General features: G+C 42.8%; 2 protein-coding genes across 15 annotated transcripts; one reads left to right on the forward strand and one right to left on the reverse strand.

Annotated features, from left to right (window-relative positions):
* The first annotated feature begins 249 nt into the window (after positions 1-249).
* FAM13C (family with sequence similarity 13 member C) lies at positions 250-147,840 on the forward strand. Of its 10 annotated transcripts, none has more exons than XM_026122435.2 (26): positions 253-1,016; positions 2,450-2,605; positions 3,885-4,696; positions 8,731-8,854; positions 9,244-9,402; positions 11,838-11,898; positions 16,004-16,175; positions 16,313-16,522; positions 18,296-18,479; positions 24,447-24,582; positions 49,528-49,574; positions 92,734-92,772; positions 99,339-99,537; positions 108,266-108,387; positions 116,893-116,956; positions 123,968-124,118; positions 124,495-124,560; positions 129,009-129,219; positions 130,213-130,351; positions 132,003-132,084; positions 134,077-134,288; positions 140,516-140,599; positions 143,137-143,232; positions 144,510-144,709; positions 146,192-146,293; positions 147,110-147,840. In XM_026122435.2, the coding sequence occupies exons 7-26, from the start codon at positions 16,151-16,153 to the stop codon at positions 147,231-147,233; spliced, it is 2,493 nt and encodes an 830-aa protein (XP_025978220.2). In that variant the 5' UTR covers positions 253-1,016; positions 2,450-2,605; positions 3,885-4,696; positions 8,731-8,854; positions 9,244-9,402; positions 11,838-11,898; positions 16,004-16,150; the 3' UTR covers positions 147,234-147,840. The 10 variants fall into 10 exon arrangements, with proteins under 10 accessions (XP_064369790.1, XP_025978237.2, XP_064369787.1 ...); XM_064513714.1 differs by having other exon boundaries at positions 2,461-2,605; XM_026122428.2 differs by having other exon boundaries at positions 252-2,605; positions 144,513-144,709.
* Positions 147,841-148,746: 906 nt separating this feature from the next.
* PHYHIPL (phytanoyl-CoA 2-hydroxylase interacting protein like) lies at positions 148,747-215,698 on the reverse strand. Of its 5 annotated transcripts, none has more exons than XM_026122488.2 (5): positions 215,627-215,698; positions 164,782-164,978; positions 160,449-160,623; positions 159,361-159,478; positions 148,747-150,097 (listed from the first exon to the last, which is right to left on the reverse strand). In XM_026122488.2, exons 2-5 carry the CDS (start codon positions 164,944-164,946, stop codon positions 149,563-149,565), a joined length of 993 nt encoding a protein of 330 aa, XP_025978273.1. In that variant the 5' UTR covers positions 164,947-164,978; positions 215,627-215,698; the 3' UTR covers positions 148,747-149,562. The 5 variants fall into 5 exon arrangements, with proteins under 5 accessions (XP_025978273.1, XP_025978265.1, XP_025978250.1 ...); XM_026122480.2 differs by lacking the exon at positions 215,627-215,698 and adding an exon at positions 213,785-213,802; XM_026122465.2 differs by lacking the exon at positions 215,627-215,698 and adding an exon at positions 193,009-193,237.
* Between the last annotated feature and the right edge of the window lie 69,696 nt (positions 215,699-285,394).

Genomic DNA, 285,394 nt, shown 5'->3' on the forward strand with positions numbered 1-285,394 from the left:
TGAATATGTCAGACTGAGTATGATAGCGGTCAGATTAAAAATGCCAAAGGATAAATGATACCAATATTGTATAGGTATGCAAAAGGAAATGGCAAAAACTTTTTTCTAGTATGAAGTAAATTCCTCAGAATCAAAAGACTTTCAGTAATATTTTGCTCTAGACTCAAATAATTATGTCAAAGAGCCAAATTGAAGACTTCTTGTTCCTCTTTCCAGAAGGAGTCTTTAGAGACATGTCATTATGTTCTCTACTTACCAAATTCTGTATTGCTTTTTATGTTTTTTTTTGAAGAAAGACACATCTACTTTTAAACAATGGTGCTTCTAAACAGTTGAAACAGTTCTCAGAAGCAGATACTCAGAAGCTCATTTTATACTGTGCTATATCATGCAAGTCTTTTGGTGCGTGAATTAAATGAGCTGGAGATGTAAAGTTTCTATAAATAGCTGTCTATTTCTGGCTTGTTGTCACTGTCATAACTCTACTGAGAAGGCTTGACTTATTTCTTTTATGCCCTCATTGTACGGCCTAACATTTTGTGCAATAGCCTCTTGTGTTATTTTTATCTTTTGTTTCCATATTTTGTTGGAACAAAACTATTGGGTCAGCTTTAGCTACCTTTTTTTTGTTTGTGGGGTATTTGCTTGCTTGTTTCTTTCTTGTTGGTACTAAATAATCACATCTATCCAAATTCATTTTACTAGCCTTGAAATTTCATGCTGCCAGAACCTAAAGGCCAAGTTATCCAAAATGAGGAACATTTTGAAAATCTTGGCCAGACCTATAGAACTAAAATCAAATATGACTGGTATGAATGCAGATCTCTCAACTTTTCTGCCTGCAGACGCTCAGAACTTTGTTTAATGAGGAACAGGAGTCTTGTGCACGTGTGATAAGGAAGAGTGAAGATAGGACAAATCTTTTGGCTCCGAGGTGTCATCGCTGTGCTTTTCCCTCTCTGGATTGCCTGTGTAAGGTGCAGCTTTTGTGCTGCAGTTTTATGAGCTAGCATAAGGTGAGAGTTAGGAAACTTGCATGCCTCAAACATGAGATTTAACACACTTGTCCATCCAGTCTCCTCACTCAGAGTGCAACCAGGAGTAACATGCAATGTTCATTCGTGGAACATGTACCTCAGGAGTCTTCAAGGGAGCATCCGTCTGCCTGTTGCTTGCTGAGCCCCTGTGCCAGTACAGAGGGATAAAGTACAGTGAGTTACTCAGACCATAGTTCTAGTTAGGCTTTCTGCAGTGGAAGTGCCTGTTCAAGGCATCCAAACAGTGCATCACTGTTTGTGGGCACCATATTGTAAACCCACTCAGGGAACCCCTGGAAATGCTTCTTTTTAGTAACCCAGATCAGCTTGTTTTTACAGTGTGGGCTCACATGTAACTGCTGGCACAGCAGCCGGTGGCGCGCTGCAGCGCAAGGGTGGGAACGAGCATTGGAGCAATTCCTTTGTAAGCTGCCCTTGTGGTCATAGCCCCTGTGTAGTGAGGCTGCAGCCTACAGTGTTCACAGCTGCCTTTGGCTCTACATTTATTCTTACCAGGTCATAGTTAAACTTACAAAAATATTTTCTTTTAGTTCAAATTAGTAGGTATTTTTTTTCCCTGTTTCTCTCATGGCAAGCTGAAAATCATCCAACTCAACTCTCCTACCTCCTTTCCTGGAGCCACAGCTCATGTTGAAATGTAAACACTTTTTCTGTCATTAACAGCAATGACTAGGAGATAGTACTGAGCAACAAGATGAATACCTACCCACCAGTTTTGTAAATGGCCAATACTCTGACCAACTCTGTGTTTACAGATATCTACATTATGTGCTTTTTTGTGGTTATAACTTTAAAATCTGATGCATGACATGTATATGAAGTTGCAATAGGTCACAATGGATTCTGTTGGAATCAAATTACTTTGCCGTTTAATTAAAATATTCCTGGGTCAGAGTGGCTGTCATCCTGCTTTGCATTAATAAGGGGCCATCCTCGCAAACCAGGATAACTGAAATCTGCTGGCATGTCTTGAATTACAATAAATATCATGAGGGCAAGTGTACATAAAATGCTTCAATTAATATTTTCTTCAAATAAAACAAGGTTATGTGGAGATGATCTCAGGGAATAAGGGACAAAAAAATACGTTTATGAGACTGGGCTTGACAATCTGATATTTCCCCAGGCACTGGGGAATCAATCTCAACTGTAGGAAAGAGAATTAAATAGTCACTGTGGGGTGTGTGGATGACCATTCATTTCAGCTGCTGAAAAGCTTCCTGGGAGAGAGAGATGGGGAAAAGGGAATTCCTGCTGAGCACACCACCTACCTTGTTTCTTCAGAAATCTGAGACTTGAAGTTGCATATGACAGGATGAATTAATGAAAATGGGGTTTTATCAACTTACTCAGAATTAGAATGCCTAATGAAACTGCTGATACCATCTCAGTTCCTCTGCAGGAAAGATGTCACTTTGGAGGGTCTTCCTTCTTGAATTTTCTCCGATTTGGTTCAAGAACAATATCACAGGACTGTGGAAGACAGATTTATTGAAGTTGATAAGAGCAACTAATTTGAAACAATGTTGAATCAGTAACAACTAAAGGTATTGAAATGCCAGGTCATTTGAGAAATAGAGATAAAAACTCCCCTCTGCCTGACTTTTACATGGGCTGGGGGGATATCCATGGCACAAGAGGATGCCAGAGTTTCTGCTTGTATTCCTCCTTTTTTTTTTTTTTTTAATCATGCTCCCTCTTCCCACAATGATGCTACACAAGCTAGGGGCAAATAGCAGGCAAGGATGAACAGTATGTTGTTTCTTTACAGCTTTTCAAAGATTTTTTCAAAGAGGTAATATTGTATATTGTACAGAGGAACTGTATTACTTATGCAAAATGGCAGCGTATGGTGCCAGAGATAGATGCTCCAGGTAGAGATTTTGTAACCCATGAACAGTCTAGAGCTGAAGTTGGAAGCTGAGTTTCTCATCAGACCTGGGAAGCTGTCACAAACCAGGGACCAGCTTGTGGATGGAGCCTCAGTGGTGCACTGAGACAAGAACCCTGTGGATTGGTTTGTGTAGGTCTGTCTTCCTGTGAGGATAATGGGGGCTGCAGAAACTGAAGTGGAAACTGTAGTTTCTGCTAAAACTAGCCCACCAATTCAAATTCCCAATGAAAATGAACAGACAGAGAACAACACATGATTATGAAAATTGTGTTTTGCTTTGGTTTTTGTTTTTCAGCTTTGTGTTCCTTGAAAAAATAAACCCAGGATCAGCCAAACTGAAGGCAAATTATATTTAGTTTATTATTATCTGATTACAGTTAAGTGTGTGTTCAGTAACTGGCAGTCAATCATTTCAGTCATTTTTGTTAACTACTGTATCACCTTAACAGTTCCATCTGATAATAGATAATCCAGGTGCCCTTAACCATATAAGACAATATCTGCAGCAAAGGCCGAATGTTTTTGGAGTCACTTTCTGTATTCCAGTGCAATTGCAATGTATATAAATATTAACTTCTAGCCCGTTGTCAACAGACAACAGTTGTTTTTCATTATTGGGTGCTAAACTTCTCTACCACAGCTGCCAAAAAGAAAGCAAAATCAATGTTCCAAGGTTTTTTCAGATGACGCTCTCTAGAGTGTCTTGTTCAGTAGGTAATCCTCATAGTTCATGCTTCAAATGTGTTACAGGCCTCTGGAAGTCTGCGTGCCCAGAATATAGACTATGTGATTCTGTCTCATTTTATAGTCAGAGTCAAGAATTTCCCAAGAAAATTTGAGCTTTCCTAAGCACTGTAACCTAGCACCCACTTTGAACTGGAAGAGACATTGCTTAAGAGAAGCAAATGGAGGATTTTTGTGATCTCTTTCAGAATGAAGAAAGAGAGATGATGCAACCACCGCCAAATGGCAAGGAAATTTTACATGGAAAGAAGGATAAATTCTCTTCTGTCACAAATACAGCTTCTCAGCCCAAACCTGTGGTCCAGTCGCTTCCTTTTTTTCTGTGTGAACTGCACAAAGAAGCAGACTGAGTATTTGTCTTTCTGGCAGGGATAAGACTCTGGGAAGGGTGGATGATTTTTCTTCCCATGGTGTATTTCTCTCTGGTTCTTTGCCAGTAAAAAATACTGTATACACTCAAAGACAAGCTAAAATAAGGTCAGACTCTAAATGCAGAATAGACCTTGCCTCTGTGCTCAGTTTTGCCATATAGCTCCTTTAATGGGTGCAATTACAGCTCCAATGATTTGGATGTATTATTGCTCTCACATTTATCATCTTTGTCAAACTCTGGGATTCACCTTCACCCTACTGATGCCCTGAATAGAGAGTTCAGTTATCAGTCTCATTCATCTGCATTTTGAACCTCATAGTATAGATTGAAATGGCTTTTGAATAACTTGTAAGGCCTGGAAAAGGGCTTTACTTGCTGCATTACAACAGTTTTCAGCTCACAGCTATTTTTGCTGATGTTCCTGTTCTTTGAGCAGCAACAGCAAGGTAGTGGCTTTAGCTAATGAAGTAATACTGAATTTTGAATGCTGACTTTGTTTTTCTTGGAATAGCATGAAGAAAATTCAGAGGTTCGGGTGTCAGGTGGAGATTAGAGGAAGAAAATGAAATTCAAAACAGGAAGCAGAGACAGGCTCCAACTTACCTTCATGACATCTCCGTCTAAGTGGTAAAGAGTATTTACAGTTACTGACTTCTCACTTGCCAGTTAATTGTAGTTCTGCAAAATCACCAAGGAAGTATGCATTTAAAGATTACATTTTGTGACTTTTCTAAAGCCTTTAAAAGAAAATAGATGCTGGAGGAAAAAAAAGCAAGCAAGTCCTCTTCAGATACTCCACTGTTTTGTTGGACAGTTCTTCTCATGCCTGTAATGCAGTTGCCTGGAAATAGGCAGTGTCTGCTCAGGAGCCACATAGGACACCAGCACATCCGCTGCCAGAGATGGATGCAGATACAGGCAAGCAACTCGAAGCTTGCCAGGTGGGTTAATGTAGTGTGGTAACAAATAGCCTTGCTGTGACTCAGGATGTGCTTGCTCAGGCACAGCACTGAATTAATGTACCTGGGCCTTTGCTGGCTCGTGCCTGGCTGACGGAGAAGGGAGGCAGAGTTCACTTGTGCTTGCCCAGTCCTGGCCATGGAGACGTACCCATCTTTGTCCCCAGGCAGTCGCATACTGAGGAGCCTGTCTGATCAGCAGCGGTCAGAAATAAAACAGTGAGGAGGGGACATTGTTGGCAGCTGACAAGAGCTTGCTTGGGAGGAAGGATTGTGGCCTGTGTACTCTCCATAAGCACGTAGGAGCAAGGGAGAACTGCTTTCCTGACAGGGCAGTGACTCTTACTTTCTGATAATCTAGTTTGGTGAGTAGGTGTGCTTGGTAGTCAGGATATTGTGATGGAGATATGTGGCAACCAACCTTTAAGGCTGTACTATGCCTTTTAATGGCAAAGATGTGGGAAAATGTATTATATACTGATACGGTAGAGATTAAAATAGAAATACATTTTTTTTTCACACTTCATTTCTTGCCAATGATTACCTAATGCCAGATGCAATTTTTCCCCATCTGTATTTCTGACTTGGTTGTTGTTCGTGTTTCCAGTTTTTCCTTTTGTTTGAAAGACTCACTATAGTTTCTCCACCAGCTCCAAATGCTTACCTTTAAAAGGTGTGATTGTTCAGAATTTACTCAGGTTTCAGTTTAAAGTGGTTCATGATGGACTGGAATAAAATATAAAAGTGGTAGGTGTCCAGGGTCACAAGGAAAACCTGCTTTGAAAGCCAGTAAGACAGATTTGTCTGATGGAAACTCATCTGTGTGAATCCGGCCCTGAATGTTTTTCATGATACTTCAGGGATGCTTTTATTGAGAGAAGGTACACAGAAGTTTTGAAGTATGAGATGATGCAACTATTGCATCATAATGCATTTAGCAAATGATTGCGCTATTCCCAAAAGATCACAGAGAGAAAGGAAAAAATACATTCCTGAACTGGACAGTTTTGAGCATTTAGAGCCAAGGGGTAGACATATTTTTTCTCTCTTTTCCCTCTGTTCAAACAAATCACTAGGGCCTTTCAGTGTTTCCACTCTTACTTTTTGAAGCTGTCAGCTCTGAAGTATAAGAGGTCAGCACACACTCACTTAGCATGGGTTTCACATGCTTGTCATGGCGTTTTATGCTTTTTTTTTTTTTTTAAGCCATATGAAGTGCTTCCTTTAATTGCAAAGTCAGAGCAAGAGTGTTCATTCTTATGCCAGTGACTTTTCTCTGAGCTCCCCACCCAAAATGAGCTGTGCTTTTCGAAATGGCTCCGGGTACAGCAGAACACTGTGTTCAGTTCCTATATCCCTGACTGCAACTTCAGCTTCTTCAGCTCTCTTGTCTCACAGTGCCCTCTCTACCTCCCTCAGCTCCCATACGATGTGTCCAGCACTTCCTGCCCTGTGCTATCTCCTTGGCTCTGGCCAAGAGAGACCATGCGCCCTGGGTCTTGGAGCAGAGGGCAGGCTCATCTGCCTGTGCTAATCGGCCTCATGGCAGGCTATGAGTTCCTGTGGGGTGCTGCCTTGTGGTCTGCTCCACCAATCTGGCATTTGTTTTCAAATATGGAAAGAAAAGATTTTTAAAGCAGCTGAAATGGCCTAAGGGTTGAATATGTGAACTTGTCACATCCAGTGTTTTGGGTACAACACAGTCAGTTCATAATCTTCACATATCAACAGCATAATTTAGCATCTCCTGCAGAGCAATCACAGAGGGTCTGGAGTGTTTATTATAGATGGGATAGATTTTGTGATGTTCTCAAAAGCTGATTAATTTGTGTTTATGGAATTCTCTGACCTGACACATTGAAAGGATTTTTCTTCTCTGCTGTTATACACTTAAAAAAAAAAAGGAGAAGAAAAAAAAAGACCCAATGCTAAATATATCAAGGCATCAAAAAATAAATTCAGGGCATCACAGATTATGTATAAAGATAATTTTAGATACCAAAGAACAAGCAGTGTGGCTGAAACACAACATTTATAGGTGGAAAATGCTTGAAATGAGAAAACAGGTAGTATTGATTTTTAATAGGCATTATATGCCTACATATCCATGAAAAGTTGATATTGAAGTTGTCACTAGGTAATAAGGATTATGTCTTGGAAGGGCTGGCTTGCAGTTACAGCTGGATGGAATTTCTTTGCTTCAGGGCAAGCTTTATGTTTTTGTTTTTGAACCCCGTGCTTCTACTCTGATCCTGAGCTTCCAATGCTCAAAGCCTGCAGTTTGCAAGCTGCTCTTCATCTGCGATCAGCGGTGCCCTGCAGAGGCCCGCTGTTTTCCCCAGTGCTTACTTCTAATCCAGAGCTATGACAGTCTCTCCAGCTGGATCTGGGCCATGGCAGGGGAAGTGGCACTGCAGGACTGCCGTGCTGCATCCTCGCCGCGGCCTCCCTGCGGGGCACGCGCTCTGGCTGCTGCTGCTCTCGCCCCTAGGAAGGGCTTTCTTTCCTATCTGGCTGGATGCTTTGAGACTCTCGAAGCTGAGACACAGATTGCTAGATTAGCAGAACAAACTGCTTGCAGTTTTGAAGGAAAACTCTAAAATAAACTGCAAAGCCTGGGCTAATTATTTTTCTTCCTACCATGGCTGATTTGCCATAGCTACCTGTGCGCTTCCCCCCAGTGATCTTGGCATTTCTAATGTTTCTGTAAAAATACTTGTTTTCTAAGGAAGACGACTAAACTATTCTCTTTTCATGTTTATTCTCCCTCTGTCTTCCTTTTCAAGGCAGCAAGCCTCAAAAGCAGCCACCCCACTGAAAAGAGTTACAAAAGCAACCCTAATAATCCCGCAGTCTCCTCAAACCATCCAGGACAGGGCACTGTCTTTTCTCACAAGCTTATCTCCAGGTGGCAGAGTATTAGGAGCTGAAAAATTCTGTTTTTAATTTAGACATGCTCCTTGAAGTCAGGGTGGCTGCCCAGAGTACCACACATCATATTCATATAGCCGAATTCCTGCTGACATTGCCTTTGGTCCAGTGGTTGTGAAGACTGAGCAGCATTTGAGCAGTTTACTTGGTTAGTTGGTATATGCAGTTATATGCTTAAAGAGTGCTGCCTGTGGGCTTCTGCCCTTTGTGCAACAGCAATGCAAAGAAAAATCACCCCTCTAAAATGTGTTATTTTGTGCAAAAGGAAATTCCGTCAAGGGCTTAGGTCTCCTTGTTCCCTCTGAGGTGCAGTTTGCAGTATTACGTCTCCGGCAAGCCTCGTGTGCCCTCTAGCTGTTGCAGGCTTTTGGGGGAATGGAAATGTCTTTTCATTTTAAATTGGCCTCTTTGAATTTTGTTTTTGCAGAAAACAGGTAGGTCTTGAAAATGAATTCTCAGTAATTGCAATTAGAGGAGCAGTAGAGACTGAGCAGCTAATGAACAATGACACTTTGTAGTTACTGTCATCTTTGCACTGTCACTGCTGTGATGATCTAATAGAAGAAAATTGTACTTGCTGTTCAGACAGGGTATTTATTGCTTTAAAAGGTATTTGCTTACAGTTAGCATGTTTAGCTGAAGCAGGAGAGAGTGATATGTCAGAAAAGGACGATTCCTATGAAATCGCCTAAGATGGGGCGTGGAACATTCTGTGGGCTGGAGGGGTGGGGAGTGAAGAGTTTGAGACAGCTTTTTTTTTTTTTTGCACAGGCCTTTTGTGAGATGTTTACCTCTGCAGAGCATGAAGTATCGCCAGCCCACTGACACAGTCAGCAGGACACTGGTGGCTCTGAATGCACTGTACTTTTGTCTGTCCCAAAGGGACCCAGCAAAGGTGGGAAAGCTGCTCCTGCTCAGAGCTGCCTTGAAAATGTAACAATAAAGTGCCTGAGGACATGGAGCATAGGAAAGCACTGTGTCTTGTTGCTGGAGAGCAGTGGTGGGGCAGAGGATTTGAATGCAGCAGAGATAGGGTGTTGCATACCAAAATGCCACATGTATCTTCTCAGATATGAGAACTGGACAACCATAGTGCTGTGACAGAGAAGTGCACTCAAGTCATGGGGTATGGGAGGACCAATACATTTTGTTGGTTTTTTTAGCTTTCACTGCATATTTACATAGTTTGTCCTCTTGAGGGTGAACATCTGTGTCCTGAATTTATTCAGCCTGCTCTTTCCTGCTACAGTGTTAAACCTAATTATGTTGTGTTCACTGCTACAGAGCAGCTCTCCTCGCACCTGGGTCGTTTGCAGCCCTCAAGACCAAAATGAGCCTGGCATTACGTACTGTGGGTCCAGAAACTCTTCGTTCTCAGAACCAGTCAGTTCTTGCATCCAACAGAGGACACATCTCATCTTGATTGATCCAGTCTGCATGTGGGTAAGTGAAAACTCTCACTATAATTGCTGGTTGCAAATTTACAGTTTCTCCAGTCTTACTTACCATTTTATGATCACTGGCACTGTCCTGCTTAAGGACTGGAAGTACAATCCTAGCAGCACACAATATCTCCTTTGGCTGACAGCCACAGGACAAACACCATGTACTGTGGAGGGGGGAGGGAAGGAGGATCTAGGACTCCTTCAAAGGCAGGAGAAAACTGCCCGTGCATTGGCAGTTGACTGCATGTACAGCTTGATTTCAGGGTGACTTGACGTCGGCTTCAGCAGAGCCTGCCAGCCTATATCCCCTCATAGCTGAGGACTTGGTGACCCAGCAGGAACCCTTGCTGCCCTGCTGCCAGGCATGCATGAGAGCCAGAGCACTGTCACCCTGCTTGAGAGGCAAACAACATACCCAAGATCCCCAGCAGAGGAGGGTGGAGATGTCTCCAGCCGAACAGTAAACTCCTCCATGCGTGCAAATCAGATACTCATTTGCCAGCTGACAAGTGTGTGAGGAAGTGGCAGAGCTGCTGTGTAACAGGAACAGCTCTGGGTCTGCATGAGAAGCACCATGAGCAGCCCTGAGAGTCTCTTGTACTGAAAATGCATAAACATAGCTTTGAACCGGCTAGCTGTGAATTTGCACAGCCGGCTGTGTGTTTACAGGGTGCAAGTTAGCCAGCAGTCCTGGCTCTTTACCAGCAACATTGGTTGCTTCTGTCCCCATGTCCAGGCCACACAGTGCAGACGGAGAGCACTGAGGTCAGCTGCTGCTATTCCAGAGGCACTTTTGGGTTCAGCGCAACCCTGGGATTAGTAGTCTGAGGTATTTGGACCACGCTTCTGTGCTAGCAAGAATGCAAAGTTACGACAACCCCTTGCATGTAGGAGCTAGAAGGAGAACAGCGTGCCCCAAGGCACACATGTATGCCTGGTAATCAGGGGTTAGTTCAGGAGCGTGGCAGCCCTTGTGGGGGTAGGGCTGTGGCCCCTCAACTAGCCACAGCTGAGGTGCCTGGGCCCAGGTGAAGCTCGTCTGCAGTGACGAGGCTGGGGCTGCTTCTGGCCGGAGGAAGGGCTGCTGTGGGAAAGGGTCGCTGCAGGGAAGTTAGCAGGTAGCCATGCAGCTTCTTGTCTCTGTCTTGGGGGGAGGCTGGGCGGCTGGAGAAGGGGGTCTGTGCCCCCAGCTCAGCCTGGGGGTCTGAGCGTGTGGTGGGGAGAGCAGGTTGTGTGGCTGCAGGCTGGCTGGGGTGGGAGGCTGAGGGCAGTGTTGCTGGGGGAGCAGCCCAGGGTGGGGTGTGAGGGGCAGGAGGGAGCTGGGTGAGGGCTGTGTGGTATTGCAGGGCCCTCTGTGTGGTGGTGGTAAGGCCGGGCTGGGAAAAGCCAGCCTGGTGCCAGGCCTTCCCTCCACCTGGTAATATGCAGCCTGGTGGGCCTGTTAGTCTGCATGTGGCTCTTGCTCCAGCACTGCTTTGTCCTGTGGCTATTTTCTGAGCTGTTTCCTTACCAAATTGCTAGAAAAAGAGCCCATGTTCTTCTTGGCCATGTGGGCACATTAAAGGCTGCGGCCGCCTGCTTTTTTGGCACTGGAGGAAAGCTCTGATGCTAAAGTCTGTTAATTCCAGTGTTTAATTCAGCCTGGCTGGAGAGCGCTTTGTGCGAGCCTGGTCCTCACGAGTGGGAGGGAGGAATGGTGATGGCAAGCACTGTGCTGGATGGGCCTCTCCCCCCTGCCCTGGCTGTGTAGGCCGGGAAGCTACTTGCCTCTGGCTCTTATCTCTGGACCGCAGTACCCAGCCCTAATGCATCTGCTCCCCAGAGCAGCTGTTTACTTGTCCCTGCTGCTGCTGGCTGTTAAAATTGCAGTCATACTGGGGTAAAACATTTTTCTGTCCTTAATGTCCTCATAGAAAATACCAAGATGCTTTGAATAGTAGGAAATATGGCAAACCTTGGTTGGTATAAGCAACTCAGCTTGCTGGCACTGGGTGTGAGGCTCTAATTTTGGCTGTCTCCTGGCTTGTCCTTGTGTTGCACTGTGGTGCCTCCCCGTCTCTTCTGCGCTGGTGCCAGAAGTCACTGCCTAAATCCAGGATAATGTCGCCGGCCAAAATGGACATGGGGAGTGCCAGCCATCCTGCGGGAATGGTGTGTGCCCCATGGAAAAGGGATTAAATGCCTGTCAGACCTGCTTAATCAGCAACCCTCTTCTGCTGCACGGTGGAGTAAAGAGATGTTCTCAGAGGGCTGGAAATCCCAGATTTAGAGCACTGGGAGATGGCAGTGAGGAATTTTTCTCCAAACCTGAACTCTACTCTCTAGGGATTTAACCATGTCCTTCCTGCAGATGAGGGTAGAGGTAAGGGGATGTTGGAGTGCCTTAATGTGGAAGAAAGGCCCTTATCTGTGTATACTCTCTTCTCACTGCAGGTAGGCAAGAAAACCTGAAATAATAGCATTTCCAAACCTCATCACAGCATCTTGCGGAGAGGTAAGTGGGCTAAAAATCACCAAGATTTTTCAAATAGCATTCGTACTGAGGAAGATGGAATCATCTCTGAGTGTTGTAAAAAAACAGTCCAGTGTGTTGACAGAGTAACTCCTATCTTTCTGGTACCCCACCAATGGGGTCTTACTTGGCTCCTGTATTTTTTGTCTTCTGCATTTTGTTATTTTTGCTTGGTATATATCATGTTAGAAAAATCTATTATATTTGTGTTAAGAATCTCCTCCAATTACATTTAACTACAACGTTGCCTGTTTTGTTGTGGCTTACTTCAGAGGAGATGGTTTATTTTTATGAGGATTATAACACAAGATGCTAGGCTGAACAGCATCTACCGCCCCATATTTCAAAGGCTTCATGGATCTTTGCTCATACGTCTATCAACATGATTGTGCAGGTGTTATATAAATGTGTATCTATAATATGCATACACTGTGGACCACCTCAAAATATTTAGTTATTGCTGTAAGCAGACAGAATGAACAGCAGGTAAACTGATTATTTGCTAACCTGCATTAAAAGAAAAGCACTCAAAATTAAATATCAAACACGGTCTGTGAACTTACAGGAAGCTGTGCCATTGTGTGTGTTAGGTACCATGGAAACATCTCTTGATGGTAACTGGTCTTTGAGCTTTTGCAGTATGACTCAGTAGGCAAGTATTTGCTACAAGGAATCCACTTCTACTAGCAGTTAATTTCTACCTTCCACAGAATCTGGAGTGAAACTACTGATTAAGAGGTTACTTAGCAATTATACTATGATAAGTTAATTACAGAGTAACAGCCCACATGGCTGCAGTTAACTTTGACTGGACTGCATGGAGCTGTAATGAGAAGAAAGATGACTGTATCTTCTGGGCAGCACAACTGAAATACTGACATTCTCCTGCAGTCTAATATGGGAGCAAGTGCCTCCCTTTCAATTTGTGTAAGTGGACTTAAATCTGGTTTATTGAGTCTCTCCTATGTCCTTTCTTCTTTCTGAAAAAGATTTACTTCTTCCCCCAACCAAAGTCTTACATTTGAAGAAGGAAAGGGAAGGTGTTTAGAGTAAGATATCATAGGTATTTTAAACTAGAGACTATTTCAACACTTCACAGCTTTTATAGCATGAATAATCTAAAATAATTTTTTCCATATTGATATTGGTTTCTTTCAAGTAATTATTAATGCTTTAGTATTAGCATTGTGTTCTAAGCTTGCATATATACCGAAAGAGCAAAATAAGGTTTAGGGTTTTTCTCTCTGTGTGTCTGTGTGTGTTCACCATGGTTACAAAACTGAACACAGCAAAGTCAAGTTATGGCTTGTGACATTACTGAAGGTATGTGCTTTATAAGCTGAAAAAAAGCTTTTTCTGTAGTGCTTCAGCTACAAATCTGTAGGAAAATCTTTCCTTTTTCCTTCTGAAAACATAGCAGTAAAAATATTTGAGAAAAGGCTAATTTTAGAATGTCTTGGGATGATAATATAAAAACTTAAAATCCCTCTTTAAAATGAAATGCAGATACTGTTTAAATATTTTCCTCATGTAGAACTGATATCAGCCTGTAAATCTGAATAATTCAGTTTTTGACTTCTACTTTCATTGTTCGGTGTAAAACATGACTTCGTATAAATGTGTGTTCTCTCTAGCATAGTCTGACTCGTAGCAAAACTAGGACAAAATCTAGCATAGTGGATAATTTCTCCCCTTTCTAGGCAAAGCATGGTTAGATGGAAGAGGAGGGGGAAGGAGGGTAGGGGAACTGAAGGCATTCTCCCCCCTTAGGTAGGGGTGACACTGACTGATTCATATATTTGTTTTTTCTGAGAAATTCAGAGGTCAGTCAGTGGGCAGGAAAGTATACTAATGACAGATGCTCACAGCAAACTTGTTTTTTAATTTTTTGGTTTCTTTGGCTACTATCACCAACATACTGTGCTTTCTCTTCACATATTTGACTGTGGCTGACAACTTCCTTGCTGTTCAGTTAGCAAGTATTTAGGGATGATGCGATTGCTTATATGGCAGTCGGCAGATATCAGTGGGAGAGAGATGTTTCAAGCTATGATGCAGGGTTGCGTTGAGAAGGTATCAGTTTATGTGCTGGAAATGCAGCTTTTTGCCAGCTGAGATTTCCACAAAGTTGCAGTTTTGGATTTTATATCCCAGAAGCAAGGCTTAAATTTGCATTGCTTAGAAACAGTGAATGGGAAGGAAAGGGATAGCTTGTGTTTGAATGTCCTCACTTGGCAGATTTTGGAGGCTGAGTTAATGCTCGTTCTCTGTTTTGTGTTAATCTAGTTTCCAAGCAGAAGGTTAGATTACCAGGGAGGCTGGTGTGATGGTGGCAATGTTCAGGAGTGTTCTCATAAAATAGCTGCAGGGCTTAGGCTGAAGTAACACTTGCCTTTCTGGGCTTTAGATTAAACCTGTCTCTCATGGTCACATGGACTGAAGTATAGAAATTGTAGGCTTATGGAGCTCAGGATGGCTGCTGCAGTGATATGCCACTCTTCTCATCAGCCGGCTTTGGCAAAGGGCCTGTTTAGGGCCCCATGGGATGTCAAAATCTACCACTGCTGTTCTTGTTTCTGGCCTTTTATGTTCCTCTCCACTGTGTTTTAAACTTTGGATCTCTTGTAAAGCTGTATTATTAGGTCATTCTCTGTATGCAAATTACTTGCCAAAGTTATGCCCAACTTAGTGTGCAAATGACAGTGAGCAGTTTAGTTCAGCGTCCGACTTCATCGTCATTAAGAATGAGCTGTATACTCCTGTGTCAGCCTGCAGCAATGCTGGATGAATGCTGTATGGTTTTGGATTTTTAGGGTTCAAGCATTTAGAGCAAACTATAGCAGACTTCAGATGATTCAGTTATGGAAATTGTATTCTAGACTTCTGATTGGCATTTGAGAACATTAAAGCTAATAAAAAACTTCAAATTAAGCAAAAAAGGCTTAAACCGCTAGCTGTTCTGGCAGCAGTATTCTTTGAGGATTTTTGTATTATTAATAGGCCTTTCAGTAGATAAAACTGTTTACAAATGCCACAATAACAGAATGGATATATTTGACAGTGATAAAATGCCCATAGTCTATTTTACCCTTTTTCTTTGTTTTGCTCAAGCATGGCACAGAAGAGAGGCCTAGTACTTAGCTGGTAAACACTGAGCTGTATATCCTACACAATTTCAGTCCTGGGCAGCTTCTCCATCCTAGTGAGATGATAAAACAGCTCCTGAGGGCAGCTTGTTCATGTTTTCACGTCAGTTATTGGGGTAAGAACATCAAAAAATAACATGGAGAATAAAGATTAGAATCTAAGAGGCTTTTTTACTAGGCAAGTCCATGGTTGTTTCTTAAATTCTTGTTCTGGCTCCATGAATCTTGTATTTCTTTTGTCATAGATTGGATAGCTGAAGTTAGAAAGTTATGCACTAGCATTAGGTCCGCCTTCGCCTGACATGTTAGGGCTCTGTCCAGAGAGAGGGGTTCGGCAACACATCCCTCCCTATTCCAAACAGGGCATTTACTCTGACTTGGACACCCCATTCCTCTGAGTGGTTTAGCCCCGTGATGTTCACCTGTTGTAAATAGGAATTCTGTAGCTGCATTTTTAGAAAATGATGTGGTTGCTGTTTCATTTCGGGAGTAGTTCAGACCCATGAGTGCATACATATGTAAATAAAATGTTTCGTAATTCAAGGGTCTTGTAGTTTTAATAAAGCAGTACATTTTCCCTGGAGCACAAGTAGGAGTGGAGAGTCTTGCTGCTTCGAAGGTCTGTGAGAGTGTAGAAGCAAAATACCAGTCTCCTAGGTCACATGATAGTAAGCTCTTGTTCTTTGGCAATGGACAGGGGAAGACTTTTAGCATCTGAATTTTGGACTTCAGCAGACTTAGGCACCTATGGGTCTCATTTGGATCTATCCAGTTGCAGGTCTTGTCTCAGCTCTATTAGAAGAAGTGTGATATCAGTATTTTAGGAATGTGTAGTGGAGGTAAAAGCTATACTAAGATATTTACATGAAGACAAAATAGTACCTAAGTTGTAATGATAAAATCCAATTTCTGTGTATCACTTACCTGTTTTCATTCCCCAGAAATCATTATCTTCTATTCAAGTTAAGCAAACAACAAATAAAGTCGCAGCAGATCTCCAGTTCAAAAAAGAAAGTGCATTTGGTGTTCCTCTAGAAACTCTCATACAGGATGCGCCGCAATGTGGAGTTCCCTTTCTTGTGACACAGATGGTGGAATACCTAGAAGTATTTGGTAAGTTCATGTTTTCTCTGTTTTTATAGTTGTTATGCTTTCTTAGATGAGCTCTTGTTTTTTGCTTTTTGAGGTACAGTACTTATTGCCCAGGTAATGCAACCATTGCTTACTGTTTTATGTTTCTTGCCAAACAGGTCTGGAGCGTGTAGGTATATTTCGAATCAATGGCTCAGTGAATAAAATCAAGGAATTGAAACAGAAATACAATCAAGGAGAAAAAGTAGACCTTATTAATGATGGAGATGTTGATTCTGTTGCTAGTCTGCTGAAACTCTTTCTGAAGGAACTCCCAGTGGCTGTTTTTCCAGACCACTTATGTGCTGTCTTTCTAAAAACTTTTCAAGGTATGGAACAGGCACCTGCCAAGGTACTGTCCTTTCTCTGACACTGATAGATAAATGTTCTTTGCATCTTCCTAGTAAGCAAGAACTTAAGAGTTTCCTTACCCTGATACTGATGTTTAATTGCTCTCGATGGACCTATCTTCCATTAACTCTGCCTAATCCTTTTTGAATTCATCAGCGCTTTCAGACTTCACAACATCCGGTGGCAAGGCATTCTGCAATCCAGTCCTGTATTCTTTGAGGATGTGCCTCCTCTGCATGTTCTCTTTTTAAACTTGATGCCTTACTACATCTTGGAATACCATTTTTATTTTTAATCTAATTTCAATCTCTTTTAAAATTTAATCTAATCATCATTTGAAGGCTGTTCATGCTTTTGTGTATCCACTGCCTCACTTCTCTCTCTTCCAACCTGAACCCTTCTTATCAATTTAACCTTCCCTTGTACAGACCCCCTTCTGTACATCTCTGTTCCTACTTTTTACTAGTTTTCTTATGTCTTTGGGCAGCAGTGAGTGGAATGGCATGAAACATTCAAAATGCAATGCCAGAATTGGGTGCCTGCAGCAATATACTGTCTAGTTCCCTATTCGTATCTATAATTCTTAATTGCATAAAAGCAAATAAAACATGCTTTCATGCTAATGCTTTCAGACAATTGTGCCCAGTGATTTCGAGTGATAACTAGTTCAGGTGTTCCCATACAAATAAGAGGAGTTTGTGGGTTTGACTGTGGTTTGCTTTTGTTCAAACTTCATCTACTAAGTGCCAGGTTATGTGCCCTCTCCCCACCCTTTTTTTAAAATACCTGTCAACAGCTGAGAGAGACTTTTTTTTTTTTTTTTTTTTTTTGCAGTTACTTTGCTTTGACTACCCTGAACAGTCTTACTCAGTTACTGTTTTTTTTCTTGTTTTTTGTTTTATCTCTATTCTGTTTTCCAGATAGTCTATTAAAAGGTGGAACAGCATAGGTCTTGGCTTTTATGGAATGTATTTTTTAGTGATAGAATTGCCCTTTAGGGTATGATTTGCCATGTACAATGTCAAAGCCACCCAGATGTGTCCTGGAGATCTGTTTGAGCAGCTGATGCTGACAATACTGTCATCTCAGTTCTAATATCCAGGAGACTTTATCATATCAATTCTGAGCACTGGTGATCAAATAGTTATATGTGAATGCATTTTTTGGCTTGTAATTCTTCCTTGAAGAATGAGAAACAAGGAAATGCTAAGTATCCCCAATTTAGATTTTTAAGCATCTCTTGTGTAACCATAGTTGCATATTTATAGAGCAAAGATACTTTGAGACTAAGAGCTACCAATTAGTCAGGAAATGAAGACTGATGTGGAACTGAAAGGGTACAAACTGCTTATTCCTCTTAATGAGAATCATACAGCATGTACCAAATCTCTGGGAAGAGTCAAGGCTGACAAACTTGTAACATTTGTAAAATGGCTTTAAGGATTCAGGTACACAACTGTTGTCCGCAACTCCATTTAAAAAAGCACTGGATTCTGCTGTTGTAACAGGAAGAATAGCAGAAGCACGGTATATAAAGCCAAATATCTGGAAAATCCATGGCACTTAAATATTAATATGCAAAAATAATTGTCAAAACCAAGTGTAGAAATTCTTCATTTAGTACACATTCTTTACCTTGTTCTAGTATGCTTTAAAACCTTCCCTCTTTCCTAGATCTATAATCATGCCAGTCTATGATGTAATCGTGTTATTAGGAATGTCTGTGTATGTTAATAACTTACGTTTTACAGAGCATGAAATCAACACAACAGAATGCATAAAGAATCTGAGACAGTTACTCAGCAGCCTGCCCAAAGCCCATCACAGCCTTCTTCAGTTCCTGGCTGTTTTCCTGTTAAAGGTGTCCACATACAGTGCAGTGAATTTCATGACTCTGGAAAACCTAGCCATTGTGTTTGGGCCTGCTTTTTTTAAGTAAGTACTCTGCTTCCATTTAGCTATTTTTAATGGTGCTACTAGATCACACTTAAAAATAAGGCTTTCTGTCACAACTATTCATCTCATACTATAAGTACAGCATTTTGAAAGTTAAATGACTGCATGGTATATTATGGGCAGATGAGAACAGACTGAGCTGCCTGATCACCTTGGCTCTGTTAGGCCCTTGCTGTATAAGGACAACTTCAAGTATGAAGCCACTGAAGAGGTGTAGGGGATGGAGAGCTCTTTGGATGAGAAATACTTCTGTTTTCCTAGCAAACCATGTGCTAGCTGTGGAGGCTATGTAATAATTGCTTTGATTCTGAAAAATCAAGACTGACTCTGACCTTGTAATAGCATTTGATATGAGAGTGAAAACTCTTCTCTGAAGAAAGAGCAGTATTTCATTCTCTGCTTGTCAAGCAATGTTTGGATATGTCGGTGCCACTGGAATGCAAGTTGCTATCTGAGGAGAGCAGAGGCTGCCTGAGCTTGCAGGTAGTAAATGCTGGGCTGAAGCTGGGGAAGGTGAGTTAGGGATGATGGTGAACAGATGCCTAACTAGATGCTAAAAAAGGATGGCAGGGCATATGTCAGGCAAGTCAAGGCAGCGAGAAGAAACAGCCTAGAGTGGTTTCTGACAGGAGTGGATTTTCCAACGAAAACTGGAATGATTTAGTTCTCAATCCTATCCCTCATCTTAATACAAGAGGATGTTAAAATGTTCATACCTGTCTTAGAGTTTTGCAAACAACCTTTGTTTTAGTGACTCATAGCCTTTTCAGCTTAAGGTGAACTATAAGCCAATGCCACATTGCAGTATTTATATGTTAAGAGTTGATATTTTCTATGCAGTAATAAAAGCCTTGTTATTTTCCACTCTTTGTATGGCAAGGAAAGTAAGTTATTAAAAAGATATATTCAGCAAAATTAGTACCAAGTATAATGGAAATCAATGATAGATCTTGTTTTGTGAACCTCTTAAACTTTGCTGCTGTTTTCTGAGGCCTTCTGCATTTGCCTCTGCTTACCTGCTATATGGGCTTATTGCCAGATGTTGTACCAGATTATAATCTTTGCATGTAGTATGAATTCAAGAGCCTTACTTTAGCAAAACTACAGCTTAGGGAGGAAACTTTAACAGCATTTAGTGTGGTAGGAGTTATACCATTCACTCCTGTGAGAATAGGCTTTACAATGGAGGATATTCAGTGATGGAACAGGACAATTACAGAACTAAAACCTGAGTTCCTTAATATCTGGGTACTAAAATTAGAAAATCATTGTAGGTAGACATTGTAGGTAGATGAGGCTTACTTCCAGTACCTGGATTAGTTGGATGGTGATATTTTTTGATCATAATATATAGAGGGCTGATGCCACAAGGTCTTCTCCAAAAATCCGTGCTCTTGATCCCAGTGCTAGCTCAACAAGGGCAGCTCAACAAGGGCGCGCGCGCACACACACACACACACACACACACACACACACACACACACACACACACACACACACACACACACACACACACACAAAAAAAAAAGAATACTTAAATTTATTCCTTTATCTCTGTTACCAAGTTCCCTGAAACTATATCCACTGATTTCTGTATCTCCACAGAAGAAGAATCTAATAGGCTGATTGATGAGATGGTTCAGTTTCTAAGCCTCTGAGTCGGTTTTGGGAAATGATCCAGCTGCTTCTCAACATGCCCCTTTGTCTGGTTTTTAAAGTATACTTAGTGCTAAACCAAATGTTTGTGGCAGTGACCTGTCTGAGAAGTCTTGAAAACGGTCAGCATCAGACTTCCCTGGTTTCCTTGCCAGAGTGACTTGTCAAGACAATACAGCTACCATACCTAGAAGTATATCTGCCCTCTGAACATTATCTCCAGCTTTTTATAATCATTCTGATCTCAACAGCTCAGAGAGAAACTAGTAAATCTGCAGCTCATCTTTTTTTGAAGTGTATAACTAGTGTTGCACTTTGAGAGTTATCTCCTAAGATTATGAAGAATCACCTTTTTGGAGCTGGATGCAGGGGGAGAGCCCTGCAACTGTCATATTCTCTCAGTGAGATTGTTGTACTACTTCCTGCCAAGTGACCTAAGGCCTCTAATGATTCAAAGTGAACCATTTGTATCCTCCCGGGTAAGAGCAAACTATAAAGGTACTTTAATGTGGCAAGCCAAATCCACTGACATAGAGTATGAAGTCATACATTTCCTTTATGTCTTTCTGAGCAAGACTTAGTGTAATTAACCAGAACATTATTAAACATCTGGCACTCAAAGTGTCAATTCACTGAAAAGTGAGACAAGTCAGATAGTTCTTGCTGTATTTGTTAAGTCAGAGCATGAAAGTTGTGCAAAAACAACTGTGTCTAGTTTTCTACGATGTGTATGCCATGCAGTTGTTGGAAATAACTCTCTGGATGTAACGTTAACTTAAGACGCTTAAGGCACTCTAACTCCGCATAAGTGTTAAAACTGTTCTGTGTGTATTCTGGCAATTTGCATTGTCATGCAATTATTTTTCCCTGCCTTGACATTAAGCAAAGTAAAGTAGATTGTTTATAAACCTCTATTTTAAATTGTTAATCTATTTATATTCAAGTGTAAATTCTACCTATGATTATCCCCTGTCTCAATCTGTTGACACTTACATCTGTAGAGAACTGTCATGTCTATAGTTTCAGTGAAGTGACTGAGTTTGAATATTCAGTACTTGGAAGATGGAACATATATAGGCCTTGGGGACACAAAATTAGAATATAAAACTTGCTGCTGATTACACTTTACAAAATTAAGCTGCATATCCTTCACAATTAGTAGCTACAGTAATTGCAACACACAAAATATAAGCCTTAGTACAAGTATTAAATTGGAAGTCTCATTATGGAATCACAGAAAGCTCTTATTATTCTGAATTTTAAATGCTAGAAAACTAATATCATGGTTCATGTGGAAACAGAGTATTAAATAAACTCTTCTTTATTTTTAATCTATTGCAGCACCTCACTTTAATGCTGCTTATTTTGAATATTTGTTTGAAATCATCTTCATATCGGAGTTACTCTGTTACAATATTTCTAGCGTATATATGCCCTGTCCCTGTTCAGGGTGATGGGACTCAAAGTGGGAATAAGACAAGGTGGTAAATTTCAGAAAAAAACATAACTGAGTAAAATGTTATAATTTTATTTTAGTTATCTTGGAAAAACCACATCTTTCTGGTTTCTTCTGCTAGCCACCCTCCCTCATGCTATTTTTCTCCCCAAGATACTAAATAAAGCTATCATCATTGTTGTGTAGTTGCTCCTCCAGCACTTCCAAGATTGCTTTCCTTTTGGATTTTGACCCTGGCATCTGTTTCTTATCTTTTGAGGCTTCAGTCTTAACATCTGCATGATGCCACATTCCTGTTCTCACTCCCTTGTACGTAAGGGAACCAAAAAAGTAACTCATAGGTCAAGTGTCAGACTGGCTACTCCCTAGACTTTCTTTGCTAAGCTCTGCTCTTCTACTACCTTCCCCCATTGATATCTTTCTGCTTGTCCTCTGACATTTATTTCTATTGATGTTCACTCTTTTCTTGCGAGCTGTTTTGTGTTCCACTGGTCTCTCCTTGTGCTGGTATGTTTAAGGTCTGAGGAGAAAGCATGTTATCAGAGATTGGACTGATAATACTTGCATTTCTGTGAGTACTTTGTTATGCCTCATCTTGGTAAATAGATTTCTGCTAATAATGTCAGCAAGCAATCCTTGCATGAGTGCATAAGGATACTAGCCAACTATCCATTTGCTTCTACTCACTTCGACTCATTCTTTCTGTTAATTTACAGACTTGCTGGCCTGAAGTTCATACACGAGCCAGCAGGAACCTTAGCAGATCTCCTGAAAAAAGCCAAGGCATAAATTGTATGGATATTTTAGCTTGCACTTTGTGGCAAAGCAGTTTTTTTGAAGGGTCTCAATTCTCTCAAGGAAATCAGTAGTTGATTCCTGTTGATAAAGTTTTAATTGTTATCCCTTGTAGTGAGTGTGATTTGCACTACAAGTGATTATAGGGTTTTTTTGGTGAAATGCAAAATAGAATTAATAGCTGTGCTCTTCCTAGCAACATATTCCTGGGTTCAGCAGTGTGCGAGTACGGTTCCCCTACTGTCAGCCTGACAATATAGCTATGCTACCTATTAGCAGAAGTATCTGAATAGGCAGTAAGTGATTGTTTTACTAAATTAATTGGAAGTCATTATGGAATGTGGATGCATAGAAACGTATTTTCCGCAATTTGTATTACTGATGTGTTGTCAACCATGACTGTCTGAGGATGAGAAGACATTGATATTTGGAGCCAACTGGAGAGTCACACCCCAGAGTATGGCTTTGATTTGTTTTAAGCTGAATTGAGAACGTGACTTTTTTAATTTCCATTGTGATTGAGAACTGGGTGCCCAAGACATAGGCTGCTAGTAAAGGAAAGAGGCTCCCTGACAAGAAGGGAGCGAGCTGTTTATTCTCACAAACAGTTGTGGAGTGCTCCTGGCCAGTAAGGAGTTAACAGTAGGTAGAGGTGGATTAGGGAACCAATGTCTGAGTTAAAGAAGCTGAAAAAGAAGGCAGGGGACTAAAAAGATTGCTTGTATGGCTTGTAAGTTGAGGATGTTAGTATTCGGGTAAGCTATAAATAATCTTGTAGGAATGCTTTGTGCAGGAAAGGCTGTTGCACTGTAAACCAGGACTTAGTGCATGCAGGTTTGTGCTTTTTGGGGGGAGCTTGAGTCTGTCTCCCTCTGAGAAAGAGGGATCCAGGAAGGAGAAATGACACAGTAGTTTATCCTGTAAATCTTTTGAAGGCCATACCTGTTTATAAACCCTACTTAAACCAACTTCATTCAAAAGGAACCCAAACTCAAGTTCTTACAGAGACAACAGTAAGTTTACAAAGGAGCGCATGAATGAAAGTACTTGTACTGGACCCAGCATGTATGTTTGTACTTTGAAATCACAAATGAATAATAAATGTACTGCCTGATTTGACAAACAGAAGAATGGTGTGTGCATGTCTGCTTTAGTCTCTAGAGTTTATGAATTTCTTGTTTAAATATTAAAATTGTGTTGGGTGGAATTGAGTTGGTGCAGCATGGCTGAGGAAGCTGGATTAGTCAACAGCATTTATGTAAATGTCCTCCAAGCCTCCAAATAGTTCTTGAGGGGAATGTATAGTTCCTTCAGGAAATGAGATTACAATTCCATGTAATGAATACCCTGATTTTAATTAAATGATTCTGACTTGGACCACTTGCATGTGTAGGACAACTGCTACTTAAAAACATACACACATGCACGCGCGCACACATGAGTGCACGGACACGTGCACATGCAAAACGTTAATGTGAGCATCCGAAAGTTCCTGTGCATGTGACTGTAGTCTGTGAAATTATAAATAATTACAGTGAAGCGGATTCTTACCTAGTGTTTCTTCCACGCAATTTTGACAATAAGATATGATTCCAGTTGTTAAAGTTCACCCTCATAAGCTAAGCTGGAACAACACAACTCTCTTCCACCCCCAGAACAGTTTAAGCCGCTGAGTGGTGACAGGTTCCTGGGTTTCTTTCATCCTCTTCATCCTTGATTTTTATGAACTACATAGCTGAATTATTACTAGGTTCTAGCTATTTTGTTATGCTGCCTCAAAAGAGTCAGTGTAATGCAAACTACAGCATTGAACTGGCACTTCATCACTGTGAGGCTTCCAGCATTGTGATCCCACCAAATGAAGATGGTCCTTGCTGCAAGAGTCACTTGTTGGAAATGGTGCCAGTGCACCATTTTATCCGGTGTCCCAACTGGCTGCTTTGCTGAATTATCAAGGGTACTGAAGGGCTCCCTGGGTGACTAATTACTTGCCTGTGAGCTGAGAGCTGCTAAACTTAATCCACCTGCTCTTCCCTTAGGATCCCTGTGAGTCCTTTGGCTTGTGAAGAACAAAGGCTTTACAATGGCTTCCTGCTGTATTTGCTTCAACACTATGAGATGCTTTTTGTTGACTTGAACCCTTGTTTCTCACTGAGACAAGCAGATGACCCTAAGGTAAGAAAGTTACATTAGTTGATTCAGCAAGGACTTGAAAGTATTTCATTAGATCGTAACCTATAGATGGAAATATATTTGCGTATACATAGAGTAATTAATGACTATAGCTTGTTTGCCAGCAATGCAAGTATCAGTTGCATGCTAAAGCTAGAAGGGAAACATGAGTGTTTAAATTTCTGATTTGGTAACGAATGCAAGTGAAAACATGAAAGGTCAGGAATAAAATCCCAACTTTTTCCACTTGAAATCATCATCAATGCCACTGGATTTTTCTTCAAGAAAAATACTCTGTGTGTGAGTTTGTGTGTGTGTGTGTATGTTTGGCTATACACTGGTGAAGCAGGAAAGCAAAAGCAGAAGGGTGAAATCCCTCTCACCTTTTCAGAACTCAGTGAGTATGCTTCAACCTCTCCTTGGGCATGTTCTTTTCTAAAACAACATTAGTACTTTGATTCCTTGTTTGCTGTATTTGTCAAAAACCTTCTGGTGAAAGAAGGATGATAAACTAGTTAACAAGAAGTTTTTTATCGGAAAACAGCTTGAGGGAAATGTAGTAGGAAAACCTGCAGTCTAATACTGCACCATGAAGCTACCACACATCCTTGCAGTTCAGGACTATTTCAATAGAAGTGTGCCAGATCAGGTGAAGGGTTAGAGAGACTTGCACTGAATTTAACTCTAGGTCATGGTGCTTGTGTTTGTGACTCCTTACTTCCTCAGCTTCTCTCTCCAAATACCTCTGGTAAGGAAAACCAGTGGACTTTTAATACAAAGTGACATTCAGTATTTATAGCAAATCACATGACCCAAAACAGAGTATTGGGACTTTAATGACTTGTGTCTTGCTCCTCAGAACACCTCTTAAAATAATTCCTGTACAGCCTTAGGTGCAGCAGATAGTATATGCCAATACAAGGATGTTTCTGAAATATTCCTCCTGTGGTACAGGATATGGCCCTAATCTAAAACTAGGGTCATTTAATGGAATGAGAACCCACAGCTCTAGCTCCCCTCATACTTCTCGCCCTGAACGTAGCCAATGCCAATACTGTTGTTAAGAATTCTTGCAACCTGTACTCAAACAATCATCCAAGATCAAAATGTTAGCTATACCTTCATATCTGCCCCTGCATATAGAACTAGGTAGAATAAGAAGCATCAGCAGCTAAAGGAAATTGGAAGGAATTAGAGAAGCCAGGAGCCCCAGCTTTCTATTGCAACACCTTTGTTTTAGAAGCAACTTCACTCCCTGTAATTCTGCAAAATGTCACAGTCTGTCTGGGATGTGGGTGTTGTGGGAAGGAATTCTGCTGAAAAGATCCTTTCAAGTTCTTTAATAAAACCCCAGACAAGGCATAGCCATGAGGCACTCTCCTGCTCTGAGGTAAGCTTATGAAAGAAATCCCATCTGTGGGTGAGAAGGGAATTCAGTCTTCTACGGTTGATCTTGTTTTTGTAATTTCTGGCAAGGAACCCAGCACATTGGATAGGTATCCTTCATTTTTCATAATATAACAATTGCTCAAAGTCTGCTAAACTGGAAACATTAAAGTTAGGTTTACAAGCTAAACATTAAAAGTGTATGCAGTAGTTCCAGCAAAGCAAGCAAAAAGTGAAATGGCAAACCTGGCATACATCCCTTGTTGCTTCCTGGAAATGAAACTTGCTTTTATTGGCTGTTTCTCTTGAAATAACTTAAAGCAGTTACACTGATACTTGCATCCGGACTACTGCCTCATTACTGCCTTCTATGCTGCCCTAATTAGTAGAGCCTTAACAAATTAAAGCCATACTGATCTGGCAGGCATGCCATACAGCTAACGTGTACTTTGCCTTCAGTTCTGTGGTTTGTAGCCTGAGAAAGATAAGAGCCACTGTTCCTGAGCAGAGCTCATAGTATGTCTTGAAGTGCTGAGGGTGTATAACAGTAACAGTCCCTATCATCCCATCTGCTCTACCTCTGCAGGCTGAATCAGGATGACTATTTGGGGGGAAAAAATGCAAGTTTTTGAAAGCACCAATCCAGTACTTCAGAACCATTACTCTGGGTTGGATAGTAAACTATTTACACCCACCTCTTCCATCTAAAGATAGTGGTTTAAAAGATATATCCAAGCTACTGTCCTCTTTCCTGGTCACTGTATGTTGTACACTGTAATTTTTTTTCTTCTTAGTATATAGTTCGAATGCTGTAAAATTCTGACAAGCTTTTTCTAATGTCCGCTAGCATTTAAAATGGTTCTGTAATCTTCTGTCCTAGTTCACAAGCTGTTCTAATACTGAACTGATTTTCTCATTTGATTTAAATCATTCTTAAAAAAGAAGTTAGACAATTCAGTGTTTGTTTTGACCTGAGACCTCTCTAGATAGCTGTGTTGAACCTGAAGCATATCGCTAACTGTGTTGGAAGTGTAGAAGATTAGCTTAGCTTCTAGAATGTAATTAAATTATGAACCGACCTTGCTCATAGCAATCTGTCATGCTCTTTGCTCTCATAATTTCTGAATCTTGTGTTCCAGATAAAGTTGACTTGTGGAACCTTTTGCAACTAGGTGGACAGGTTTTTTTTTTTTTTTTTTTTTTTTTCATATCCCCTTTGTGTACTGAAATCATAAATACTTCCTGAATTACGCATGCTGCCTTTGTCCTGCTAACAAACAGAAGCATGACTTTGTGGGTGCGCACAAGCCACTGCATGCCTCTCCATCAAAGCATGGGATTAATTAGAAGGAAAGCCTACTCCTTGAGGAAAGTACAGTCATTTCTCGTTTCCTTTGTCCTTTATGCATGCTTCACTTTACATTAGCAAGGCTGCAGGCACTTCCTGTTGAGTGGATCCCATCTGGCTGGTCCCAGAAGTAGTGGGGCCATGTTACAAAGAGTGCAGAGACCCTGGGGGCTGGCGAAGGGAGGAGGCATCCTGTGCCAGGGAAGCTCTTCCCTAGACCTGCAGGATGGCCAGGGCCACCTCCGAGCTGGTTTCTGAAACTATGCAGTGCGGCTTTGAGTTGGTTGGAACACTGCAACTAAGTATTTTAAGGAGAGTTTATCTATTTGAAATATGGTTTGGTTGGGAAGGCTTTTGTGGTCTAGAGAGTTTTGACAATCTCAGGGTTTTAGTCTTTTTCAAAGAGGAAGTGGGTGTTTCAGCATTGACCCAATTTTGTGAAAACACGTGGTGCCTCACTTCTATCCGAAGTTGCCACAAAAAGAGAGTTGTGGTCTCCCAGATAGACTATCTGCAATATCTGCCTTTACTAATCCCGTGACAATGCTTGTGACATCAGTTGAAACCTTCCAAAAAAAACCCCAAAACAACACCAACAAGAAGACAACACGGGATCTCATTATCCTGTAAACTGAAATTTCCAGGTTAGAATAAAATGTCTTGTCAGAGTCATTTTTCTTGGTTAGGGGAACGTTGTTCCATTCCTATTTGTGGCTATTAGCGATATTTACTTAGTTTAAATTGGTACGGATCTTGACTATTTTTTCGTAGAAGTTCTTTGCTTAGCAAAGAGAAATTTTAGTTGGGTTTGCACATGAACATAGCAAATCCCATGTATCCCACATGAACTGCCAGGAGATTTGTCAATGCTTTGGAGGGACTGCTGTTATGTTATGGAAGGATTTCTTTATATTACTTTCCCTTCCACAAAAATGTGTTTTCCCTAACTTTTGTAAATTTAGCAAAAGCATGGACTCATTTAACATTAAGTTTTAATTTTGTGCTTGGGTAATACCCAAGCCAGAAGACTGGATAAAAAAATGTCCTATGTTTAGGATCAAAGCAGGACCTGGATCTCCACAAAAGTTATGGACAATAAATTGTAAGGATGTGATTTTTTTTTTTTCCTAGAAAAACAGTGCAGAGTATTTTATTGATTATAGCCATAAGGATTTGATAAAGTGCACTGTAGCCTGGGCAAGTGTGACATAAAGCAAATGAACAAAGTGAATGTGCCTGGAGCATTCGCTACTAGTTCTGGATCTTCAGTGCCAGAGCCTTTCCGCCTATTGGTGGGGGAATGGTGCAAGTGAGATGGTATTTCTGTGCCATGCCTGTGATCTGCAGCCGACCTTCCTTTGCGCTGGAGGCCTGTATCTCTGAAAGGAGGAGTGTGCCTGGTACCCACTTTTACCGAACAGCAGCACGTAGAGGGAATGCTGCTACCTTACTGTTTGCCCCAGCATTGCTGGGGGGTTCTCCAGACTTGCTGTACAACTGCTCTGGGAGACTGCTGTTGGATTTTAACCCCTTTCTATGCCTTAGTGGATTTTGCCACTGTCCCCTTTTCTATCTCTCCCCCTCTCACCCCCAATATCTAGTTTGGGGTTTCCCTGGCTGGCAAAGGCTGCTCTAGGAAAGGATATTGGCAGGAGGAGGTGTGCTGCGTGTGAGGTGCAGTGCTCCATCAGCTGTCCTTTACTGCCGCAGGTGAGCCCGGAAGGGGGTATTGGTCACACTGAAATCCTGTTGGTCAAATTCAGATCCTGTGGTTCTGTAAAGGATGTACAGGAATAGAGCTGCAGCGATCACCCCAGCTGATTACACTGATCGCTGTCCTCTGTCTGTCATTCAATAATGACAGACAGATATAAATGATATAAAGCATGTGAGTGGGGAAAGTCTTTCTAAAACTGGTCACCAGTGCATACCTTTCCTGACTTGGAAAAATGTTCATGCAGGCACCTGCTAAGGAGTAATGGAGAGCTGTCTGAGTTACTTTTCAGTCTGTGAATGCCTATTCTCAGTTTTGTTGTGAACAGAGCATCCGAAAAGCCCCTGCCATAGTCAGACTTGCAGAATTTATATTGATTACAGATTAAGGAGTATTACGTGCAATTGGTGAAGGAGAGTAATAGTTCGTATGTTTAGCGCAGCAGCTGGTTGCTTGTTTTGCTTACTATGGTGAGCTATGCTACCAGGAAGAGGATAATAATTAACCAGCTAGGGTACACATTGGGATGGCAAAAATTTCTGCTTTCAGAGGAGCTGTGTGGTCTTGCTCTAACGTGTTAAAAATTTACCACAACACCAAACCAAAGACTTGCGGCTCTCAGATTTTCGTGTCTTAAATCTGCAACAGAGACTGACGCTGGCAGAGTTTTCTTCCACTTGGTGTCAGCATTGTTCTCTGTCACTCCCAAGATGTATTTGCTTTGAACATAACTCTGAAATGTGTCTTAGTTCTGAGTACCTGCCTTGAAATCAGGTATTGCATTTCTATTTTTGTAACATAGCAGAACATCAGCCCGTTCCTTTCTCACATAATTACTGATATCAGGGAAGCATGAAGGAAGGGTATGAATTCACCTCCAAACCATTATGAAACGCAAGCGTTTTTTACTTTACGCTAGTGTCACCTTTCTTTCCTCAGCAAGATTATCAGTAACATCTCCTACCACTTTTGTATTCCTTTTCTTTGGTGTACATGAACAGCTTGATTTATTCCATCAGGGCTTTTTGCCAGAACAGCATCAGAGGAAATTCATCCCTTGGGAAATTAAAAGTATTTTTACAGAAGGACTTGTGATATGTAAGCATCAAAATATTTCGGGCTTTTACTTGTCATTGGCTGTAATAACAGGAGAGAGAAAAAAGTCATTCCTTTTAAAGCCTTAATAGTTTTTCAGTTCATGCAAGGATAAGGATGGGAATGGGAGAGGTTTACAGAAAAGCAGACAAGAAATGTAAAATAAAAATCAAACCTCAGAAAAATTCCATTGTCAGAAAAAAATAATTAAAAAAAAAAAAACCTTTATTTAACCGTAGTCTTCACAGAAACTCAGGGCATCTGCTAGGTGGAGCTATGCAGCAGTGATTTTAATAGGCATATGCTATTCTGAATGCACACCTTCCTCTCAAGACCCCTTCCCTTCCAATTCCTAGACTACTTCATTCCCCTTTAATGAGTTTACAACGCCTATCCTAGCAAAGATGCAAACATGCTGAAATGCTTACATAGGTTTTTTTCTGTAATTTAGTTGTTCATTTGCCCTATAAAACTAAAGGCTGCAGAACTTGCACAATATCAGCTGCCAGGAGAATATGGTGAGCATTTAAGTATAGCTGCATGAAGAAAGGCATGGCTGAATCTTGAAAGCATGCTACTGTGTTATAGCCTAATGCAGGTTCACTCTTTCCCAGCTTTTTGCGTTTTTTTCCTGTAGAGTCTGTTTTGTTTAATTTCTTTGCTTCATGTCAAAAAAGAAGTATGTGTTCATGAGTCAGCATTTCTGTTAAATAGTTTCCAGAGCTATCAAACTAAATACTGGCTACCTTTTCCTTTCGCTATGAAAAAGAAAAAGGATGAAATATTCCTCTAATAAAAATACAAATGCAGCAGAGCCAAAAACATGAGAAACAAGAGGAAATGGATGGCAAAGATCTGTGCTACTCCTGTTCACCAGGCTTCTTGGTTAGCCCAAATCGTCCTGATTCACTGATACATCTTTGTTTTCTTAAATGAAAAGATTTGTGGAAAAAATAGGAAGGATTAACCAGAAAAAAAGCCTGTAAAAGTATTGTGGAAAAATCAACGTGATGCTTCAGAAAGTTTTAGTAAAAACAAATAAACACAACACCTCTGTAGATGCTTCTTTCCAGATGCATTTCTCGTCAATTCAAAGGCCATTTTTAATTTAAACAAACATTACTGCAGTTCAGCTTTGCACACGCGGTTTGGCCTGTGTGGTTGATCACACGGGCTCTGGAAGCTAAGAGTCTGTCAACAGCCTTAATTCTGGTCTTTGAATCTTTGCTGACCATCCCCTTTAAGTACCTGCTGCTCTATTCCCTGAAGACTGCAGATGAGCATGCAATGATTCTGGCTAGTAGGGAAGTAAGAGCTTGGGCCCTGGGCTGTTCTGCCACATGACCAGTTAGTTGCCTGTGTCTGGAGATGATCTTATTAAAGGATACTAATCTGGGCTGAATTTTTCTGTAAGCTGTTAGGAGGAGAACGAGCAAGTCCAAAGGCTGCTGCCACGCGATCCAGCCTCCGTTTCAGTGTGCCGCTGTAAATACAAGCAGGAGCTGCTGCTGTCACCAGGCTTTGCATGAGAGTGGCTGTAGGAGCTCAGCTTTTGGCTCTTTCGGGAAACCCTTGTGCCACCACTTGTGTGCAGGGAGCGTGGCCTGCCCTGTGGAAAGGGGAGGGGGGGAGCAGCGATTGCCAAAGCCACAGTCAGAAGCCAGGAGTTAAACCCTCGCCCCTCCATCTATCCCTCCGGTTGGCACCTGACACTAGGGATTTGCCAAGCAAAGGGGTGCTGGGATCTCTGCCTAGTGCAGGCAGGAGAGGTGCCTCAGTGCCAGGTCAGGGAGCAGCTGATTGCCACACAAACCTTGCAGGCAGGCATGCTGGATAAATAGGTGGCTGTTAGTAGAAGACAGGAGATGACATCTGGTCCTAGTAGTTCTTTATACATCCCAAACTCTGTAGCTTTAGGATTTTTTTTTTTTTTTGTGCTTTATTTATATATATTTTGCCCCAACCAAAGCATTAAACTGAATGGGACTTAATTAGAAGGAAAAAAAATATTACTATATTAAAAAAAAAAACCTTTTTGATATACCAAAGTGTCTGCATGATGGTTTTGATATTTTCATAGAACTACAGTGGAGAACAAGTGAAGAAATTGTCATTGAGGACTCTTCCTCCCCTATTGTTTCAGTTTTTAACCTTCTAATTCTGTTTTAAAATTCACTGAGAGTTATGTGAATAGCTTTGAGTTTCATAATCTTTTTCACCAAACAATACAGGAGGACCATGTAGCAATAATAAACACTGAGCTGAACTTTATATACTGTACACTGTTACTCAAATCCACACAATACTTTTAAATATGCTTGTCTTTTGCCTATTTTCACTAGCAAAATATAGCAAGAAATCCACTGCTCAGTTGCAAGGAATGATGGATAAACAGAATATTATCTTCATTAAATATCTGATCTGCTGCTTTGCTTTTCTTCCAACTCTTGCTTTCATATCCTGAATGTTTAGCCTAAGCAGGTTTTTACCTATTTTGCTAACCATTTATATTCCATAATGCTTTCCATGGTTAACCAAAACGTCTTGGGCCTGGGGGAGGGACCAAGATAAATCTGTGTTCGAAATTAATATTAATAGGCTACAGAACAGTATAGAAGAGCTGCATCTATTTAGTTACCCTTTGTAACCAGTAAGCATGGTTCATGTTAGAAGCTTAAGCAACTTGCAAAAGTGCTGCTGACAAACCAACAGGCTGATGTGTTGTAGATAACAAGTGAGCTGAGCATGCTTTTCTTTTCACTTGCCCTTAGTAATTTGGATGTTACAAAGAAAATAGTCTTTTCTTCTTGCTAGATTTAGAATAAAGTTGCTTCTAGCAAATTTGTAATTGCAGGCACATGTGTAAGCTGAAAGAATATCCTTGATCTGCCTCAGGTGTGAGTTATTAGCAGCAGAAAATGGTGTTCATTTCTTTACCACCCTATCACCTGTATTCATATGATAACGAATGCGCTATGCTTTCTGACTAGGGAGAGCATAAACGGATGAAATCTAAATCCAGATCTATGTAACTGTCATTCTTTGTAAAGTACATTTGTTTGGAATGTCTACAGCAAAAAGGAGAGGAGGTGAAATGAGTTATGCTTAAAACTCTCAGATATGTTGTTTCTGACATGCTTGCTTAGAATTCTCCTAAGTAGTGATTAAAAAAAAAAAAAAAAATCCCCGGTTTGCAAGGCTTTGCTCTGATTTCTGTTTTTAAGCCCTTTGCTAAGACTTGAGATACATATTTCTAATTTTTGTTGTTGCATTTTCCTCCAGTTTAGGCTGCTTTATTGAAAGAAAGGAGAGGAGTTCATACTGAGCCAAATTCAAAGAAAAAAAAATCAAAACCTTTTATATGCAGAAAAAAGGGATAGCATTTTTAATATTAAGCTCTCTTGAGAAGCTTGGCACTGCTATGGCCACTCTGTGGAAGGAAAGGAAACTCTTCAAAGTAGGATATGGTAACTTCAACTAAAGGACAGATCAGCTCTTAAGAATACTGAGGGGAAGGGTAGATCTCTTCAGTGCAGTTTCTTCTCACTTAATAAATTCTACAATATGCAATATTCCCTTCTTTGGAATCTTTAAATAGCTTAGATTTCTTTTTTTAATCCTAGTTAACTTTAGAGTTGAAGGGCTACTGCTGCCCCTGCATGGTCTTCGACTGTGACCTTTTAGTTAGTTGAAAAGGAGGAAAAAATTACTAGTGGAAAATAGAAGAATAAAGTAATTCTGTGGTATCAACTGAAAAATCACTTCAATGAAGAAGTTGCAAATGGTGTCCTCAGCTGACCCTGTTGCAGCTCATTTACTCAGAGTAGAATATTCATTCTGGAAAGTGCTACAATCCCTTTAGGTATTCTGCCTCTCTGTCTCTCTCAAGTTTTTCCTCTTTTTAAAAAGTGACGATATATTCTAGCCTCCTTTGAAGCTCTTGATATTACAAAGTAGCACAAACACTTGGTTTTAGAGAGATCTTTTTGTTTGTTTCTTGTTCCTTATTAAAGCCAATGGGTCAGAGGAGTGAAAATTTCCTCCTACTTCACACCTGCTGAAATTCTGGTTCTTTGTCTAACATGGATTTAAAGCAAGGAGAAGTCACCTATCTATATATCAGGTATGGCACTGATAGAAGTGATGTAAATTGCTCCTCATAGAGAAGAAAGCAAGGTTTCTTCCATACCACCATGCATCTCAGCCTGGTTCTGCAGAGGCAGCTCTTGTAGACTTTATTTCCTAAGAAGGAAAATTCTGGGAAAATCCTGGAGAAATCATTGGAAAATTGTGGAAAATCAGTGGGTTAGTGCCTGGATATGCCAGTAAAATGGTTATTCCTGTATCACCTCTACTTTGATTTGTGTAGGTGATGTGGTGGACCTTCCTGGATAAAGCCACTTTGACTCTGGAATGATCTTGTGAAGAGAGTACTATTCCTGAACCAGAATGCTTTCAAGGCATTTTGCAAGACAAAATATTTTACTTATAGCAGAGAAGATACTATGCTTTTTACAGAAAATGCCAGCTTATTGTTTTCTTGTGCTCTGCACATACGATAGGCAACCTTCCACCCTAGTAGAGCATGTGCCATTGTGGATAGTGCTATGCCAGCCTCATTACTCCAGATGGTGCTTGGATATTATCATGGGAAGCTTGGAATATCTTAGAAAAAGTGGAGCATACATTTTGAATTACATAATAGTGATTTCTTGAATTTTTCACAGGGTATCTGCATTTTATACTCAGGCAACAAGACAGCAAATTCTAACCCAAAGAGCTCTATGAAACAAGTAAAACCAAATTAGTATATGGAGGCCTTTTCGCTGCATATTCAAGGAGGAAGTCTGTCTAGTAAAGCTGCTAGAACTGTAGATAGGAGCTGTTTATGGGGATTAAGCCTGTCAAATGAGGGTTTGGGGTTTTTTTGTTTTGTTTTCCTCTGTTTAACTAGTTGTAAGCACAAAGGGAAAGGAGGACCCTCATCATTTTGAAGGAATAGATACTGGGGATCCCAGTCAAAACCTAGGTCAGACAAGGGCTTTTAGGTTAATCTCCCAAATAATAGGAAAATTCTTGGTTTGACACAACTGTGAATTCCACTGGTTTGCTGGTTTGCCTTTTAATGAGTTGGTTTTGCTTTTAAAAACAAAAGGAATCTTTTTTGTTGGTGGTGTTTGTAAGCATCACCTTGTCCAGTATTTATATATTCATTTTTCATCTCTGGACTGTGTTCATGACTTTTTTTTATCTTCCTAAATGTGCTCTTCAGTCATGGTTCAAAAAGCAGCCCCTCTTTCAAGGCTTCCACCCACCTTTCCTTTGGCATCTGATATTACAAAGAAAAAAGCATGTACGTTTGAGAGCTTATTACTAGAAGGAAATTGGTTTTTGAAATACTAAGCAGGTACGGAAACAAAGCCCACCCAAACTTTTTGCATAAGTTTTAGGGGAAAAACAATGCAAAACCTAGTGTTACTGCTAGTATATATGTTCTCCCTTTTCAGATTCAGAGAAAGATTAAAAAAAAAAGCTTTTGTTTTGAAATTTTCCTGATACGTATTGAGAGTAAGCCCATCTCGGTCAGTGAAATTATGTTGATCTTGATAGGAAGCTGGACTCATGACCTGTGCACTAACAAGCTGACAGTCTCCAAGGCAGACAAAAATCCCACCCTGTGAATCTTTGTTTCGTAGTAGAGCTTGGAGTGAGAAAGCAAGAGGATCATTATCTAATGGTCCATGGTTGTGACTTTATTGACCTAATGGAGAACACAAACTTCCCAGGAAGGGTGTGACGAGGGCTGGAGAGATTATTAGCAAGTGCTATAGAAGAAAGAACTAGGGTGTGAGGAGGAAGCTAATGGGACACAAGATAAACTTTCCTGTAATGATTTTAACTGAGATGTAGTTAAGTAATGCAGATTCGTGAAAGGATAATATTTTTTCCCTTGTACATAGAGTGGAAAGGGTGAAGAAAGACTGGTGTGGCCTCATCTGAATTTGAATGTTGCTTCCTGATCTAGGTGGCTGCACTTGCTTTGTGCTCAGGCTAAGCTGGGTTGCCCCTGGGACTCTGCTTAAAAGCACAGGGGATAGGTCTGCACAACACCATCAGGTCTGGCATGGTGTGTTAGCTCAGGTTGAGAGTCCAGGAGCAGTCATGTATCTGGACTTCCCCATAATGTATCCTTCCCATTTCACCAGTGGATGGAAAGTTGACTATTAATTCTGGACAGAAAAAGACAGATATTTCAGTCCAATGAAAGACTATTGATGCTTTGGATGAGCCCAAGAGGTTTGCGTTAGGATTAGCTTGGAATATGTCTCTCATACTTTATTAATTCACTGATGGGGTGGTGCTATTTTTCTTGCGTTTTTCTGACGCAGATATTACGCAGGAAACCCAATGCTGTGCAAAGGTGCTAGAGCTAGCTCTACATTACTCAGCAGTCTGGATAGAGTAGATTAGTTTGGACTGAGTATTTTGCAAATGTAACTGCTTCCAGTACCTGAGGTAGTGTTGTCATACCCACAGTTCAACAAGGTATAGAAATTAGGGGAAGAATATGTTTTTTTCCTGGAAACATGTTCCTGAATGTCTTATGCATATATCGTTTGTTTGTAAATGATCAAATAAAACACCTTCAGAGCAACTGGCTGCAGCAGAGAAGTGTTCAAGGTATCTCTTGCACATACATATTTTTTGCATCTGTTAAGTGCACAGGAATTTAAAAGGGGGACTGCAGTCTCAGCTGAACCTTTGAATAAAAGCCCTTAAGTGGCAGGAACAATATTGGATGAAGTTTCTTCAGTATTGTCTTTCCTTACTGAAGATAAAGGATTAAAAAAAATGGACTGAGATGCTTGCAAAAATTCTTCTTTATCTTGCCCTCACCCTTCTCAAGACTTAAAACCTGATATGAAGCATAATCCAGAAAAATGCGTCAAGAGGATTTGTTCATAAGCGTACAGTGCATTGGCATCAGCAAACTCTTATTATGGCTGTCATGTTCTGTATCTTAGAGCCTCGCTCTAATCTTCCAGCAGCATTCAAGTTTTGTGTTTTCCATTTTTATTGAATTCATTAGAGAAGTTTGGATGATTCTGCTGATTGTGAAATTATCAGAATTTTTTAATAGAATGTTTGTAAAGATTATTTTTACCCTAATTAATAACAAATATAACATCTGACTGTGTTTCTATATTGTTTAAATGGAAAATATGTTGCCTGTTTGGAAGCAGAGAAAATGGTAAATGAGAGCTATATTTATGTACTTATCTTGCCTTTAAGTTAATCTCCCATTACTAGTCTTGAGCCTTTTAGGTTGCTATAGAAACTGCCACAGCCTCCAACTGTGCTTCCTCCAAGACTTAATTGCATTCTGAGTTTCATACACTCTCTATTAACTGCAGCCCTGGCAGACACAAGCACATTGCAGAATGAGTTGAATTAATGGTTCAATATGATGTATGTATTTTTTTTAATACTATGTTTCCATATCCCATTTCAAATTTTCCTTTACCGCCTGGTAAAGCTCTTCTCTAAAATGTAGTGATACCACAGGGAAGGATTCTCTCTGTTTGCTGCCACTGTATTTGATGCTTTGCAGCCTTCCATATCATCAGAGTAGCTGCAAGAGTTGTTAGACTTAAGGATTTGTTTTTTCCTTAAAGGGGTCAAATTATTCATGAAATATCATAGCTCCACTGAAGTCTTCCTGAGACTTCTCCTTCACCTCTACCATTTTGAGACAGCTGTGGAGGCGCTTCAGTAGCTCTGGTGAGCCTTTGCTGACTTTGGTACTCTTTACCACACAATTCTTGCTTGCTCAGTGTGGGTTAAAGATGGGCAGTTTTCAGCCAGGCCTGTTCTTCAGGTGGGAAATGCTAATTCATCAAAGTTTAAACTGATTATGGCTGTGTGCATCATTCAGTATGACTTTGGGAAGTATTTACTATGCCCGTGATGGAAAATCTCATCAAAGCCAGACTGAGATTGTCTCTCACTCAACTGGCACAACTAAATCTCAGAGAGTGGTTTTCCTACTCAGTTTTCAGCATGATGATGCTATCAGTGCAAATACACCGTTCTTATTGATGCTGTTCTACATTCAGTGGGGATGGACTAGATCTTAGCTGGTTAACACCACCTTCCATTGAATTCACTGGCTTTAAGATTAGAACTCTGTAATAACAAAAGCAATGCCAGTCCAGGACTATTCTTACACAAAAGGAGGGAAGAAAATGTATCGCAATAGGAGGAAGACAGAGTATATATTTCCATCTCCTGTGAAGTCCTCTATAGCATTGCTGCTTTGCTTGTGCTTAGCGGGGAAAAGGATGGATATTCTCTTTGCTCTGTTGCTCTTAGAGCTGGGATGTTTCCATACTTGGGTCAGTGCTGCCCCAAAGATCTATTTCTGTTCTTGTTAGCGGCAAACTGATGAAGTGACAAAGTCAGACTGATGCTGAGAGCAGGGCAAAGCACAAATTCCACCAACTTGTCACTTCAAAATGTTCAAGCCTATTAAGTCATGCTTTTAGGTACTGGATGTTTGTAGACAGCTTTAAAAGTCGCAATGGGTATATTTAACTTCTTAAATACACTTTAAAAATTGACTCTTTGTGCTAGCATTATTCATGTGTGTTTTTTTTTCTTTTTTCCTTTTTGCCTTTCTGAATATGTGCTGTGTTGCTTGAGTTATGTATCAATGGTCACTTATAAAAAATATCTTTGTAATTTAGTAATTTAGGCCTTTCTGGCCTCAGCCTTGCTGCAAATATTTTTCAGTGAATTTGTGTAGAAATTTTTGTTCTTTTTGAACTCCTTCAACAAAAAAGATCAGTTGAGAAAGGAAGAAGTTACGACAGTATTGTTGGAATTAATCTGAAAGGGTGTAGACAGTTTTGCAGCACTCATTCTCACTTTTTTTTCCTTGTATACTTTTTCATTAGCTGCCTGTTTTGCACCTCTTGCCATAAAGCAGTGAGCTTCCTGTCCAAGAAATTAAATTTCATCCACAACATCTCAGCTTTCCTTTTTAGCTGCTGTGTGAGCTTGCATGTTAGGCAGAGCTGGATTTCTCTACCAGTGCTGTGGCTCAAGTTTCAGTGTGTTACATTTCTTGGATCGCCCTGCAGAACATCATCATACATTCTGAAAATGTGTGTGATGGAGACCTTCCTCAGCCCTTCTAAAAAAACACCTAATTTGGGATGGGATTCATTTGGATTTCAGTGTAAAATAAGCACTGTTTGTTGGCTTCTGTCATTCTTGAAAAGCCACGTAGTTGCCATGTCTCCAAGTTGTCTGTCTGCATAAGCTATTTTCCAGGCAGTGACAACACTTCATTTACAAAAAGTGCTGCTTGTGATGTCTCCGTAGGCATTAAGAATAAAAACCTTGCCTATCATCTGGACAGCAGAATGTGTGAGCGTGTGGAGGGCTTGATAGTGGTTAAATACGGTTGCTGAGAATTTCAGTAAAGAGAAGAGACTTGTTACAAGTCTTAGATGTGCCAATAACAGGTTGTCCTACTGAACTGTAGAATGTATTGCAATAGTTTTTGTCACAAGTCATCACTTTTTATTATTTCTCCAGTTCATCATATTTTTAGGCTGTTCCTGTAGACAAATGGCACCTTTTGAGTATGGGTAGCTGGATGTTAAGGGCATCTCTGGGGCCACATGAACTCATGCAGTGGTGGTTAGGGAATGCAGCCCTTTGTCTCAGTGGGGGACTTACCGTTGTCCTTTGCATCTCCTGCCTTGCCAAAACCTGTGCTCAGGTACCTTCTGTTCATCCTTCTTTCCCTTCCCCATCCTGTTGGGGAAAAATGACTCACAGCCAGCTCTTGTACACTACCCAGAGGTGGGTGAAAAAGCAAAGATGTTTCTCATTTGCAGCCCTTGTACTAGTCCCTCTTGTTTGTCAGACCAGCTGTACTGCTACTTGGGAGATGTTTGTGTTGGAAGCCCTGCTGTTTCTGGGAGCAGGGAAGATAAACCATACAAGCTGCTGGCAGACATCAGGGAGAGGCATTTGAGCCAGATTGCTTAACGGACAGTGGAAAGATTAAACCTTGCAGTAGACTTTAAGCTTTGATTTCTCCTCCTTCCCTCCTTTCTCAGTATAATCAAAGAAAGGGTGGAGGGAAACTTGCCCATAAAGACGATTTTGGATAAGCAGGGGAACTTGTGAGATGGTTCATACAGATCTTAGAGAAATAACCTCACTGAAATAAGGAAGTGCACAAAGAGTGTGGTGGACAGGTAGGGATGGACCATTCAGCAGATCTGATCATGAATTCCATCTCGCTGTTTTGGTTGGTGCCTTGAATAGCCTCAGTGTCCTCCAGCACACACTGGACAAGTTGAAAGTGAACACTGCTAAAATGTAGGTGGAATGTAGGCACTACTAAGCCAAATTTTCAAAATTTGTGAAATGGAGACCTAGTAATTACTTTTAATGTGATTTCCATCTCTTTCTCCTCCTCCTTGTACCCCCCAAATCCATCCCCAGTGTAATTTCTACTTTCTGATCTTAACCCTGCTCACTGCAATTGCCACTTAGCAGAAGGGTTTCACCCATGTAGTAACTACATGGGTCAATTTGAATTTCCTTGCATGGGATGCAAGGGAAATGAGCATGGACTCTATTAATATCTGTTCTTACGTAAACAGAATCCATTTTCTTTAGTTCTTCAGCTAACAAAACACTGTGGGAACAAGACAGTCCAAAGCTTGGGAATTACTCTACAAGGAAGACTCTCAGTGTTTCTTGGCAAAAGCTCCTTTATGCACTAGGCTTACTTGTTAAGAGCCAACAGTAACAAGATTTTATTCTGGAGAGCAGTTCAAATAAATAGACACTGAATGTTTCTGCCTGTCTTTGAACTTTTCACACAGAAAGCCCAAAGATTATTTCAAAGAAGGCTTAATTTTTGTCTTATTAGAGCCAGATACTCAATTGTGAGGGGTGTAATGAAAGAAAAGAGGAGTTGGAGTCCCAGATGAACTTATGGAAAATTCTGCCATTTCTTTATTTACTTCCAAATATTCACAGAATGGAAATATATTTTCAATTCTGTGCTGTCAATTTGCTTAACTTAAAAAGGCAAAACCAAAAGGCAGAAGGTGACCGAGGTCACTTACTCAGCAATAATTGGATTTCTGGCATCTGTTGCTATTAAATTTTTATTAAAGTTACCATAGGAGCAGCTGAATTGTGTCATAAATGGTGCTACGAGTCAGACGTCATACGCACAATGTTTCTGGGGTTGTTGGAGAAGACTGCAATGGAGTCATTAAGTGGCATTAGATTTATAATGTCAGGACTTTTATGGTATCCTTTAAAATTTTTCTTGCATGCTTGCACTGAATAAGCATATTGAATGAGAACCTGGATATCTCCAGTATTGTATGATGTGCAGGTGAGGCCCCACCCTCGTACGTCCATCTATGCAGTACTTCAAGGCAAAGTAGAGGATAGTGAACTTGTCCATTACATTAAAAAGTATTTGTGTGATTTCCTGTTAGGGTAGCTACCTTAGAGTGTTTGTTGTCTGGCTTCAGTATGCAAGGTCTTGATTATTTTTTTCTTTTTCTTCAGTAATGTGTTTGTTTTCAGGTTTCATTGCCAGCATTTATAGAAGTGCGTGGCCGTCTTCTGTGCCCTGATGTGCATTGCTAAAGGAGAGTGGGAGCTCTCTTCCCTAATGGCTTCTTAGCTGGGCTGAACGCTGGTAGCTCTGTGAATGTGGAATTAGCAGCTTAGTTTCTGACTGTTAAAATAAAGCCAACACAGATGCCAGTTGGTGCTGTTTCTCTGACTCAGGACAGGCTACTTACAAAGGCCTCTGCAGATTCTTAAGAATGCCTCAGGCTAAATATTATTTCAGTATAAAGATAACATTGTTAGAGATAAATATAGGGAGAAGATGAATGATCCTGTTTATTCGTGGGTTGTTGTTGGGGGTTTTTCACTGGACAATAAGATCTGGTTAAGAATAAGTTCAGAATGCAATTTTACATACTAAACAGCTGCTGCAGATCCAACAGGAATTTATGTGAGAGAAGGTAGGACTCTTTGCTTTAAATCTTTCTCCTTTGTGTGTTATTCTTCTCCTCCCTTCACGAAATCCTATCTTCACCCTGCTCTGTTTTTGGATTTTAATAAAAAGCTGAACCGTGAGTTTCAAACTCAAGGGAAAAATGTGACCCGACGTATCTTTGCAGCCTGCATGAAGCAGGAGCCTGTTTCTCTTGGCTTGTGCTTTCTAATTGCTAGTTCACAATGTATTATTATGTTATCGGCAGAAATATTAATAGGAAACCAAGTAATCACTAGTTAATGCATTGACCTGCACAACTAGTCTTCAGATAAATCTGGATAGCTACTAGAGCTTTTATACTGAGTACACATTGCAACAACTGATGTGTAATAAGGTGATCTGTTAAGACCTATATACAAGTGCAACAATGAAAGAGATATCAATCTTCATAAATGCAGTGTAAAACTGAAGGAAATCTGTACCATATGTGCAGCATTAGTGACAAAAATGAGCCATTCCCAAGTCCAAAAATAAATCTAGAACTCTACGTATGAAAAAGTTTTCCTAGATCCAAACATAATGAAATACATACCATATTTTGTTAGCTGCTCAGAATTGCACCTGGCCACCTGAAAAACATTTCTATGGTCTTTGAGAAGACTATAGAATTCTGAAAAGAGCCAAAAAAAAGAACAAAGAAAGTATGAATAATAAAATGATTAAAAAGTAATAATCTTTAAAATAATGAAGAAAATAGTTCAATGAAGAAACAGTCTCGATTCTGTTTCTAAGGAATGTGTACTATGTAAGGAAATAGAAGGTAATTATTCTAAGAACACCTGTGGTAAAATCATTAATTATCATTCAGATAAAACTTGATTAAAAGCACATCTTTAATGTAGCAGTATGCTTTTCCCTGCATGCTACCATCTGGGACTGAGTGTCTTCTGCCCTCTCTGTTATTTAAATCAAATAGTAGCAAACAACTGAGAACGTCATTCATTTTCTCCTATCTGCCTCACAATCATATGAGTTCCAAGAGGCTGTTGTTCATAAGGGTGTAGTCTGCCCTTCTTACAGGAAAAGAATGAGTCTTATTCTTCAATGCTGTTGAAACAAGTTACAAAAGTAACTGAAAGATTTGAATTTTATGTGTCTATTGGAAACTTGAGTGTGGCCATGCTCCTTTTTTGCTCCTATTTTCCAGCACTAAGCAGCTCAAGGGTGCTGGGAAGTATCAGTATCCCCACTGATGGTTGGTCTGGTAAGACGACTTACTCTGTAAGAGCTCCTGGTCTAGCACTGCACTGAGAACAGCTTCCAGACTGCCCAAGCTCTGCAGGCTGTGATGTTTGACAGTGGGCATAATGCGAGGAAATAGGAGGTCAGGAGGGAAATGTAAATGCAACCTTGCAGCTGACATCTAGTGATGGAAGGTGGCATTCAAAATAGCCGGTGGGTTAAAACAGTTTTCTTTAAAGAAGTAACTTTTCTAGTGTTGCCTGCCTGGGAGGAGGGCACTGACAGGCTCCTATGCCTTTTTGGTAATTTAGTGTGGCATATGAAGGAGAGGAAGGAGGAATTTTCTTGGATTTTTTTTTCCAGAAGTAGCTTAAGAATTTCCCAAAGGCAGAAAAGTTGGTAGATGTTGCAAGCCACAGAGGGCCTCTCATAGATCTTGCAAAATTTACAGGGTTGGAGTGTGCTCCGATCCCAGACTGCTTCTCTGTATGTGACATCCACTTTCAAATAGTGCGTGATTTTTGGAGGCAATGACATTTGTTTCCAAAGCATTTCTGTCATTCCTAAACCAGAACACACTAGATTATTGCTAACAGACTCTAATAACAGACAAAATGTTTCATGTAGCTACAAGCTTCCCAAATCAAAGTTTGGGATATGCTGTTGAAAACAAACCAGCCCCCACACTACTACAGCTGCACGTATTTCTGGTACACAAAACCAAACTGACCGTGAAATGTGTCCTCTTTCTCCTCCTTGCCCCTAAAAAGTCAGTTACATTCTGCTACAAGTACAGTAAGACAAATCAATTCTGAAGTTTATAGGTGAGATATTATGAAGCACTTCTGAAAATAGACTAAAAGGGAAGTGTTTGAACTCCTGTGGCTTCGGAATATTTGTCTGGCTTGCTTGCAGTGTGCCAAAATAATTGTGCCCTGTGAGGAGATTGTCACTTGAAATTTGAGGTGGCTGGTAAGCTGACCTCTAGCTTGAACAGTAACTGAAGAGGACAAACCCTTCTTGGGCTGTGTGAAACTCATTTTTAAGCTATCGTGTAGCAGGCATTTGAAAGCTTCTCATTACCAGCCCGTGAAGAGCTGGAGGTGCTATGATTATACAACCTATGAATCCTCCTGGAGGAAAACAACTCCTCAAAAATGCTTTTTGAGCACTACAGTGAAATGGCGTTGCATTATATCATATTGCAGGTCTGAAAGTGGGGGGGGGAGGAAGCAGGGCAAAATAGGAATGTAACATATAACTAAACTGAGGTTTTAATATATATTGAACAGAACAAGAACAACTTAGAAACGTTACTACGTCCACATTTAACCTGACTAATTATAAAACCTGTTTAGGAGTCTAGTGTGTTTTCATTGTGTTCACACACAGCAGTGAAGAGGCATGCTGAATTCAGTTACATTAGTTTCAAGTTTTACTGGATAAAAAAGTGGGCAATGCCTGTTTTTTTTACCAGCTGAGTGGGGTTCTTAACGCTAAAAACAACTGTTTCTGATAAATGAATAAAGGTTTTAAAACTATGGGGTATGTTGGTTTTTTTCATAAGCCTTCCACCTAATTAAAAATAATATATCATTAAATTTTTATCAACTGAGTTAAGCTCAGGTAGTAGCAAATGACATTATATTATAATTCTAGAAAAACTTTCTGTTCTAACCTCAGAAAAAGAGAGAAAATATTGCAGAAAACTAAAATTTCTGCCACTACTGATTTCTAGTATTCAGCACATAATCTCAAAATTCATCAATGGATCTTAGATCTAGAGACTTAACCAGTTGTGGCAGTGAATGCTAAGCATCTTCCATTTCAAGAGATATTTGTGCTAATGTGTTTCAAGTTTTATTTTTGTAAAATTCTAATTTTTGAAGTTAAATTATATGTTTAAAGGTAAAATCATTGTCATGTCTGTTCAAAATCTCTTAGGTTCTGTTAAAAATGTGAAATCTCAGTAGCAAATAGGCATATAGCAAACAGCACTCTAATATTGCATCCTGATTAAAATGCAGGCAGAACACTGCAATTGAGTAAAGTACATAGGTTACGGCCCTAAGCTGTACCTCACTTTCTTTTATATGAAGATAATTTGATGCAAAAAAAACTTGGTGGTGAAGCGGGGATCATTACCACGGCTGATTTACTTAGGGCATTCTTGAGGCTATATGACCTCAGACTATTAAATGACTAATAAACATAATGAAATAGTTTTGAAAGAGAGTACTGAACACTACAACAATGTTACTAGGCATTACAGTGTAATTGCAGTAAAAGGAAAGGAACCTGAAGTTTATAGTGATTATTGAAAATTACATACTCAGAGAAGATGCATATAAAAATGTATATAAATGTATACATAGTTGAGGTTTGTTTTGATTTTGAACATAAATTGCAACTCTTTTTGCCTGGAGGTATCGAGGTAGCTGGAGAGTAGCTGAACCAAACAATGCCAGAGCTTACAGTACCTACAGGAAGTCCATTAGGTTTTTTCCTTGTAACAGGTCTTCTCTAAAAATGTATGTTTTAATAGATTATCACATGGGTTTGCTCATAGCAGCTTATTCCACTGTGAATTCTGAGACGCTGGATTAATCAGTGCATGCAACTCTTCCTTTAGTCTTTTAGAGTAGTATCTTCTCCTGCAGCAGTGCTCTTATGGTTGCTCCCTTTCAATAAGAAGGCAAAAAGTAGTGTTTTCATAGCAAAGTTTAACAGAACAAATCAAGGTGGTATGTCCAAAACACAGTGGGGAAGGTGATGGGTTATAAGCGTGTGCATCTTTGGAAAGTTCTGCCTTATCTTTAAATACTCCTTTCCCTGGAGTAGATGAGTTTGAGGCTACCCACTGGGCTTTTTGCATTTGTAAATTCTGAAGAAATAGGTCTTTAATGGCACCATTCAAAAGAGTAGTATATTCTGTGCTGGCTTTCTACAGCACCATCAGAAGAGAGAGAGATGGTTCTTGGGGAAAGGTGCCTACACGATGCAAGCTTTCACATGGGACCAGTGGTGGGAAATGTGGAGAACTGCAGAAGAGACAGCAGACTCCCCTCACCCCCTCCAAAAATAAAACTCTGACACCTTTTAATATTCTTTCTTGGTGATAGGACAGAAGCAGGTACAGTCACTAGTAAAAAAGCTTCAGGTCAAAATATTCCCATTAGAACTTAGTTTGTAACTGGCATTTTCAAGAGAGTTTGGAAATGTCATTTGTTTTTTAGAACTTGAGGTTATAGGAAGGGTGGAAGGTCTTATATGTACTACCTCAGTGTACCAATTGAAATTAACCTTTTGCATTGCAGTCTCTTATTTAAAAAAAACTAATGTATTGTTAAACAAATGGATTCTCTTGGGCTTATTTTACACTCAACTTAAATACCAACTTGATCAAATGCAATAGTTTTGTGAACCATCCCCCAGTGGTTTAGCTGTTAGTGGAAGAAGTTCAAAAATCCAAGACCAAAGTCTAATTTTGCAATGGGAATGAAAAAAAAAGTTCAGGGCGTTTGTGTGTCTTTGCAATGCAGAATATTATTTATTTTGCAGACCTGTTCTCCTTTTTTGTGGCTTCAGTCTCACATGGTTTCAAGTGATACATTTTAAAATTGTTGAAAGAATTGTTAATTAGCACAATTTCTTACGCTAATGGCAAAGATCCCTGGAGAAATCCTTGCTCTTATTCAGAAACCCATGTGCAATTAAGAAACAATTAAGTATGCTAAAGGTGTTGTGAGGTAAACAATGCAGTTGTGTGCCTACCCAACTTGTTTATATAGCTTGTTCCATTCCTGTAGAGAGTTTATTTTCTTTGCCAGTAGTGTCTAGTTCAGGCAGAAAACGCTTAGTGCCCCTTTGCTGAAAAGGGTCCAGTGAAGAACGTGGAATAATTAAAAGCTGCTTGTCCTAGAGAGAGTTTGAACGAGAATTATGCAGACTTTGACCTAGAGGAACTGTAGTCGCTGCAGAGGAAGGGGGAGGGCCTGGGTGCAGTCCCCAAACGATTGGCAAAATATTGGAGCAAGGTCAGAGTAAAATATGAGAGCTTCATTGGGGGGAATGAAAAGCACTACCCGCTGGAGTTTGAGCAAGTGGTTATGCTACACCCTTGGGTTGGTAGAGAGAAAAAAGGAATTGAACCCTTCTGAGCCAGCTGAGCGTTTCAGGGCCAGGGAATAGTTTAGGTTGGAAGGGTCCTCAGGAGGTCTCTAGTCCAGCCCCCTGCAGTTCCCCTCGCGGCCCCAGCGTGTCTGCAGTGTGCAGAAAGGTATATTGGTTGGTAAATCCAGCACACTGTGGTGCTGAAAAGTGAGAATTAGTACTTAAAAATTACAGCTCCTTATTTACAGCCAAGGGAATTTATAGTTAAACTGAAGACTAGATGCATATGTTAGAGGAGAAGAGCAAAGGCAGAAAGTGTGTGCCATGGTAGGCTTTCCTTTCAACCCAGAGCTAAGCCTGAGGTTCCCGATTGGCCTTCTCACACACTAAACCATTGATTCACGCTGTTAGGCTCCTCATCTTCCTTTTCACCTGAGCAATATTAGCATTAGTAATGTAAATGAATAGAAATTGTGTAGTTCAGTGCTATGTGTCAAATTTCTCTTGGCAGGCACTGCATGCTCCGGGGGGGGGTGGGGGGGGGGGTGTATGTGTATGTGCAAGACTTAGGTCTTGCTTTACTTAACAAGGCACTTCAGTGCTTGCCAACCTACTTAGCAAGCGTTTAGCATATTAAAGTTTTTAAAGTTAAGCGCATGCTTAAGTGTTTTACTGACTTGATGCCTAAATGAGAAGTTTTTCATTTTTATGATAATTAACATGAAGTTGCTTAAGGTTTGGGTTAATGAAAGGTTGCTTGATCCCTTTCTGTGCCTGACAAGTTCTTCCTGGGTAGCTCTGATTAGCTGTGTAGTGCCTGTTTCACTACTGTGAGATAACTACATGACAGATGTAATTACAGTAACACTTTTATGTCTGTACTGCAAAATGGTGAATGTTTGTGATGTCCTCATTTTCCAGATTAGGTTATGACACTCAAGCAGGAAAAATTACAAGGGATGAAAGGATAAAAGGGAAAAGGATTGCAAAGCTAGACAGTTTTTCTAGTTTCTAATTATACCTTTAACTGTCTGGGGTCTAGATAGCACAAGATCTGATCAAAACTGTATCTTCTCATAAATTAAAATAGTACAGCTGAAGTCTTTCAAAACTGAATCCTAGTTTTGTCTTAAATGGCAGAAGTGCCAGCTAGTTTGGGGAGAGTTCTTAAAATCCCTCCCACTTGGCTACACTGGTATTTCTTACAGATACTTCCCATATTCGACTAAGACCTCTTATTATTTTGAATTTGTATCTTCTGTTTGCCCAAGGATTACTAATTATCATAGCTTTAAATTGATAAAAATTCCAGGGAACTCTGAACAGCAGAGATTTAATGCATGTTGTAGATTGAGGTGAAAAGGTGCAGATCCAACCTTTCTCACCGAGTGGAGGTGACCGGACACAGGCTACAGCAGCGTCAGAAAGTTTGGGCTTGGGCAAAATATTCTTCTGTATCCAAGCTGAGGTCCCCCTATTGATTTGGATTTATTACCATTGTATAACACCAAAAAGTTAAAAACAAAAAAGCCCCAAAACCTTTTATGGCCCAATCAAGCAGGATTACTTTTTCTATTGTATTTTTCAATCGAGATGCTATATACAGATACTCTTTCTGCTTTTTTAGTATACTTTTCCTTTATTTCTGTTCCTACTGAGTTAATGTACTGCTTTCTCATATGTAGAAAGAGACCATTAATTTAGTAGTCATTAAAACATACCATTTTAATATTTTAAATGTGACAGCTTTTTCAGCTGTTTCTGTTAGAATTGTGTTAATGAATTTTCTGTTCCCTCAGATGGGCTGTGAGCTAAGCAAATGATAGGATGCAGTCTCAAGCATTACAAGAAAATTAGAAACACTTAAATGAACAAGTGTTTATGAAATAATTTATCCTCCTGAAAATAGACAAGAACAACATAACTGAACATTGGACCAAGCTGGTCTTGAATTGCAACACAGTCTTCTACATTTTCTTTCTTCTCTCTGCACAGAAAGATAACACAGAAGATGATGAAAGAAACAGACACATGTTATTAAGGTAGGATGAAAACACCTGCTATTTAAGTGTTGCTTGGAAACTTTAGTTATCCCATAGAAATATGTATGATGTATCTCTATAATGTAATGATTGTTGGTTTGTTGGGGGAATAACCTAAAAAGTGAAACATCTCAAAGTCTTACTGCTAATGTGTATCAGCTACAGAGAGATAGAGGCCCAACAGACCAATGTCACCCAAACAGTTATTTTATTCTTGATACTGTTTTTTTTTAATATATATATATTCCTCTAGCTGTTTATACGTACATGTATCATGGGTCACCTGTTGGTGTTTCGTAAGCTGCAAGGATGAACTGTCTAGTTTCAGGTAGTGTTTCTTGGGTTTGCACCAGTAAATTCTCAGTGCTGGCTGGCATTGCAGCATCACATCAACAGGCTGGGTTACAAGCAGAGTAAATATACTCTAAATAATTGTGTACGCTTACTCCAGGGAGAGCGAGGGAGGTAGCAGTGAAGTCAGTGCCTTGAAAGCTTCCTGTTGAAAAAGGGCCAGGGTGAGCAATGACTGTGCTTTATGCAGGTGGTTAAATTTGGTAAAGAGAGAAAAATTGAAATGTACACAAAACTGAAATCCTTTGCTGTGGTTCTGTCAGACAAGTTTGGCTGTTATGAGACTTGTGTTTATGTAAGCAACAAGCATTATGTTATGTCCCAAGATTAGATTTCCTTGCATCATTTGTCCAGCATTTGGCTTGGGGACTGTCTGACCACTGACCATAGCTTAGCCAAAAAAAATCTCTCAAGGGAATATTTTTGCCCCTAAGGCTTAAAAATATAGTAGTGCCTTCCCACCTCTATTTGCATTTTGGAGTAGAGATCCCTGGACTAACATAGTAGTCACTGGAAAATCATGGCACGTGTTTTGGTCTTTTAGTTTGGGGGGGGGGAGGGATAAGGAGGGGGCGGTTTTGAGATTCCACTGAAGCATCATAGTGGAGGCCACGTTTATTATGCTCTGCGGTGAAAAAGCAGAAGAAAAGATCTTATGGTTCAGAGGAACGTGAAGTATTTCCCAGATACTTTGGAATGCCATACACTGCTAAAGTATCCCACTTAATATTCTGCTTGCTCTGCCAGAAATGCAGCACATTAATAAACTGCATTAGTTAGGAAATAGCTTTCTGAGTGAAGCAGGAAAGATAATTGGAGATTTTGGGCAAAGCTATTGAAGCAGAGACAAGCTGGCATCTCCCAAAAGCTAATCAAATACTAGTAGAGCAATAAGAAAGTATAATATATATTTGGGAAACAAAATTCAAGGGAAAAGAGTTGAATGAAAAGATACTACCTCAATTTGCCTGAACAAAATACTTCCTGCTGGTGAGGCTTTATCTCCACAGAAATTACCAAGCACTGTGGAAATAATCATCTGTTTTGTGAAACAGTATCTTCCAGAGCCATACTGACTGTTCAGGCTTGGTGGAGGACTCGCATGTAGTCCTAACTCGTTTCTGGATATGAGATACAATACAGGGTTCAGCGAATAATAGGATTTCTGGGCATTTTTTCTCCATTTTTGATCCTAATGGAAGAACTAGGAATTGTTTTTGTTCTGATCACGTTGAATTTGAAACACGCCTATCTTACCAGTAATTGGTAAGTAATGGTTTGGGTGTTCATCCAGGTTATGGAACAGGCAGGTTTCAGTATCTGCAATGAACATTTTTATAAACAGTGGAACATATCAGCAAGGAGACAGGAAACGCTCAGCTTCAAACCTACTGGAATTAAGATATTCTTCTCAGAGATTTGAGTACAAATCCCTTCAAGCACAGGGGGGGAACTAAAGCCAAGTTTCCTATCTTGAGTTTGTGCCATAAATTTGGGGGTTAAAAAAATGTTCTCAATCCTCAAATATTTTTGTGAATCCCTCTTCCATGATTTTTTCTGTTGCTAACTGAAATTTGTGCAGCAAGTTCAAACCTAATTTATGTATGCTTGGGGAGAGCCAGATCCACATATCTTAGAGAATCTCGTGTTCCTCTGGCATTGTTTTACAACCAAGATCTGGTGAAGATCAGCAAAAGGCAATTTTTCAGAAAACGAACTTTGAATATGTCTGTCTTAGAAGCAGTGCTTTATTATTTGCTTAGTAAGTATCAGCAAGTGGCCCAGTTGCTGATATGAACTTCCTCAATTGTTTGTTTCCATTCAAACAAACTGAAGCAAATGCTATAGGTAAATGTTCACTTTGCAGGCTCTCACCCCAGCTGTTTGTTATTGCCACTCCATTGGATTGAAAATGCATAGTAATTTGCTTCTGGCAAAACAAGATGGACTAACCATAAGCGGTGGTTTGAGTTAGTGTGGCTGATTCTTGTCTAAGCAGAGTGTGGAGCACCCAGATGAAGTGACGTGACCTCTAGCAAGCAGGGGCACTACCTACACTGAACAGTATTGCTGGTGGTCTATCTAGCATTGCAAGATGGTCACATCTGAAGCCAGTGTCAGATGTGAAAATGTGACAGTCTGTCACCTAAAAGGTGTGTACTGCGCAAAGACAAATACTCATGAAATAAATATGTAGAAGAGGTAACTGTAGCATTAATCTGCTGTAGTGGGAATAGGTATTCTAATTATGAAACCAGCTGCGGGTACTGTGAAGCTTACTGAATCAGAGCTGAAGTGCTGGTATTTAGTTAGCATAAAATAATCTTTCTGTTAAGTCTAATTAAAGCACTCAAACATACAATGATCACACAATTAAGTGCTGCTAAAAAGTTGATTTAGTTCAATGTCCAATTTCTCAGTAAATACATCAGTAAAGAAGGACCTTATCCAAGGGTATGTTACTGTGAAAGGACAGTAAATCTATTTCAGCTTTTGTAAATTCATAGGTCGCTCTGAACTGAGAACAGGGTTAATTATCATGCACCTGCCTTCATGTCACTGACATTAGATATGGGATTTGTTGGTTAGTATGCCTATGTGCTATTGCTAGTTTCTTTTATAATCTAAACATTTTCAGATAAAACTGGGTGGTGTTTCCCTTTATTTGTGCTATACCATCTTGTTCTGTATTCTTATATCTGGAGCTTGATAATTTCACTTTTATCAAATTCCTTTTATCATGGAAAAACAAAGATGATTCATACATTTGATTAACAAGCTACTGACTTCTGTTACTCTAATTTTGTGTAACAGGAGTTGTCTTTCATTTAGGTGGTTTAATGTTGTGCCCTTTCAAAGTAAAGCAGTACGTTTCCACAAGATACCTACTAACTGATTTTCTGTTTTGTTCCAGAGTGGCTTAACATGATTGCATGTGCAAATCTGTCAGTTGGGGGATCTGATTTACAAAAGTGTGTTTGATAGATGTCTATCAGTATGCTTAGCCAGGCAGTATCAATCCCTTTAAATTAAGTTTGGTATTAAGAGCAAATGAAAGTGTCTTTCTTTGGGTCAGACTACTATCATATATGGGATTCTAGAAATGCTGCTTGGTATTTATCATTTAGGGATAATTAAGTATGGCAGATTCATCTTACTGGGCTTTGTCTGTTGCTACTTCTTTTCATGTAAGAGCTAGTTGTTAAATCTAATTAGATTTAACAGGTCTATTGCCTAAATATAAGGACAGCTACAGGAACACCTCGTGGCAGTGAGCACCACACAATAACCAGGGTAGTATCACTAGTCTGAATGTACATGATGCCAAATATAGCCAAACATAGTAGGCATAAATATTATAATGTCACAGTTATATTTATGGGAGACTGGTCTTTCGTCCTGCCTGACTCTGTTATACATTTCTAATGCCAGTATAACCCTCTAGTCATCTTTGACAAAGATGCAGAGAAAAGAGTGAAAGAGTTTAGTGTATGAAATACTAGCAATATGAAAGTGATATAAACAGAAATGCTCAACTATTGTTGTACAAGATTCCCTTGCCTTACCTATCAAGAAAGTTTCATCAGACGTTGCCTAGGCATTATCAAACTAGCAAGTCGATAACGAAAAGTTTGAAATCAATGAAATGTGTTTTGAAGGAAGGGAATCACAAGGCTGATGTTTCATTTCCCTCTGTCTCCATCCAAATGTGATCTTCATAAAATATGCAAATGAAATAGCAAAATTGATAGATAAAGGCAATTGTATAATAATACTTTCTAGAGTAATGTTTTTCTGATCTGATCTTAGGTTTTTTTTTCTGGTCATGGTTTATATTTTAAACTGTGATTTTTGTCTTTGAGTCAGAAAAGTTGATGAGGATTTGGAAATCTGTGGCTATGTGACAGGCCGTAGGTACCAATGCCTCTTGCAATACACTGCAGTGACTTTTGGGTGTTTTCCTCATGTACGAAATACAGGAAATGGAAAAGTTGGTATTGATTCTTTCTTGATAGCGAGGTAAATGAAAAAGAAGTTAATCGGCAAATGCTATTGACTTTGCTTTCTTCTCCCAAGTATCCTTTTTACATCTTCTAGATGAGTGTTTTGAAGGAATCCAGTTTTGTATGTCCATCCATGTGTATACACATCACACACATGCTTGCTTCAGTATTAGCTGAAGTAATGCAAAATTCTCCATGGTGCTTTTTTCCTTTTGTTTTGAGAGTAGCTCTAGTTTGTCTTTAGATTTTATTCTGCTTGATACAAATGAAACCAAAATAAACCTGGTTAAATTGAGATTCATCCACATAGCCTTTTGTGCTAGTAGGTAACTAAATCAACTTAAAATTACTCCCCTGTCCTGTGTATGTGCACACTTATTCCATATTACTGTGTAATGCAATCTGCTCCCACTGATTTCAGCTCCCTCACACCCATTTAGAACGACCTGTTTTAGTTGCTGATACGGTTACACACTGTATGTACCCCTTCCATTACAGTAGTCATGCTAATGCAGAGGAGGCAATTCTGGCCATTTTGGGCATTGTCTATAGGCACGCAGGGGCAGATCCAGACTGACTGGTTGCATGTGCATCTTCTCTGATAGCTGTGTGGAAGGCTCATCACGAATGATTCTAGCTTACATGATCCGCTTTCCAGAGCAGGCTGGCCAGAGTCAGCTGAGCTCTGTCCTACCCATCCATGTGCATATCCGCTTTTGAGTGCTATGTATTGATGTAGGGTATGCAGCAGTGAAGATTTCAAGTGGTTTTGATGAGGATACAGCCATAAATTATGTAACTGAAACTCTTCTTAAGTATTTGTGCCAAGTGTTAGGCGCTCCTTTTCAACTTTCACTGTTGGAAGAAAAAAAGGAAGGAATTTTCAAGTATTTTCCAAAGGGAAGTGAATAGTTTTCATCTAGTCTCTAGTAAAATTAAATTCAGTAACAACTGGCATATGTGCAAAATCTTTGGGAAGTTTTATTGGCAGTCATTATAAAATGCAGTTCAGTGGGTTCATTTTCAGCTTTGGGGTTTGACAGTAGAACTCTACAGAAGTTTCAGGTTACCACATTTTAATCTGCAAGTATAATTCTCCAAATTTCCCTCATTTCCCCTTAAGAGCAGTCATTAAAATTTGCTGACAGTTCACCCTTTCTTCAGAGAGCATGGCAGCCCAAGGAAATAGCAGTTTTCCAGAATTTATGTCAAAGCAAAGTTTTACTCTAATTGCTGTCAAGTAGCTTATTTTTCTCACAGCTGTAAAGCAGGTGTCTGTTTCTCAGTATAACTAGTGCTACAGTAAATTGAATGAGAGAGTACTAATATCCCTGAAAGCTGAAACAACTTTGAGGATCATGATTCATATCAGCTGTGTGGGTGGAGCTGAAGAAACAGGATCACGTAAACTATTTCCCTATTGATTTCTTATGAAAATACAGTTTATTTAAATTAAGAACTTTGGGTAGTGTGTGTAGAAAGAGAAATCAGTCCAATTTACACTAGAGACTGTACTGAGCTACCAGACTGGGATTCCCTCCCAAGTGTGAGGTTAGGCTTACTTTACTTCTAATTTGCACAGTCTGTCTCTCATCTCAAACAGCCACGTTTCAAAGCTGGCATACACAAGTACCTTTCTTTACTGCAGTGGAATAATAGGGCCACATTTCTGGATCCAGCTGGTGATGTATCTAGACTGGGAACTGAGTATGGTCACCTTGGGCAGTGGAGGCTTTAACAGTGCAAGCTGTGTAAAGCACCGCAGGGAACCAGTTTGTGATGCCGAAACACTAAAATAGTTTTTTTCCTAACTTGAGATCGTTAGTGACTGTCTCTCATTTGAGTCTGCTGTAACTTCTGATTGTATTTCTATTCAGAAAAGTTTTGTGATGGCATGTGACTTGCTAAGCCAAAGCTGCATTTGGTCTTTAGATGTTTGCTTTGCTGCACTTAAAAATTCTGCTTGTGGGTCTATCACAAAATAAAATTCTTTTCCGGACAAACTATAAGCTAGTTGTGGCAATGAGAGGAAAAATACTGAAGACCTGAGTCAAGAAGCATGTTCCCAGATCAGAGCCCTTGTTAAGGAGAGCGAATTTCAAACATATGCTAAATATACTTTAAATTACAGACTTAGATTCCTATGTCTGTAACTTCAAATACATTTAAGACTTTGTTTCTTCTAAGTTTTTCTCTCTTCTGTTATTGCTGCATCAAACAAAATCTGCCTGCGGTGTGAGAATTCTCAGCTAATTGGGCTTTCTAATTACTGTAAAATTTGTCAGTACTTTAAAGCATGTTGCTGTTGCATGCTGTAGCGATAGTGTAATTAAAGCATATGCAAAATATATAAATAGCCAACTCTTATTTGCATGTACTTTTAAGCGCATGCTATCTGTGGACCAGCTCTTGGCCTCAGCGATAGTGACGTTCTGGTGTCAGCGGGCAGTACGAAGGCACTGGGGAGATCCAGTGAGCCTCCTTCTCCAGGCACTGCTGCTGCTACGCAGCCGGGTACCGGGCTGTGCTTTTGGAGCAGTTCCTTAGCTTTAGAGGGAAATAATGAGTAAATCTTTCTTCACACAGGAAGGGTACGGAAGGAAGCATCTCAGAGCTGATTTTCTTTCCTGCTGGAACAAAGCTAAAGAGCCAAACTCTGCAACTAATTGAATTTATCCTTGCTTCCTATCCTAGTTTCAACATTTTTCACGACCCAGACTGCACTGGAAAGGTGTATGAAAAGATTTTTTTCATAAAATGAGCACTGTCAGTACAGAATATTTTAAGGTTTTTTTTATTTTTATGGTCCAACATTTTTATTTTTGTGGTCCAATGTATTTTGCACTCTGTGTGATCTGTTTATTTTGAGAAATAGTGAAGACCTATATTGCCCGTTGACTTCATTACTGTCCTGCAGGTATATTTTTAAGAAGAGCTGAGCCTGAAAAACAGCAGATTATGAATTTTATGAACTCCTTTCTCACAAATGGCACTTGAGAGCTGCAGTTTTCTTTTGGTGTGGCATTAATGCTGTTTGTGGCACAGCAGGACTGTCAAGACAATTTGAAAATAAGAGGATATGAATCATCATAAAAACAGTGCTAATGTTATTTTCCATGACTACTGGTCCATGGTGTAACTCTGGATCCAATTTTGCTTTATTATTGAGACCAGAAATTCAGGGGGTTGAGGAAGCTTTTTCCTGATATTCCTTGAAGCTTTCTTTGATACCACAAGTCATCCAGCTATTAAATTCTGTTTAATTATTTTGGAGTAGTTTAATAATTGAGAGTAGTGACACAAAAACTTGAAAACCCCTCTTAGCACAGGAGGGCAGGCATGTCATATAGTTGCTGCAACACACTGCAAAACATTTCCAGAGAGGATGGTTAGAAAAGACGTTCCTGTTCATTTCTCTGATTGCCAAAGAAGGAGGTCAGTAGGCCCACTAGTTAATAGACAAGTGTAAGTAATGAGATGGTCCGAACCTAGAGTTTGAAGGTGCTTGACTTTTAACAACATGCTGAGCCTCTGATTTTCCTTTGTTTCATAAAGAATTATTAATTTGCTCTAACATTTCAAATTCCCCTGTGTCCCCAGCATGTTGGGTTGAAATGCTGTCTGTTTTGTTTTAGATTTCCTGTGAGATGAAGATTCAATTACAGTTCACTTTAGTGAAGTAGCCAAATTAAGTTTTTTGCTCTTTATGAAGTAGTGAAATAACAGGGGTAGCTAACAAAAATTACTATTTAGTGTTGCTTTTCAGTACACAGTCGTGAGCATTCATGATGAAACATTTCTGGGGATAATTACAAGGATGAAGCCCATAATATATTGATATGACTGGTGGGGAACACTATGGAGATTCTTTCTAATTAACGGGGCATCCTTTTTGTTTTACCACCTGGATGACTTGAAGGCAATGTTTTTATTCTGCAAAGAAGGCTGAGAGAGCTTTTATTTCTAAGTAGATGTCCTGATACCCTCCTGTCACAGGCCACAGGCTTTTACCTGAAAAGAATAAGGAACGACATTGGTAAAAGTCCAGACTCCCAGTGTGAGGAAGAGAGACCTCTGTCAGTATGTGTTGTATGCAATGCATAGTCTGTCCTGCAAGTCTTCTGTACAGATAGTACAGGTGTGGGCAACAGAAAAGGGCTTGGGCTGTGATATGTGTTTAAATATTTTTTTGTTGTTGAGTAGAGGAGTAATCTGTTGGCATTACAGTTACAGATTGTCCCTGCCTTAATGCCCCGCCTTGCTGTGCATCACCATGCTGGGCCCGTGGGCCTCCTGGGCCCGCTTAGGTCCTTGAGCGTGGGTGGCTTCCAGCTTTGGTCTTCTCAGGGTCTCTGTCCTTCCTCTGGCATCCAGTACTCCTTCTTGGTACTCTGGGCTCTGCTTTGCTGCGTCCAGATCATCTGGACCTCTGAGTTACCTCCCATCCAAAGGTGTCCTAGGGACGCTGATATATAGGTCACTGCCCAGGGGTGTGTGATACCTAAAGGGAACAGCCGAAGTTTACAAAGCTCTCTTAAGAGATCAGTTTTTCTTTCAGGCAGCATTAGTAGTAATAAACTTCCTGTGTGTCCTGTCCCTGTTCTCTGATGTGCAAAGGAGTCTAAGATTATTCCTCTCATCCTTCTTCCCAAAGAAAAGGCTTCTTATCCAGACCAGAGACTCCTCTGTCTGACTCTTGCAGTCAGCTTCCTTCAGCACGACAAGCAGCTCTGGCAGTCAGCATTCCTCAGGGAATGGCCCTCCCTCCTTTCCTCCTTCCTCTTCCACCCTCTCTTCTTTGAGCTCAGCTTCTGCAATTTTGCTATAGATTTAAAAAATGTATCAGTCTATTTCTTCCTGATTGGGGTTCACCATTCCTTCTCAACACGGAAATTTAGTATCATCAGCTTGTAGTTGATTCTTAGTTCTCCAAGAGCTTGACTTATTCATGAAAGATTTGCTTTGTTCTCTCTGTTTCACAGCCAAATTTTTCATTTTTAAATTACTGGGTCATTCTCTTGCCATGTTTGACCGGAGTCCTTAATCCAAAAATGTTTCTTGATGAAAACTTTTTGAGACCCATATCTCTCTGTAAAGTGTTCCTTTTCTGATGATATGAAATGTTTTGATGACACTTCAATGAGTTTAAAATGAAGATGTTTCTAGCCAGCTCTTCACTAGAAGCGAAGTGTTTTGCAGATATTACAGCTGATAGGTAATGCTCAGCGTGGCTGTGAATCTTTTCTTATATATGACCAATGTCAGAAATTCATCGGTAATTGTACAGCTAAATGCCATCTGAGTCACCCCTGTGTTACTCTGTTAAAGCTAGTTATTATATAAAATTACACCAGCATAGACCTGCAGTGCTGGAGTAATAAATTAAGTCTTAGATGGCCTTTCCAGTATGAGGTTATTGGCAGAGGGAAAAAGGTTTGCTTTTGTTTTTGGAATGCAATTCTGTGCACTGCTTGGATCCCATCGTGAATGAAAGTGTTTGTACTGCGTAGTCATTTCTTAAACCACGCTTCTTTTGAGAAGAGGAAGTCTGACCCTGGCTTGTACCCTGTCTTTTAAGGGAAACTTCAACTGTTGGGGAAAGAAAGGAGAAGAAAACATATTTTCCCTACTTTTCTGGTGTAGTGCTTGTTGCTCCTGTTCGATAGAAGGAGTGGAAACTCCTGGGCATTTCTGTTGTTGACTTTCATTGACCAGTCCGCAGACCTCCAAAATGGCACACGTACTTCTCTTGCAAAGCAGAATCAGATAAATGTCATGCGATCTAGTTGTAATGAATGGTAATGGTAATGGCTGATGGTAACACTGGGTATCTGAATAGTTTCTGGGGTCCAAGGCCTCGTGGTCAGGGCAGCAGATGCTCCAGGCTCGTGGCAGCGGTCAGGCTCATGCTGAAGTCACCTCCACGGGGGGGGCACCGAAAGCTGGTGCTGCTCAGAGACACCTGCCAACTTGAGATTTGGAGTCAGATCAAAACTTTCCCCAAACGCCCGGGCATGACTGGAAGTCAAGTGTGGTTTAACCCCTAGGTGTGTTTTAGGGCCTATGACAGGTCTCCTCAGCTTCCTGCCAGTGTTTGCCCTGCATGCCCATGTGCCCATGGCAGTGATACTGCACAGACAGGGCAGCATGGAGACCCTGATTTTGTTTTTGAAGCCCTGGTTTGATTAATCCCCTTTACAAGCTGACGTGGCGTTTTGATTTTACTCCAATGTGTATGTTGGCCCTTTTCTTTGTATCCTTTTAAAGGTAACTGATGCATTTCTTTCTCAGACCATGTGTGACACTTCAGTATTGAATGCTGCTTTCATGCTTTATTCCAGGTGATATACTGACTCAGTAGAGGGTTGCTAACTTTGTTTTAGTGTTGCTTTCTGATGCAGCAGGCAGTATAACTGATCTACTTGTTACATCTGGCTCAGCCAAGTATGTGCTTGGATGTGCAGCTTATATACATCATATTCAGTCTGCAGTTTAACAGTTGAGGTTGTTATTTTTTCAGTGACTGTTTGTTATTTTCTCTGATATTGATGATTTTTTAATGAAATTCTGGCACTTCTTTACCACATAGTTTTCCAAAGTATTCTTTATTTTTAATTCAGGGCTTTTCAAAGCTTTGGCATTTTCAAGTCACATATGTTGCATATAAAATTTTTCAAAATAATGTGGGGATATAGTGAAATTACAGTATCTCTCAAGAACCATGACAAATTGTCTTCCATGTCCTATAGCTATGGCTTCAAGAAAAAACATTTTTTACAGTATTTTCCTACCACTTCAAACTATAAGCTTCATAAAAGCAGACTCTCTGAATCCCTGTTTTGGTTTCATTGTATGTTGAAATGGATATGTCAGCAGCAACATTTTTCTTCCTAGACTTGAAGTTACAGTAGTTTTCCATAAAAATAGCATATTCCAGAATTAATGGAAAATTCGTGCTGAGCTACTTCATATTAGTTAGCTTTGCATGTCACCTCCAATGTTTCTGTTGGCTGACAAAAATGGCTGGTATTTTCTATTTATCAGTTCTTTTGACTCTTTCTCTGCAAAGCCCTAAAGCTAATAGTCTGCAGGTGGAAGACTTCAAATATTAAATGGAAAAGATGACTGATTACATTTAAAACAGGCAAGCTTCCAACCACATTGCTGAAATGTTGTTTTTAAATCAATTATGATTTCTAATCTGTTTGACTTGTTTGATGATTTTGAGAAATATTTTTATAACTTAGGTGAGAAGGCGGATATCATTGGATCTTTTTATTCTTTTAATGCGAGCTCAAATGAATAAATATGCTATATATTTTAGATATCCTGACAGTTCTCGGAAGCAAGCAATTTACATGATGCAATCTTGTTCAGTTTTAGGTTCAGCATGAAAAAAACTAGCTGTCTTTCAGAGAAAGCTCTGCGAAATCTGTTGCTTACATTTCCAACTTGCTCGCTCTGCAGACTATACAAAACTGGTATCAGAAAAGACAATGTCCTGACTGAAATTCAGACTAGTTTGATTTCACTCTCTTATGAATATATATCCTTCCTTCACCAAAAAAAAAAAAAAACCCAAAAAAATTGTTGAGCTAAGCCCTTAAAATTGTCAGCTTACATCCTTTACCATTGAAGGTTAAAAATATAATGTACTGACACAGATGCAGATTCTCATTAAAACTGCACACTGCAGATGTTTTCTAATGGAAAAATGTCTTTCTAATAAAATCAGAATTCCTCGATGTCCCAAAACACTGTATTTTTTTTCCATGCTCCCCTTCAAAATATCAAATTAATATTTCCTTTACTGTCTGCATTTAAAAGAAGAAAATTGATGAAAAGCTTTCAGGAGAGTAGCCCAAGCCTTTCCTCCTCCCACCCCAATTCTATTTTGAATTCTCTATAATGTATTTCTCTTAATTCTGTGATGCAGAAAGTTTAATTGTTTTTTTTTCTGCAAACAATTTTTTTTGTATTTAAAAAGTACTTCCATGTCCTCATCTGTTCAAACAATTGCATTCCTGCATAGTCCATAGTTTCCTGCAGGAATGGTGTGTGTCATGGTTTTTGTTTTTCCTTTTTGTTTTATTTTAAGGATATTTGGTCAGAAGAGCAGGGTGTGCCCTGAAATATGGTAAGAGGGTTTTAAATAAGCTGTGTGCAATTAAATTGGTAAATTGGATGATTTTCTAGAATGCTGGCTTTTGAGAATGCTTGAAGCCCTCAGCCTGGTCCCAGCTGAGCTCCAAGAAAAAGCATAGAGGAGTCTGAAAGTTTATGAGACTTGTAAAAACGTAATATGGCTATGCTGGGAAAGCAGGTGGTGAAGCACAGCGTGGGTGGACTCCTGGATAATATCCATCCAAAGCGCGCAATCTCAGGTGTCGTGAAACTCTGGAGAGAAGAGCCTGGAGCGCTGCAGCTCTGCCGCGGCCCCGATCCCTGCCTCCGGGCTGCCGGGTCGCGGGTATCGCACCTGGCCCCTGCCGAGCTGCGGCGCAGGCAAGGTGGGGTGGCGGGAGCTGGCGGGGCAGCGCGCGTACAGGCTCTCCGAGCCTGTGAGCTCCGGGGTGGGAGGAGGCACGGTCTGTCCTGCAATTTAATATGCTACAGACAGCTTGGTCAGTCTCCCTTCTGGGGAACTGAAAGGCGTGAGGCAGGTGAATGAAAATATTATGAAGTGGGCACCAGGAAAATACCAGACTCTTACAAATGCTACATCAACATCCCACTTCATTCTTTGTCTCTGAAATAAACTTCCTCTGTCCGTTTCAGTCTTCTTTGAAAGTGTTTGCTCCGTTTGGTGCCAAAAAAAGCTTCATTTTTAAATATACTTTTAAAGCATCAGTGGCTTGATTTACACTGCGATTTCTGTTCTGCTGTTTTCAGAAGCCTAACTGCAGCAACAGTATGTCTCCTGGTCTGCTGCAGTGTGGTAGCTGAAACTGCTGCGTAAAGAAGGTGACAGAACGGTTCTAGACTGACTAACTCAGGTTAGCTAAACTAATAGCAGCTTAGCTGTAGAGCCTCGTGAGGCTATAAAATTCACATTAGGAGCTGAATAAATACTGAGAGTTAGCCCACACTGAGTGGGCTCAGTACGGCTAAGTAAGTAGTGCCGTAGTTGAGCTGACTCGTTTAAAATTAGCTTGGCTGTATCTACACTTTATACTACAGCTGCAGCACTGACCACAGCAGATGCAGTTGCATGTGCCTGGAAGGGTCTGCTTTTATCGAGCAGGAATCAAGTTATGCTGAAAAGACGTAGATCTAACCAAATTATGAAACTTTATATTTAGTTTTTGTATTTTGTTGTGTTAATTGACTTTTTATGTCAGACTACAAGTGTTTTCCTATCAATGGAATAAAAAGTTAAACATGTATCAGTAAACTAATTTACTGTGTTTCACAAAGCTGCTGTTAAATTTGAAAACAGCACTGTACCAACACTTGAGACGGATACAAAGTTTCTTTGGGGCAAAGTTAATTACTTTTAAATGGTTTATTTGATTAGTCAAAGCATACATCTGATTTGTTGACTGTCACCTTTGGCTCTTCTTACTCTCTGCTTCAAATAAGGGTGTATAGGTAAGCTTCAGTTTCTTCTGAGGAGATAGCTTTTTTGTTACTCAGTAATTAGATGATACAAAATTCAACTAAAGCTTTCTTTGCAAATACGGGAGAACTTTGGGTTTCATCTACATCTCCCTTTCTGATTGTGGCATAGAGCATAAGGATGCGTTTATCCATCTATATCTGTCTTGGGCTTCTTGTTTTGCTTGTTCTTTTGGTTGTTAGGTCTTGTGATTCAGGACAAAAGTTTTTTGGCAGAAAGGTTCTTTTGCATGTTGCTGCTGACAAGGAAGATGCTTTGGTTTCATGAAGGCTTGAGACGGTTCCAGTGTCTTTTCTGCGTAACTTGAGAGATGAGATTTCTGAGCATTGATATGTTCTGGCCTTTGTTATAACATCATTCCTTATGGCAACTTTCAGCACACAGGCATATACTTTGAGTGTATTTCCAGCTTTTTTTTCTGTATGTTAAGGTGGAAATAATATTTCTGTCAGGCCTTAAATACTTGTTTTAATCGCTCAAGCTATATTTTACTGTACCATCATCTGTAATAGTGTTAACATTTTTGTGGTTAGCTGAAGTTCAAATTCCATTAAGAATAACTGAAAGTTCATGCCTCAGGCACTTTTTTAAGCCCCTCAAGAGATCAGTGCATCAATTTACTCTGTAAGTGTGATCTTGACAGCCAAAAGGTCTGTAACCTCTTTTTTTCCTTTATCTTCAAAGAGCACAGAAAACAGTGCAGAAAGAGACCCTTGCGTAGGTGATTTTCCTGTTGAAACACATGTATAAGTGCCATTAATACTAACCGACCACATAAGTAGGTAATAAGGGGCAAACAGTGCATATATTTTATTAGCAAAATCGGTGTCTTATTCTGCTTGACCGTTGCCTATCAGGCAAGATCAAGGTAGTGGCAGGGGAGGAAGGGTGCATCACTTCTTCTACTGGTTATATTTTGAACTGTTTAGAAAATGCAAGAAACAGAAATTTTACGGCCAATGCTTTGAGGAGTTATGTTTCCTGGCTCCCTGTGGTTGTGATTAATTTTTATTTTGTGTATGTTTCTGCTAGGAGATGGTCACTGGTATGAGAAATGTAAAGGACAAAAGGAAAAAAAATGCTGAATGTGCCTATTTTTAGCAACTTCCTATCCAGACTGGCGCAATATTTTGTCTAGTTGTATCAAGAACTATAAGTGATCTCATCATGAGATGTTTCTTCCCCAGCAAGGAGACTTTCTTCCTAAAATGTTCCAAGCCCAAGGAGTTTATAGCCTCTGACATGCAGAAAGGTTCTAATGTGATATTTAAAAACCAAGGCAATAAAACAGGTACTTATTGCAAAAATAGACATACAATATCACAGTTGGGCAAGAATATCTGATATAGAAGTCCCCAGACATGGTGCTCTCAATTGTGGGCCATTAAATCACAGCTCGATACCAAAAGATGCCCTATATATCTCTCCAAAGTCACTAAATTAATGAGAATCATCTCAGCATCTGACCACACACTTGGAAAATAATTGCCTTTCACCAAGACAGGCTGATGAGTGGTGAAGGTTTACCCATGCATAGTCATCTTCGAATTTCTACTGATGCAATTTCAAGAAATTTTTAATATTTGCTATGAATTATCATAGTTCTGTCTTCCTTAGAAGGTAAATATAGGTACAATCTTAATTCTGCTTATGAATTTCCCAAGATAGGCAGTGAAAATGATAGCCAGTGCCAGTGAAGGGCAGCATTTTCAGACAAGCCTGCAAAAAACAACCTGTAAATCCACAGTTACCAGTTGCTTTTCAGAAGTGCCAAGGCATCACGGCTCGCCTGAGTGAGGGAGAGCTGCTGGTGCCCCGTCACTGCGAACGTGTGGCCAGCTGGGTGAAGCGTCTACCTCAGCCTGTCCCTCCCTGAGGCAGGACCTCTGGAACGGACTAATTTTGGCCCAGAAGTCTACCTGTCACTAAAAGCTAAATTCTCAGCATATTCAATGCAATGAGCATTTAGCATAATGAAAAGAGAGTTAGAGTGAGAACATTAAGGTAACTTTAAAAGAGCAGGCACCAAGAAAAAAAGGACAAAGTTAGGGAGTATGTTCCTTTAATGCACTTGTATTAAAATGCCAAATGCTTTAGTGACTTGTGAACTGTTGTTTGAGGGAGGATAACATAGGCTAACAAATGCAGTTCTCCAGTGGCAAGTAAGATGTGACAGAAGAGCTATACCCAATTTCCAAAAGTGTTATTTAAGACTTGGCAGAAACTTATCTGTTCAACTCAAAGCTCTTATGGTCCTAAGATTAATGAATTAAAACAGAGGAGAGAACTGTAAGAAATGTTTGCTGCCTCAGAAGTCTGATTTCAGGAAAAAATGAAATGGCACTCTGCACTGATTTTTTAATAACTTTTCTGATTTTTTTCTTGTTTTTGGTTCATTCTCAGTGTTCTTGCCATTTCACAGGCCAGCTGGATTTTGTTGGAGGTTATGCCCTTCTTTATGTGACATGTACAGTGTTCTTAACAGTTTGCTGCCCACAGCTCTTTTGAACAAACAGATAACAGACTATTAACAATGTTTTAGCTTTTCACAAAACAAAAATTGTGGTATGTTTGTCATCAGCAGTTCCACAAAAACAACAAGACAAATATGTGGAATTACTTTCTTTTAAAGACTAGTGGGTTAAACTTTACCACGTGAAGATATTTGTTACTTGTTTGTTTATTTTTTCTATAATATTGGATTTGGTAAAATTTGCACTCAAAAGATATAAGTTGACTGCATCATAATTAATGAGCTATGAAGAGTTGCTTCTTATAATTTTCATATTTGAGATGTAAGTAAAAAAACATTTATCTGAGGACTTCAAGGTATATAAGTAATAAATACAAAATAAGCAAACCCCTGTGTGTTTAGATATGTTGTCTTGACTTGTCCTTAGATAATATAGGAGTTCTAGTTTTTGTTTAACACTTAGTCCAAACTGACCTCAAGATGAGTGTGGATGACACTGAGAAATGCAAGTGCTGGAGCTGAACAGTCCATCATTTGCTCTGGGATGCAGTCTCCTTTGTCAATTTATGATCCTTTGCTACTGCTTTTTGAACATTTCATTGTCTCGTGAGGGACATTTGTCACATAATACAGCAGTCTATGCAGGGGACTAATGGAAAAATCAAAGGAGCGGTAGCAATGGGATGGGAGGCATCGGTCAGGGAGAGCCTTTTCCATGGAGACAGCAGGATCTAACTGCTGTAGAAAGTTACTGTATCTGTAGGTGGTACTTTTGCATAGAGAACACATGGAAAACAAACACTGTTTACCAAAAAATGCTTCTATAATTGGTTTAAACGTATTGCATATGTTCACCAACATGTCTGTGTTTACATAAAAATGAAATCGATTAAGACCCAGAACATGAAACGTAAAGGCCAAATTCAGAAAAGTCAGTTTCCAGAAGCTGCAGCAAAGAAGAAATTTCTCAAGCAGTTTAACCAGGTTAGGCCTACTTATTAAGGAAATTTGTTCTGAAGTGTGTTTAGTGCTTTGCATCTGAATAGCGTTTCAGCGAGTCTGTAACCATTCTGGCTTCCATTTAAAGAACGAAAAATTTGCTTTCTTCGAGATTATGGTGGTGGAGAATGACCTTATGCTTTTGAAATGTTTTCACATTTTAAATACAGTACTGAATTTTCTTCCCTAATAAAAGAAAATGGTGCTGTGGTTTTAGTATTACATTTCACGGTCTTTGGTACAAACATGACTATTAACAAGCTCTTGGATCAGGATATCATAGGAAGCTATCATCAGGTGTCATTGAAAAGTTAGTAGAGGTTGATTGTACTTGGGTCAGCCAGAGAGATTCATGACTCCAGGGCAGCTGCAAAGGTCTCAGAATGTCAATATTTATTCTTTTTACAAACAGTGAGAATAGAAGAAACAAGGAGAAAAACCAGACAAGGCACTACTGCTGCAGTTAAAAAGCTTTTGATTGTTTTGATTTGTGTGTGTAAGGAAAGAGATTGTGTTAATACTTGAGAATGTGGAAAGCAAAGACAGCCATCTGAGTAATTTTGAATGTAGGTGTAGATATTTGTGATACACTAGGAGCTCCAATATTAATTTTCTTTATTATTGAAACTGGCATAAACCTGAGCATCTGGGCTGTGTGGCAACAGGATGTACTGCATCACTCGGTGTGTCTCTATTGTTTAGAAAAATCTGGAATTTTTTTGCCGCTCATCATGAATGTTGATGTACCATAGAGATGACCCTGTTGTTCTCCCTTTATGGTTTATCTCTGCTCATCAGCAGCACAGTGTTTTCACAGATGTTATCGAATACAGTTAGATGCAAAAACGCTGCCTTGGGCCCGAAGGTCCTTTTTTATTGAGAACATGCTGGCCTGCCAGATGTTGTCAGTTGTGAGTTGTTTCTGTTGTGTTTTTACATCAGTGTTTCTGTTTGTGAGAGCTGATTAGTCCCAAATGCTGAAGGAAGAGGAGGAACAGAGTATGCTGCCGTAAGGACAGTTTTGTCGTGCTTCAGAGCAGGGAAATCTGGTGTCAGCGCCATTTCGTCTGCAAAATAGGGTTTTGGTGTAGGTGATGTGGGTGTTCATGGGCTCTCAAGATGAGTTACGACTCTGGTGTGCGTAGTGACAGATGCTCAGAGCTGATTCTAAGCAATGTGTTCCAAAGCACTACTGTAAGAAGTGATGTAGCTAATTAGGAGCCAAAATCTCAGTAATAGATTCAAACTCCCAGATCTTATAAGCTAGTAAAGTTTTTTACCAAGCTTATGTGATGCCCTTTGATCCTAAAAAGCACTCATCACTTGCATCGTTTCAGCTGCTAGTAGCATGCTGAATTCACTTGTATGTCCAGTGATGCAAATCTCAGTAAGAAATTTTATTCGAACTGAAATAATGTAGCAAAGGTCCTAGTGATGATTACGATAGTTTTTAATTAAAAAACAAGTTAGAGAATAACTAAGCAGAACAGAACTCTGCAGTTCCGCTTCGTCAGTGTAGTTAAAAACTAGTAGTAGTAAAAAACATCAAAAAGCAAAGTGAACATAAATATGTATGTATGTATGTATGTGCGTATGTATATATGTATTTTTTTAAGAATCCTTTTTCTTCATTCAATAGGATGCCAAAGAAGTTTCAGTGTAGTAAGTCATTTTGGTAGTTTTCCTTCAGATTCTTAGGAACTTACATTCCATTCTTCATTTATCATTCTGCTTTTAGCCATTTTATTTTGTTTTATTAGAAGACTTGCATTTGATTATTGTGCATTTGAATATCATTCCTTTCCAAAACTGCATATTTTACATTGTCTGTATTTCCTCAGATATGAGTTATCTTGATGTATTGCTGAAAACCAAGCTGTACCCTGTCAACAACAGAATATTTCTGGGAATTTTCCAGATTTTGGAACAATAAGAATGTTTGATTCATTTGTTCATAAATTATTCGCCACATAATCAAAGGTTTTAGTTTTTATTAGTGCCTTTTTAAACAAGTGGAGGGATTTAATCAGAGTACTTCTCAGTGTTGAAGTTTCTGCTGTAAAAGAAGGCCCCAAATCCCCAAATTCTGGTCCTTTATGAGATTTAACTGTGAAAATAGTGACTGTCCAGTTGTGATATTGATTACAGATCACAGGAAATTTTGATCTTGTAACCAAATTGCTGCCAAAAAGTTTTTTCTTTTCCCAAGAGCTTTTAGGAGGTTTTGAAATTCTTGGGAAACTCAAGTACGTCAGTCGAGCTGAATATTGGACATGTGTAAACTAATGAAACACTTTTAGTATACCTTTTAATGAAACAAATTTCACATTAGTTTTTGTGTCTGTTACTTTGACATAGCAGCTAATGCTTGGACAGCTAATGCTTGGCACTCCATTGCCTGCTCTGAAGCATGGCAAAACTGTCCTTAAGGCAGCATATTCTGTTCCTCCTCTTCCTTCAGCATTTGGGACTTACCAGCTCTCACAAACAGAAACACCGATGTAAAAACACAACAGAAACATATCTTACAACTGCCAGCATCTGGCAAGCCAGCATGTTAAATCACCATCTCAATAAAAAAGGACCTTTTTATGGATGTCATACACATTGAAGGAAAGGATATGTCAAGGGATCACCAAGGCCTTTCTGGTAGGTCAGAGCTTGGAAAGCTCTTCAGGCACAAGGCAATGCTTTTGGATCTAACTAATAAGTGAGTCTTTTCTATTGTTTATTACAGTATGTATTTGTCTAATGTTATAGATACTGATTTTGTAGTTATTTTGTCTTTTCTCAGCTAGACTTCCTAGTGAGTTTGAATTGTGCAGTATTCAGTAAAGAAATGTTTGTGTATAAAATTAGGTCTTGCCTTATTAGACATCCATGTTCTCTACAGTTCTGTTGAGATAGTTCATAAAGTTTTAGCCTGGTGCTCACTTTCAAATCAAAAGAATAAAATGCAAATTTAATCTTGTTCTCTCTAAATTGCTCCTTGTTTACTTATTTTCAATACATCAGGTTACTTTTCTGTTATCTCAGTTATGTTTTACCTTGAGGCTTGTTTTGAAAGGTGAAAAAAAAAGAACTCTGGAAATGCTTTCTGCTGTGGTTTGCCCATTGCATTTCAAGCCTTACTTTATGTATAATTGAAGGAATAGTGTCAGGTTAAGTTATGATTTAATTATATTAGCTAAAAAATTCCCCATTTTTTCCAAAATGCACACAGCATTACAGTATCAGTTACTGTGTGCCTGCTCCACAGAGAGAGTCCTTCTGTCTCTGGCTTTCTTGCTAACATAGGACTGTGTGTTTTTGAAACAGGTCTGCTGTGGATGCCAAAAAAAAAGAGATTGAAAATCTGTTTCTGACCTGTAGCTCTTGGGTAGTGGAGAGGCGACTGAAATGAATGCCTCACTCTCATGCTGTTATTACCATCTTTTAGGTCCTACTGAGGAACCTTTGAAATGGAAAGCATTATTTTAGCTTGTAGTAGCTGTTTTGAATGGTGGCAAGCATTTGAGAATGGAAGTGGACCAAAGCAGAATAGAACAGAAAAGGAAGTTTAATACTTTGAATGGGTAAATTTGTTTTCCCACAAGCCTTCTCACTGGATGGTCTTGGGGGAGCGTCAGGACCTACAAATGCACAAGGCCTTTCCCTAGTCCTCACACCTTTCAGGCAGCTCTCAGTTTCACAGCTCCTCAAATCTTAGAAGTGCATTGCTTTTTACTTTTCAACAGATGAAGTATAAAGATTTTGCCAGCCAGCTAGAACTCCTGTTGCTTGAAATCCTTTAAAACACTCTGTATTACCTGGTATGATATAGTCAGCTGAAGAAAGAGTTGTGCATGTTATAGGAAGTCTGAGAACTGTTACTGATTACTGTTGATTTGCCCTTTAGAAGGAGGTGAAGTAGCTCTGTGAGGTTGCTATAGTAGCTGCAGTTCTTCTTGAGCATCATCCTGAGAGTTACAATGGCCAGGAAGGCTGCTCCAAAGACAGACAGTGATTAATGGTATATTCATAGACACTCAGATCTGGAGGAAGCCTCAGGAGGTTGTCTGATCCATACTTGCCCAAAGGCAAGGTAAACTCCACTTAAAGCATTCCTCACAGACATTTGTCTAACCTGATCTTAGAAAACACCAGAGATGGAGATGGTCAGTATCCCTGGATGATATACTCCAGGACTTAACAAATTTGTCTCCCTCCTCTTTAATTTCAGCTGCACTGGGCTTTTCGTCATCTGTCACAGATCCTTAGCTTTTGTGATGTGTTTATTTGTGAGGCTTCAAATGATGATAAAATAGGGTGACTCAGACCTCCTAGATTAGCTTAAAATATATGAAATGGAAATCAAAAGAAAAGATAAATTTCTTTTGTTTAATGTTAACCAAATGATCTCTGCTTGATTGGGGAATGGGTTAAGTAGAATCACTTGGCTTCTAACTGCATTTTGCCTAAAGAAATATGAGCAAATTCTGCCTCTGAAGCACATCATGCTGAATAATTTAGTAACTCTGGGACTGTTTATTGTACATAAAGGTATCACGGGGGGAATATAGCATTAGTTTGCATAGAGGCTTTATGTAATTTCAAATATAATATATATTATAGCTAATGTATGCTTGATGAAAATAATCTGTTCAAGCATTAGCTGTTTTGTCAAAGTAACAGATGCAAAATCTAATGTGAAATTTGTGTTTCAATAAAATTAATGGAGCCTATCACTAGAACTTGCAAAGGTAGTTTATGGTGCTCTGGCAGTGTAGTGCCCATAAATTAGCTGGATCAATTTTGCAAAGAACACCTAGACAAGCAAAGCAAGTCTGCATTGCAGCTTCTGGTGGCTTCAGGTATGCAGGGCACGTTTGAGCCGAGGGACATGGTGGCAGATCTGCTCTTGTTATGTGGGTTGCAAATGTCTTATGCAAAGAGCTGTATAGTTTTGGGTAGGCGAATGCAGTGCCAGTCAGCCTGCAGGTGATCTGCAGGACTCAGCAACAGCTTATGTCAACCCACGTCTTGTCCCATCAAGGTGGTGTGTTGAGCACAGCTTGCTGGAAATCGTGAGCTGTAACATTATGTGGATTCAGAGCATGTTGCTTCTGGTTTTGCCTTTTTAAACAAATAATTCTGTTAAAAGAGTTTATATGTTGATAAGCGTATAATTATTTACATGTTTCTCTGTGCTTGTTGCTTATGTGAGTGTTATGCTAAGGTTTTTAATAGCAGCAGGGAAGATGAGTTGAGTTTTCCATGAAGGAAGATGAAGAGACACATGATTCATCTATCAGATGTGAAATATTAAGTCAAATGCTTACAGTACACCAGGCAAGAAGAATTTCTCCTCAATTTAATTCACTGAGAATAATTCATTAACCAACATTTCTGATCTGTGTCAGTCAAAACTAAATTTCTTCACTTTAGATTCTCACTTAATGTTCCTTTTATTTCATTTTTGAATGTATGCTGGATTTGACCTTAAAACAGCTTTATGCCTGCTGTAGTTCTTGATACAACTGAGTGTCTGCTGTATGATTTTAATATTCTAATGAATAACATTACTTATAAAATGATGTTAGTCCCAAAAGTTACTGCAAGTGGTAAGAATATTAAACTTTTATTAAATTCAAACTGAGAATATTATTCAGTGCCACTGAAGTACCTGAGTTCTGGTGCCAGTTTTAAATGTCTGATGCCTTTAATGGTAAATAATAGAAACTGTAACACTGGATGCATATATATACATGCTTTTTTTTGTAGCTGGCCTTTCTTTGTCTAGGCAATGAACTAACTGGGAGCAGTGTGTTACAATGTGCTTGTAAACTGGACTTATTACTTCTATCTCAGTGTCACACTAGTCTTAGTGAAAGGCTTTTGGTTAGCTCAGATGACAAAGTGATCTAGGACTTCTCTGCAAAACACTGGATAAATGTATGTTTAGTAGCCTGCTCACTGAGCCTGCTCAGTGCCCTGCCAAGAGGATGGGCTCCTTTGTAGTATCTCTGTTGAGTGGCATGGGGCTTTTCATTCTGTCTGACAAAGTAGCTGTGGAAAATGATTGGCACGTCTTTGCCTCATCCTCCAGAAGAGGATCAGCTTCTTTCACCAGCACAGTTGGGTTTGGACAGGAGCACAGGGTGTGAGATCCATTGCCTCAGGGGTTGGATGGATGTATTGAGCGTGGTTGTATGTGAGGCCACATTCAGAAAGCGTGAACAGCACCTGAGCTCCTGAGCTATGCTGGCACTTTGTCTTAAAAGCGACGTAACTAATGCTAGGATGTCTGAATAACTTCATGGCATCTCCAGCCAAAGGTAAACTTAGCAGTGTTTCTGTTTAGCAATGTGTATTTTAGTCAGAGCTTTACTGCGCCTTGAAATTGGGAAAATGTATTGACTAAAAAATGCTGTTTTATCGTAGCTGAATTCAGATAGAATTTGGTGAAGAGCTTAGCTCCTAACTTCCAACTTTATTTTTCTTCTCCAGTTTCATTGCAGCATTTCCATAATGTTTCAATTTGGGGAATGAGATTCGTGTGGGACCTTGGGTGTCACTAAATTAAAAAGATGCTCACAGAGTCCCAGTAGTCCCTTGGGTTGAATTATGGTACAGACTGGACCAGCTTAGCAGGAGGGGTCAGGAGAGACTCATTCTCTGTAGCCCTCAGGTTGGGACGTAGGGAAGAACAGCTCGAGTTCAGCTTCACGCTTGAACTGTGAGTCCTTGTTCCTGCTGTGGGGGCACTGATTACCGCAGCAGCAGGGAGGTGAGAGGCTGAGAAGGGAAGGGCAGGGAGTGTTAGCATGTCTGTTCTTATTTTCTTCTTTGCAAGTCACTGTATAAAACTACCTTTTCATGGGTTTTTTTGCCTTAAAAAAAATCTGCAAATGGAAATGTTTTATTTTGTATCAAAATAGGTACTGAGTAGGCACTTTTTGCTTTTTTCCTGTCACTGATGACTAATTGATGGATTTCTGAACAGGTGTGGTTTTTAGTTCCATAAAAAGATTGCTCTTGGACACAGTAACTTGGCTTGTTCTGATTTCATGCATTAGCATTTGACAAAAATCAAAGATTTTAAAGAAAAACTTCAATCTACTAAGAGATATTACTAGAATATTTGAATCTAGCTGGACAGAAGTAATCTAACTACAGGAAATGTTTTCTTTATGCTGCTCCATTGAAAACATACTACCTTTCAAACAAATTAGTACTCAGGCAACCTCAAATCCTATTTATTTCTATCCCCTAGTCTCATCTGCCCATCTGTCCTATCTGTTTAGCCCCTGTCATTGCAAGATATGAATGTCTTCCAAACATTAAACATGCCATAATTTCTGCTTCTGTTTTAGAGTGAAAGCCTGTGTGCGCAACATGTGCAAATTAGAGCTGGCAACAGGAGAGAGTGTATTAAAATGTGAATCTGGCTGTGGCTGATATAAATCTAAGTATAAATCTTTTACTAATCTCAGTTCATTATATGTGAGAAAAGCTTTTTTTATTTTGAAGTCAAATTAGCTTTTATCAAATCTTGAATGGAGAATGGGTACAAAAATTTTTTTGTATAATTTTATGGTAATTCTGATTTTAACCTAGCTTCTTATCAGTCAATCCTGTAGTAATTTCTAATTGTTCAAAACTCACAGAGGCTAAATTATAAATTATACTCTATTGAATATTCTAAAAAACAGATTATTAGTAAACTGCTTGAGCATGAAGATCAAAATAGGCACATATGAAAAAAATGCGTCTCCTGTGTAATTTTCATCAGTTTTATCATGATTTAATGCACACATACTCATGTAACTAACTGATCATTTGCACATGCTGAAATCCAGTTTAATGAATATATAAACAAATGAGAAATGCAGATTGTGTTCTCCTGTTTGCATATGTCACTGTCTGTGTATGTATTTTGTAAAGATTGAATCCTAACTATCTGGGGTGTTGGGCTTAAAGAGCAGTCATTGGGCTGGAGTTACCAGATGTTTTTTTCATGGTCATACGTATTTCCTAGCATAAGTTCAATGGAAAAAATAGCATGACATCTACAAAATTTTTTGAATGAAATGCAGAATTAATCAAGCATAGTTACCAACCCAAACCTCTGCCCTGGATTAATTAGATTTGCAAATTTTCAGAGATCTACAGCTTATTTTTGGATACAGCTGGAAAGCGTGTCAAACATGAGTTTCTTTACAATGAACAGTAAGACTAGGTCACTCACAAGACTGCTCACCTAAACAGTTTAGTTTGCAGGGTCTTTATTACAGTTTTTGCCAAAAAAGGGATTTGTGTGTCTCTATAAATGCAGCAAAGATAAATATGCTTGGCTCTTTTCAACCCCTTTTCTTCTAGCCTATTATTTATCTGTTATCATAATTAACTCTTCCTATGCTTATGTGAACCTTATCATCAGGATTCAGTCTCTTCAGTTCTCTGTCTTGTCTTTTCCTAGTTCAACATGAGACAAATTTCCCCCTGTTCATTTTTCAGTGCATCTTCCCACTCCACTTAAACAATTCAGGTCTTGTCAGTCTTCCTCGCCGCCATGCACTGAAATACTTCTGCCCTTTTCAGTCTTTTAACATGCTTTATTTCCCCCCACCCCTCAACAATTCATTCACCTTCAGTTTCTTCAGGTGTAAGAGCAGTGCCATTGCTACCTTTTGACTTTGTCCTGAGTCTGTTTTTGACCCTACAAGTCAAAAGATGTTTTTGCATGAATGATGAGTGGAACAAGAGGCTCTAAGAGGTTAAGATCTTAGCTCAGTAAACCAGAGAGCATCAGCATGTCCGTGCCAGGCACTGTCGTCTTTTTGTCCTGCTCGGTGATGTGAGGAAAGAGGACTTCTGGGGCATCAAAGCCTACGATAATCAAGAGTTAACTAAGAACAGCGAAGACAAAGCACTTTCAGAAAACCACTCTGTAGAAGGTTAGATATAGCCAAGGTCAGCACAGTTGTGCCCAGCTGGGCAGAGGAAGCTCCTATTTGTGCTTTGGCACTGAGATCAGGCGCACAGCAGACCCCGTGGGCAGGGGATGCTGCAGAAGGCAAACACACAGTGTCTGGACCAGGAAGGAGTGTGTGCATGGCAAAGGAGGGAAGTTACCACACGGACGATAGCAAGAAAGACAGAAGATTCAGCTGGAGATTTGGCTGGCATAGTGGGAGGGAGGAGCAGCTGAAGGGAACCAGGGAGAGGAGGGAAGAATGTGTGAAAATAGAATTCATGTTCTCTTAAAGTTTGTGATAGTCAACCCATAATCCATTAACTGTATTTGTATGTAAATCAAAAACAGGCGTAAAGACATGGTTCTTGTGACAGACAGGCATTCTATATGGTGAGTTGTGAATGAATCCTGAAAATAGGTTGCTAGAAAGGCTACGGACCATTGTTATGAAGCTTTACTGTACGTGTGCAAGTGTGGCAGACTTCAGCTGATCTTGTCAAATGCAAACCGACCTTTGCCTGAGAGGATATTGCAATCCTAAAGTAAAAAAGGAATTTTTTATTGTAGTGAGTTCCATTTTTTTTTTGTTCATATTCTTGCAAGTTATACCCATCTGTAAAATGCTTGCTTGACAATCAGAAACTTTGGATTTCTGTTAGACTGAATTTTAAGGAAGCAATAGTACTTTTTTTCATCTCTCTATTTATGGCTTCAGAACTTTTAAGTTTTGATCTTATGTTGAGTAGCAATTGGAAAGCAATATCCAAACGCATATTCAATGTCTAGGGATTTAGCTAAGTCATATTAAAACTATGTTTCAAAGGAAATGATATGAAACTCTGTTCTAATAGCGCCAATTATTTCTAATTTGTGTTTGTGTGGATGCTAATAGGATTCCACGTTAGATAGGTGTTGTCTATGTCTGCATCTGAAATAGATTTGCAGGAATGTCTTGTTAGAGTAATGATAGGCATTCAGATTCTTGAAACTGTGAGGTTGTTTTTAATCTCGCAACTGGGTGACTTCTTCCTGCTAAGAAATACATCCTGTTGACCTTGGCTATCGCAGCAATGATATTCTGAAAGCTGTACAGTGTGGAAGCATATATAGAAACACAGATGGCTGGATTATGATTTGAGTTACGGGAACCATGCGATTCTTAAGATTCTTAGGATGTTTCATAGCTTAGATAGCAGATCTGCACTTGGAAATAGATTGTGCTGTCTACATCAATGATACAATGATACTTTAAAATGATGGCAATAGTCCCAGTTGGGAGCAGGCTTGTTGCTTGCATCCTTATGGCTTACAGGAAGACCCAAGATGTCTGCTTATGTGCAAGAAGCTTTGAGGTTCTTTCCTTAAAATCTTTAATTGCGGAGCAGACACCGTAAGTAGCATCTTCGCAGATTCCTCCTCCTGGCAACCTGGGGAGGTTCATGGGCTTTGCAAGAGGAAGATGAAAAAAGCAAGTGGAGAGAATGCCATAAAAATTGTAAGAGATAGCAAAATAACTTTTGGGTGTGTGTATAGCAAAGCAGAACTTTCTGTTTTATGTGGCTAATTTAGCTGCCAATCTCCTAGGAGCTCCAGAATGAGAAATCTCCTCTCCAATGTGCAATTTTGCAGCTTTCTAGGAAATACAGGTATGAAGTTAGAGACTGGATGTGCTGCAAGCTCTAGCTGTTAGGTGTGTATCTCAGGCCTATGCTTCTGGAGCAGGGGAACCACACTCTGTTATTGATGAAGTCCCATGCAACCCAGACAGTGTATGAGAGAGAGACAAATAAACTCAAGGGTAACTGCCATGGATTTTTATTTGCAGGTTTTGCAGGCTGTTACAATACAGGCAGATAAAAAGCCTGTCCAAATAGTTGACTGAGATCTGCAAGAATTCCTGAAGATCTCTTGGAAACTGAGATCCTCAGCAATGCAGTCTTACTGATTCTTTGGTTTTGTGTGTAATTTCACTACCACAGGAGGGAATATGTCCCAATGTTATTCTGGTTGCGTCCTTTGTATTGTTCTGTGAGCAGACTGCGACTGATACTAATCAGTATTTCATTTTGTTCATTTTGGATTAAATAAAAAGAATATTAGTTGTGGATGGAGCTGGTTAGGTTACAATAGAGCTCTTCTGGCATTCAGTGTTATCTAGAGGTTGTATACTCACGTAAAGAACTGTTTATCTCCTTGATATAATGTTATAAATGCGCTTGCTGTCCGAAGTATTCAGGATATATGCTAAGCAGGTGAAACCCATTAGGACTGTGCTAAAAAGGGAGCTGTTTATGTTTGGAGATACTTTGCCTAAGCAAATTGAGAATCTGACGTTAAGAACAAGTTTTTAACTAGATTGTCTAATGGGTGTGAATTGTTGCATCATATACGAATATTCAAGAGGCCATTAGGTAACAAGTGGAACAACATTTAAGATATTTTAGCCTGATTTTATAGGACTGGATAGAGATAATGATGCAGCTTCATGTTGGCCTTTGAGGAATGCAGATGCTTACGTTTATGCATTTGCAACTGGTATAATCAGTTGTGAGATGTTGCATTTAGGCTGCAGCAGAAAGCAATTGTTAGCAAAGTTAAGACTACATTTAATCAATAGGGGAAAATGTCACTATTTTTCTAGACTAAATCTGATGCACATGCTTCTAGTTTTACTCTGTTTCACAGTTATCCTACTAAAAAGGAATTTATTTTTGCACAGCTCAGAGAACATGATGAAAAAAGTTGATTATTCATTTCAAGTGGCAGCAGTGTAGTGACTCACCCTTTTCATAGGCAGGCATCATTCCCTGCATTCATAATGGATTTTGAAAATTGGAGCAGGTTTCTGCTAACAAACAAAATATTAATGAAATGTAGGGTTGCATAATACAGTTTTTGCATAATGTAATTTTTCCCAGAAAATGAAATGACCACCTCCTAAAAATAACCTGGTGAAGTATTTGATACTCTTATTTTGCTCTGCACCAGAAAGTATCTAGGCGAGAGCTTAGATATATGTGAATTGGCATATATGTTCTTTACAGAACCTCTGCAGCTGTGAAGCATAAGATGAAACTCCTGAAGCCTTGTATGCATTATCACAATGACCGCTGCATTAACTGTAGTCAGTTTATCATACTTTTGAATATGAAACAGTTTGATATTTGTCGAAAGGTATGCAGTGCACAAGGAAAAGCAAGGGTGCTGAGGATAGGTAGGGTACTCAGGAGTTCATCAGCACACATAAGTAAACATTTTCTGACTAATTTAACTGCAACTTTTCTCCCAGAGATCAGAGTGAGATAATTGACTAGTCTACTGCGATTGTTAATCGATCAATCAAATGCTTCCTACGGTATGGATTAAATTTAGCAGGTCCGTGGTTACTGCCTGGTCTCCCAACTGACAACATAAACTTTTTGTTCCCCTTCTCGTGCTTCACCCAACTAAGGCTGTAAGTAACTGGCAGCAACTTGGGGAAAGGATCAGAATTTTCTACAGTGAAGAGGAGGGAAATGAATAATAATAAAGCCCAGTAATCGTCTTTTCCATTAGTGGTGATGCCAGATAAACCTACTTAGAGGTTCTCGGAAAAGGTTACAGTTAAGTGGATGATTATTGTGTTTGTAGTTTTAGAGGTAAGTGTAATTTTGAAACATAGCACCTTCAACAGATTCACCTAGTGATTGAGTGGTTTCACTTGGTTGGTTCACTTGGTTCACTTTTGTCCTGTCTGGTTGCTGTTTGATTTTGGCAAATGACTATTTGTAAAAATTAACTAGTAATAGACTCATTTGCCTACTGTATAGCACACGTGCAAGCAGTAGTTACAGTTTTATAATTTTTTAAAAACAGTGGGGATTCATTTTAATAGTGTATGAGAAGAAATGTTTACCCTGCATTGGAGTAGGGTAATAATGAATGAAATCTAAACTTTCCTCCCCTTTCTAGATTTAATATCCCTGTTGACATAAAAATACAAATTGCTTTTGTGCCAGAAGATGATTGTTCCTCAAGTTCTCCTTAAAAGCATAGCTGTTCCTGATCTTCGTTGCATTTGCTTCTGAGAGCAGATACAGCTACTTTTCTATTCTGCATGGACTTCCCTGCACAAAACTCTAATGCAGTTCAGCAGTGAGTTGTGGGGTACCACTGGGCAGGGGGCAGGCACCTGAGAGCAGGGTGACTCAAGCCTTCATCCCTGGAGTCTGGCGTTCAGTTGTATTTGCCTTGTTTGACTAAGAAATGATCTGCTAGATTCTGGACAAATACACTTTCCTAACACTGACTTACTGTATGTTTTATTTAAAACTTCAAGGTACATTTTTGTATAGTTATGATTTGCTTAGATTTATACCATGATTCTGCTTTGATAATCCTGTTAAAATTATGGTATTCAAGGCAATTGAGAAAGATCACACAGAAATGGTTTAAAAGCTGACTTTTAGAAGGGAGCTATTAAACAGGTTTGTCACAACCATGAGTCACTCGGATTGAGTCATGCTTACTTTCTGGTAGCTATAGATAATCCAGTTTTCCTGTTTCTCTATGCAGATATGACTAATGCTGTATTAAGAACTATTACTGCTTAGGAGGATGATTTTTTTTCCTGCTCTGTGTGATGCCTTATCTGAGAACATTTTCGCATGGGGCAGCATATGATGACATTATTTGGCCTGTCCTTTCAAAACACTCAGCGGTCGATGGCATGAAGCAAGCAATGAAATATGTGCCGAGTGTCGAGCAGAGGCAAGAGATGAGCAAGGAAGGGTTCTCACTTTCAGTCCATGGTGTGAACCACTTCTGGAGGGGCCAGTTGGAGATATTAACAGACACCGAGCCCCTTTAGCCACCCACAGCAGCGGAGACAGGAGCCTTGGGGTGGTTATACAGGATGGAGACAGTCTGTGGGGAACAGTCCGTAGACATGTGAGGGGGGACACAGGTATGTCCTGAGCTGAGAGCGGGCTCAGTGGTTTAGCAACTGTTGAAGCTGGGTTTGGCTTGGTTTTGTTTCTTCTATATTTGTAGTGAACGTGCATCAGCACAGCTGCCGTGTTAGGCACAATACCAGAGCCTTTACGACTATCGTTCTAGCAACAAATTATCATAAGTTATATTGGCCAAATGTTTTCAGCTTGGTGGCTACCTAAAATTAGTCTGAAAGTGTGTAGGTGCATAAATGTGGGTGTAGGAGCCTGGATTTAGGTTAGAAAATGTAGGCTGTAGTTCTTCAAGCATCAGAAAAAAGAGGGGAGTCACTCTAGCTCTGAATATGCCTACATTTAGACTGCAATATTCAATGCTATTTTTTTTAAGTAGTCAGCATTTTTTGCTAATATAAAGGCAAGACTTCCTTTCCATGTAATCTTTATAGAAAAAAAAATTATAGGCAAGGTTTCAAGGATAATTTATTATTTTTCACTGGCTCTGCTTTTGTGAATGTTTCTAAAGACTCTGGTTCTCTCCAAAATGAATAGCTCACCTGGGAATAAAGCTTTTTTCCGGGACTGGTATCTTGCTGATTGGTGCTGCATGATTGCTAGATGAAAATCATTATTAAAATTAGGATGAAAACATTTTTCTTATTTTTACTTCTCCACTGCATAGGAGAAAATCAGAAACAATTTTCCGTCATCAAAGAAGTCAGGAGACAAACAGTTTGAGTTAGAAAATGCAGTGATGGCACAAAGAATACGCAGTATTCTTTACAACAAAGAGTCCAATGCCTCAAAAGGGAAAAGTAATTTTCACTACCCTTTTGTAACAAAACTATTGCACTAGATTGTGAAGTGGTAAAGCTGCTTCCTGCACAAATGTCTTTCCCATATGCTTCTGTTTCATTTCGAGCAGATCTATACAGGAAATACTTGAGTCACAAATAGTTTTCATGAGAGACCGAATTTATGTGCGAAGGGGTCATTTGTCATCAGTTGTTGTGAAGCTACACAAGGTCATCCCAGAGAAAATTTTTGCTTTCAGAATCTTTTTGAGCCTTGGAATTATTGCTAACCTGGTATGAGAGCATATCAAAACAAATAATCAATTTAAAAAAGCACATCGGGAATGCCTTTTATAACCAAAGGACTGCCTGCTGTCTTCTGCATGTGTTACAGCAGCTTACTAGACTATTTCTAAGACCTGTGTGAGATATTTTAGGCCAGGATGAAAAGATGGCTCTTTTGCAAAATCTCACTAAGTGAGATTTATCTTGGTCCTGGGAAGCGGACCTGCCCCTAGCTGGTGGGAAGCAGCTGCCAGGTTGGTCCCGTGGGAATCCTGGACCACCATAGGGACCACTGAGCAGCATGGCCGGCGCACACGCGTGCCGTCGGCGGTCGGTCGCCTGGGGACTGGCTGCACCGGGATTCAGGTCTTGACCAGGGCACCGTTTGTGCAGGCTCTTCCCTTGCTGGTCTCTTCCATGCAGGGGAGCAGCAGTAGCTTCCTTGCATGTAAGGAGTCATCTAATTCAATATTTAAACATCAAACTAAAAAAGTCTCAAGATGTCAGAGCGTGCACTTGAGAAAGGATTAAGGTGTCTTTAGGTAAATACTCCAGTTTGAAAATGTTGTTAAACTAATACCAGTAGTTCTGTAAAACAGAGGCAGATTAAGTGATAAGAGCTATGGTGTGAAGTAACCCAGACCGAAGTTCAGAGGAGTGACTTCTCGAAACGGAATGGTTTTTGTAAGTGTCCTCTGGTAAAGATGAGTGCCTGCTCGGTAAGGTCGGACCTGGTTCTGGAGAAGCAGTGTGCACAGTTCCCTTGCACACCCTCCTAAGCAACATGCAGGGCGGCAGGAGACTGGAAAAAGCAGAGAGTACAGATGGCGCGTGGTTATGTGGATGTTTTCTCAGCTATGTAAAGAAATTAAGTCCTTGTGTTTCAGTGCCTGCCACTGGTTTATGTGTTCCCCGAACAACCATCTTACGAAAGAAAATGCTTTTAAGTAATGAGAAGGCAAATTTGAACACATCTGTATAAAAGATCTCTGTGCTATTTACTCACATTTTCTGTGGGGTTCTGGTTGTGTGGCACAACGCTGAATATTATGTAGCAGGATTGTATTACTCTGTATTTCTGTAGTGTGCTGCCTCTTGTCCTGGCTGTTTTGCTGTGTTGGAATAAATAATCTGCTGAGAAGGTACCTTTGGGTGAAATAGAATTTCCTCCCTTTCTCTCTACCTAAAAAAGAAGAAGAAAAATAATTTGCTCCCTGGGGGGAAGGGAAAAAAAGTGTTGAGAGTTAAACACTTTCTCAGACTTCTGAAGAACAAACTTTTATCTGTGCTGCGGAGCAATGCATCACGCAGCATCCTACTGGGAAGCTAAAATAGTAGGTGGTAGGATACCAGCACAGATCGTGAGCCTGGGTAGAAACAGAAGTCAGATAAAGGAGGACTACTTGCTGTAGGAAGAAACTAAAATAGCGAGGTAGAAGCTGAGCAACAGTTGACCACTGACTGTGGCTGCGAATGCTGAATGGCTTATTTATGACTTCTCAGGGAAATACAAATGCAAGGAAATATGTCATAACTGATGAGTCTTTTCTGATGTCAATGGATCATGATATTGGAAAAGTTAATGGTCTGAATCAGTGCTTCTCAAGTGCTTCTATACGTTACAGTGACTAGAAATTCAGTAAAAACAACTTGGAAAAAAAACAGTGGGACTCATCACCATGCATTTTTTCATAGTGGAAATGAGAATGAGCAACTGGAGCTTCATAAACTCACGCAAAAGTAGATAAGCTAATGCCCATAAGTAAAGAGACCTCCGCCAGCTGCCCATCACACCTGCACCTCCTGTTGCGAGGCTTTGTTCATGTTGCTTCTTCTATTTATTGTGGATTTCTTTCTTCCCTTCCCTTTATGTCCTCCAGTATCAATTCCTTTCTGTTTGATCACCAAATTCTTTTCTTTTCTGTCTTTTCTCCCTGTCCAAAATTTGTAACTGTGAGGACACCTTTTTCTGTCTGTGACTACGGCTGGGAGGTAAGATGGCTGGAAGAAACACTGTGCTGAATTGACAACCAGAAACAAGTCAGCAAAATGCAGTTCCTGGTGGGCTCTTACCATGGCTCAGCGGGGCTCCAGAGGGGCCTGAGAGAAGTTGGGTCTGTCTCCATTTTAGATCTATGTGACGCATGTAGCAAGTTTAGAAAAGGACATGTAAATAAACATGTTACATCAATTCTGGCTTAATGGCATCAACTCCTCTTTTGACCCTACTAGCCCCTGAAATTTATAAACACTCAGCAAAGGAGTAACAAGATTCGTATGTTTAAAGAAATGATACTGACTTCAGTCAATGGGATTAAAAAGCTCTCTGTGAGATCCTTTGGCTTGCACAGTTGTATCCTGTGGGCGCGAATGGAGATTCCTTGGTTTTCAGATGTACGAAGCAATGTTATCTTTAGTTTTTCAGAAGTTCCAAAGGCACAGAGTAATGCAATAGAAAGGTAAGATCCACACCTAAATATGCATCTGTTATTGCCAATATTTTCATTTGTTTCCAGTGGAGAGGAAGTTTTGGTTAATTGTTATCCTACAAGTGTCTTAACTGAAAGTTTATACATGTGTAACTGCATTTATTAGTATTGTTCTGAGTTTTAGTCATCATGCTTGGTTGTAATATCAACAGTAGTTGTTATTAAGAATATTCAGCATATGATCTAAATTCGTAAATACAAAGTAGCTTATATTACAAAATGAAGTGACTTAAAATGGTGTAGTTTTACATTTCAAGTCTCTGATTAGTTTATACATTAATACTTCATAATCTGTCTGCACCAGTCAGATTTTCCTGCAATGTAACAAAAGTAACTTGGGAGAATGTAAGAAACAAGCTAGTAATAAGAGATACTCAAGAATTTGAAGGATCTGTCTGGCTGTACACCCAAAAAATTTTCAGGTACATCAGGTCAAAGGGATCAGCCCTGCTGGGCTACAGATATTGTGGGCAGCATCGCCAGGTGGCATAAAGCAGCACAGCTTTGCGTGGGGCTTGAGAGCAGCCTCTTGGGGTTCCTGCTTGTAGCCAGAGCGGTGGAAAATACACACATCCCGGGGGGCTGTAAACTGGAAAGGGGCTTAGAGTGAACTTGGTGGGAGTCTGTTTTTAATCTTACCTGGACTCTCGCACAGATGTTGCTAGGACTAACCAAGGGGCATCCTGTGGTGCCCATGCTGGAGGAGAGGCTATGTGTCCTTTGAAAAGACATAATTGCTGATAAAGAAGCATTGGCACATCAAAGAGGTTTTGCTTATGTGTGAGTGAGAATATGCCCAGACACTGAGCAGCACTTGCTGTAAGTTGGTTTTACGCTGCTCTGGCTTTTGACAAGGTTTATCAAATTGTTTTCCCCAAATTTCATTTTGTATCATTCTGTCTTGTGTGCTCGTGGCACAGATAAAGCTGCAGGAGAAACAAGGTGGTATAGATTGCAGTGCTAATGAAATGTGGGACAGTGAGCAAGGTTTACCAGATACCTCATGTGTAGGTGGATTACTACAGATAGGTATGGAAAAAGACAAGTAATGAAGTCTTTCTGGTTTACGTTTCTGTGAATAGATGCTTGGAAGCATAACTGAAACATGTTTGTACACACATGCATACACGTGTGTGTGTGTATATATATACACACAGTTTATACATTTTTTGGGATTCCCAGGTGATGAGTCAAAGCTCTGCAAAGGGAAAAGCATCTGGTTTCACAACCGATTTCTTATTTATTTATTGCTTTCTGAAAAAAAGTAGATTTTCCAGCACAATGTGCTTTGTCTGAGATTGGAGCAATCATTCTCCCCCCCCCCCCCCCCCCCCCCCATTAAGCAAGGAATCATGAAGGCATCTTCAAGTGTATCTTGTGTGTGTCTTTGTCAGGTCTGGGCTTAACATCAGTCAAACTGGCTAGGTGGCTCCACAGATCTAGACATGCGGAGATCCAACTGAAAAAGGCATTAATATTTTTAAAATTAATTATAAATATGAACAGCAGTTTGTTTGCTTTATCCTTTTACTCTCCAATACTCAGTCATTTGAGAATATGGGTTGCTCTATTTGACCGTTACTTTTAATTTTGTGTTTGAAAATTCTGGGAAAGCTATATCTGCAAACTTTTATCTGGCATTCTTGCTCATAAATTTCATTATGGCCTCTACCAATATGGTCATATTCTAACAGTCAGCAAGGCCTGTACTGCTAGGAGGAAACGGGAGTTCTTGTATGTGCAAGAGTGGAATCCAGAAGAATGAGCTGCTTTTCCTGGCTGAGCTCTGTAGCTCTCTGTGGTGCTGTCTGAGGCTGTTACATATGAATGGGTGAAGTAACACCAAGTACGAAACATCCCCAGTCCTGGTATTCCTTAATATTTGTTTACAATATGCTAATGCCTCCTAAATAACTTTACTATATGTAATACTAATTAATAATGTTAATGTTTTTCTTTGTTTTTAGTAGGTCTCTAAAATAATCAGGGTGGGAGTGTAGAGAAGGAATGTGGCCTGCAGTGCTCTTGCACTTCAGGTAGCTGGGATAAAAAAGAGGGAATAGCGTTTAAAAAAACCATCATTGCCAAAACAAGACAAAAAACATTGCTACCAAAAGCTAGATACGCTCTCCACACATACTGTACACTAGGGAAGACGTATTATTTTTTACAGTGTTTTTGCCTTTATTTGCCTCTTTTCTCTTCTGCTATCACATGCAGAAGGAACACAATGAGCTGGCTGACACTTCAGGCAGAGAAACTTGTTCAAAGAGGTCATTCTTGCAACTCGGATGTTTTCTTAAATGAGCAGTGGTAAAGATCAAGGCGTCTTAAATAATGATGTTTATTTTCAGGTGTAATAATATATTGAAGCATTCTGGGCACCGCAGCAGAAGTAGGGGTGTGTGTATGTGTGTGTGTGTGTATATATATATGTATATATGTATGTGTATGTGCAGGTGCATGTGTATTTTTTTCTCCCAGCCTTGCAATAGTCAAAGGAAAAACTGGTCTTGAATTAGTGCTGTGTTGAATCTAGCCTAGCTGTGGTGTAACCCTGCTGGAAGTAGTTTTATCTGTGGCAGTGCTAAATCATCTGCTGTGGATGCCTGCGGTCAAGCAGATACAGTGTCTGTAAGGCTTAGTCACTAGCACCAGTTTGACTGACACAATTGGGTTTAACGGGAAGCCCAGTGCACACTGGATCATGATTCTTGGGCATCTTTACAGAGAATTTCAGCAGAGCCAGCTGGACTTCATAAAGCAGCTTGTCCTTTAATAACAAGAGTAGAGGCACAGTTCTGTATTTCTGATACAAAATACCTCAGCATGCTTTCTCAGATCTGCACGCCTACCTGAGGTAGGCTCGCACTAGCTAATCCGGGGCCCAGTGAAGGGTGTAGCCTTGTTGCAGGGACCCTGTGGCTTGGGCTCCCTGACCTGATCCTCAGCCACGTTGTCAGGAGGATCCCTGCCTGGCGGGTTAGCGCTTGCTCTGGTGTGTGTACGGGAGCTCCGTCATTGTAACCCAAGGGACAGGACTGCAGTCGTTCACAAATCAGAATTTCCAGTTCGTACAAAGTTGTGCATTTCCATGATATTTCTCCCTTTGAAAGAGCAGTGTGTGGCTGTGTGTTTTGGGCTACAGGGTAGGTGCATCTCCCCCAGCGCAAACCTGGGTGCCCTAAGGGAGAGCGTATGGGCTTTGTGGGCCCGCTGCTCAGAAGGCTTTAATGTAAGGAAGTGTATGCACAGTTTTGAATGCTCTCCAGAATATCTTCGGAAAATATAACCCTGAAGCTCTGTGCAGTTGTACAACACTTTATCCAATCCAACATATTTATGCCTTACAGAATTGCCCTGGATTGGATTATGACAAATGCATCTGCACCTACATTCAGCTCGAGTCTCTTACTGTGTGAGTGTCTCTGTGCATTTTAAGATGTACAGCAGGATCAGCTGAATGCTTTTTTCCCCCAGGTCCATTCATTCAGATGATGTGCTAATTAGGTCACTGAGAAAATCAAAGAAAGAGAAACTGGAGTCAGTGTTCGCAAACTGGCTCCTGCATGTAATTGCTGTATTTTAGTTTAATTTGTCTTAAGACGTGTCCTGATTTCTCTGAGAATGTTATCCGTGCAAAGGCAGGCTGCACGTCAAGAAAGCAAGTCAGTGAACACATGAATATTTTGAGCTGCTGAGCACAGCGTTCAGTATTTATCACTACAGCGAAGAGGCATGTGACTTCTCTCTCACATGGCAGTTCCTTGCTTTATGCCTTACTGATTGGAAAATAGCATAAAACATGCTGCAGGATCCCTTTTGAAGAAAGGGCAAGGCACTGGCATGACAGACCATCCACAGCACAAACATTTGGCTGCAGAAGGAGCCCTACTCTCATCCCGTTAGATACCCTGGTGTGCGGGAAGAAAAGGGGCTTGCTGAAGGCAGAGCTGAGTGACTGCAGAGAGCATCGGTTTGTTTTCTGCTTAAATAAAAATATTCTGTCATAACGGTGACCTCAGAAGTGGCAGCATGGCTTGGCAAACGAACATATTTCATCTGCTCTTTGGTGGGGTTGGCCGTCTTTTGTCCGTGAAAGCGTGCACTGTGTGTACCTACAGGTAGGCGTGGGTGCGTCTCCCCGTTTGTACAATGGGAGAGGGAGACGGCGGGCTGTCGGATGCAGCTGGAGCGCTGGGAGCTCAGGGTGTTGCTGTTTGGCAGGAGCACACGTACTCCAAGGCAGACAGATTTGCTCAATGTTTTATGAGTCTCTGAGCTCAGACAGCTCTGGCAGGAATGACTTGACTTAATGCGGAGAGGCGGCAGGGGGATCTCCTTCCAACTTTCCCTGTGTTTGGGCAGTGGAACATGAGTAGCGTCTTCCCGGCAGCCGGAGGGAGGTGCCTGGGGCTCCGCACGGCGCGGCGGGCCGCGGTGCTCCTCCTCGCTTCCCGCGCCGCTCCTCGAACCGCCTAGCCGCAGCGCAAAATGCAGCTGCCGCCGATGCAGCGGTGTCAGTACAAGCGCCTTGGACTCTGTGGAATAACCAATAATAATAAAGAAAACGGTCCTGCAATAAATGCTAATCACACCCTACAGGACTGCACTGGATTTGTCATTAGTAGATAGTAGATATTAAATGCAGAAATTCTAGCTTTCCCAATACCTTAGAGAATTTAGATTTCTTTGTAAATATGTAATTCTCCCTCTAAGTGAAAAGTTTATTTCCCAATGGAAATTCTTCATTATTCTGTAGTTAAGGTTGAAAGGCCTTATCATTTGCTTCAGCCAAAAATCCCCGTAAGAGAACGTAGTCATTTGCTCAGACTAGATGGGCAAAGTCTGGAAATCGAAGCTCAGGGTTCTACTTTGCAGATGAAACCGGCTGTTAAAAAGTTTGCAGGTGGATGGCCATTTAGACAGCTATAGCTTGACTAGCTTCCTCCTTCCCCCTGTTTTTCTGACCTTTCAATCTTGATGACTGTGCTCTCTTCTCATCTCCTGAAGCTAGACCTACTTCTGCCCACTTCTGCCACACAACCTCGCTGCTCTTTTGCAGTCCTCTGCAGCTGCACCTTACTCTCTGTGTACAGCATTCACTGGCGGATACATGTTTATAGTGCCAACTAATGCTGCTCTGAGCTTATGACTGTGTCGTTTATATTGTGCATGTGTCTTTAGTAGGTGCAAAACTGAGCTGGAGGCTAAGTGATTCCTGTCTCTATCTTCTTCCTAATCTAGCAGTGATTCTCTTGGTGATACAAACTAAAGACTGGAATTCCAATGCCAGTCTGTTTTACAGCCATAAAAAGGCAATATATATTAGTCAAATTTTCAGAAGTGAAAAGCGACATATTTGTGAATCCTGCTATCTTCAGAAAACGTGTAAGTATTTGCTTTGGAATTCTCCATCATTTTTATTGTCAGCTGAGACTTGGCATGTGATATTTATGTTGGCTTGGCCAACTTTTGGCAGAAGAGGATGAAAACAAAACTGGGTGCAAAATGGGAAGCTTTTTGAGAGAGAAAGTGTCTTTCCATAAGGAAGATTTTGCAAAAACGTAAAACACTCAAACCGTCCAGCATAACTAATAAAAAATTGACAAAAAGCTTTTGTTTTCAGAATAGAAAGATGTATTTTAATGACTTCAAAATATAAGGTCATTAAAAGTATACCTGCTTCTGATGCTGTTCCGTGGTGAAATCCAAAGCTTATGCACGCACAGGTGTAGTAGTATTTTCATCAGGACCTCAGCATAATGAGAGACCTGACGTATTATCTGAAAGAGGTGAAGAAGTATGTCTGGCACTGAGAATTGTAATATGTTGAAGAGAGATGTTTTATAGTGTATCAGGCCTAAGTGACTTTAACTACATCACTAAAAGTGAGGAGCTAACGGCAGTATTTCCCCGTGTACAGTTGTGCTGGGGTTTTGCGGGGGCGAGAGGCGCAGTGTCTAGCGTCTCCGGCTCTGCCCTGTATGGCGGGGGAAGGCCGGGGCGCTTCTGCCTGCAGCAGATGGGTGGGAGCCAGTGAAGAGAAGTGGGGCCAGCCGACAGAGCCAGGGCCACAGCAGTGCTGAAGTCAGCTTTTCCCCTTCCAGAGGGAAATCCGCTCCTCCTGGGAATAAAGGGAGACAAGGAAAGGTAACGTGAATCAGTAGTGGTTCCTTCATCAGGTGCCCCCAGGAGCAGCCCAGCTTCATCTTCCTCATTTGAACTTTAGCTGTGAAATACTAATTGATCCTTGTTTTATTTGGCCTTTACTTTTGTGCATTTATTAATACTATTCTGTTTTACATGAAATCTCTTTTTGTTGAAAAGTTTCACAACCTTAGCTCTTGTAAGAAGAGATTATCCAGTAACACTGGTAAAACATGATCATTCAAACAAATGGAAGTAAGTTTGTGAGTAAAATACTGAAATTCATACAAATAATGTAAAAGAGTTAGATGACATTTTTAATGGTTTCAGTCCGGAGCATCCCTGTTTTACAAACTGATCTTCAATCATATTCAGTTGCTAGTAATAACAGCACAGCATGACTATCAGCATGTTTGCACGTGGTATGAATTAGCAGAGAGTTGGACCTTCAATTTATGTGTAGAAAGGCAGAAATTCTGTTTACAAGCGCATTATGCGTTCATTCCCTTTTTGTGTATGCGCGTGCATTTACGTGTGTGTGTAGGGTAGCGGGGATGTATATGCAGGCTCTTTCTGAGCTCTGCTCCAAACAGGCTGTGGTGCTTACTGATGGGATTTTGTGATAAAAAGTTGGGATTCCTCCATTACACAATTGAAATACCCGCCGCACCTAGCCTGAGCATTAAAAATCAAGAGCCAGGCACTTAAGCATTATGACATTCATTTATTAAAGCTAATCTACGATTGTGTAATTGCCCTCTAGTTTTCTGAGCACATAAACTGAACTTTTGATTTCTACAAGAGCTAGAAGCATATCTTTTATTCACGTGCTCTCCTGCAAATAGAAGAAACAATAAAGATGTTTATGTTAGTGCAGCCAGACCGTAATAACTGGAAATGGAGGGAAAAAAATGTAAACATAGGTAAGATGTCTAAGGCAAGATTCAAATGCTAACCATCAAATTTAGCTTTTCTGTTCACCCTCCTCTCACAAAACCTCCTTCTCAGGAGGGTGGCGGTCACTATAGACTGGCCGTAGTATTCCATCCTCGGATAATTTCTGCCGTGATATAAATTGACGTTCATACAAAAAGGAGAAAGAAAAGAGCTGATCAGTGTGTGCGAGTCAGGTGGGAAGGCCGGGAGAGGCGGTCACAAGGTACAGCGTGCAGCCGCCTTGCCCCGACGCGGCTTCGGCTGCCGGTGTTGCGGGGCGCGTGGCACGGCGCGGGCTGCTGCGGGAGGGACGCTGCGCCTCCCCGCAGCCCCCAGCGCGCTGTCGCCTGCACCGCCTCTGCCACCTCCTCCGGCCCCGAGTACGTAGCAGTGAGGGTTTTTTTTTCCCCCTGCTGCTGTCAGGTTTTGGGATGATCCAACAGTGTATTTACAGGACGGAGCGGTGGTGTTGGAGGGGGAATTCCAGCGCGGCGCCGGAGCCGTTCGCTCTCTCCCCAGTTGACCCTCGCTGGGTGTATTACATCAGGTTTGAGGCATTTTGCTGCAGGAGGGCAGCAGCCGATTCCTTTCATAGGAATGGTTTCGTCTGCTGCTTGCTGTTTGCTTAATAACCTTTTGCTACTTGAACTGTCCTCCCTGCCAGATTGTTTTTCTCGCAGCTTCCCCTGGGGTTTGCACATGAGCTGAGGGTATAAGAGACCACTAAAGACGAGGGGAAAATGCCTCCTGAGATCGTAATAGAGCAGCCCTATTTTAAGTAATAAAAAAAAATGTGTTTGATGAGCCAATTACATAGAACAAATTTTTAAAGAACAGCATACCACATACTTGTTTATAAACCCAAGCCTTTTTTAGCAGCACTATTACAGTTATGAAAGAATATGAGCCCTTTCTGAGCCTTGCAGACTACCTGCCTCCCCGTAGTAATTCCAAGTGCTGCTGGATGGGCTTTGTGAGTGTTGTAGGGCTAATCCCTACGGTTCCTTGATTGCGAGCATGTGCAGAGCAGGCTGAGGTACGGTCGTGCATCGGAGCTGACACAGAGCCTTGCCTTGCAATGCCATGTTTGTGCATGCTCCGGCAGCTGAGCGGGAGCCAGGGAGCCTGCCTGCCTTGCTGACCTATCTGATGTTTTCTTGTTTCTGTTTCAGCATTCAGGATAATTCCTTCAGCACCACAGCTTTAGCAGAGTAAGTGAACACTTTAAAGATGTGCCTTATTCTTAAATACAAATGGTGAGTTTAGCTACTGTTGAGAATAATTGTAAGTACTATTATGTGAGAAGTCCCAAGTCTTCTGTCATATTTTTTGGTTTGCTTTTCTGTAATCTAAGTATATTGTTGAGGGTATGGGAAAGATTGCATAAAACAGCTGCCTTTACATGCTGTGTAACCATTTAGCAATGAAATACTTTCTGGGGGAATATGTTTTTCATGCACATCACACATGTTTAAATGCATGACTTTCAGTGTAGTGTAAATCTCATATGAAAATACTGCTTACTTGTGATCCTGATGATCTTGACAAACACGAGCGTGTCAGTTTTCTAAGAACACATGGTCTGTACTTCCTGCAAGCATTAGCAGAAAAAAAAATCCTGGCAAATATTTTGAACAAAATAATTGTACTTTATTTAGACAGATCAAGAACCAAATACATTGTATCTTTGCAATCAATTCAATAAACCCATTAAGAAGACTTTCTTACGTATCCTGACAGTAAGGATATATATGCTGATCTTTTTGTGTGTATGTCTTACAAAGAGACAACAGAACAAGCCAAGGGAGAACATTAGAAAGTTAGAAAGGCAAAGGCTTTAGTAACTATTACAGATAAAATGTTCTTTGTTTTATTTTAGTCTAAACTACTTCAGTTTTGGTGTTGAGTTCGCTACATTATTATTTTGCCTGCTTTTGATAGTTTCAAAAGCTTTTAGTGAAGACTGTTCAGCACTAATGTGCCAAGCGGTTTCTCAAGAAGGAAATGATTTATAGATTTGTTGTGTATTGGGTGAGTTTTACATTGCTAAAATGCTGTTTGCTTAAGTGTTGTGGGGAGATAATCTATTTTGAAAACAGGGCCAAGTTGTAATTCAGTCTGAGCTACTCCTAAGTGTTTTCAAAGTCACTAAAGCAAAAGCGATGTAACAATTTATAGAGATCCAAATGACTTTCAACCTCTTACATTCCTATCTTGCTTTATTTGATATTTTAATTTAGTCACTCCTTTTGTGTGATTGTGGTAAATACCAAAAGATTTAACAGAAGCTAATAAATCATTAATTTCTTTTTAATTATTTTCCTTTGTTCCCATTGGTTAAGTGATGAATTGTGATCTATAAAATTTTGGGATGCTCCCCCTTCATAGAAGAATAGCCAGATTACAGCAATTACATTTTCCATATTTTTCTCTGTCCCTTAAGTACTTTTATCATTTCATGTAGCGATTCCGCTGCAGAGGCCCCTACGCCTGCCTTACGCTTCGAGTTGTCCAGGACGTGAAGGTGATGGCCCTTCTCTGTGCTGCTTCACAGGACCATTCAGACAAGGGCCCCAAGGGCAGAAAAGCTGCCTGTGGTGTCCATGCTGCTCCCGGGCAAGGGCAGCGGGAGAGGGATGCGCTCAGTGCGGAGCTGGGGCTCGGCCAGGAACTGCCTGAGAGTTGAATCTCCCTCATATAAGCTGTGGTTGGTTTTGTTTTAGTGTCTTTAATTTTTAATTTTATCTTCACAAACATAGCAGTAGAAAAATGCTTTTAGAAAATCAAGAGAACAGCAGTATCAAAAAGCTTTGTCCAAATAGTCAAACCTGGTTTCCAGAGTTGAGATCCCTAAATCCTGTTTAGAGCTTTTTCACCAAAGCCTGTTTTTGAGAAGTGCTGAGAGTACGCAATTCTTACTGATTTCAGCACTAGCTGTTTGTGCTGGGCATATCTGAAAAGAGGTCAGTTTTATTTAGCAGAATAAAGAGAGAGCGTGCTGTTCAACCTTAGACAACCCCGTTCGACAATTTCTGTCTTCAGCGGTGGCAAAGGCAAAATCAGGACTTCATGAGTGATATAAAATCAGTGATACAGTATTTTCAGGAACACTTCTCCAGATAAGGCAAATGCCTAGGGCTGCTGCACTCCCAGCAAGCCATGCGTACAGCTTGATGGAGGAGAAATTGTTGGTGTGAGCATCTTAAAGGTCAAGTCTGCAAAAGGAGGCATTTCTAGCTGTACTGAAGTGGTTCCTATGGAAGGATGAGAAGGGTAAAAAGATTAAAAAGACAAACCAGAAATCTCTGGAAGAAATGCACACAGGCATTGCCCTACAGAACTGGAGTCAGCAGTCCATCTGGACTGGGATCCCATCCTTGACCTGACTCTGGGCAGTGCCCTAAGATCAGTAATGGATTTATTTACGTTTAAGAGTCATCTCCATCAATCTGTGGTTAGATTGGCCACTCAAGGAAAAGGATACACACCACTGGCTTTGTGAAAAGAGTTTCCTGCCCAATGAAGGTTCAACCCATATAGGTTTATGATTTGAAGCTGTTCTGGTGTGTGCACTGTTTTGGTAATGAGTGAGATACTGCTGCAATTTTTGGATTAGTGGGATCTGTCTTCGCTACCTGGCCACATGCTTTCACAACACTTATCCAGTTCTTGAATATCCCTCTATCTGTCAAATATAGCTGAAATTGGATAATGCGATTTACAAGTTACTGGTGGGAGGAGAGGAGTGTGTGCATGCATGTGTTCATATGTGCAAGCAAATGGCATGATCACATAAGCTGCATTTCTTAAAGAAACCATTTAAAATACTCTGTGCTTTAATGATGGATATTTTCTTTATATCATGAATTCATCTTTTTAAAGGTCCTGTTACAGTCTTAGCCTCAAGCACTGTCTTGTGTCAGTGAGTTGCCATGGTTAATATTTATTCTTACAGAGAGAAAAATTTCTATTAACAATTTAAGATTTGGTGCATCTGAATTTCCTCACAATCTTTTTTTATTATACGATGGACACTCTCTCTGTCTTCTCTGATTCATTATTTCTTATTCTTCCCTTCTACTGCTTTCCTATTATTTAAATACAGTACACTGAATCATGCTCACCGATGTCGTTTATAAGTTCTGTCCTGATTTATGACTTTCATCAGTTGCTGGGTGCTAGGTAAGGCTCTCTGCTTCTCAAGATCACCCTCATTACAGCCAACTTGATGAAAGCAACCCCCAAGGCATTTCCCCAAATTAAGGAGCATGCACACAGGTATGCATGCATAGCCTTAGCTGATCAACCTATGCTTAGTTGCCCATCGTCCCTCCAGAGACAATTCCCTATTGCCAAAATGGTGTTGCAGGACACTCAGCTGAGCAGAAGAGGGGGTGAGAGGAGCTGGAGCCTGAGCTGCTTCCTCCCACCTCCTCTGCTCGTGGCACACGAGGAGGGAGAGGGTCCCTTTCGGTGAGTCTTGGCTCCCATCACCTGCAGCACGGCACACGGCACGCCTGGTGGCATCTTACTCTGCTCTCGCATCTCAGCTCCCTCCCTGCCCTTATTGTTGCCTCCTCCCTGTGTATTTCCTTCCCATGTCTTCCTTCCTCTGCAATTTTCCATCGTGTTTTCCATCCAGGCTCCCGGTTCCTTTTATACCAGGCTTCCCTCTTCGCGCCCCGTTACGCTCCTATCTCCTACACTTGCTGGTGTCAGAAACCTGTAAGATAATTACTGGGCCAAAGGAGAAGGTGTGACTGACATCAGGAGTGAATTTATACATTTTATGTGTAAATCAACCCCTCTCTTGCATCTGTCACCCCCGTTTGCCTTGTGGGGAGAACTGCACCCATTGCAGGAATATCGTGTGATGAGGTGGGATCTGCCGCTGTGGGTATATGTTCAGGTCACGTTCAGCAAATGCTTTCGCCCAAATGCTGATACATACTGGAAGTGTGAACTTTAACAGTGTCCCTTTAAATTATTTCTGCAGCAGTCTGGCTTTTGCTAAAGATACTGGCAGAACAGTGAGAAAGAGGAATATGCAGAGCTATGAATTTATCACTTAATGTGCTCTGTCCTAGGCTGGGTAGCTCTTCTAAAAATTTAACAAATCAGCGGAAGTAGAGGCTGCTTCCCACGTAGAGCAGATTCCTCTGGCAGCAAACTTCAAGTGATCCAGGCCCGTGTAGTGTCTGTGCGCGTGAGTGCGAGCAAAGCATGACGAGGGGGCCCCAGCTTATGCCAAGAGCTAACACCCTGGAAGGGTATATACATACTTGTTAGAAGCATATGCATTTATTTGTTTATTTATTTATATACATATATGTGTATTTGAAGAAAAACTGCTTTTGGGCTTCACAGGTGTATCAGTCTGCAAAGATATATATATATATGTATATATACTGGTCAACACTGGGGCATTTAGCATATTTATCAGAAGTTCTCTTCTGGTTATGCAGCTGTATGGCTTAGGAACAGATTCTGTTGTTGAAATTTTTAACTAAATGAGATGGAATTGTTTGGTTTATTATGATTCTTTAGGCATTACAAATTTTCTGATGGTTCACTTCTTTAGACTAGTGAACACTTTATAATTTAACTTATTTAGGGATTCTTTTCCCTGCTGTTTGTACTACAGAGAATTACTGCTCCATTCTCATTAAGATTTCTGTGAGCCTAGAAGACAAACACCTTTAGCTAATTATTGTTTGTAATTCTTTTTTTTTTTTTTAAGTGCAGCATATTATAAGCAATTCAAACAGAATTTCCATTAATTTTTCAGTAATTTTTATGGTAGCAGCTGATTCTTTGTCATCTTATTTCCAGCTGGCAGAAAAAGATATACCAAATTATGTACTTAACTCTGTAAACCTTCTCTCTCCTCTGAGATTTAGAATATCATGGAGAAGCTATGCCATTAAATGACCCTGGCTAAGTTGTGAGAAGGAAAAACATTTTTATACTTTGAGCTGAGCTGTCATGTTATTAAAAGCTAAATTTCTGCAGCTGCCAGAAAGTCAGCAATTATTTTGTATCCATTTTCAATGTGTGATGGGGATTCAGACCCTGTGCATGAAGATCAAGCAGCCAGTTCCAGCCCCAGGTATTCTACCACAAATTTTGTCTGAAATCCATTGGCAACAAGTAAAGCTGTTACAGTGATTCCCTTAAACCATTAGAAAGGGAACCATTCTCAAGGGAATGCAGAATTTCTGCGGTATTACCTGTTAGGCTATTAGTATTTCTAGTAAATGCATATTTCCCTTTTGTACTTACATGTAAGTAATATTGGGATTAAGTATTGTTATTATATGAGTATATGTAATGGTCTACATTCTTAGCTTCACATCATACTACTTTTATTCAGATGCAGTTCTGATACTAATACATTGACTTTTACTGTACAGCAGTTGGTACAAAGTAGTTGTGAGTTTGTAATGGTGCAAGGTTATGCTTGTTGAAGAGTGTCTCTGTAAATAAGAATTCCTTCAAATTGTAATTTAACTGAAGTATTCTTGAGGCATAAGTCTCTCATGGCTATGCTAGTATATGTTAATTGGTAGAGGATGCAGCTTAACCATCCAGAAGGATTTTTTAATCAGACGATACTTTAAAATTAATTACACTGCAGCATATTGTTGAAATACCCACAGGATGTAAAGCAAGCTACCTTGTAACTGTAACCACTGCCTTGAAGCAAACTCACAGGAGAAGGGGTGGGGAGCCACGGTGTCTGACTCCAAAGGTGCCCTGCCAGCGTCCGGCTGTATGGGGATGGGCCACAGGTGGGAAGCAAGTTTGGTGGCTGAGAATCCTTGGGAGAAAATGTGGAATTAGCAAGTTATGCTTTCTGAAAAAAAATTCTCAGGAGGGTTTAATTCAACTCCCTGAGTTGTGGTAGCTTCACACCAGGAGAGAGGTCATCTCTCAGCTAGCCGTTAGGATTTTATTAGTTGAAACTGAGGTATGAAATTCTGTCTGAAACCTAGGTGCCATCCAAGGCAGATTTCGGAGAGGCAGCACAGTTTGCTCTTCGCAGTGCTAGGGAAGCGGGCAGCCCCGTGTCCTGCGTGGGAGGGCTTTCTTCACCGTGCCGGGGAGAGGCTAATGGGGCAAGGCGTTAGACCCATCCCACGTTGAGTCACTTGGGTGGGAATGAGCTCTCAAGGGCTTCCCAGGACAGGGCTTAGGTGGAGACTGAACTCATCTATCCCAGATTCAGCTGTTAGCCGAGCATCCAAGAGCAACACCGGGTCGTTTTAAACAAGCAGACATGCTGCTGGGAAGGTTGACTTTTCTCCAAACTTTAGGCTTGGCTTAGGTTTAGGCCTGGTTCGAGTTCAAGCCTGGTACTTATCCCTTCCACCCAAACACATCTCCAGCTATTCAAACCCTACTTCATACATATGTCTACCTGCCTTGCTCTGTCCAGAAGCCTTTAAAAGGATGGGAAAGTGTGGCCGTAGGGAGGAATTATTGTATGCGAGAATGCCTTTGTTCTCACAACTAGCCTTATTTTAATGGCTTCACAGATGAATATGTAATAATACTAACAGTAGTTTAGCTACTGTGGTTTGATCATAAATGGTATCCTCTGAGAGAGAACCATTTTATTAACTTATGCAGTTTCTGCTTGGTCGGTAGACAACTCAACCTGGTAAAGTTAAAATTCCATGAATAGCTAAGAAAACTTGTTGCTGTTCTTCCTTCATAATGGTTTGATATCTGTCTGAAGTCCTACCTGATACATTTCATTTTTGTTTTCTTACAGAGATGATGATAACAAAGAAAATTATCCAGACAGTGCTGCAGTTTTAGAAGAAATACAGCTGCCTTTGCAAGACATCCAGCAGCACAAGGAGCAGGCAGCAACTGACTGCACGCAAAAACCTGCAATGGGCAACTTAAAGCTAAGAAAGCCTAAGCCCATTGCAAAGCTAGAAAATGGAAAAAGCCATGAGGAAAGTCAGGTAAAAAACTAAACTTACCAAGGGAGAGGGGGGGCTTTTGGAAGGGTCTGAGCAAAGATACCTTTTGAAATGCAGAGTGGGGCTCACTGGCAGTCCATGGTCTGGCTGTGACCCTACAATAATCCACCCTAATTTCCAGGAACCTGCGGCCCTGGCACCAGCTGTGATGATGGACAGTACCTTTTGGCCAGGGAGTTGCACGGAGGGGTGTGTTGGGATGGCTGTCAGAAGGGAGTGCAAATGTGAAAGCAAATGTGCAAATTTCATTCTTTAGACTTCTTGTGTCTGTTTGCACCAAATATAAAATCTTAGGAACTGCAGAACTTGATTAGATTTTTTCTGCTTTTTTAAAAAATTTGACCAACCAAGGCTCTCTTGTGCTGGTATTTTGGCTGCCTGTGGACATGTTTCTCTTACTTTCTGTTTTTCTCATAAGCACATTTCAAAAGAATTTATTTTACTGATGTTTCCTAGCAAATTAAGCATTGCTAAAAACTCTACATTTTCAGCACTGAGAGCTCTCTTGCGGCCATTTTCATGGAAAGGTGATTACTGCAGCTTTTTGGTGTGTGAGAACAGGCTCTTAAGGGACAGGAACTTTTATATTCTCTTTCTATATGAAGATTGCCATGAAACTGATCCTTTAACACAGTATTTAAAAATGAGTGTTCCCTGAGCTGCCTTTGCAAGCTGTGCAGCCTTTTACTTGGTTTATCTGTGACACTGGGATTTCTCAAAGGGTTCAGAAAATAAGGTGACTTTTGCAGGCAATCTTTGCGTGTGTTTTCGCTTTTGGGCTGCTGGATGGCAGCTGAACTGACCTCATCTAAGAGTCAAAGATGCTCTTTCCATCATGCCACTGAGGAGGAGTATAATACCTCCTTTTTGTTTATTAATTTTACCTTTAGAAGGGTTTCCTGGCGTGCTAGGTGAGTGTTGGTCTGCTGGTGCAGTGACTGCAGATAATGCTGGATTCTTTGTTGCCCTTGCGGTAACAACTGTGAGGAATAAGTTGTAAATGCTGCCATTCGGCTTTGGCGGGATTTCACCTCTGCTTCTAGAGCAGAAATGGCTGACTGCAGGCAGTGCAAGGCAGTGGGGAGTGAGACCCTTCATCTTCACTTACAAGGCAAGCAGCAGCCGACCCCCAGGTCGTTAGTCTGTGGTGCTCGTTCAGGGCTGCCTCAGAAGGGTGTCGGAGGGAGGGATTGCTTCAGATTCAGTCGTCGCCCGATGCCCGCGAAGCCCAGCGACAAGCGCGCCGGGATACCAGCAGCATCCGCGCCCACAGGGCAGTCAGCAGCGTCGGGTGCCAGTGATCTGCCCATGGGCTTCGCTGCTGGCTTGAGCTGAGGGAAGCAGAGCTTCAGCTTCTCCAAAGGCTATAAAAAAAGCGTAGAAATGAACCAGCTTCTGCTGCTGACTCTGGAGGTGCAGCTCTCTGCAGGCTACAGAGTTACCAGCACCCAGCAGCTGCTGGAAGTGCCTCACTCCCCCCGTGCTCTGTTGCTTCCTAAATTATGTCTCATGTTCAGTGTAGGAGAGAGATTTGATCTAGGTTTAACTCCTCACCTGGACACATTCTGGTACCCAAGACAGCTGATGTTAACTTTGGTAGCTTGGCATGTTGTAGCAGAGACAAGGCTGGGGAGACCTCTGTAGTTACAGCTCTCGTTTATGCCTATGGTGGTTGGCTATTTATTTTCTGACACTCCTTACTCCTTGTTTGAGGACAGAAATTTGCAGAGCACTTTCTGAAGTGCTTTGAACCCTTCATAGATGAGGAGTGATTCTGGTCCATTCTTTCAAATTTTCTATAGGAGTAGATCATTCTGGATGGCACATCTCACCTTTCAAAGTGAGGAGTCTCCTTCTGTATTCTGGAAGAAAGCATAAAAGCAGATGACATCCTACTGGTGTTATCACAGTCTCTTTCAGAATGTCAACATCAGCTCTTGCCCTAATCTTCTTGTGCGTTTTTGCTGGAGTTTATCCCTGAGATGATGCAATAGATGCTGATTTTTTGTAATTATATTGCATTAGTAGGAAATACTGCATAGAATATGGAGAGGTGAGCTGTGCATGTTTATCTGCTGGTAGGAAAAATGATAGGGAACTGTGCACTATGAAGAGCAAGTGGAAGCACATCAGGAGAAGGAGTCATGAACGAGTTGTAAAGAGGAAGAGATCCATCTCACAGATCATCTGTTGTTTCTTCAGCTACTTTCTGTGTCACCTGTCTGCCTCCTCCTTCTGTATGTCATGTTGGTGTCTCTTACTGAACGGATGCTAACACAACATAGATTTGCTCTCTTGCCTGACATTTTATCGGCCTGAAGAAGTTAACTGAAAATGTTGATTTTCTTTCATGGGAAACTTTCTGAACATGTAATTAGACTGCCATAAAATGCCAGTGCAATTCAAACATGCAATCTGTGGAAGCAAAAAGAATAATGGGGGTCAGGCAGACAACTTTCATATGACTCCAGGGTTTGAATTAGGAAAGATAAAAGTGGTCTTGGGCCCCCATACTAGCCATTGCTCCCACCTCTGGATTACTGGAAGAGACAAGATGTGTAGGCACTATTTTATCCTACCTTTGATTTGATAGGAGTACTTGAGAGAGCTTTGAAAAGTACTATAAAAGACGAACACGAAGCAAAACATCACTTCATAACAGGAACTCCACTTACACTTAGAGGGAATTGTATCCTAGTACTGTGAAAGACTTTTCAAAGGATATCCTTTATCTACACTGAGTTCAGTGGTGCTTGCTATAGGAGACTATATAGGAGACTATAGAGCTTGCCTCTTGGAAGTCTGTAGAAGGAAGCCATCGTAGAGAAAACATATGCCCAGCCCCTCATTTTACATACCCTTCATTCACACGAGTAAGGATGTGCGTGCTCCTTGACCCTGAAGTCCTTGCTTTGCTGTATCTTCAGGAACCTCAAGGTTTTTTGTTCTTGAAGAAGTGGGCATCTGGCTCACAGGCTTTGTTTAATGCACCTATAACAAACAAGGCTCTGCTTGCAGAAGTGCTCTGCAGAGGGTTTGCTTCTGTGAGGGGCTCTCGTGGAGATCCTTGGCATGCTGTGGCCTTCAAACCCCGAGGCGGCTGTCTGCATTAGAGCCCTGGTGGTGAGCTGGTAGCTTCTGCTTCTCTCCATTTTGAAGCTGAAAGTGAAGTACTGCTGTGTTTCCAGTAGCTGTTGCTTATACATATGGCAGGTAGTTATTATCTGGAGTAGCCAGACTAATGCTTTGAAAGTCCATGCAATAGCGTGTGCCTTGCCTTTTGTGAAGGCTGTTGCCACCAAGCCACTCAGTGGGATAAATGGTGTGCTTAAAAGCAGCTAATGAGGCGCTGACAAACAGCAATGCCTGAGTAAAAGAAAAGTATGATGTGCTGCAAATGGTGATTAAACTGTTCATCCTCATTTCCCTGATTTTACTGATAGAGTGCTTTTTCAATAGTCTCCTCCCCAACCTGAGTTCGCTCTGGCATCAAAAAGAGACAATGACAATATTGTAGGGACAATATCTCTTTAAAGGTTTTGCTCTGATAAGCCAAGGAAATGCTCCCTGCTCACTCCTGTGCGTTGTAAGACCATGAGCTGCTCTTTTAGAAAACTGTCATTGTAAAATAAGAACAGGCTATTGGGAAATGAGTTACTTTGCTGCATGTGTAGGAAGGATCAAAGTGTGTTTGGATGGGAACCAATTTTATGTGCCTTTCTACTAGTGAAAATCCAGGGGACTTCCATAGCAGAGAGGTCACTGAGAGGGAGCAGATCTCAGTGCTCAAGTAGAGGAAATGCAGCCACTCTGGGGATCTTGACCGTCCCGAGGCTCTCAGTCTGCTGAAGTATGACTCCTGTGCCTCGGACGTTTTGGACACGAGTGTAATGTGGTCGTGTACCCTAGGTCTTGATCTAGCAAAGGCTATTGAGGTTACAGTGATGATTAACAGGACCAAGTCTAATAAGACTTAGTTCACTTAGCCACGTATCAGCTGATAAAATGTTACTAGAGTAAAGCTATTCCTTGGATATTGCATGCAGTTATTTCTTGCAGGACAGGAGCTCAGTACAGGGGCTGCCATGTCCCTTCCAAAGTGTGGGGATAGAGGCAGGCTGCTGGGATGTGATTATACCGCTGTACTCCAGCTCCTTGGGTTGATCTTTCCCATGATTTCATGAGCTTCTTTAGCAATTCTGCAATGGCAATCTATTCAAAATCAAATTAGCTAGGATTTATTGGCCTTCAAGAGGTGAGGAAGCATATGCTCAGAACATACTCCGGGGAGTCAGTGTGCGAACAGATGGTTTGGAGTGGAAAGTCTGCTTTCCTTGCCTAATCCCTTCTCGCACTCACCTTTGTTGCACAGTCATGAATTTAGATTATTAAATGTTTCATCCTCCAATTCCATATTGATACTGAGATATATTTATAAAATGAAACTAAACATGCCGGCTAATTGGTAGAGTAAGTGAAAGTTCAGTTTTAAAGTCTAATTACCAAGGTGAATGACTAAAATTGAATGGTAGTTTGACATAGATATCTAGAGATAGGAATGCTGAAAGCTACTGTGTGAAATTTGTTATTTTAAGTATAAACTAAGTAGGAAAATTGCATTAATTCAAAAGAACTTCCAGTAATTTGATGTTAAAATTGCAATTTTAAATATGCAGGAATCAGAAAATTAAGCCAATGTTAAGGCATTAGCTACATGAACGCACAAACATGTCAGGTAGCCTGCGAGTTCCACTTCAGTTTTTAGGCGTGCTCCATTTGTGTGTAAACCATACCTCTCGTTGTGGGTTAAATCTCTGCATTCAATCCCGTTCAGTGTACCTGTTTATTTTCTTGTGTGGACTGGCATTTTCAGAAGAGGTAGGAGACACTTCTGCTCAGGATTTCAAGTCCCAGCCATTTTCTATATTGTTATAGCACAGTGAGGAGTGCCAGGACTCTGGACCTAAACGCTGGTGCAGTATTCCCAGAGAGCAGGAGATCAATCTCAGAAACTCACATTGGAAGAGAGCTGGAAGTGGCTGTGTGTTGGATGAGGCACATTAAGGATGCAAGGCACTTTCTGTAGTTCAACAGCAGATTAAGCTGCTATGTAAACACAGCAAACTTTAGTACGTCTGTACTCTAATTCAAATGCTCTGACAGAGATGGGGTATGACATGCTGTGATTTTCTGGAGAAAAAGAGATATTAAAAAAAATTTTAGCTTGTGAAAGAGAAGCTGATTTATCATAACATATATATGCATGGTAGTATTTTCTAGCTGCTTCCAAACCCACATATTGTTTTGTGTACAAAGCACATAGCATGGTGGTGATTACACTCTTCTCAGCAAAGCCTGGAGATTTCCCTCTTCACAGGCCGCTTACCAGATGCAGCCTAGTTGTAGACATCTTAGCCTATAGTGAAGGCAAAACAAAAATATGACAGCAGGTAGCACTGTACTGTTGATTGCTTCTGACACATGAGGAATGGATTTCATTACTCTTAAGAAACATAGGTCCCATCAAGGGTGTTTCCTCAGGATTACTCTGTAACATCGTAATGACATAACTTACTAACACACACACCCCCCCCACGACCCCCCCCGACCACCACCACCAAATCCCTGAGTCCTCAAATGTCAAGCCTGCAAGTAAGCATTTATCACCTGCGTGCATTCCGGTCCTCAGCTTTACCTTTCATCAAAAATAAAGCATCTTGAATTGCTGTGTTCTTTCTGCTGGTATTGGAGAGGGATATTTGTTGGGGGGAAAAAAAAAAAAAAAAAAAAAAAAAAGGACAGGGAAGAAGAGGCTTCTACTGAAGCATGTTTACCACTTCAATGCAGTTTTTGGATTTCTACCTTATCTGGACTGACCTTCTTTGAGCAGTTAACTTAAATAGTGCAGCTCCTAGAGTGCCACAGCCATAAGAAAGGCTTGCTTAAGTCAAATGTCACTTGTTTCAGTCATTTACAAAGCACCCACAGTTTTCATTTTGTCTATTTTAACAGCAGTTGCAGTTAACAACCAAAAAAAGTATATATCTAAGCATGAATGTTGAGGCTATTGCAAGAACTCTAGACCAGGTCTTCAACTGATTTAAGTAAATAGGTATTGCCTCTTGTGATATTTTATTGTACCTTCAAACTCCATATTGTCATATGAGGGCATAAAAAGTAGGTAGGATTTGTGTCCTGAGTAGGAATCTCTCGTAATGAAGCTGTGTTCCTAGGAAGGTCAACTCCTATCAGAGTCACTCTGGTGCCGCGATCTCTTCCCTCTTTCCCCCCAGTCGGCTTTCCTCAGATTTACAAATAATGCAAACTCCCAGCTTCAGCTCCAAAAGTTTTCCAAAGATCATGGTCTTGCTGTGTGTGTGTCTATTATTTAATCTCTTCAAGACAGAGTATTTTCAGTATGTGAAATGGTAATCATAAGAATTCTTGTCTTGTGTCTTTTCTGGTGTCTATATAGATTTAGAGAATGTAGTGTTTTTCTTTCTTGTTTCTGTCATGTACAGGGCTTAGCAAAATGTGACCTAGCCCTCTTCTAAGAGATTCTAAGAGCTGTTGTCCTCACACAAATGCAGAAAATGCCTCTTCTACCCGCAGACCATCAGACCACTGAAGGTTTGTGGGTAAATAAAATAAGTTGAACCGGTTCAATCCGCTTCTGTCTCGAGATTTAATAAAAATTGTTGTGTTGACCCTTGTAGTTCCCAAGAGCATATGATCATTTTTATATAACCAGGGGGAAAAAATGTTAAGATAGTAATGAAAGAACTAAAAAAGCTTGAAAAAAGTGCCAGTCATTTGTAACCTGAATTGCGATTACCATATTTGGATAAAATGCCATTCATTCAGTGCTAAACTGTAGACATGGGGAGAGGGGAAGACTTCTATCCTAGAAAGCTGGGAAGGAGGCAAAAGGTAAGAAAAGCAAGAGTAGCTCTAGTCAATTCAGTGAACATCACCAGGGATTTGTAACGTTTTGTCTGAAAAGACGACAGCCTCCGTTTGGGAAATTTGCCCCCATGGGAAGCAGGTGTGGTTGGAAAGCTCGGCTGGGCTGTGGGGGTTGATGCCGAAGCGAGCTGCATCAGCTCAGTCGGCCTTACCCGGCAGAGGAGCTACTTCCAGCCCCAGGGCAGGTCCACGCACGTTCATGCAGTGCGGACGTACCCCGCGGCCGGACGTGTTTGTCAGGGTTAGCACGTGGCCGCTTTCTCTTCACTAAGAGCCTGACAGCGCGATGGTGACGGCTGCCTCTTTCTACGGAGAGTTTGAACACTTTTATTACGCTCATCTTATAGACTGAGTGGGAGGAAATAACTTCCCCTTATCCAAAGAATATCTTGGCACTTTAAAAGAAGACTGAGATTAAAATAAGATAGTAAGAGTATTGTTAAACTGTGAGGAAGTAAAATATCAATGTTCAGACTTTTTGTTTACTTTTACCAGGCTTTTTTACAAGATCTCTTAGTCTTAACATTCATTTTCTGAGGCAGCCACTGAATAGTTCTTCTGAGAGGAGACCATTTAGGCAACTTTCTTAAATCGTACAGCTTGTTATAATGTTTACAGTTTTATAAATTATAATTTAGTTTAAATATAGTCTATCTTTAAACAGGCTTCATTTATAATCTGTAAAGATAGAAGAGGCTCAGAAGGAAGTGACAAGCAGCCACTGTTTCTGTTAATGCTGAATGACCTCAGCCCTCTGAGTTCTTGTCCAAGCTTCAGATTTTTGGGACTAAGCTTTGAAATAGGATCAAAATCAAATACACTATTTTACCATCAAAAGTGAACACTACTACTTTGCAAAACACATCATATCTTAATTTTATAAGCTATTATGTTAAAATATTGGATAATAAAAGCTAATGAAGAAGAAGAAAAAGCTGCACTTTGATTATCACATTTTCAAAGAACTTTATTAACTTACCCCTTTGCAAGTGAAGGAAAATATTATAACCCATTTTATGGGGAAGGAAAATAAGATGTGCTGAATAACTTTTCACAGCCATACAACTGTTTTTTGAAAGCTTGGAGTAAAATGCATATCCAATTCCTAGTTCTGGCCTCAATTTGTTGGACTAAACTGGCTTTATCTTCAGTGTGGCAAGGTGGCTGGTATGACTTTTTTTTCCTCGCTGACCTTTACTCCTCTCACAGCAATACTCTATTCATAGAGGTATTCATAATCTGGGGAAGGGAAAAAGCAAAGGGCAAAAACAAACTGGTTAAACCTTACTAATCTTATTCAAGTGAACTGAATTTGCTTTTGTCAGCCAAATTTTTATTATGATGTCCAAGCTATAAAATCTTACTGACATAAGAATAAATAATTTTCCGTGAAATGTGATTGTATATATAAGCAAAAATATTAAACTCTGTGGGTAGCACTTTTTAGTTCAGATGCTGACTTCTGTTATGTAACTAATAAATAGAAAATGGGTTACAGTGGCTTCTTGTCTGCTTTGGTTTCAGAAGGTGTTTTACAAGGAAGATACCACTTCTTTTAGAACCTTTTCGAGTTAGTGCTTTCCAATTGCTTCCAGATTATTACCAAAAAATAGCTACAGAGCATTTGCAAACTCCCACAAATCAGCCTTCAGTTTCACAGAGCTCTGATTTCCTTAAAGCAAAGTGTTCAGCTTAGCCTGATCGTGACCAACGGGGCATTCAACGTTTCTGTTGCTTTCTGCAGGACCTGGAGAACGTATTGCCCGGCCTCTCTGCCTGGCAGGGGACGGCAGGAGCCTCCGCTGATGCCTGTGCCCAGAACATGCCTTTCAGATGCCAGGAAACAGTTGGGAGAGTTCCGCCAAGGTAAGCCGTGGGATAAGACAGTGCATTTCACTTCTCATTAACTGTAGGAAAAGCTAATTCATTTGCTGTCTTTTGTATAAAATATTCAGACCCTTGGCTCTCACTGGTAGTTACATTCTTTATTTATAGGCCTAGAACTGTTTGGAGAAAGCAAAAAGGATGATGATAGGAAGGCAAGTTTCATCCTTCTTTAACCTCCTTACATTTCAAGCAGGAGGAACATCCTCTGTTTAGAAATTTCACTTCCTCTGTGCCAAGTTTCAAAAATATCATGGCACTTTTTTTTCTTTTTCCCCCAGTGCTGACTTGCTTCACTCTTTCTCAGAGTATACTCCCACTGAGAAATGGGAATGGCAAGCTGCACACCTGATTTTAGCATCAGCATGCATTTCCGTATTACTTCCTGGATGCTGTGAAACTGGGCTCTTTCCAGTGCTGTGGAGGATACAGGAAGCTCAGGTCAGGCATCAGCCAAGTTTTGATTGCAGGTAACTGCAGATCATGAAGTAACTCATCTCTAATAACTACTGGGAGTCATGGTTTTCCTTCTGATCTTTCCTGGCTGTGCAACAGTCTAGAAATGGGGCTTTGACTCCCCCACAACCCTTCCCATGGCCCACCCTGCTTGCGAGGGCCTGTCCTAAGGATAAGATTTGGCTCTCACAGACAGGACTGGACTGCGTAAATATGATTATACTCTTCCGAGTCATCTCTTTTGGGGGCACTGCTTTACGTATTTCCCATGCTCAGGTATGGTTCAGCTCTGCTTTGCTGTGTGCAAAGTGTTTCAGGCAGGTGAGCCCAGGACTCTGATGTCTTTTCTTTATTCTGTGTCTGAAGGTGCATGACAGCTTTGGTGCTTGTAGTGCCTCCACTGCAATGTGGTAGAGGCTCTGGGCACTCTGGAGTGATAACTGGTGTCCTTCACACGTACAGTCAAGTTCCCAGCCCTGCGTTGTTCAGCCTCCCTCTGCACCTGTCTGTAGTAGAGCCTGATCGAAGGGCAATGCCTTGGGCTGCACGACATGCAGTGGCAAGGCAGACAGGAAAAAATAATGCTCTGCCTGGAGGGCCTGGACATCCTGGGGATGCTGGGCGGTCAGGGCACAGCTAATAGAAATACGGAGCTCTTTGCCTCTGTGTTTCCAGTCAGGACTAGGTTAGCAGTATGAGAAATGAACAGTTGCTGAGCCACAGGTTTTAGTAGGCAACACTGCAAACGATATTAATTCATGCTCTCAAAGGCAGATTTAGCAGAATGGCCAAGCATTTAATTAGCTTGCAAAAAGAACTACTTTCACCCTCCAACACTTGTATCTGCAGTTGAAACATTGCGAAGTCCTGCATCGCAGAAAGTGTTTCTAATTAGTCCCAGCCTAGGAATTCTACCTCAAGGAAAAATCACATGGATTTCTTTTAGGAAGGAGAATAGAGAGTTTGGTCTCTCAGAGACTTAGACACAGCTAGCATCTCTGTCTCTGTTTGGACAGATAATGAAATATCATTGGTTCACTTTGATTTCTGAAAGAAACATCATGAAAGAAACATGAACTTTGAAGATAAGAACCAGAGTAGAGTGTTCATGAATAAAACAGCAACCACAATGAGATTCCCCTGTCCACTTCAACATTTAGCCTTTTTAGTTCAGCAGGCTTTAAACCATGATTCGCTATGCTGTTTATTCCTGTTTAATACCAGGGCACCTCCTTAGGAGGTGTTTTCTGCAAGTGTTAAAGCACTTAAGTATTGGCACCTAGATTTATCATGCTAAGAGCTGCAAAAGCATAGCGATCACCTCCCAACTCTTGCCGTGTCTTAGTTTGATTATATTACAACAAAAGTGAGGCCATTTTACTCCCAGATGGAAAACCTCAAGCAGGGAGTAAACACACATTAACTTGTGGTCCTGGCCTCACACGCACCAGTGCTGATCCCGGACTGGTGTGTCAGGATCCCAGAACTGACGCGTACAGCAGACTGCCAACTGCAGCTGCCTGGGAACAACGTCTTGCCTTGTTTTCTGCCTTCCCCACTCTGGGACATGGCAAAGGTTAAGTATTCAGGCTTGGCAGCGGGCAACTGTCACAGCTACATTTTGGCAGAACTCATCTGCTAACTCCACAGATCCTGAGTTTCGCTTTCGTCTGCTCCGTCTTTGCTAGGTTACTGGTGAAATTAGCAAATGCTTTGGAAAATTGCAACTTCCTAGCATCCCAGGCTCATAGACCAAAGGTGGTCTTGTGTTTTGGGGAAGAGGAGATGACCGCCGCTGCTGCAGGACTGTGACTGCACAAGCTCCTCTGTGTACCAGATGTGCATGGGGAGGGCAGGAGAGGAAGGGCTCGTTTCTATCCCATACTCAGTTAGGAGCAGGGTTGGTGGTTTCTTGTGAGGTTGGTTGTTCCTTCTGGTATGACTTGGTTTCTTCACACTGCTATAGCTCTGTCATTAGTCTCACTGAGGTTTGAAAGTCTAAACACCTCTGAACTGTGCAGAGTTTATCTTGAAATCTGTTCTAGTCAGTGTGGTGCCACGAAAAACAGGCCAAAGTTAATTTGGCTAAATATGGATTAAAAACTACTCAGATATGAAAAGCTTTTGGACGCAGTCCCTGTTTAGCAGAGCAATCTAAATTCCGGATGACATAACAAGGGAGGTTCGTACACGGAGATGTGGCAGGGAGAAGCAGAACAGGCCGTGTAAGAGAAACACCCCACAGAGCTAGTGCTCGCGAGTACGTGTGTTGATTGTTCTGTGGGTTGGTTGGTTGGTTGGTTTTTCAGTCTAGTCCTTTCATTTGCCAATATCTCACGACTTACTAGTGAAATGGTAAAGGAAAAGTTTAGTGGGATCTGAGGGAAATGGGAGAGTAGACTTGGAGAAGTTGTTTAAGGGTAACTATATACTGCCTTTGGAGCAGTCAGAAGAAGGGAGAATTTGTCTTATTGTTGGCTAAGCTATACCTGCCCTGTGAATGAAGGAGTTGAATTTTAAGAGGGATTTATCATGCATGATTTAGGAACATCAACATCAATTTAGAATATCAAATGCCATCTATATGGAAGGAAACCTTTACATTTTATTAAGAGAACATGGATTTCTAATACTGTATTTAGTGATTACACTGAGCCCTGCTGTAGTCATTGTGTGTAGTTGGGTATGAATAAGAGCACAAAATAATCAGCACCTTTGGGAGATGAAAATTACAAGCAGGCCTGAGGAACAAACATTGGAATATAGGGAATTGCCTTTTATAACAGAGAGACTAGGAAAATCAGTATGTAATAATATACACGATTAGAAAAACCTGTTCTTACTGATTCACTTTTTAAAGGCAATAAGCAAAACTGACCTAGATTGCAAAGGTATGTACTCAGTTTCCTGAGTAAAGGGTGGTGTTTTCTTCAGATGCCTGTTACAGAGAGAGGTGGATGAAACGTGGAGCTCCCAGGCTATGGGAATGTCGTGTTTCGGAAAAGTTTGCATTCCGCATCAGTGTGGGAGCTATAGTTTTCTGTACAGTTTTCTGCTAAAGAAAAATTCCTGAAAGATCCCCCTCCTCCCCTTTCTCCAAAGAAAATGGAAGTGGAGGGGCTTCCTTCAGCAGGACCCAGCTAGCTGATGCCTAATTGCTGCTGCTGCTGCTGCCCGGCCTGTGACTGTTTCCCAGGAAAGCTGGAAATGCTGTGAGGGTCTCCCCTGTTTCCTGGGCTCACCGGTGGGAGACTGAGCTCTAGCAAGGCGTTCAGTGTCCAGGTTTGCAAAGCAAGTAGCTTTTGAGAGTGCAGTGCAAGTGGGGACTCTCGCAGTTTCCACACTTTGTGCTGAGCAGCTACAACTCGGTGACGCGTGGGAGGGAGCAGGGACGCGGCAGAAGTGCTGATGTCCCTGTGCCATATGGCGGAGCCGCGCAGAGAGGCAGCGCCGGGGAGCCTGCAGTCCCGCGCGGGCTGCCAGGCGAGCAGGGAGGAAACCTGGCCCGATTCCCCCAAGTCCTGCCTCAGACCTGGCAAAATCCATCGAGAGCAGTGCGTGTCTGCGCATAGCTCTGTGTCAGCAGATCAGGATTTGCTGATGAAACACTGCTTTGCTGGGAAACGACTGGCCAGCTTAAAGTACGGTTTCTTTAGGAATCTCGATATTAAAATATTGGTGTTTATGGTTCCACAGATACTTGCTATATTAAAGAATGGAAAATCCCTGACAAGGTCTGGGTTGCCATACACTAAAAAAAAAGCAAAAAAAAGGCATCTTATTCTGGCCCGAGTTCGGGCTGTGCCCTGTGGGTACAAAAGAGGCAGGCACGATATGAAAAAGGAGCGTGGTGGTGGTACACAGCCAGCCTTTATGTAAACCGCTGTAATTTATGAGACGGGCGCTGCCACGCTGGCTCACTGCTTGTCTACTTATTCCAGCTTTTAGGGTCTGCCAAGGAGTAGCCTGGGAAGTGTCCAGGCAGCCTCGGGCCCTTGAAGGTGTTACTTCTCTTATGGGAAGTGCGCAGTTTATGTTAATCCAAAAGGCTATTGCACGTCTGTTTTGCTTTTTAAGCGTTCACAAGCATGGTTTTGAACCATTCACTGGTAGTCCTGCAGTAAGGTGGTGGCTATGTCTGAATTTCGTAGTGTTTTTTGCTATTTGTAGAGGTGTCAGAAAGGATCTTTTTGTTTCCCTGACGCTGACGTGTATCGGATATAGGGTCGGTCTTCCTGTAAAATCACATGACATATAGAGAGGTGGAAGGAGGGAGTGCTCTGCTGTGGTGTTGAGACTGCCCTTTCTGAGCTGTTAGGCCAGTGTGCCATCCTCACGGGGCAAGGGTAATAGTGGTGGCTAGACTGGAGATGGAGATGTTTTCCGCTGGGTCAGACTGAAAGTGAATCTGGAACAGGGTTTTTATCCCACGTCATAGAGTGTGGTTTGTTTGCAGGAGTTATCCTGTCATCTCTAACGCATTAGCTGGCCCTAGACGTTGAGCACATGTGACGTTGTGGTGCAGAAACAAGTAAGTCTCCTGAGGACTGGGTTAGTGTAATCCAGAGTTTGACTGGCTTAATGTACAAGAAACCAGTTCTAATCCAAGAGTCAGGATTGAAAGAAATGTGAAAGTTTGAGATCTGCAGATTGTAGAATCTAATGCTCCCTTCTGGTTTTAGCATGGAAGAGAATTTGCTGAGGTTATTTTTAAACATTTTTTCTTAGTTTTTAAAATGATGTGGTTTTATTTGAATTTTATGTGAGTTTAGAAGTGGCGTTATGCATAATTCAGTAATTTGCATGTTCTGGTCTGGTTTTTAAACAGCTCACTGCTCATGCAAATTGATCCTCCCCTTGAAGTTTCGTTGGAGCTCTGTTATGATAATTAGTATTTAGACTTTTTTTAATGTCCACAAGATTCAAATATACATGTCACTGAACTGAGTCTTCATCATCTGGGCCGTAGCAGGGCAGGAGAGGTCTGCCAAAGCCAGAGCAGCCACGTTCCAGGGCGGGTGAGAGATCAGGCCTTTCGTATTTTACAGAAGAGCAGCAATAGAGAGAATTATGTTTCGTTATTTTACATGACGTAAATTATACAAAAGAAGGGTTGCCTGCAATTATTCAAAATTTCAGCTGAGGCTCAAAATAATTTTAATGTACTCAGCACAGATGGAAAATTAGGGTTTGTTCCTGCTGCTTTTGAAGTTAATGGATATTTTGTGATTGACTTTTAATGAGAGGAGGATCCAACCCATAGTTATTAAATTGTAAGTCCTTTGTTGCCTAGTTACAATCAGATAACCTGAATTTGTCTAGCAGAGCAGTTAATCTTGGCTGAAAAAGAGCACACCCCAAAACTCTGAAGTAGATTCAGCTCCGCATACGTATATGACTATTGTTAACGCAAATGGTCTTCACAAAAAAAACCCTGTTACTCACTGCAATTACTTAAGAAAACACCTAGTATTACTGAAATACAAATAATGCAGAACTAAAATCATTGTACTCCAGTATTTTTTAGTAAAATAGAAATGATAAAATGCAAGACTCATGCATTCCTAAAATAGCAGACAATAATACCAGCCTGAATGAAAGAGAGATCATACTTTAGGGGTGCTGTAAGCTTTTTACTGTCCAGAGTTCAAGAAAAGTGCAAGACTTGTGAGTACTGTAGCTGTGAACCATGTAGAACATCTAACACAGCCCCTGCGAAAACTCTGTAACAGTCCACATCAGCACTTACCAGGCTGCTAGTCTTCTCTTTTTTCTGTTTTCTTTTGTTAAGGTAGGTTCACATTTTCTGTGTATTAAGCACCAAGAAAGGAGTGATGTCATCCAAATGAGTACAAGATGAGCACAAATCTGACAAATGTTTTGTTTTCCCTTTCCATTATGTCTATTAACACTCTAAATATTTTTCTTTCATTAGTGATTTAATTCTTCAGCTGTTTGTAGCTTTGCAGGGCCACCCTTACATGTTATTAAACCAAAGGTAAATATTTTACTCTTTTAATCATTACTATTAAATTAGTACTTTTGCTCTGACCATATTTCATCTGCTTTCTTTAACTTTCTCCTGCTGGCTCATCGGCAGCTGCCTGTCTTCCCTGCTGCCCAGTAGCCTAGAGCGTGGTTGCTAGGTGTAAACCTCTTTGTTTTGCTATTTGTTTTTCTTCTGTTCTCTTCACAATATAGAGACATTTCCTATTTATTTTTAGGAGAGGTGGCAGAAGGAATATACATGTGGAAAGTTATACAGATGTAGATAGCTGCTTCTACAATATTCAGGCAAGGCATGTCGCTGCTTAAGTACCTCCAGAAATCACTCCTGATCATGCATCTTTGTGTTTTGAGTGACATGTGGGCTGGCTGCCTGGAGAGAGCTCCCACTCTGGTGCTAGGTGTATCAGCCACCAAAATGACTCATTTGTGTTCCCGCGTGTGCTGCATGCCTTGGATCCTGCAGTAGCTATCTAATGTATCTGTTTTGGTAAGGAAAGTTCTTAGGGCATATCCATCATTTCAGTCTTTGAATGCCTCATAATTCTATTAAGAAGAACAGCAAAGGTCCCTGGATCTATCTGTACTGTTTTTGCAGTCTCTAGGGGCTTTTAAAACTGGTAAATTTTGCTGGGATTACTCCGAGCAGAACAGTTTGAAAAACAGAAATTCTTTCATACAAAAGAATCTGGGTTTTGTGTCGATTTTGATTGCATCCCTGAGTGAGTCTTGCACTGGCCAGTCTTGAGCAAATATTGCCACCCTTGCAGCAAAGAGAAATCACATTCTCTGAGACAGCTTTTCCTGCTTCAACTGAAGGCTGTTGTTGTGATGCAACTTGTGATACACCCATGTACGGCTTTGGATTTAAGCGTGGAAAGCTTGTGTTTGCCTCAGGGAGGCTAGGGAAAGGACAGAGCTGTGGTATGAGGCTTTGCAGGTTGACCTAATCCATGCGAGGTTATTTTTAGGCTTCAATTTCATTCCTTGCTGGAGCGCTCTTGTAGTAGCTAACCCTGGAGCTCATGGAGCCCTAGGCTATGATGGCATCTGCCCAGATGGGGAACAGTCATCTCCTTAGCCATAGTCAGCAGCAAGAGGTATTCCCCTTGCCACTCCAGGACCATCCTCTTATTTCCATGCAGAGAACTGGAGAGGCACAGAGGGAAAACCAAAACTGTGGACAACTCTGATGGCTTCAAGGTGACATTTAGTAGAAAACATGGAAATATCTCGTACTCCCTCAGAGGATTTCCAGTTCCTCGTAAGAGTCCCTGGGGCCTTTGTGAGTTCCGGCTCTTCACAGCTGCTGGTGACCCAGCTGGTGATACTCAGACGTGCTGCTCTTTGCCCTTGCCGTGAAGTTGAGGGCTTGGTAGAAAAGGGCGTCTTGTGGTAGCGTGGATGACCCCATCAGAAACTTATGTATGTAACTTCCCAAAAATGTGGAGTGGGATAAAGGAGAAAAATGCAGTCATGGAGGCTCTACAGGTAAATGACCTCTAAAGGTAAATTTGCAGAACTGAAGCTAAGCAGAAAGTTGAAGACTGTGATCCTAAAGCACTGTTAAGTTTAAATATGGAAAGATTTATTCTTTATGGCTCTGATACAGGAAAACTCTTGTTCCTGACTTAGAGCATGTGGGATAAATCGTGCTTAGATTTAAACATATGTTTGAGCTTTTTCTTGGCTTCAGCCGTATTAGCTCATGATACCAAGAGCCCCTCGTGCTCCTGTAGAACTCTTTTTGTATCTGTACGTGCCACAGAGTGATCCTGGATTTTAATGTCATAGTTTCCAGGATTTCACTCACAGTTTAGATATATTAAGAAGAATTCTAGTAAAATCACTATTGCTTTGCCTGAAAAATAAAATTCAGAAGTAACTTCCATAGGAAAGTTATTTTTTCAATAAAATACTTTATCACCTGACTTGTAATTTATGTGCAGAGATATTGAAAAGTTTGAAATATTTGTAGAACAAATGCATGATCTACTGAGTGAAAAATCTTGTTTTGTTTTGTAGAATAGATCAGAGCACATGCATTTCACCAAAAGAAGCAACTGAGCAATTACACAACAAAAATGAGGTAAGCTTAACCAAAACTTGAAATATACTGTTACAAATTTTGAATTAGATGGTTTTGTTTAATTCTCAGCTCTTGGAATACTATAATCACATGTGAGTCTTAGGTTAGCTTTTTAATGAATAATTCTAGTCATGCTTTTGGAGAAAAGCTTAAAAGTGTGATATGATGCTACAGTGGTTTAAAAGCCAGAAGCAATAGATTTTAAACATATTTTAAGCCAACTTTATGCTGCTTTTTATTTGTGCTCAGAAAAGAATTCAACATTCAATATTGACTGAGTGAAATGCCATCTTGAAAAAACATTTGATTTTTTCCTCATGTTACAGCTCAGATGTATTCAGCTATCAAATATGTTTTGTTTAAAAATAAGGAGATCTCAAGGTTGTTACATCCTGCATAAATATTCTGAGAACGGTACGAGGTAATCTAAAAGGCAGCCTTGTTGTAAGGCAGGAGGAGTGCAGGGTTGGAGAGAAAGGAAGCAGCAAGGAGAGGCAAATCCCACCTGGGGCAGTGGAAACGAGCTGATTTCACAGGGATTGTGGCAGCAGCGTGGTGGGAGCGCACAGCGCAGAGGGGCTGTGCGTGACCGTGTCGAGCAGTGGATGCGCCTGGGCTGGACTTGGGCAGTGCAGGCAATATGCTGGAGGCCAAAACAGGCTGTGCAATTATTCGGAGTGGGAAACCTTGCAAAGCATCTTCTGCAAACACGAGTATCTGCGTCCTGGTGTAAAGGCCTTTTACGTTCTGCAAAAGCAGCGAACGTGCTGGGGCCTGACCAAGGAGCAGACAGTATTTTTAAGTGTAGACAGAACTACAGAAGCAAAAAAAAAGGAGGGGCTGGGGGAAGGAAAGCCCATTCCTGTCAAACCATGGAAAAAACAGCTTTGTTTCTATAACGAGCCAGAAAACATCTGTGCCTATTAATAGATGTCTGACTTTCAGTAGGACAAAGCCACAATGTGTCCTTTTAAAGGAATCTAGACTTAATCTTCTCCTTACAATGAATTATTTCCTGCGCATTTGTGTCATTGTTGCTCAGCTCACTATTAAAAATCACAATACTAAATAGTAAAGCACTTCCCATGACCAGTGCAGTGCGATATACTCTGTCCTGGTCTAGCCAATTAAGGCCCTGGGAGAAATCATTAAATTATCATTTCCTCTGAGAAGCCCCATTGCAGGTATCACCAAAGCTTCTATGATTACAAGATTTATAATTCTTGCAAATCATTCCTTAAAGGTTAAGATAAAAATTATAGTAAATAAAAACAATAGAAGATATTAAAATAGATAATTAAATCAGAAATTAAATCGCTAATTGTTCATGGGAAATGAGCAAGGGCTACCTTCTGGTGCTAAATCCTTTTTGTAAAATCTTAGATTATATTCTATTTTAGGCCTACTGCAAACCCAAATAGACATGTGTCATAGGACAATAAATTCCCATCTTGGGTTAGATAAAGTGTCGTGTCTCCTTACCGCTCAGCAGTGGCATTATACAAACCTGGCACATATCTTGTTCTATCTTATTGTTGCTTGTTTGTTCCCCATAAAAAAAGCTCTGAATTGAAAATGTCGTATGCCTCAAGACACAAACTGCCAAAACAGATGCCACAGAGATTTATTTACCTTCACATAAAATGTGTCTATCTTATTTTTAACCTGAATTCTGAGATTAAAAAGCAAGGTTTTATATGTGGCTTTTATATGTTACTGTTCTAATACTAATACATTTTCTAATAGTTTTTAAATTTACCAGATCTTTGGATGTCCATGAGGCTCAAACGAATGATGCTGAGGTGCTTTTTCAGGGAAAGAAAGTTACAGCAGTGGCTCTCTTGGCCATCGCTAGCTGTCAGCCATCCCCGCCGGTTTGCCGGGAGCACTGACTGCCCCAGGGCGCGGGGCACCAGCGAGCGGAGCGGCTGACACCCCAGCACCGTGTCCCCTGCGGCTCCTGGCCTTGCCGGCTGGTTCGGCTCACGGCGCTGAGCCTGCGGGGCGGCACGCAGCACCCTGGCCGGCGAGGCACTTCCCACTCTCACCCAGGGGGAAAAAGTTTCTAAGTTATTTTAGGGGACTTCCACTCATTGCCGCAGCATTTTGGCAATAAATTAGCTGTATTTGTTCATTCAGTGTCAGTGTTTCCAGAGGGATTTAGCAGGGTGAGTGCAGATATGTGGTATTTCTCTCTAGACAGTAAGAAGTTATCTCTGATCTCAATTATGCATTGGCCTAAGGCCTGAACTCTTGATTTTCAATAATTACTTGTTGGAAAGAGAGATGGTCAGTGGGGTACAAGCTTATTGGTTTGTAAAGGTGGCTTCTTCACTGCAGGCTGAGCTTTCTCTGCAAATGGCAAGCCATTGTACTGTGCTTTCTCTAGCAGGCAAGAGTGTTATTCTTTAACGTCTATGTTTTCTTAAAGCCATAGCTGAAATTAAAAATAGGAAATGCCACACTGTCTTTAAATTTTTGTCAGACTTCCTGGAAGTGTCTTTATTTTTCCATTATCTTTGATCTGGATTAATGCAGGTTCGTTTGGTTTTTTTTAATTTTTCTAATGGAAACGGTATAGCCCAAGTTCTTTGAATTGTCAGGACACCAAAGATCTAACCAAACCCTTGTCCAAGACTGTCAAAATTGCTGCTTCTTAAAACTTGCAAAACACTGTTCTTAACAGCTAATGATATGGTTATTTTTGTGAAGATACGTAAAGACCTGTCTTTATTCAGGTACTCTTATGCCAGATCTTACTTTAACTTCAAGGGAGTTTAAAAATACTGAATTACATGTGTCCCTTTCATTTATAGGGTCTGATCTTGCTTTCATTTGCATTAGCAGGAATCAGGAATTCTTGCATCAAAATCAGTAGTGTTAGACACTGGAGTAAGGCTGGAATGAGCATCAAATCTGAATTATTTGAGACGAGACCATTAGCTGATACAGTATGCCATAGCTTAAGTTTAATTGAGTGGTATTGGTTTTCCATGTGAGAGCTTACAAAAACTTTTGACAGTATCCGTCATGACCTAACATTTTCCTCTCTCTTTATGTATTTCAGCTTTTAGTATTTGCTTCTAATGGGTTCCCTAACTTCTTCTAAATGGCCCGGGGCAGAGATGGCCAGGCTGGGCTCCAGGGGCCAGGTCTGGGCCAGGAGAGAGTTTCACATAGCACAGGCTGGTTCGTCCCCGTACGAGGTGTCCTGCTGAGCGTGTGCAACGCCGGGGAGCACCCCTAGCCCTGGCGCTGGCGCACCCGCTGCCTTTGAGCCAGACCCACACAGACCCGGCACCCGCCCGGCCGTGCTGGCACCGCGGGCGCTGCAAGCGAACGCCTCCGCACAGGGCGCTGCGGGCAGCAGCGTTGCCTCTGCCTCTCACCGGCACGCTCCTGCTGCCCGTCAGCCTCTAACCCTGCGTGCTGGGCCTCTGCTTGACGCTGTGTCTGCTTGCATGTGTTCCTGTAGAAACCCCCGTGGTAGATTTTTACTTACTGCACTGCTGCGGTATCATAGTACTCGGCTGTATTTTCGGAGTACGATGAGGTTGATGGCATACTCCAGACTCATCATCTCCCTGGTAACATCAAACTGATCAAAGTTACACATTCTTTTTCTCCCTGCATCAAATCACTGTCAAAGGCACATTCACAAAATTATATAATGTATTTCTTTTGTTATTATTATTATATGATTTTTTTTAGTGCTTGGTAGTGACTGGAAATTTGCCATCCACCCACCTTCCACAGATGGGTGAAAAATATCAGTTAAAGCAACTGAATATAAACCAGCTGGTGAATTACAGCATAAGCATTGCTGAAATACAATGTTTAACAATGTAGTCTGGGTGAATGCTTTTATATTGAGCTTACCGCAAATATTAATGTGTCATGAAAAAATAGTGATGGAAAGGGAGTGTATTTTCTTGATACGGGAATCTTTTTGTCAAATGCTTGAAATAACAGTCCATGAAGGTTAGGTGCTTTTGTCAGTTATTTGCCTATGTTCTGCTTGCCCATAGGAGGAGACTTATGGTCTCCCTTGCAGAATTTGGAAATGCACTTGCCACCAGCGAGTCTCATGACTGGGATCAGAGTCCTCACTAGCCCGTAACTTTATACAGTCACCTTTCACCAAGTGACACTGGTGACTGCAAACAATGCCATTCAGTTGAGACAGTTCCACACAGCGTCGGGTCTAGCTCAGATGTGTGACAGTAGTAAATAAGGCCTGCCGTGTCTTGAAAACTCTTCCCAGAGGAATGCCATGGGTGCCCACTGAAGCCAGCACACATAGTCTGCGAAGGAAAAGTCACTGCCGCTTGAAAGCTGTGGAAAATGGGATGGTTTCCACCAATCTACCTCTAATCTGAGTAAGCCCTGTAGAAGAACTGCCTCTTCTGGAAAAAAAGAATAAGCAAGAACATTTTGTTGGTTTTGGTGTAGGCTTACAAGAATTAAGTAGAGGATTAAACAAGACTTTGAGAGTGCCTTGTAAAAGATGTTCAAGCTAATAGTAAAAAGTCCACTAAATACATCAAAAACAGGAGGCCAGGTAGGGTATCACTGGGACTGCTGGCTGGCTGAAGTGTAAAAGGGGCACTTGGGTGAGATGGCCGTAAACAGAGGTGCTCAATGAATTTATCGTATTGGTCTTTACTGATAAAGGCCTTGTTGGAGAGATTTCCATGCCTGATGCATGGACTCTTTGTAGCAGATAGGTCAAAGGAGTTAGATCAGTTCAAAGTAAATATACATAAAATATTAGACCAAACAGATAAATTATATGTTAGTAGGTCACAGATTAGATGTTAGTCACCCAAAAGTCCTGGAGAAACTGGGTTGCGAAGCTGAGGAATTGCTGGCCAAGATAGCTAAACTATCCTTATAAATTGCTTTTGGGCCAGAGGGCAGTAGCTTGCCAGTATAACTTGTCTCTGCGGCTGAGACTGTAGGTCTGTACTTAAACAGACCTGTATTTATCTTAGCATCCTGAGCAGTGCGGAGAGAAGTCAGGAAGGTATATAACACAAATCACTGTGCCAGGCCACAAAAACCAGGTTTAAAACAGCCGCTTTTTAGGTATTTGTATCAGCCTACTTAAGCTAGCAGGGAGCTCTGCTAAAAAGGATAGAGATGAAATGTTTTACTGGATGCTTAACCATGATGGGAATAGTAAAAGTGTCTTCTGCCTCAGATCATAGAAACCAGCTCTGTATCGTACCATATTTTTAAAGAATAATATTACATTAGGCACTTAATTTGAATCAATGCTTGATTTTGCAATCACTTCTTTCCTGGTATTATGGTTATGGATGAGATATCAAGCTACACCTTGACAACACATTAGAGGAACTTTATTCTAAAAGAAATGTATAACGCCCAAGCCATTTCTTTGCTTATGCATCCCTACTTCCGATAGCAAGGACCAGAAGTCCAGCTAGCTCCGGGACTAGCAGGAGGAAGGTGCTCCCTGATTTTCTTTTTGGCCTAGGCTTAGGCTAGAGCCTATGTGTTTAACTGTAGTCTAATCTACTTTGTGGAGATAAATATGGGTTTTGAAGCACTTCTGACATCACACAGTACATACAGGATCTAGTTATGGCATCTTTATGGCCTCTAGTTAAGGTGACTTTGTGCCTTAGAAACTTCCCTATTTTGAGGTATCCCCTGGAAAGAGCTAGCTTTCACTCCCTTTTCAGTGGCTGAATTCTATGATGGGAGTGAAAGGATCAAGGCTGAGAATCTTGCCTGCTGTTCTCAGCCAAAGACTTTTTAAAAAAACTAAAAATACTAGTATCCTTATGTTTTTAAAATGATAGTATTACAATAAAAATAAAGCACTGACATATTAAACTACTCAGTACATAGCTGTTACATTGTTACACAAGGAGAATTATTGAAATGAATAAATTTATTATTTCATTAAACAAATTGCTAAATTGGTCTCAGGTCTTTTATGGAGTGGAGAAAGGTGCTTTCCTGGCTATAAAGTTGAGGAAAAAATTTCTAGTGCAACTCAGATTTTTTTCAGAAAGCATTCCTTGCAGACGCGTACCTTTGAGTGACTTAACGTTTTACGCATATTCTCTGTGTGCCAGCTGTGTGGTTATTAAGACAGCCTTCTGTGTTTTTGTTTTATGTTACAAGCTGTATTTCCTTTGAGAAAGGGGAACTGAATGTATGGGGCATCAGTAGTGACTCATTTCGCCTAGTCAGATGGTGATTAGGGTTTTCACAGCATTTGCATCACAGCAAGATGCTTGTGTCAGATTATGCAGCTGAATGTTGCATGCAGCATTAAAGATTAAAATGAGAAATGGACCAAGCATGACAGGGTAGCTGGAAGTGATGTTATAGATAACTACCCTTGTCCTCATTGATTTGTCTGCAGCAAGTGACAATGATCTGTTAATTTTGCCTTTGCAGCAGATAGGAAATGATCTGGTTGCCCTGTAGAAGCAACAGCAGCCTACATAAAAGCAAGGGCTACATAAAGAAGTATTTCTAAAAAAGCCAATTAACACAAATCTTTTGCAAGAGTCCTGTGGGAGATGGTGTTCTCAGTAACTCTTTGTTCACTGCAGCGCTCCGCACAATAGGCTGGAGAGGGAGATTTGGGGTTTTTATGAATGGTAAATGGGGAGGGACGTAATGTCATCAGATCGTGATGTCAGCACAATGAATGAAGTACTTGCTTAGAGTATCGCTTCAAGACCAAGAAAACGGACACCATTGCAGTTAGGCTTCCTAGAATAAATTGTCTTTTGCTGACGAAGTCATCTTTCCCACGTGTCATGAATAATCCATTTAAATTAGGACTTAAATAACCGGAAGAAATGAAGAAACTCCTGGAATAATGCACATTTGTTCTCTTGCACATCCTGGCAGAGCTGTTAGTGGAACACCCCCTTGCAGACGCCGCTGATGGGCTCCGTGAGTTGAGGCACTCTCGCTGTATTTTGTTGCTCTCTCTCTAGCCCAATGTTCTGCTTTTGCCTGCAGAATTCTTTGTTGAAGCTACAAGCCCTTGAAACCGATCTGTGCTCTGCATTTCTGACAACCCAGGAGGAAACTCCGCAGCTGCCGGCATCCAAGGACCCAGCCCCTTCATCAGTCCAGACCAGTGTGCAAGCTGATGGGGCCAGTTGTGGAGGTAAGCGATCATGTCATGATGTGTTCTCATTTGCAATTATAAAATAGCCGTGTGACTTGCCGTTTAATCTCAGATTTGCAGTCCTCTGGGAAACGGTGCAGAGCTAATGCAAGGCACCATTTCCTGATGCAAATGCTATGTAATGTAAAAGGGGTGATACCTGTTAGTAAGAGTGGAAATGAATGGCAACAGCCTTCTTTTTGAGATGGAACCTTGCTTTTCAGACAGGTTTTAAGAGTCCTGATTTTTTCAGTTTTAGTCTGTTCTTTTGTTTAAGTAAAGTTATGCTTTTTATTTCCTATGTCTATTACATCTGTATTGTGTAAAATCATCTGCCATATCATGTAATTCTATTTTTGTCATTTTTTTTTGTCAGAGCAATATCACTTCATTTCTCCTATTATTGATTTTAATTTAATGCATCAGCAGAGAGATAGTGAAGGTGAGTTTTACAGCATGTTGATTTTAATCATTCATGAATCTGTATCATTACCCAACTGGGCAAACTGTGGTGTGTTCTCTCTCCCTCTTCTCCCAATATGGAAACCAGTTCTTGCAAATAGATAGCCCTGAGGCCCGGCATTATTTTTTGTCAATTCATATCTTGTAGTCACAGGGTTTGCAGAGTCGTGAGGCTCAGTGGAAGAGGAATCACGATTCATGAAAAATAGGTCAAAGGCAATATGACTAATACATCTCACAGACAGGTGACACGAATACACAAATACTTGAATTTTAGACCATATATGGTCCACATTAAGGCAGATAGGTCAGTAATCCCAGTGTTGCAATGCACTTTCTATTTCTAAATAAATGCTGGGTTCAGAAGAACTTATCTCGGAAGCTGTTTGCCTAGAATTGTCATAAGCAGCAAGTTATTTACATAAAAGGAATCACAAATTATATTGTTCTATTTAAGATGCTCTAAAGTTTGAGTTTTGCATATCACAATTAAGGGAAATGGTACACAGAATCTAAAATAATAAAGCTGAAGGAATGCAAAAAATGCTAAATGTCCTATTGTTTTGGCTTTTTAGCTTTTTAGTTTAAAAAAATGGATGCTTTAGCTCAGCTAGGCAAATACCTTGCTAGCTCTCAGATATGGGTGTGGGATTTGCACTGGTGCGGGTCCCTCCATGTGAATCTGAGGCAGAGACAGAACTCGTGTCTGGGCTGTGCAGGCATAGACATTTTGTAGCTCATCCAAAACCTGCACCGACTCTTCTCCTTATGGCAGGGTGTATTTTTCCTCCTCTTCCAGAAGTCTCCCAAACTATTTTGTTCTGGTAGTTTTGTAATCCATTGTTAGGATGGTTCGTAATAGGTTTCCTTTGATTATTTTTTCTCTTTTAATTTGATTCTGTTTGAACTCACACTGTTAGCTATCGCTTTCTACAGACACCCTCACTAGCTCCTGTTTGCCTACCTCCATCGACACAGGCATTTACTGGATGATGTAGCATTTCTCTCGCACAATTCAGAGCATGCTCTGTCACTCAAAGCAGCTGTAACCTGTGCTTTAGTAAAAGCTTACCTATATAATAGATTTTAATGTACTCTTTTGTCATGCTAATGCCTGCTTTGTGCCTTTTTAAAATAACTTGCTATTTTGCTTAAATAGAGCTAGTCCTAAATCTGTCTCTCAGATTACTACTGAAATTTTCTGATACATTCAGTTTAGATACGGTAGTCATGTGGGACTAGTGGCTAGTCCAGCTCAAACTTATGTGAAGTTCATTGATTTGTACCAAGTTGAGAAAAGAATTTTAAGAGGATGTGACATATATACTACATCGCTAATCATTAGACTTTGCTGAGTGAATCTGGATATTACCTCATGAAAAAAAAAAGGAATACTCATATTGTATGGATCTATCCCTTTTTAATATTAACACGACTATGCAGACTATGTAATTTGTGTTGTTTCAGATCCCAATCAATAATAATTTAAAATTTAAATCATATGTATAGCAAAGGAAGCTAGAACAGTTTAGTAAAATGACAGAATACATAAAGCTTCAAATTTTAGGGATCACCATTAATTCTCACCTCTGAGAAAAGTCAGCAATTTCCAGTTTACATTTGAATATATAAAAACTTGAATGACAGCTGGCAAAATGAGACCATAAAGAATTGCAAGGGAGATATTAAGGTAGCTTTTTTTAAGGGAAAAAAAGAAAAGCAATGAGCATAGATCATTTTTTAGCTTTCAAATATGAGTTTACATCAAATATGTGGCTCAAGCTGTGAGCAGCTGAACTTTATCTGCAAAATATTTTAAATGTTTTTTAAATTAAAAATCTTAATACTGACATTCACAGACATAGCATGGGATGAGGGATGAACACATCATACCAGCATATTGTTTTCCATACGCAACAGACTAGGTGTGTTATTATTTTACTTCAACTAAAGGATATCACACGCAGGAATACAGACTTGTACCTGTTTGGTCATATGATCAACGTCCACATCACGAAGCACAGCACATATTATAAGATATCAGATCTTGGCTTTATGTCCTTTGATGAGCTCTTGTCAATGCTAAGCTGGACTGAGTAGATGAGATGGAGCAGATGCAGGCTAAGAGGAGATTTACTGGTTTGGTTAAAGGTGGGTTTAGTTCCTAGCTTTGGCAAAAGTTGAGGTTAAAGTTGCATCAGACACACAAACACAGGTAGGTGTTTGGTCAGTACATGGGCTACTCATAGGCTAATGCTTAGTGTCTTGTTTAGGATCTACGCAGGGCTGGAATAGGGATGATGGCCCTGAATTGTAATTAGAAATGGGGCTGGTTATAACTCGTCATCATCGTGAGATGCCCACACTTTATAGTAATAGGGCCACATAAATGACTCAGAGTTAGACAGATGGAACGATTTGCTGGATGCTTCTGGACAATAGCTAGTAATTAATGCATCTGTGTTAGGGTTGGAACCCTTCCTGGGGGCCTTGTTTCTCCCAGATGCCTTTCTGTATCTCTTGTGAGGATTTGAATCTCATATACAATTTAGAAGTTTGGGAATTGGTCTAGTATCTCAGAGAAGAGAATTTGACCTACAAAGTCGGAACTATTTAGAGGGAAGATGCTAGGTTAGAATTAATAATCAGCTACATTGTCTCATTGTGAAAACACAATGGAGCCATCAAAGTGAATGAGCTTATCAAAGATACAAAAGCCATGTGTTAGATTATGGATGACTTAGACTAACCTGTCTGACAATATATAATTGTATTTTTGTTGTCTGCAAAGCAAGAACAATTGGGTGGCACATGATAAAATAATATTTTAGGCCATTGTAACTCTTATTTTTGAAATCAATAATTGCTTTCTATGAAGCATACCATTTAGAGTCAGTTTGTCCCCACTGTTTCAGTCCACTGATAGTAACCGCTAGCTTCAGTGTGTATTGTGCAGAGGTTAAATAAAATGCAGTAAAAAGTTCCATTAAAATCTTAAGGGAGATACCCACTCATCATGGAATACCATGTCCTGTATAGAAAGGTGAAGATGAAAAGTGACAGCAAAAGAACTTTTCTAGATCTGCCTGCTCTTCTGAGACTAAACCATGTACAGTTGTTTTTCTGGGCAGTTTTTTTGTGGGCAGTTTTAGACATCTCTCAAGTAAAAAAATTCTGTGAAACATATTAGAATGAATGCTGTATAGCAAATATAACATTGGCAGGAAATGACACCTATGCTGCCTGGAAATACAGAATAATTGATATGAATTCATAGTCTGCATGTACACATGGTTTTAGAGGAAGAAAAATTAACATAGCTGATGTAAAATATAAGGTCCTATGGAAACAGATGTAGAGGAATCTGAGACAGAGTGCGTTCTTTGCTTTAACATACATTTTCTATTTTTTGAGGAAAGCTTTGTATGATACTGTGGGATTATGCCCTAAAAGCATAATCTACTTTAAAGCACAACCATCTGATAGTGAAAATAGGCTAGGTCATCCTCACCTGTTTCACCTGCTGAGGATGAGGAAGAATATTTCATGGTTCTTCCTATTAGTGTACCCAGGTACAGTGAAGGCAAGATGAACTCTTGGTATCCTCTGGAGGCAGGCTTAGTAATGTGCCTGTTATTTTCCATGTTACTCATGAATGGAATCAATGTGATGAGATTCACCAATTCTTAAATTTTTAGAATAGAAAAAATCATCCTGACTTCTAGCTTGACCACCTCTTTAAAACAAATTTTACTTTTTGATTGACTAGAGGAGCTGTGGCTAGTTTTCCATTCATTTTCAGAGACAATACTAATATTGTATCATAAGCAGCAGTCTTTGGGGCAGCAGTCACCGGACACTACCTGGAATAACTACCTTGAATGTCATTGTTTGTATATTTTCGTATCTTGTGTTCTTTAAACCTTTATGTGTGTTGCTTCAAAACTTGAACACATTCTGCAGGATATTGCAAACAACATGGGAGGTTCTTAGCGTCAGGACATACTATGGTTTTGTTCTACCTTTTTCTTGATCAAAGGATTAAATGCTAAGTTGGGGAATGAAACTTGTTTTGTACGTTCATCTTTGTTTTAGGAATGTGGCTTTCAAAAGCAAATAGATCTATAAAATCCTAACTATGCTTCTATTCTGGGAAACTCTCCATCTTTAAATAATACTTCATAGTTTACAAAAACACCCACCCACCCACTTTCTACCATGGAATTCAAGATACTTAATGTTAAGCCAATAACTGTCTTTTCTATTTTCTGATCCTCAGTATTATGTTCAGCCTGCATGTGATACATTGCTAAACAGCTTGTTATGTTTGCTTTGAATACTTCTGTATGCATAGATTTGTTTTTATCGATGTAGCTAAATATCTTTTGAATGACCTTCCATCCATATTGGTTTGTCTTTTTATTCTAGAGCCTGTACCAGCCCACAGAGACTGGCAGAATGACATGGACAACAGCCCACAAGAGCATCACTCCATAGGGACCAGTCGGCTACTATATCACATTACTGATGGAGACAATCCCCTTTTGTCACCACGCTGCTCTATTTTTAGCCAAAGTCAGAGATTTAATCTAGACACAGAGTCTGCCCCTTCTCCACCAAGTGCTCAGCCTTTCATGATGTAAGAAAATATATTTTAATTCTTAAATGCTTTTAAATTATGTTTGTACAATCCAGGACCTTTGACTCTTTATGTTTTTCAAGTACTATTATGTCATAAATAAGAAACTTTCATATTATAACATATTTTGACATGGTTAATTTGCAGTACCACCAATAGGACCTAGCATTTTTTCAAAAAATAACGCAATACAACATTATTTGAAGTCTAATTATAGTTATTAATGACAGTTTTAATGGTTAGTAGTTACTCTGATGAGTGAACATAAGATAGAGAGGGGTGTTGGAGGTCTAATGTTAAAATATTCAGCTGTAATAAAATTATTGCTTGAGTTATTCACTAGATATGAAAGTCACAGAACATATGAACAGTCCATATATGTAATCACCTAAAAACCAAGGTGTGAGTTTCAATCAGAAACCACACTTTCTTAAAAGCATATATGCATATCTCAGTCCACTGCATATGAATAACAGTCAGACCTACTGATTCGTAAGTGTAAAAAACCCAGAAACTAAATTGCCTTCAAAACGGTAGTGTTTGTTACCAATAATAAAAGATTCTCTGATGCATACTTTACAGATAATGCCATTAGGGTCTAGGAGATGGGCTACTAGTGAAGTAAGATACTGCTGTTAACTGCTGTTAAATGGAAGTACTAGATCGGTTTGTGACCCACTTGATTAATCTGTGGAAAACTTTTCAGAAATTCCATAATTAATTTAAAAGAGAGAGAGGGGGGAAGGAAGGAAGAAAGGAAAACAAACAAATAAACCAGCCAGCCAGCCAATCCCTAAGGGGTATAACCTGGAGATACCTTCCAGGGAAAGCAGTTATTTTATGCTTTGTTTAAAAAACTCAGTGCTCTCAAACCTGTGAAAGAACATATCTGCAAATTCTGAAGTGCTGAGAAAGTGTAAGTGTGCCTGAAACAAGACACAGATCCTTACAGCCAGTCCTTTGATACAGATATTATGCTTTCGGCTTTTGCAGGCCAAGAAGTTCTTCTAGATGTAACTGTGAAGAGTGCAAAGAACCACAGACAGTAGCACAACTTACCAAGCATCTTCAGAGTCTCAAGAGAAAAATTAGGAAGTATGAAGAAAAGTTTGAACAAGAAAGAAAATATCTGGTAAGATACCATTGGATAAAATGAGATAGGAAAACCATTAATGGGAGAATATACTTTATCATCTTTTAGTGTATTCAGTAGTTCTGAGGCTCTAATTTGCATCTGCTTTGGATCACTGTCATCTCTTGCAAAATATCCATGTTCTAGATGTGTGAGAAGTGTAAATCAGTTAAACATAGCTGACAAGTTTGCGAACTAAAATGATTCAAAATATGAAAACCTACTTATTTACTTTGTAAACAAAGTCATTTGCTTGGAATGTTCTTTCTGCTGTGCAGGTTTTTTTTATTCAGACAGAGTCCTGTAAAGCTCCAAACCATAGCGCTCAACAGAAGCTGATGGTCAAAACAGAAATGAGGGTTTTGATGTGTTGCTGGGATGAGGTCCCCATATTTGAGACCAACTGTGTGCTCTGCGCAATAGGTGCAAGATACAGGTGCTTATAATCAAGCTAGTCTATGTAAGGTGAATTGTGCAGTATAAACGTATCAAAATGTCTATGATGCTAAGGATGCGTGCAATATGCAATAGAGAATTTGTGATATTTTATGAATACATTAAAATGAAAATGGAGCAAATTGCCTATTACCTCATAAACTCATCAATGATTGCAAACCTGAACACACTTCTGTGACTTGTACTGCCCCATGGTCATGATACGCTCTTAGGAACAAAATTTCATACTTAAACAGTCATCACATTGTGACCAGAAAAGAAATTATTTCAGAGGTTTAATTTTGCAAAACAGTTTTGTCATTTAAAATAACCGAGTTTTGAAGTTCCAGTGTAAATTGATTAAAAATTTTGAGGAAATGTGTAAATGTAAAAAAGGGACTGATATACGAAATTTTTGTTGATTTTTGTTCTTGAAGTCACACCGTTTCACAGGATTTTTTTCATTTAATTAATTAAGCAGTTGAGTTGAAATGTTTAAAGTATTATTTTCCAAGAGAATCCCTGTTTAAAAGCAGTAAGGGCTTATCCTGCAAGGGACAGAGTACTCCAGTTACCATCCTGCACCTAACTTAGGAAGGTGACTAACATTAGGTATGTGATCAGACCTGTTGAAGCTGTCGAGACTGCTTACACAATTAGTCAGAAGAAGAAGATGGGAAGAAGGGGAAGAAGACGAGACTGTGCTGGCCCGAGCGTGTTCCTGACTCGTCATGAAGCCCCTGCGGGGCTGCAGTCACCTGGCCCTTCCCATGGCCGGGTGAGAGGGAGCTCTGTCCGAATTCTCATAAATGAGACAAAGGACCTGGGGTGGAAACAGCAGATGCTCTTTAGTAACGCCACTTAGCGTCCACTCGTGTAGCTGCTGTTTATATAGATGTCTACTGCACTTACCTATTTTCATAATTACCAAGGCAAGAAGAGTGTCATTCACTGTGACTGTGCTACCTTTGTTCTGTAATGCTGCATATTTAAAATACATATGCTTCTTTACTGAGCGGACTGTCTCAAGGCTTCTTGCTCCTCCTTGAAGAAATTCAAAGCCTGATCCTGAAAAGGCTTATTTGTGTAATAAACCCTCTACACTTAAAGTTGTCTCCCTACCCTTGAATGAACTTAAGCCTCTCAATTTGATATGTACAAGAAAACTAATAGTATGATCGTCAATTCTTTTTTCCCCCTTTTTCTTTACATTCAGCCTTCACATGGTGACAAGACTTCCAATCCTGAGGTCCTGAAATGGATGAATGATTTGGCTAAAGGTCGTAAGCAGCTCAAAGGTACGTAATAGCATGTCATGTCATTTTATTGCTCAATGGAAATTTTCATAATATAGGCGGTATTTGAAAGTAGTATGAATGCACTTGGAATATGTTAGAGTTTGTCTTCCTTAGTCCTCTGCTTATTTTTCACTAGTGCATGGTGTTTAGTCTTTTAATGACAACAGAGATATGAAATGATATGACTTGCCTTGATTCCGGACAGCAGGGATTGAAATAAGGCAGTTCAACCGTTGTAATAAGGCTGGAAAGAGAAAATACGTATCTTCTTCCCCTCATAAATATTAACACTCATGCAAAATAACATTCGGTCTTACTTTTAATATTTTTCTAAGTGTCTGTATGCTGTTCCATGGTCAGTAAAATAAATGTAAGACACTGAACTACAAAGTTAAAAGCTTCCTTGTGATAGTGCAAATGTAGTAGCAAAAGGTTTTTTAGCACTGATGTTATAGAACTCTAAAGCCTTTTTTTAATTTATCATAAAAATGGATTTTTCCCTCGTATCAGATTTGTTCTTGAGGGTCAAATTTTGCCCTTGCCTTTGCCTTGATTGCACACAGTTCCATTAACATCTGTGGTTATATCACATGTTTGCCCCTGGGGAGAATGTAGCCAGACTGATTGATTTTTTTTGAGGCTATTTATAAATTATCTAAATCTTTTTTTTTCTATTATAAGTAGATCCTCACTACTAATTAAATCACAGTATTATGCTTTATCTCTCTTTGGATATAGTTAAGAATGTGGAGACAGAGGGTGTGATTGTGGTGAATAACTCGTCTTTCAGTGAATTTCTTCTGGAAAACCCTCCTTTAAATGCTAGGCAGCATAATTGCTAGACTTCCCCCCCACCCCCCCCCACCCACGAACCTTGTGTTATAAATCCAAGAAGGGCAAATGAGAGGACATGGCCAAACTACATATTTAACTTTCTGAAAATTGTAACTCCAACTCCAGTATAACTCTGGCAGTCCAGTTGGTTTAGTTTTCATAGATCAAATTCACCTTCATACCCAAAATGTCTCAATCCTGTGAACACCCTTGATTTTGTTATCCTGAATAATGACACTGATTTTAGGTGAGGAAAGATCCATGACATCCACTAGATAGGTGCGACTGAAAGAGAAAAACACTTTCAAGTGCTTGAAGCTTCTCCTTCAAGGTCCCTAAGCCCTGTCCGTCCTTTCTAGCTCTAATAGTTTAAGAAAAGTTATTACTTTTGCCAACAAACCTGGCCTGTATCCCTAGACCATCTCAGCTAAAAATTATATTACTGTTTCTGCACTGATTTCAGTAAATTTAACATGTTTGGAGCCAGTAATCTACTGCCCTGCCCAAGGTCCTTCTCCAGTCAGCCATAAGCAAGGAACAAATCCTGGTTTTACGGGAGCTAATTCAGACCTTAATTCAATGTCCTCATTGCTCTGTGCAGCTCCCTAAAGCTCCCGGGCCTTTGGCTTCGTGTCAAGCTAAGATGCCCGTATATACTTTCTTACATCCAGGCGGGCTGCTGACTGGGAAGCTGGGACACCCTGGGACATCTGTGTCTTAGGCAGCGCTGCTCAGGTGCTGTTCTGACAAGGGAAATTATTCAAACTAAGTGGCTGATTCTCCATGTCAGAGCCAGCTCCATGGAGAGGCAGAGCTGCCGGCAGCGGTAGCCTGGCCGAGATGGCACAGCGGCCTCTGGAAAGGAGGGCTATGGTTTAGCTTGTGCTAGTGAAGAGCGGGGCTGGTTATTCAAACCGGCAGCACGTGGCTGTGCCCACTGCAGCGGGGTGGCAGCCAGCACGGCAGGCTCTGCAGCAGAGCTTGGCACACCACTTCACATGCTAGGTGTTGAGGTGAAGCAGAGTTACCTTCCTAAACTGTTGTGGTATGATAATAAGTCCGTGCAAGAAGTGTGGATGTTTTTTTCTTATACTGTCAGAGGAAACTTTTTTGCAAATATTTCTCAAATGTTTTCTTGCCAAATAATTTATCTTTCAGAGCTGAAACTCAGAATGTCAGAAGAGCAAAACTCCACCTCTAGAGCACCCCAAAGAAACGATCGTTGTGAAAGCACTGGGATCTCTAAAGAGACTGGGACGCAGGAGGCAGCAAGCGTGGAACCGGCTCCCTCAGTAGAAGAAACCATGGACAGTGTGTTGAGACGATTAAAGGAGAAAAGACAACACTTTAACCTTCCTGAGACTCTAAAGGTATTTCAAGCGAACAAGTGTGCCTTTTTCTTTCAGAACTTTATCCTCTGAGGCAGAAATAGGTTTGGGGGTGTGCATTCATACTACCTTCTGGCACTGCTGTGCATTTTCTCTCTGACAAGATAGCAACCCTGGTGCAGTTTTCTGAAGTGATCTTTTTTTTGTGAAGAGTTGCACAGAAAAAGAGGTGTTTTCAAACAGTGCTGAGTGCATTTTGCGCAGAGATGCATATTTGCTAAGAGCTGGTGAAACCTGTCAATTTGAGATTATGTGCATACGAAGTACATATTCCAGTCTATCAAAGATGGTGACAGAGCAAAAGCAATCCTATTTTGAGTCCACAGAAACTATGTGGCTAAAAATGTTCCTGAAGTGTCAGCTCTGTGTCAGCCCAAGGCTTGCTCGTGGCAGTGACTTTGTGTTTAATACTAGCCTCTGTGCTATTCTATCTGAGGAGCTGCAGTGGGAACAGGGGACCAAGACTACTTCTCCAGCAAATTAGAGCTAGAAGTCCCATGCACACCAGACTGCTTACTGGCCCAGGCAGGACTTAGTTCTGCCTGCTGGCCTCCCTTGCACTCTCAGGCTCCCAGAGAACTGACTGGGGATGGATTGGGAGGCTTTTCTGGCTCCCACGCCATACGCTGAAACAGAGACTCAGCTGGTCCTGGCTAGTGTGGAGGGGTGCGTTTTGCTCAGTCCTTTCACAGCAGGGATCAAATACAGCCAGACAGTCAATAGCAGATGGTGACCTCAGCTTTGGTTCCTGCGCAGGACCCGTAGGTGCCTCCTTGGTAGAACAGGAGGAACTGTGAATTTAGTGTAAACCAGCAGAACTGTTTGGTGCATCCCTTCCAGATGTTTCTGAAGCCAGAGGTGTTATGAAAATGTGCTGGGTGTTGTGGATAAAATTGCAGTTATTTTGTCATTAAAGGCCTCCTCTCACTAGAGGAATCTGAAAGCCTCTGGCCAGTCGATAGCACTGCACTGAGATCACACGGAGAGCACAGTCAGCTGGACTGTTTTGCCCTTCTCATCTTGTGCATTTAGTTGTGCTGATATTGCTCCTGCTCTTCTGCATTCTCAATTACTGTTCTGCATTTAGGAGAGGGTTTCATGTCCCATGAAACATGCTTGTTTGGTTGGGCAATTTATTTTTATTTTCAAACAAGTACATATTTTAAAATTCTACTGTACCTCCATAATACTGACACATTTTAGGATCTGTCTGAAGCTGTTGTTCTGCAATATGTATTGTGCATAAAAAGATAGTTTTATACTATTTTTACTGTCAAATGATGCAGCTTTGCCTGCTGCTATATAGCCAAGACAATCCCCAGAGGTACCTGAAATCTAACATTGAGACATCAGCTGTTGAAAGGAAAAGGGGGGAGTGAGAGTGACAAGGATTAGTGAAGAAGAACAAAATGTTAAACTGTGCTACAACACCTAACACTAAAAAATGATTTGGGGTAGATTTCAACAGCAGAAAGTAACCAACGGAGGTAATTTTTAATTTTTTGTTTGTTTGCTTTTACTCTTGATTCTTAATAACCAATTAGTGTATAAAAATTAGAACTCCATACAACTACGTTGTGCTTTTGTAGCTGAGATTTTTCAGCTCTGCGTACATGACTGACCTTTTAAATTGTTCTGTAAACCACCTTTTCAACACCTGACATGGAAAAAGTTAAATGTTTCCCAAACAGAACTCCTTTATAAAAAAGCAAACAACAATGAAATAATGAAACCTGTGTATATATTCCTGAGAACTAATGTTTTCAGCTTTTAAAAAAATTGTTATTAGGCAAGGAGTAAGATCAGATGACACCAAAATAGACATCAGTGAGGAACCCCTGCCCCAGAAGAACAATCTTATAAGCGTAAATTGGTTGTGGTTCTTTGTCCTACTCACTTTTCGATTAGTTGGAATTCTCTTGATTTTTGAAAGAAAACTTCCTAATTCTATGCAATGGCAGCACTATCCTGAAAGATTCTCACAGAGAACTCTGTATTGTAAATTAAATGTTTGCACAAATTAATATTTTAAAATATTTTTAAAGATTCATTTGCCCATTTTCTTTTCTTTTTGTATTCATGTGAAGAAAAGTTGAGTTGAAAGAATTTTCTGTTGGTTAACTCTGCTGTTTGATAATAGTTATATGAAACTGCAATGGAACAGAGGCTTGAAAAAGAATAATAGGAAGTTAAATTGATCTATTTCAAGATGAGATATTTTAGTTGGTCCTTAAGTTATTTAACATTAAAACGATTGATTTTTAATTGCGAGTCATTCTGGACTTCTGGAGGAGAGTGAGGTTTACAACACTGATACAAAATGAATCAAGGATGTCTGCTGGTTAGAGCAAAGATCAAAGACTTTTCAGCTATACATATCTTTGGTGTAGATCATAATTTTGAACTGAACCATTTTATTTTGTATATAACTTTTAAATCCTGTACCAGAATGTGAGCTACATTGATAATCAACTAAATGGTAGCTAAATCTTTTTTCAAGCTCTAGCTGTTCCGGGAAGGATAGTGTTCCATACAAGAGAGTGCAGCTCTTGCCCTAAAGGGCCTGGGCCTCAGCTGTGGGAAGCCTTCAGGCCCTGCTGGAGTACAAACGAGAGGACAGTTGTCATTAAGAAAGGTGCAGAGTGCAGTGTTCAGTGAGACTTGTGACACCGGGTTTGGGAACTAGTCGGATGACTGTTAGGAGCTGACAATAGGAGTCGTGCATCACAGAACGTGCGGTTTTAGTAGAATCTCTTTAAGGGCCGTTTTGTTCATCAGTTATTCAATGGTCATCCTAAAAAAAAGAAAGAAAAGGTGGAGAAGGGGGGACAAACAGGAGGGGTATAAAATCATGAAACACCTGCTATGTTTAAAGAGGCCAAACCACAAAATCTCAATGTGAAATAGCAAAGAGTATGGTTTTCAGAACAAAATGCCCTCTCCCCCCAAAAGGCTTATGAGTACAGTTATTCAATGAGAAAAATCCAGAGAAAATTGAAATTGGCTAGTGAATGATTCAGTAACCCAGAAACGGATGACCACCTATTCCTGTCAGTGTCACTAGCGCATTGCAAGTCTCTGGGAGCTGGTGACCGCTTTAGCAGTTCACCTCGGACAGTCCATTTTTAGCTGCAAGGGTGCAGAAAAAAAGCTTGAGAATGTAAATGTAAAGATCAGGAACTCAAAGGCAAATAAACACAGCTTGGATTCTATTACTTTAAAAAAAAAGCCCTCCTGATATTTAAACCAAGCTGAATGTTTAATGGCTGGGGATGTTATTGCCGCCTTAGTCACAGGGAGGAGGAGAAGCAGCTCTGTTTGCAGTTGTGATGCCCTGGCAAACGCTGCCTCGCCGAGCAGAGCCGGGCGGCAGCCAGGCAGGGCCGCGGCTGCAGTGAGCTGGCGCAGCACCACGCGCCTGCCCGGCCCGGCTGGCAAAGCTGCCCCGAGCGTCCCGGGGGCTGCGGGGCCCCTCCGGCGGGGAGCCCGAGCACCCGACCCGTGGCGAGGCCCTTCTTCCAGTCCCCGCCGTCTTACTGTCTGTCCTCAGATTTTGTATTTTCTATGTGCAAAGACAAGAGCTGACATAAAAGGCATAATGATTAGGGGAACGGACTTGTGATGAAGACAGCAGTACATAGTATTTTGTGTGTCTTTGTCCCAAGTTATGAAAACCAAACTACTTCTTTAGTGTTATATGCATTAGCATTATTATTGTTATTATTATTATTATATACTTGGCAAACATTTGTCTTATATGTAGTTTGAGGTTTTGCAGTGTGTCTCCCAAGGCTTTTCTCAGACTGGTTGCTTTCGGTTATCTGTCCTCTGGTTATTGACCCATTTTGGTCCCTCCTTTCCTTGGCTATGAAGCAGTGTTTTTATTTAATTAGCATTGAATTTCATGTTGTTATATTCAGCCTACAGTCCTAAGATGTCCTAGCCAATTCTGTAGTTTGTGTTTCCACCTGCCTCCTTTGATTTTGAAATTGTCAGCAATGTTGAGCCTAGTTGAATATAAGCCTGCCTTGAGATTACTAATGAAAAGAGCTAATAAAATAGGTCCAAATGCTTAGCCCTCTTGAGATTGTTTCTCATGTGTAAAATCAATATTAATGATCGCTCCCTGTTTACTACTAGCCACTCAGTTGCTTCAGGCTTAATAGTTTTTGAAAGAATTATCCTTGTATTAATTGCAGAACTAGCAGCAGATAGAACAGCTAGCTGTTTTATAATGCACCTAAATTCTAGATAGCAGGTTCTCTCTTAACGTGAATGGCAGATAATTTTTAGAGCAATTAACTCATGCAAACATTCAGGACAAAATGCTGTTAGTGGTTTTGTAGTGCTCTTGTGTTTAGGCAACAGACGAAAGGGTTCTGCTCCTGCTGAAGTTAATAGCAGGGCTGTCCTTTGATGTTAGGAGAGCAGGGATTGATATGACGGGTAGAAATGCTATGTTTGTTATATTTTTAAAAAGTAGAGGCTAATTATTAAATATACTTATGTGAGTTGGCAATAAAAAGAAGAGTGATTGACTTTCTGCAGAAAGGCAATGCCTCCCCTGCCCAGTCTCCATCATTTTTCACATCACTTCATCGTGGTGGCTGAGCTCTCCTCCAAAAGCTTTGAACACTTGGCTGTAATGACTATAGATCTGGGGTGATCTGGCAGAGACTGTGAAAAATTACATTAGCTCCATGTGTTCCCTGCTATTCTGACCCAGATAAAATGCTCAAGTGTCAGGAACAGATCTTCTTGGAAAGAAGGAAAAAGGAGAGGAGAGAAACACCAGTTAAATAGTGTGTTCTCGACAGCAGACACCTACAAATTTATTGATTGATCACCAGCACTGACAAATTATTGTCAAAAAATCAACTTTCCTCTTTGTGGTACTGAGATTTTTATTGGGATTTGGAACAGAACTAAACTGCTTCTCTTGTGAACCCCACTTAGCAGGATCCCCATCCTCCCAGCCTGCCTGGTGCTGGGTGTTTGGCCCGGCAGAGCGAGGAGGGTGCGACGTGGGAAGAGCCCACGTCTGCCACCACCACTAGCGAAGCGCTGCGCTTTTCTGCAGCCTCTCTGCAGCAGTTCGACAGAGGCACAGCATCCAGCCATAATTTCCTGCTGGCTGATCAGACTGTTTTTCCCTCTCATTTTAGAGATAGCACCTTTTTCAGCTTTTATGGTGTGTTAACCATGGTATCACAGTAGTTGAATATTTAGGCGTTTCACTGCAGATCTGTCATTCCACTGTGTGTGTGTGTGTGTGTGTGTGTGTGTGTGTGTGTTCACGTGCGTGCGCACATCTGTCTGTCTCCGCTGTTTGCATAGTTGAAACTTTCTGTTGTGTATCTGTCACTGGCCAAGACAAATCTATTTCTCTTTTTGGATGAATAGTTAAAAAGCTGAGGCATGCTCTCTCTGGATTTCCGCAAATTTTTGAGTATTGTGTCTAGAATGATTGTTCTTTTCATATGTAACAACAAAATCATATTTAATGTATAGGGAGGAATACAGTGATCTACGAACTGATCTGTCAAATGTAGGTTAATAACATCTAGCTGCCATTTATAGATTTTTCCTTAAGAGGGAATGAGACAAGTATTTCTTTAGTTTTCAGTGATTACAGCTAATCATGTTATCCTAATAAAATTTGGAAAATGCTCTGGGAAAACACTGCACTGCTATCTGTGGGACCTCTATACCAGCACCTTCTACGCATATGTTGGTGTTGTCTTTTGCCCAGAGCTCTCCTCCCCAAAACCCAAGCCATGAAATACTCCTCATGTACATGCAATATGGCTTTGCTATTCAAGCAAAAAACCTTGTTTAGTCTTTCTGTTAACCAGTATGCCCAGAATAATTTTTCAAATATAGACTCTGATCCTGCAGCTCATGAAGATCACTGCCTTACTGAATCAGACCACAGTTTTTACCGTTGGAAACTTCCCAGCTAAGGGTGCAATTGTTCTTTCAATATCCCATTAATGTGTATTTGTGGTTCATTTAAAACTGCATTCATATATAAATTTGGATCCTGTTCTTGCTAAGTCAATGCCAAACCCCATTGGCCTCAGTGTGGGCAGAAACAGAATTTCAGTATTACTATTTATTTGTGGGGAATAGATTATTAAATGGATACCTATCTGTACCCTTGCCATGAAATCCTGACTCATAATCTTATAAATAACTTTTTTAAATAGGATATGACAAAAAAGCAAATGACTTTGGAAAAAATCAGTCTTCAGAAATGTCTACTATATTTTGAGAATATTCATGGACGACCTGTAAGTATACCATGGAAAGACAGATAAATTTAAAATGATATAATTTCTCTAACAAATAGTTTTGAAATCACATATTAAATATATTTGGATGAATTTTATGATTAACATAATGTTAGTAATTTCAAAATAACCTTCAGATATAAATGTTATTCCTTGAAACTCATGAATTTGGATTGTATTTTAAAAAATAAAGTAAAAAAGCAAGTTTCCACTGGCCCTGTATCACTCTTTATGAGTGAAAGTTGCAGATTTGGATGATAAAGACTAAGGACTATATATCCACAGTAGACTTGGCTCATGCCTATTGTAATTGTTGGTTTCTGTAATCAGTCTTGTAATATCATGCTACAACATCCGAAAGGTTAAAATATTCAGCAGCTGTGAAAGGTTTACAGGGCACAATCTGAGATTTGAAATACAAAAATGAAATGACTTATCATCTGTGCTTTCCTTTATTTCATAGCAGCACTTAAAACTGTTAATTACAGTCCTTTCAAGGACTCAATATTAAAGGGAATTCGTTGGTGAGTAGGCATACACATTTGTGACTGTTGCATAAGAAATGGAGGTACAAAACAAAAAATTGCCACCATTGATGATACCATGATTTGAAAATCTGTCTATCAGCAACTGAGGAGGAATTCCTGTTTGACTTCTATGAATGTCTGTATTCATATGACTCTCTCTGTTTCTGACTTGTAATTGTTGAGGTGGAGGAAGAGGGGAGCAGCATGAGCATGTGTGTACAAGAATATGTTGGTTCTTAAAGATTATCACAATCTGAATCTGATCTCTCTGCATCTTGGATAAAATGATTTTTGTCTATCCTCTGTGGACTTGGAATGATAGATGAGGGATAGAGAGAATAAATTGGAAGGGTATGAAGCAATGGTATTTTCTAAGAAACAGAAAAAAAAAGAAAATGAGTTATTAGTCCTATATAAAAGGTAAAAGAGACATGAAGATTCAAAGATAGAAAAGAGAATAATAGGGCATGCTTTTGTAGCATGGGGTTCAGAGGGGTTGTTTCTTACTGAAGTAGAAGCAGCTCCAATGCAGAAGCAGCAGATGCTACCTGCATAAGGAAAGAACTAATCTGTGACAAAAAGGGGCGAGGAAGCAATCCCAGATCTGCCCAACAGCTCTGACCTAAGGTCACAGAAAGTTCAGGGACAGCTCGGAATTTAAAGCAGAGAAATGAAGTTAGATACCTACTTGGCAAGACTTTTACACCTTTTGCTATTAGGAAAAAATAAGCAATCTAGAGATTGCCTCACAGTCTGAGTTACTTACTTGAATTATCACGTATCTTAGAGGAGCAAAATTTAATCTTTTTATCTGTATTCATGTATTTTCCTCTGGGAAAGGGGTGGAGAGCCTGCATGCAGCAAGAGCAGCCAGACAGTGAGGCCCAGGTTCAGTTGCAAGTGCAGGCTCTGTGCCAAGCTCAGAGCTGGAGGGACCCAGGGAAGAGAGAGCTGCTGGGCCCTTCGCTGGCCGGAGAAGCTCACACGTGCACGATCTCCAGCTCTTTCTCTGTTTCTGAGCAACTGTCGACTATTGTCCATACTGTCAGCCAGACTGTATCTCTTCAAAGCTGCCCTGTATTCATTCATCTGAGCATGTGCAGGTGTGTTTCAATGCAGTAGAGCAACTGGAGTTCCCAAAGGCAGTGAAATTGTCCCCAGTGGGGACAGATGGGCAGAAACAAGTTGAGGAGCAGAGGCTGATGGTGGACTTAGTTTTCAAATGATCCTGTGTTGACATTTAATCATTTAGGAACAGGATGTTGTTCTGTTTTTCTTGTGGGATTTGCTCTTTTTTCCATAATACAGTAAGTTGGTCTACTGCATAAGTAGCTTCCATGAGGTTAATGGTACTTTTGTATTTGCAAATACTTTTGGCTGGATCAGGCTCTTAATACCCGATCTAAACTAATATTCTTCTTCAAATCAATACTTCTAGTACTCAAGTGCATAATGGAGCAAACTAAATGAAGAGGTTTGTCCTGACAGTGGAATGCAATGCCAGGGAGGGATGTGCACAGCAGGGCCAGCTCGCTCACTGCGGCTGGGTAGCTATATCGTCAGAGCTCTCCATCCTGCTGGGACGCTGAATATACTGGCCTCGGCAGAGTATCATGTTACTGTACCTAGGCTGTTTCCATTATTACAGTATGTGAGATACCAGTGCAATGCACAGTGGAGGAAGTACCTTCAGACTGTATTAGCATCTTCAGAATGAGAACTGAATAGTTTACTATTTTGGATAGTTTACCCTCTGCCTGGATGGAACGGCCTGAGGAAGTGACGACTCCACTTTGTATACTTTCCATTAGAAAACAGGCTTGCATTTTCCAATTCAGAAATACATGACTGCTTCTATGGATCATACTACAGTTGCCTTGGAATACCTATGGAAGCAAAACACACGAGGCCAAACTCTTCTCAGCTTTACAGGAGCAAATGAGAAGAGATTTTGTTTGTTTGTTTGTTTTCTCTTCTAGAGGAGTGTATTTTATTATGATTTCTTTTTAGGTAACTAAACAAGAAAAGAGTCTTATGAAGCCTCTGTATGACAGATACAGAATTATCAAGAAACTTCTTGCAACGCCATCTTTGATCACAACAATTGTAAGTTGGAAGGAATTCATGTCTTTTGTCAAGAAGACATCCTATATGCCGTTTGGTTTGTACCTGTTTGGTGGCAATATAATTAGTGATATTTGAAGAATCTGTTCATGGGTTTAAAACAGGCGGCTGATATTTCAAATAGAGCAAATGCTCTGTATAAACTGCCAAGCATGCCAGAGGTCATAACGTAATGCAACAGTTTGTGAGGCAATCCGTTCAAATGGTTGGGCAAGAGATAAAAGGCTGGCATTAGTTTCCTATTATGACTAACATATCCAACACAAAATGAAACCTCTCTCTTTTCATAAAACACTCTACTGTCACTGTATCTATCATCTTCTATATGTTTGTTGAAAATGCTTTTATTAATCATGTAGCACAGAGATCATTTGCAATACTTTGATTAATAATATGTCACTGTAATGTAATAGTACTAGTCTCACTGAATGAGAGTAGAGGTAGTGGAATTTGGCTGTTTTTAAGTTAATTATTGTGTCTCTATCACAAAAATATTAATATCACAGAGACTTGTACAGAATAGAGTAATTGAGGCTGGGCTGATTTTAAAAGGTATGCTCTTTTGTCTTTTTGGATTTCAGTGGAGCTTCAGATTTTTTTAAAAAAATTCCAGTCTAAATCTTTGCACACGCATAAGCATGCACACACAAGCACATCCACACTTCATTTCAAAATCTAGCTGAATTTCCCTTGCTTGGAAGGAGCTTCGGTCCATGGAATTTTCTGTGTAAGCTATAGTTTCAAAAGCCCAACTTTTCTTTTGTGGATGTACAAATTTGGGGAAGACCGCAATATTATTCTGTTTTGGTAGATAACAATTGTGGCTATAAAACCAATTGTAGAATCTCTGCCTCTAGCTCATGTTATAGCTTTAATTTTTGGACATAATGTAAACACTAGATGGTACGTGAGGTGTACAACCAGTTCCAGCAAGACTGTGGTGCTTGCATAAATGGAGAGTGTTCTCTAAACCTTTACTAGTTATAAAAGCCTTTGAAGGAACAGTAAATTGATCGCTAGAGCTACTCAGAAACAGGGCCAGCTTCTGTTGTGTTCAGTAATGTTGAGTAATACACAGTAACTCAGTGAGCCCCATAAGGTTCCCATGAACAGTCTCAAACCTAGGTAGAGCTTTTAATATTTATGATCTGTTTAGGTGAATACATCCAAGAGGCAAGATTCTAATTTATTATTCAGCCTATTAATTGCTGGTGTTGTAATGTAAACAACTAATTTGATAATGCTTTACATTTTGCAAGCAGGAGGAGGAAGACACAGATGAGGACCATTCTCAAAGCAGCCATGAGTTATCATCCAGTCCAATATCTTGCCTTCCTGTCGATGAGCACCTTTGTTACTCACAGGAGGAGAGTGAGCCTGCATATGTTTCACCTCTGGATGAAAAGAAAGTTTTCAGACAAACAGCCTTGTCTATGTCCAATTTACATGAGGCAACAATGTGAGCTTTGTCTTTTTTTAAGAATTTTTTATGTAGAATTTGTAAATTAAGCATGATCCATACTTACTGCATTAAGGTATTCTAAACCAAAGAAATAGTCCAATGATTTCTTATGGGAGAAAAGAGGCAGAGAATGCCTGTTACTTGGTCAGCATACCTCTGATTTGAGATATTCATTCAAATGAGCCTGTGTCAAATCCATAGAGAAAAGGTGAAGGAATATAAACAGATAAGAGAAATAACCACATATATAGAGAAGTAGATAATACATAATGGCACATCATTAAACAGTTCAGCCAGGCAGCATAGTCTGCTCCTAAATATGCATTGTGATTGATTGTATGAGTTAACTTGACACTGTGCAAAAATGTTTTCAGAGACAATGGCTTTCCCACCAGCAGTAACAGGTGATCTCAGTGAAGGATCAAGCATTACATTGTCACATGTGAGACTTTTCAGTGTGTGTAAAATCAGTTTCTTCCTTGCATAAGACTATTAGTGTCTGGATGCCCAGAAAATATAATAACCCCCACTCCAGTCCAGCAGCTCTCTCCATTAAAAAAAAACAAAACAAGAACTTCCTCCTGATTGGTATTTAAGAATTTCAGGTGAGAAATTTCAGCATGAGACAAGTTGCAAGGTACACATGGGCTGATATCGCTCAGCCTGAAATTTGTTTAAGAATATGCATCCTAGGAACAGACATGTTCTCATAGCTTATTGGATGTTGTATTTTCCTTGTGTTTTCATTGGTGTTTCATACATGCATAAATTGACTAGGCTCTTCCAAAACTGAGAGAAAATAAAAATGTCATTTTTTTTCCCCATGTAACTCAAATATATGTGCAATATTATGCTCACAAATTCTATGGAGACATTTCTATGCATTGTGTTAATATGAAAAAAATACCAGCTGGATATAACAGAATTCTTTTACTGCTTAAAAAAAAAAACCACCTTATCCTCCAAATATCAGCTAAAATATGCCATCCAGAAAAGTTGATTCTGGCTACCAGTACCAGTTCCACTGAATCCTGGTAATGCATAGTAGCAGCTGCTTTTAGGAGCAAGTCTTCAGTGTTGATATTGCACTGACTTTATTCAGTTACAGAGATGCAAAATGCCTCCTATGAGATGCTGCGCCCTGTCAACTCCATTAACTCCAGGTGGAATTGAGACCACTAACAAGACTCGGTCCTGAAAGCTTTTCCTCACAGAGTTTTTTTTTAATAGATTCTCTGCCTTCACTTTATTAGAAGGGGGGAAAAAAACAGTACTAATAAAAGGTAAAGAGCACAACTGTTTATCATGTCTGATGGTACAGCCAATTATATTCATATGTGGAGGGACGTGGTGGAATTCCTTGGGGCACTGAGATCCCTGCCAGCTGTGGCCCAGAGCAGCAGACTGCTTATAACACAGACCCACAGCTTTTATACTGCTTCCAGGCATGGGGGTTTAATGTTCTTGTCTCTCTTGCAGGCCTGTTCTACTTGAACATCTCAGAGAAACAAGAGCAGATAAGAAAAGGCTTCGCAAAGCTCTGAGAGAGTTTGAGGAACAATTCTATAAACAGACGGGAAGGTAAGTAGCCAAACTGACAAATGCTGTCTCCTTTCTCTCCTGACAAATGTTCCCCTTTGTTCGCCTATGTAGCCACGTGCTTGTTTATAGTAGGGCAGGTATTCTCATGTGTGATGGCCAAAGAAGCTGCAGCCAGGGTCTGGAAGATAATGTGGAGGCATCTGGTCTCTGTGGAGATGCCCCTCTCCCTGCTTAGTTCCTCCAGGATGCGGGCATCCCTGAGGAGCTGCCAGTGCTGGGGATCTCTCAGGACATGTCTGTAATGGGGATAAACCATCCAGGCTGTCAGACCAGACCTTTTCTGAGTTGAAGGGAGTCTGCTAAAAAGTCCTTCTGAAGATACCAATCTGCAGGGACTACTCTTGACAGTTGGGCCATGTTCTTAAGGCCAAATACATAAGCAGAAGCCACTGTCTCTTTCACCCATAAGTACTGGCTATTTTTTGACTTCTTTATCCTCCTCCCTTCATTTAGTAAGCTCATTTGCTGAAAATTGCAAAGGTAAGGGCATGTGGTATACTGGTAACAGTTTTTAAAGCTCTATGCAATAGCTTCTCTCCATATTTTAGAATGAAGGAGTTGCATTTAAATAGCTGACAAGAAAGAAAATTACCTGGTTTATGAAAAATTAAGTATTTTTATCCTGTCCTTATTTCTGTTTATTAGAGTTTTGGTCCTGTCAAGTTATCTGTAGTCATCCACAGTTAAAAACAAATCCAACACAAACCTCATTAATTGTTGCAGAAATAATTTTAAAGGCTGTTTCTCATCTTAGACAGACATAAAAGTGATGGCACTTTTATTTGCTTTTCATAGGAGTCCACAAAAAGAAGATCGGGTACCAATGGCAGAGGAGTACTCTGAATACAAGCACACAAAAGCCAAAATCAGGCTCTTAGAGGTTCTCATCAGTAAGCACGATGTCTCCAAAACGATTTGAAATGAGTGCAATGCAGTGGTATTGTTCTCACTAGGGAAAAAGAAAAAAAAAGGAAGTAATTTAACAGGTCTTGGTCTGCTGCACAATTATTTGACACACTGAGATTCTGATGCACTTTACCAATTATACTCGCTGGGATGAGAGAGGACAGCAATATGCAAGAATATTAAGCACGGGTGAGTGGACTATAATCTATTTTTTTTCCTTTTGAAAAAGCCTTGAAGTGCACTGTGAAAATGTTAGAAATTAAAAGGACACTGAAGTATTGCAGACCCTCTGTCTGCCCTGCTTTTACTTTAAAAAAGTGTGAGGAAATGCTCTCCTGGTTTTTACTATATCTTAGTATACAGTAATGTGCCACACATTTCCTACAAGAATTAATTAACATTAAATTTACAACTATTGTCAGTTCTCAGTGTGCTGATTTACTAGTTTAAAAGCAACATCAGCTTAAGCAAACAAACAGTCTGTCAAGATAGAGTTGCCATTCAATTCCAATAGCTTCAAAGGAAGGTGCATACACAGAGCCAGTGCCAGAATTTGGACTAAAATTCTTGGAGCAGAGCAAAGTGATGCTGCCTATGCAAAAAAAAAAAAAAAAAAAGAAGGAAAATGACTGCCAAATGCAACTATTGTTTTTTTAGAAATGAGAAAAAGTGTGTGGAAAACAAAACAGATACAGTTTACCAGGAAGAGGTAAAACAAAGGTACTGGATGCTGTCCTTTTCTGCTATGGTTTACAGGACCTGGCTTATGATGCTTAAAATTCAGTAAATAGATCAACTACATGCTCATTTTTATTTCTGTATTAAACTGTGCACTTTATTTTGCCTGATGCTATAACATTTGCTTTTCTAACTACCAAAGCTTGTTTAGAAGCATGCACTTTGTTAAATGTTGAAGTATTTCCTGTGTTACAAATTGCCACATATCTATATGAAAACAAGACTAGATTATTGCATTATGCTAAGATATTTTGGATAGATAAAGTACACGGTATATAATTGAGTGTCATAGTTATTTGGTGAGGAACGCTAGACTTATTGTTTACAAAAAACAAGATTATAAAAAAGCTATTTTTCCATTGGAATTATGCATCTTTCTTAAATTTCAGAGCACTACACTTTGTAATATTATGGAGGGTTTTTTTTTCACTATTTGTGCTAGACCATTTGTGTGAAAAGCAGTCTATAAACAGAAGGATTATCAGCATTTTTGTACTGGAAATCAGAAGCAGGGATTCTGGGAAATACCTAGTCCAGACATAAAGGAGGGAAGGAACAGAAAACTTTAAAAAAGAGTGGAATAAGTTGAATCATGTTTAGTCTTTTGCTTTACCTGTCATTTTGTATTGATCACATAGTATAAGCAACCTGTTTTCTATATTGGTAAGAAAATTTTCATTTTATAAAGCCTATTACGTACCAACCATGTTTGTATTTATATTGTATGTAGTGGTTCAGCATGTTTTTGAAAAAAATACACATTTTCAAGTAATTTGGAGGAAAAAGTATGACCACTAAAAAAAGAAATTTTTATTTCTCTGAGATTTGTTGTTTCAGTGTACTGACTTAATAATTTATAACTTAGCTTTTATGAATCAGAATGGTCTCCTTCGTAAATCTGTTTTAATTAAAGTCATCTAGAGCAACAGGAACAGATACAGAGCTATTTGAAGTTTACAAACTACATCTTTGATAAGGGAAAATGATTTCATGACATGTATACAATTGATATTAAAATGTAATCTATATATTCTATATGATTGTATAATATTTTATACAACAGTACAAATAAAATATTTTTCTATTATATTTATTATGTCGAGACACAGTTTCTGTTTTCAGTAAGCTAATATAAATAACATAAATAACACTGTCAAACAACACGTTGGAAGTGCTGACATTTCTAGGCTTTGAGATTTAAATCATGCTGCAATTACAACCTTTCATGCTGTTTGGAGTTATCCCAGTATTTGTTCAGTAGTTAAAATGAATGCATATTTAAACACCGTTTATAAGCCGTTATTTTTATTTTGCTAAAGCAGTTTATATAGGATTTTTTGTTATGTTTGGCAAGAAACAGAAAACAATTTTTGCAGCATCTAGGTATAAATGGTTGCCAGAAAGAAATCCAGGACTTCTAATCATTTAAAGCATTGGGGGAACAGAAGGGAAAGAGGGAGAGAAGAAATACTAAAAATGCTATTGAAGATTTTGAAAACTCGTTTGCTTTTGGTGACAGCGGCATGTGCATGCTTCTGAAGAGACTGTCTGACTATGGAAATGGACAAGAGAGGTTTGAAGACTCCTAAGTAATAAGGGAAGCTTTAACGTCCAACACTGATATTGCAGGTCTTGCAGCTAGGATCTTTCTTTGCATTTGCAGTAGACAAGCTCATTAGTTGGTGACCAGTAATTTCTGCAACTGTGCCAAGAGAGAGATCCACAGGATCAGTGTAAATTACTTCCAAAATAACATCTTGGGCATGATGGTAAACCATTACACCATCTTCTTCATTGCAGGTCAGAAATTTATTATCTTTTATATTTAGTTGAGGAAGGCGCTGCTTACAGAATTCGTCTCCCGGTGATCCAAGAGGGGCGATAACGAGAATGACGTAGTGGTAGGCTGTGTACATGCAGTAGAAGTCTCCAAAGTACAAGTTAGTATTTGGGTTGAAGAGTTTTTCAGCTGCAATCTCAAACCTGTATCTTCCGTAAGGTGAATCTTGTGGTGGCTTCCCAGTGTTAAACTCAGTGTTGCAGCTAAAGAAGATGCCTTCCAGCTTCCCACTGATTGGAGAGCCATGACTGCCACTGTTATCCTTAACAGAGGGCTGCATAGCATTTCCATGATGCTCTCTACAAATGAATGACTGGTATTGTTTATTTTGTAACACAGTTAAAAAAGGGTAAGTCAGGACCTCATGCTGTTTGGTAACAGTACTGAAGGGACGGACACACACACACACACACACACACACACACACACACAGAGACACAGACACACACAGACACAGACACACAGACACACACACACACACACACACACACACACACCTGTTAAAATGAAAACTGTGATCTTAGGCATAAAATCAAGTGTACCCAGCCTCAGAAAGAGCTGGAACAACTCATGCTAGAGGAAAAAAGATTGCTTTTCCAGTCTGGCTCCTCTGCCAGCTGTGAGCTGTATGGGTATGATAGGAAGGCAAAGAATAGCACAAACAAAAAAGCCCCCAAACCACCAATATCTTTAATTAGCTGATTTGTTTAGCTTTCCACTACAATTCTAACAATAAACACATTTTAGCTTAATCACATGTTGAAAATTACAAGTGAATCTCAATGTGCTGAACATCCTGTTTGTTAATGCATATTTTTAGCAGAGGCAGTATGTATTTCATATAGGAAACAGCCAGTGAAAGTTATTTCTGAATGATGTTTTTCAGAGAGCTTATAGGAAGGAATGTACTGCCTGCTATAATTTTTTCCTCAAAATGATAATTTAAGGTCTAATTTGTCTACTGCTGACTTCAATCAAAGCAGAGCTGAGCACAGAATATTAGGTAATTTGGTTAGTTTCCACTGTGGTTGATGTCCAGCTCCTGCACTCCCTAGTTCTAAGGGGAAAAAAATATACAAGACCAACTTTGTTTTTTTGCAAGCTGAGGTCAGTCTGGTTCCAGTGAAAAGAAGCGTTCAGCATTACAAGTGAATATTTAAACCCCTAAATTCCAAGTTGCACTCAGCACCATTAGGCTGCTAAATTTAGGAGAACAGGCCAAAATACCCCATCTAATCCTCTTCAGCACCTGAGATTTTATGTAGAGCAGGCAGTTCCTCAGAACTTGTGCCCTACACTTGTGACAGTTTTGGCTCTCCACACCTGCAACCATGTTTTAAGAATTAAAACATTCCCTCTTGTGAGTCCTGCAAAGGATTTATTAGGCATACTTGGAGCATGCCTTACGTACACTGACAGACTAAAAAGAGAGGAGGTTATGGAAGAATCTTAGATCTCTCTCTATCTGTTTTTTTTTTTTTTTGAGGTGTGATGCTAGACAAGAGAGAAGGTTCTCTCCTCTCTCTCTCTCCCTGTCTTCCTCTCTCTCTCCCTCTTTCTGTCTGTCTCTCCCTCTTTCTCTCTATTTCTGTCCCTATCTCTCTCTCTCTGTCCCTTTCTCTGTCCCTGTCTTCCTCTCTGTCTCTTTCTGTCGCTGTCCCTCTCTGTCTCTCTCTCTCTCTGTCCCTGTCCTTCCTCTCTGTCTGCCTCTGTCTCTCTATCCCTGTCTTCCTCTCTCTCCATCTCTCTATCTGTTTTTGTCTGTCTTCCTCTGTCTCTCTCTGTCCCTGTCTTGCTCTCTCTCCGTCTCTCTCTGTCTCTCTTGCTTTCACCCTCTCTTTCTCTCTCCCTTTCTCTTTCCCTCTCTCTCTGTCCCTCTCTGTCTCTTTCTCTCTCTCTCTGTCCCTGTCCTTCCTCTCTGTCTGCCTCTGTCTCTCTCTGTCCCTGTCCTTCCTCTCTGTCTGCCTCTGTCTCTCTCTGTCCCTCTCTTCCTCTCTCTGTCCATCTCTCTGTCTTTGTCTCTGTCCTTGTCTTCCTCTCTCTCTCCGTCTCTCTCTTTCCTTCTATCTCTTTTCTCTCTCTTGCTCTGTCTCTTTCCCTCTGTCTCTTTATTTGTCTCTCTCTCTCTCTGTCCCTGTCCTTCCTGTCTGTCTGCCTCTGTCTGTCTCTCTCTCTGTCCCTGTCTTCCTCTCTCTCTCTGTCTCTCTCTTTCCGTCTCTCTCTCCCTCTCTCTTTCCATCTCTCTCTCTCTTCCTCTCCGTCTCTCTGTCCCTGTCTTCCTCTCTCTCCCTCCATCTCTCTCTCTTTCTCTTTCCGTCTCTTTCCCCCCTCTGTATCTTTATTTGTCTCTCTCTGTCCGTCCCTGTGCTTCCTGTCTGTCTGCTGCTCTCTGTCGCTGTCTTCCTGTCTCTCTCCATCTGTCTTCCTGTCTCTCTCCATCTGTCTTCCTCTCTCTCTCCATCTCTGTCTTCCTCTCTCTCTCCATCTCTGTCTTCCTCTCTGTCTTCCTCTGTCTTCCTCTCTCCGTCTCCCTCTCTCTCCCCCCTTTCTCCCTCTCTCTCTTCCCATCTCTTTCCCTCTCTCTTTCCATCTCTTTCCCTCTGTCTCTCTCTCCATCTCTGTGTCTCTCTAGGTCTTCCTGTCTCTGTCCCTGTCTTTCTCTCTCTCTCTGTCTCTCTCTCTCCATCCTCCTCTCTCTCTTTCCGTCTCTCTCTCTCTCTCTGTCTCTTTCCCTCTCTCTCTCTTTATTTGTCTCTCTCTCTGTCCCTGTCCTTCCTCTCTCTCTCTGTCTCTTTGTCCCTGTCTTCCTCTGTCTCTCTCTCTCTCTTCCTGTCTCTGTCCCTGTCTTCCTGTCTCTGTCCCTGTCTTCCTGTCTCTCTCTCTCTGTCACTGTCTCTGCCTCTCTCTGTCCCTGTCTTCCCCCTCTCTCCGTCTCTCTCTGTCCCTATCTTCCTCTCTGTCTCTCCCTCTGTCTCTGTCCCTCTTTCTCTCTCTCTCTTTCTGTCCGTCTGTTTCTCTCTGTCCTTCTCTTTGTCTCTTTCTCTCTCTGTGCCTGTCTTCCTCTCTCTCTCTCTTTCTGTCCCCATCCCTCTCTCTCTGTCCCTCTCTCTCTCCCTCTCTGTCTCTTTGTCTCTCTCTCTCTGTCCCTGTCCTTCCTCTGTCTGCCTCTGTCTTTCTCTCTCTATCCCTGTCTTCCTCTCTCTCTCTCTCCATCTGTTTGTCTTTCCTCTCTGTCTCTCTCTGTCCCTGTCTTCCTCTCTCTCCATCTCTCTCCCTCTCTGTCCATCTCTTTGCTCTCTTTTGCCCTCTCTCTTTCCCTCTGTCTCTCTCTGTCCCTCTGTCTCTTTATTTCTCTCTCTCTGTCCCTGTCCTTCCTCTGTCTCTCTCTCTCTGTCCCTCTCTTCCTGTCTCTCTCCATCTGTCTTCCTCTGTCCCTGTCCTCCTCTCTCTCCCCATCTCTCTCTTTCTTTTTATCTTTTCTCTCCCTTGCTCTCTCTCTTGCTCTCTCCCTCTCTCTCTCCCTCTATTTGTGTCTCTCTCTATCCTTGTCCTTCCTGTGTCTGCCTGCCTGTCTGTCTCTCTCTGTCCCTGTCTTCCTCTCTGTCTCTCTCCATGTCTCTCTCTGTCTCTGAATTCCTCTCTCTCTCCGTCCCTGTCTTCCTCTCTCTCTCCGTCTCTCTCTCTCCATCTTTCTCCCTCTCTTTCCATCTCTCTCTGTCTCTCTGTCCCCGTCTTCCTGTTTCTCTCTGTCCCTGCCTTCCTCTCTCTCTCTCCATCTCTTCCTCTCTCTCTCTTCCTCTCTGTCTCTTTCTCTTTCTCTCTCTCTTTGTCTCTGTCTGTCCCTGTGCTTCTCTGTCTGCCTGTCTGTCTTTCTGTTGCTGTCTTCCTCTGTCTCTCTCCATCTGTCATCTGTCTTCCTCTCTCTCCCTCTCTTTCTCCCTCTCTCCTTCTCTCTCTCCCCCTCTCTCCCTCTTTCTCTCCCCTCCCCTCCCTCTCTCCCTCTGCCTCTTTCTCCCTCTCTCTTTCTCCCTATCTCTCTCCCTCTCTCTCTCTCCATCCTCCCTCTCTGTCTCTATCTCCGTCTCTCTCTCTGTCTTCCTGTCTCTCTGTCCGTCTTTCTCTCTCTGTCTCTTTCTCCCTCTCTTTCTGTCTCTCTCTGTCTCTTTCCCTCTGTCTCTCTTTCCCTCTGTCTCTGTCTCTCTCTCTCTCTGTCTCTTTGTCTCTCTCTCTGTCCCTGTCCTTCCTGTCTTCGTCTGTCTGTCTTCCTCTCTGTCTCTCTCTGTCTCTCTCTTTCTCCTTCTTTCTCCCTCTCTCTCTTTCCCGCTCTCTCTCTTTCCATCTCTTTCCCTCTCTGTCTCTGTCTGTGTCTCTGTCTTCCTCTCTCTCTCTGCCCGTCTTCCTCTCTCTCTCTCTCCATCTCTCTGTCTTCCTCTCTTTCGCTCTCTGTCCCTGTCTTCCTCTCTCTCCCCATCTGTCTCCCTCTCTGTCTTCCTCTCTCTCTCTCTGTCCGTCTTCCTCTCTGTCTTCCTCTCTCTGTCTCTCTCTCTTTCCCCCTCTCTTTCCATCTCTTTCCCCCTCTCTCTATCTGTGTTCCTCTCTCTCTTTCTCTCTTTCTTCCTCTCTTTCTCTCTTGCTCTTTCTTCCTCTCTCTTTCTATCTCTCTCTCCCTCTGTCTCTCTCCATCTCTGTCATGTCTCTCTCTCTCCCTGACTCTCTCCCTGTCTCTCTCTCCCCCTCTCCCCCCTCTCTCCCTCTCTTTTTCTCTCCCCCTCTCTCCCCCTCTTTCTCCCTCTCTCTTTCCCTATCTCTGTCTCTCTCTCTGTCTTCCTGTCTCTGTCCCTTTCTCTCTCTCCGTCTCTTTCTCCCTCTCTCTCTTTCCATCTCTCTCTCTCTCTGTCTCTTTATTTGTCTCCCTCTCTGTCCCTGTCCTTCCTCTCTGTCTTTGTCTGTCTTCCTCTCTGTCTCTCTCTGTCCCTGTCTTTCTCTCTCTGTCTCTCTCTCTTTCTCCCTCTCTCTTTCCCGCTCTCTTTCCATCTCTTTCCTTCTCTCTCTGTCTGTCTCTATCTGTCTTCCTCTCTTTTGCTCTCTGTCCCTGTCTTCCTCTCTCTCCGTCTCTCTCTCCATCTCTTGCTCTCTTTCACCCTGTCTTTTCCTCTCTCTGTCTCCCTCTCTCTCTGTCCCTCTCTGTCTGTCTTTCTCTCTCTCTGTCCCTGTCCTTCTTCTCTGTCTGCCTGTCGCTCTCTGTCCCTCTCTTCCTCTCTGTCTCTCTCCATCTGTCTTCCTCTCTCTCTCTCTCCATCTCTCTCTCTCTGTCTCTCTCTTTTCTCTCCCTTGCTCTCTCTCTCTCCCTCTGTCTCCCTCTCTCTCTCTCTGTCTCTCTCTTTTCTCTCCCTTGCTCTGTCTCTCTCCGTCTCCCTCTCTGTCTCTTTACTTGTCTCTCTCTGATCTTGTCCTTCCTGCCTGTCTCTCTCTTTCTCTCTGTCCCTGTCTTCCTCTGTCTCTCTCCATCTGTCTCTCTCTCTATATTCCTCTCTCTCTGTCCCTCTCTTCCCCTCTCTGTCTCTCTCTCTCTCCGTCTCTCTCTCCCTCTCTTTCCATCTCTGTCTGTCTCTCTGTCTCTCTGTCTCCGTCTTCCTCTCTCTCTCCATCTTCCTCTCTCTCCATCTCTCTCTCTCCATCTCTCTCTCTCCATCTCTCTCTCTCTCCATCTCTCTCTCTCTCCATCTCTCTCTCTCTTTCTCTTTCTCTCTCTGTCCTGTCTGTCTGCCTCTCTCTGTATCTTTGTCTCTCTCTGTCCGTCCCTGTGCTACCTCTCTGTCTGCCTCTGTCGCTGTCTTCCTCTGTTTCTCTCCATCTCTCTCCATCCCTCTCTCTCCATCTCTCTCTCCCTCCCTCCCTCTTCTTCTCTCTCTTCCTCTATCTTTCCCTCTCTTTCCCTTTCTCTCTCTCTGTCTCTGTCTTCCTGTCTTTCTTTCTCCCTCTCTCTCTTTTCCTCTCTCTCTGTCTCTTTCTGTCTCTTTATGTCTCTCTCTGTCCCTGTCCTTCCTCTCTCTCTGTCTTCCTCTCTCTGTCTGTCTTCCTCTGTCTCTCTTTCTCCCTCTTGCTCCCTCACTCTTTCCATCTCTTTGCCTCTGTCTGTCTCTGTCTTCCTCTCTCTTTCTCCCTCTCTTGCTCTCTCTTCCTCCCTCTCTCTTTCCCTCTGTCTCTGTCTTTCTCTCTGTCTCCCTCTCTCTCTTTATTTCTCTCTCTCTGTCCCTGTCCTTCCTGTCTGTCTGCCTGTCTCTGTCTTTCTCTCTCTGTCCCTGTCTTCCTCTCTGTCTCTCTCCATCTCTCTCTGTCTTCCTCTCTTTCGCTCTCTGTCCCTGTCTTCCTCTCTCTCCCCGTCTCTCTGTCTCTCCCTCTCTCTGTCTCCCTCTCTCTGTCCCTGTCCTTCCTCTCTGTCTGTCTCTGTCTCTGTCTCTCTGTCTTTCTCTCTGTCTGTCTCTCTGTCTTTCTCTGTCTCTCCGTGTATCTGTCTCTCTGTCCCTGTCTTTGTCTGTCTCTCTGTCTTTCTCACTGTCCATCTTCCTCTTTGTCTCCCTCCATCTCTCTCTCTCTCTCTGTCTCTCTCTTGCTCTCTCTCTCTCTCTTGCTGTCCCTGTCTTCCTCTGTCTCTGTCTGTCTCCCTCTTTCTCTCTCTTTCTATCTCTTTGTCTCTGTCTGTGTCTCTCTGTCCCTGTCTGTCTGTCCGTCTTCCTCTCTGTCTGTCTCTGTCCCTGTCTCTCCCTCTGTCTCTCTCTCTCCCTCTGTCTCTCTCTTTGTCTCTTTCTGTCCGTCTGTCTCTCTCTGTCCCCCTCTCTCTCCCTGTCCTTCCTCTCTGCCTCTCTCTGTCTCTTCTCTCTCTGTCCCTGTCTTCCTCTGTCTCTCTCTGTCTTTCTCTCTTTCTGTCTTTTTCTGTCTCTGTCCCTGTTTTCCTCTCTCTCTCTCTGTGTCCCTGTCTCTCTGTCTCTTCCTCTCTCTCTCTCTGTCCCTGTCTTCCTGTCTGTCTGTCTCTCTGTCTGTCTCTGTCTCTCTGTCTGTCTCTGTCTCTCTCTCTGTCCCTGTCTCCCTATCTCTCTCTCTGTCTCTGTCTCTCCCTGTCTGTCTTCCTCTCTGTCTCTCCCTCTTTGTCTGTCTCTCTCTGTCTCTCTGTCCCTTTCTTCCTCTCTGTCTGTCTCTCCCTGTCCTTCTCTGTCTCTCTCTCTCTCTTCCTCTGTCTCTTTCTGTCTCTCTTCCTGTCTCTCTGTCCCTGTCTGTCTCTGTCTTTCCCTGTCTCCATCTCTCACCGTCCCTGTCTTCCTCTCTATCTCTGTCTCTTTGTCTCTGTCCCTCTCCCCCTCTGTCCCTCTCTCTGTCCCTGTCTTCCTATGTCCCTCTCTCTCTCTGTCTCCTTGTTTTTCTCTGTCTCCCTTTCTCTCTTCATCTGTCTCTTCCTCTCCCTCTCTCTCCCCCTCTCTCCCTCCAACAACCCTGCCATGTGGGAAAGAGGTTACTGCAAAGTACCTGGTCTTGTTATAGTGCAAGTAGCAGTTAACACAAGCAAAATTACTGTATACATATTCAATATGAGATTTCTAATCTCATCAGCAGAATATTTTAATATGATGCTAAGATAAAGTTCTAAATTTTGGGGGGCTGTTCATATGCTACATAGTTATTGTCTCAAAGTGTATTTTGCAAGACACTTTTTCTTTTTTAAAAAAAACAAAACAAACAATTGATATATTATGCCTGAAGCAAATACTAGGGAGAAAAAAAATAAATCAACTTGAATAACCACCTTTTCTGCAACCTGAAAACCTGGGCTTGCAGTTTTATTTCTGTGGCAGGCTACTGACATCCAGTGGCCAATTAGGCTAATTATAGGTCACTCCTCCCCCGGGATCTGAGATGCTTTATCTATCTTTTTTTATAAGGCCACATTAAAAGCACCATGTTTAGGGTTGCTGCTGTAGCACAGTGATCGTTCCTTATTTGCTTATGCTACTAGAGCTACTCTATTAGCATCTTCAAGCTTGTTTACTAGTTATGACACCACATAGGCCATATGCCAAGGAATTTTTCCTAAAGGGAAGCATGTGATTTGGCTTTTTTTTTTTTTTTTTTTTTTTTTTTAATAACATAATCATTCACAAGATTGCATTGTGGAAAGGCTAGCACTTGTGACCATATTAGTGCAATTCTGATCAGAAAAGCCTACTATTAAACAGTTACAAGTATTCTAGCTTGGTACTGACCTGGTAAAAATGCAGCTTTTTGTCTCTTTCTTTAACACATTAACAGAAGGAAAAACAAACTTACTTAGCTTATACTTGTAGCAAACTATGAAAGAACATAAAGGAGACAGGGGAGAAGATAAAGAGCAATCACTCTATCTATCTGTCACATTTGCCAGAACAATGCCCCAAAACCCCACACCTATAAATGCACCTCAGTGGCAATTTTCAAAGCTCTATGAATACAAATGCAGGTGTGCTATGATTACATAGCTAAAAACAGAGAGTCAGAAACACTAGTTATTTTTCCTCCTGTGGTATGCAGTCCAAGACAGCACTAGAGATTTATTAGGTCCTCAACAACTTCAACTCATCAGCTACCGTCATTGAGCTTTGCAGCTCTGTCACTATGTGCAGCAATGTAATTCTTAAACAAAGCAGCCAAGAAGCAAACCTCACGTTCTGAGGCATAGAGAACACTCTTGGAAGCCAATGAACAGATACGCAGAATGGCAAATCTGGAACATTTCTAAGTGTGGTGGCCTCTGCTGTTCAGAATTGAACCCATCAAGTATTTCTTTTCCTTGAGCAGTTTTACAACACTTCTAGCTCACTACAGGTACTAGTGTCACACCCACATAAAACTGGAATTATATTGTACAGCAGCAGGCCCAGCTCTTGCAATAAATATCGAAGGAGCATGGTTTAAAGTCCTGAAAGAACATAGGCAGTGGTGCCACCCTTCTGATAAACAGTGTTTAAATGGATGTTACCATGCTGCTTACCTCTGATCCATGTTCTCCTAAGGGTGTAAGGTTGCTGCTGTGTGGTGGCTGCTCCTGCTCAGTCAGCGTGTGAGCTTTGACACCTTCTATTGAAAAGCTGTCCTTTCAGTTGGAGTGGTGCTTCTGGTTGTGTGCACAAAGCACACTGGGTCTTCAGCAGGCATAGGGAAACTACTCTCCAGCTAACCCATTTATTCATTCCAACTGAAGTACAGTGTTACAAGATTATCAAAACATTCACCACCACCATCACCACCACCACACACACTCTATTTGTAACACTTTAATCAGGCTGGAGACCCTGTGAGTACTTCAGTTTCAACTCCAAAACACAGATTTTTATTTGCTAATCAAAACCTTGCATTATACAAGTTGGAAGAAATGAGTCACCTTTTATTTTTCATTTTTCTCTTCTTCTGAACTGGAGACCTAGCACACTGCCATTCTGCTCCAGCTTTAGCACAGCTACCTCTATTTACTTAGATTTATTTTCGTTACTCCCTTAAATTGCGCAAACAATTTTACATATGTTTACTTTCTTACCTCATATAATCAAAGTATTCTTTGTGCTGATTCCGATAAAAAACAGACAGTTTAAGCATACGGCCTGCAATCACTTCAGCTTTTTCCAAAAGCTGTGTTAGGTGAACTTTTGAATAATCTAGGAAGAAAAGACAATCTGCTAGCGTGAGGAAGAAAAAAAAAATACAGTGCTCTCTAAATGCTACACCCACAAACTTAAAATTGGGAATGTACTTAACACTATGACACACAACATAGCTATACTGCAACTATCTAGCCTAGCACCAGTTTCCAGCGGTGGCCATAAACAAATGTCAGGAGCATGCATATTTTAATCTCCCCACCAATACTCTGCCAACTTCCAGCTACTTTCAGCTCCGGCTTCCTGTGTCAGAGGTGGTTTCCCTGTATTTGGGACTCCAGGGGAGCCAAGAACTGCCCTCTCTGGCTTATGCCATTTAATAAATTGTTTGCTGCACCCTACCTCGTTATGAGCTGATAAGGCATCACATAATTAACCAAGCTTGTTTAGGACCCAGCCTAAACTACAACTCAGCCAACATAGACAGCTCACTTCAGCTCGCAGCTCTCACGCAGGCAGGCACGCTGGCACTTGGGGATGATCATCTACAGGCAGACATATAAATAAATGTACATGTACTGGCCCTCAAGACAGGGTGTTGGTGGTGCTCACGTTTTGCTGTGTGCTGAGGAGGGAGCACAGCAAATACCTGAATCAAGCAATCTATTAGGGAGCTGCCACTCTGTCTTCTCCACTGGTGCTTATGGCCAGCACGTGGCCCTACTCCAGTTTGGTTCCCCACCTTCCTTCCTAGCCTGGGACAAGCAGTGGCACCAAGCATAACGCTGTGGGACAGCTAAGCTATTCTGGAACGGGGCGGCGGGGGGGGGGCACGACAGCTGCCTCCCACCTGTCATAACATACCAAACCTGGGAGCACACAAAGCCTAAAGCTAGTCTTCCAATTTCCAGGTGTGACTATTATACTGTACCAGCCTACTTGATGCCAGTGAGATGTCTAACCCATTCATGCAAAGCTAGCTTTAATTACATATTTCCTATGGTGCATGTTTTCTCAGCAATATTACCTGCTGTGCAAAATTCAATGATTTCACTCCACTCAGAAACAACATAATCGCCATCAACTTGCTTTGACGCTGTCTGCACTGCTACCGTATATTCTGTTCTTGGGCTCAAGAACCAGTGCCCACGGACTGTCATAGGCAAAGGAACAGCTTTGGCCACCAATTTAGTGGGTACATCCTAATGGGAACAACAACAAAACAAACAAAAGACAAGTTATCAGTGCAGCCAAACCACTCCACCACCACCACCCCTCCTTTGTACTTCTTTGTAACATGAGTCCCTGGCCCCTGGCTCTTCTGTGTAAAGCTTAGTTAATTCTCCCAGTTCACTGGTGCAGCACTTAACAGGGTGACTGAGGACAGTGGTCAAAGGTCTGCTCTAAGAACTGTGGTGATAACTTGCACATATGAATTTATTATTGGTTCCAAGTGACTATAGACTGATACTGTTATACATAGCCTAAATACAGAATTTAGACTAGGGCTGAATTTGTGCTTGTGTGTGCAAACAGAGAAGGACTTGTTACTGAGCCCAAGGACATCTTAATTTAATGTAAGAGCTTGCTGTGTTCTCATTACCAAGCTTTTATTTCAGTGTAACCAAAGAAAATTCCTCCTGCCTTCCATCAGGCCACATACATATATTGCTGTTGATATCTTTCAAACCAAACTGCAATAAAAAAATTTAAATATGTTGCAGACTAATTTTGTGCATTTTACATGTTTCATAGTACTGTTTACATGGAAGGGTGTTTATGAATATTTATCAGTAGCCACAGAATCTTAAGATGGCTGCCATGTGAAAAGTAGACAGTTAGTTTAGAAATATCCATAACCACCCACATAAAATACTAGCACAGTCCCCTCAAGAAAAAAAAAAACAGAAAACAAATCAAGAGAGACCTCTTCTGTTTCTTCATGAGGTGTAAGCAAGACCTGAAACGTATTTTTTTTGTTTTCAGTTATGGAAAAAGTACCTTCCTCTTATTGTTTGATGTCAGAAACAAAACTATCTTCACTTTCTATATCAATAAAGTGTAAAACCAGCAGCTTGTGATACCACAAGAACTGAAATGCGATTGATAATCAAGGATAAGATTTTGTTGTCATTTTGATTCCTTTTTTTGCTAATTCTCATTTAAATCAAATATTAACAAACATCTGAGAGAAGACTTTTTGTGTAATAGATTCAATTGTGCATTCTAAAACAAAGGATTTTTTTCAACCAAATAAAATGTATATATAAAAGATATAGAAAAAAATTACAAGAAAAAGAAAAAACATAAAATGACATTTAAAGCCACCTCCCAAGAACTCTATTGCAAAGGCGTCCCTCTGGACTGAATTTTGCAATGCGAATGCAATCAGCAGCTGCTGCAGTTCCAGTCATTAGTCTTCCTGTCATCTTTGCTTTGGATATGGTAAAAATGGTCTCCACCTGGGTCAGGTCTCTGTGCCCATATAACAGTGCTGGGTTTTATCCCACCCCCATTAATTTTGTCAGTTTTCACACAACACTGAGAGGCTCCTTGTCCCCATGCCTCAAAGCCTTACCTTCCAACTGTCACACTATAGTGCATCAGAAAACTCTTCTAACTGTGCCAGAAATGGCCAGGCTACCTACAGCCACAATATTAAACAGAGGGTTTTACCTCTTGCCTGGTTGTGGCGAGATATTATGCATTTCAGAACTCTAATTTGTTGTTCTTTTTCTAAGAAAACACTTTTTTTTCAAGGTCAATATACTGTCCTCAAGAAAAAAATGCGGAAGTCGAAATTTCTCTGGGCCTTCTCTATTTCCTCCTTTGATCCCTTTTCTTTTTAGCCTTAGCCTGGCTGAGTCCCCCAAAGAAGTGCAAAGACACCACCTCAAGGACAGCTGGGAGTCTGAAGGGGCTAATGGCTGCTAATGCTAAGGGTACCTAAACTGCAACAATTTACAAGAACAGCCTGGAAGCCCTGAATAATGAAGCACTGGGGTACGCCAGTCACACTACCTCACTCCTTTTGGGGATGAGATGCCTGCTTTGTAGTTTTTCTTTGCCAAAGAAGCAGCAAAATGGGGGCCGCAACCACTACCTGAACGACTGCTTTCAATTTTTCAGTCTTCTACGTTTCATCTTATCCTTCCCCTTGCCAAATTGTTAGTGGGACACCGTGTGGGAAGTCAGTGCAGCTAGGCTCTAGTCCTAGTTTTGCCAAATATCTGCTTCTTATTTCCCCACTCACTATGTGGGAATAGGCATACTTCCATATGTTAATAAAGTGATAAGGTATACAACTGCCTTATCATCACAGCGATGGCTGGGTGGGGTGTGCGTGTGTGTGTGCAACTCATTCAGTTCCCTCCAGATTCTGGGAGGGATCGGTCAGTCCCTGCTGCTCTAGCTATCAGCTTTCTCTCCACCAGGTCTACCACTGAGCTTCAGCTGCAGAACTAGTACAAATAATGTTATAAGGAAGGTTTGTCTCTATCCATATTAGGGATATGGCATATTTTGAATTTGAGCAAGGGTTTTCCGGACACAAGCTCATTCTAGAAAAGCGTATTCAAAACTGCTTAGTCCTAAAGACACATTAAAGCAAACACCTATGCGCTCTGGCACACACACTCTGCCTGCTGTACTGATTTCTACCATTCTGACATCCCCCCTCCCCCCAAAAGCTCTACCAGGTTACTAACCTGATAGTACCAATAAATTTTAAGCTACTTGTGACAAGACATCCAACATACTCATCATTTTAATTGATATACTTTACCCTGTTCGTACAAAAGCAATTACCCATCTCCTTTGGCTAAATACTTCATCATAGTAAAAAGCTAGGGAATTGCTGAGACAAATAAAATAAATCTAATGGCTTATCTTTATTGCATTACCGATATCTCCTGTTTTTCATTATTAACATTAGTCTCATCAATGTGATACAGATTTTAAAGTGGATTACTGTTTGATCTGCTAGGGTGGCTCCACCTTTTACAAAAATTTTACATCAGTTTGCACATGGATGAAAAGGTATGTAAATAATTAATAAAATGAAAGAAATTTAGAAGTAACTAGACAAGTTAAAAAAAAATCTAAGCAAGCATTTATATTAGAAGGTATATTTATACTGCAGTAAAAATTGGGAATTTGACTTCAAAGGATGCCAGCGCAAAAAAATAAAAACACTAAGAAAAAAAATCTATTCTATTTTATCTGTTACCACAATTAAAAACGGATCAGAGTAAAGGCTGGTATAACAATACTGAACAAGCATACCAGTTCTATCAATTGTGGCATGTTGGCCAAACACATAAAATTCTCTGTTTCAAACAGTGGTAAGTGATATTCATTACATTTAATGAATACTTTACTTCCAACCATATTAAAACCAAAAAAGTCTCATAAGGCAAAGGGAAAGGAAATTTATAAACATGCTGTTAACAGCAGTTATGGAAAAAATACTCTTGCAATAAAAAGGCTCAGAGAAATTGGTGAAAATTTTTCCTGATTATCCCATTGGTTTATAAACCATTAGTAACTTGGATGCTGGAGGCAGAATTAGAGCTCTCATGTTTTCTAGATGGTTATCTGTGCCTCAGCAACCTTTGTCTTTTAGGGATCTTGCTGACTTTTGGTTTTTTTTTTAAACTTACGGATGATTGTGCTGTTTAATCTCATCCTCTTTCTTATTCCATGTTACTTTAGATATCTCCGTATTTGACCTATTCCAAGGTTGAAGCAAATCTTGCCGAATTTGATAACCACAGACTTTGCAATACATTCAATGTGTCCCTGCACCAGTGGCTAAAGGAAAGAGGTCAGATGACAATTCGGGTCACAGTGTTGAATGCTCAGAACTAAAATTGCTGGAAGCCTTCCTAGAAGTGCATTAGGATTTGTGACTCTTCTGTTGAAATGACATGTGTTGCTCTCACAAGTCTGTCACTGAACAAGGACAGGCACAGAATACATAAATTGTTTAAGCAAAGATTAAGAACTAGTCAGAAATCAAAACGTGTCTTGCAGTAAATTGCACAGGTTGCAAAATGTTTCAGTTTTAAATGAAATAAAAAAGGCAACATTTAATTCTCTACGAAACGAGTAATTGTGTGTGTGTGTGTGTGTGTGTGTGTGTGTGTGTGTGTGCGCGCGTGTGTGTACGTATGTGCATTGGGTAGAGAAGGAGAGAGTATTCTGAACAAAAAAAATCCTCAGTCAGATTAATCAGAACCCACCTTTGCTGAATGTCCAGGACCTGTTTCCCATGGTCTGGCTTTGAAAGGTTAAAACAACACTGAGATTCATCTATTTAAAATTAAGTATTTCCACCCTGATTTTAAAGTGAAAATTACCTTGTGTTTAAATTTGTTGGAATTCTTGTTTTCTTTCTTGTTGAGATCGATGAAGTAATGAGTGATGCGGTCCTTGGATTTAGAATCCATATCCCAAGAAATCTTGAAGGAATCGCACGTGATGTTGCTTATTTTGATGTTATGTGGGACTGGCAGTTCCTCCATCTCTGCTATCCCACTATCTTGTGATTTATTCCCTGCATGAAAAATAAGCATGATTCCTTTAGTTAAAGGGTTACTTAATATGACTCAGCTCTGTTTTCTTTGTTCCAATACAACAGCGTCTCCGAACAGCCTTTCACAAAATCTCATACCGAGTACTCAGAAGCAACTGTAAGGCACAATTATGCAAGTCCCATTTTGGGTGACAAGAACTATTTGAAAGGGATGTGATTCTTTGTGTGAATAAGCACTAATAACATCTAAGCAGGCTGGATAGACTGGCTAGTATCACAACTGTGTGCAGTTACAGTTTCACTATAAGAAACATCTGAAGCTATCAGATGCTACAGTGAATAGTTAAGATGTGTGCAGTTAATGTAATGGCCCTAACCATAGCTGTAAGTGAAATAAATACAAATAGAAATCATATTCATCCTATAAGTATTTTTCAAGCATGAAGTAAAAACAACCTTTTCAAGGTTTATAGGTGGTATGTGTATATACATACACACACACATATATATAAAATATTGTCCCTTTCCAACCAAACAACTGGCACAGTGATCACTTTGTTAAGCCATTGTAAAAGTAACATATACACCACTTTCATTTTCCTGTTGTTATTCCATCTGTTCTGCTTGCCCAGTCGAGACTCCCTGCAGTTTCCCTGGGAAGGCTTTTTTCTGCTTTATTCCAAGTGCATATGGTAGACTGAGCAAATGTCCACTGACCCCGAGAAGCATCATGGGTTCTAAAATTAGGTCTTCTCTTAGCTCCCAGGGCGACTCTGCAGTAGAGCATCCAGTTAACATTAAAACTCAGAAAGATTAGCTGATCTTAGTCAGATTCACACTGCATAAGACAAAAGTCAAAAGCAAACAAACAATAAAAAAGAGCAGAAAGACAAAAGAAATGAAAAGAAAAACAAAAGAAAAAGCTAGAGAAGAAGATGCAAATGAGGGAATTAAGAAAAAGGGTGTAAAATAATTTAAACAAACATAGATAAGAATAGGAAGAGAGAAAGGAGAAAAACAAGTACGATGCCTGTGTAAGAAAAAGAGGAAAGCTCCCAAATCCTGTCCAGATGAGGAACACAGGAAGCCCATGCAGAGGAGTGGAGAGAACACATTGTCAGAATTTGTTTTCAATCGCAAAAGACAGGGATGTATAGCTGCCCACTATTAATTCTAGATAACTCCACAGGGTTCATCACAATGAGCTAAATGACTTTAAACTGTTAAAGACACTAGCTGCCAACACCAAGTAAAACAGAGCAGCTTCGTAAAAAACATGCCAACAAATATATAGTATTTTGCCGTATCCTAGTTCAGACAGAGCCCACAAGAAAATGGAGCAGAGGCTTTTCCTTCCCAATCAAAATATACCATTCAAAAGGCATCCCATAACTCCAGTCCAAAAGTACTTGCCAAAGCTCTACCAAAACACTTGTAACAATTAGTGCCTTTAATCTTTTGTATGTGCTGAAATTACTCTGATTCATTTACAGCAAATCGTTTATATTTCCAGCCTAACTGGTACAAAAATGGACACAGAGATTAGTTCTAGTCAGTAATAATAATAAACAAATTTGACGTAGAAAACATTAGGGACATTTCAGTCTAACAACATACATTGTCAGAGTTCAAAGAGTTATATCAACACCTCAAAGCAGGAATACTAAGGGTGTACCTGGTAGTCTGTGGATTTCCGAGACACTATGATTGAATATCAGGTATGTATGAGCAGAATTTTGAATAGAAGAATTTTATTGCTGATTTCAAGGGTCAGTGATGATGTTCTTCTGTTTTTATTCCATTTTATGTATTTACAAACAACTTGTTGTTTATTTGTTAAACATCCTATTGTTTTTCTCTTTTTTAATCAATATCAAAGTCAGATGGTGCATGGTCTTACTCAAAATCCTGTGCTATTTGTGCCATCCACAATGACATTTTCAACAGCTGCACCGGCTGCAATGGACTCAGAAATACCAATCATTACCAAAAGCTTTCTGTTCATATAAAATATGAAATACATGGTAAGTGCTTTTCTCAACATGAGATTTCAGAAAGCTAGCCAGGAGATAATGGCATTACTTTCTTTTGTAAGCATTTTGTATTTGAAAAAAAATGACTGAAAGCCCCAGAAGGTATGCTGAAAAGGTACATGAGGCTGCTCTTCCTGGAGCCAGGCCCTATGTTTCAGCAGATGAAGTGATGCTGCTGAGGTTCTCAGACCTCCTGGAGAGCTGGATGGGCTCAGATCACAGCACACAGAATAACTGATTAAGGACCTGATCACGCACGCAGGCAACAAATCCAAGCCATACACATCCATGATGTATGCTAACATGCAACTTCCTTGCTTGCAAGCTTCCTTGAGCCTCTATACTCCACACGTATGTGTCCTAGCCTTGCTACGAATGGTGAAGGAAGTTTAAGCTCCAGGAGAGGTGTGGAAAGCAATAACGGTTCTAACCACTGACAAAAAGCAACAGAGATGATGAAAATACTTCAGAATACACTGATGACAGTCAAAGAGTAACATTTTTCTGCAACAGGGCTTCTGTAAATAGGCTTTGTTTTCTATAGAATTCTGTGAAATGATGTCTGGCATGCACCCTTGGTGCCTGTGCTCCTGGTCCTTCTACCTTCTTTGATTCTGAAGTGAATATATGGCTTCAGTAAATGCTTATTAGAAAATCCTAAAGTAATTTTTAGCAACATTTTAAATATAATTCTGAGAAAATGAAACTACTTGCACTACTAAATGCCAAAGCTATCTTCCAGTCTTTGTGAGAGACCAGAATCACAAATCAAGGCATTTCTGAAATCTTTAAAGCTCTTTGAAAGTGGAAAAAAATATTTTGAAATATGAACAGGATATGAAATATGAAAGAAAAATATCTCACAATCACCATCACAAAGTAACTCCAGTTTTTTCTTCTATGTAGAAGAATCATCTGTCATATTTGCAATACATACTTATAATACATATTTGTGCATTCCTGAATGTCAAAATCCATTGAGATGACAGGCAGCAATACAAACCTGATAATGAGGCCTAACAATAATAATGATCAGGATGGTGATTCAGTGAGTATTGGTAAAAGGCAACTGTTCAATAGCAATCTGTGTATCATTGCATGGAACAGGAAAAAAAGAGGACAGAACATGAAAAGCATTAGATTTGACTGATCCTAGGAACCAAAAATGCAGATATTAGACCAGTTTTCCCCATACAGTAGACAACTAGCATTCAGACCACCAAGAAATTCTGAAGCATCATTCTCTTCTAAAGGATAAACTCTAACTCAGATTCTGGATCCTGCAAAAATTAGTGTTTTTCAAAGTTAAGAACAACATTGTCCTGACGCATGCTGAAACAAGACATAAAAATGTGAGATATAGTGCCTGATGTCATTGCACCACAAGTAGCTAGAAAGAAATGAAGATGCCAGGATAGCAGCCTAAAGGAGAGTCAGAATATCCTATCCAGTTTGGCAATGTACCTACATTGCTTATAAAACTACATAATGTAGAGTATTTCCATTAGCATGTATTAATTTTATAAAAGCATTACAACTATTATAACATATTTATATAGGATAAAATAGTGAAAATGAGCAGAATTTTCAATACCTCAGTTAAACTTATGAGTCAGTTGCTTAAGAAAATACCATCTGCTACCATCTGCTGTTAAAGTGGGGATTCAATGAGGTTCTGACAAGGCCATCCCCAGGTAAATATAACAGCCCTTTTTAACAGTAGTGTTGGGCTTATGGACGGTACCTGGTTGGCATGCTGGGATCAGCAAAAGTGCATTTAACCTGCAGTCTGCTACACTTCAACTGTCTGACCCTGGAGCAAGTAGGGCAGTCAGTCAGTCTAGCATTAGGAACTGGTTACGTTTTCAGGCCTTTCAACCTACACCAGTCAGTTTTTCTTTTTGTCTTTGATGAGTATTGCTATCAAAATCCTGTCACTTGTATGGGTAGGGTTGGAACAGATGAGGCCTCCCATTCTAGAGGTGGCTCTGAGGCAACTCCCAGGTCAGGAGCAGGCCAAGCAGGTTGTGGTTATAGCTCCGCTCCCTGTGATACAGGGTAGAAAAGAGCTGTGCATCACTGCGTCCCATGGTGTGGGATCACACACTGGGCAGGTGCTGACTGCCAGGATGGGGAACAAAGGGGTAACATTAGGGATAGAGTGAGACCCAATGACACCCAGGAATTGGGGCAAATTCAGATCAATATGACTAATTAGGTGAGTTATGCTAAAATTAGAGACTATAAGACTACCAAAAGTGGGGTAGAATCAGGATCTACTAAGGTTTCCATGAAGTTACTGTTTGCATTCATAGGCCTAATTGGGTTAGAACAGGCCTCTCCAATCTCAGTAACCTGAGGTTTCATGGAGTACTTGGGATCTGGTACTAATTCTTACACCCAAGGGCTTCCTTGCTGGAGGTACAGTGGAAAGGCCACCCCGTATCAGGCTGGTATTGGGTTACTGTTAATAAAACTGTGAGAAACTGTGAAGACCTGTTATTGCTTCCGTCTTCATGCCAGGACTGTTACCAGCTGCTCTTAGTCTGCTTCTACACAGAGGAGATCTAGCTACTTCCACTGCTATTCTACATCTCAGTCTCACTGGTAGCACATTCTCCCCAGGAGACTAAATTATAATCTATTCAGTTGCATCCTTTATCTCCTATTGATGACATTTGGTATCTCTCCACATAAGGTGTCAGGAACCTCGATCATGCAGACTGGGGTGTTAATCTTCCACTGACGTACAGACAATTCCTGAACCTACAGACAGTCTCACCTCTGGTTCTTCCCCTCAAGCTTTTTCACTGCTAATCTTACTGCTTGCTATTCCTTGAGCTCCTTCCAGCTTGGAAGCACTTCCTAAAATGCCCATCAGAAGTGTAGCCAGTATTCAGATGCTGTTACAGAAAAAGGGCTGACACCTCCTTGGCCTGTGACATGCTGTTTGCATACCAAGCTGCTATGCTATCTGCAGTTCTAAGTCTCTATCACTACTGCTGTTTTGTCCAGTAATTCTGTCTTAACCACATCTCCTCCACATTTCCTGGCATTTCTCTAGGTTGACATTGTTCAGGATTTTCTGAATATTATGTGAGTGCCTCTGAAATATTTCTGTTCTAAGAGCTCTGTGGAGCACATGATTTACTATACAATCTACAAAACAAATAATGTCCTTCAACTTTCATTCCAAACCTTTATCACTGCAGTCTGCAGTGTCTTATCACTCGATTCACTGCTTAGATCTTGACATGTTGCAGACCACAGTAATAACAGTATTGCCCAAGCAGACCTGTTTTTTTCCAAATATATGTCATGCCGTGCTCTACTTGGTACTTACACAAAATCTGGCCACATCACTTACATGGGGCAGGGTCATTCTATCCCTTTTTTGTCCCATAGGACTGTCTTATTTGGTTTACCTTTAGTATATCACTTTCATCACATTTTCAATATCCTTAACCAAACCACTTAAAAAGGTTGGCTGCTGCAGAAGACTGCTTACAGACCCATTCCCTAGTTAAGGCTGGAGACCTCAGGTGAGTAGTAACTAAAATACAGGCATAAAAAAGATTTAAAACTGACAGATACAATGGACTAACAAGATAACACATTTGCACCTTTTTTTTACTTGTGCTTTGGTGGGTATTGTGAATCCATCTTAATACTGGAAAGCATGTCCATTTCAACACATTTCTCCTTTACCCCAGGATCAATTTAAGGAATAGATCAACACAGGGAAATAGAAAGTCTACTAAAACCAGAAAGAGTAGCTGAACTTATTCAAAACCAACATATATTTGCCCAGAAGTACTTCAAAAGCCCAGCTGAAAGGAAGTTATAAATCTGAAAGTAGGTAGGGGGAAGGCCTTAGAGCCAGCTGCTTTCATATTAGTCACTTTGCCACTTCACCAAGGCTAAATTGATCTTTCTTTGATGAATCACAATACAAACAAAAATTAAAAATGAAAATCACATAAGAAATGTTGTTCCGAACATCTTTATATCAAATTAAAATACAGTAGCTTCTATTTAAAACATCTGCTTCATTTTGCACATTCATGCTGCTTCAACACTGGAAGACACTGTGGGACAGAATAAAAGCACTCCCGTCAGGGCTCTTCTGGGCAGAAACATATGGAAGAGCTAGCAATCAGACAAACCTTGTCTCCTATTGCCAGAAAACTGGGCATGTCATCCCTGGACATGTCATCTGTGTGTGGCAGAAACACCTCTACTTTAAAAAAAAAAAAAAAAAAAAAAAAAAAGCTGACTTCACTTACATAACAAGCAAAAGGGCTCAGTGCTTACTGACCCTTATAATATGCCAAAGTCCACTCATGTGTGCATAGGTCACACTTGAAGCATAAGTCTTTAAACTTCTTCAAAGCCATGGAATAAACACAAAAACGCCAGCTTTACTGAGATCAGCTGGAGAACTGCAAGATTAATGCTTTATGCTCCTACTCACAGGCTTATCTCTCTCTGCCATATCCAGAGTTAAATTTCAAGTTAAATTGTCTAATCAATTTTAAAGCAGTTATGATAGTCACTGCTGCAGCTGAGCCAAAATACTGGCAAATGGGTAACAAATCAATTTTATTTATATACACACAGACATACTTAATTTAGTAACCTCCTTGTATCTTCTAGTTGCATAAATTATCTATGGATGGGAAAAAGCAGAAAATTCCCATTGAACATTCACGGCTTTCATCTGCCACTATTGGAGACGAATGCTAAAGCTTGGAAATTGATAAGTCCATGTTGAAAAGATCTGGAAGAGGACAAATTTCTTTTCAATTTGCCTTATCACTCAGGAAACAAGCTGCTGAACAATTATACCTGCAGCAATCAGAGAATGGTATGGAAGAACCTTAATGCAACCTCTGATTGGTAGTTACTGAGCATTTACAAACAGTTAATTTTTATAACTTTAATAATTTGATCATTCCCTTAGTTCTAAAAATGCAGAAGTTCGTGGTAGGGCACAGGAATATTTGCCTACTGATTTTTCATTTCACAGACAAATTTTCTGTGTTATCTACAAAAGAAATCCTGAAAGGGCTAATTTCTAATCCATCTTCTAAACATACATACAGTTCACAAAAGTGAGTTTTCTAAATATAGACAAATAAAGTAATATATTCCCTTGTGGGTTCCTGTGACCTTGCTCTTGGAAGTTTTGACTCTGATATTATCCTGTCAAATACATCCCTACTATTAAGCATTAACAATGGAAAGAATTTAAGAGAAGCAGTATGATATATATTTAATATAAGTATATAATCTCTATAAACTTTTGTATTTCCCACTGAATACAATTCATCCTTTGGAAACATTAAAAATACGGGTTCACATTCAAAAGTTATACATCAGGTACACTGCAGTAAGATTTCCTAAGTATTCAGAGCTTATGACATTGGCATTCAGCAATCAAATCACACCCTCTTTCCCCTAACTCCATCATAATCCTAATATGTCACTGTTCGCAGCAGTAACTATGTAGCTGGCTGCACTATGCAAGCATGAAAAATTATCCAGCAGTCGATAAACAAATTCACAGAAAACAGAACCTGCTGACTGAAAACAATGACATAATAAGCATCCATCAACAGGGAAAAAAACACAAATAGTACAGCCATGATGAGTGCGATGGCTTGTACTCTGCGTGAAGCAAACCTGTGAAATACTTATTCAGCTGCAGCGATGTCCATTAAGTCTGGAAAAATTAAAAAAAAAGCAGGGCCAGGTGAAATTCTTTTCTCTGGTGGAGCTGTAAAAGCATCCTTTTGGTAACTGTGGATCACAATAAATCTGTAAAATACTACTATGTTTTTGCAATTTGGACTTAGATACTGGGGAAATGACCATCATAGTAACGTAAGAAGGCTTCTCAGATTGCTATTTCCCTTTCTTGGGGTTGAGATTAAAATAATTGCCAGTCCAATACAGTGACAAAAATTATTTATGCATTTCATGTGTGGGAAAACTGTGAATATCTCAATGGAATTTGGGATTAAAGGAGCTCTGACTGAACCATCACTCAACCAAATTCAGAGCTGTCCTAAGTAGTGGTGGAAAGTTACACATTCCTAAATCAATGTAAATGCACTTTATATTGTAGAGCTCAAATGTGCCAGGAGAACAACCAACACAAAGGAGAAGAAAGCAATAAAATGGCCTTTCCTTGAATTATTTTAAATTCTCTTATTGACTGTGTTTCCTGCTAAGACATTGTCCTTCTGTCCCTCAAGATGCAAATTACACCAGCTTAATGATGTGTAACTTACATTTCCATTTAAAGCCATCATGAATCCTGCTCAACATGTATAAATAGATTTGTCTCATTTGGCATCACATTGGAAAATCTCCAGTTGTATGGACAAAGACAAGTCATCTGGTTCCAAGATTCTTTGTACCCAGGGATAAATCTTCAGTGTTTTTAGAGTCATGTTGTGGGAAACATGGACTTCTGATGCTTTTGTAGCAGACATGCAAAAATCGCTATTATGCCTCTTCTAAAATGCCAACACCATTCCACTGGATCTTCGAAAACACGTTCCCAAGGGACCGGTAACAAACAATAAGGCATTTAGGGCTGTCAGGTTGTACTTCATAAATCTCTTATGCTTGTCCTTGCATCTGAAGTGGTTGCTATAAAGAAGCTGCTTTGTCTGAGAATGAAATCTTTTGCATTTAATCTAATCTAGATATAAACAACCCACAAAACAACAGAAGGCCTGTTAGTGATGGCTATTTCCAGTTATGACCCTTTCTTTTGCAGATATCCACTACAGGAGATGTAAGTTACACTGAAACACCCTGAGAGCTCACTAGCCCGTCTACTACATTCTCAGCTGAGGAGGTGATAATTAATCACTTGCGGACAGCAGTTTCTTAAACCATTTCACACTGATTTGGCAAAACACATCCGTTAAATCCTGAGTTTAGTTTTCCAAAAGAGATGCATATATTTAAGCTTTCAAAGAAATACACTGTTGAAAGTCGTTACATCTAGCAATTCCCAAAGAATTTAACTGAAAATACTACAATGTTACTACTTTCTAAAGTCAAGTCACTTATTTAAGATTCCTCACTAGACACATCATTAAAAACTGAGTTGAGGAACAGCAAAGTAAATAACAGGTCCTACTCAGATTCTATCTGGAGACCTGCTGTCTTCTGAATCTGCCTCTAGAAGCAACAAAAAAGAAAACAGCTCAAGATACTTGCCAAAAAAAAAGGTCTTTTGACATTTATATGATGAAAAAATCACCTTTTAATGAGAAATACAAGGACAGTGGAAACTATATGATACAAAATACATATTTTAGGGGAGCTATACAAACCATAAAGCTAACCCCACAAAACAGGCCAAGTTACTGAAGAACGACCAACTCTAACCCTGATCTATGGCCCAGGATTGAAAAGATGCAACAAAACAGAAAGCCTCGGTTCAGTAATAACTGCTCTATTCAGCCAAACTGCAGCTGCCTTTGCATCTGCTGCTATTGCTAAAGCAACTAAAGCAGCCTCTAGGCTGCTCTGATTTTTTATGGCAGGTAAGACACCTGGGAGCCACTGCATTAATTGGGAATGTCAAAAACACATCCTACAACTAGCATCTGGGAGGAAAACCAGCGGAGCAGTCATCCTGACAGTTCTACATCACCACAATATTCTTCTACATCAATGTAATTTCACTTGGCTGGTTCACGTAGTTTTGGGGTTTATCTAGGTTGCTGTCTTAGTACAAAAAGTAGTGCAGTGAGGGCTGCAATGCACTGTCTTTAGAAAGGCACATAAGACATTAACTCTTGTAGTTTTTCCTCTGTGAAGTGTAAGGGTCCATGAATACCTAGCAATCTGATCAAAATAAACATGACTAATGTTAGTAAGCCAAAAGATAAGCAAGGTGAGACAGCACCCATATAGAGCAAAATTAAAAACTAAAGCTGGATCCTTAATACATTCTGGTAAAATATCTGTAAATAAAAAGACATATACATATGGTGATGAGAGGTACAGAGGAATAAGATATAAAGTAAGGAAATTTTGAGTACCACCCCCCCCCCCCCAACAAGATAAGGGCAGGTACCAATAGCACATGTAATAAGCACACTAAAAGCCAAACAAAATCTAATGATACAAATCAGAATTTGTTTTTAAATGTCACCTTTTTCAGATATTAAAATATATTCATCTAGGGGAAAAAGAAAGTGTTTTTTTCAAGTTAATATTTTCAACACAATGAGAGACATTCGCTATGACCTTTTGAAGCAGAAATGTTTGATGAGGGAGGGTCAACTTCATAAAGAGGACCTAGGCATCTTGGGCTAGAAATCCTCTTACTAGTTACAGATATTAACAATTAAAAACAACCACTTTAGAAATGGATAACTCTCACAAAAGGAACAAAGACTTCCTTAAACCTTCTGAAACAGAAAAATTTCTACCTTGCATTGTCTTGATAATTCAGCGGATCAGTTATATATCAGCTTTATGAAGGCAAAACAGTAAGCTCTCGACTCTAAAAAGCTGACATAGAATGACAATATTTGAGTGCTCTAATTCATACTGAATTTCCTAACTTATTGTGGAGGTATTTTATTTCCTCAGAAATGCAATAGAAGAGAGAATTCCTCTTTCTGTATAACCATCATAAATGGCAGGAAAGTCTCAGGAAATTACATATTAGTTGCATACATTAAAGTTAATTAAGCAAAAATACAATATGGGCCCTGTAAGGCTCTCTTAAAGGACCAAGACAATAAACCTCTGCTGAGCAAATAATGAACCTGAATCTCAAAAATTTCAATGTTCTCTATATCACCGCGTTCAAATGAGACAATGCAATCAAATAGAGGAAATACAAACACAAAAGGATTTATAAAATGATCAGATCCAAGGCCAATGTTTGTTAGGCAGCAAAAGTGATACTTCTCCAGGATGCTATTGTATTTCAAATTTTGACTTGTTAGTCTCAGCCACATAAGTAACATTGCATTATTCATGCTTCTTTACATGTACAAAAAATGAGTGAATAATCTCAGTCTCTTAAAAGTCTCTTTCCTCTTTCCCCCCAAATCCTGGCAAACTAACTTCTAATACAGAGTAAACACATTTAAGAATATTTTCTGAATGAGTATCCTTGTAAAACCAATTCCTACACTAGATAAAAAGAGAATGCCTGTATGAATCCTGTTAGAAGGATAAACCCTTCTAAATCTTCTCCTCGTTTCCTCCCTCCCCATGTCTAATACTACTGTTGTGCCTTTCTTGTAGGTTAATATGCATTCCTCTTTCACGTCCAAAATAAAAAAAAAAAGTTTTGAATACAAAGCATTACTTATTTATAACTATAATATTTATATTCATATGTACCAAGTGGTTCTGAAATGCGCACACACATTCAGATTCCCCTGATATTGTTTTTTTAACTCTAGGCTTAATTTAGCTCTTTCCTATTATTCAACACTAGTGACTTCTGGAGGAATACTCCACACTTCAAAGAAGAGAGAGCAGAACTAAGCTCTCTGCAAGCACAGTCGTGCCTTCAGTATAACTGTCCTCACCAGTGAGTGCATCCTAAAATTGTGGCTAAGTAAACTTCACTGAGCAATCTCCAGAAATTTTACCCAACCATTGGCAAAGATTTGAAGCTGAATGAGTTTAGGAACAAGACACAGATCTGGTTCCTGTATTCTCTCAGTAAACATGCATTACACAGGGCTCAATTTTTCCCTTCCATCTCACATGGAGGACAAATGAACTCCACAGGTAGTCTCACAATTCAGATCAGGAGCAGGCCAATACCTCAATCCTGCAGTTGGCAGCAACAAATGTGCAGACTCCTTGTTCCTACCGAGCAGTGCCATGCGCTCTCCCGAGCCATGTTTCTCCCTGCCTGCTGTCAATTACAGGACCAAAACCTTGTTCTGCAAGCAGCCTTCTCATTTCACAAAGACGGCTCAGAGACTCAGTTACTACCTGACAGGAGGTGTAGTACAGCAACTAAAGGAGCATGTAGAATGAAAGAAATGCATTCAGCAAATGCATTGAAAGTTTGTCATTTGCCTAAACACTAACTCAACCCAGATACTCATTTGCCCTTAGCAAAAGTGCTCAAATATCATTTATTTTGAGATCTTGCACAGATGGAACTTCAGGAGCTTATTTTCCTCAAATGTGTCGAAGTTTATTTTCCACTAACATCAATGGGAATACACAATGTGAGTATGGCAGATGTGACAGCTAGTAATAGCAAATAAAGAGTAACACTGATGTGTTTTGGAGTATGATTACGCCAGCAGAACTGTAGGGGTTTGGTTTATAGTTCAGGCATTCTCTCAGTGGACAATGAAGCTTACATTGGGTTAAACAAGAAATTAAATAAACGTGCAGAGAAAGTCACTATAATTAGTAAATAGAAATCAAATAGTCCCATTATAACATTTCGGTAAGATATAACTTTCAGCTTGGATACAAAATTCACACAAGTGGATTTGTTGGGCATATATGCTAATTCTTGGAAGTTAAAGACAATAAAGCTACTTTCTTTGCTACTTAAAAAAAGACAGTAGCTACATTAAAAAGGAAAAAGCTCAAGCCACATTCACTCCTGGGATAAGACCACTGATGTCTGTGGAATTACACATAGAATATATTTTGTACAGAAGATACATACTCTAACTTAAATGCAAAGGCTGCTGTCCAAAAGATTTTATACATATTACTTGCAGCAATGTTCACATGCAATACTGATATGAGATACTACTGTCATAACCACTAATACTTCTGTTGTGCCATGGAAGAGGAAAACACCAGCAAAGAGCAATGTTGGCTTGGGAGGTTAGTCTCCCTAGGTTCACTTTGCTGTCGATGGAGAGAGACAGTCTCCCAGACTGGGTAATCTGAGAACCTACAGCTAGGCTCTCGCATTCAGCTTTCCCCAGGAGAAGTCTATTTCTTTTTGCTGACCAGAGAGGGAGGCCACAGAAGTTAAGGGTAAGCTGAAGTTAGCCTCTGTGATTACTTCCCAAATTATATTTGCCGATTCTCGTGATTCATGTACAACAGCCCCTCTGATGATGATGACTTCCAAGATTCCCATCAAGAGAAATGAGAGAGAACGGGGAGGGGGGGACGGGAATAAACATTACAGCCAATTTCTGAACTTCTGCCACAAAAAATTTACATCTTATTGACTCAGAAGTATCCTCTGGACTGATACTTTAAAAGAGACAAACTTTTCAAGAATAATTATGCTGAATTTCTGTGTCAAATACCTTCAGTGTTTTTCACTTATCTCCACAATTTTTTTTCTGAAATTAACAAGATTGAATGTCAACTCTATTTCAGCTTGACTGTAAGTGCCTCTTGCTGACTGCAATTATAAAATGTGTGAACTTATTTAATAATTGTAACATTTAGTTAATTAATAATGCATTAAATTGCATCATCAAACTAATTTCTCAAAATTGTTTTTTCCTCTTTTATTACCACCATAAAAAAAATCCAAGGATATCTCTTTAAGGGATTAATCCTCCGTTGTTATCAGCTGATGGTACCAGTTCTTCCCTTGATTTTTGATCCATTCTTATATGAAGCATGCATTTAAGTAACATTAGGTAACACCTCTGGAAGTATCTAAATGACTTGGAGGGGTATTGCTGTATATCAATGGGATTTAAACTGAGTTATTTGAGTGCTTCTGAAAACTTGATTGCAAATATCTAATATTTCATAGCTATGGTTGACAGTGAACTGCAGAGGCACATGGGGCACAAACCCCAAATAATAAAGCAAAATCTTACTGAAAATCTGGCCAGCAAAACTTTGTGCAGCACCTAACATGGCAAGGCTGACCTTCTTCCTTCACTGAGATTAAATCCTTACTGGGTATCTTCTAGCCTTGAAATTATTTAGTATTTACACTGTACTCATTCAGATTTAAACCACATTTTTAGAACGTCAATAGCAGCCAAAAGATTTGACTGAATACTAAAATGGAAATTGAAGCAAGTCTCTGTAGGTATTTTTATAGCTTTTTAGAGTTTCTCTTACTCCTTATGGATATTTTTGGAAGACAATTTTTCTGGCAACTGGATGTCCCAGTGCCACTATAGAGCACTTTGAATCCCACAAGACTGAGCCGCTATTATCATTATACCTTTGTTCCTATCTGTCTCCTTTTGTTATTTTATTACTACACACACATTCGTGCGTCTTAACTCAATAAAATGCTCAGCTAAACACACATACATGCACATACAATTTAATCTTTGCTGTGTTAAAAAAAGGGGAAATTAAGAAAAGGAGGAATTTCATTATCAGGAAGATTGTGAATAATCATGTGGGTACACATTCCTTCACTAAGGATGGGGAAGGCTGTAGGATACTAAGAAAACGACTAGCCTAAAATATTAAATTGACATGCCATCATCCCCTTCCTCCAAGATATGCAGATCTACTGACCTGTACCATGCTTTAAGGACTACTCCTTGCAAATTTTCATGATAGAGAGCTGTGAAGACATGGTGGGATCTCCTTTTACAACCCACGCATGTCAAAAATGAGTAAAATGACTTGGCCAAATGAGCTGTGATTGAGTGCAAACAACACTAACCATAAGCGTTTTGCTCTATCTCTTCACCCTGCCTGGTGCGTGACCTGTCTATGCAAAAGGATTTAGACCAATAAACTGCTCCCAGTAAAGCTCTCTTAGGCTGCTTATACTAAAGAGGCATTTTTATTTTTTACTGTACCTTGTCATTTTGAAGCAAAGCAAGCTTCTGCAGAACCTTTGGTGGAATGAGAAATACAATGTGGTAAGAATGGCCCCATCTGCGTTACACCACGTACTGGCACATTATTGTTTTTCATACGTCTGACCATCAGAGCTAGGCTAGTACAATCCCACCTTGCTGAAATCAAATAGGACATTATAGTAGACCGAAAACATTAAGTCAACGCAGTATTTACTGCTAATTAAAATAATGCTCCCATTTTGTTCAGCCCAGCAAGCTTACAGTACAGGGTGGTAAGCGGCTCTTCTCAGCATGTGTTGACTGCAAGATGCATTTTAAAAACAAATTTTAATTAAAATGAGTATATTTTAGCTGCTGAAAGGGAAACAAGGTAATAAAGGATGTAAAAAGCTCTAAGCCATCTTTTAGCTTGCTTTAAATGTGATTGAAAAATTAAAATGAATGATACAGCCACTTACATATATTAGAATTTGAGCATAATGCATATAGACAGTTATAAGGAATTCCAGATTTTGAAAGCTAGTAACTACGCCAGAAACACTACTATAAAATCAGTTCAATTTATCACATGTACTTAATTTATTTATTTAGCAAGAAAAGTCTGCATTGTCAGGTATTCTATGGACCCTTTTGAAATTCTGTGTGGCCATACGTCAGACTACGTCAGACTGCACTCAGGATCATTCTGTAGTGTATTTCTGCAAGGATCGTATCTCAGTACTACAGGAGTTCAGTACGGCCTTGCTGGAAAATGAGGAGTGACACTTCTCTGCATGCAGATTTCCACCCTGTTGATTATTAAAGGAGAGATTTTGGAGCACAAAGAGATCTAGAGCTACTTACAGCATGAAGTTCTTCCCTTGTGATAAATAAACAAGTACAGCTGCCTTTGAGACTGTGGAATTGCCTATGTCTCCAAGATTAACAATGGAAGAAAACTGACCTTATAGATGAAGGCACTGACTATATGACCCTGGATAGGGTGCTTGGGGCCAGATTCCTATCTGAGTTACACTGGTCTAGGTCACTGGCCTGATTGGTCCAATGGTCTTCATCTAACTCAGTGTAACCCGGGGCAAAGCATTGTCCTTAATCTTTTATTGCTTTTAATATTAACTGTATAGTAGAGCAGTGAAAAGCCTTTTGGACATGATTTATATTTTAATACATCACTAAACAAGAGAGAGCGCGTCCTCTTTCATTTTAATTATTACTATGAACCTAACACTCTTACTAGTTTACCTCATTCTTATTGGATAAGCAAGCAGTCATGCCATTTACTGCAGCTGTGTCTTAACCAAAACTAAAAATGTGTTATCTATCTCTAGTTAAGTAATGTGAGTTCAAATCCAGTCAAAAGAGGCAGCCTCGTATTCACGTGAGCTTTAATTTGACCTGCCAGCTTGTCTGAAAACTACGACTGCCTTGGTCCCACAAGGATTTTGATTTAAGACCCACTTTTCTTTCAAGTGAAGGGAAGCCCACAGAGAAGGGCAGAATTTGTTATTTGAAGGGCTGCAGGGAGAAATCAAGGCTGGGGAATACGATTTTACTAAGCATTTTTCCTGAGAAAGTAGGGTGCTCAGCATGAGTGGGCTATTGTAACTCACTGGATATACTGGCAGTCTGCAGCATGAATGAGCATTTCTTCACTTCAGTGCACAAGCAATTACTGTTTGCCTTCGCACACAGATTTCTTGTAAGGAATAGGATTTGGGTCTGTTTTACACCAGTTTGTGTTTTTTAACTGCAATTTGAAATGTATTACATAATCCCAGTATTTGTGGAAATTCTACTATATAACTAATTTATACTTTTTTTTTTTTTTTAACATCACTTTAATGCAGGTTTCAGAGTTTCTCTCAGTCCCTGACAAATGATGGATACAGGGGTTTTGAGGGCTTTTTTGGCAGGGGCTGGAGTTGTTCTGTTTTGTTTCATTTTTAGCTGGTTTCCTAAGGCAACCAAACATAGACAGATTTTTTGGATATGGGTCTGTCCATTGGTTCACTGTTAATAACTTCTGATCTTCTGACAGGAGTAGAGAGCTCGTAGATGATTTAAGTTGCTACCAGTTTTTTTAAAGTAGGCAGACATGTATAAAAGAGAGAAGACCATGTTAAATACTTCCTATCAAGGGGAAGGCAACCATAGGAGCACAAGCTTTTAATAGACATTAGAAAATATAAAGGACACAGCTACGAATATCTTGGTCACAAGAAAGCTTTAAACAGAGTTTTTACCATGTTAGAATTCACCCCTGACTCAGAGATAGTATACCATATAGATTCTGTAGGTTTATTAAAAGTCTTGGCTCCAGCTGATTTTTCACTGCCACGATGGCATTTGTAACAGAGCTCACATGTAGATTCTCTGATGTCTAATGAAAGGGACAAAACTCAAAATGAAGTCCTGGCATAATTAAGTTTAAAAAATAATCTGTAACAACTCTGAACCATCGGATTCAAATCCATTGGAAATCCATTGCCCTCAATAGCTCCAGCGCTCACAGAATCATTTTTTAAAAAACACAGCTCAAGTGGATGTTCTAAACAGTTTCCTTTACAAAGTCTTCTGTAGTCTTATCACCTAGGCTATCAAACAGCCATTGGATGGAAACAAGTTACCAGTCACTCTCCTGCTAAGACAAAACTGAATTATTGCCCTAAAGAGGAATAGCTGCACAACCTATTACAAATTCACTAGGCTGACCAAGTCCCCTTGGAGATGTTACTTAAAAATAACTCTTACTTAGATTAATCTTGCATGTTTTGGATTTACAACATTTAAAAGCATCCTAAGTAATACTTTCCAACTCACATTCTCTACCATGTGAACTAAATATAACAACTACTAAGATATACTGAAGGATTTAGGTTCACTGTATTGCCTTACTGCTTCCATCTCAAGCACTGCACACTTGCATCAGGACTGACAGCCTCACCAGAGAGCCTGGCCAGTTAGCTGGTGGTTTGCTCAAGGAAACAACCCAGAAATCAGCTGAGCATTACAGAATATACAAAAATAGAAGGAGGAGAATAAGTATTTTATTTTTCACACACAGGGCCTGATTCTGTCTTCCCTGCACCTATACAGTTATGAGGAAGCACAAAGGACTGGACACGTTCCCACTGCACAGGTCATGCTTGGGGACCCTGGCTACCTGATGCATCACAAAACTTGAAATTATACTCTCATATTCTAGAAATGCTGCTATATTGAAACACGTGGAGATTAAACTTTTTTTTTGAACTCCATGTTAGCTAAACAGAGTGACAAAGTGACTTACAGATGCCGTAAGCAACATACTGAATGGGATGAAGTTCCAAAACGCGGCACAAAAAAAAAAAAAAAAAGCACAAAGCAGTTCACAGAGGAAGCAATGAAATGTACCCAGAGTTTCAGGTGCCTCCATCTAGTGGGAACAGGAAGCAAACTCCACGTATGGGCAAATTTTTCCTGAACTGAAACGAACCTAAGAAATTTTCTATGTGTAAAGTCCCGCTGCTCAAATCTGTCCCTTCATGAAGGGTGAGGTGATGGCTGTCTCATCAGAGCACATATGGCACTGGCTAAAATTCCAGTATATTCCACACAAGGGGGCCAGAACTTCTCTTTGAAGTAACGGATTCACTGAACAGATAGGTTTGGGGATTTCTAATTCCTGTCATCACAGATATGTCTTAAAATGACATTGAAAGTTTAAAAGCTAAAACTCTATCAAAAACATTAGCACTCAGAAAGCCACATGTTTACTAGTGAGCTTTAATATTAAATTACTGACATAAATTTCATCATAAAAGTATAAGTGCATTTTCAATGTTTACTATATGTTATCAAATGCACCTTACTAGCATTAAAATACAATCTGCTACACACACTGTTCTTAATTTATCCTTCACTTTATATAGGCTCATGTAAAATTTTCCTTTAGATAAATTAGATGAAACAAGCTAATAAGGGACCAAAGACACAGCATGAATCACTCCACTGATGCACATACTCTAGTACTTATGTTTGGCCAAGATTGAAACAGCCCTTTAATGTGTTTTTATCCTGCTGATTTTGATGTTCATATGCCTTCAACTATGAGCACACATAAAGAGAAAGACAAAAATCAGATCTAAAAATGTATTTCTAGCCCCAAACCAAGGATAGACAAAATCCAGACAAACAGCAATTTCAGGAGAGAAATTCCATGTTAGAGATACATCTGTATAAAGTTAAGATTGAATACACACAACAAAAGGCAAGGAACTTTGGCAGTTGTAAGATCTTGATCATGCACGCACTTATGAATGTAAATTTACTCTGCACAAAGTCTTGTTGAAGTCAATGGAATATCTTAAAGAATAAACATCTCTGACAACTGCAAACTGCAGAATTTTCCTAACTAGAGTGCACTGATATACAAATCTTAACATAGGAATTCCTGAAACTATGCTTCTACTCCTAGAGCTGCCAGCTGTGTCTTACTTAACTGTGTTGGAGAACTAAACTCCAGATGCCAATCTGTACTGAAAATTAAAAGAGAGTGCAATTCTGATAATACTTACTTTCTATCACTGTGCAGGAACAAAAGACTAGGACTGAGGTACTTTTGAGGTTTCTGCTTTTTGGCAGTAGCCAAAACTGTCAAGGCTCAGAGAGACTGCGGGTAGGTTACAAAAACAGTATAGCTAATCATTGTTTTTGAAAACATCCATTCAAAACAGCTTACTCATTCAAGCATAAATAAAACAAGAACACTGTGAAAACAATAAAATAAAATTGATTAATGATTCAACTACAAACACCACTGTGAAAATTGACTCAGCTATAAAGACTACAATGCATTCTAACCAAACCTATCAGCCTGAAAGAAACATTTTCAAGGTCAAATAAAGGATGCTTCAGTGTATAACAAAACACCGTATGGAAACCACAAAAAGTGATCTTGGAGCAGAGCTTTCTTAGTTCCAACATCATAAACACTTCATTTGCTCATACTTCCCTATAATAGAGACATATTACATCATACCATCCATCACAATTTTGTTACATGATATTGTGTATCATGCAATGACAATGTTAGTACTGTTTTGTCACACACGTTTCTAAATATTTGGAAGAAGCAGTCTGTAAGTGAAATGCTTCAAACCTTTCTCAAAAACCAAAAGAAAACCTACTGGAGGATTCTGGACTGTGTTCAACCAGAACTAAATATAGCCTAAGTCACATGAAGCACAAAAGGCCATGCATGCTGGCAGCACAGCAGATTTATCTTCTGTACAAAGTGGACTAGGAGAAACAAGCCCAGACTGAAAGGACTTCTAAAGGATACCTCAATTGTGGTTAAAGACACTGGAACTACTCCAGCAGCACAAAGAAAACTGAAGCTTGCCTTATTCAGAAAGCTGGGGACTCCAAACCTGTTATATAGAGGCCATGATAATAGAAGGTGGAGGAAGTTACAAGGAATGGGTAAAGGAGGAGATCTTTCTAGATTTGGGAGGAAAAAATGGAAAATTAATGAGGCAGAGAAATCCCAGAGGGAAAACCCAAGGTCACGAAGATAGCTACAGCAAACCTTTGGAGACAATTTAAAACAATGATGTCTGACTGGAACCAATTCAAAAGTGAATGAGGAAATACTAGAGGTCTCTAAAGAATAATCTGAGGTAGTATCTCTGTCTCTACATTTTTTTTTCCTCTGCATTACACAACAAAAGCAAAATTCTGCTTGTTCTAGAAGCTATGGCTCTGGGACCAGGGACCAGCAACAGGAAGCTTTAAAAGCTAAAGTGGCCTGTAGAGGAGACTCTGATCTAGATTATACAGACATAAATGCAGGATAATTAGCGAACCTACGGAAGCTAACTTAGAACCCAATTTACCAGAGGTGGCAAAGCTATCAGATTAATAGCCTGAGAAGCAAATGGCTACATCTAGATTAAGATGGAAGACAAAACAGATGAAGAGGTTATTAATGGCTCTACTCTTGCTTGAGAAAAATAGTTCTTGCCTTTGATATTATCAATGATACATGAATTCTAAGTGAGGGGGTGGCTTGGCATTCTTGCTTCTCAAATGCTGAAGGGAGTAGTGCTTGTCTTCCTTAAATGATGCCTTGTGCCGTTGCACTTGCTAGGAACTTCTGATTTGTTGGCTGGGAGACAACAAACAAACCAGACTGATAAATGGCAAAGCATCAAAGGAGTTCAGGTATCTACTGCACTTCCACAGAGCCTGTGGCTAGTTCCAGGCTAAATTAACATTTTTATGAATGATCTGGAAAAGAGATCACATTTCTGCACTGCAGACAACATTAAAATAGAAGGAGCTGCAAACATAAGATGGTTTAGAAACATAGACAGAAAATGATAAAATGGATTCTATTAGAGAATAAATGAAGAATACATCTGGGAACTATAACCTGAAACAAACACACAAAGCAGAAGGGACGTACACTGGAGGCAACAATGTTTAAAATGCCCTAATTATAATAATGGATAGAAATTAACTGCAAAAAACACTATATATTCAAGTTTCTACCCACAAATATCAGCTTACAGCACTCAGAAGAAACAGTGCTTCTGCATGTGAATCTGCTGTAATTACACATCAAGTGTTTCAGTTGCTTTACAGAGGAATGAGAAAAGTTTTAGAAAGAATCAAGCAGGGGCACAAATGAAATAGCAAATAAGATTTAAATAGCTAATCACATGTAGCTTTGTCACTTGCCAGTTAAAATAGTTAATAATGAATTACACAGAGTTGAGTGGCATAAAGCTCTAAAAGGACAAGAAGAGAGAGGAAGAAAGAAGGAAAATGACTGTAGAAACTAAAGAACACTAAAGAAGAATGGAAATGACTGAATTTGTTGACACAGAAATGTGGAATAGTCAGTTTGCAGCAAAGCCTCACAAGCTATTAGTGGCATAAAGACATTACTGGTATAAAACAAGGGAGAAAAAGTACCAGCAAGGGTGAGATGAAGTGAAAGGAATAAGCTAATAATTAGCTTTGTTCTTTTCCACTGTTCTGAACATCATTTATGAAGACTTCAAGATAGTTGCTTAGCCCCACTTAGTATTTTTTTTCCATATCCTAACATTAAAGGATATGTAACCTTAGTCTCTGGAAAGAATGTAAAGCTAACACTACAGTAAGTATTTTTCTTTGCAACAAGAGAACATGCAAAGCCATGTAACAGATTTTACGTTCTACTTGAAGTAGCATTACTGCTTGCCACAAAAAATACTTTGCTAATTTGAAACTCAGTCAACTAAAAGAAAGTTTCATAGAAGGAATGCATTTCTCAGTTGGTCATTACATCACTCAAATCCTAGAAAAGTAACTCAGTCTGCACTCTGAAGAGAGCGTGTTTAAATCTTCAAACTTGCACTTGATGAAAGAAAGAAATAACTGTCTGTGAATTTTGTGTCATTGTAAAAAATCACAGTTAGAGGCATCTCTCTGTTATGCTGGATATGAAAACCAGGATTGTTTGTTCCTATGCTCAGAACTTCCATAGTTTAAAAAAATCTATCCAAGGTTTGTCTTCTAAATAGAAGGGATACATTACATGGCCATAAAATCTTCTTTCTACAAACTCTAGAAATATGTGTCAGAATGCTCTGATAAATCCAGTATGAAAACAAACTCCTGAAATAGATACAAAAACATAAGACATCCTGAAAAAACATGTAAAGCCACAGGTACTACTACTAATATTATTTTAGCAGCTGTGTATGTGTATGTGCAAGTGGTTTACATAAGACATAAATGCCATCTTGGCTTGTGTGATGTAATAGGCTTACACAGACTTGTTAGACTAAACTGTTTGGATAATATTGATTTCTGTAACTGAAACTGACCAAGACACTGATTTGGACTCTGACCCTGAAACCCAGATACTATCTTCGTATATTTGAAATGAATACAGAAAAAGACTTAAAAAGTCTTCAATAGTTAGAAAATATCAGAATGAAGCATACTTGAATAACCTTGAATTGGTCCCTTTGTATATTTGGATTATGATATAGTCTTTAATTGCATGATTACATACTATTTCTTCCACACACATTCCATCTCATTCAGTATATGTAATGAACAGTGCATACGTAATAAACTATTTTTCTTGTAACAGCTTTTCACCATTGTTCAGTGTGTGTAGTCCCAGGACTTATTTGCTAGTCATTATTCATATTCTGTTCTGAAGACAAAATTATGAATTTCATCATGTTTTCCATGCATCTCATGGGTTTTCCACGCTACTACGGTGCCGGTCTGCTTAACAAACATTCATTAGTTTATTTTGAAAATATCTCTGTGAGGGGAGGCAGTAATATCACCTCTGTTTTAGACACGGAAAGCCGAGGCTCAGAGAAGTTAAAAACTCATTAGTGATGTTCATGTCTATTTAAGATTGTTAAAACACCTGTTTTCTCAAAGCGTTTAGCACTATGCAATGCTTTGTATGTTGAAAGTCCCACTCTCACTGAAGCTAGCTTCAGCTGTCAATACCCTGATACCAAGGAACCAGGATCAATAGCCCAGAAAATGAGAAACATAATAACTAATGAACTCCTGTGAAAAGCAGGTAGCCCTTGCTCAGTTTCACACACACAGTCCGGCAGAGACTCCAGGTCGGAACTAAATTTCTCTCTCTGGTCTTTCTTCCCCTACCTTGTTTACAACATGCCATTCAACATCTGCAGTAATCACTGTGCAACATTAAATGTGACAGCACCATGCCAGTTCTGCGCAGAGGACCAAACTTTCATCATTTCCTAGCTTCTAAGTGCTTAACTTGGCAATGCTAAGAACCCATTTTATGCCTGCAGTCTCCTAGGTATTACAAAATGGCACCTGAAAAAAAATTAAAAATTCCACCTATGGCTTCATATCGATCCTCACAAGGGTAACTAGCAGTGTTGAAACATTTAGGTGCATAGCAACGAGCATACATGCTACCATTTGAGCTATGAAGGCAACCATCAGCGGTACCAGACTGTCATCCTTCAAACAGATAAGCACTGAAAGGGGATGTCACACCTTGCCAGAGGATTTCAAAGACATTTGCTGGAAGAAGAATGAGGAGAAGTAGGCATCTCAAGGTCCTGTCTGCCCTTGGAAGATAGGATAAACAGATAGACATTGACTTTTCTGCTTGTCACACCAAAACATGGCCACTTCTGTCCTATTCCTTCAACTTATGCCTGAGCACCCCTTCTTCTACTCCCCAGTCCCACTTTAGAAGTCTTGCTTTTCATTCCTAAAGCTATCTCTGTCCCAGCCTCTTTGCTCAGCAAGTCCTAAATTCATTCTTTTACTCCTAACTCTGTGGTCAGAGTTGCCCGGTTCCCCTATCCACCTTCTCATACATTCTGGCTCTTCTCTGCAGCCAGCTCTCCAGGTTTACCCTTCCCAGCCTTCCAGTCCTGATTCCATCCTCATTCATCCAAATCATCTAATCTGTGTGAACATCCCCTCACCTTTTATCCCAATTTTATCTGGCTGGGCACCCCACCTGCACTTGGATTATCTCCTCTGCTCCCTCATCTCCTTTTTTCCAGTTTCAGTGAAGGTCATTTTGCCCACCTCTGCCCTCTCATTCAGCCTAATCCTAACTCAATCTAATCTAATTCTTCCACCCTTGATCAGCCAGTCTCAGTCTCTTCTAGCTCCAAGCCCATGTGACTTCTGGCCCAGTTTTCTTGCCCCTCTCCTCAATCCAGGTCTTCCTATTCTCAAAATCCTAGTTCCAACGCCCTTACTGAAGGTATTTTGCTCTACTTTTCTCCTTTCTGCATTTTAATAGATGTCCTCCTCTTTCCTGCTGCCTATGCCAACTGTAAAAGCACAGAAAGCAGACTACAGCGTCACTGCTCTCACACTGGCAGGACCCCAGCAGCCCAAGTGCAGTATCTGTAGGGGGAGTGCTGCACAACCACAGTGTGAAGCTTCAGGAAATTCAGCTGCTAAAACCTAAGCCTGTTCTACTAAGTCTGTGAAAAGCACAATTTTCTCAAGGGCTTGTAATTTTCTGAAGTTAGATATATTTTCATAGCATTGGCCTGTTCATGGCACAAAAGCCAGCCACCTGCTACAGATTTAATCCCTGGGTAGGGCTAATACACATTTTATAAAGAAATTACCACAATTTTTAATACAAATTAAACATTCCTTGCTGGTCTAAGTCCACAGAAATATGACTACAGCTGTTTAGATATGGCAAAAACAACCCACAGAGGGATATGATACACTTTTACTATATACAAAGTGAGCTCAGCAAAATTTTAATGAACTAAATGTTAGATTGTGCAATAGGCACTCTCAGAAAAAGAATTAATATCAAGCTGTGCTACTAGTCCCTCTGCAAAGGGACAAATGCAAGCCACATTTGTAAATAATAGAGAATGCTGAAAATAAGAGATGATAATTGGCTTTATAATGTTGCATTTGCTTTAACACAAATTTTACCAGGTGTTTTATTTAAAAAAAAGAAAGAACGCTCTGAATGCATGTATTTGTTCTTTATTTGAAATTTGTAAGCATCCCTAAATGGTCATGATTCACTAGGAGAGATGGCCATACTAGTAAAAAAAACCCTGAAACAACCAGAAAAAAAAAGTAAGTGGCTATGAATTGTTATGATATTACTAATAGCTCACTCCAATTCTTGGATTTCTGGCTCCTGCATATTATACCATAGGAGGATAACTCAGTTTTCTGACTACAAAATGTTTCAATATTAATTCCTTTACCTTAAAAAAAAGAAAAATACATTGTTATCTGAGTAAATATTCCATTATTGCTTGTGTTTGTACTGCGGCATCGCCTGCAATTCCAACCTTCAGAATTTATCATGGTTTGATATGCGATGTTATCTTTTGGTTGGTTCACTTTATAGATATTACAGCTTAGAGATAATGGATGTTTTCAAAAAATAAAATTTAATGTATTTTTAATTTAATACAAGTAAAATATTGATATCTCTGACTGACATCAGTGATGCCAGGATATCACCTTAAGAAATAAATCTTTTACAAGTAAGATACCCTGAAATAAGTCATAAGTATTTATAATACAAATGCACTAAACACATGTATGCAATTAGAGATCTAAACATCTTGCATTTGCACGCTTACCTAGAAAGATTAATGCCCAAATCCTTTCCTATTTGTTTTTAGGTTCCCATTAAAACATGCTTTTTGATACATAAGTGCCACCTGTAGGAAATACTGAAGTATGCTCAAGTGCCATCTTATGCCAAATTAGGTACAGAGTTACATATTTTATATACCCAGTATAGGTGCCTCTTTCAGAAATTCAGTTATGTATTGCAGGAAGCAATAACCTGTATGGTAGTGGCTTACTGTGCATGAAAATTATTTTGTAACGCCTGATCTACAAGAGAGGAAGTTGTTGTTTTACAATGACATCTATGTATATGAGAATTTAAATTAAAAATAGTAAGTTTTTCCATTTGCTTGTCTGTTTGACACTATTCTATCGAAACTGAGCAGTGCTTACTTACAGTATGTTGAACCAAATAAAATCTGCAGCAGTTAACATGGAGTAGAACTACTAGAATTACTTGGAGCAGATAAATATTAAGGATTACATGATTTATCTATTTTAATTTCTATGTAGTATAAATAAAAAATGAAACATACGTAAGAAAATATTTTGACAAAACAATGGTCTAGCCATTACTATAAATACAGCGCAGTTTTTCTTAGCACTGAGTTAGGCTTGAGTGGATGTAAGTGCATATTCCACCCTAAATCAAACATTAAAACAATCAAATACAAAGAATTTCTAATACTGTTATAAAAATAATTACGGAAAAGAGTTTTCAATGCCTTGTCAACTTCTTGACTATTTCAACAAAAATAAAGAGCCTACAAAAATTCAGCATTTAAATTATTAAATCTACTTAGGTAAGAAATCTGTTGTGAAATATTTCACCACAACTGATTTGTGAAAAAAAAAAAGAAAACCAAAACAATTGAGAAAGCGGAACTGACTTGTTCTATAACCATTACCTACAATAGCTACACTCCAAAGATATATTTACGTCAAGGAAGCAGTTCTATTAATGCAGCCATAACATTCACTGACATAATATCCCAATACCTTTAGTGTGTTTACCAGGTAATACATTCCTACATTCCTACATTCCACACACAAAGCACATAGCATAAATAAGTGTGAAGTTTTTTTTTTTAATACGCATATCTCAATGTCAAATGAGACGTATACAAAAAAACCGAGAATAATTCAGTACATGAACACAAATGCAGTGCCACCCTGCAAGAAAATAATCTCTTATTTTTCTGATTGTGAGTTTCTGTCTTCCGTTTTGTCTGTTACTTCCTTTTGGAGCCGTCATTCTTGCGCATGAATGATATTACCCTCATCGACCACAGTCAGCTTTCAGTGCTGCTCTAAGCACGTTAACTGTTTTGACTGCCCCTCGTCACGACCCGAAATGTATCTGGTTACTTCAGCTCAGATAATCCTTCGTATTCGCACCTGCACTTTAAACCTGGTCTGTCCGACGGACTACCCGTGCCTCGCAGGGCAGCGCCGGCCGCCGCCTGCCCCTGCCCCTGCCCCTGCCCCTGCCCGTCCCCGGGGCTGCGGCGCGGCTCCCGCCGGGCCGCCGCCGCCCGCAAGCCGCTGTCCGCGGTGCTGAAGCCGCGCCGGGCGCCGCGCCGCGCCCCGGGAAACGGCAACAAGTTTCGCGGCGAGCGCCCGGCAGGCAGCGGCGGTGCCTCTGCGGCACCGGAGCTGCCCCGCCGCACAAAGGAGCTCGGCTGACAAAATCCCACCGCGGCCGCTACCCCGTCTCTAGACCCGGACTCTCTCCGCAGAGCTTGCTCTAGCGGGCCGTACTGCCGCTCCCAGAATGAAACCCACCGCGTCCATTGCTGGCAAGGGGCAGGGCTGTGCAGCAGGTTCGCCGGGAGCCTCGGGGTAACCGCACGGCAAGGCAAGGGACGGCTTGGGGAGCGGCGGGTTTGCCTCCCTTCCCTCCAACAAGGTGCCACCTTCTCTTTTTCTTTTGTTCTCAGTGGCGGGAGGGTGGCGGCGGCAGCGGGGGGGAACGCTCGCACCTAGCAGTACACGGGGGATAACAAAGGGCCATACGCCGCGGGGATTAATTTGCATTAGCATCCATGAGGGCAGCGGGCAGCGGCTGCAGCATCTCGCGTCTGCAGGGATTAGACTGGCCGAGCCCGGACTTACCGTCCCGATCGCAGAGCTGAATCGCCTCCAGGCTCAGGTTCTTGATCACCTCCTCGCAGGGGCTGGTGGGGCTGCCCATGGTGTGCGCCAGGCGCGGAGCCTCCATCGCGCCCCTCGCCGGGGCTGGGGCCGAGGCTAGGGCTGGGGCTGGCCGGCTCCGCGGCGGGCGGCGGTGCAGAGCCGCGCGGCAGCGCTTCCCCGGCGCCGCCCGGCTCGGCTCGGCTCGGCTCGGCTCGGCTCGGCGGAGGCGGGCGGCGAGCGGATTTGTCACTGCGGTGAGGCGGGGAGGGGGCAGCAGAGAGGCGCGCACTCATCACACCCCAGGCAACGCATTTAAAGGGGCCGCCGCCGCCGCCGAGTCAAAGCGGCGGCTCAGGCCGCTCCCCTCCCCCGCCGCCCCTTATGTAACGGCGGCGGCGAACGGCGCCGCGGCCCGCCGAGCGCCCCCGCCGCCGGCCCGGCCCGGCCCCCGCCTCCGAGCCGCCGGCCCCGCTGCCCGCCGCCGCCCCTCGCAGCCCAACGGCCGCCGGCACGCGCGCGCCCCGGCCCCGCGCGCCCCGTCACCGCCGCGACCGTTAGTAACGGTCGGCGCGAGGCGGGAGCCGGGCGCCCCCGAGGCGGGGCCCTGGCGCGGGGGGCGAGCGGGGGTGAAACGGCAGTTCAGCCGCCCCCGGCCGCGACAAAGAAATAAAAACAAAAGCAAATCTGGGCTTCACCGAACCAGCTGCGGATACGGCGCTCGCACGTTTCCACGCGTGTCTTGCCTCGCGTTTGTCTCCCGCCCTGCCGCTGCCGGCGAGGCTGCTCCTTCACCTGAGGGTAGCGGCACCGGTGCAGGAGAACCCACGGCTGTTGATTTCCCTTTCCTGAACACACAGCACACCAAAGCCATTATACATAAATCACACTAAACTACAGTTGCCATATGCATTCACTTTGGTCCTTCAATTATGCGAGAATTTAAAGACTGAAATACCATTCCTCGCTAGATTGATGCAACAAAAAAAGCTGTCGATGCTATGCATTGCAGGACGAGACACAAGGATTGGTAGTTGCTGGCTATATTCCTCCACTCTTTTCCCTTACTACAGGATACTTTTGTGGGAAGGAAAAACAACCTGCAGCGCACCAAGGGTAATTTTGCCCATCTTTTGCTAGAAATAAGTCCTCTTAGCAGGGAGAAGCAATTCCATCTCAGATAGTGGCTTCAGGAACAAAAACTGGGTTGGAAGGAGGAGCAAAATTCATCAAAAAGCAATAGGAGAAGAAGTTCAGACTTTCACAGCACTGCGCCGCTTGCACTTGCAGCAGTTTGGCTGCCCCCTCATCTGAGGGCCTCACGCAGACGAAGGAAAAGGAAAAGGGGGCGCGGGGACGCAGCCTGTTTTTTCCAGTTTACAGACCCACTCTGGGGTCAGGTTAGTAGTGCTCGGATGGGACTACCAGTCTGCAGATCAGCTGGCCTCAGTCCATTTCCTGTGTCACATCGCAATAAACATCCTGGCACCTCTCTGCAGTTTCACTGAACTGCAACGGGCACTGCTTGGCCAGCATTTTTGAGACACCAGTGCTTTTCCTTTGCAAAACACCAGTTCGTTGCACACAGGCCCCAAACAGCATTCAGACAGTAACGTCTCCTGGTGAACGCCAGCGAGTTTGAAGAGGTCCTAAAGCTCCTGATACCCATCTGGGAGTCCCAGAAGTGACCCTGTCCCCTCCCCAAGGGCCGCACCGGTCAGCAGCGTTAGCAAGCCTCATGCATAGCCAAATGCTCGTCACCAGGCTTTCCGCTGGGCTCCGGGATTATCCTATTCTTTATGATGGTTTCTAGGGACACTAATCTGAGGAAATGAGCTCTGGCGTTATCTTTCACAAAGCCACTGCCAAGTGCTGTTGTCTGGGAGAAAGGAGCAGATGCATCTTCCCAGAGCAGCAGAGCTGCATGGGGAGAAAGTTCAATGCCGAGCTCTCCTCCTGCACTGCCTCCCCTTCACCCCCTCCCTCCTTTGCTCTCTCATCTCCTATTTTTTCCTCCTCTTTGTCTCTCTGCTGATGTTTTCATCCTCAGAGCAAAGTGTGTGCAGAGGGGTCAGGCAGAGGAAAAATGCGATGAGTGGGAAGGAAACCAAAAGGAAGAGAAAATGAAAAGGAAGCAATAAGAAACACTGAGGGAGAGTGTGAGTCAATGAGGGAGAGGTGGGAAGGAAGAGGAATATATGAATGAATGCATAGACAGAATGAGGACAAATGTATAATCGGAGAGGGAAGAAATGAAAGCGGGTGAGACTGCATTCATCAGGTTTTAATTTTGGCTCTGACAAGCATATTCATTCCATACACTGAAGCAAAACCTTCCTACTCTATACCGCAACTGTTCTTAGCACAGTCATCTCCTACATAAGGCTGGAGAATTTCCTTCTTTGAAGATGGTGTATTTAGTCTCTCAGCCTTATGTTCCACATTCATTCCTTCCCACAACAGTGATAGACGTTTCAGCAGCTCAAACAGTCATATTACTTATTTGCTACAACATTACATAAAATCCATTTGAAGCAGACCCTGTGCTTGAACACTGACTGAATTCCCATTTTCTTTGCTTCTGTCTTATAGCCTTTTCTTTCCTCTACTTTTTATTTTGTGCTACAAAAAATAAGATTTTTCAAGAGCAGATAGATTTTGCTTTGAAAACAGTCATCTTTGGGCCATCTCCAGGCCACCTCCACGGCCTCTCATTTTTTGGCTGCCTTTCAGCAATAACCTCTGGCTTATGCATATCTCTTTATCTCTGCAAACCATTACAATTTTTTGAACAAAAGACTGGTTAGTTCACAAATACTGGCAGGCTTCTGTGCAACAGTACAGCAGAGAAACCTATTCTGCAGCTCTGCTTTTCTAAAGCATGAAACAAGCTACCTAGACCTGCCTGCGACAGCATTTTGCAGAGTCACACTTCAGACACGCTTTCTTCAGCCAATAGCTATTCCCATCACCTGAGCTAGGCCTAAGCATTTTTTAAAGCTCAAATTACTCCCAGATGTGATTCCATTACTATACTGCAATCACTCTACAATGAATTTAGTCCTAGGCATTTTGTAGTCTCGGAGCACACAATAGTCTCCTAGTGTTCCTGTCACCTGAAAGAACCGTACTCTGTTTGTCTTCTTGAAAAGGAATAGCGTTATCTGAGGCACACGTTACATTTGTGCTAAAAGATGACAAAGTCTCAGCACATAATCAGAAAGTTCATTCTGTGACGGATTATCCCTGACAGTGTTTAGCAAAAATGTCACATATCACAAATACGGGTCAACATTATGTAATGGGAAGTCTGCCAGTGGCAACACAATGTTAGAGACAACAGTGCCATGTGCTTAGAACAGCAAAAGCTTGCAAAGAACAGCAGCCTAGCTAACCCGTAGATAAATAGGGTATTACCAGTTTCTGTAGTTCACTACAAATATATCTGTTATTTATTGCAACTTCATGTGAGCAGGGTGAAGCAGCATTTTCTAGCACATTATGTGCATCAGGAAACGTCAGCTTTGACACACACCTCTTTCCTGGCTAGGTTCAACAATCTCGGCTCTCACGTCGTAGCCTGGCACTCGCAGCCCCCCAGGTGGGTCACAAGGTCTTGCTATAGGGCTACGAGTTAAAGCAGACAGGCAGACAGCCATCCAGCCAGGGAGCACGGTGCATGGCTTCTTTTAGAAAAGTCAAACCTCATTCAAGCTCTAGAAAGCAAGAGGAAAAGGTACTGTGGTACCCTTCCTCCCCACATACAAACACACACCATTACCAAGTTCTGTTCTGCTAGCACTTTTGCTAGTAATTTGGGGGAAAATGCTCCCTGGCAGCACAGTACAGCTCAGGCCAGTAAGGCAACTGCATTGTTCCCATTTGAAAACACTTTTGCTTTTCACACTAGCAGGTTTTTATTTACAGGCTAAAAAAGAAACCTCCTTTCTCAGACTCCAGCAAGACCCAGAGTCCCTGGTCTTCCTTTCCACTTGGGAATGAAAAAGACTTATGTTATTGCTCAGTGGACTGTGGAAGCAGAAGACAGAAAGGCTACAGACATGGCTTTCAGGAGACAAGAAAAGGGGAAGAAAAGGCAGCCTTTCCTTTTCTATTAGTATGTCACTTCTGAGGAAAAAAGCAAAACATTAAAGGACAGAAATACTGAAGCATCAAAAATTGTACTCAGCATTTTGAGTTAGTCCTAAAAGGAACATTAGCTACAGTTAGCAATCAGGTTCTGAAATTTCATGGAAAAAATGTTTTATGATTCCACAGTTGTTCTTTGTCTTTAGTGGACATTGCAGTGTTTCAGCATGCAAAGGCACATACTTGCCAAGGATTGCATGCAAGATATCCTTGAAATACTACAGGACTGAGGTAAAATCCACACACTCATGACGGGAATACAAAAAGACATTTAAGACCCTTTAGTGAAAGGCGCAACTGTATACAGTTCATACGCAGTATGACACAGCTACCTTTTCTACGCTGAGATAGGCATCGATGTGTGCCACCTTAGAGCACTGGGCACAGTGTTTCACCTGGACCCTCTTTACTGCTTTATCTCACATAGCGTAGCAAGAGCCTCCAAACATGCTCAGACAGGCAGGGCAATGGCACAGATCCCCCTTTTTTCTCCAGGAAATCCCAAGGTGGAGCAGCGGTGAGTCCTTTCTCCCTCTCCCCCCGCCTCCACAAAGATAACCACTGCAGCAGGGCCCCCGACACAGCAGTCCAGCAGCCGGGATGCAGCTCACCTGGAAAGGGACTCTGCTGTTTCCCACTCTGATGCCCGTGGTGATGCTGGGAAGCCCTCGCTATTCCTGGGAACTCTCCACTGAGATGTATACAACAGTTCATGCATCTCAGAACGTCTTTTCTTCTCTGCAATTGCTGAAATGAAACCTTCCAAGCATTCAGTTTGTGCATTCAGGCTTTTCTTGCAAAGCCATAAAATGTACTTTAAAAAGTAAAAGATACAATTATGAGGTAATCTTTTGACTTCAGGTGCCTGGGAACCTACTCATGAATCTATGGATTTTTGTATAGTATGGCACAGAATGGCTTCTGTACGAGGAAAAGTTAGTAAACTACTCAGGTAAAAAGACAGTCTGAGAGAGAGGCAGCTGAGGGGAGATAGGATAGAGATTCACTAAAGCATGAGTAGCACAAGAAGGGTAGCTAAAGTCTGACCATTTTCCAGGTCTCCCAGTAGAAGAATAAGGTGTCAAATGCAGCTAATACCAACCAGGTTCAAAGCAAACAGAAGGAGGAGGTACTTCACGCAGTGGACGTTAGACTTGCAGGACTCCTTGCAAAGGATGCTGAGAGTTTACATTGGTTCAAGGATAGGCTGGACAGGTTCAGAGAAAAGAATCCTTTAGAGCTAATAAACACAGAAAACCCACATGTGATTCACAGTCCCTGAGCTGAAAGTGGTTACGATCTGGGAAAGAGTTACTGGGGACTATGACATATACTTGCCCTGCTCTTGATCTTCTCTAAACATCCATTTACAGCCAATGCTGAAGATAAAATACTGGGCTAGGTAGATCTTTGGTCTGACCCAGTATGATCAAGGAAGTGTGCTAGTATCTAAACCTTCATGCAGCCCCCTGTTCATAATAAACACTTCAAAATATGGAGCCCTCCAACTGTATCATCTGGATATGCAACTTCCACCCTACTGTAAGCAACATAAACAATTAAAAGAAAATATTCCTCTCAGACAGACAAAAAGATATCAAGCTAATTAATATTCTATTTATGCTATTTATGCTGCTATTTTTTAAATTTCAGTGTTCTGATCTGCTTTATAAAGTCTGAATAAGCATTTAAGAGAGACAAAGTCTTTGTGGCTTTATAAAATCTATTTATTGCCTAATGGACACAAAGTTGATGTTTAGCATTATCAGTTATTAATTTGCTTTTCCTTTAAGTTAAGCCTTACTTTATTAGATTCACAGTATCCCTAGAGAACATCGAGAACCTTTTATATTTCCTCTTCTACACTTAGTCATTCTTCCTACTTCAGTATAACTTTCACAATTAATTAGTGCTTTATCCTCCAGATAGCTTATAAAAATCAGACCATAACTTGACCTTTACAGGATACTACTGATTGTTTATCCTTGACAATGCTGACTGCCATTTAGAATTACTTGCTGTCTGCTGTTCAGTGGACAGCCTCTGATTCATTTAAATGAATTTCAGCCGAAGCTGACTTGATTCAATATTTCCCTCAAGATACTATGCGGCACAGCATCAAATGCCTTCTAAAGTCTTGATGTTACTCTGTGTTCTACCAATTCAATTTTCTGGCCTTCTCTTAAAAAAAAAAAAAAAAAAAAAAAAAAAAAAAAGTGTGTGGGGGAGAAGCTTTCTAATTTGTCTGGCTTAGTTTATTATAGTACCCCAGTGTCATATCTGGGTCGCATTATACTATTCACCTCTAGATGAATACATTTCCTCCTTCTGCTTTAATATTTATACTATTTCTTTCAGTCTGGAACCATACTCATAAGACAATAGTTTCCATAGTTACTCTTAATTCAATTTTTAAAGACTTGTGACATGCTGACACTTTATTAGTCTCCTGATACCGCCTCAATTGCCTGTGATTTTTTTTAACAACTAGCTGTTCCATCGGTTCTATAAATACCCAATGGGACACCTCAGATGTATTTGTTCAAGTGATGACATTTCAGTATGTATTTCTTAGTTACTTTTTCCCAGCAGTTCACAATTACATCAATGATTTCTTAACCAAGCTATTATTCAATGTTTAATCCCCTTCCCCATAAACTTCATGGCAAAAGTCCCATTAATTTTAGTGGGAATATGACGTGTTTCCAAAATGTATCTCCTTATTACAAATTAATTACAATTAATACTTTCTTGGGCAAGCCATTTTGCTGTACTGTGCCTTCAGGATTTATAACATAGTCTCTTCATATCACTTTTGGCAACTGCTTCAGTGTATCCTCTTGCTGTCCCTGGTTTCCTCATGTGCACAAAAACTTGGATTAGAGACCTGTTTTGGTGGCCCTCCAGTTTTGTGTTTCTAGTGCAGTTCATATTTTACTTTTACTTGCTTAAGTAGCCCATAGTGACCAATTTCTCTCTTCAATGTTTCCAATTTTCTTTGGAACAAGACACATTTCTGCTGGCTTTCCATTACAGTACCACATAGAGCCTTTCCCACTGCCCTTTCCCTTTCCACAAAGGCTGTTTTTACTCTCTGGAATGATCCCGTGCATAGATTTTCCTCATAATAGTATAGCCTTTCATTTGATGATGTCAATACTCTTTAAAGGCAGCCAGGAAGGAGGTATAGTTCAGTGTTACCTAAAGTGAGTAAAGAAAAATTTAAGTGACTAGTTCTTCAGCGTCAGCTACTGATCTAGTTTTCTCGTAACTATAGAATTTTAAGTTTGCATATAGAATTGCATTTGTGGCGAAAGTGAGAATATTTGCAGCTTTTTAAATGTTTATTATACATGTCTCAGTTTCCCTAGGACGGCATTCTGAGCTAGGATTTTGCACCTGTATCCCAATAGCTAACAAATACCAGTTTGCTTTAGAAGAACTGTCCTAGCTGTAATTACTGCTGGTTGTGCAGACTTCACATAGAAGTAAGCCTGCCTGTTAAGGCTACACATTTAAGTAAATGAGCTGGGATTTTCAGATACAGCTTTGGAGTCAAAGTAGTCAGGGGTTCATCTTTGTGCCAAGGATGCTTGGCCAAATTTATTCAAGGAGATTACGTAAAGGCTTAAATCAAAGCTAGAGGGCAAATCCCGCTGGCACTGAACTGTTACACCTGGACAAGATCACTGATGTATCTCCAAAAACAACAGCATGGAAGATGGGTATTCTAGATTAATGTTGCTGCCTGCCAGCTTTTGTACCATCAAGATCTGCTATGAGTGAGGTGACGTGGCGAGACAGGAATGACACCATTGTCTTATCCCCCACTGCTACCACAAACGCAGCTAATTAACTGCTAAGGAAACAGAAGGAAAATTATGTTAAATGAATGAGGGCAGGAACACCCAGACATTCCTTCTCCTTGGCTCCGAGCCTAGATGTATTGTGCAGTGAGACTCATCTTAAATTTCACTCATTTGACTCATAGTCACTTACTCCAAGCTCGTACACTGTCTATGATTATTGCACAGATCCACAATTACAATTTCACAGGAAATACATTAGAAACAGAATGAGAGCCGTGTTTTACATGGTTTGCTCTGATAGGAATGTATGCCCATTTCAGCACCTATATACGAGCACATAACAGATTACATAGAGAGAGTATACAAACAGGCAATAAAGAGACCATTAATTTGAAGCAGTGTTTTGCATTCAGAAGCATTCTAATTAAACTATGTTTTGCTCTGAATACTTCCCTATCACCATTACTTATGTTCTGAAAATATGGTAGCCCTGTAGTATATTATTTACTGATACTACAGCAAACCTTATAGATCTCCGATTGCTGTTCATATGCAGTTCCTGCCCCTGAGCACTTAGAGTCAGTGGAGAAGCTGTGGAATTCTGTGAGCCCTGAAAATCACTGAAGTGGCTCCAAAATTTGTCATTGACTACTTCACTATTCCTGGTTCCTAAAGGAGGATGCACAGGAGGATGGTTGCAAAGCCCACCTTTAGCCTAGGGAGGTTATTAGCCTTAGGATCGTTCCTTAGTCAGTGAGGAGTGGTAACCTCCTCAACAGAGTGTCTCGGCAGGAGCTCCCTGTAGGTGCTCTGAGTTGCCCCAAAGGGATTGCTTCCTCTTGTTTCTGCAGGAAGCTGAGGGACACAAGCATCCTGAGGCTAAACTTAGGCTTTGTGAATGTCCCCTAAATCATTCTTGTACATATGTGTTTGTAACAGCCACTTCTGATAGTCTGCAAGACGTTCTGTAACAAGAAATGAGAACAGCAACAAATACAGCAAAACTGCCTCTCCTAGGCTAGCACGAGCCCTTCGCAGTTCCCTCACCTCCATGTCCAAAGTTCAGGGGGCTGAATACACACAGCGCACTCCCAGCGACGGCGCGGGCTGCCGAGCCTAACACGTAGGCGTTTATCCCGGCACAGCTGCTGCCTGATGACAGAGGTTTGACAGCGGCTCTGGTGCGATGGAACATGGGTCTGTTTGGGACTTGTCTGATCGCTGCTTATCTGTGACCTGCTGAACTCACACCAAAGGCCCAGCCTCTGTAAATCCTTTTTCTCTAATATCCGCTTTTTCATCCACGCTAACTACTAACCTAACTAACATCTTGTATGAGCTATTTTTTACCCAATTTACTACAATTACTTCCCTATTTTTCCCTGTTTATATCAGTATTCTTCTTGCTTCCTTCCTTTGTTATTTTCCTCCATTTTCAGTCCAACCTCATCTACTTCCATCTATCTCAGTGCCAACTTCTGATTAACATATCTCCACGTAAATTCACTCTAGCCACTGGCAGTAGTTTTTTAGGTTCAAACACATGACATCCACCTGGTCATTTCTGGGGTGGGGAGGGGAAATGAGATAGAAAATAGCAAAAAAGCAAAGAATTACTTTTTGTGTTGAGGTTTTATTTTTAAGTGAAATTAAATTTTCTGGTGTCTTGTCCCTAGCGTGACTGTTTACAGTAGCTGCCACTAAACAAGAAAGCTGTCTTCATGGATTTTATCAGTCTCATAACATATTCCTTGTCATGCTGTTCAGCTATGAATTAGTGCATATAAGTCACTGGAAACTTTAGAACAGCAGATCCAGCAGAGCAGCAAAAGCAATCACGTAAGTTGGAGCCATACAGAGTTTTGCAGTGTAAACACTATCATTTAGATTAGGCCTACCATTCAGGGTGGGCAGTAGCTACACTGCTATAGTTTGTTTTCTTAAATTTTTAGAACAGTCACTACCCTTTTAAGCATGTTTTACAGCTTTAGCTCCATCAAATTCATTTAGAGGTTGCACCAGCCTGATTATACCCGCATCGAAATTGATACAGCTTAATGTCATACAAAAACTGAGCAGAGAAAACCCTTAATCTTTGTACTACCACACAACTCCTGCCAGAAATGAGTTAGCCCTGGTATTAAGATAGTACTGAAATCTGTGTGCGTTTGGGGAGCGGAGCCAAATGCCCCCTTACAGCCAAACCTCTAGAAACTTCTTATTACTACCTGCGTGTTTACATTCATACAGCTTACTCTAGTGATGTTATTGAGCAAAGCCAGATATGGCACTGAGTGAGCCTAAGAAGAGGTGGAAAACTGAAATCTTTAGCACCAACTGAGAACTACGCACATTTGCCTAATAGTGCAATAGAAATGAGTGCCAGTGACATTATATCACACCCAAATCCTCCATTCTCTGCAGAGTTTGAGGCCTGAACAAAAACGCTCTGCCACCACTTTTTATCATCTAGCCATTGGTTTTGTTCTTTCTGGAAGTTGAGTAAATGCATCACTCTAAACTAGGCAGAGGATATGACATATAAATCAAGCTAAGTCCAAGGGTTAATGAGATCAGTACATATTATGCCCTTAGACTATCTATAGCTTGACCATTAGGTCTCCTGTCCTCAGGAGTTAATAACAGAGATATCACAAACACCAAAATGCATGTGACTGGCCTCTACCTGAATTGCAAGCAAACTTTCCTGCTTCCAGCACAGCAGCAGTAATGTCTGATGTAAATGTGACAACAAATAATTCAGGGGAAAAAAAAACAGGAAGGTCTCCAAGGAGATGTTTTTGATACTTCTTCTCATGCACAGGAATAAGGGATGTTTACTGAAAAATGAGACACACATTTGGGAAGCCCAGCTGTGAAAGGAGCTGTGAAAGCAGAGGTTTCTCCCCATGGCCAAGTACCTCAAAACTGCTTTCTTAATTAAAATTTTGAAAAAATATGATCTAAGAAAAAGCAATGTGCATGAGCATCATGACTAACATGAGGGAAACCAAGCTATCTGGGTCTTGGTTTTATTCTGGTGCCTAGTACTACAGTATTTGAAACTGTGCCATCTAGAATGTATGAGAACAGTTGTTATCAGCAAGCAATATTAAATAGAAGACAGTTTAGGCAAAGATGCTCACTCCCAACGTGCGGCTGTTTCACTGCAGAAAGCAAATGCCTGGGAGCTGCCAGGAGTGTCAATACAGAAATAGGAGCAAGCAGTGGGATTAGACTACAGTTGGTTTGGGGTTTTCAGCACTCGTTAAAATGACTGCCTGACAGCGCTATCTAAATGAAAATATTATGCAAGCTTTCTGCAGATCGTGAATGCATCTTGGAGTAAAACCTCATTCTTGAATCTTGCTGGGAAAAAAACATTATGGACAAATATATCTCGACTGAAATAGATCATGCAACCAATTTTAGAGAGACTGCATGGTATTATTCTTATTTTCTCATTTTGGACTTCTCTACCCTCTCTCGAGACAGTGCTCTGAACTCCATATACTGTCAAACTCTCACTGACCTCAACAGAAGACTTCATCTCAAAACACAGCTGCACAGAGCAGCCAGCTGCCTCTCCTCGCCGTTCCCCAAAGCCTCTCGGTTGCTCCCAAACCGAGATTGCAATCCCATGCACAGTTGCAAGGCTGGCAACTGGGAATGGGGTCAATCTCCAGCATATCATGCTGTGGCTCCACAGGCCACAGGAGCAGAAGCTTTGCTACAACAATGAGCACAAATATCTTCTTTCATTGCTTTAAGTTGTTTTCTCCTTTTCCTCCCCCTTGACTAGCCAGGGAGTCTTATTACTGCATCTGAACCCTAAGGCAACGTTGTCAGCACTGGGCACGCTCCTGCCAAGAGTTTCCTATGAATTATAAAGTCAGGGCATTCAAATATTACATCAATTCCCTTCCCTCAGGCTGTCTTCATGAACGCTTATTCATCTTGAAATGATGATACACTAAGAAGTCACTTAAGCTCTTAAGCTCCCCTGATCTCATGCCACAACTTCAAGGAGAGCTAGTAAAGGGGGAGAAGGAGAATGGTCAAAAAAGCAAAACCCAAAAACCATAGTCACAAACACTTCTGCTGCTGCAGCAACTGCCTTTAAATAAAATGATTACTTCCTGCACAGGTGAAACACACAGTATGTTTTGCTCTCCATCCCATAATAAACCCTGATTCACTCCAACATTCGTATTGCCAAAAGATTATTGCTGTAGTCTCTTCCTTGCAGGGGAGTTTGGGAAAAGGGACAAACAGATGGAAAGCCGTTCTGCATACACCCTTCTAGAGACTATAAAGGAGGAGAAGAAAATAGAAGAAAAAAAAAAAGATAAAAGGTATTTTCTCTTGTCATTACTATCAGCAGTATTGGTAGCCCTTACAGAGTACTCTTGTATTTCAGAGATAACACTGCCACACATGCATTAGCTTTGCATTTCCAAAAAGACTAAGCAACACATTTCTTGCAGCTTTAAATTGCATCTTTCTGGCCTGATATTGGAGGGGTTTGCATAGGGGAACGAAGAAGTGCAAATCACTTGTAACGTTATGCTTGTAAACTAAAGAGCAGGCAAACGCTGTCAGGCTGGGCCGGAGCAATGGAAAGGTGCTACGGACGCACAACACTAGCTGTACTTCAGTCCCTAAGTATGGCATTGCCTCCCTTTCTGCCGTGCCCTCTGCCACACACCGACGAGCAAACGGGAGCAGGGAAGCAGCTGACCACTCCTGGTGCCAAGGCACTGCCTGCCGCGGGCGATCGCGCTGCGCTTGCCAGCGCAGCTCACACGGAAGGGGAAGGTGATGTTCCTCCCGAGCCGCGGCAAGCGCAGGGGGAAGGAAGGGGTGAGGAAGCAGCTCTCTGCACTCTTTTTCCTCTTGTGGGAGCTAAGCAGGGGAAGCCAGATTTGGGCAAACTTCTGAATGTGAGGCCGCGGCAAGCTGTTCCCTTCCGCACAACCCCGCAATTACAGCAGCGCTGTCAGAGCCGAAAGGCCGCCTCGGTGCCGAGCTTTCGCAGTTTGGGATCAAGGCGCAGGAGCCCCTTGTGTTCTGAGGCTGCTCCCTCCTCCGCCTCTCTCCTGCCCAAAGGGCTTTCCTCGCGCTGGCTCTCTTTGCCTATCAGGAGTTTCTGAGGGAAAGAGGAAAAGGGAGAACAACAGGTGGCAAGGGCAGCCATTCCCACTTGCAGAGAAAACACAGCAGGGATGCAGGGCCCTGCTCAGCAGCCAGGCACGGACCGTGCTTCTCTCCGTGAGGACAAATCACAGGCACCCCGAGAAAGCACGACCCTTGGGGTACAAGGAGCTCAGCCTGAAACGCACACTCAGACCGCGCGCCCCCTCCCCACGCTCCCGCGCTCGCTGGCTGGCGCGGCTCTGGGTCCGTGGGGTCCCCGAGCGGCGGGAGGCTGGCGGAGGGAACGGCTCCCCGCGCTTACATCGTTCAGACACCACTTATCGATCGTTTCAGGTCTGTCCAGGTCAAGCTCGATTCTATTTTCAGCGCTGCACAATGACGTTTGCTGACATGTGCCCGTGACTGGCAGCAAGCATTGATGAGTATTGTAAATAACCAGTTTCCAAATGTACAGCCACGTGTCTCCGTTTTGCTCCAGGCAGCTAATAAGGATCCACTGATGGTAGTTGCTGCTTAGTACGATAAGTGATTTTGTAAATTACAGTCTTCTCTTACATAACTTCATTACGTAAGAACTAAGAAAGAACACACGTAAAGTGCAGAGTCTGAACAAAAAAGCAGCATGGGAGCCAGACCTCAGTGCAGTTAGGGGTATTGCCTTATTGAACATCTTTTCTGAGCATACAAAGCTAATAAAAGGCCAACAGAAATAAAATTCACGCTGTTTTAAATTTATACAAAAAACTTGTAAAAGACTTGCACCTTGCCACAGAATGCTCTGTGATAACCCACTACCAGGTATTTAGCTAACCAGATGTTCGGCGTACAAAATGGCAAGTAACTAAGCAAGTATGTTTTAATCCTAAGTAAAACCAAACCAAAACTAAACAAAAATCTCCAAAAACTGGAGCCTAGAGATTGCAAATGGGTTGTTCCTAGGGTGGACTCGGTTGGAAGGAACCGAGCGCAGTCCCTCCTAGCCAGCTCCATCACCTGATGACACACGCTGCCAGACGTTTTTGTGCATGCTGATTTATGAAGCTGTGCCGTGCTGCTCGGTCTACAGTCTCCTCGTGCGCTGCATCAGCAGCTCCTGCTGTAAGCATATTACTGTTTGCTACCGAGAAAGAGTGCTGCATTCATTCATTATTGTTCATTCCTTATAACTCACGCTCAGAGTATGGAGAGACAGACGGAATGACTTTAAAACGTTTAAAATCTTGATAGCAGAGAGAGGAGAACATGAAAAAAAAGATAAAGAGAAGGGGAAAGAAGCAGCAAGAATGGCAGAATGGATGGAAAATGGGGAGAGGCTCTTTTCCCCTTTTCATCCATCTGTATTACTGCCTGCTCTTTATCTTGCTTTGCTGTATCTTGTATCATACTCCAAGCTTTGAGAAGACAGTGTACAGATAAATTGGCAGAAAAGCCAACACACGCAAGACCTGTACATCTCAGAGATTACAAATGTTCATGGGCAGGGGCTGTTTGTAGTGATGTGAGAGGACTTCAGTAAGTTTCATACACACAGAAACCACATCAAAATCAGGCAGGCAGCCGTCCTGTCGTGTTGTTACTTCTGTGCGAGAGGGCTGGAAGGCTCACAGATCTACAGAGCTCGGTAAGGGATGGCTCCTACGAGTATTTTCACTGATTTTAGATGAGATTTGAATCAGGTCTTAAGAGATCTGAGAAAATACTTAAAAAATATATACATATATATATTTGCTCAAACTTTTGTCTGAAATCAGTTCAGCTGTGTTCAGAGCTCCTTCTGTGTTTGCCCTTTGTATACAATCTAATGAACAAAGTGGCCAGTGATAAGACTCGCACAGAAACTGAAATGTTATACAAATTATTCAGTGAATGATTTGGAATAACTCAAAGGAAAAGTCTAGATTCATAAGGATAGAAGCAAATCAGGAAATTTCACCTCTGCCTTGTTGATACACTAAGGAAAAAACTAAAGGGTTCAGGTCTGCTTTTTCTACTCAGAAAGCTATAATTCTGAAATTAGTTAATGTTAAAATGTGTTTCATGCTTGACTATCAGCCTCTCAAATTGACAGCGTGGCCTAAACAAGCGTACTTTACCATGAACTTGTCAATTTTTGTTTCTGTTTACAGTGATTTGTCCTTCAAACACAAAACAACTGTAGGTTTGCATTTCCTTGGTGATAAGGTCAAGGCCAAACTCAAGGAAAAAAAACATTAAAGCTGCCAATATTGGCTGCATTTACAGTGAAATATCAAAGGCAGAAGAAATCCATACACAGTACTTGTACCTGTCTTAAGTCCTGCAGAGTAGGTATGAAATATAAGACAGAGAAAATGGCCAAAAAGAGGGAAAGGAAGGTCCCCCCACGCACAAAAAAAGGGAAGATTTACTATATGTTCTTATTTCATGAGGAGAAAAGTAGTAATGATACATTGATCAACGGACTAAATTCAGTCAATAAAGAATATATAAAATGAGACTTTCACATACGTACTACCAAATTACCGAACGTGACTAGATATGTTCCCACAGTGGCCGATCACATCAGCCCCAGTGAGCTCCGTGGTGCTGCTGTTCAGCGCTGGTGTTTCACACCTCACTCTTACAAGTCTCCTGCTCTGCTGTGCTACGGCCTGTAAGGAAACACAGGGCAGAGTGAATCTGTCTGTGCGTCTCCCTGGTGCTACATGTGTAACCGAGTTCAACAGACTTTAGGTAGACTCCTTCGGACCGTTCTAGAAAGCTGGCAGCTCCACAGTGTACAGATAGATACTTGACTGAAATCTCTGAAACAAGCATCCTTTGTGCGGCAGACATCGTGGAAAACAATGCTCTTAGGCATTTTGCCCTCAATTTTCACACTGAGACACACAGAGCCGTGAGGAACGTCAAGGGGCTACCCTTCTGCTCACGGACATCTTTTCTATTAATGATTTCCCTTAAACTATCTGTGCATTTTTAGAATATTCCTGTAGCGCTCTTACTCCTTCCACTTGCTGCACTGTCTTCCATCATGAGCAATAGGTTGGCTGTCTAGATCTCTTTATTCACTGTGACATTTAGGTACTTAAGCCTAAGGCTCCAATGTCTTTAGAAAGGTTGCACAGGGTGGCAGTGCTTTGGTTCTGAAGAAGAAATGCATCCTGGCACTGAATTCTGCATCTCAATTATTTCTTGACCTATGCTGACAATTTGCACTGTTTTTTTCCTCACTTTCTTCTAAGAGGCAGACATTCGGTTATCCAAATATTTCTTTTGGACACAAATATGGCTTAGCTGCAAAAATAACTGAATATATATGAATGGGAGACCTTATTTATGGCTGCTCTGTTTCACATGTGATTGATTGCCTCCAGTAAGAATATTTAAATGTAGCTGAGCTATTTGTGTTGGAGGCAAGTGGCTGCAGAGCAGTATCATTTGGCAGTCACTGGATAACTGATCTTTCTTAGTGCTCCTCTATACATGCCCCAGCAGACATTATTATTTTAAGAGTCACTAATACGGCTTATTAGAATTCTGGAGTAACAGTTTTTCTCTGCTTTTAAAAAATTTTGCTTTTCCTTCTACACTGAAGTCATGGTTTTCATCCTGCCCCTCCCAACCCTCTTGTGCTGAGCTGTCCTTATTAATTCTTTTTAATTAATTCACCTAACAACGTGACATATATAATACAAATATTTATATATTTACATATAGCACCTGTATGTATTTGCGAAGTAAGGAAAAGTGGAATATCTCCTACAAAATCCCCTGAGATGGAGATTATGTTCTTCCTAGTGACAGCAAGTAGTTTATTGATTTCAATATACTGGTTGAAACAGAAGAATTGAGCCCAATTAGCCTCAGCAGAACAGCATAAACAGTTTTTGCAGACAGACATTTTAAAATGACACCTGTAACTTCATGTCACTGTATTTCAAAGTTAATTAGAATAATTAGCTTATATCTGTTATGACACTATCTCAAGTAATTCAAACATAATATGCACCAAAACTGCAAACGCAATTTGGTGACATCCTGGAGGAATGCTTTCTGTGCAGCTGAATCAAGTAAAGGAATGCGGTTATCAGAGTCTGACCAGTAAAAGGCCCCCTGCTTCAAGAGATGTACATCCGGATGTCTGGTTTTAGACTTTGCTTCTGAACTGTTCAAAGATATCCCTAAAATGACAACACACCAAAACGTGCAGACCAGTGCAGAAGGGAACGCTGACAAATACCATCACAACGTAGGAAGCCTCCAGATTTCTACTCAGTAAATAATTTCCCCCAGCTGCAGGTGTACATACACCGAGAACTACTGAAAGGATTACCTATGGCCAACTCATTCTTCATCTCCCCAGTAAATGTCCTACTGAGAATAAAAAAAAATACTGGGCAGCAATGGATTACAACATCAGAAGTCTTGAAAGCATTCAAATAGCGACACCCTAGAAGAACCCTTCTTGACTTACGAAACAAACCCCAGACAAGAACGGTACTGTTGTTGGTATTTTGGAGAGATGCTGTCATGTATGTCATTTAGATACACGTCGATGTTCTGTCAGTTCTATTTCAAAATACTGAAGTGGCCATAGAGTTCTGAAAGAACATTCATCCAAAATTATGGGTTTTTTCCTCACATTTTGACAATCACCACAGCACAATCTTTACGTGCCTCTTGTACATCACAGGTCTATAGAGTATTAAATCACTCCTGATAATAAAAATGAATCTTTGCAGGCAGAGGAAATTGATTGCACATGCACAGAAATGGCAGGGACCAAACTAAGGTTTTTCTTTTTTAAAGAAATGTAACTCCATTAATAAAATCGTGTAAACATATTTAAAAATAAAAAGGGACATTCATCCAAGTCTTTGCATGCCTTCTTACAAAGTACAACATGAAACTTCCCAACTCCCTTTCTAAGATGCTCCCCAAAACCTGCTTGGTCAGCAGATCCCATAAATAAATGCCCTCGCAGCATATTTTGGAGGTCAGCAGGCAGAGACTGTTTTACGTCTGAGAAAAGTACTTCTAGAGATGAACAGCCATCATAAATGATCGTCACCGTCTCCATTCCTCTGCACTCAAGAGGGGAATGCAGCTCCCATGCTTTCACTGGTGGTGAACATACCACCACGGTCGGGAGGAGCTCAGTGTGTGGGCAAAAGAGCAAAACCTATGCATGCAATTCAGATACAAATGCTGATTATTGAAGTCACCGTATCTTGTACAGAGAAGCACTATGCTATGGGGAATCTGCTGTTGTTCTGCGTTCCTGTACTGAGCTAAATAGCATGTTGTCTGCTCACCATGGCAAAAACCTAGTCCTTGGACAGGATCAGAAGTAGGCTCAGTTTAACTGCAAGAAGAGTTTTGTTCCATGACAGCTATAGGTATAGATGTCTGCCCTATGTACGGAATACAAGAGCTCATTTTAAATCAGGTTTAATCCCCTCACTGTTTATGCTAATCCTTGGCTCTCTTTCATAATGTTCCCACAGACCACTCCAGGATGTTTTCTGACATTGAAAAAGTCTTAACTTTGCAACTTTTTGGTTTGACAGACTACTGTGAAGCTACCTTCATCTTTTATTTTCTGATGGATACATTCTGTTAAATAAGCGAGGCAGGGAAAAGAAAACAGCATTTGAGCATTAATTGGATGAGAATGGCAATTTGTGGATGTGAAGAATAGCAAAGGTGCCACTAGAGTGTGTAAGTGGGCAGCTGGCACAGTAGCTTTTGCCAACATTTGCGTTGACGTGGGAGTGCAGCAATATGGTAGCTGTTAACATTGCACTCAATAAATCTCTTTTCATATGTGAACACACGACTAGCCTTTTGGAGAATCAAGCTTAGTATTCTCTGCATGCACGGCAGGATTTTGTGTGTAATCCCAGCAAATGTCAGCAGGCCTTCATGGGTGTTCAAATATTGCATATGTAAAATTGCTTTCTTGAAATCTAGCACATAGTGAAATAACAGTAAAAAAAATTCACGCATTGAATTATACACATCGAAATAGTGTGATGCTCACCATAGCACTTTTTCTCAGCTGACTCAAGCCTTAAGGCCTGCTGCTCAAGCCTGTGAGCCTGCTGCTGCCAAGTGCACGTGACAGCATTTGGTTAGCATGAGGTTTGGTTTCTACATGCTATATACATGTGCATCCATAGAAGAGGAGCACTTCAGTTACTTCCAATATTTTTTCATTAGAAATAAGGACATTAAAATCATTGTGTTAGCAGTAAGGGAATCATCCCTGTTCCACGTGACTTTGATACCTTTCATAACTGAGTTAAACAACAAAGACTATTCTATGTAAAAATGGTACTGGACTTCAGCAGGGCATGTTTCTACAACTATTCCTTCCCAGATTTCCTCTTACAACTCTGACACAAAGATTCACTAAATTATTCGACAGGAAAAAAATCTTCTGGCATTAGGTTTGTATCTTCTAGTCATGTTCTGTTTCTGTTCTGCCATAACATTTGTCTCTGTGCTGACTGTGCCTACACTTCTTTCTTTACCTTCATCAAAGGGCCTTCTTTCCGTGCCTCAGTCCACCCTAGCACTCTTCTGACATGCATCTCTGCATAACTATTCATTCTGAACAACTCCCAGAGCCCCAGGTGCTGTACTTATGCCATGGATGTTCCCTCAGTAGGAAGTTCTCTTTAATTAAAAGTTATCGTGATATCAACAACTTAGACGACACCATTTTGAAGAGCCAACAACACTGAGATTTTTCAAGAAATTCCATTTGTGAAGCTTCAAAAAACATTCATTTGCAGAAGAAGCAAACGGCAACTTACAGAGAACTGGAGCAAACTCAAAACATATAACGCTTCCTTAGTCTTTGAATCCATTTCACTGAAGATGACCACACTAGATTTAGTAAGTTGATATAAACTGATACTTACTTTCAGGACACATGAAAATATCCTGAATTAACCAGTTCCTCATTTTTATTTCTTTATGCATGCTCCACTAATATCTTGCTGCTAGCATGTACGCAAACCACAGAGTTTGCATATTTGTTAACACCGAGAAATACTAACACAAATACACTGAAAATACCATAACAAGCCAATAGTAAAAGTAGCTGGCTAGTGAGGTGAAGAAAATTTTCCATCCAGTAGTAATGGTACTTATCCACTCTCCAAACCATCTTCTAAAGTGTGGATGCATAACACCATTCTGCCCACCTAACATCACCCATGTTTTTATTTTTGCATTCACAAAATCATGCACTGTCTTTTATGAAAGAATTTGCAGATGTAAGGTGGTGCAAAAAATAAATGACTGCAGTATTTCATACCGAAATGATTCATTAAAGTGCTTATGTTATTAAAACCAACAAAAATGCATTTATATTCATAGGAAATTAAGTTTGATAGTTTCACATGCAAATATCAAGAAGGCCCATTTATACTTTCTTACTGAAAAGTTAATGGCTTGCACATTCCCTAATAAGACATTTTCAGTCAAACTCAATAATGCGGCTATATACATTCATAGTCATTGTCATAAGCATAAAGAAGGAAAATACTTTCTCCACCCTATCCCTTAACCCTAAGAGCCTGAAATTTATGTCTGTAGAAAAATACCAAACCACAGCATTCCCCCTCTCCAAAACTCAGAACAGAAAATCCCACCTTCTGCAAACCGAAGTCATGAAATATCGCTGTGGAAGCGCACAATCAGCAGACTGAGCCGCAGCGGCAGTATTTCCGTAGCAGGCCGCCAGCACAGACCGGCGAGGGTGCAGCTACGGGGCTCTGCCGCAAGCGTGGAGGCGGCCAGTGCCCCAGAGCAGCGGGGAGCTCGGGGCCAGGCCACCCCACAGGAGTGCCGGGGCCAGCACTGGTCCTCTCCCGAGGTGCTTCTGGCGTCCCAAGGACAGAGCCGAGCCCCACGAGCGCCAAGGCACACGCTCACCCATCGCGCAGTGACGGCTGGGGTACACTGCTGGCGGTCCTGTCTGCTACGCCCAGTTCTGACTTCTCTTTTCGGGCAGATACTACCTTGTGAGTTAAGCCTGGCTTGCTGCCACTCCGTCGATAAAGATCCCATCTTATGTAGCTTTTTGGAGTTTCTGCGCATTTGGCAATGACAGGATAAGACCTAAGACATGGCCGTACTGGCCAGCTGTCTCCACCACGTATTCCAACTATCAAAACAAATTTTAGGAGCAGTATCAATAGGGAAATACTGTAAAACAGCATTTCATATAAAAAGTACTCTGCCATGACATGCACAGTACTATTTTGAACAAATTTCCTCAATCAAACAGTAAATCTTGTATCAAAATAAGGACAGCTGGAACTTAATACCCTACGTATCTAGCTTTCCAATAAGAATTTAAATTAAAAAAAAAAAAGTCAGCAAATCCCAGCATGCTGACCCACATGAGATTCATGGAAAGGGAAGGTTATACACATAAGCTTGACACACGGAAGTGTGGAGGTGTTTGAGACATTAATAAAACCAAGTACTATTTACTTTTCATTTTGCAATGTACCACTACCCCTGTGGGTTTTACAATCCTAAGGAGACTGAAAACAGAAACACTTCAGCTGTACAATAAAAGCTCCAATTTCCCGAGCTACGGGCCAAAATAGTCTGATAACTCACACAGCAGAATAGATCATTCTGCACATATATAAATAAATAAAGCCCTACTCAGAAAACAAGCAACAAACAAACAAACAAACAAGAAAACCTTTATCCTTGCACATCTGGGATCCAAAGGCATTCAAGCCCAAGAGAAGAAATCATGTTTGAGCTTTTATCACGTGCTAAAGAGCAGCTCTAACCTCCCCTTCAGAAGACACCACCATCTGTTAGATCCTCCTCCCAAATCACATACATACGTTTACCCCTCGCCCTCAAGCCAGTAAAACGTATTCATTTCGTGGGAGCAGCCGTAACTCTCTGAACAGGTGGGAAACGCGATGGACTGAGATGCAGAGAATCCCTTTATCACTGATTGCAAACGAGGAAAACTTTGGGGTTTGAAACTTGGTTTTAGGTAGCTTTCCCGCTTCACAGCTTAGAAGAAGCTTGGCAATGTAGGAGGGTGCAATTTGATGTTGTTAAACCCTGGAGACATGTGGGATCCAGACAAACATTCTTGTGCCAGCAGAGTAAAAACTGGAAGAAAACAGATTTGCAGGTACAAAGCGGGCATTCTCGCCCAGGCCCCTCGGGCCCTGCAGGCGCAGGCACTGCGCTGAGGCGCTCGCTCCGCGGCATTTCCCTCCCGCCCCCGCTGCTCCGCTGTCCCCTACTGCCTGCAAAACCGACCCTCTCGCTGCATCACGTTTTCCCCGCAGACTGAGAGTTATGTCCTTCCAAGCACCTGAATTCTGGTTCCCCTGCTCTCTTTGTCACCTTCTTCTCCTAGTTCCTTGGCTCTTTTTTTTCTTTTTTTTTAAACTCCAGCCTCACTTTGCTTGCTTCCCTCTTTCCGAGGGTCCTGCCCCAGGCCCCCATACCTCGTGCACAGGGTGACCAGCTGGATCCTTGCTGGAGGAGCCGCCTCCGCTCGCCTTGGAGATGGCAACTTCTCCCTGGGCCCTTCCCTGCAGCGGCTCGGCGCTGCCCTGCTGCTGCTCCTCCCCAGCTCCCTCACTCCGGCCGGAGAAGGGAGGTTTTCCTGCTACTGGTGTCGGGCCTAATGCTGGGAACGGTCCTGCCCACCGTGGCCACCAGCCAAACACCGGAGGCACCTGAAGTGGAGGGGCAGTACAGGGCCTGGGACGCCACCGATCCCTTCCCAAAGGCACGCAGGCTTGAGGTCCGCACGCTGAAGGCACTCTGCTCCCCCAAATCCCCTCGCGCCCGGCACTCCCCGTGACCCCCCACTCACTACGGACGCTCCCCGGTGCCCGAGGCGGGGAGGGTGAGCAGGGGAGAGGAGGAGGAGGAGGAGGCAGCTGAGCAACCAGGCTTCCCTTGCTGCCTCCGCGCTGCAGAGGGATGGTCTGGCTGCCTTTGTGGGGCCCTTTGGCAGGAGCCCAGCAGCCTTTCAGTGCCACGGCTCCCATTGTACCGCAGCCGCATAAACGGCGGCTTGTCCAGAGCCTTCTCGACAGCTCTGGAGGAGATCCATGAGCGGCCACTGGTAAATAGGCCACAGCAAGCTGGGCTACTTTCTGCACACCAGCTATTGTCCGCATCCTTATTCCCTATTTCTTGTAGGAATATGGAAGCTTGCTGGTATCAGCGAAACGGTCCAAAGGACCGTTACGCGACTGGGATAAATATTCTCACGCAAACCTTGATGCTACAAAGGTTGTCTTTGACGCTCCACTGCTTCTAAAACCGCAGACTGGACAATGTTTAGCAGTTCGTGGGACCATGTTGTTCTGCCACAGAGATAGATAAATGAGGGAGAAAATAAGCAGTGTTTGAGAAGAAAAAGCCAGCTACTAGAGTGAGGACAAAAATTATTTTAAAACCGGAAAAGGACATCTTGACCAATAGACTACTACTTTTATCTTCTCTCTATGCTGCGAATATTCAAAACTAGGAAAAATGATATCAGCACTCTACTCCCTTGTGTCTAAGCTCTCTTTGACAGGAAGGAAGGCACAAAGACATGTTCTTTCATCCACCTGCAAGGTGGCTGGTGGTACTAGGCAGTCCGTGAGTCATCAGTGCAGCATGCTCATTTTGCATTCACCTGAGCCACCACACAAACTGTAAGGCACTGGAACACTAGCAGACCAGGATCAGGAAAAAAAAAAAAAAAATCAGTGAGATTGGCCCTCTCCAAGCTTTGAGATCTCTAGACTGGGAAAAATTCCCTCATACTTCATGAACTTAAAATCAGAGACTTGAAACCCTCTGGTCTTCCCTGTTGAGTGTTCTCCCTCCTACAGCTGTAACACTGGTAATACTCAAGGTCAAAGTTGCCCACCATGGGAACACCACATACAGACCAGGAGTTACAGTGGCTCCCATAGCATCCTCTGGAGAAATCCCAGTAGCTTTACAAGGAGTGTTACGTTTACCAAAATTCTGGTTTTTCACTCCCTCTGTTCTCTCTCAGTCCGAATTGCTTTGCCTACAAGGAAAGCCTTTCCCGATGTAGAACCACTCACGTTTTCTGAAATCCAGGACAACGTGGAGGTACAAGCAGGACCTCCGTTCTGTTCTCCCTTGCCTGTCCCACAGCAGAGCAGGCAGAGGGGTGAAGCATACATGCTGCGCAGCACACACTAAGATACTGCTTTAGCTACCTCTACAACAGAGCTTACTATTTCATGAATTCCCCTTCTTTGCACGGGCAAATGGCAGGATTCTCCTGTCCGACCTCCCAGTTCTTGCAGTGATCTAACGCCTGAAGAGCAGCTTTGCAAGCTGACATAAATTGTTCCATTGTCTTCAATGAGGCTAGACAAATTTATACGCACTGAGAAACTGCTCTCCACAAACTACTACAGTCCTGTGCAAAAGAATATACTTACAAAATCACAATGCAAATACAGATGTGAAGAAAAAGAATCTTTCTCTTTCCCAAAAGCTGCTGCCCCTTTAGATTTCTACAGGTCCATAAAAGTAGAGGCTACAGACTTTATTCTGTCTGTGTGCCCTCTCAAATCAATGTTGTTTTAAACAAATCCAACCTTTATGGTTTTTTTCCCTATCCCATATCAGTTACTATTTCCTGCTCTGCATTTCATTTTTAATAAGGAATTAAATATGTACTCAGATCAAAAAATCAATTTCCTTTTGAATTACCCAAATGTTAAAACCACACTCCTGTGGTAAAGAGATGGCACTCTGAAGAACAGAGCCATCTACAGAAATCTTTTCGATAATGGTGTCCTTCTTTCAAATCCAAACATTTCCTTGATGTAGAATACAAATTGAGCTCCAGTGTATAAGTCAGCTAGGATTTCAAAGTTGGCCTTTATACTTTGCCATTAATTAATTCCGTCCAAGAAATTTAGACAAAGATACAAACAAGAAAGTTCTCTAAACACGTTACATAAGGCATTCAGAATGTCCTGATTCATTCCCCTCCAGGAACACAGCAGAGTCACAGAATAGTGTACACAGCATGTTTAGACTGTATAAAAAGCACTAGAAACCGTAAGAATAGTTTAAACCCCATTTATTTAAAGCTCTCCATTGTAAGGGCTATTGTGGAGTATTTGCTAAGCAGTCGACACTTCTGAGTTCTAAACAATTGCGCGCTTAATGAAGTGGACTTTCCTTCGCTCTCAGTAGCAGGAACAAAGAGTTTCCTATTAAAAGGGAGGAAATGGAAGCAGAAGGCAGAAGATTCTTCCAAAAATTACTGCAGCTTTTGAGCAACTTAAATATTAAATAGAAAGTCAGCAACTCTTACTTGGTATCTAGTCTTTTTTTTTTTTTTGGGGGGGGGGAAGATCTGAGAAAGAGAATTTCTTTCCACATACAATTCCTGTGCTGCTGCGATGAGAAGGAAAGCATCCCAAAATCTAGCAGGGAAAACTCTTTACTCTTACTCCAGAAAAATTTTATTTCATTTTGCTGTAACTATCACAACAGAGCTAAAACAAAAGCTGAGAATTGGGGTCAGTGGTCAGTCAGTACAGAGAGATCCTTCAAGCTGAATAATCGACAGTGGTTTTTGCTTGGGAAAGATGGAAGCGCGGAGCAGGAACACAGCAGATGTGTCTATTCAACCTGAAAGTAAATGAAGACTTTTTTTTCCCCCCTCAAGATTTACTTAGTCCAACTTGTATAGAAACACAAGAGGAACTTACCCCCTAACATCTTTGCCACAGAGCTTAGCTCATCGGAAAAACAGATCTGGCAGACGGGGGAAAGCAGAGCCACAAATCCTGTGTGAGGGTAAAACCAGAGGGACCTTGGGGTGCCCTCCCGGCTCTGCAATGCAGAGCAGCCCCTCTCTCCCTGCCTGCCTTCTCCCTCCCCGTCCCTTCAGCGGTGGTGCAACAACCTCTCGCAGAGCCCAGCTGGTAACACGCAGAGCTCCAAGCACCGTCGACCTATCAGAGGTTTTCCAAGCTCATTTGTTTCTCCGGCTCTTGTTCTTTTTTTCCTTTGGAGCTCAACTCACGGAGAACTAACTACCGGCAGCTATCTATTTGGTTTAGGATCTTATCAGATCGTCACTTGTGTGTACCGCATCTGTTTCTTTTCTTGTAATTTTATTTTCAGCGCAGTGAGACCTAGAAAAGTCCCACACCCAACTGTACCATTTAAATGTCTTCGTTTTGGACACTGGATTGTAAACGTGCAGCATGAGAAAGGACATATTTGACACCTTCTCTTGGCACTTTATTCAGAGGTAGACCTACACAATCTTAATAGGGTTTTAGGCTATCATGACTTAGAGCATTTCGTAGGAATGCTTCAGAAGAGGATATAATTCCTGTAGAGGGCACAGAGGCTAACCCTGGTGCTTATATCGGCACAGAGGAGCATGTATTGCTCCATTTTCATCTTTCTTCCAGTATGTCATTTTTTATTGATAACAGAGGCTTATGAATCACTGTATTTCCATCATGCAAAATTTGAGGGGTTTTTTTCTTTTGAAACATACATTCTGGATAGTGGAATCTGTTTAAATATTCACAGATCCCCTTTAAGCACTCCACCACCTGCACTAAAAGGCATAAGAAAAAATTTCACTTACATATTGTAGGAATCAGCTACTGGGAACATTCTGAATCCAAAGAAAAGACCAATGACTTCCCTCTTTCCTCCCTATAATGAATTCCAAATGCCCAGATTCAGCCTTTCTACTCCACCTGAAAATTGAAGATGCCACTAAAACCGTGCTGTGACACATGCCTGAACATATGTCCCTTTCACTTACGTATACCAAGTCCATAATAAGCTGATACCTGCATTCTCATAGCTTATTTTTCTGAATAGCTTTGTGACCTCTCATTCAGGAACTTGGACTTTCTCAAGGGTATAACATAAAGCCTTTTGCCAACATGTAGCTAATTCAAAAACTTCATTTCATGTACCACATTACTACAGAAACTCTGCTACTTGCACCCCTCACAATCCATTTACATCTCACTGTTATATTCTATCCTTGCAATAGTTTGGTCTGTATTCTGTACCTGATAAAGACTTGAAACTGTTGCTTGACACACTGTCTGGGAAACACAGCACCATGTCTCTCTGTATTTATGGTCCAGCAAAGGATATATGACTTCAGGAAATCTAACTAATAACCAAGAGGATTTCATCCAGTATAAACAGAGACACCTGTGAGTAGCAAGGAGAAGTTGTTGATTTTGGTGGGACAAGATCAAGTACGAGTTGTACCCTAAGCCAGGATTAAGCTTAGCAGAGTTCTTGAAATCACAGCAGCCTTTGATAGGTGATAGAGGAAACTGGAGATTCCAGTTTGCTTACGAAAACAAAGTCCATCTGATACCATGTAGCTTCACAATGTATAGCCAGGTATTCAGTCACAAAAAGCAAACTAAGCCATTTGCCCATGAAAAACAGTATCATGTGTGGAAAATCTGTGGGTTTATTGTGAATTTATAGACTACACAGTCAGTGTGGTGACACAGGCTAACGCTTTTGCAGCACAGCATGGGATGACTGCTGATTACGCTAAGGTCGCTGTAAGGAAGGTTTCCATGACAGCATTCTGTGTATCATTGTTATTTTGGAAATAATATTCAGTTTTGGTCCCTGACTTCTGCAGAATGTTGTTGTTGTTCCCACGAGATATATTCTAGTGGAAAAAAGCCAGGGCTAACATGCTTATTTTTACATACGCCCAGGAATGCATGGCAGTGATATCCCTGTGATAAACTGCAGAACTATGTGATAAACCACACAGCTATTTGATAAATGTACCTATTAAACACCTTTAATTATCTTTTCTACTCTCTAGCCAATAACCGTGCTGTCTAGAGACTTATTCTGAATTTTAATACCATTAACAGCCCCAGACAGCTGGCATTTCCAGCTTGCTCTCTACATTTAAATATAGAGTTTTTCTTGAAAACTAACCCTGCCTCAAAGCTCCAGAGAGGACAGTTTCAATCCTGGGCCAAAAAAAGCTTTCCTATATATTAAAATGGGTTGGCTTTTTTAACGCACAGCATCATCTCACCCCACAGAGCTGAGGATGAATGTTTAGGGCTGAACAACAGGGGAGAGTTGGGACAGGAAGGGCCTTAAAACTGCTTCGCATTCAGATGTTTATTAAAAGTTGCTCCAAATCTATTTTGCATATACCTCATTCCTCACATTTGAGTGGGGATTTTCCAAGGGGTCTAAAAGAGCTAGATGCCCGATTCCTATTGAACTTCAGTAGCATTTTGCCTATTAACTCCGATGTGTTACCCTGAGGGCTACTGCACATGGAATTATATGAAACATAACCCCCATATATGCATTTAAACTAAGATTCAATATTTGTGATATATGATGAGCAAGGCCATTATAAAGATCTTACAGAGAGTTGAAGCTGGGAGATCCTGTGTAACATTCTGCCAGTTTAAGACTGGGGACTTTTCTAAATCCACCTTATAACAAAGTACACTATCATGTTATGTATGTCTGTATGTAAGCATGTACATACAATTTACATACAATAAAGTATCTAACTAGCCGCAATCTCCTAAAGGAGCTTTTCACTTAATCTATTTGAATTTCAAAGCCCAGCTAAAATTGCAGGAGGATTTTAATTGTATACAAGGTTTGAGCTTGGATAAGCGATCCGTATGCATTCTTAATCTGTCGTGGGCAACCAGTATTTCTTAATCAGTGTAAAAAAGAATTCAAATTTAATAAACACGAAGAATAGTCTACAAATCCGAAACATGGATTTTTTAGTACCTGCAGTTTGGAGGTATGGTGCACAAAATTCCCTCTGATAAGGGAAAGGAGATGTACTGTTTCTCACATGCAACTTTGATTAATTGAATTCCCCATGTTTCTAAGAGGATAATGAGAAAATCTGAAGATGGCGCAAACAGAAAACTTGAGCAGTACAGCATTCCCCAGCTACCCTCAGGGACAGAGGAGACACCTGCCCGCACGCTCCATTTCTAGAGCAAACCCAGAAGCGTTTCTCTGTATAAATGTCATCAGGAGCACTAGCCACCAGCATCTCACTTTGATGCATGCTCCTCCACCTCAAGCTCTGAAAAGGCCAATAAAATATCTCAGTATGTGTTTCCATGCTCACAGTCGTATAGCGATAATCCTGCGCTGTGTCAGGAAAGCAGTCTTGCCGGGGCATGGCATGGGAACAAGCCCCTTGCTTCCATTTTGAAGAATATACAGATTTAACCTGTGAAAAGCTTTTGGGTGTAAAGAACGACCTGACATCCCCTGACAACGTCTAGCACGAAGTTAGAGCTCCCATTGGAAGTGACATGAACGGCAGGCGGTGGTGGCACCACTGAGAGCCCAAAGCAGCACGTGCTTTGCCCGGAGCTGGGCGACTGCCTAGTGATGATTGCAGCAAGAATTTGGCTGTGTGGACAGACCAGGGCTAAGATAAAGTCTAAGGCGCTTGGCACAGCTCTAGTGGTGAGGGATGCTACATGTGATAGTAATTTGTCCATCTCTCTAAATTTACAGCAAGAGAAGGGGTGAGATAAAGTCCCAAGGAAAAAAATATGGGTGAAGTAGGGAAAGACCAACCTTACAGCAGTTACTTCTTTGATTCTATACCAAAGGAAAGCAGTGCTTTAATCTTCTTCAGAGTCAAGTAACATTGTTTGAATATATGCCCAAGTGAGATACTTTCTTAAGTGGCTTTTTTCTCCTAAAGAAAAGGAGTGTGAGAGTTTCTGGCCTCATGGCCAGACCCACTTTTTTGTTCACCTGATCTTACCCACGAGTCTTGTCTTTCAGGCTTATTGCTCATTCTTTGCAGAGGGAAGCAGGTCTTAAAAGAAGTTTGGAGAAGTTTAGGGTGGAGGAAGAGGCATGGCCTCCTGTTTTTGAAGAAGCAGGGCATCTCCAAGAAAAGGCAATGGTAAACTAGCTCATGGGATGCCCTGGGAAGCTACATTATGGTCTGCAAATAAGTGCTGTAACCTTGCTACCTCACACAGTTGTAACGTGCAGAGCAGCACTCACTTCCATACATAAGGTTCGCTGGAGGAGAATTAGTCACTTTATAGAAAAGAGAAAATGAAGAGGGAGAAAAATGCTGCTCAACCACTATCTCCCCCTTCCCTTTTCTCACCAGGCATTTCCTTATTCCTCAAAAGTAGTCCCTATCCCTGCCTTAAATACAGGATAGCCATTTTGAGAAGAGAATCCATGTGGGCATTTGCATACTGTTTGGGATACAGGAAAAGGCAGAATTTCCCTATCAAGCTCGCACTGCAAGCCCACAGAGAGAGTATCTGTACTTTCCTCCACATCTCCAGCTGTCTAATCTCCAGCTCCAGAGACACTTTTCACGCAGGTGGTATGCTAGGTGCCCTACAAGTATGACAACCAGCTGTCTGTTCCATAATCCTCTTTTTAACATCATTCCAGAAACCATCGTTTTTCACAAGCCCTGAGAAGAAGATGAAATACAGACCTACCATCAAGGAGGCAATAAAACTGTGCCAACAACAAGTTTTGATGATAAAGTGTTCCCACCCTGGATGAACTAGCTGTATTTCATGTTCAAGCCAAAGTCACAAACAGAAAAAAAAATATGAATTAACATACTGCAAAGAAAGACAGAGAGGAGTTTGGATTTTATCTGTCTGTAGAGAAGCCCTGGTCTTGGCAAGCTTTTGAGCTAGAGCAGGCTGCCTTACGTACACCTGCTCTGCTGCATGGGGAAGACTGCAGGGATGCTGCAGAGGATGGGTACCGCTATGCCAATATTTCATCAAGTCAGAGGGGTGGGATTGCCTTCTTTGTTTTAAAATGTTTTTCTTAGCAGTGAAAAGTGCAATGAACACATGAGCCGCAGAATACCTATTGTAAAATCTCAGCTTTCAATAGACACCATTTTATACAAGCTGGTGGAGTCCTACTGGAACATACTTATTTCAGGTCCCCTGCCTGACTGCAATGGCAGCTATGTAATGTCTGATGCTTAAAATTCAGTCATCAGCAGCTCTTCTGCTTTTTTCAAAAGAGAACACCACGCTACCCTAATCGGAGTTGATGTAGATCAATATGAGTCTTTGCTTTCATTATATTTAAAGGGACACATGATTTATTGATTTGTGTGTCAAATTTTAGCACACACATTTTCTGTTTTGCCTGCAGCTGATCTGCTAAACAGTGGATCTGTAGGACCAAACATCATTCAAGAAGAGAGTAATTCCAAGAAGATGATTAGGCAGCAAAGAATAAAATACTTGTGTAGGACACATTTATTTTATACCATCTTCAAGTTTGTACCACTGTAGAAATCTCTGCTTAAATATAATGAGGAAAGTTAATGCCCTACAAAAAAACCCCTTAAATCTGAATGCCCTTGCTTTCATTAGTTTTGTGACATGAGTGCTTACTGGATTTAAACATTATGTGATGTTTCTAGATTTTTAAAGATAATTTAAAATTAAAAGCTAATTCCTTCTGGGGAGTAAATAATTATTTGAAACCAACAAAGAGCTGGTGAAAAAAATAATATGCCACATTTTCTCTGCCATGGATCGCTTGCTTAATTTGCCATAAGATGATACCCTTTTTTAAAGCAAAAAAACCCCAGTGTGGTCATATCTGACATGAGCTGATCATTAGAGTGAGGTTTTACTACAGCTGGGATTCATCTCACCAGCCATGTAGAGTCACCTGTACACTAGAGATTTAGTCTAGCAGTCATCCAGGCTCCCTCTACAGTCCGCGCAGAAGGACAGGCACCTCACCTACCCTTCTTGGCACAGAGGGACCCTTCACCGACCAGCCTCTGCCTCGGCCGGGTGCCTAAAGCTTAGGCAGCTCAATGTGGGCAGTGGGAACCCCAGGTGCAGTGACAGCTGCTGATCATTCCTCAGTGCCACAGGGCTCTCTCCCGGCCCCGCGACCCGGCTTCGGCAACCCCTTACGCTCAGGAGTACAGCGAGAAATTTCAGTTGGATCAGTGCATTATCAGTGAAGTTAGACAGACAGGAAAACAACTTGCTGAATCATTCTGCAAGCCAAGAAGATACTCTGATGTTCAGTTTTCAAAGCTCGTATAGATCATGTGCTTTATATTATCCTTAAGAGGATTAATCAACAGGGTTAAGGATAAAAGCAAACTTACAGCTATAGTAACTCTGGCGTACGCGAGAGGCTTCTAACACCTTTCACCCTTCATACTCCAAGCTGAAGCACAGCAATATCATCCAGACTTAAAATTTTGAGTCAGAAGAAAGGAAAAGGAACATGAAAAACAAGTTAATATTGATGAATGGCAGAATGATTGTCCAGTATGGTGGTACCATCACCTGCCAATGATTAATCTTTTCCAAGGGATTAACCACACCATTGCACACGTGCTGTGTACTGGCAATGCTGGAGTTGGGGTCACAAAACACTGGCTTTACTTTTACTATGTGAATCAAAACAGTGGCCCTGTGTGAGCAATGCAACGCTATCATGTACGCTTGAAAGCATCATTCCTTCGAGTGAACGAGAAAGGTCTGTTAGACGAGCCCATTTAAACCAGTGCTGCCCTTTCCAGTTTGAGGACATTGTTCTGAAGACGACAGACTTAAAACGCAACACGAGCTTTGCTTACTGGAAGAGGAATCCACCAAAGCTCAGTTAACACGGGTTCTTCACGCAGATACACAGCTCAGCATGGCAGCGCAAACGGCTTTGGCTGTGATTTCCTATTGAATGTTGACTCTAGTAACACAGGATGCCTGAGGGCAGATATTGTCCTTCTAAACTCATTTTAGGCAGGTGGTAGGTCTGAACTGTACACTGAAGTGCAGTTAGATTAATTGTGATATTTTTAAAAAGTTGTTTCAACAGCAACAGTTCAGTCTGTTTCTTCAATTACTATTTGCAGGCTTCAAGAAAAAACAATTTTTCATTTTTTTCCCTGACTCCTTCCTTCACTCAACCCAACCAGCAGACCTCCCAGGCCGGCAGCGTGCTGCCAGCCACTCGGACACGTGCTGCCTCAGCGTCCCTGCCCCGGCGTTGCTGCTGAGCTCCCTGCCGGGAAAGGGCATTAACAAATATTGCATGGATTTCATAAATCACAGTCAAACCTCCCAAAGTCTATCGTCTTACGTAAACGGTCATGCCTAGCAGGCGACACAAGAAAAAACCTAGAAACCTGAGAGAACGGACGCCTTTTGCAGGCCCTTATTTTTCACCCGCCCAGGACAACGTGTTTCTGTCGGCTTTGCTTCCCGGGGCAACGGCGCTAGAGCTGGAACGCTTCCTTCGCGCGGCCCAAATGCCGATTTCCGTTTTGTCGCGCTCACAAGGTTTGATTTGCTTCAGCGGTTCAAAATTTCAGCGGGGAAGAGGTCCCGCAGAGAGGGGAGCGCCAGCAGCTCGCGCCAACGCCCGGGCGCTCGCTCCCGTCTGCTCGCCCGCGTCCGGACGGCGGGCTGCGAAAGCACCCGGCGCGCAGAGCGCCTGGCGGGGACACAGCTTCACAGGCCGTCGAGCCAAAAGGAGTAACGCAAACGGAGCCAGAAAAACCTTTCACTACCGGGAAAGGAATTGTTATATACTGCTTGATAAACTTCACTGCGCCAATTAAGGGAATCGGGAGAGGAAACAAAAGCCAGTTGTTGGAGGAAAGCATTGAGATGTTAAAAGCGACCTTAGGGATAAAAGGACACACAATACCCATAGATAAGAAAGGGAAAGGAAAAGCTGGAGGTGAAAGCATCCCCGCTGCTGCTGAAGGACAGCCGCAGCACGCGGGTCCAAAGGGACCCACCGCATCCAAGGCCAGGCCCAGGATGAGAGCGGGGCAAAGGCAGCAGCCCTCCGAGTGCTTGTGAGGCCGGAGCTACCGAGCCCTGCTGAGGTCAAGCCAAAATATTTCCAGAGCAAGTGAATAAAGGTAAGCACACACAGTAGTCTTCACTACAAAAAAGGCAGGTCAAAGCAGTGTTATTCCTCCGGCACTATCCACACAAAGAAACACCTTTCTCAAAAATAAATTGCCTTGCCCTGCTCCTGCTGCAGTCAAAGAGACTTCACTGGCCCTGAGGGAGAAGAACTGGACCTATACAGTAAGCACAGATTTGAACTTTTCCACGCCAGCCTATTAGAGGTATATAAGATCTCTTATCCTGGAGGGCTTGAAAATTGTTTAACATGCTCCGTAGCGTTAGCAGGACCATTCAGCTACCATTATATATGAGTGTCCCTTGGTACCAGCAGTCTAGCCCTTCCCACATGGAAATGCTCCTCTGCGTGGCCTGGCACGCTCGGCAGGCTCCGATGCCCTCGCTGGTCTGTAATCCACCCTCCCATGCAAAGGTATCCTGAAACCCGGCTAACCACAAGGTTTTTCTAAGCACCACTCCCTGCACGTGGTTTCCAGAAGAACTGCTTGGAGCAGCTCAGCCTGGCCACCACCTTTTCCATAAGCTCCCAAGCCCGGACAACCTGCTGACCCTGAGCAGACCTGAAGAAATGACTTAGAGGTGAAGTCACTTGCAGAGCACTGTCGGCCTTTTGAGCCCTGTGTTCAAAATGTCTGTGTTCTGTTTCTTTTTTTTTTTCTCCACATAATACAAGAAAATTTGAGTGATGAAGCCAGATGCTGGTAAAGAGTTGTGAAGTCAAAAGATTTTACACATTGTGGTTTAAAAAAAAAAAAAAAAAAAAAAAAAAGTGGTTACTGAACTCTGATTTCTATGAAGTGCTCTTAATGTTGTTTTTTGAAGGCACACCAGTCCTAGAAATATTCAAGCTGGGTGGTCAGCATTTTTATTTCACTCTCCAGCAACTGGTGAAGAATAGGAACAGACAAGCCATGAAAGCTTACGCCTACCTTTGGCTGCCTTTCTGCCGAGAATTCACTGCTCGGCCTGAAAATGCTGCCACAGTCCACAGGAAGAAATCTGTGCGTGAAAAGGTGTCTCAGAGGATACGTGAGTTTTGATGTATGAGGCCTTTTTCATGGGGCATAAAAAAAGGGTGCAAAATGATCGAGAGTGTTTTGGCTTTTTTTTCTTTTTTTTTTCTTTTTCTTTTTAAGAGAGTAACACAGCTCCTTCGTGTTGCTATTTGCGGTTTTCTATTTGCCTGTGCGTCACAAGCATGTGCATTTTGATTTGCAGTGGTTCAGAAACAGGACAGGAAGCCTGAGCCAAGGATAGGCTTTGTTTCTGCTCTTAAACTGCCTTGTCTGCTGCCTGAGACCGTGGGGGAATGACCCTAATATCCTCGACCGATACTTCTGCACACTCGTATCAAACAATCTACAACATGCACTAGGAGGAAAAATATGTCAGATGCCACTTTTGGCCACTTCATTCATTTCCAGCCTTCTCCCCCACCATTTTACAGAAGACTGTTTCCAGTAGCGTGTGTAGCGAAGACTCGGAGAAGCTACCTCGGGAAGAAATGCTGCAGTGGTTAGAGAGAGGCGTGAACCACCACCGAGCAGAAACACGTTTGCAGCCACGGCTGCTCAGCCGGAGCTGCTGTGCGGTGTCTGGGGAGATGGGAACAGCTGTTCGGGCAGCAGCGGAGCTGGAAGAGCCGCACATCTCCTCCTGTGCCTTCGCTCAGAGCAGAGCACTGGCTCAGGCCCTGGGGGCACAGCCCAGGGCCGATGCTCTGTAACCACCACCGAAAACGTTGGGCCACGCTGAACCAAGTCGCTGACCAAAAGACAGCCTGGAGTCCCTTTGAGCCCTGTCCTTCATGATTTATAACACATAACTACCGTTTAAAAACATCGGAAGAGCAGATAAAATTGCAATAGCTAATTTTAACATAGATGATGCACAGAGCTGCTTAGATTAGATGGTCAGATTGGGAATATATTTTAGAGGACGTGGACTGTGAAGTGACCTACATGGACGCTAACCACGCCTTCCACCGTGCCTTTGCGTGGATGAACAGCTTCTGCAGCACAGGGTTTTTCACTTGCGTTTGTGGCTTGTCTGTCTTCTAGGACTTGGGAAGCCAGTTCAAAAAGACGTAAAAGCACAGCTGCTGAGATTTACCCAGCCGCGTTAGGGTTATGAATATGGTAGCATTAGCAAGCACGCGTTAAGTCCTAGGACTTTACTGTCAGGCCATAAAGTTCACAAATTATTTTTCTTTTAACCTGACAACTTAACTCTACCAAGGTGTACCAAGGTGTTACAAAAATCTAAGAAAGGTTAAAAGGAAAGGAAAAGTCACCACTCAGTGCAAGTCACAGGGTGTTCAAACAGCTTTGTGGGTTCAGTGAAGCTCAAACCAACGTCTAGCTACTTCGCCGACAAAATCAGTTTTCCTGCTTTCTAGTTCAGAGTATTTATACTCGCTCCGTTGCGCCGCTGTCACGTGCCTCCAGAGCGTGCCATGGCCCTGCACGGCCACATCCCAGTAAGCAAGATCGTGCGTGGAAAGAGCTCAGGGCCTCTACCTCAGCCGCAAAATCTTCCATCTGCAGACGGTTGCCTGCAAGCGGTGCCTCACGCGCACAGTCAGGGACTCTCTGCATTCGGGGCTCAGCTGTAGCTGCTGGGTTTCTCGCGTTCAGACGTGCTGGAGTCGCCGTAAATGCTGCCCAGCTCCTTCCTCTGCCTGCAAAGGGCCGGTTCTGCGCCCTGGTTTCCACTATCAGGATGTTTTCGAAGGGCTCCCTGTTACTCTGAAAGTGTGCTCTATCTTCAAGCATAAGATGTTGGCACATCCCACCCTGTGGGATTTTATACAGTAAATTGATCAGATTATTTTGTTTAAAACTATTGTTCCAAATAGAAGCAGAGATCTCTGGCTTTGGACTGTGTTCATTTTGGCCTCATTAGAGCTAAAATTCTGACTTCAAGCCCATATAAATATTTGCCCTTGTGAACACTTTTTTTAATTCTAATCATATTTATAGAGTTTGGGTTTGATTGCTTTTTTTTTAAAAGAAGAAAAGTACTAATAAATCAGGTTAAAGAGATCACTTTGCTATATAGTTCCGCCCCAAATCTCTGTTCTGCCAAGGAAGAGATTATTGCCAGAATTTTCCTACAACCTCTGTAAACATTTACTTTACTTTCATGTAATTGCTGTAAAATATATTTCCCTGTGCAAGCTGACTATTCTCCATTATTACCCAGTAATTTTATTAGCAGGAAGACACTGCGTAATGTTAAGGCCGAGCGGTACACTCGCTCCCATTTATTTAAACACCCCTACCAGTCTTGGCAAATTCGCTGCTGCGCCTCAGAAGCAGGCTCGCCTCCATCTCTCAGCCTCGCAATGAAGCACTGCAAGTTTTAGGAGCACGCTAAGCCTATTCAAAAAAGATCCATTTCGGCTTTTAAACACATACATCGCTGACACCGACGTATCCAGGAATAGTGTTTGCATCTTCGCTAATGCATCTGGGGGCAGATTTTGGCGTCGAATTTGGATGAGATAAATGGTTGGCAAATTAATACGTCTGGTTTATAAAAAGGGAGGTCATGTTTTTCTGAACAAAACCAAAATTCTTTTATGGACGGATGTCAGCTTACGGCCTGCCCCTCCCTTCATTCACACGCGTGCTTTGACAAATGTATGTTTTGCGGGGAGCCACGTCAGAGCGGTAGCATGGAGCCCTGCAAGCTAGCGCTGCCGGTTGAGACGCGTACTCCGTCAGCCTGCTCGCGGTGGCGGGCAGCCTCCTCCCTTCGCAGCAGGTGCGGTCGCGGCGATGCGACGCCTCGCTAGAGCTACGCGCGGCTGCTCTGCCGTGTTTCCGAGACGGGGGACGGCGAGGGAGGGCCAGGGACAGCAAGCGCCCCTAGAGAGCCCCCAGCCCGCGTAAAGGTGGAGCTCCCAGCCTGCACGTGGCCCGGGCGGCGTGTGCACGAGGTACCACCTTCTTTGAGACCAGTCGCTTGAAAACGTTGACAGGGAAAGGCATCGCAGTTACCAGGAATTGCCGGGTGCCTTGCCAGTTCATGCAGCAGTCAGCGAATCATTCTGGCGAGGCGAGAACAGTCGCAGCGCAACGGTTGCTTTATCGTGGTCAGGACTGAAACACACCGAGAAAGCTACTGCTCCTTCAGCGTAGCTGCTCTGCAAATGCAGACGTGACGGGTAACCTGGCTTTGGGGCTGAAAATCCAGGGCCTTGCAGAACACACTGAATTCCAAAATTGAAATGTGACAACCGATGTACCGCAAATATCTTTTGCCATATGGTGCACACACACCAGGAACTCGCTGAGACTCTCCTATACATCACTCAAAATCCTCTACAGCGTCTTTGCTTTGACACTAGTTTAAAAAAAAAAAAAAGTCTAAGTACGCGCTGTCAGGAGACATTCCATTCTCACCAGAGCTTTAGGGAAAGGGGGAAGGACTTTATCATTTTATCAAAGCATTTTTAAAGTAAACTTCTAACTTTGCAACAATTTTTTGCAGAAAATAAAATAAAGTTGCATTCAGTTCAACTTATTACACAGCAACAGAATGTGCCAGTTTTCTTCATTATGCCCAAATAGTGAAGTTTCCAGTGTTTACTCGATATACAAATGTATCTGTTTTAGAAAAATGTTAATAAAGGACCAGAAGGAAGACGATCAGATCTTGTAACCAGGCCCGTGTGTTAAAAGCTCCTGAGATTTCACTCAAACACCCCTGAACCAAATTCAGTAATTTTCGTTGGACAAAAGCATGATACGCTGAAAGGCAGGCACTAAGGAACTGGAGATATCTATATGAGAATATATCACCTCCTTTGAAAACTGGTTCCAATAGTAAAGTGCTCTCGCTGCTAAACGCTCCTGTATTATTCGCTATTCGCACTCATCTGGCTTCAGCTCCCAGCCGCTGATCCTCCTTGGGCCTTTCTCCACTGGATTAAAGAGCCCGTTAGAAGCCATTAAAGTATTTATGTGCTGTAATCAAGTCGCCTCCCAAGCCTTTTCCTGATAAACTAAACAGATTGAGCCCCTTAAGCCTCTCCCTGTAAGGCATTATCTTTAGCCCCCAAATCAGTTTGGGAATTCTTCCCACGCGCGGCCGTTTCCCAGCGCCTTTTTGACCAGGTGGATGTCAGAGCGTGTAGTGCACCCCTACGCCGACTTACCGAAGACGTGCAAAATAGCATCTCCTGACTGTCCCTGCTGCTTGTGCCTGCTTTAGACATCTATGGATTTTTCCAAAGCTGCATATTTACTGGGAATATTGTGATATTGCCTTAGGTGCCCGTCACCGCCAGCGACGGGCGCGGTGCCCCTCTAGGCCCGCGGAGCCAGCACTCCTTCCTCCTAAAGGCATCGTCTCCGAGCAGCTCTGCTCAGCAGCGGCGCAGGCAGCGCCGGTGTCCTGCTCCGACTGTTATTTACTAGGCCACCAATCTCTGTGTTGTCCCTTACTTAATGCTTACTTTGGGACTGAGAAACCGCATCTATTATTTAGCCCGTTCGTCATTCACTGAAGCGCGCTTTGTAGAGTTGATATTGGAATGCCGAGTGATAAAAATATAAATCTCGAATTTATATTTTTACTTCTCAAAAGTATATTTCACCTCAAAGGCTGCAATCAGGCTTGTCTGATTGCATTAATTATACTCTTATTCTTCAATTCCTTCTGTCAGAACATTTTTTTCTAAATTTTTTTTTTGCCTTCCTCTGCAAAATGGAAAGTAGACCACATTTTAGGATCAGCTGGAAATGTCACCAAGCAAATTCCCTGCTTGCAGAGCACTGATGATATACTTGCCCTTTTCTGCTCCCTTTTCACATTTTGTAACCTATAGTATATGCTGTTTGATTTTTCCCTCTCTTTACATTATATATTTCTAATTGCTTACTTTTTTTTACTCCTAAAGTAGGATATGCTTTTAGCCAAAATGATCCTTCTACTTTGCCAAGGAATATTGGCTTTTCAGCCCTCTAGTAAAATCTTAGAGATCTTTGACATTTATATATATGTGTGTATATATATATAAATATATAGATAGATACATACATTGACATTTGCCCTTATTTGTCTTCAGTTCCGATAAAGCAGACCTTGCAAATTGGCTACCGTGGAAGACACTGATTGGGACTGGTCCTCTTTTTATCCGCCTTTAAGGTAATCAGGCCACAATTTCCAATTTCTGTGTAAACACCAATTCCTGGCCCACTGATTAATTCCTCTCCTCCTCAAAAATTAGGCCCAAAATAGAGCTATTGTGCATCCAGAGCAAGAAATTCTGAAATAGAAAAATCCAGCTGTATAGTTAGAAATTTTAATGATGCTTCATTATGGGTGAGCTTAAGGCTCATGTGAACTTATGCGAGAACACCATTTTGAGCCTGAAGTCCTGGGTTTTTTTCCCTCCACAATTTGGAGAGGTAATGAGGAAATTGCTCGTTGTGTTTTCCTATTTTATTTATAGCCCACAAAAAAGTCCCCACCAGTATCTTCTGCTGGGCTTTGCTTGGTAGTGGTGACTCATTTGAATCAAAATTAATCTGTTCTCATTTGACAGTTTAATTAATACAAGTAAAGGTCTCTATAATGTCTAAAATTAATAGACACACGTATCATTGGCAAACTAATTTCAGATCCATCTCCTTCCAGTTTCCCATTTTTCCCTAAATATCATCTGAATTCTGTGCAGACCAAAGGCTTTTGATCAACTTGGCAAATGAAATGGTTTGAGTAACCTTAGTACCAATTGCACCATTGCGTATGACTTAAAATCCTAGCTACACTGTCAGAAAGAAGAAAGAATAAGCTGCTTGCGATGCTTTGAAAGCAGAATTAGATTACTGCAGAATTTAACCATTTTTCCAGAGGAAATCCACGTGCGCGTGAGTTACAGCAGCTAGGACTGGGTCTCCTTGGCATCGCTGCTGTTGGGGTAAGGACAAAATCAACCACGCGAGCTGACGGTGGGACGCAGTGGCCGTGTTTCCCAAGGGAAACGTGGCTGGGAAAGCTGCTGCGCCAGAGCCCTCGAGTCCGGGGAGTTTCTCTGCTACTACGCCATACCTAGGGGCACCGTTGCGTGGTTTGTCTTATGACTGACACGCTGTGTGACTACTTTTTTGTTGCTTGTTTCAGCTGACAGATGATACAACTGTATCGCCACAGCTCTACCTACCACGCAAGAAAACAGGATTTTTGAGAAGGTTAATTGGGAGCTCGGGAGAAGCCGTGGCAGCAGAGAGGAGCTCGCACGATGATCCAAAGGTCTGAAGAAGAGAGAGGCTCGGATCAGCGTGGAAAGGCAAGATCGGGAGTTACAACAAGCATGCTTTGCTATTTATTTGCCACCTAACTTTTGCCTATAATTGCCTTCTTTCACTCGCAGCACCGAGCGACGCGAAGTGCATGCAGAGACCTGGTAAACCAGAGATCAGGGAGGGAGGAGAATGAAAGACTTGCCTAACCTGAGGGCTGAGGCTCTGATCAGTAAGAAAGTCCTATTAAAACCAATAGCTCTGGAGATCCCAGTAGATCCCTAAAGCCAACAGCTTCCCCATCCTCTGCCCGGCCGTGCCGTGCCGTGAGTTTTTGGGGCCCTGATGCTAACGCACGCTACATTTTGTGCGGGACGCAGTGCAGCAACGTGCAATTCCCCACTCTGCTCCGAGCACCAGCTTCTCCCCGGCACCTCTCAAAGCCAGCGCTTGGGCGGGGGGCCCCGAACACCCCCGACATCTCGAGCAACACAGGAGGCGAAAACTAGGGGTTTTGTTTTTAAGTGTAGCACTGCCAGTTTCTTTGCACCGTCAGCCGCCAACGTGAAATGAGCAGCTAATGACTGCCGAAAGCTCAGCTTTCCTGCCAGCGCGCCCTGCCCGATAGCTCCGACTGGCGCGTACTTCAGCACGCTGCTGCCCGGCCAAGCACCGGAGACGCTTCCGTGTCTGAAAGCAGCTTTGCGTGTCAGAGCAAAAAACACGCATGGGAGGCAGCCTCCTCGTCAGGTGGGGCAGGTAGCTGGGGCACAGAGAAACCGCGCTGCGCGTTGCTTTTCTCGGGCTGCACCGACCGGGGAATCCTGCCGGCGTCCCTGGCGTAGTCAGGGGGCTCCCGCCGGGCCTTCAGACAGGGACGGTGCAGCCGAGCCCGGCCTGGGGACTCGGCCATTGCTTAAACCGACAGCGTAAGATGGAAGGAAAGACCCAGAGAAAGCACAACGCCCCTAATAGAAACGTTATAGCGGACAGATAATAAAGAAGTTTTATTGCCGCTAACAACGAACGGGAACCAGCACGTGAGCGGCAGCAGAACGAGCGATGGTGGCTGCAGCCTGGCTGAGCTCGTTCAAAGCCGAGACAGGAACGGCGGAGGCGCCCGGGCCGGAGCCACGGGGCTGCCGGCGGGACGAGGCCTGACGCAAACGAGCACTGCCGAAGAGGAGCGAGCAAGAACTAAAGTGATGTCACTCAGCGCGTGTGAGCAGCGTACATCAGCAAAGCACGAGGCCATAGCGGTGCCGCAGCACACATCTGAGAGGTCGGTCAGAAAATACCGTCTCAGCACCTCGCCCTGCACCAGCAACCATGGGGAAAGGACGCGCGACCAACAACCGGGCGCGCTCTCCGCTCGGGTCCCTCGCTGCGGCTAAGAGGCCTTCGCACATCTTTCACCCTCTTGTGCTGTCTGTAGTTTGGCTGGAAAACCGCAACTGAGAGCAGACAGGCGGAATAAAAACGTGGCACGCTTGTGCCAAAGGAACAAATGAGAGGTCCCAAGAAATAAGGTGAAGCAAAAACCAAGTGTTGGGGCAGATAAACATGGGATACTGTTTTTAAACCCCCATCTTCCCAAGCCTTCTGTATGTGTTAGCCAGAGAGAAGGCATAAGCTGAAGTGAGTGCAGTGTTAATTTTTTCTTTTAATACGTGCTCCGATCAAAACGGGAGACGGCATTGCTGCGCTGCAGCGGGCAGGACTCGCAGGGTACGTATCTGCGTTTCCGAAAGATGGCTTGTTTCCGTGCGGCGCGACCCGCCAGCTTTCCGGCGAGCACGTGTGGAGAAGCCGGTCTCCCACTGGCGCCAAACCCGCACGGCTCCGGCGAGGGCTGGGAGAGGCGGCAGCCACCAGCGACTCGGGGAAGACGAGGACGCCCTCGCGATTTAGCGTTGGACTACGAGACGACAGCCGCTCTGACCAGCCCTGCGGCCACCATCTCGTTGCTCTCGGTCTGACATAGACTAGAGCGAAAGCCTTTTATTAAGACATTATTATGGCCAAACAGTACTTAATGGAAATGTATTTCCTCAGCGAAGTTGGAAAGCCTCTGGCATATACTCTTTTTGATCTTATTTGAAAAAACGCTCTTCAATTCATCTGCTAACGCTTTCTGTGCATGCAATGCCTTCCGGAATATCCAAACACGCCTCAGCTGCACCCTGCTAACTCATTAAAACATGGCACTTGTCCCTCACGATCTGCACATCAAAGTCCGTGTCTGAGGGCGTTCAAACAAAGGACTAGACAGATCAGAGCTGCTACTACCGCTCACCTCTTTTCACAACACATTTCAGGACCAAGGCAATAGGTTTTGTCTCAGCAGCATCAGAAAATCGTCTCTGAAGCGACATTTATACGGAGAGATAACAGCCTGAGCAGCTAGACCCGCGGTAATGCTAGCAGCGTTTGGGGGCGACATTAACAGAGGCTTTTGCAAATTAAACACAGCAAGACATTGCAGGGCTCAGGGTGACGCCTTCCAAAGGTGCAAACGGCAAGGGATGCCGGGGTGCAAAGCTGGCGCCCCGACCCCTTCCTCCTCGCCTCGCCGCCCGGGGGGCTCAGCCGGTGCGTGGGACACACAGCACCCGAGCAAAGCACCCAAAAAACACTGAGCACCCCCCGGGGCTGCCCGGGCGGTCTGCGCCCCGAAGGGGCGAGCGTTGTCCGCAAGGGTACAGCTCACCCGATCAGGAAAGAGCTCAGTTTCTACTTCACGGCTCTGAAGTAGTGCTTTTCCCCAAGCGCAGCTCATCAGGAACCTCGTGCCCTACATGCCACATGGGGGACAAACAGCCAGGTGGAAAAAGCAGAAAAGCCAGAAAAGCCAGCCCAGCAGGTCTGAAACGAAAGGACACAACCGCAGACGAACGTCCCGCCCAGGCAGGCAGGAAGCACCCAGGGGACGGGTGCCGCACGCTGGGATGCACCGGCTCCGGCGAGCGCCAAGCCCAGCCCCGCGCTGCAGCACTGCTCCCCTTCCCGCTGGGGGTCACGCCGGCTTCCAGCTAAGTCTGCGGGATATTTGCAGTAACTGTGGACTAACATACTTTGCACGGCATTTTGAGCACACCCCAGCTTTCACTGACGGAGGGAAGCGACAGGGCACTACGGAGACAGCGTCCGTCCTCGCCGGCACCGGCAGCGTGATGCCAAGGCGACCCCCACCCCACAGCCCGTCCGTCTCCAGAAGGGCTGCGGCTTCGCTGCAGGTGCCCCTCGCCGAGAGCCTTTAGCCAGCTCCCTTAGCAAGGGAAGGCGAGGAGCAGCCCGGCGATCAAAACCGTGTTTGCAGCCCCGTGGGAACCCAGCTCCCAATTTCAGGGTGGGCCTGCGACCCACCGCGCATGGGCGCAGCCCAAGTGGCACCACCCGGCTGAGATACAGGGGCGCCTCAAGGCGGCTGAGCAGAAAATATTTCCTGAGAAATCTACTGGAAAAATCTATTTGCACAAGATATTCATTTGGAAACTGAACAGCAAATGTACTTGCAAAAATCAGTGAGGAATTGCCGAAACAGGGAGCGAACTGCATTTCCCTAAGAATACGAGATGATGTGGGGCATTTTCTTAGCACTCTTTATAAAATGGCTTCAACAAACATGTTTTACATACTCAGCTATTCCACCTGAAGTAACATCACCCATCGTAAAAATTCTACATAGGCCAAATGAAGACGCCTGCTCGTTGAGGTCTCCCACCGTGAAAACCAACCCCGAGTCCTGCTGACGGCACGGGCAGGGAGCCGCTCGCAGACTGCTCCCCTTACCACGTCCCGGAGGTCCAGGCGACACAAAGGAGGGATGGAGGGCAACCACCGCCTTGGTTTCACGGGTCTGGGCCGTACAACAACATGAGACTTGTGCGACACAAGTCTTCTTTTTGCATCCTAAAAAGAGACGGGACTGCGCAGCTCTCCCAGACCCAGGGCTGGGCGCAGGGGCTCAGTCCGACTGGGGAACAGGAGGCAGCAAGCGAGCGAGCACAGCTGCTGCCGGAGGTGCAAAAGCATCATTCTGGGAACGGACAGGCCATCTCCTTAGGAGTCAGTAGAGGAACCCACCACTGAGAACCTCTCTTTTTATAAAAGCCCATAAACTGCATGAAGTAGCAGGAAAAAAAAAAAATCTGCAAGATGAGGCACTGAGGTCCAATCTACAGACCTGGAAAGGCCTAACGACATCTCAGCAATGAGAGATTTGGCTTTTTCCTCTAAAGGAAGGTCTCAGGGTAAAAGAATGGCCAAAAGATTGTTCTAGTTTTCAAAACAATGAAAGTATGCAAGAAGAGAAGACATTTATGCCAGCACCACTGTGTTTGCACAAGGGTCCTTAAAGTAAAAACAAAACAAAAAAGCCTCCATGCTGTAAGAAACAAATGCTACTCAGGCAAGAGGAAGCACGGGGCTGGTTTTGGAAGGTATTTTAACAAGGCAGTCATGATGTAAAACTTTATTCAAACCAGGGCTGAGAAGATCAAAACAGAACTGAGGCAAAGAGGAGAAATGTGGTAGGAAGAGTTAAGGGAATTAACATAGTTAATAGGAAGTATGCAGAATAAATTAGCTATGATAGCCAATTTATCTTCAATAAGCACATTTTTATACAGGCTTACTTGAATGAATCAGATGAGCAGATTTTAACTCTCTGCAGGTAAATGCATCCACACTGGTTCTCGTTATGCTGCTATCTCTGCGTTAAGTTATGAAGAGGAATGACAGCAAGTCCTTTCTGTCAGCAGCACGGCAAAGCAGAGGAGGTTTTGTCCAGTCACCGGCGTGAGCCGCAAGCCGTGCTGCTCAGGGCAAGCCACTCGGCTTCGTCTCCGCACGAGAGACGGGAGCTCTCAGCTCGCAGAGAAATGAGCTCTGCAGCACTACAGGTTGGAGGCAGGAGGTGCGAAAACACTTAAGACAGACAGAAGCGTTTGCAGAACACTTAGGAGAAGCATGAGGAAAGCAGACAGTGAGTTTTCCTCCTTGTTTCATCCCTTTACAATTTTTTGACCACTGATATTTCATGGTTTCCCCCTGCTACAGGACACGGACACACACTTAGGTGCCGGGTGGAGAGTCCTTCTTGAAGGAGGTGCTGAGAGCCCTGGGGCAGGGCACGAGAGCCGAAATAGCCATCACAGGCACTTTAAAATGCTTCTGGATAAAACAAAGGAGAAATCTTTTTGATGAAAAAAAGCTCAGCCAGACCTCCAAAGAGTCAGGTGTTCAAGATGAATATTCTGCCATTACAGCAGATGAACACTGGAGTCCATTTGCTTCAGTAATCAAGATGCCCCCTACTATCTTTGCTCATATTTTTCTCTTATCTCTCCCTTTTCAGAGAGGAACTCTGCTTAATGATATGTCACATCATATCAGCGTCTATCGCAGACTACAGTGTGTGCACAGAGCGTGCTGTACCTAAGCTGCGGGGTGCAATCTCACATCAAAACAGCCACGAAAGCGCCGCTCGGCAGCACGTCCCCTGGCAGGGAGAGGCTCACGTCTCTGCCCACCAGCGGCAGGGTCTGGCCGTGGATGACAGCAAATTAAACAGCAAAGCACCGTTTGGAGATGCTATAATAGCTCAGATACCTCCTTTATGTTTATGCTGGCAAGAATCCCTTGTTTTTCCCATTTCTCCAAATTTCTGAGAACATATCGCTCATTTATTGGACAGAGCTGAAGGTGCTGTGGATTTCAAAGGACTAACGTGTGCTTGCTCTCGAGAAGACAGCTTCATTTCACGGCTGCAAAACGTACACGGGCTGCCAGGGATCACCAGCTTAGCACAGAAAGCAGGTTAAATAAATGGTTCATGAATGTCACATCACGCTCATGTTAATTCACTTTAGCTACATGGTTTGTCTGCTGTACCATTTAGGATCATCTTGCCTGTGCGGTAAATAATTTACTGTCCTCTTTTCATAGAGGACTTCCAATAGTACAGCACACATGGAAAACCACCACAACTGACAAAAATCTGGCTTGCAGAAGAGTTCTTGCACTTCCCGAGTATGAATAAGTCATGTCCTGCGCCCGGGAACGTACTCTAACGACACTGTTTAGCTGCCATAGCATTCAGTATCAGATCGCCTGCACAGTAAATAATTCATCTGTTTATTTCCATAGGGGACATCGTACGAGTGAACTGGAATGGCAGTTGATTACACGCACAGTACATATAGCCCTGGAAAGGGTTTGAGAGGGCCGTGCGACGGGAGCCCCGGTAGCGGCTGCGGAGCCGAGGCACCGCGGTCCCCAGCTTTCGGCAGGGGAGCAGCACCACCGCGGCTCCCCGCTGCCCTCACCAACGCAGCCAGCGCGCTTCTCCTCCGAGTTTCTGATGAGCCCGTTAGTGACGGACTCGGGGGTCGTCACTACGGGTGAAGTTTGGTTCTACTGCGTTTGACTTTCAAAATCACCTCGAGGCTCCTCGAGGGAGCTTGGAAAAGCCATTCAGTTGCCTCTTTGGCACTGGAAATAATTTTTTTCTTGTATTAGTCAAATACCAGTTAGGTAACTGGTAATAGGTAACTTTTCCCATACAATAATTTCATGCATAATAATGCTTTGTGGTATTCCTGTCTTACCAGGACCGCACAAGCCAGGACACTCGACCACAGGGCAGAAATCCACACTGCCACCGCGAACCACACTCACTGCTCTTTTAGCAGGGACATCCATCCTCAGGCCTTTCCGATTCTTGGGGTTTCCAGGTACGACTCCCCTCTTTGCCACTATTTCCTCATCCCACAAGGAGGCCCCAAGTCTTAACCAGCATTTTTAAAGCACTTTGAGCAAAAGATTATAGCTACAGCTTACAGATTTGCTTGCTACTCCTTTCCCATTTGATTGGCAACACAATTTTGCATCTCCTCTTTGCTGCGCGTCCGCCCCCATGCCATACTGGCTCAACCCGAGAAGTACTTCATTCCAAGAAGTCTCCCTAAAAACAGCAGACTGGTCCCATCCAGAGGTAGCTCACCCTAGGGATCAGTCCCCTCGGCACTCCTCCTGCCTCAAGCGCTCCCAGGAGAAGCCCTTGCAGCTGGGTGTAGGCTAACGGGGATTAAGGGGATCAGAATCCATTGCTGAATAGGAAATTCATCTAATTTCTAAACTTTACACGTGCTTGTATCGCTTATGTAACATCACACAAAAACGTGCAGTTAGGGCAGGTCGTTGCTGTACCCCAGCTGAGGACTCGCCATCCATCTGGTGCAGCTCCCTCGAACCTCTGCAGCAACTCGGAGCACTCCAGCGTTTTGCGCAGCTTCCTCGCGTATTGCTATTGACTGAAGAACATCAATTTGGACTGTGAATTCAGTGAGATCTACTTTCTTCTCGCAGCAATTATGCAATTCAATTGAATTCAATTAGGCTACAACTGTTTATGCCAGTGTAATTAGGAGAAGAGCCTAGCCTGATAAGATACACCATGACTGGAAGATGCAGTGCTCAGACTGCACTGTAAAACACATTTGCATCACGAGGTACAGCTAGCCTGGCTTCCTCAGTCTGCCAGTCTCACCAGCTCTGGACAGACAACTGAAAAAAATACCATTGCTTGGAGACTTCAGAATTTCTCCTTCACCTCCATAAGCAGCAAAACTGGATTTTATACAGGAATGGAAATTAATGGTCCTGCCAAGTTTATTTTATTGACAGTCTGTGCTTTTACATAACACGGAGGTCCATGTTGGCTTCAGAAAATTCTAGTGCCTTTTTGTTGAAAGTCATCTCAGTTTGTATTAACTCTATGAAGACGTATGCCACTGCACACACTTGGGAAGACATTTTGAATATATTCATTAGTTTCAGAATCATACTGTGAAAATTTTGCTTTAGAGCAAGATGAACTACACTTAGAATAACCGTAAAGCTGCGCCGCTTGCAAACAGCACGGCTTCTCCTGTCACTTAACCTATAAATCGCTTGTGGAGCCTGGGCACAAGCGTGCCCAGAGGTGCTAAGCAAAGTGGACACCCCGCAAAAACGATGCCAGAGTGCCTAGGAACAAAGTCCTGCTTCTGGAAGCAGCTTACGTACGAGAACAGCAAGTAGAGCTGAGTGAAACTTTGTATTTCGATTTTAATGTTTGCCTGGTCAGGTTATTAGGAATGTTTTGTTCTACCTGAAATGAAACATTAAGTTTTCATCTTTTGATCAAAGCTTTCCTTGCATTTAAACATTCTCCAAACTGAATTATGAGGATATATTTTATTTACGTATTCTCAGGCCCTACCCCTACTTCTATATGATTTTCAGGAGAATCTGCTCACTAAATTCAAACTAAATGTGGAAACAGCTTTGCTTATCCCCAAATGCTTTTTATGATCCCACTTTCAATGAAAATTTATCATTTAGGGAAAGAAAGTTTGCCCTGCTATAGGTCCTTCAATATACTTGTGCAGACCGTAACAGTGAGCAGACCTTAGTTTCAGTACCAATTCGTCACATCATAGGTAGGTGGGCAGAGATCAGCAAGCGTTATTGGGCAGCGGGAATATTTTGTTAAAACCTGAGGGGGAAAAGGGGAATCTCCATCACGAAAATCCTACAACTTGATAAACACAACAGAGATGAGGAAGAAGGCCTATTACCGATTTGCCATTTTTCTGGGGGGACCTGATCTTGGTGAGCTTGTCCATCGCACTGGGCAGGATCCACAGTGCAGCCAGAAACCCCCGAAAATCCAGCCTTGGGGCTTAGCCGAAAGCCTCTCCTTGGGATGGTCTACAGAGCAACTTTTTAGATCATTTTCGATCATACAATTTATGCCTGCAGTAAATCATTTCCTCATAGAGTCACCTCTGAAAGACAAACTAAAGCATTTGTCCTTGCAATTTCTCCTTTCCAAAACAATGGTAAAAAGAAATATATTGACATGGACACCAAAGTTTAGCCCAGTTTCCTCAACATTTTGGGATGCTTTTCCCTCTCACTGGAAAAATTCTTTTAACAGCTCAGGGCAGAGAAAGAAGAAAACCCTCCAAAACGCTGCTTCACAAACTAGCTCCTGCCCCGAGGAAAGGGCCCATGGCACCCCGCCGGGGGACACCCCGGGGAGGCCCACAGCCAGCCGCTCGGGGCCTTTCGGATACCTCTGCTGCATTTCTTGCAGCCCCAAATTACACAGCCGGCAGCACAGCCCTTGGGCCTTTCGGAGCAAAGGGTTGGACTAAGAGACTGAATTTGCAGGCAAATTGGGCTGATCTTTGGCACAGCAATTATTCTGCATTGCCAGACACACATTTTAAATCACCAGGTTGGACGTTATTGGGCGATGGCTTTTAGTTTTCTGGCAGGTCTATACTCTCGCATTAGGAAAGCTAAATTTATAGAGAAGACAGAAATAAAAGGTGAGAAAGACTCTGCATGTTCCCCTCAAATACAGAAATTATTCAATACTACTAAAGACTCATGAGCAGCACCACAGCTTGCAGCAGTCTACGGCAGTCTGGTCTCCAGCCGTCTCTACCAAACTGAATGACAAGACACTTCCCCTCCCAGTCTGCAATTTCTTCTTCTTTTTTTTTTTTTTTTTTTTTTTGCCAGATGGCTGCTGCTTTAATAAAAATAAAATAATCTGAAAAACTAACAGCAAAAATAAGCATCAGCACAGAACACATCAAGAATGAAAAAAATCAATCTTTTTTGTCTTATAACAGTGTGTCTTAGGAGCGCTAATAATAGGAGCTGCTTTTCTCTCCCGGGATGACTTTTTCTCTTCATCTCACGTGACCTGATGAGAGACTTATTTAACTGTGATATCTGGATGGCGAGCGAGAAAAGGAACCTTTGTCTGCTATTTTCAAAAGCAACAATTCTGACCAGAGAACGGCTGATTAAAATGCTCTCTACGGCAGCGGTAGACAAGTGGCCGTCTCCTTGACAACAACGTTCATATGAATAAAATCTTATGTTTACACAAAAGTCTGGAGGTTCAGGTCCCAAAAATGCCAAAAGCAGCTGAGCCTGGTATATCATACAATGCTGTTATTTAGTTCTTTATTATCAGGCACGAAACACGCTAATATTTAGTTTATCTATTCTATTTACAGTTGAGGTTTCTCTCTTTCTGTTGGTATCTTAGACAAACATAACATTTCTGGAACTGTGGCTCTAAACGCATCATTTTTTCCAAAGCACGGTGTTAAACGTGCAGCCTGATACATTTATTAAAAATTTCTAAACTGATCCATTACATTAAGGAATAACAGTATTTGGCTTTCTTCACTGCCACAAGGCACATTTATATTAACTACATTAGCTGTTCACATAATTGTGCCTCATTTCTGAAAAAAACATACAAATTTAACGTTGCGTAACTTGGGAGAAATGATGCCATCAGGCTGTTTTAGAGGGCTCCAGCCGGAAAGGTGCTTCCTTTCTGCAGAAACACAGGGTTTAGGCTTCTGAGCCAAGTGCTTTTCTCGTGCTTTAAATCAAGCCGCGTGCATCCACAGCTTCATTACGGCAGAAGGAAGTACGTGCCCGCAAACGGGAATCAATAGAAACCGCTAGTTCCTGAAGCTACAAATACATCTATTCCAGCGAAAATGAAGCCCAGAGGCTCCTCGGGCTGCGCGGCCCCAGTCCCCCGGGTCTGCTCCGCGTGCGCCGGTGGCGGCCGCATTAGCCGGCGTTTTGGGGCGAATCCAGGGATGCCCATCGCCACGCACAGTCACGCGGGAGGGAGCGCGCGTGCCAGGCAGCCGCGTCCAGGGCAAATCCCTGCCACGTCTGCGGTCAAGCAATAGCCAAAACGGGGCCTCCTGCTTTCTCAGAGCTACCTAAGCACGGAGCAGGGAATCGGGCTCGCTTTGCAGCTCCCTCCTGCATAACAGTGGGTTTTATACAAATCAGGAAGGTAAGAACCCCAAAAGCATTTCCCCCCCCCCCCCGCATCGGTCTGCCCCAACATTGCACGTGCAAGTGAAACGTAACGCTGAGGCTCCAACAGGACCCGCGGCACCTCGCGCCGAGCAGCTCTGCGGAGAAGCCGTCTTCACAAAAAGTTCATACTGCCCCAACCCTCCTATGACCGGCTATAAATGCGAAGGAAATTAATTGTACGGCACGGACCGCACGCAGGTGCTTATCGCTCTGAGCATTAACCCAGGGAAAGACAATTCCCTGCCACACTAATCATCTTGCACAAATTATGCTGTATTTTCCTTTAATTATAAGGTGGGGAAAAAATCTGAAAAACTCTGCTAAATTTTCAAAGATATACGTTTGACAGCAAAAGAAATGTAATTAGTAGTGTGGTCCCTGGCAACCTGACAATAATCATTTGAGAGGTTTACTCTGAATACTTACTTACAGAGTATCTTTCAGCACACGCTAGTTTAATTCCTAGGTGGTGACGAAAAGATAGCAAGCCGAGCAGTTTCCCTTCCCTCGCCAGGGAAAGGCACGCCGATTAGGAAAGAACTGCAAGTAATAAGATCATACCTAGAAATTAGCTAAATCAAGTTCAGCTCTGAAAGGCTGGTTAGAAGCCACAGCAATATAATTAAATGAAATGGAGTTAAAACTTACAATAGCGTAAAGGATAATATAGAAGAGTCGCTATAGGAGGATACGGGAAAAATAACTAAGCATATCCTCCTTTTAACTAGAAAACCAGTGAATTCTGGATAGCATTTCTAAAATGATAGATCCAGACTTAGCATAGCCTCAAGTCACAGGCTTGTTTACCTGAATTTTCCAATTGACTGTAACCTAACTACTGGTACAAATAAGTTGCAGCACTGCTTTTAAATCTCTGCCGGACTGGGCTTTACGCGAAGGCTTTGGCAATGCTGCAGTCCAACCGGCCGCTGGTCTCCTTGCCCTGGTAGGGTGGAGATGGGGACCGTGAAGCTCTGGAGGCTGAACCTGCCCACCAGCCTCGGGCTGTCGCTCGAAGCACGGGTCTCCCGGGGCCCCAACCGCCAGGGCTGCAGCAGCCCGGCCGGCAAGCGGGGAGGGTGAACGGCCAAGACGAAGCCAAAGCAAATGCTTCACACGGGAATTTTTTGCTCTACCCACATTTACGAAGCAGTTTTACTTATAACCAGCTGTTCACAGATAACCCACAACAAACAAGAAAAAACGCCTAATGGGCTGTTCGCCACGAGCTGTTCGCTGGGTTGTGGGCACAGCCTTGACCGTCCTCGCTCGTCTGCAGGCCCCGAGCGCTCGGTGCAAGCCCGCAGCGGCTGCAGAGCTGACTGCCGGCCCGGCTGGATGCCCTGACGCCTAAACCACGGCGAGGGCAAGGGCCTGATGCAGTTCAAGCCAGTGGAAGTTTTCCCACTGATTTCCAAGAGCGGCAGTGCATAGCCCTGCTGAAGACCTGCAAATCTAAGCGGATCGATCCCTCGACCATGAAAGGTTCCTCAGCAAGCGATGGAAGCCTTCCAGAGGCTCGGGAACGGCCACCTTAACCCCCCCCTTTTTTTTAAAGGGGTGTCTGGGGGATGACCCTGTCCTCAAGTTAATATGCAATTTTCCTAAATAAAGGAGAGCCATTGAGCTTCGTCTCATTCTGTCCCTCATTCTGTAACTGAGCAAAGCTTCATCGCAAACTAATTATTTGCCCACCTCGTTTCTTTGTGAAGGTTAGAAATTGCCATTTTATTTCCACTTTAGATGTATTTGGTTTTCATAGAAATACAGCAAAGATTTTCTTCCTGGCTAATGTCGCACAGACTATTATGTTCGTACAATCACAGCTGCATTTTTTTTTTTTAATGGAGCTATTTGCAGATCTATCCTTTTTAAATAGCACTGCATATTTTGTAAGTTAAAATCCTGCTGCAGCTCGTGAGAACTGTCAGGCAAAGACCCCATGTATTTTGGTGCACTCGGCTCGAGTTCTGCTAAGAGACCAAGCATGTAATTTTTAAAATGTTGTTTTATTGTGGTAGGTGGAAGATTTGTTCAGTCTATTTGACTTACTATTGGATATGGGTTTAAACACTCATAAAAGCACTATCTTTTTGTTTTCCTTGAGCAAAAGAACAAATGTCATTTCAGGGAAGGAGAAAATCTGTTTGAGGTTATGAAGACACCAGAATGAAAAATCCGAATTGAAGCTACAATCTCTCTCTACATTTCTTTACATTCCTCTCATGAGCAGCATATATGGATACCGTCCTCTGTACACAACGACAGAGATGACAGGGATGGAAACTACTGACCACCCTCGCATCACCCCTGGCTTTTGATTTCCAAACATTCTTGGTTAAAACTACTCTTTTCAAATGAGGTTTTGGCAGAGTGACAGAGAATTGCTTTGTTTGCTCGCGGCAGAGAAGAGCAGGCCTGTGTTAATTTATCTAGAAAAAACTTGCATTCAGCCCACATTGTGCTCCGATAACTTTGCTTACAGTTGTTTGCCCTGTCCAGTGTGTGGTAGATGTGGCCTGTTACAGATGTGTCACGGGTTAGACAGAACTATCTTTGCTTGCGGCATGAAGCAGCTATCGCTCTTTGTCTCTCTGCAATTTTCATTCGGTCCTTATTCATGTGCCCCTGAGAGCCACAGAGTCAGAAGTCATCTGCCCGCTGGTTATTATGCTGTTGTACAAAGAGGGGTTTCAGCCTGGAAGAGGAGACTGAAAACAAGTGTGTTGACAAATTATTGTGAACCGTCCTATTCCTGCCTAGAACTACTGCAGCTGTCTAAAGCTGAAGTTAACGTCCCCATCTGCACACAGCCGAGAAGATTTTAAACCAGTAAGCAGAAGAACAAAAGCTCCACGCATGGAGTTCCCATGTCAAGAAATTCAAGCACATCCTAAGCCATCTTGCAGACCTTCTTCAAGTACTGAAAAATTCTTTAGCCATATTTAAAATAGAACTACATGTTGCCAGCAATTCCTCTCCCCAGGTAGTTATATTGGCAAAGCTGAACGTATCGTTGAGCTCAAATTTTTGTATTAACGGAAGATGTTTCAGCATGTACAGATAGCCATTTTCACAGAATCACAGCATGGTTAAGGTTGGAAGGGACCTCTGGAGGTCATCTAGTCCAAACCCCTGCTCAAGCAAGGTCACCCAGAGCAGGTCACCCAGGATTGTGTCCTGATGGCCTTTGAATATCCCCAAGGAAGGAGACTTCACAGCCTCTCTAGGCAACCTGTGCCAGTGCTCAGTCACCCTCACGGTAAAGAAATTTTTCCTCATGTTCAGCTGGACCGTCCTGTGTCTCAGTTTGTGCCCCTTGCCTCTCGTCCTAATGCTGGGCACCACTGAAAACAGCCTGGCCCCATCCTCTTGACACCCTCCCTTAAGATATTTGTATGCCCTGATAGGATTCCCCTCAGTCTTGTCTTCTCCAGGCTAAGCAAGCCCAGCTCTCTCAGCCTTTCCTCGTGGGGGAGATGCTCCAGTCCCCTAATCACCTTCGTAGCCCTACGCCGGACTCTCTCCATGTCTCTCTTGTCTTGGGGAGCCCAGAACTGGGCCCGGCACTCCAGATGTGGCCTCACCAGTGCTGAGTAGAGGGGCAGGATCACCTCCCCCGACCTGCTGGCAACGCTCTCCCTAAAGCAGCACAGCAGTCTGTTGGCCTCCTTGGCTGCAAGGGCACATTGCTGGCTCATGGTTAACTTGTCCACCAGGACTCCCAGGAGATTTTAACTAATCGAAGTCAATGAAAAGACACTGCTAATCATCAGATATCCTGTCCCACATTGTTTTTTTCATGCCACAGAACTCAGAAGTACTGTAGCAATAAATGCAGATTTCCCATGCTCTGGAATACAGTCATATATTCCACACTTTGAGATGTCTGCTGGAGAGACCAGGAAATGAGTAATTTCCAGTTAATGCCTAGAGCAGCTCTTACCATTTCTGTTAGAAACAAAACACATAACACCTACCAAATGGAAATGAAAACTCTCCCATGTTACTGGAGCAGCTTCCACGGAGTAACGGACTGTACATTAAAAATTACAATCGATTTTCAAAGCCACGTTTGCTTCTGATAAATATCTTTCCTGTCTGACATGATTCAAAATATTTTATCACATGCAAATCTCTACATCAAGAAAGGCAAAAATCAAGTATACAGTACAATGTCAGCGATAACTAGGCAGGCAGCAGTACATAGAAAAGCGTTAGGAGTCGTCTTAAGCCGAACAGGAGTTAGCAAAGCAGTGCTGATGAACCGGAGGCAGGTTGCACGGGCTGCATTAATAAGGAAGGCAATTACTCCTCTCCATTCAGCATTGGCAAGGCCTCAGCTGGGATAATGAGTAAAGTCTGGGCCTGTCACTCATTTTTTCCTTTGGAGGTTGGGGAAATCTTCGTGCGGGGCTTTGAGAGCAGGCTACACAAACGCTCCTCAGGGACGAGGTAGATGAACGCGACCTCGTCTCGGAGCGGGACTGAACGCTCTCCCGAGGGCCCTGCCGGTCCCACAGGGCACTACTTACCTGTGCAAATATCAAGTTTAGCGCTACTGGTTAAAAACAAAACAAAAACACTTCTAAGAGAAGAAGCCAAAACCAAACCAGCAGGCAACAGCTGCACTAATGGATTTTTGTGCATTGACCTAATGCTGGTGCTAAGGATTGTTATAGTAAGCCTTTTCCCAAACATTCATATTTTACAACATTTTATAAGCAGCCCAGAGGTGCCTAAATATTCTTAGATTTTTAATATAAAAAACCCTCTTTCCTCACTACTACCTCCACCTAACAACGCAGATAATTTCCCAGACCTTCATTACGCGCTGAAGGCCCAGCAGCCCCGAGGACAGAGGCCTTTCCGAGGGAGAGCGCAAACACCCGGCTCACCCGCCGGCGCTCCGCCTCTGCGCTGAGGGGCCCTGCTCCTCCCCGCCAACTGCCGAGGGACGGTTTGGGCAGAAAAGGATGCTGCCTCTATGCAGGGAGGGAAACGTTTCCCCAGGAGTTACTGCATTGGCACAAAGCCTGCCAGCGGGCCCGGCAGCGGGCCGTGAAGCTCGGCGTTGCGGGCAGCGCGCCCTCACGCTGCCGCGGCCTTTCCCCGGGCCCGGGGGAGCCGCCGGCCGGCCGCGGCTCATCCTACCAAGCGGGCTGCTCCGGTCGGGCTGCAGCGGCACAAAGAGGGGCTGAAATTGTCCCTGCTGGGCAGAGGCCGGCACCGGCGGGACTGCAAATGATGCAGATGATTCATCATTTTTTTTTGATTCTAAAAACAAAAAAAACAGGCACAGCTCCAGCTTCCAGCAACACAGACGCAAACCAAGCCCCCGATGTTTTGGGGATATGACCTCCCCGCAAGCACCCTGTCCTCTCCCCCTCGTTCCGCCGCCGGGTAGAGAGCACACCGCGTCTAATTCCCTCCCACGCATCCCTCACGCCGCTGCTCGTAAATTAGCTCCCTTTTAAAGCGGTGTTAAGGGGCCCACGCGCAGTTAAACCTCAAATTATAGCTGATGAGCAACAGCAAGTAATTTACTTTCCACGTCTACCCAAAGGTGGGTTCAGGCCGTCAGGTACCAAGCCCACAGCAGCGTAAGGGCTGCACAGCTCTTGCCACCCGCTAACAGGGAATAACCTCAGCGAGCAGCTTATTAGTTACCCGCCGACGGAGGGAGCAGCCAGAGGGATCCTCCAGCGCATCCGACTGCGCTGCCTGCGGGAACTCCTCGTTGACCTTTACCTGGCCGCTCTTCCCTGCCGTAACGTTAGCTTCAAACGGAAAATTAAAGACACAGGGTGGAGAAAAGCACACCTGAACTGAGGCTGTGGTTCGCTCCCGAGCCCCAGACAGGCCTTCCCAGGACACAGCTTCTCCAGCCGTCCCCCCCGCCCCAGGAGCGGCCCGGGGCTTGCCAGGGCCGCCCGGCCCGGTGACGCAGCCGCAACGAGCCTGGGGGCGACGGGAAGGGAAAACCTGAGCGGGAGAGCTGTTATCCCAGAGCTATCAGAGAGGAGGTTTAACCCAAAAAAACCCCAACCAACCAAGAAAAACCAAACCAGACCAGACCTTCAGCAAAAGACAACCAACTCCTAGAAGATACAAGCGTAGAGCACGTAGTGATGGAGGAAGAGGACTCCAAATTTTGTCATCTTTACCTATCGCTTTCTGAAATACTAACATTGCTCCAGAGGAGCTCTCCCGCAGCTCATCGCCGTTCTGCCCATGCCACGAAGAAACCTTCCCCTTTCTCACTCCCTTCTCTACCCCACGCAACCCCATTTACCGGGGGAAACTCCGGTCCCCTTATTTCCTCTGCAAATGGGTGCATCAGTGCTGGCTACAACCTGCCCCCAGCCGCCAGGCAGCTGGGCAGCCGCCCTTCATCTGCAACAAAAAAATGCAAAGAACAGGAGAGACCCGGGGGGTAAAGCCTGCAGGAGGGAAAAAGGATCGGGGGAGAAGAGGGCGGCCTTGAGCACAGTTTGTCTCAGCCTAAAGTCAGTGCTTAAGAAAAAGTCGCACGACACATACCCTAGAAACGCCGCTGGCTTTTCTCCCCACGGGCTGCGAAGGGCGGCTGGACATAGGTGTAGCTCGGACGCAGACGTGCTCGCTGCAGGCATCCGAGGGTGGGATTCGCCACCGCCGGGTCCCGGCCCCAGGGCGGGCGGGCACGCTTACGGACACAGCGCTCTCACGGGCTCCAGCTACAGAGCCAAAAGTTACCTCGCCAGAAAATCAAATCTAACTTTCACTGTCTACCAGGAAACACAAAACCAACGTAGCTTTCCAAATGTTATTCCAAAGCGCATGGGAGATTTGTGTTAAAATGACGTAGGCATTACCGGGCCCCACCTGGCACTGGCCGAGCAGAAGCCGAGCAGAATATACTAGGAATTGTTTTGGAAGTCTGCTGCGCTCAGCAGGAGTTTTTGTTTACAAAGAACCGAAAAACCAGCACGTCCTATCTGAAAGCAATCAAGAGTACAAATCCCAGTTCTTCATACTTTTTTTCCAGGCCTGCGGCTGCTTTGACGCTGTTGCTGGAAGGTGTAATTCACACCAATCCCGCTCAGAGAGCCACCCCAAGCCTCACAAATCAATACTCTGCCTGGCTGCTCGGCACCTGCCGAGGCATTTCGCAGAGCTGCCTAGATGGGGTGGCAAAGAGGGGGGCTGCGGGGCTAACGCATCCCGCTCGCGGCGCGGCCCCGCTGCGGCTCTCAGGAGTCGTTATTCCCATTGCTCCCAGCAGTCCATCTCCAGGGAGCTTCCTTTACAGCACTTATAAAGGAGAAAACAAGATAACTTCAGACCACACAGCTGCAGGAGGAAAGTGATAAAATAACGCTGAATTAATCCGTTCATTCAAAGGCCGCTGGATTGTAACGCACGGATTTGATGAAGTTGGTCTCTCAATAGCTCACAAGCACGAAAACGTTACCCCCTTCCCACTCCGCACCCTGCTTCCCCGGCTCATCTCCCAGAAACGGTTTCAGGCAAGGCTTCGCATGTTATGTAGGTCAGCGCCTACCCTAAAATTCATCTGTGTTAGTGCAAATAGAGGGCAGACGCCACGGAGATGCTCCTCAACCCCAGCTCTCCAGAGCCACCAGGTCAGCGCTCGGTTTGCTTCCCCGCCAGCGGGGCCCGTGCTGGGCTGCCAGTGCGGCTGGAGCCCAGCGGTGCGGTGCGGTGCGGTGCAGGTCGGGCTCGAGCCCATCCCCGGAGCCGTACATGGGCTGTCACAGCCTGACGTTTTTATATGCATATGTTATAACCGGACTCAGGCACGAGGGGTATTACACGGGACCTCACCGCTTCCCAGCCCACGCGCAGGGCTGCTCCTCACCCACCTTCGCAAAAACACCTGTCTCCACAAAAACCCGAGGACAGGGAGGAGAACCACAGCTGACACGTCAGACATGGCATTTACGGCTTCAGGCAGCTGCATTTCAGGCAGATCAGCCTGGGACAAGCAGCTAAAGAGGGCAGGGGAGAACCACGATCTCCCCCCCATGCACACCCCCCCCACATTTTGCAAAGTCACTCCTCGAGTCGCAGACACCGAGTCACGGGGACGCTGCAGCCATCGCATCAAGATGGATGCGCAGCGGCTGCCCGGAGCGGAGACAGCGGCTTTAATCACAGCGCCGCGGCGCTGAGTCAGAGCCCGCGCCCGGGACGCGTGACGCGGGGAGCCCGGCAGGCCCGGCGGCACTCCTTCGGCGGCGGCACTCCTTCGGCAGCGGCACGCACCGCCCGCCCGCCGCGGCCCCCCGAGCGCTTCTGCAGCCGTAGGGTATTAACGCTCGGTATCCTGGACAGATCTCTGCTTGAATGACCGAAATCCCCCTCGCTTTTCTGTGAGCCGTTTATCCCTCACTTTTGTGCCGTACAGACTGGCTGAGGCGGCCGGATTCCAGCTTGGGCACGGTGCCTCTCGCGCGGCCTGGAGTCGCTGCGACCCGCTGCCTCGGAAAGCACTTACGCGGGACAGATCCCCCGGCGCGTGCACCGAGGCTAGATCAGAAGGGGTATTTTTCTGTTTATCAGCCTGTATTTATCAAAATTCTTGTACTATGCAAGTGTGATCTGAACTGTAAAAAGCAGAAGGACAACCGTTTGATGCTCCTACTTTCACATAGTTCGAAAAACTATTTTCTCAAGTAGGAAGGCTGGGCAGAGCACCCCATTCCTCGCAAACGCGACCCTCCTTCGGTGCCCGAGGGCCACGCGTGGAGCCACGGACGGCAGGAAGGCGCCCTCAGAGGTGCCCCAGCGCGGGGAGGGCGCGACGGTCGCCGCCCAGATCGGCAGTGGTCCTGCACAGGACCGCACCATTGCCAGCAGCTTGACCAGGGCTTTAAGGTGCTGGTCTTCCTCCGTTACAAGTGAGGACCCAGTGGGATCCGAGCTGGTTCGTAGTTACAAAGCAGCATAGAGATACAAGCAACACCAGCTCATAAGCAAGAGGCAGCAGTTTTCTAGGTGAAAAGGCCATTTCTGTGTAGAAATATTTTATCTTTACCTAGCATCTTTTCCTTGTTTACAATTTGGGCATCAAATTCCTAAATAAAATAAATTCCTCAACTGGCAGCATTATGATTCTCTTCCTTACAAATGGATGAGGAATTTGCAGGGAGAAAAGGGTGCAACACTGAGTTTCAGTTCCAGTTTGGCCCCAAGAATAATTTAGGGAATGGTAACGGTCCTAAATTCTGGGAATGCCTCCAAACTGGGCTTGTAAAACCCTCCAGAGCCATGTCCACATACGTCCACATACCACATACTGCGCCCTGCCCCAGCCCACCCCTCTGACAGGGCTCGGAGACACCTCGGGGGAGCCCTCCCGCTCCCTCCGGCGTTGCCTGCCAGGAGCAGCCGCGGGATTTTAGAAAGCCACGGTGGTGCCACCACGGCCTCTCGCTCACGGGAAGGCGAGGTGACCCTCAGCTCGGGTCTCTCCTGTCACCACGAGCAGTTCAGCGTCACCTAGACATGGCACATCAGCCACGCTTACCGGTGGGGAGCACGGGGATCTGGCGTGAAGGGCTTCGAGTCCTCGGCTTAGGCTAGATCCTAGGACAGGCACACGCGAGAAGCCCAGCCGGCTCCGAAGAGCGAGCGCAAGCGCTTTGTCGCTGCCCGCTGTGAAACGCCGCCTGCCCGGGGAGCACAGACCGCCTACGGGAAGCAGACCTGACGCCGTTCATCCCAGATGCACATCTTCGCAATAATTTGTCGCTTGGATAATCTGCTGCCGTAAAGAGGATTATTCGTAATCACCGAGGACGTCCGGTGAAGTCTCAGGGAACAATCGGGAACACTGAGTATTTCACAGGTGACGGCAACAAGAGGTAAAGGCGGACCAGGCTGCAAGCAACACTCAGCTCTGCCTAAGGATTTCACTATTGCTATTGCTTGGTGGGAATTACCTGAGATACCACAGCCTCACGTGGCAATATAAGATCCTAAAATCACGTTGAAGTGATATACAGTACAATTAACCAGATCAATAGAAGTTACACACAAACTTTCATCCATCAGCTGAACAGAGCTGAACAAGTTCTCAAAGCCTAGAGCTGAAGGTCACTTACATCTGGGCTTTGAGATTCACAGGTTTCTCATTTTCATAAATTTAACCCTAGTTCAGAGTTGGTTCAGCTGGCTGCTGTACTTCTAGTGGTGTATTTTTAGTATAACCAGGCTTTCGGCCCATGTACACAAGACATCTTCCTAGTCTTAGCTGCACCTCACCGCAGCCCATTGCCGAGGCACTACGCCGGCAGCAGAAACGACCCATACGGCAGCATCAGTCCTCCCCTGGTTCCCAAATACGGTTCAGCTCCCCTGGGGACTTCAGACATCCTTAGCTCTTTCTTGCAAAGGTTTACCTGGGTTCAGGGCAGACTGCTTGAAAATATATACACAAATGGAGGTAAACACACTCAGTGGAGGTGCATCTGTAGCTCCATCAAAATGATGTGCCCACTGGACTGTGAAGAGTGAAATTAATTCTGCCTGAAAAAGCTCTTATTTGTAAGGGTTTCTTCTTTTTTTTTTTTTTTTTTTTTTTTTTTTTTTTTTTGAGACAAAGGCTCTCGGAGAGATGGGAAACGCGTTATTAGCGCTGTGCTATTCCCATGCCATCACACCGCTATCCCATCGAGCAACTTTCCCCCTTTCCTCCCCAGCTCTGCAGTACCTCCTCGCCAGCCGAGCAGCCAGCCACGGCCACGCCGCGCCGGGGGACACGGCCGCTCTCCTGCGCCGCGGCCCTGCCTCGCGCCTGCTCCCCCAGGGCAGCAACGCGGCCCCTCCGCAGACCCCGGTGGCCAACCCCACAAAACTGGGGCTCTCCAGACTGGAGAAAGTAGAAAGCCAGAAGAAGTAGAAAGTAGCAAATCTACTGCAACACGTCCACAGCGTGGACAGCATAAACCCAACTACGGTGAGGGAAACAGGAAAGGGGAATTAGCATTTAATTCAGTTAACTCTCGCTTTCAAGTGTGCAGTTATTAGCGACAAGCTATATTGCTGCTGGGGGGAGTTTCTGGTTTGGTTTTTAAATGTAGCATATTAATACCTCCTAGCAGCAGCTAGGATTTCTGCTAGGTACTGTATTCCCATCAAAATTAGAATAATTTACTTAAGACCACACACAGGCTTATCACAAATCTACATCTCTTCAGCGTGCAGATTCAGAAGGTGCATATTTTACCCCAAGGCTTCTCAGTAAATCTTTCTGATTAAGAGAGTCATTTCCAAGAAAAGTCAAAGTTTCAATATTGACTACAATCTAATAAAAAAGCACAGAAATACCAATCTTACTCAGGAAAGAAAGAGATGAGAGATGGAGAGAGCTGTTGAACACACTTCGTTGACAGGAAACCAAGATCCCCTTGTTTTTTTACAGTACTCCATAGCAGTTAGCACTGTCTTCATCTTGACTCATTCAGTCTCTTCCCTTACCAGGGCCTTCTTCTCTTCAGCGTGTCTTCACGCCTATTTCAATCCGCAGTCCGAAAAGCCCAGACGGAGACGCCTGCAACTCCTAGCCTCCAGGCACCGTAACGCAACCAGCCGTCGAAGCCGGGGAGGCTTCCTTCCTCTTGCAGGTTTTCGGTTCTGTCTTTAAAACGGCTCAGATGGTAACGATGGATTAAGGGAACTACCGTGGGCAAAAACACAAAGTGGGAAATTCCGGCCCTACCCAAGTCAGCACCAAAACTTTCACCGACTCCGATGAGAGCGGTGGTTGGGTTGTTTCCCCATCAGGGCCTCACAGCGATGTAGGTCAGAACTTCAGAGAAGTGTTACGTAAAAAACACGATCGATTTTTATTCTTAAAACAGCCTGCAACATGAGTCATTTCCAGTTTCTCTCAAGCACCTCAGGCCAGCGGCCACCAAGGACCATGGAGCCGTGACTGAGACCTTCTCGCTGGCAGCGGCCAAACGCGATGGGGAGACCCTCAGCGGGCAGCAGGGACGTATGCATGCCCGTGCATTTTTCATGCAGAAAGCTGATAGCACACCCGAAACCACGGGGTTAACAGGTCTTTTGTGCAGTTCATACCTCCACGAGGCACCGCGCGTGGTGCTACGAGGGCCAGGCCCCTCCTGCTTGCAGCCCTCGTCCCTGCCCCACAGCGGACGCTCCCCTCTGACAGCCGTCGTGTTGCCCGCACTGAAGAGGGACCGTTTCCCAGCAGCTCGCCTCTCCTGGGGGAGCCTACGCCAGGTTAACAGCGTCATCGCTGGAGTCGAGAAGTGTCACCGTGGGCTGGAAAAAGCGAGAAGCTTCACACTCCGAATGTGGGATTTTCTCCCTGTGGTTTGCTTTCTGCTGCATACGGAAACAAGTCTCGAAATTTTCCCAGATGGGGAAGGAGGGAGACGGGCCCGCCAAGCCCTCCCCTGCCCTCCGCTCCCTGCTCTGCCACAAGCGCAGCGGCCAGATCCGCAGGGAGGCCGGGAGCCGTCTCCGCTGCGAGTGGAGGAGCGCAGGGCAAGAAACCAACTCTCTGAAACCCCCCAAGGGCCATTTTCCTTCCCGACCTGCCCCCTTTCCTTTTCCACGCAAGGTGCAATCCCAAGCAACGCTCTGAAGCCTCAGTTTCCCAAACAGACACGTTCACTTAACAGGAGCGGTCACCACCTTCGCTGGCGTGCAGGGCCCCAGCGCTGACAACCTGAGCAAACGCAAGACGGGCCGCGGGGCGCCACGGCCCCTTGGCCAGGCCGCTAACACTGACCCACTTTTTTTCCTTAAATAAAGACAACGTAGATTCATTACGCGCTTCCCTGGCCCTCTGCAGACAGCCACATCCCTCCAGGCAGCGTCGCAGACAACCCACGAGGCTGGCGACGGCGGTTCAGACACCTCAAGTTCTTGCAAGACAAAGCAAAATATTTTCCCTCGTGTCACCTTTTTTATTTGGAATAAGTGGCTTTCGTGGTTATTAAATGCTTCCACGGCGTGCTGGCATTCGGGCATGCCTGCGAGCCGTTGCGCGTACGCTGCAGGCTGGACTCGTGCACCGTGACAGGAGCCCTTGATTCTTTCGAGGCACCGCGCGCTCGCTGCAGTGAGCGGGGCAGGAAGTTACATGGGCTCTTCAGAACCGGTGTTACCGAACAGGCTGCAGGGACAGCACAGGGAGGAGACCACAGTATTAGAAAGCTAGCTAGGCTGTGCAGTTGCTACCGGCAATTCTGAGCTTAGCCCCTCGCCGTCTGCTTTCTTTGGTTTTTCCTTGACTTCCACACTTGGCCACGTGGGTTCTCCAAAGCCGCCAGGGCTGGGGCGCTTGGGGCTGCGTCGGGGCGCTTGGGGCTGCCCCAGCCCTCGCGCCTCCCTCGGCGGGAGGGGCTTTCTCTGCTCTGCTGGCTTCCCCGGCACGCGTTACAGGCATTTCTCATGTACCAGGAGGCCACGTACCGACACAAGACCCCGCAGCCAGCACGCGGGTGGTTTCGTTGCAGGGGTCACCAGGCCACTTTCCATTTGGGACTCCCAGGCTTTTTGCAGCACACTGCCGTACCCAGCTGGTTTCGGCCATCCTGGCCGAGCGGGAGCCGACTCCCAGCTTTTTGCCAAGCACGCCTCAGGAAAGTTACCCGGAGGACTCGGTACAAATTAATTGAGTAGCTCCAGTACTTAGATGACGTCTTGCACTTGGCAGAGATAACTGATACACTTCCCTCTCTGCGGGGAAAGCTGCCCAGCTCTGCATCCCCACTACGAGGATCGACCACAGCAAGCTCTCAGGTTGCTCCCCGCCTGGCATTTAACCCCGAGAAACTTTCCAAGCTTAACAGCAGGATCAGGGAGCAGCATAACACGACTGCCCCACAGCCCCTGCTAGCTGCCCCACGCTAACCTCCTACCCCAAAACGGGGCACGTGTACGGGGGCACGAGGGAGGATAGAGGGTAAGTCACAAAAAGCAAAGAAAGCTCAGGACGCAGAAAGGCCTGCCAGAAAGTCCCAGGAGCAGCCCCTCTCTCGGTGCTTAGGTGACCTCTGAGGGCAGAGAAAGCATCTGGAAACGCAGAGTTCACGCGCGTTATCCGAGCGGGGTGGAAATGCCACTTTGCCACATGAACCCTTGGCGCTTGGCAGGTGGAGAGTCATGAGGAGGTGGCCGATTTCAGAGGACATGAAAATTTGACTGCTTCTCCAGGCTGTGCCATGCAATGCCACTTGCATGTCAGCTAGATTATACAACGTCCCTGTTCAGCTTGCAGCTGTGTGTTATTGATGTAACTGAAAGCCAAGCCAGAAAGAAGATGAAAAAAGAAGAAAAAAAAAAAGAGAGAAGAGAGAAAACAACACGTTTATGTTTTGGCTTATGACACTTGGGACATTTTACATCAGAACAAGTAGGCATTTGTCTGGGGCTAGGTCTGCAAAGACACTAGCAGAGATGCATTTATTATTTATCTAAGCTCTTGGTCTGGAGAAAGCAAAAGGCTTATGTAAACCCCCAGTTGGGATTTCTAGATCCTCATTTAGACATTTGCTGTACCAGCTTCACATGGAGACAGCCCACTCAATTAGGGATAGGTAGCAAAAAGGGTGCCTTCATCTCAGAGTGGGTACCATTAGCTGCATGACTTTGAGCTGCTCTTGCATAGCTGAGCTGTACTTTTCCCAAATGGAAGGAGGAAAAAAAAAATACCCTACTTACTGCTGAAAGGAAACTAAAATTTACTGCAGCTATTACCTCTGTCAGTACAAAGCTCTCCGACCCCGATCAGCTTGGCAGCCGCTGCACTCTCTGCTTTTACTGGGAGGGAGGGAAGAGGGATGCTGCGGCCCAGCGGTCGGCAGCCTGCGAGGAGGGAGGACGGCGGGGCTGCCCGGCGCCCGCAGGGGAGCACCACGCCAGGACCGGGCTCAGCCGCTAAGCCCGCATTTTGGCAGCAAGGCTGTCCCTTCTGATCACGACCACCAGCCCCCAAATCGCGGTGGGGAGCAAGCGGCCCATTCCCGACCAGCTGCCGGGCACCGAGGGGACGCACCGGTCCCCCTGCTCCCTCCAAGCTTCACGCTCCGGGAAGCAGAGCCCCCGGCACGCCGGCACTGCTGCTGCCCCTTTGGCTGGTTTCACTTCATGCAATGAAGCTTGGCCTCCACCAGCAGTGGCTGGGAAAAGAGGAGAAGAACAGGCACGAAGCCCAAGTTTTCCAAAATTACTCGTGAGATGAAACCATCTCAGCCTGACTATTTACACTTGGGCTTCGTGCCCTCGTTTTTGGAGGGGGCCGTTCTGTAGGTCTGCTTGGCATCAGACCCGTAACATCACGTAGCGATGGGCCCCAGCCGATTCCCACAGACCCCTAAATTTTGACCTTTTGTTAGCAGCTACCCGGACAACGGCAAAGCTTGGAGGGATGAAAATGTATGTTGTTTGCCCTATTGCGGCTAAGGTTTTACGATTAGTGGAGTCTCAGAGCTTAGGAACGGTCATATGCAGCATCAAAATATTTTGGGGCTTAGCTCTGTAGATATTAATTCTCAGAATTCAACCATATTTCAGTAATTAACAGGCTCTTGCTAATAACACTGGGTATGAAAGAGTAGGCGGCCAACTGGAGTTCACATGGCATACGAAAGGCCAAAGAAGCAAATCATTTTTAATTGAATATGCAAATTATACAAACTGTCTAGATGTCGAGAAGGTTGAAAGCAAAGATGAGAGTTCAGTAAGTCATTCCAGAAATCAAATGAGATATGTCCGTCCTTTAATTAATTAATTGCAGTTAGAGGCTCTCAAAGGCATAGCGGGACCATTCCCAGCTGTAGGAACCCTAACCAACGGGGCGATGGCAAGAATGGCATTTACCATCGTAGACTGCAGATAACTTGGGCTTTGAAGGAACATTGCTCTTAACTACAAATCAAGCCACTTTCAGCAAGCTTCAGGCACTGCACTTCTGGATTCCAGCTATTTTTTTTTGAGATTTTACAACCCTTACGGTTTTCTCCGTTATCTCTCACCACACGTGTAAAAACCCACAACAACAAAATCCGACAGACTGTACAGGGGAACAGCAGAACAGACGGGACAGTGACAGTATACAGCGTGCTGTGAAACGTCATGAACCAAACAACATACCACCCGTTTCCCTTACATGTTTCACCTGCTTTGGCCGTTACCCAGAACGGCACCAGGTATGCTTTCACTAGCCAACGCGAGCGTTCGCAGCAGATGGTCCCCCACCGAAAACGAGAGCTCCAGCCGAGAGCTCTGGGAAGCCCTGCAGGGACCGAGGGAACTGCCAGCCCCGTATTTACGCCTCTCCCCAGAAGTCACCCTATAAAACCCAAAAGAGAGGATAAGCAGCTCTACGCAGTGGTTGCGAAGCCAAGGACGTAAAGGACGCACCGTCCTTCACACGCCGCGTGCGGGCTGCGGCTTTTTGCTTCCCCAAGGCTGCAGGAGCAGGGCGAGAGGCGGCAGCGGCAAGGCGCCAGGGTGGTTTCTGCTCCGGCCCGAGGGCGGCCACAAACCCATCAGGACAACCGACACCGGCCACGACCATAAAATGCAAGCTCAGACCAACAAGCACAACCTTTCCGTTACACTTCAGTGCTTAGGGAAGGCTGGACTGGATGAGCATGTTTTGTCTCCTAGATTTCTTTTTGCATATGGATTTTGCACACCTAATTTTGATACGGCACCTTTGAGCATCAGTGCCGCTGGACGTGGTGGGGAGCTGACAGGCACCATCTAACCCTGCATAAAAGGGCTCTCGATGGCTGAGGGTACATCAGAGCCCCTTCCTCGGCTGGCGAGCCCAGTGCTGCCACCAGCAAGTCCCCCTCGTGCAGCGGCCGTGTCTCCACTACGCTGGAGCTGTGCAAGGAAAGCCAAAAACTATTGCAGGAGACTAGAGCCAGGGTGTTTTGGGTGTTCATCCGGGTTTCAGATGATGACAGGCTGCTCATTTAAGGGACCGAGCGGTACAGTCTGCGATGCTGTGCCAGGAGATGAAGACTCGGTAGCTATCACAGGTTTGCCAACCACGAGATCAGGGCAGACGTCCTGGAGAAGGCCTGCCCCCCATCTCCAGTCACGGAGGTATTCTGGGCCTATGTATCTTATCCCATTTAAGGCCAACTCACACAGCCTGGGATCGGGAGGGAGACACTTTATTCCTCTTTGTAGTCTTTCCTCTCTCAGCTTTGTCGTATTTAAGATAGAGATAATCCTATCTATATCCTCTGTGAATCATTTTAAAATACATGGATAAAAATGATGGCTTCCTGAAATAGAAAAATATCTATTGCACATCACAGAAAACATCTCCTATGACTCGGCTGCATGCCGGGTTGCTGTTTCTGTACTGGGACAGTTCTCAGGTCCCAAGGAGGCTTGGCCTAGGGTTTCCCTGATGGGAGCATTTCTTTAAACCCCAAGGGGAAAACCTTCACGCAGCATCAACCCCCCCCCCCCCCCCCCCGGGCATGTTACAGCATTTTACAGAGACTTCTCCTAGCCAAAGGCATGGAAATAAAGGATCTGATATGATTTAGCCAATTAAGTGCAGAGTCCCAGTGGCAAGCCTGGTTAAACATAGGATGTCTTCCTTAACAGCAAACAGAAATCAAACAGGGACGGCTGCAACTGTTGCCTGCTGGCATCTTCTTTCCTTATCGCCTCCGACTTGCAGACTCCATCCCCAAGACCCGGTTTCTCTTACAAAGCACGCGCAGCAATAACCACACGACTGCTGCAAAAACGTTTGGCCCTCCCATCGCTTGGTGGGGAGATCTAAAAGGATATAAACGCTCATCCATACTTTTGGCTAGGCTATTTGGAGTAGCTCCAAGTGCCAAAACGATGCAGGTGTGCTTAAACACACTCCCGCAGCCCTCTTCTGAGCCGACGCTGGGTTTGGGTAAGGGCGCTCTCGCCGGCGCGGGCAGCAGCTTCGGCGGGTGAACGACAGCCTCGTCTCTGCCACACGGCAGGCCCAAGGCGCGGGCTCCACGCCGTTCGGAGACGGCCGGGAAAAGGGCACGTCGGCTATCCGCACGGGCTCACTCGCACCGGCGTGAAGGCAGCTCCCAACGGCACGCTTCGCTCCCCCTCCCGCGCAGCGTCGGGGTGCGTTTCTGTAACTGCTGTCACACCGCCATGGTTGCGCTGCTTCGGATACCTCCCCCCCCCAAAAAACGTTACAGCAATACCTTAAGAGAAGCAAAGCTGCTTTCCAAAGTTGAATTACCCACAGAAAGCCTGGAAAACTTCATACACCTTAATGGCAAGGCCCATGTGGTCTATAAGTAACACTGCACACAGAAATTGCTATTAAATTCCTGTTATGCCAAGGCAAAAAACACTGCACTGGACCATGATCTCAATCACACACTGCAGCAAGGAAAATCACCCCTGGGGCCTCTACTCCACTTTTTTCCCCCCCTTCTTCTTTCTTTGGCCCTGCCTCTCCAGGTAGCGTTACCAAGCGGCCCATCAGCCCGTGGGCTCACAGCCCTGGCTCTTCCAGAGCTGGCTGTCACCTTGCCTTCTGCTCTCCTGCAGCACGAACAGGAGGGGTTCGCTATCACCCAAAGGGTTTGCTTTAAATTCGACCGAGCGAACGGCTGAAAATTGATGCTCACAATGTTTTGAGCAAGGATGTTTAATCCCCAACTCTGGAACACTCGCCTATCTACCAGGTCGCCTCACGCTAGCCCTGTGACTTGCCCGGCACCGTTACCACCAGCCTCCTCTGGGCAGCGCGGCCGGGCCCAGGCTCCCCGTGCAGCAGCCAGCTCAGCGCTCACGGAAACGCTCTCTCCATGGGAGCGCAAATGGCCCGGCAGCAGCAAAATCCCAAGCGGCAGCGAAGGCCCGAAGCGTGCACTGCCCCGCGCTGCCTGCCCTCAACCCAGCGCCAGCTTTTGGCTGCCCAGGTGGTTTGCCGGCCTCGGCAGGTCCCACCGGAGAGGCGCCCGAACGTTCACACCGTCTCCCCGTCCCACGCGCTAGGCCGGGGGGCGCACACCCGCACTCCGGGGCCGCCCCTCCCCGCCAGGGAGGCCTTCCCGGGCCGAGGCACCCGGAAGGGACCAGGTTGCAGAGAGGCTCCCCACGAGCACGCCGGCCGCCCTCGGTGGAGCGCCGCCCTCGGTGGAGCGCCGCCCTCGGTGGAGCGCCGCCCTGGCAGAGGGACGTCGCCGCGCAGAGCGGGCACCGACCCCAGCCGTCGCCGCGCGCCTCCTGCCGGCGCCTCCCGCGGCGCACGTCGCTGCCAGCGGAGCCTCCCGCCCTGCCGCCCGCCCGGCGCCATGTTGCCGCCTGACAGCGCAGGTGCAACTTCGCCACCTAGCGGCGCAGCAGGGTAAGAGCGGGGTGGCGCGGCTGCGGCTGGCGGGAGCCCACGTCTGCCGCCGAGGCCACCGAGCCGCCTCCGCTGCGGCAGGGAGCGAGCGCGGGGCTGGAGACAACGCCGGGGCAGCTTTCGGGCCTGCTCAGAGAGGTCAGGGAGGAGAGACAAAGCAAATAAGCAGGGTCGCTTCCCGCACGCTCCAGCGACAAGCGCGCATGTACGCCTGCGGCTGGTCTGCAGTCAAGCCCACCGTTTTTTGAAGCAATCAAGGAAGCGGTCGTCTGAAGCGTCACACTGGAAACTCCGACAGGCCGTTAGCCGCGACGAAGAGACAGCTTCCTCCTGCCATCCGCACTCACCGAATGCCAGCCGAAGCACCAGTGCTGTTGGAGCAGCGTGCTCGCAGAAATGCCCGTTGGTGAGGCAGCGTCCAGCAGCGGTGAGCAGCACGTCGCCGCGGCCTCCACTGCGGCAACAGAGCCTGGGAACCGCCCGGTGCCGGAGGAGTGGAAATCCTGCCCTCGCCGCCCACCCCACAGAGCCTGGGCCCCTCTTGGCCTTCTTCCCACGATACCAGGTCCTCGCAACCCCAAAACTCACCCCCATGTGCAGGGACGCGCCAGCCCTTTCCCGACAGACCCCCAGACCACGACCCGCTCCTCGTGCTTTCCGCTGGGCAGCCACGCAGACACCATTTGGGAACGGATGCGCCGGGACGGTCGTGTTTGAGATGCTTAGGGCCAAGAGAACTCAGTAACATGAGTAATGCAACACAGCTCCATCGGGGCAAGATAGCCCAGACTGATCCCATTAGTACGCAGGATTTCTGACTTTTTCAATTTTCCTTCGGAAGGGGTAGTCAGGGAGGTATTTTTGCTTGACCCATTGTAATTCAGAAACTTCCTCCTCCCCATCATTTTACATCAACGGCAGAAAAACAGTTTCTTATTTCCCATTTGTTTTATAGATTTTCCACAGTGCATGAAAGACTGAGAAACACCCATTGCTGTAACACAGAAATACCCACTCCTTTCCAACATGCTGCAGCTTATCTCTTCCATGCGGCCTGTGCGTGGTGCCTGCTCTGCTCGCAGGGGACGCGTAGCTTTATAGAAAACGAGACATTTCCATAAATACCACATTTGCTTTTAAGAAAGCAAGCCCAGTTAACCTCACTACAGAAAAGAGGAAAGAAGCTAGCAAACAGGATCTTGTCTCTCCAGGGCTTTTATTAGGGGCTTTTCTTGACCACACGCGTTAATATAATGGACCAATGTTTCTTCCTAACAGCCACTGGTTCAAACTGGACATAGCTGGGAAACAGTTTGATACTTCAACTTAAGCCGTGCAAAATATTTTGCTAACAGCTTTAACACTGGAAAATGCCCTTGGGGTGTCCCGGTCTGCTGAGTTGGGGCAGAGGAGCTGCTCCCGGCCCACGTCCTCAGCCGGCTTTGAACTCGGAGAAGGCAAAACGCGCCCGAGACACCAGAGGTAGGGAGCAACGAGGATCAAAGGGAAGGAAGGGGAGGCAGAAGAAGAAGAAAAAAAAAAAAAAGAAGAAGAAAAAAACCACCCTGGCCAACATGCACTGCCCAGAGCTGAGCCTTATCCCGGCGATCAGCTGTGCTCATTCCTCCCGGGGAGGACTTGGAGAGAGAGGAAAGGAGCACTGCCAGGCATCTGAAGGGAAAAGCACAGCTAAAGCTACATCCATTTTGTTGTAGCTGTGGAGAGGACAAAACAGGCTTTTTCAGGTTTTATTATTATTATTGGAGGCAGCAGAGGTTGGGGACTCGGAGCGCAAGGATGTGGTGGTGAGCTTCAAGCACAGGAAGCTAATGATGTAAAAAAAGAGCGCAAATCTGACTGTATAAACACTGTACAAGAGAAACAAAACAGAAGGAGCCCGTTCATGTCCAGGGGAAATGGCGCAGCAGGCCTTGGCCACGGAGAGCCCCGGGCAGCTGATCGAGCCCCGCCAAGCAGAGCCGCAGGGGCAGCCCCAGCCTTCGCCTACCTGCTCGGCAAAGCGCCCAGAGGAAAGGGATTTTCTGCTACGCCTGGCTTTCGGGGCCTGCCACGTGCCATCTCTGTAACGCCCAGCGTCCTCAACGCCCACTCATCCGCCTTAACCAAAGGAGATGGACGGATCAGCGATGCCGCCTTGGCTGCCGGACTCGCAGCCTGGATGCTCGACCCAGGGACACCGGCTGGTCTGCAGGTGTTAGGCACGAGGCAGCACCGAGTTTCTTCCAAGACTTCCCCGGTTTAGTTCTAACCGCCAGATGCAGGTTTGTGTGCTGTTTTTCTGGAAAGTGCTGTCAGACCCTCACCTTACACCTCTAAAACCGTTGGGCTGTCGTTGCTCTGCCCCTCAAGGAGCAGTCTCTGCCCTCTTTCCCCCAAATAGATGAATAACTCTGAAACACACAGTTGAATTGAAGACCCAAACTGCTCTCCCCACAGAACATAAACAGCTCCGAGAGCAGCTCCAAAGCTTTCCCACACTGCAGCTGTCGCCTTCTCCCCTCCCTTTAGGCAGATCACTGGGAAACTGTGGCAGCAATTCATTTTTTCTAGCCCTCTCCGTTTTTGACTTCTTCACTCAGAGGGCCAACAAAAATATGACCTTGTGTCAAACACAGTGGTGATGTTTGTGGAGAGGACACATGTCTGTCATGGAGAAAAGTGAGAACTGCAGCTCGCTTCCCACAGGCAATGTCACGGGCAGCGTGGTCGGAGCTTGGAGACCCCCTACAAACCCTGGCACTAAGGCCCACAAGCAGACAGGATGGGGGGTGAACCCATACTGCAAAAATAGACGCTCCAGATAAACCTTGCTGATGCTGCCGCAGACCGACAGCACGCCGGTCCTGCAGCCGGCATCCCCCGTCCCAAAGTCGGGCATCTGCCCCTCTCGACTCCCACCGCTTCACAGTTTGTCTCCCACGCAGCTCAGTGCCCCGACAGCGCTCCTTACGGGGCGCAAAGACGAGTTTCTCTCGAGCAGGGAAATGTCAGGGAGAGAGACGCAAGAAAGCCTGCGCTGGAGCCTTTCGCAACAGGAAGGAGACTGTTACCGCAGTCATTTCTGCGGTGGTTTTGCAGCGCGATTGCAACATGTCATTACGCCAGTTTTATCCTCTTCCATTTGGCAGACGCCGATTCCTTCCCCGTTTCTTATGGGGCCCCGGCCAACGCGGCTGCGTTTCACATGGTTTCAAACTCTGCCAACGGCAATAAAAAAATAACTGAGAAGTTCTCACAATTGCATTAGCTTTCCCAAAACTAATACATAAATATATACACACACGCACATGTGTGTGCGTGTGTATAAAAAAAATATACACAACTCGGCTGACTTGCAAGGGCGGCGCCAGAAGAGTCGGGAGGCCGGTCCCTCTCCGGGGGGGTAAAGCAAACGAGCGCTGAAGGAGGAGCGGGAGACGCGAGGGGCCGCGCGGCTCTCCCAGCACATCAGCCCTCGCTTACCCGGCAGCCTAGTGCCAGAAGCGTGTGAGGTGCCTTCCAGGCACAGAGACACCCTGTCTGCATTGCAGCATGTGCATGCACTCCAAAACATGGAGTTAAAAAAAAAAAAAAATCACAGACCATGGGGTCAGCAGGGGAAATCAAGGTTATACAGGGACTGAGAGGAGCATGGGGGGGGCTGGCGTTCAAGGAGTAAAATATTTTCCTCTATTGCTTTCTCCTCCTCTCCCAGACCCTTCACGCTTTCCTTTTGCATGCTCCTATTCCTGCGGATGAACTGAGACTCTAGCAGCAGAAAGCACAACAGGGTTCATCATAGCTATCCCCCCCGAGAGGCTCACATAAGCGGTTTTGCACCCAAGCCCTTTTCTACTTACACCTACAGAAATACGAAATTGCTGCTATCACGTCAGCGAGGCTTGGCGGGGACAAAGCCGACGAGAGAGGGGAACGAACGCTCTTGGTCTTTATGCAGTTCCCCTGCGCAAATGTGGTGGGATTGAAGAGCACCGTGCAAGAGCCTGAAAGCACAAGCGGGGAAGGGGGCTGGAGAGGGGAAGGGGGCTGCCGCCGCACCACGGGGCAGGAGCTGCCGCAGCTCGGGAGGGGCAGCGCGCGGCTCAACGGGGAAGGAGTTGAGTGACGGAGGGGGACGCGGGGACGCACTTCTGGGCCTGGTTCTGTCCTCACACAGCTGCCAGGAGCAAGCCAGCGAGCACCGATCCAGCACTGCCAACAGCCCTCGGCGTTTGTGCCACGAACGCATGGGGAAAACCCGTTTCTTTCCTTGCTATTTTCTGGAGCGCCAGCAGGCAGAGCAGAGCAGAGCAGTACGCTGGCGCGTACCCGGGGGAGGAAGGTGCACCGCGTGGTGCAAGGGTCTAAGTTCTCCTCCTTGAGCCCATTTAAGATCCTCTGACTCGATTCCTACTTGAAAGCATTACATGAACCTTCCTGTCTAAGGGACAGGAGATGGGAAAGTAGATTTCCACTCAGATTAGCTCTCCCTTAGTGGAGGATGCTGCTGTGACATTTTGAGAGGATGATAAAATAGGACAATAAATTATTTTCTTAATCAAAGGAAAAGCAAGTGCTGCAGGGTACCAGGCTCACCCTGCTGAGGGGCAGGAGCTGTCGGGAACTCAGCCTGGCCAGGGCGCTTCTCAGAAGCACTTATGCATTCGGGGAAGGAGCTTCGTTTTAAAATATACTAAAGCAAATATTTGAGACTTGCACAGTTGCAACCATCCTTTGGATTAAGATAAGTAATCAGCAGTTAATGTATAGAGATAATTCTGTCTTCATGTCCTAGATCTGAAGCTCCAGCTGAGCTCCAGTGCAACCAGGAAACACTTGCTGCTTAGAAGTATACCATCCTTCTTACATCGTACCAGCCTTGGAGGGGACGGGGGAGAAGAGAGGAAGGGAGAAAAAGTAGCTAAGTTTTCTTCCGTTTAAATTCTTGTTTATGATCTCAGTGGTATGACATAAGTGACTGTAAGCAAAAAAAGAAAAGAAAAACTTACATTCCTTAAGAATAAGATAAAACTTAGAAAAAGGATTTTGATTGAAAACAATCAGATCCTGAAATGGTCTTCACTATCTTCTCAGAACAATAAACCCTTTCTTTTAAAGGTCAGCTATTACAATTTCTATGAAAAAATAGTCTTATTAATCCTAAGCAACTTCTTCAAGTGACACAATAAATGACTTACTTCCTTCCATCTTCCTGAATATGTTATCAGCAAAGCATTAATGAAAAGCGACTCCAAGGGAAAAAACGCTCCGAGGGGTTTTTAAACCTGGGTCAGTTCAGCACAGGATAGCAAATGCATCTGTGCAGCCAACGGAGTGAACGAATCCGCAGGAAAAAGAAAAGCTCAATAAATGTCAGCAGTAAGAAGGAAAAGCCTCTGTGTTTTATTATGTTTCTATATAAAAACGACTTGTTACAGAGATAGACCCTTCACCTAGGAGGCCTTATCCAATCATGAAAACCTGTGGACACACTTCACTTTACTGCTTTAATTACATAAAGCAAGTGATCCGCTGCCTCCCCTCTCTCCACACCGTGCTGGGCCCCACGGCGTCGCGGGCACCTGGTCTGCCGGCTGCTCTTGGGCACGAGGCCTAAAAGCAGCTCCTCGAGGAGATGAATTTCCCTTGCTCAGCAGCTTGGGTTAGCAAAACCCGGCTTGAGTGCGGAGGGAGAGAGTTTTACTCTCAACGCGTAATGATCCAGAAAAGGAAGAGGAAGATTTACCATGTTTTTGTTATTTTCCCACACAGTTCTCAAGCCAGAGGGTCTAAGCGACTGCCGTCAGAGCCGCTGCGCCGCTCAGCAGTCCAAGCATGATTTAAACATTCACACCCATGTCAGAGTGCCGCAAGTGCTAAAATTTATTTTTAAAAAATGAGGTAAATTGTGAAAAATCACATGGGAGATTTCAAGGGCTTTTCAACCAGAAGGTTCTTTTTTGATTATTTAAGAGAGATTTTAAGCACCATGCAGTCAACCTCCAAACAAAAGCTCATAAAGACCTAATCCTTCAGAAATTAAAGTTTTATGAAACGGGTTTTACTGTTCTTATCAAATAACCGTATCCAGTATAATTCTCAAACTGCATCCAAGCCTACTAACATCACGAAAAAACTGAGCAAATGGAACAACCTGGAAATAGCTACCATAGAAAACTGGTCTATAAAGCAGAAAGAGAAACTTCTGCAAGAAAATCTACCGAACACCACCGAGTTTGCAAACTATGTATCACCTCAGCTGTATAAAAATCCTAGCCGGTGCTAGATCTCCACTGGATTAAGAAAAATCCTTGATCTAGAGAAAATGAAAGTCTCTAACATTAAGAAAATGCTATGCAACAGAAAGCTATTCAGAGAAGCTGGAGCAAAAGCTCTGTGCTAGAAACTAGGTCAGCGCTGAAACAAGATGCACGTTTTGAAACTGGACGGCACACTCATGCCCAAATGCTAGAGGGTTAAATTGGAAGTGGAAAGAAGTGATAATGAAACTTCACTTACTTAACATGATAAAGTGAGGAGGATTCTTTACATAAAGCAAGAAACCTCGTATAAAGAAGACCCAGCCTGTTGGTCATCAGGGAGGAGAACTTTGTTAGTTATGTTAATTAGCGGCACCAAGCTGACATTTTCAGACGACTATCCAAAATCACCTTACTGCCTCTTTCCCAAAATGGCAATAGCTCATTTAGAGCCCAGCTCAGGGTTTGTACTGCCGGAGCTGTTTTCTACCGCTATTTGACTTAAAACGGAGTTTCTGTTAGCATAAAATACTTGGGGTTTTTTTTGTTTGTTTGTTTTTTGTTTTTTAAATCTAGCCGCTCGGAATTGTAAAATCCTCAGTCCAACCAGTCTGAACAATCCTGAATAACCTAAGTTTGAACTGTCCCATGTAATTTGAAATCTTCGGCAGACTGTGTCACTCGCTAGACACCACCCATTTTTCCAGACACTCGCGAGTTCAGCCCGGGTTGCTCCACATTCCCACCCAACAGCTTCCTCCCACATGAAAACTGGCCATTTACTCCTCCCTCCTTTCCCCTTCATCTATTTACGCTTATTAATCCAAGAAAAAAAACATTCCCTCTCATCCTACAGCAGTTTACTCTCCGTAGGCAGATGCATCGAAGGACTTACAAAACCTCTCTACCCATCCAAACACGCTAACTAGATTTTGTTCTTGCTGACACCTTAAAAACCCGACAGACTCGTGAGTAATGACTTCTCACGGTGAGAGCTGTCATGTCTGTAAGATTTGTTTCTTCTTATTAGTGTTCCACTTCTACCAAGTTTCTGATACATGTTTTATATCTATACTCGCATTTAAAGCGGGGATTCAATTTCACACACCTTAGTTTTTTAGATCTACAGCATTTGTGTATAAAGAGTACTTCCACTTGGTTCTGGTCTGCCTATTTTTATGTGCGGTGATTATCAGGGGCTATTTACCTGCAATCTTCTTTGTTATTCCCTCACAAATTATCAGATTCCATCATTTTTTCCTGGATTACAGGATTTCCATTTTTTCACCTCCTCGTGATGCACCACCCAGATTTGTACAGTCTTCCATGCACAATGGCTTTTGCAGTTTGAAAACAACCTGCATGCATGGTTGATGTATAGTACCACCAAAATAACCATAACCAACTACGTCTGACTCGGGCAAAACCCGTTTTTCTTACATCATACATACACTCTTAAGCTCCAGAAGTTGTCCCAGTCCCCAAAAACCCCGAACTCTGCATGCCAGGACCATCTTTTCAACTATCCTCCTCCACCTGTTAGACTTGGCCCAACACATGGTGCAGGGCGCACTTTTGAAAAAGCTGCGATGGAGAACTTACTCTGCAGACTAACAAAATTTTGCCTCAGATTCGCTCCCTTATACCTCACATTAACAGCAGCACATCTCGAACAGCGATTCCTCCACAGCCCCCTCTAAGAAGCTGCCTAGCTGCTCTGTGAAGCCCAAGGCTTTCATAACCAGCGGGCAGATCATCACCCCGTCCTTATAGGTACCACCAACGCAGCTCGCGGCACGTGTGCTGGTCTCCTCCCGCCCGGCAGCCTGCTCTACCCTGCGCGCAGCAGCACCGGCCTCAGCAGGGGCATCATCGGCACCGTCTCCCCGCCAGGGCACGCAGCCTGCAGGCTCGTCCCTTCCCTCTCCCCGCCCGTGCGCTCCAGCCACAAATCTGCCCTCTGCCACAGCCGCACTATTTTCTTCTTGTCACAAAAGCTGCTTGCAGGGGCGGGGGGGGGGGGGGATAAAGACTGTGGTTGTTTGGTAATTTGGAGTTAAACTTCCCAAAGTCTTGCACCAAAAGTGAAATTTCTACAGGCACAGTGGCAAGAGAGCATCTTCTTCACTGCAAAGCATGACACGCTAACTCAAAATGAGGTCAAGGTGACTCACAACTTGACAAGCAAACAACATATGTTCATTAAAGGAAAATAGTGCCAGACAAGCTTAATTGCATTTTTAAAAGAAACTGAAAAAGTTAAAGACTAGAGAAATGAATTGAAACAATTTAACATTTATGGATTTCAGTAAGGAATCTGATATACTGCTGTTTGATATCCTGAGGGAAACCATTAATGAAGTTGGCTTGGGCTGAAATGCAATTAAATGGATACAAAGCAGGCCACAGAGCTTCAGGAAAAGAGTAATTGTAAACCTGAGTCCTCACAGGATCTACTAGAGCTTCTAAAGGCCAAGGTTAGGTCCTTTCTGAGCCAGTACAAAGGACCTGAAAACCTAAGTTGGGAGAACCTTATGTCCGAGACCAGACACAGTGCTAAATACCCAGGGCGCTGAAGAAAACTGGAGCGAGACCTAACTGCTAGAGCTAACGAAGCAAGGCTGGTCTTGGGGATGCCTATGCTAATGCATGCAGGAAACGGGGAACCGACCCAGTACTCTATCGGTCTTTGAAAACGGTGACGGCAAAGACAACCTCGCTGTGATAACAGAGCAAATTATATCCAAGTGCAGAGCAAACTAACTCAGAAATTAGGCAGCTAATGTTGCCTTATTTTACTGACTTGTGCATCCAAGGTCTAACTCTTTCTCCAGTACATACATGCATCTCTCTGAAAAACAGATTTATGAGTTTGAGCTTGTGTGGCTGCCATCGCCCTCGCACCGAACAGCCAGGCTGCCAGTAGGCTGCTGTCTGACAGAGAACACTAACTGCAGTCCAAACAGGATATAATTTGAGAACAAATGGGTGAACTTAGCTATTAGTACCATGCTCGAACATCTGGAGACTGCTTTATTGCTGAACTAGAGTCAAGTCAGTGCCTGAGCTAGAAACAGATTGGCAAATTCATGAGCACAGGTTTCCTATCAGACTTGCATACCTTGCTTGTTGGGCTTATAGCAGAAATATCAGAGGGGAAATAGTTTTCAGCATCTGGGGACTTCATTTTCCAGCCTGAAGAAAATTAGAAAATACAGAAGCACCGATAAAGGGGAAATGAACACTACAATCTTTCTTCCCTGACCTTAAAAATGTGTTTGCTTTGGTTATGAGAAATGCTCGTGCTGGTTCGCCTTCCACTTGAGCTTTAAGGACTCACCAGGCATTTAACACAAATCAGGATTTTTCCTAAGTGCAGGAAGTAGCATGCTTCTCTCAACAACAGGTTTCATGTTCCTGATGTCATTCATGCACTTTTGACATGAAATAAGTGTGGGACAGTTCAAGAATTAAGCCTGCCACCTCTAACCTGCTGCAAGTAATCCACTGGGCCACGACCATGGGTGGGAGAGACCCCGAGGTGTCCCGGCCTCGCAGAGGGGCGTCCACATGCACCTGCCCTGCAGCAAAGGCTCCCACCAAAAAGTGGCATAGCTCGGCAGCCACAGAAGCTCCTGTCGTCGTCTTCAACGTGTTAATGGGCAACAAGGGGCTCCCAACCTACCCATCAACAGTCCTTGAGATCCAGTTTGCAGAGCATCATCCGTGCCCCAGGAATTTCTGACGCATTCGGCAGGGGAACGTGTGCGAGCGGTGCCCTGTCCCCTTCCGCACCCCTCGCCTGGTGGCCCGTCCCCCTCGACGGGGGCCAACGGCACCCAGCCACGCTGGCCCAGCCGAGCTCCTCCTCCGAGGAAACCCTCATGCGGCGAGACTATCTGCGGCTGCAGGGTGAATCGCACTCACTTCTTTCTGCAAGCTGCTCAATACCGTATGCAAACCGGGTAGCTTGAAACCTTCAGAGCATTGTTTACACACCTCTAAGGAGCCTCCTGCACAAACAGAGAAACAACACACTCCCATGTTTATCTACCGTGAAGACATCCGTAAATTGCTTGTACCTTGGCCTAGGGATATTGGTTCTTCCTCAGTGCAGGCAGGAGTGTAGTATCACGTCCCTGAAAGTTTCCCAACACACAGGAAAATTGGATTAAAGAAAAAAGAAAAGAGACTTGTGTTTGTGTGGGAAGAAGAGTATGTATGTTATTTACTCCTAGTTTTTACTTAGAGGGTTTTGCTCTGGAAAAAGAAAGTGTGAATTTAATTATGCACAATATTTCAAAGAAAGGAAAATCGACTATAGAAAGCTATCCTGAAGTCCTGATAAAATGTGGCATTTTGCATTCTCAGCTATTTTAGGAATGACAATAAAATAAAACAATTCTGGCTGATAACATGGGAATCTGTTCTATCCTTGACATAATTTTTGTAAATGCAGCAAAGTTTCCCACCACAACCAGAATATTTTCATTATTAATAGTAAATGTTTTTAGGAGCGCTGATATTACAACACTACTGCAATAAGCAGTTCACACAAATCTCAAGCAAGAAGTCGTCTCTAACAGACCAGGCCACTGCCGTTCTCGGCAGCACATCCAGAGGTGACGGCTGCCCAGGGCGACACTGCAGCACACGCTGCTTCGCACGCCGCGATGCTATCACGGCGATACCACACTGCGCGCAGGTCCTCGCTTAACTCCGGAGCACGGTTGCTTTCCAAGCAAATAAGGTTAACTGCAAGTAAATGCCAGCTTTTTAGCTATGTGATCCTTCCACAAAAAACTAATTATGTTTAAAATATACTAACAACATAATGCTTCCTGTCATGGACTACCAAGAACTTCAAGAAGGTTTTTAAAAATAAAATAAAAAATAAAATAAATTATAATAAGTTGTTCAGACCCCATTGTGGAAAAAAGTACCATACTCTGCAAAGCCGTGACATTGTCATTTGGGGCAAGTCAGTAAACCCAATTTCTGAAGACGACGTCCCTGACTCCACTTAAGCACTGCTCTTTTCTTGGGGGGGAAAGCACAGAACAACAGCAAGTATTAGCTAACCAGGTCACCCACGCTTCCCCGGGTACCCTTCAGTAGCGTCACAGGATCTGCAGTTGACTTTTCATAGCTGAGTTGCATTTAAGACAGTAAATACATTTAGATTGAAAAGATTTGCACTGCAGCAGCTGTTGGCTCAAGATTTAAACAAATATGAATTAGTATAAGCAATTTAGCGTGTGTCAACACAGCAGCGCGTTTGGAAGAGCAAGAGCTCCGAAGCCGCAAGGGCTCCTCTCCAAACTCGGCTCCCCGAAGCCTTGGGGATGGGGCACCGCGCACGGCCCGGCCAGCTGCACGGACCTGCCCACGGCCTGCCTGCAGGCTCGGAAGGAGGGCGAGCTGACAGCCTGTGCTTTTGGGGGTCTGGAAAGAGTACAGCACTAAGAGAGCAAAGGCTCTTGAGAACTGCGAGGGCAGCAACCGGCATTTCTGAAGAACCACCACTAAAATGACCGTTTTGAAGCTCCAGCCCAAAGACACCCGCCGGCAACAAGGAAGGAAAGGCGGTGAGCTGGGGCACCGGCGGGACGGGGCGGCAGCCGGGCACCATCAGAAGCAGCCCTTCGGGAAACGGATGGAAATTACGGCCTCCGAGGGAGAGGCCTCCCGCCGCCGCCCCCACCCCCTCCCCGCTCCACCGGCGACGCACCAAAACGCTGCAGCAGCGCTCTCCTGCTCCGCGGCTACGGCCCTCCCCGCCCCTCCGCGACCATGAAAAGCACAGGTGCCTCGGATAAGAGTGCCACCCGACAGCCCTCGCTATGACGAGAGTAACCTGAAGGGTCGGTGCACTGTGCTATCGGGCTGAGTCAAGCTGTCCTCCGCCACACGGGCTCTCACCAAGCTGGCGTTGGGCAGGAGGAAGCACAGGCTCAGCCGAAGGTAGAAAAAAATTCAAGGCATTCTTAGATTTTCTTGAGGGAAGTTAATACATAAATCAAGAATGCCTTTTTTGCTAATTTAAATATATCAGCCTATTACATTAGATTTCATTCTGTTGCCTCGTGGATTGCCTTACAGCAGGGATGACGGCGGTGCAATGGAAATGACCACTTGGATGAGCAAAGCCCTTATTTTCTTATAGCACTAACATCCTCTGAAAAAGCTAGTTCATTGCTGTAGAGACAGACCAGACCTTTTCCTGGGAATTAAGCACCTACAAGGTTTAAAAACCATCTGGCAAGTTTCACACCTAAGCAGACAAACTGAGAACAGATTTTTTTTTTTTCTTTTCTGCTTTACAGGAAGAAAAAAAAGTCGATCTTTACAGCCATTAGTCACCGAGCTTGTCTCATTTATTTCCAGGCAAATTGGCCTTGCAAGAGGGCCACCATGAAGGTGGGGAAAAGGGGGGTGGAAAGCAGCATATGGATATATTAAAATTAACCAGGTTGCTTTGGTATGGATGTTCCCTGGGACTTAGCAAACTACTCTGCCTTTTATTACATAGCGAGCCTGAACTGTTGTAGTTGTGTAAGAAGGAAGGAAACGTACATTTGACTTCCGCTGCAAGGATTTGAATAAGTGCTTGAACTGGTCCTGGTATGTATCTCTTCATACTGCAAACGCTGGAAGGAGACCTGGGGCACAACGTGGTTTTAGGAACGGCGGAGGATTTGCACAGGTCCCGGGCGAGCCGAGCGCCGTGCAGCCCCGGCAGCCGGGTTGCCCCAAGGACACCTCTGCTGGGAAGGGTTTCAAGAAACGATACCCCAGGTAGACTTGTCCCTCTACGAGCCTCCAGAAGGGCCCATGGGATGCCAAGCCGGTCTCCAAGGAGGGCAGGCAGAATCGAGCCCAGGCTCCCTTTAATGGCCAAGACCTGAAAATGTTGTAATCCTACCAGCAGATGTAACGAAGCACACAGAGGCTGCTTTACCGACCCATGAAAACCACGTCCCAACACCCTCGCTGTGCCTCCGCGCCGCAAGCCATCGAGCCGTGCAGCGTCTCGCCTGGGCTGGCTGGAAGGCAGAGGTGGTGCAGGGGCAGGTGGTGCAGCGCCGAGGTGCAAACCGGAGGTTTTGGTATGGTAAGTGCCAGCTACAGTGGTACACTGGGAGGGGACACGGGAAGCTAGGAGGAGAGGAGAGGACCAGGGAAAGTCTCGTCTTTTTGACCTGACCTTTAGCCAGAATATTATCATATAACCAAAACTTTTTGTTTGCTGGAGGTGCAAAAGCTGCTGCCAATCTATTGCTGTACCTCTGTTACAGTTTACTGTCGTGTAGAAAGAGGGGGGGTCACGGGTTCGTGGCCCTCACTACTGCACTGTTCACGAGTCGCAATTCCCATTTACAGCCCTTGGATGCTCTGGAGCTGAAAGTGCTTCACAGAGCTCATAGGACTCCAAGACTTTTTCAACTCCCCCAAAAGTTAAAATCCCTGCGACAGCCTGTGGCACCAGCCTAACCAGTCCTGGTCTGCTGGACAACATGGGCGGAGAGCAGAGCTCACTCATGAGGAAGCCACACCACAAAATTAACATTTTGTGTTAGGCGGAGCAGCAGACTGGCTCAGTAACACGCCTCGCTTTGAGAAAGGCCAAACATCGACAAAATCCCCTGAGCACCCACCACCCAAGGCAGCTGCAATGGACAAGTACCGCTAAGATTCAGACCTGTGGAGCGTTTTTCCAAAGCCGGGGCCTACTTTGCAGTGCTAGTTGGAAGACTTTTGAGATCCTGTATCTCTCGGTTGGGTGCAAAAATTTCTACTTTACCAACAGGACTTTAAAGAGGCACCCAAGACAAATATTAAGATATAAAAGTACCTAATAAAGGGTTAGCTTAAATTAAATTGGGACTGTATTTTGGCTCCCCTAACAGCAGCAAGGAACGCTGGGGCCAGTTTCGTTGGTGAGGAAAGGTTAAAGTTCTTCCCACGCTGATATTTTCCATTTGCTCCTTAACCGTGGAAATACCCCTAGTGACTTCACAGTGATTTCCGTCTAGGGCATAGGAGCAAGAGTTCAGGCACCCTCCTTCCTCAGTGGTATCACAGCGCTTTCCTCTGCTAAGGCGAGCGGTCTCCTAGCTTGCGCTCCAGCTGCCGACAGGATCAGGACGGATGGGTAGCCAAGAGACCGCTGGGCTCCTCTCCCGCGCGGGTGGAAAGGCAGCACCAGAAAATTGGGTTTCTCCTCATAGCTCTTGCACAAAGACCAGGATGATGCTCTGCTCTCCATGCGGCAAGGGAGAGGGCAGCTCTACTGGTGATAGTGGTCAGGGTCCACTTCTCGAGGAGCTGCTTTATTTTCTCCTCTGTCCGAAGTCATCTGTTTATTTTGAAACAGTGGCAGAAAGCCTGTGCCGCTCTCCAAAGAGCTGTTGCCATCTCAGTAGAAAACGTCCCCCCTCCTCTGCTGCCGTCTCGGCTCCCCTCCCTGCGTTTCATGGGTGGGAGGAGAACGATTTCCTCCTGCTAAATTATCCCTCTCAAAATTTACCTCAGTTGTTTCTGGACAAGCCTAAAATCGCATACCTCTTGCAACCACACGCCTCGGCTCTTTCCGCGCTGCGGCTTCCGCTCCTGGTCGGCGAGCGCAGCTCCGGAGCACGGTCCCCGCAGGCGCCCGCCTTCCCCCCTCCCGCGCCGGCCGCCCGGGCCGCGTCGTGCTCGCTTAGCAAAACTGCTGGACGTTAATCGGCCGTTTGGGCTGGCAGGAGCTTCCCCAGCTACTTAAACAGCGTGCGGGAAGAGGACTGCTCTGAAAACGAAGGTCAACAGCAACAACAAAGTTGCTGCACAAAGTGATACGCTGCATGAGTATTTTTCCTCTCAGTTAGTTCCTAGAGGCACTCCGGGTACCAGGAGAGACCCTTCGCGGGAACAGCTTCGGCCCATGGTGTTTCCAGCACCGGCTTTGTGGGTGCTCTGCAAAGACCGAGATCGATGCCCAAGAGAATTAAGGTTAGCAGAGCGGCCAAATTCTGTAAGGATTTGCAAATGAGTAAACAAAATTACTCTTAAGTTCCTCAGATGTCAGGGAGCTGGAAAACACATTATTTAAATGACTTGGAAAAAGCTAAAGTAAGGGAGATTTCAATCTATGCAAAGCCAATGTGAAAAATCCTGCTCTAACAACCAGGGTGTATTGTTTGCAGTCTCTTCAGGATATTGTATTAGGAGATATGCATTGTTCTATTCTTTAATTATCCATGTTCTATTCTTTAATTATCCATTTCACATATTTATTTAAATTAGATAGATGAAGTAAAATTAAGGCAAACAGAGGCTTTCCAAAGCAAGACCTAAAGCAGACTGATAGCGCTTCGGGGGTTGCACGTCCAGCCACACCAGGCACTGACGTGCTCCACATCACATGCTACTGCCATACGATTTACGTACCACACTGCTTACACACCAGTCCTCCAACTGCTCTCGTGGGAAGGAGACCCCACTTTTCTTATCCAAGTTCTAGGCAACAATAGCAAAATATTTCACGTGCTTCTCTGTGGATTTCCCCCCCGTATCATCGCAAAAGAACAGCTTTGGGGGATCCTTCTAGGGAGGCATCGGCTCACACGCGCCAGAGTCCCGACGCCACGGTTAGGTCTGCACAACCCGAGACCCCAGACTGATGCGCGGACCTCCTCTCCTCCCCAGCTCACTCGTGCTTGCTACAGCTCTACCCTCGTGCGAGGGGCCCTGCCACGGCTTTCCCGCACCAGCGCAGCTGCTAGCAGGTGCTCGTAGGAAGCCAAGGGCCTCCCCACCCGTGCTCAGTGATCCTCACCTTGAGCAGAGTGGGGTCTGCTCCAGGAGGGGTCTCAGCCCCCCAGCAGCCGTGCCCTCCGAAAGAGGGAGAGGTCACCAGCCCCACTGCCACCCACCGCTGAGGAGGAGGCACAAGGCCGCTGGCCGTCCTTAGCAAAAACCTGCAGTCTCTCATTTGCATGAAAACCACCAAAAGAAACACATCCGTGCATCCCTTCACCGGTGACCCTCTACACCCCTTCACCAGCCTCTCCCCGCAGAGGTCTCGCAAGCTTGTTCAAAATGCAGTTTCCGAGCTGCTCGTGTCTCCGCCAGCTGCAGGCAGCTCCGCGGGGACGACCGAGCTCTCCTCTCCCCTGCTCCCAGGGCTGCGCAGCCCTGGAGAAAGCGCAGCGCCGCAGAGGTCCGGACTTAGCTCCCCTCCCCCGCACAGCTCGTCCTTCCCTCCCATCCTCCACGCAGGAACGGCGGCAGCAGAAATTCAACACTAAGAAATGCTAAACTGCAGCCAAAACCAAAAGCCAACAGAAAAGGCAGCCAGCAGGGTCGTGCAAGTATGCCATACGTGACAGCGTGCTACATTTTATTAAACAGCAAACACCTCACAACACGAGAACAATCTCCAAAATGTTAATTCTCCTGCAGTTGATTAACTGTCCAGCGTCCAGGATCGCACTACCTTCGAGACCAAACGTGCGTGGGAGGGAAACTGGCCAGGGTTGCGGTGAACCGGTGCCAGCGTGTGATCACGAAGTGCCTTCCAACCATGTTTGGGATTATTACATTCCCCAGGGAAATGCCAAATACTGTCCTCCCCCTCACCCTAGGGTTTTTTTTGTTTTTTGTTTTTTTTTTTGGGGGGGGGGGGAAGGGTTGTATGGGGATTAGAAAGCAGGGAAGTTGCTGCTTGGTTGTTTTTTAATCGGATGCTCCTGCCCCGATTCTTTCGGGGAGGCCGACAGATACAGACCCGTCTTCTGCCTCCCAACACACTCGCGCGCAGGGCGCTCAGAAACCTCCTGCCAGCAAACACCTCCATTCATGAAAAGCGACGTCTCTGCAAGGCTGCCTGGCCACGTGCATTTTAACACAGACAAGAGTCGCGGCCAGACAAGAGCGTTTCTCTTGTGCTGCTGTTTGACTCCGCAAGCAGGAAGGGGACCGAGCCGTCCCCATCTCCCCGGGCGCGCGGCCGCCGCACACAGACATCCGCCTGTTTCTGAAGGCCCGCGTGAAGCAACTGGAACCGTCTTGTTCCAGTAAGTCAACAAACAACGTCTAGAAAGGTCAGTGCTGTGGGAGGATTTCCTAACGTAAGAGAAGTCATCAGACTTGAAACACATTCCCACTCTGGTGAAATTAATAAAGCAACAAGGCTGTGTAGGAAAACAGATACAGGAAAACACGAACTTTCTCCTGATGACTTCATCCCACAGGGGTCAACTGCAGATCAACCCCAGCGGTGGTTGGGGAGGGGAAGCTCAGGAGACTTCTTGGAGAACTTGAAAGAAAACTCGTAGAGCTGAACAACAAAAACAACTTTTCTATTACGAAAACAAGAACACACCGCGTTTTCCCAGCGCTGTGCCAGCACAGCATCCCTCAGCGGGCGAGTGTTGCAGCCTGCGTTCACGAGGGCCTGGTCTGGCCACCGAAGAGTTCATTTTACCCCATTTTACTGTTGGTGCCTGCGTGGGCAACACCGGGTGGTAACATTGCCCTCCGCTCACCATAGGCACCTGTGGATCTCACGCAGACAGGATTAGGGTAGATGAAAGAAAAGCCAGCCGCTCCCGGGGACCCGTGGTGGGCAATCGAGCCCCTGCATGGGGGGACCACCTGCCATGGGGGCTGTTCCCAGGCCCCTCCGGCAGCCACCGATGCCAACACCCCGGAGCCATCAGTGGGCTTGGCAGATGGTCACAGAGGGGAAAAAATTTTGGAAACCAATTTTTTTCCCCTCCATATTTTCAATATAAAGATGACTTTAAAATATCAATATGACAGCTGATCCTGTCAACCAGGAGCACCGAATGATTTACCGGAGCCCAGGAGGAAGTTCTGGGGAATAGTCGCTGCTCTTGGCAACAGGAGGTTGCACTAGATAGTCCCTTTCCTATGCTGTCACCTAATCCAAGCAAGCCAGGCTTTACAAAGTCACTTTCCCCCCTGCTTTAGTCCTTCACAACTAGAGTACTTGTACAGAATAACACAGTTAACAGAAGTTTTACCCCTCCTGCCTCCATTGCTTGGGGAGCAAAAAAGACATTTCTCATTAACTACCAGGAAGATCTTCTCTACCACTTCAAGACCTCTAAAGATGAGCCATTTTCTAATCTTCCGATTCAAAACAAAACAAAACACTCACAAACTGTAGAAACCTGTACCAAAATCCTACATTCACAGATGTGAGCAAAAATATCTTTCCATACTTTTAAAAAGAAAAAAAGAAAGAAAGCACACATGCTTATCTTAATTCTTGCAACAGGACTTTGCCAAAGCACTTAATTGACATCAAGCTTTAGTACAAAGAACAAGATTAAGTAGATCTTCAGTTTCCAATGCCACATTTCAATTTAATATCGACTAAGGAAAAAAACAAAAATAAATACACTCACAAGACAACCATCACTGCCAAATCACCATAACCTCTCAAAGAAAGTCCCTAAAGCTAAAGTTATTTTGGATACCCTCCAACATTTACAGAAATAAGACAACAGTCACTGGCTTCCTAACCTCAGCTCAAGTCTTCTCCCTTCCTTCCTGAAATTACATAAATCATATGATCAAACAAAAAAGCTGAAGCAGAATTTATGGCCATTCCACAAACCCTATGAAATACAGAGTTATTTATCATAGAAATACCTACAGTACAAAAACCATTTAATTTGTTTTATTCCATTTGGTTAAAAAAAAACAACACAGTAACACCTGAAGTATTTCAACATCATTAACTACAGAATTAGGAGAACAGAAGAAAGTTTTATAAGCAATAAGCACGTTTCTCCTCCTTCACTGGTCACGAGACAACCAGCCTTCAAACACGCGAGGCTTTTAAGAGACCATGTAAAAGCACATTTTGAATTCTTAAGTATTTGCAGCTCCACTGGTCTGCGTTTGAAGCACGACGCGCAGGTCCCGCTACGAAAAAGAGCTTTTGGCAAACGCCACCCTGAGCGCGGCCTGGCCCTGCTGCCTACAGGGGAAGGAGAAATCCTTCGCTTCACCCATCGATCGGTTGCTCACAGCCCCGACTTGAGCTGCCAGCACCCTCGTGCTGCTTTTGGGACCTGCTGTAAACCATTTCCCTCCAAAACACAGGCGACAGGCATTATTCAGCAACGCTATCAACCAACACCTCTTACCAAAAAAAAAAAAAAAAAAACCTTTTACTTTTTTTTTAAATCATTAAAAAAAAAACCCCACAGCTTTTTCTTAAAAAAAAAAAAAAAAGAAAAGAAAAGAAACAAAGCAAATTAGTTGGAAGCCTTTTGCTTTCCCATCCTCGGCTGTTGAGGATCACACCATACAGCCCTCAAAAATAAGAGCCAAGCACACACAAGGCCAAAAAGCCGAGATTCCCGCGCTGCTCCAGCCACCGGCTCCGCACAGGCGGCTGGCAGAGCCGTAGGGGGATGGCGACGCTTCACCGTTTCGGAGGGGTCGGGGGAAAACACGCCGCGGGGAGCGAGCGGGGCCGACCGCACGCGGTGCAGCGAGGCGAGAGGGGCACCGGCGGCAGCACCGTGAGGTGAAACACACACGGGAGCTAAACAAGGCGGCATCGTTAACAACCTGCCCCACAGCTATTTCTCGTGACAGCTTCGGGTTTTTTTTTTTTTTTTTTTCTTTTAAGAAAGAAAGAAAAAGCTGCAATTTGGGTGGCTTTGGCCATACCTGGCCAGGAGGGTTTCTCTCCAAAGCGGCACAGACCCTGTGGGGCCACCCAGCCTGGCCCACACAATAGCAGCCCCCACAACACAGTGCAAGAAAGGTATAAATAAATATTTATATATATATATTTTTAAAAGAGTGTTTTTCAGAGGCACTCACCTTCAGGGGATCTTCAGCAGGACACAGGATGGCTCCAGGACCTGGCACCTCTCCACACAGCCAGCAGCAGCAGCAGGGCCTCCTCCAGCATGGCACATTGCTGGCAAAAACCCCACCACCACCACACAAGTAGGACAACAACCTTCATTTTTATGGTTATTTTTTGTAGCCACAGGAGCTCAGCAGAGCTCAGGTCCAAAGCAGCCACAGCCTCAGCCCCAGTGAGGTTTTACAGGGCAGCAGGCAGCCCCAGGTGCGTGCAATCCCCCACCGCCATCCCCATCCCAGCTGTGCCTCGTTGGGAGCTCAGCTGCGAAAGGGAGGCCCAAAACCTCCCCAAAAACGAACCCCCTCCCCCACCAAGACACTTGCCGTTTCTTGGAGCGCAGATTTCAGCCAAAGCCGGCAGCACGGCAGTGCCGGGGGGGATGTCGCGGCATTGAAATGGCCTGTCACTGCAGCTCTTCCACGCAGCTTTCCAGACAGTTGTTCATGCTCCTCCTTGACCATCCAACTTCTCGGTTTGTGTATAATACAGCAACATCATGCGGCGTAAATAAAAATAAATGGTGCTGGAAGACTTCTTTATCAAGATTGATGCCCCCCCCAGCAG

The sequence above is a fragment of the Dromaius novaehollandiae genome, chromosome 6, assembly GCF_036370855.1.
Source record: "Dromaius novaehollandiae isolate bDroNov1 chromosome 6, bDroNov1.hap1, whole genome shotgun sequence".
Lineage (NCBI taxonomy): Eukaryota > Metazoa > Chordata > Aves > Casuariiformes > Dromaiidae > Dromaius > Dromaius novaehollandiae.

Coding starts and splice junctions, on each gene's coding strand:
- FAM13C (XM_026122435.2), top strand. CDS start 16,151: ATGGTGGAATACCTAGAAGTATTTG. Junction 18,480..24,446: donor TTTGGGCCTGCTTTTTTTAA/GTAAGTACTCTG, acceptor CTCTTCCCTTAG/GATCCCTGTGAGTCCTTTGG. Junction 124,561..129,008: donor TCAGCAGAGAGATAGTGAAG/GTGAGTTTTACA, acceptor TTTTTATTCTAG/AGCCTGTACCAGCCCACAGA.
- PHYHIPL (XM_026122465.2), bottom strand. CDS start 193,114: ATGGAGGCTCCGCGCCTGGCGCACACCATGGGCAGCCCCACCAGCCCC. Junction 164,979..193,008: donor TCAGCTCTGCGATCGGGACG/GTAAGTCCGGGC, acceptor TTTTTCATGCAG/GGAATAAATCACAAGATAGT. Junction 150,098..159,360: donor GAATACTTTGATTATATGAG/GTAAGAAAGTAA, acceptor ATTCATTTGTAG/AGAGCATCATGGAAATGCTA.